This window comes from Dipodomys spectabilis, unplaced genomic scaffold (genome assembly GCF_019054845.1).
Source record: "Dipodomys spectabilis isolate Male_0828 unplaced genomic scaffold, ASM1905484v1 ptg000067l, whole genome shotgun sequence".
NCBI lineage: Eukaryota > Metazoa > Chordata > Mammalia > Rodentia > Heteromyidae > Dipodomys > Dipodomys spectabilis.
Genome location: NW_024870744.1, coordinates 2,816,517 through 3,038,436, shown reverse-complemented (window position 1 = coordinate 3,038,436; position 221,920 = coordinate 2,816,517). Strand labels below are relative to the sequence as shown.

The window sequence follows — 221,920 nt, the reverse complement described above, 5'->3', positions numbered from 1 at the left end:
AAAACAAACAAACAAAAACTCATATCCCTACAAAGGAATGAAAAACACTAGTATGGTTACTATGGGTAAATAAAAAATGACTTTTTGGAAGTGGTGCTGTGGCTCAAGTGGTAGAGCGCTAGCCTTGAGCTGAAGAGCTGAGGGATAGTGCCCAAGCCCAGAGTTCAAGCCCCACGACCCACAAAAAAACAAAACAAAACAAAAAAAAAATGACTTTTTATCATGATTTAAACACCTTTAAAAGATAAGTGAGGGATTGGGAAGGTGGCTCAGTGGTAGAGTGCTTGCCTTGCATGCCTGAGGCCCTGGGTTCAATTCCTCAGCACCACATAAGTAAAAAGAAAAAAGCCAGAAGTGGCGCTGTGGCTCAAGTGGTAGAGCGTTAACCTTGGGCTGAAGAGCTGAGGGACAGCGCCCAGGCCCAGAGTTCAGGCTCCACGACCAACCAACAAACAACAACAACAAAAAAGACTTCTTATGGTGAAGCGTTGATGGCTCACACCTGTAATCCTAGCTACTCAGGAGGCTGAAATTTGAGGGTGATGGTTGAAGCCAACCCTGATAGAAAAGTCCATGAGAGTCTTATTTCCAGTTCATCTTGAAAGACAGGAAGTAGAGCTGTGGGCCAAGTGGTAGAGTGCTAGCCTTGAGCCCAAAAGCTCAGGAACAGCAGCCAGGCCCTCAGTTCAAGGTCTCCTACCCGCAATGTGGCACCAAAATTATATACAGAGAGACTATTAGCATGCCTTACTTGGTGGTTTCTGTAAGGTCCACTCCTGGATGGCGAGCAGACTCCACCCTCCTCGCAGCAAAGTCTCCACCCAGTACCTAAGTTACCTCGGTGGCAACTGGCACACCTGGAAGAGGTCACATCTGCATCTGCTGAGGTCACATCTGAATTTGATGTGGCCACACCTTTCTCCGCCCATACCCTAGATAAGGCCTAGCCCAGGCCCAGATGCTCTCTCTTCCTGGCTCTCTCTTTTCCTAGCTTTCTCTCTTTCCCACCTCTCTTTCCCCGCTCTTTCCTAGCTCTCTTCTTTTTCCCAACTCTCTTTTTTTTCCCAGCTCTCTCTCTTTCCCAGGCCTTTCCCAGTCGTGTGGAGGGCCAACATGGCCTGGTGCCAGCCAGAACAATGAATAAACCTACCCCTTCCTGAATACCATGTGCTTGGTGTGGTTCTTACTCTGCAACCTCTTTTTAAAAACCTAACAGGGGCTGGGAAGGTGGCTCAGTGGTAGAGCGCTTGCCTTGCATGCCAGAGGCCCTGGGTTCCATTCCTCAGCACCACATAAGAAAAAAAGCCGGAAGTGGCGCTGTGGCTCAAGTGGTAGAGTGCTAGCCTTGAGCTGAAGAGCTGAGGGACAGCGCCCAGGCCCAGAGTTCAGGCCCCACCACTGACCAGACCAAAAAAAAAACAAACCCTAACAGTTTCATTGTGATATTTCCATACATACATACAATGTATCCTAATTAAATGCACCCCACTTTTTTTTTTATTATTTTACTTGTACTGCAGCTTGGACTAGGGCCTCCTCAGTAATTATTGCCTTGCTTGCTTGACTGGTGCTCTTTTTTTTTATCAGTCGTGGGGCTTGAACTCTGGGCCTGGGCGCTGTCCCTGCACTCTTCAACTCAAGGTGAGTGCTCTACCACTTGAGCCACAGCACCACTTCCAGTTTTCTAGTGGTTAATTGGAGATAAGAGTCTCATGGAAAGTGGCGCTGTAGCTCAAGTGGTAGAGGGCTCACCTTGAGTTGAAGAGCTGAGGGACAACGCCCAGGCCCAGAGTTCAAGCCCCACAACCGACAAAAAAAAAAAGAGTCTCATGGACTTTCCTGCCCAGAATGGCTTTGAACTGTGATCCTCAGATCCCAGCCTCCTGAATAGCTAGGATTACAGGCGTGAGCCACTGGCACCCGGCTCTGGTGCTCTTCTTCTTGAGCCATATCTTCAGTTGGTGTTTTTGCTGGTTATTTGGAGGTTAGCGTCTGGAGAACTTTTCTTCTGGGGCTGGTTTCAAAAGAAACATAACCTTCATAGTAGGTAGGATTTCATGTGTGAGCCTCCCCATGCCTAGCTTTTGTTTTGTTTTGTTTTTCAGTGTGAGTTATCGAATAAAGAATGGACCTATAATGATATTGGTATATGGCTGTTAGCTAATACACTGGCTGTTGGCTAAACAAATGGTCGACTATAAGTAAATGCTCAATATAGGCATATAAAAAGCATTGTAAACACAGATATCAAATAGGCAATTTTTTTTTGGTTGGTCCTGGGGCTTGAACCCAGGGACTGGGCACTATCCCTGAATTCTTTTGCTCAAGGCTATTGTTCTACCACTTTGAGCCACAGCGCCACTTTTGGTTTTCTGGTGGCTAATTGGAGATAAGAGTCTCCGAGGACTTTTCTGCCCAAGTTGGCTTGGAACCACCGTGATCCTCAGATCTCAGCCTCCTGAGCTGCTAGGATTACAGGCGTGAACCTATTGAGCAGCTGCAACTCTTATTTTTCAACAAAAAATAAGATTTTTCAAAAGGCATTAGCAAGATAGCAAGGATCATATATATAACATGAATAATATATACGTGTGTGTGTAAGGTGTGCACGTCCTGTCAGCTGAAGAGTGCTTTCGGATTCAGTAATTCTAGGAAAGGCAGGGGAGAGTCCGGCGGTGGCCTGCAGGGGGCAGCAGCGAGCGCCTCGCCCTCTCTCGCCCCGCCCCGCCCGCCCAGGCCCCGCCCATCTACCAGCCCCGCCCGCCCAGGCCCCGCCCCGCGCCCGCCGCGCCCCGCCCTGCGCTCGGCTCCGGGGCGGCTGCGGGCTGGCGGCGGCCGTGGTCGGCAGCAGGTGGGCGGGGTGCGGGCGGCGGCGCGGCCGGGGGCTGCCGGCTGCGCTCCGACCGGCGTGCGGGCGGCCGTCATGGACTTCAACATGAAGAAGCTGGCGTCGGATGCGGGCATCTTCTTCACCCGGGCGGTGCAGGTGAGGCCCGGCCCCGCGCCGACGCGGGGGCCCGGATGTGGGGCGGCCGGGCGGCGCGCGCCGGTGTGCGGCGCTGGCCCGCGGGGCGCCGGCCGTGCGGTGGCTGCGGCGGCGGCACCGGGGCCCCGCGGAGCCCCGGCGGGGGAGCGGCCCGGGCTGCACCTCCGGCCAGGCCCGGGCGTTCGAGGGGGACGGCGGTGCCCGCCTCGGCCCGGCCCCGGCGCCCGCGCCTCCCGCACCGGCTCCCCTCCCCCACGCGGGCCCCGCGCACTTGTCGCCACCCCTCCGAGCCTCAGTCTCCGCACCTGTGCAGTGGGCAGGCGCTGTGCGGGCCCTCCCCCGTCGCCCCTTCCCCGGCCTGGCCGGGCTGGCCGGAAGCCGGGAGTCATTTCCTTTCTGCTCCCTGGGAGGCCTGTGTCCAATCCTTTCCCCGGCCAGGGGCTGCGAAGGGGGGACGGGGGAAGGGGGCAGTCTGGCTGGGTGCCCACTTTGGGAAACTGTTCGGGGCTGTACTGCTGAGATTGGAAACCAGTCCCGTCTACTTGGTCTCATGGAGAGAAACTGAGGCAACTTAACATCACTGTGAAGTACCAGGGTCAGATCTGAGTGTGAGCGTCCCTCCAGTGACCTTGGGGGAAGGGCTCCACGGTCCCCCCACTCCCTGGGCCTTGTTTTCTGCACCTGAGAAGGGATGAATGTCCGCTTTCTTGGGGTGGCTGGGAGGAGGACCTGGGGCTTTGTAGTGGCCTCAGTGGACCAGCGTCTACTGGGGTTCCCTGGGTTAAATTACCTGTGACCTTGGGGGCCACTCACTTCTCCCTGAGCCTCAGTTTGCCCTTCTGTAAATCAGGTGTAAGGCTGTGTCTGCCTGCGGCTGGGTGTGGGCTTCAGCCCCTGGGGGGGCGGGGCCCGTGGAGCGCTGGGATCCAGCCCTGTTGTGCTGGCCTTGTCTCTGTGGGTGACTCTGCTCCTGTCTCCCTGGAGGAGCTCAGCGGGTCTCCGAGGCTCATGTGGCCATGTGTACTAGAAAGCGCAGTGTCCCTTTGAGGATTTGTGTCTCAGCCAGGATTGGAGGATTGCTACTCCAAGGGCCCAAAGCACTGGGGGTGCTGGGACCCCAGAGCCCCAGTCCACCTGGGAGGTGGGCAACTCTTCCTCAGTTGGTATGGCAGCCGAGCTATCTGCCACATCTGGGCAGAACCTGATCTGCCAGTTTCCTGCCACTGGAGAGGGGGGAGGGGACTGCCACCTGACCTGGCCAGGCTCACAGAGACAGCCCAGGCCTGGCCTGGCCATTGTGGCCTTGCCCTGCCTGGAGGGGGCCCCCTTCCCTCCCCCCCCCAGGTCACTCACTGGAGGGGGAGCCAGGCCCAGGCTGGGCTGGAGGAGGGAGCTGGGAACGTTATAAATAGAGGCTTTCTCTGCTCTGCCCGCCTACCCCCTGCAGCTGCCATCTTGCTGGGAGCAGCTTGGACTCCAGCACAGAACCCCTTCCCCTTGGCAGGCAAAGGACAAGGTGGAAGGCCGGGGGTGGGGGGGGTCTGAGGTGTCACCTGGCAGGAGAGGCCCCCAGGGGCCTGCCCGGGACCAGGCTGCCTTGTGAGTGTGCGGGTGAGTGGGGTGCAGCCAGCAGGGCCTGAGGGCTTCTTCATTACCAGCATGTGGGCGGCTCCCGCCTTGCCAGGGTGTGCTAGGGAAGTGCCCAGCCCCTGTGCGTACCAGACACAACATGAGGAGACTGACTGCCTGGGCCCCCATGCCACAAGGAGCAGGCCTTGGTCCCGCGGTGGGACCCCGGAGGCCTGGATCCCTGTTTGGGGTTTTCAGGGGGGTTCCAGGGCTGTGCCAGAAAGTCAGCAGGGCCTTGGAAGCCGGCCTGGGCCGTCCAGAGGGTGGAGTGGTTCCGATCGGGGCGCGGGCGCAGCAGAGGCAGAAGCAGCAGGCGTCTGAGAGGAGAGTGGAGTAGCGCAGGGGGCGGGCGTGGTGGCAGCATGGGGGGGGCGTGGTGGCAGCATGGGGGGGGGCGTGGTGGCAGCATGGGGGGGGCGTGGTGGCAGCATGGGGGGGGGCGTGGTGGCAGCATGGGGGGGGCGGGCGTGGTGGCAGCATGGGGGGGGCGTGGTGGCAGCATGGGGGGGGCGTGGTGGCAGCATGGGGGGGGCGGGCGTGGTGACAGCATGGGGGGGGGGCGTGGTGGCAGCATGGGGGGGGGCGGGCGTGGTGGCCATGCTGCTCAGACTTGGTTGTAACCGCAGCCGTGGGCTGGGGCGTGGGGGTGGCTGAGGGCCAGTCACTGCCATCATCCTAGTCAGACAGTGGGCAAGGGATGGCTGCCCGCTGCTCGGGCAAGCTTGGGAGAGCCTCGCCTGGGCTGACGGGCAGTGAGGGCCAGGGGCTGGCCGGGCGGCCCTGCCCTCACCTTGGCCAGGTGAGGCTGTGCTGAAGTACACATTTAGGGCCACACCACTAGTGCATTAAGGTCTCGGCTGGTAGCCAGCGGGGCCCCAGGAAGGCCTGTATGGAGCTGATGGTCTCAGCTGACATGGCTCCAGCCTGGGTTAGCTGTGGCTCGGTGATGGAGCCTCGAGTAGATGAGCCTCCTACCCCCAACAAACAAGAAAAAAGCACTTCTATCCAGCCCCTACCGTGCACTGGCTGTGGGCATTCTCCAGGGAAACAGGCTCAGAGAGGTGGCTTTGCCTCTCTGAACCTTGATTTCTTTATCTGCAAAATGGGGCTCCCTGCACTCTCCTCAAATGCTGGGTGAGGGGGGGACCTGGCCCAGTGCAAGAGTGGGCCCTGTGGAGACGGCCTGGAGCAGGGTGATGGGGGCGGCCTGGAGCAGGGTGATGGAGGCGGCCTGGAGCAGGGTGATGGGGGCGGCCTGGAGCAGGGTGATGGGGGCGGCCTGGAGCAGGGTGATGGGGAAGGCAGGGCCAAGCCAGCCCCCAGCTGGGGGGGGAGGGGCAGGGAGGGCGAGGCGGCCAGGGCCAATTGCCTGGCAGGGCTTAGCAGGAGAAACCCAAGTCCTGCTGCATAATTGATGGCTGCCTAGCAGAAGCAAGCTTTGTGAGCAGCCCGAGGGGCTGGAGTAGCTGGGCGGTGCTGGCTGCGCACGCACCTGCTCTAGAGCCCTCCATGGCCTCTGGATGAGTCGTCAGGGCCTCCAGCCTGCCAGCCAGGGCTGACCCTGCAGCCGCACGCCTCCTGCCCTCACCTCTGGTGGCCACTGTAAGGCAGGAGCCTGGCCCCGCCTGGGACATCACCCTGGCCCCGGCCCCGGCCTGCACAGGGTCTGTGGCAGTCCCTGAGAGTCCTCACTATTCCTCTTTCCCCTGACGCTGGGCAGGCCCCGGCCCCATAGTTGGACAAGGCCCGGGCAGCCCTGTTAGTTTGGGACATTTGTCCCTGGACCTTTCTAGATCAGAGAGCTGCGGCATAGGCCACTTTGTGGTTGTTTCCTAGGTCTCCTGCATGGCTCCCGCCAGCTTGGGTGGGGACCTGTGTGACCCCTTGCCCTGCAGGTACACCCGGGGGATGGCTCTGACAGGGTGGCCATGTTCCCCCTCCACCACTCCCAGTGGCCAGTGGCCAAGCAGACACGCGCCCTCCCCCCCTCCCCGCACACTCCCCGTCCGCAGCACACCAGCTCTGTGCCCAGCAGCTGCACGCCCTCCCCGCACACTCCCCGTCCGCAGCACACCAGCTCTGTGCCCACCCGAGAAGCAGGCGCCAGCTGTGCCGCCAGCTCATGATCCTTCTTCCTCAGCCTCATGGGAGCTGGGATTACAGGTGTGTGCCACCATGCCCAGTGAGGGAAGTCCTCTGTCTGTTACCAGCTCAGAATACTGATGCCGATGGCCACACAGCTGCCAGGATCGAGGCTTGATGCAGGTCCCTCTGATTCTGGAAGCTGAATTCCCACTCAGTGCCCTGGCTCGCTTCCCCTTCATTTCTTCCTTGGACACTCGCTACCAAGTTCCACCCCACCCCCTCGTTCCACCGAAGAGCAGCCCAGGCCCAGTGTGGGTGCAACTTGGTGGCCCGTGAAGGCCTTGGCTTGGAGTCCTCCCTCACCCCAGCCTCCTTCTAAGCTCTCCCCTTCGCCTCCAGTTCACAGAGGAGAAATTTGGGCAGGCCGAGAAGACCGAGCTCGATGCCCACTTTGAAAACCTCCTGGCCCGGGCGGACAGCACCAAGAACTGGACAGAGCGGATCCTGAGGCAGACGGAGGTGCTGCTGCAGCCCAACCCCAGTGAGTGCGCATGCGCGTGCCTGTGCGTGGGCCGAGCCAAGCCCGTGCCCACTGTGCTCACCGTGGAAGTGTCAGAGAGGGCTTGGGGTGGAGACCCGGCCACTGTTCCAGGTGCATCCGGTGCTGTTAGCCTTGCTGCCTACAGGGAAGGGAGGGACCCGCTCACGAGCGCCTGGCTGGGTGGCGTGTGCCAGGCCCTCTTGGCTTTGGGCCTTCGCTTCCAGGCCAGTGACGGTTCATGGAACCAGTCTTGATGTGTGTGGAGATGAGACCATTTCAGAGGCCACCGGTATGGGCAGGGCTCGGCTGGGGTCTGCCGCTGGGACTTTGTGCTTGAGCCAGGACGCCCATCGCTTCGGCTGCTGTCTTCCCACAGGTGCCCGGGTGGAGGAGTTCCTGTACGAGAAGCTGGACAGGAAGGTGCCCTCGCGCGTCACCAACGGGGAGCTGCTGGCCCAGTACATGGCGGAGGCGGCCGGCGAGCTGGGCCCCACCACGCCCTACGGTGAGCCCTGCGGCCGGCTGGGTACAGGGCCGGGTCTCCCTCCTTCCCCCCAGCCTCCCTCCCGCCCTCCTATTTCTTCTGAATTGTACCTGGGTTGTACCTTAATTTAACACCCGCAGTCCTTCTGAATGTGAACCCTGCCATCGGGACAAGAGATGATAGAACCCTCCCCTTCCCCTAGCCCGCGGTGGGGTCTGGGGGGAAGGGTTGTCAGAAGTAAGACCTGGAGCCTCAGGCTTCTGGGCAAGCACTCTACCACTGCGAGTGAGCACTGTACCACTGCAAGGCAGCACTCTACTGCTATGAGCAAGCACTCTACTACTGGGAACAAGCACTCTACTGCTGCGAGCACTCCGCCACTGTGAGTGAGCACTCTACTGCTGTGAGCAAGGATTCTCTACCATTTGAGCGAGCCCTCTACCACTGCAAGCACTCTGCCACCAAGAGCAAGTGCTCTAGTGCTGTGAGCACTCTACTGCTGTGAGCGAGCCCTCTACCACTGCAAGCACTCTACTGCTGCGAGCACTGCTGCTGTGAGCGAGCCCTCTATCACTGCAAACATTCTACCACTGAGAGCACTCTGCCTCTGCGAGCACTCTACTGCTGTGAGCGAGCACTCTATCATTGCAGGCACTCTACTGCTGCGAGCACTGCTGCTGTGAGCGAGCACTCTAGCGCTGCGCTTCATGGCCAGTCCTGGGTGCTTTTCAGTGGGATGAGGTTACATCAACATTCCACAACTGCAGAAATCTCTTCACAGTGGTGCTTCCTGACCACTCCAATTTTCCTTTTTCCTGTAATCTTCCCGAAGTACACGTGATGTACTATAATGTAATATCTGACCTAAATGTACAATTCAGTGATTTTCAGTAAATTTATGGAGTTATACAAGCATCTTCGTATGTGGAGATGTGAGTGCTGATGGCTCACAATCAGCTACTTAGGAACCTGAGATCCAGAAAATCACAGTTCAAGGCCAGTGGAGGAAAAGAGTTGACAAGGCTCCATCTCCAAAATAACCAGTAAAAAGCAGGGCTGGAGGCAAGGCCCCACTGGTAGAGTTCCAGCCTAGTGGGTAGCAGGCAGATGATGAATTCAGACCCCAGTACCACCAAAAGAAGAACAAAACATTCTGATCACTGCAGACGTCTCTCTTGTCCATTTCTGATTAATTCCTGTTCCCACTCCCAACTGACCACTCATATTTTCTTGATCTGGTTTGTCTTTTGTGAGCATTTCACCTCAGGTATTGTTACTTTCATTGTAGTGCATTTGTTTTCTTGGTATGGTATTTTTGAAGTTCGTTCATTGCTGGTTTTAGGACTTCATTCCTTTAAATTGCTAGGTAATATTCCGCTGTACAGACATACATTTGGCTTTGGTTGGATGCATTAGTACTCTGTGAACGTCCACGGAGAAGCTTTGTGGGGCACAGAACTGCTGAGTTCTATGACACATTTGCATTAACTTTTTTTTTTTTAGTTCTGGGGCTTGAACTCAGGGCCTGGGCACTGTTCCTGAGCTGCTTTTTTGCTCAAGATTAGCACTCTACCACTTGAGCCATAGTGCCTTTCTGGCATTTTCTGTTTATGTGGTGCTGAGGAATTGAACCCAGTGCCCAGCGCACCGTGCTAGGCAAGCACTCTACCACTAAGCCACATTCCCTGCTTTTTTTTTTTTTTTTTGGTGGGGGGGGTCAATCGTGGGTCTTGAACTGTGGGCCTGAGTGCTGTCCCTGAACTCTTCAGCTCAAGGATAGCGCTCTACCATTTGAGCTAGTGCTCCACTTCTGGCTTTCTGAGTGGTTTATTGGAGAGAAGAGTTATCCTAAATAGCTAGGATAACAGGTGTGAGCCACTAGCACCTGTGCCAGCTTCCCTGCCCTTTTTTTTAATAAGTGGGGCTTGAACTCAGGGCCTGAGTGCGCTGTCTCTGAGCTTTTTTTTTTTTGGTCGGTTGTGGGGCTTGAACTCTGGGTCTGGGCGCTGCCCCTGCGCTCTTCAGCTCAAGGCAAGCACTCTACCTCTTGAGCCACAGCACCACTTTCGGTTTTCTAGTGTTTTATTGGAGATAAGAGTTTCACAGACTTAGCCGGACCCCCCCCCCCCAAAAAAAAAAAAGAAACAGTTTTAGCCGGGCGCTGGTGGCTCACGCCTGTAATCCTAGCTACTCAGGAGGCTGAGATCTGAGGATCGCGGTTCAAAGCCAGCCTGGGCAGGAAAGTCCGTGAGACTCTTATCTCCAATAAAACCACTAGAAAACCAGAAGTGGCGCTGTGGCTCAAGCCATAGAGTGCTCACCTTGAGCTAAAGAGCACAGGGACAGCACCCAAGCCCAGAGTTCAAGCCCCACAACTGCCAAAAAAAAAAAAATTTCACAGACTTTCCTGCCCGGGCTGGCTTTGAACTGTGATCTTCAGATCTCAGCCTCCTCAGTAGCTAGGATTACAGGCATGAGCCACAGGTGCCCAGCTTCTCTGAGCTCTTTGCTCAAGGCTAGCGTTCTACCTTGAGCAACAGCTCCACTTCTGTTTTGGTATTTAGTTGGAGATAAGAGTCTCGTGGACTTCCTTGCCTGGGCTGGCTTCTGTGATCCTCAGATCTCAGCCTCCTGAGTAGCTAGGATTATAGGCGTGAGCCAGTGCACATTATCTTTTAAGCAACGGCCACACCACGTCCCAGAGTAGCTGTGTGGTTCTATATGCTCTCAGTAGTGTGCTTTTCACTTTCAGATATTTGGGGATTTTCCCTGATTTCCTTTGGTTGTTTCCTAATTTCATGAAGGGCAAGGGACATTTTATAGGTCTCAGTCTTTTAAACCTGTGGTGTGTTTTATGATCTCTCCTAGGGGCTGTGCAGGAATGTTCCATAGCCCGCTAGAAGTACCCTGTACAAGACTGTATTATGTTGCTGTATGGAGAAGCACTAGATGGCTGGCAAGCTAGGATGATTGCGTTCTGAGTTTTCTATATCCTTGCTGACTTGATTGGTCGTATTTATTGAGAGTGAAGTATGGAAAATTTCAACTATTTCTGTTGAATCATCTTTTATGCTTTAAAAATTTTTTAATCTGGGCTGGGAAGGTGGCTCAGTGGTAGAGCGCTTGCCTTGCATGCTCAAGGCCCTGGGTTCGATTCCTCAGCACCACATAAGCAAAAAGAAAAAAGCCAGAAGTGGTGCTGTGATCAAGTGGTAGAGCGCTAGCCTTGAGCTGAAGAGCTGAGGGACAGCGCCAGGCCCAGAGTTCAGGTCCCACGACCGGCCCCCCCCCCCAAAAAAAAAAAAAATTAATCCTGGATTTTTAACTTAGGGCTGAGCCTCCTGTTTCTACTTCAGGGTAATCTATAGTGACAGGCATAGAACAGATTATTATTGGTTGAGACAAGGCTTTGACAATCCCCCCCCCATACGGGTCTTGAACTGTGATCCTTGGGCTCTCAGCCTCCTGACCAGCTGAGATTACAGATGTGAGCAACTGCATGTGGCATTTTTCTTTTCAAGTGTAGCTCCTAAGCAAGGTTAGTGTCTGTGCAGGTTAGTATCCAGCCAGTCTTGGTCAGAGGTTGTGCTTAACCATCTTGTACCCCGAAGGGGGCTTTGCCACGGACGTGGGCATTAGGGAACACATTCAAGGCTCAGGCAGCTCCCGGGTGTGCCAGCTGTGACTCTGAGTTTGCAAGGCCTCCGATCTGGCCACAGGTGAGTAGCTAGCTGGGTTCTCGGCCGCCTGTCCCGACTGCGCCCCGCCTTCCAGACCCCAGGAGCAGCTGGGAGCTTGTTCACATGTGCCTTGTCCGTTCTGCTGGGCACGGCTCCTCTGCCAGCCTCCCCCTGCCTGCCCTGGCTTTTCCTCCTCTTCTGCCCAAACCCAGTCAGCACAGCTGGCGCACCGCCTGAGCCTGAGCCGCTAGAGGACTGGCCCACCCAGTCCTCCCCTCCCCTTTGAAACTGACGGGTTTTGTGTTTTGCCTTTGGTCAGTTTCCAGAGCCTTGAGTTAGATCTTTGTGATGGTTGTATCTTGGAGAGGATTTCTCAAGCTCCTTTCTCTGTCATTCTGGAAGCCTCTTCCAGTTGTTTTGTGTGTGTGTGTGTGCGCATGTGCGTGTGCTGTTGGGGTGGCACGCAGTGTCTCGTGTGTTAGGCAAATGTCATCCCGTGAAGCCACATCCGCAACACCCCCAAAATCTTCCCTTGTCTTTTTCTACATACTAAGGTGGTATCTCTTTAGCCCAGGCTGCTCTCCAATTGTTCGGTGCGGATCCTGGGGCTTGAACTTGGGACCTGGCCGCTGTCCCTGAGCTTTTTGCTCAATCACTCTACCAGTGGAGCCACAGCGCCACTTCTGGCTTTTTCTGAGTAGTTTATTGGAGATAAGAGTCTCATGGACTTTTCTGCTGGTTTTAAACCACAATCCTCAGATCGTAGACTCTTGAGTAGCTAGCTAGGGATTCTTGATTTTCCTGTCTCAGCCTCCCCAGTGCTAGGATTACAGGCAGGTGCCACCATGCACAGCCCCTAAATCTAAATCTAATGAATGGACACAGTGTGTCGTTGTTTGTGCACTATTGTCAGTCCTCCACTGGAGGCTGACGGAGGGGTAGGCGGCCACCGTTGGCCAGCAAAGCCATTCTGTCCTTGTGCGGCCTCGTCTCTCCCTCACCCCTGACTCCCCTCCGCCTTCCATGTTTCCTCAGGGAAGACCCTGATCAAAGTGTCTGAAGCTGAGAAGCGCCTGGGAGCCGCCGAGCGGGACTTCATCCACACAGCCTCCATCAGCTTCCTCACGCCCCTGCGCAACTTCCTGGAAGGGGACTGGAAGATCATTGCGGTGAGGCCTCTGTGAGAGGCGGCCTGGGGAGGCGCCGTGCTCCGGGGTCTCCCGGGGCCAGGCCGGGCCGTGCTCCGGGGCCTCCCGGGGCCAGGCCGGGCCGTGCTCCGGGGCCTCCCGGGGCCAGGCCGGGCCGTGCTCCGGGGTCTCCCGGGGCCAGGCCGGGCCTCACGGTCGCCGTCCATCCGCAGAAGGAGAGGCGGCTCCTTCAGAACCGGCGCCTGGACCTGGACGCCTGCAAGGCGCGGCTGAAGAAGGCCAAGGCTGCGGAGGCCAAAGCCACCGTAGGTGTCCCCGCTGCCTCCGGCCGGGGATTGGGTTGGGGCACTGTCCCCGCTGCCTCCGGCCGGGGATTGGGTTGGGGCACACGCGGCCTCTCTGCCTCTCTGGCTCGCATTTCTCTCTCTACTCCAAGGGAGCCATGGTGGCCGCAGGGAGGGCTTCTATGGACTGCAGTGCTTCCCAGCTAGAGGTGTTCGCATGTCATGCCCGCCTCCCCCCCAACGCTCTGCCCGCCCTGTGTTGCCCCGCCCCCGCTCGCTCCTACTACTAACTGCCCCGTTGCTTGAACCCCCGGCGGGGCCATGCGCAGGCCCCCATCCTGGTGTCGGACACCAGAGCTGACAGCCCTGCGGCCCAGCCAGGGGCTGAGGGGCGGGGCCTGGCCCACCCGGCTCCGCCTTTATTCGCAGCCCTGCCAGGCCCAGGAGCTTGGCGTGACCAGGGTTGGCGTGACCAGAGTAGGCCAGGTGTGGGAGAGCTGGGTCTGGGGAGCAGCCCTCTGGGCTTGCCGGGCTGCTCTGTGACCCAGGGGTCAACGGCTACCTCTGCCTGCTGGGCCCCTCGGTGCCCAAGCAAAGACCAGGCCAGCCCCTCCTCTAGGGGATCCTGGCTGCACACAGCCTCTGGAGTCTCCCGGGGGCCACAGTGGGGTCTCTGCCACCACTGGTGTCACCCCACGCAGGTGTGTGGGCTCCAGATGCAGGGCGGGACCTGTGGCTGCTGGGACACACACATGACACATGGACGGGACCTGGGTGGCAGCCTCTTGCTGTCACCCCAGACCGCTCCCCCCGAGTCCCCGCCCCACCGGGCACCGCCTCTTGTCCCCTAGGGCACCAAGAACCCCGTCCAGGCACGGGCACCCGTGGATTCGGCTCCTCAGGACTGTACTGGGGGTAGCCAGTGGACACCCTTATGCCGCACCCCAGGACCCCTCCCCCGCCCCCAGGCCAGGGTCTCTGCGCTTGCGCTGTGTGCTCACTAACTCTCTGTTTTTGTTCCTTTCTGTTCTGCTTGGGTAACTTGGCCAGTGTGAGGGAGATGTGAGTATCCCCGCCCCGCGCTGTGCCGCTTCTGGTCCACCCGCCGCCCGCCCTCGGGCCCCAGGGCCCCAGGGCCCCAGCCGGCTCCGGTGCACCCTCGGCGTTTTGCAATCAGCTGGGCTCCACCCCCAGCACCTCTGCTGCCCTGTGGGGTCCCTCTGGCTTGAGGGGTGCAGCCCTCAGGGCCTGTGAGACAGCTTCTTGCAAATGTCAATGCCTGTCCCTTTGTCCATCCATGCGTCCATTTGTCCACCCCGGTGGGGAGGGGCGTGGCCTCCTCGCAGAGCCAGGCGCCGTGTGCGGATTCTGGGATGTTGAGAGCTGGGGGAGGGAGGGGTTGCTGAGAGGGAGCTGGGGTGTGCCGGGGTGCAGGGAGGAGGGCGGCCAGCCTGTGGCCCGGCTGCCTGCCACACAGACCCGCAGGGCTGCCGTCCCAGCCCCAGCTGGCTAGGGGGTGCCAGAGGGTCCGCGTTGTATCGGAGCATCCTCCCGTCCCTGGGGCCAGGGCCCTGGCATCCTCTGGGAGGAGGCTCTGGGACGCCTCCTGGCCTCCACCCAGCCGTGGCCCAGGGTGACTGCCTCCCCCATGAACTCTGTTCCCCGCCAGACGGTGCCTGACTTTCAGGAGACTAGACCTCGTAATTACATTCTTTCGGCCAGCGCCTCTGCGGTAAGCGCCCCCCTTCCCGTCTGCCTCCCCCACCGCCCTGGCCCTGGCCCGGGAGGCCGCAGGTGAGGTGGAGCCCCGCCCCCCAGGCCTCCGAGAGGCCCCGCACTCACATGCTGCTGCCACAGCCTGTCCTGGCGCCCCACGGCTGTGGCTGGGCTGTGGCTGTGATGTCCCCGCGGACGTCAGGGGCTGCCCCCACCCTGCGTGGGGGTCCGACGCCTAGCAAGGACCGAGTGTGGCCCAGCAGAATCCTCAGTAGGCTTTAGCCAGCCCCCTTTGGGGAGCACCTACTAGTGAGCCGAGCGTGTGCCAGGCCCGGTGGGGTCCCGCACAGGCAGGGCTGCACTGACCACAGACAGGCTGCGGGGGGGACGGAGGCCTTGTGCTTGGTCATGAGCTCCTCTGTCGGTGCGGGAAGCCTGGCACGCACGCATGCGCGCAACACACACACATGCAGGCTCACACTGGCCGTCCTCTGCCTCCATCTCCCGGGGTGAGAGGGGTTCCATGGTGGCCCCGTGGCTCTCGTGTCCGAGCCTGCCGCTGGGGGCGTCGTGCCGTCCTGCCGTGCGTGGGTGTCGGCCGCACTTGGCTCTGGGCCGCTTTCCGGGCTTCCGGTGCGGTGCCCACAGGCGCAGCTGGCCTGGCTCAGCTTCTCCAGCTGCGGTGTCCCAGTTCAGACTTCCATGCGCGCCGGGGGCAGTGGGTCTCCTAAGTCACGATGCGGGGAGGGGGGTCTTTCTTCTCTAGACTCTGGATGGCGTGCCCCGCCCCCCTCCCCGGGCCGAGTGGAAGGAGAAACACCCTGGAGGGTGGAGGCCGCCCTGTTTTTTTCTTTTACCACTGACCCCCAGTGTGGCTCAGGCCCGAGGCTGCCTTTCTCTGCCGGAGGACGGAAAGGTTCAGTGCCCGGCCCCGTGGCAGGAGGCAGTGCGGGGCGGGCACTGGGCGGGAGGGGTGGACACGCAGGAGCACAAGCAGGACGTCCCGCTGGCTGTCCCCTCCCTGCATGTGGCACGTTCGTCACACTGTCACCTCCGGCCCGCACGCCAGGCCTCTCATCTCAGCCTCAGCTCCGGGCTGGGGGAGGGCAGAGGGCACGGTGGGCAGCAGTGGGGTCCCCGGGAGCTGGGGCAGAGCATGGGCTCTGGGGTGCGCTGTCCCTCCTTCCTGGCTGACCAGTGTCCACCATCCCTCCCCTGCTGCCCGGTGCTGTTGTGGTCTCCCCAGCTTTGGAATGACGAAGTAGACAAGGTGAGTCGGGTTCCGGGGGGCAAAGGGCTGGCAGTGGGGCTGGAGGCTGGCCGTACCTGCTGTCCCACGTGCTTCTGGCTCTACACTCGGTGCTATCTCCCTCCACGGGCCTCAGCTTCCCCTCGGTGGGAAAGGCCACTCCACAGCCTCATAGCACAGAAAGACCTTGGGGGAGTCTTCCCATCTGCAGGTGCCCCAGGGCCCCCCACCAGCTAGCTCCGGGTATGAAGTCAGGGTGCCCCCAGGTATCTGCTCATGGAGGGTGGGCCATGGGGCCCCGGGCTCGGGGCCCAGCCACACTGCCGTGCACCCACATCGCGCCCCCTCCCACCAGGCTGAGCAGGAGCTCCGGGTGGCCCAGACCGAGTTTGACCGGCAGGCAGAAGTGACACGTCTCCTGCTGGAGGGCATCAGCAGCACTCACGTGAGTGGCGCCCCATGCCCAGGGAGGCCAGCATGGGCACACAAAAAGCCAGGGCCTCGGGGACACGCCCACCCGGGGACAGGAAGTGAGGGCCACAGCTCTGGCCTCGTCCCCAGGTGAACCACCTTCGTTGCCTCCACGAGTTTGTCAAGTCCCAGACGACCTACTACGCGCAGTGCTACCGCCACATGCTGGACCTGCAGAAGCAGCTGGGCAGGTGCGGCCAGGCAGGGAGCCCCGGGGCACCGCTGGAATGGAGGGGTGGCTCTGGAGCTCCACCTGGGCCCTCGGGTGGACCTTGGGGGATGGGACTACTCATCTCCCTCACTTTGCTTTTCCCTTTGTGCTGCCAGCTCGGAGGGTGCCATGTGAGTAGATGCGGTGCAGCCTCTGACTGGGAGGGGTCTTGACCTAGGGGGCCAAGGTACCCCGTGGGCTGGCTCTAGCTGCTGAGTCATGCTCTCCCCCCTCTCTAGATTTCCAGGCACCTTTGTGGGCACTACAGAGCCTGCCTCCCCACCCCTGAGCAGCACCTCGCCCACCACCGCCGCCGCCACTATGCCCACAGTGCCCCAGGTGGCCAGCCTGGCTCCTGCGGGAGAAGCCCCACTGTGCCTGGAAGAGGTGGCGCCCCCTGCCAGCGGGACCCGCAAGGCCAGGGTGCTCTACGACTACGAGGCTGCCGACAGCAGTGAGCTGGCCCTGCTGGCCGATGAGGTGGGCCTGATGCCACAAGGGCTCTGGGGGGGAAGGGTGGGATCTCAGGGGCCCCGGGGGAAGGGGGAGGGGACCCCCTGTGCGGCTGCAGATGGCAGCTGTGGGACCCGGCAGGCTGAGCTCTCCTCTGCTCCTCCCTAGCTCATCACTGTCTACAGCCTGCCTGGCATGGACCCCGACTGGCTCATTGGTGAAAGAGGCAACAAGAAGGGCAAAGTTCCCGTCACCTACTTGGAACTGCTCAGCTAAGCAGGCCTGCCACCTAGCTGGTCTGTTGGTGACAGCTGCTCAGGGTGGAGATGAACCCCATCCTGCCCATGCACCATCATCTGGCTGTGAGGGACCCACGGCTGAATGCCTGCCCCTCCGCCAGCCCTGCTTCTGATGTGGCTCTGAAGCCCCGGCCATGGCTGCACCCCCTGCGCACCCCAGTCCTCCCCGCCTCCCCCAAAGGTGGGAGGAGCACTGCTCGGCACCGCAGTGGGCCCAAGACCTGCTGGAGGCACCCTTGGCATGGAGAGAGCACCTGCCTTTTAGTTGCCAAAGGCCGAGGGGCAGCAAGCAGGCAGGGCGCATCCCTGAGGGGCAGGGCAGGGCTGGGCCGGGCCGCACTGCGGCCAGGCTAAAGCAGCGCTGCCTGGTGCTGCCCGTCCCCGCCATGGAGCCCAGCCAAGGCGTGGCTGCTGCCTTCCACGCTCACTTTTTAACTGGTATTTTTACTTCCACCTGTCTGCTTGCTCTCTAGCCAGTGGCGAATAAAGCGTCCTTTGTGTGCGAGTCGTCCATGCTTCTGTCTGGCTCAGTGCTGGAGCCGCCGCAGCACGGCCTCTCTCAGCAGCACGATTCCCAGCTGCACAATAAAACATTTTGTGCCTGTCTTCCCTAAGTTTGGACCTTGGGGTGGACTGTAGTATTCATTTGCCCAAGGGGGCGAGCACTGGAAGCCAGAGCCTGTGTTCCCAGTATGCCCAGAATTAAGCAGCCAGGCTTCACAGTGGGGGAAGATAAGCAGATGGCAGGCAGAGTCACGCCTGACTAGAGGTGTCAGCATGCACCCCAGGGCGTCCAGCCTCCTGCACAGAGGGCGTTCTGGACAGGGTAGGCAGGTTCAGCGCTATAAAGCAGAAAGGCTGCACCTGGGGATGAAGAGCCCGGAGCAAGCAGAGGCCGCTGCATGGCCAAGGGAGAAGGCGGCGCCTGGGACCTCCCACCAAGGATGGAGGAGGAGGGAGGGGAAGGAGCAAGCCATCCACCAGCCAGTCCCTTGTAGGATGGCTCTCCCAGCCAGCACTGCTGTCCAAGACTCAAATGTGTCCTTGGCTGGGCTCTGAAGACCCAGGACGCTTGTCTATAAACAGTTCTTTAATATTTGTATAAATAGACCACAGTATTACCAAAAACTGCAAGAACAGACCATGGAAAACCCTCACACCCACACACAGCCAATCCTGGAGGGCAGGCCCCCCGGTGCACCCCAGTGAGCCCCTGGTTGCCCACAGGCTGTAGGAATGCTTGACCTTGAGCCCCCAGCAAGTAGACCCCTGCCCCTGCCCCTGCTGTTCCCCTCTTGATCCATTACAAAAATAACCTCGGGGGCAGGCGGTGGGAGTGCAGTGCTTGGGAGAGGGTGCCGGAAGCCGCTTGGGAGAGGGCGCAGGGAGCTGTGCAGCGCCGGCTCGGCAGTGTCCTCTGCCCCGGCTGCCGGGCGGCTGGTGGGACAGCAGGCACAGCACGCGGGCGCTCTATCTCTGCACGTGTCGGACGAAGGCCTGCACCAGCTGGATCAGAGGCTCCTGACTCTCGGGGCTGGCTCTGGAGACCCAAGTGGACTTGCCCTGGGGGGAGGGCAGGACACCGGCAGCAGGGGAGCTGGGGGCTCCCCTGCGGAAGTAGCGTGAGAGGCTGGAAAGCAGTGTGCTCTAGGAGAAAAACAGCGGCTTGGTGAGGCCCGGCACCCAGGGCCACAGTCCCCAGCCCAGGGCCGGCCGGCAGTACCTCCCTCCCCGTTCCCCGCAGCCTCTCCCCAGCACACCAGCTCTGAGCTGAGTTCCTGCTTCATGCGCTGCTTGTCCCGCGGGGGCACCGCGGGGTCCCTAAGGTACCGCATGGCCTGGGAGATGAGCAGGTAGAAGCAGTTCTCCATGGTGAACAGCAGCAGGGACCTGGGGGAAGGCAGGGTTGGCGCGGCTGCTCAGGGCCGCGCTGCTGCCCGTGGCACGGCCGTGAGCCCCCCACCCCAGGTCTTACTTGAATGTTCTGGTCCCTTCTGTCTGTGTGCTGAGCCCCACGGCCTGAGTGAAGGGCTCCTTTTTCTTGTCCAGCTAGAGGAAGAGAAGCTAGCAGTTAAAAAAAAAACACCTGAGTGCGGGTGGCTCACGCCTGTCTAGCTACTCAGGAGGCTGAGATCTGAGGTTAGCAATTCAAAGCCAGCTTGGGCAGGCAAGTCCATGAGACTCATCTCCAATTAACTACTCAAAAACCAGAAGTACAGTTGGGCGCTGGTGGCTCACGCCTGTAATCCTAGCTACTCAGGAGGCTGAGATCTGAGGATCGCGGTTCAAAGCCAGCCTGGGCAGGAGAGACTGTGAGACTTCTATCTCCTATAAACCACCAGAAAACTGGAAGTGGCGCTGTGGCTCAAATGGTAGAGTGCTTGCCTTGAGCTGAAGAGCTGAGGGACAGCGCCCACGGCCAGAGTTCAAGCCCCACGACCGACAAAAAAAAAAAACACACCAGAAGTACAACGCTAGCCTGAGCCCTGAGTTCAAGCCCCACAACTGACCAAAAAAAAAACCCTCAAACCAGATAATAGTAGAAAGTTCCAGTCACCAGGGCAGGTGGTCCTCACTAAGTCCTCTGGGAAGGGCCTGCAGCCTCACTTTAACAAGAAGAGGCCCGGGCTTGGGGAAGCTCAGGCCCATCACTGGAAGTGGCAGGCCAGCGTACCTCACCAAGCATGTTGAGGGCCACGTTCACGGTTGCCAGCAGGGTCCCAAAGGAGGGCGCTACTTCCGAGTCGAAAGTGGGCGTGGTAAAATTCAGGGCAAACAGAAAGTTGTACTCCGCAAGATCCAGGGACTGCAAGGCAAGGGCACAGTGCTGGGAGGCCTGGAGGGCCCCACTTGCTCTCCAGAGCTGCACAGCACAGCACAGCACCAAGGCCCCATTCCAGGCTGGCCACGGGCTTGGCAAGCAGCCAGTACCTGATCCAGCAGGATCTGGCAGACGTCCGGGGTGAAGTGGCGCAGAGCTGCGAGGGTCCTGCTGAGGATCTTGAGAAGGCCGCACTGGACCGTGTACACGGCTCGCTGCTCGGCGGCCTCTGTGTCAGCGGCGGGCTGCTTGGTGGAGCTCGAGGGAGCAGCAGGAGCGGCAGTGGCAGGTGGCCTCTGAGCCCGGGGGGTGACAGCTGAGGGGAAGCCATCCCCATTCTTGTTCTGGGGAGAGGAAGACATGAAGAGGAGCCCGAGGGGTCACCAATGGCACTCTTGAGTCTGACGGGCAAGGGGTGGTTACCTGCAGGTAGTGCTGGAGCATCTTGCGGCTGTGCAGGAGGGAGGTGCAGGCCTGGCACAGGTAGCCCAGGTTTACCTGGGACACGGGAGCGACACAAGCTCTTAGTGGTGGCCCCCACCATCCACCTAGCCAACCAAAGGTGCAGTGTGCTGTGACTGCTTCCCTTGGACCGGCCACGTGCTGGGAAGATTATAAGGGCCGAAGTAAATGAAGAAGGTGGCCATGACTGTTCCCGTGTTTGTTTCCCAACAGGCCCTGTGTGCAATGACTTCGCAGGGTCATTCACAGCACGTGGCAGCAGCCTCTGCTCACCCCCTGAACTCAGGCCCAACTCCCAAGCCCAGCTTTCCACTCCTCGGCCGTCCGCACCCCAGCCCGGCCCCTAGGCGCTGCTCGCCCCACCTGGACATCACACATGAGCTGAGGCAGGTGGAAGTGCCACTCCTTCCGGAAGTGTGACAGCTGCAGAATGAAGCCCACGGTGTGGTCTGCCTCCTCCAGGCAGGCCAAGCTCTGCACGGTCCTCACCGCGTTGAGGCACTGGGGAAACAAGGGGGGGGGGGGGCAGAGAAGGACCCACCATGCCTCTACTGCCTTTCACGGCAGAAGCCAGCCGGAGGGCTGGCTCTACTCCACGCAGTGCTCGTGTCTGGCCACTGGCAGGGCGGCTCACCTGCAAGGTCCGCTCCTGGTGGACGCCCATGAAGTCCAGGGCCTCTGTCAGGAAGTTGTAGCGCAGAGTCTTGAGCAGCCGCTCCATCAGGGACATGGACAGGCGGTAGACCCCCGGCCAGGAGGGGGCATCCAGGGCCTTCCGAGAGGCGCTGGGTGTCTGAAACAAATGGCAGCTGCGCATAGGACAAGGCCTCCTAGCAGCCTGGTGGCTGGAAGGAAGGTCCTTGTGGGGTGGGAGCAGCTATCACCGGCGGCTACAGGGCCAGCGGAGAGCACTCGTGCACGTACAGGATCCTGGGTTCTAGACTTGGGTCTGCCACTCACCAGTGATGTCCCTGCCCTGCCCCTCATGGGCCCCTTTGATACTCTCCATGTACACCCTGCAAGGGCTGCTGGGCTGAGCAGCGTATATGCATGATTCTGTCCAAAGACAGTGAGGGAGAGAGTAAGGACTGGAGCCTAGAAGACCCCTCATAAACAGAGATAAAGGAGGATAGAGGGGCTGGGGCCGAGGAGCTGCAGTGGGCACTACCTTTGGGAGGGAGAGTGGGGACAGTAGCTGAGATTGAAGCTAGCCCTAGGGGCCTCTTTTCAACTTGGTTTGGTGAAGTCCATCGTCTGTCAAGCTGAATTTATTATTTGTTGGTGCCAGCAATTGAGCTGAGTGCTAGTGGCCTGCCAAGGGCGGGAAGACTCCAGGCCACTACTACACTGCACACAGGAGGGGAGGGGAGGGGAAGGGAGGGCAGGGGAGGGGAGGTCAGGGGAGGGCAGGGGAGGAGCGGGAATGGGGAGGGGCTGCCAGGCTCCTAGAGCAGTGAGGTGGAGTAGGACACCTTTCTCTGGGAATTGGAGGCCAATGGCCTGGCTCCAGGCAGATCCTGGCATTTACCTGTCCTGTGCCATTGCTGCTCAGCTGGTACACGCTCAAGAGGGGCAGACAAATGCTCTGGGTGATGCCAGCTCCAGCCACTGCCGTGGCTCCCTGAACAGAAAGATTGGGAATGAGCCGAGCCTGCCCTGCCCTGCCTACCCCCCATCACCACCCGAGCAGAGCCTGTAGCCACAAACCCCGTGGCCAAGCCCCAGCTTCTGGGACCCGGAACCGGGGCGCACAAGCCAACCGGGCTAGCACCCTACCTGCTGGGTGCGAGCCAGGGTGAGGAGCAGGTGCAGCGCGGCCTCGGTGAAATGCAGGTTGTGCTTCAGGCGGAGGCTCACCTCCAGGGTGGTGAGCAGTGTGGGCAGGATGGGGAGCCGGCGCGTCACCTGCAGCCACGAGTCCCCATCCTCATCCACCTCGCACAGCTCCTTGGCCAGGTGCAAGCCCAGGACACACACCTGTAGAGGCCCCAGGGCAAAAAGAAGAGGAAGTAGGAACGAGGAGTGGAGGTAAGGAAGAGGGAAGAGGAAAAGGTCTGGCCCCAGGCCTGTCTCTCCAAAACCTGCCACACACAGCCTCCAGGAACCCAGGAACCATGACCGACCCTTGCGCTCTCTCCCCGCCCACCCCTCTCTCTCTTGCCACCTGTCAAAATGGGAAGCTCATGCCCCTCCCCAGACAGTCCTGGGGTGTGCTCAGCGCTGCCTTCCATCTGGACGGTCTACTCTGTCCTGCCACTGAGAGGCCGAGTGGACATGGCACCCTTCTCCTCCACCTGACTTCTATCTTATCTGTGGTTTTGCTTTGTGCTTACTGTTGACTGCAACCTAGTGGCAAGAGTCTAGAGTATGCCCAGCACAGGCATGTCTACAGCTTTCCACCCAGAGAACCCGCCCACTCTCATACGCTTATGGTTTTACATTTTATTCAACTTCATCTGAAAAAAGAAGGTAGCCAAGTATGGTGTCACATACCTATAATCCCAGCCCAGAGAAAGCGCAGGCCAGAGGACGACAAGCATGGACAAGCATGAAGCCAGTGTGGACAAAGTAGCTTACATCGTGGCTCAACGCTGAGGTCATGGCCACCCAGTGACCTTGCTAGAGGCCCAAGCCGTCCCTGCTCTGCTTGGCTTAGAAGTGAGGCCATTTCCTGTCACCAGTCCTCTGCCCTCACTGCCCTGTGCTCGCAGCAGATAGTCCTCAGCTCTCTGAGACGCTGAGGCTCATGCCACACTGGCTTGTCGCCACATTTCTCCAAGAGCCTCATCCTAGTCTGCACCCCCACCCACGGACTGGGCAGAGCGGGGCGCTCCCTCACCCCATCACGCTGGTCCTTGTGCCTGAGCCGTGGGCAGTCCGTCTCCATGCTGTCCTTGTCCTCGGTGGCGCTGCCCGAGGCCAGGCTGTGGCGGGTGTGATCGAGAAGGGTGATCACCTCTTGCTGGAGCGTCTCGCACACACTCAGCACCAGCTGGGAGTACTGGGGAATGTCGCTCACTGTGGGCAGACAGGGAGGGGACAGCGGCGCGCTCAGCAGGCTGCTCTCACTGCACCCCGGCCCCTCCTACAGGGAGCTGGGGATGCAGGAGGTGCGGACAGGGAGAATCACGCCACGGGAGGGGAAAAAAGGCAAGCAAAAGACAAGATGCTTTTTTTTTTTGTCAGTCGTGGGGCCTGAATTCTGGGCCTGGGCGTTGTCCCTCAGCTCTTCAGCTCAAAGCTAGCGCTCTACCACTTGAGCCACAGCGCCACTTCCGGCTTTTTTCTTTTTGCTTATGTGGTACTGAGGAATCGAACCCAGGGCCTCAGACATGCAAGGCAAGTGCTCTACCACTGAGCCACCTTCCCAGCCAAGAAGATGCTTTCTTTTTTTTTTTTTTTTTTTGTCAGTTGTGGGACTTGAACTCTGGGCCTGGGCGCTGTCCCTCAGCTCTTCAGCTCAAGGCGAGCGCTCTACCACTTGAGCTACAGTGCCACTTCCGGTTTTCTGGCGGTCTATTGGAGATAGGAGTCTCACGGTGTCTCCTGCCCGGGCTGGCTTTGAACCACAATCCTCAGATCTCAGCCTCCTGAGTAGCTAGGATTACAGGCGTGAGCCACCAGCGCCCGGCAGAAGATGCTTTCTTAAGGCAAGAGTTCCAAGACTGAAAAGTCCACCCTTGACAGTGTGGAGCCAGGCGCAGCAGGCGGGCGGGCGGGCGGGCTGCCCTCACCTCGCAGCTCCTTCATCTGCAACGCTGTGATGAACACCGAGAACACCTTGGCCTTGGTCTTCTCCACGAGCTGCGGGTCTGCCTGCAGGACGCCCTCCAGAACCTCCGTGAGCGGCCTTAGGATCTCATCCACAGCACCCAGCTCTCTGCAACACGGGGGTTGGGGGGAGAGGGTGGGAAGGTACGTCACCCGAAGGCCACACACGTTGAGGCCTCAAGCCGCTTGCCTACTTTGCCACTGCACCCTGCCACACCCTCATCGTGCCACACCGCTGGGCCTCAACCCCATTCCTCACACAGTGTTCACCTCTTCCACTGGCGCAGCAGGATGAGCAGCAGGGTGCACATCATGGAGCCCAGGCGAAGGCAGTTCACAGAGGAGGGAATGAGGAGCTGAGCGCAGGGAGACAGCAGAGCAGTTAGGGGAATGGCTTCCTGAGCAGTGGAGATTTGGGGTCTGCCCACAGGGTCCTCCTGCACTGAGCTCTTGGGGGCAAAAAGGGGCTACAGCCCAGGGCAGGAGGATAAGCAGGGCTGTGCTCACATGCAGGCCACCTGCGGCCTCTACCCAGTCCGCTCAGTGCCCGCCGCGCCGGGGGCGCTGGCAGACACACTTACTAAAGCTTTGGTCCCATCAAGCACGTCAAGAAAGAGCTGGCGCCGCACGGTGGGGTCAGTCAAGTGCATGATATCAGCCTGCAAAGGGACAGAAACCAAGACACGCTGGGACTCCCATCAGGCGATTAGGCATTGGTAACTAATGCTCAGCCTACTGCTTTGTGTCCACTCTTGGATCTGCTCAAATCCAGCCTAATTCATCTTCTTGGGATGCAGCTTTCTTCTGCTCAGCTTCCAAGGCTCAGGAAATGTAACCCACACTTGTACCCCACACACTCTCGTCGAGCCCTCCGAGCCTCCTTCCTTTTCAGATAGCGTCTCACTGTGCAGCCAAGGTTGGCCTCAAATTTGTGATCTTCCTGCTTTAGTCTCCTGAGTGCTAGAATTACAGGTGTGATTACATGCGTACCACTGCGCCTGTCTCCATTCTTGAATCTCTCAAGTGCTTTTCCACGTCTAGACTTGGCATTAGGGGTTCCTCCTAAATCCACAGGCTCTTCACATGTGAGGGTCCCGGAGCGGGCAGTGCCTCCCCAGAGGCCTCCCTGACTACGCTAACCATACATGATTGGTAATACAGACATCAATTGCTACCTTCACAGCAACGCATCACAATGTAAAGCTCTAGCTTTCATTTGCAAGTCCGTTTATAATTTACTGCCTCATAGGCTCTTCTGCAAGAGGTTATGACCTTATTAGCCATGCTCAAGGCCTGGCTCTGCTGCTGGCACATGTCCAGCAGTCTGCTAATCCATTAGTGAGTAAGTCAGCAACCGAGACCCTAGACTTACAGGTAAGTTTCCTAGGGGGACAGAGAATGGCAAGATGGAAGAGCTACAACTGAAGAACTGCTGCCTAAAAGACGAGGTGCAGATGTTCTACTGTGGGTGGCCCAGCCTTGTTGCATGTTGAGTCTTAGGCTCCACAGCCATCATGGCATGGCAAAAGGATGCTCTTTCTAGGTTCCAAAGCCCAAGCTCTTAGGCAGTCTGTTATTGTGAACGAATCACAGAGATGTACCAGGGCACTGGGAATAAGCTGGCATCTACCAAGCTCAATTTATTGCTGAAATAAAAACATGAAACTAAAATCCCACAGGGAAGAACAGCTCAGAAGCATGGCCTGTTGTTAAAACCTGGTAGTGTTGGGGCTGGGAAGGTGGCTCAGTGGTAGAGCGCTTGCCTTGCATGCATGAGGCCCTGGGTTCAATTCCTCAGCACCACATAAGCAGAAAAAACAAAAGCTGGAAGTAGTGCTGTGGCTTAAGTGGTAGAGTGCTAGCCTTGAGCTGAAGAGCTGAGGGACAGTGCCCAGGCCCAGAGTTCAGGCCCCACGACCCCCCACAACAACAACAACAACAAAAACCCTGACAGTGTTGAACAGGTAGCTATTCCTCACATCAACTCCAATTGCACCCAGTGAGAAGGTGGCCTCAGCCCTTTTCCTAACAACAGAAACACAGCCAGGCGCTGAAGGCTCATACTTGTAATCTTAGCTACTCAGAAGGCTGAGATCTGAAGATCATAGCTTGAAACCAGCCTATGTAGGAAAATCCATGACACTCTTATTATTACAAATAAACTACTCAGAAAAAACCTTCTGTGGCTTAGGTGGTAGAGCACTAGCCTTGAGAAAAAGCAGCTCAGGGGCCCAGGCCTTGACTTCAAGCCCAAGGACCGGCAAACAACAACAACAAAATAGAATCACAGGGCTGGGAATGTGGCTTAGGGATTGAGTGCTTGCCAAGTATGCATGAAGTCCTGGTTCCATTCCTCAGTACCACATACACAGAAAAAGCCGGAAGTGGTGCTGTGGCTCAAGTGGTTGGTACACTAGCCCTAAGCAAAAGAAGCCGAGGGACAGTGCCCAGGCCCTGAGTTCAAGCCCCGGGACTGGCAAAAGAAAAAATAAAAACCAGAGATTCTAGTATCAGTGAAACAAATGGCTAAGAGGAGACTGGAGCTGCCACCAAGCATGGATGCCCTGTCCACAGGCACGGGGTACAGAGGCACCTGCACATGTGCACGGAGGCCGGCGAGGAAGGAGCAGCTGTAGGGGCTCTCAGGAACATGTAAATGAGTGAGAATGACTTCTCTACAGTTCTTCTCCAGGGCTTCCTATTCTACTCAACACCATTAACCACCCTCTGTGGCCCTCATCTCCTGGCACAGAATCTGTTACATTTTAGCTCATACTTAGCCCAACAGGCTGCACCTGCCAGACACTTCCACACTTCATTGCTAAGTGACCAAAGGTGAGTGGCCCATGGTGGTGCTTACATGACTGGTGGCAATGATGAGAAGCATCCTCCAGGCAGAGACCAGCAGCTGATACTCTAGCAAGGTTGTGCAGCTACTGCCTTCAGTTTCAGCCATGTGAACTGCCAAGGACTTGACATACCCTGACCAGTAGGCGAAGCGTTTCTCGCTGGAAAATTTCTTGAGTGTATCTTTCAATGATTGGTCTAATGAGCCCCTGTGGTATAAGGAAAGCACAAAGCCCACAGTGAGGATCTGAGAGCTGCTGAGAATGAGATGGGCAGAGACCCTGGCGGAGGCAGAGGAAACCACCTCACATGGGTGCAAGGCGGCCGGATCCAGGATCGCCTCCGGTGTGGGGCTCAGACTTCTCGCTCAACATAATGGATTAGGCTGAGGCCCTTCCAGGATTCTCCTCCATAAAATCCCCGTCACATGAAGTTGGCTTCACAATAACACTCTCTGACAATCATAAATGCCATCGATGGACTGACCAGGGACACAGCTCTCTGGCCCTCCATCCATGCTTCCAAACCAGCTCTCCTCTGCCTTGATTCATAAGCCATGCACCCAGTGGTGGCCCTCCACCCCATCTCTCCCCACCACCTTGAATCCAAATCTCATGGGGAAAGGACTCACTTAACTACATAGTATATCTCCAGGCAGATTATCTTCATGATTAGCGCACAGGTTTCCAGGATGCTGGGCTGTGGAGGGGAGCAAACACAGCAATCACAGGAGGAACCTCTGCCTGTCCCTGGGCCCTTCCTCACTGGGAGACTACTGGGACCCAATGCATGGAAAACAAGCACGTGTACCCCTTGGGCACGTGAATGGCAGACATTTGACACACAAGTCACTTTCCTTCCTGAAGCAAAACACTGAGGGAGGAAGTAGGCACTGGTGGGAAAAAGGACCACAGGTCAGGAGGGAAAAAAAGCGCTCCATGATCAAGTGGAAGAGATGACCTCTGACTTGGCATCTCATGTCCAGGCTCCTTTCCCTGCCCCTCACCCAGGAGCGGGGCCCAGCCTGCCCTCCACCAGAGCTTACCTCACATGTCTCTGAGGGAGGAGAAAGGGTTCCGAACAGCGGACTGGTTAGATTCTCCCAGAACTTGGGTCTAGAGGAAAGCAAAAGTTGGAAATCACACTTCTGCTCTCCCCCAGTCTTCTCTCCAGCTCCGCTCAGTGGTCCCTTCTTATTCTACCACACCAACCTAACATGTGTCATAAATCAACGGCTCCTATGAAGAGTTGCATAGATAAAGTATTTCCCCTCAAAGAAACACTACTACACATTAGAATCAGTGAATACATAACTGTTAATGACTCACTCTACTATACATTTCTGAAAGCCTCTGTAAACGCCAGCACGTGGGAGGGCAAGGCAGGAGGATTGCACATTCAAGGCCAGCCTGGGTTAACATTGAGATCCTGTCTAAAGACAAACAAATGCTCCACAAAGAGGGAAATGGGGAGCAAGTGAAGACAGGAGCCTCCTAAACTAAGCCTTTTTTTTTTTTTTTGGGTCAGTCATGGGCCTGAACTCGGCCTGGGCGTTGTCCCTGAGCTCTTCAGCTCAAGGCTAGTGCTCTATCACTTGAGGCACAGCGCCACTTCTGGCTTTTTCTGCATATGTGGTGCTGAGGAATCGAACCCAGAGCCTCATGCATGCAAGGCAAGCGCTCTACCACTGAGCCACGTACCCAGCTTCAAGAGCTAAGCCTTTTTTTTTTTTTTTAACAGTCCTTCCCCTTGTGCCAGCAGGTGTGAGAGGAAAGGATGTTTGACTATCCAACAGATGTCACTCCACTCCCATCTTACAGACCAGCAACAAGGAAACTGCACGGGTTAACTGGCATACACAGACATACTTGGTTCTGAGGACCAGCATGGCACTGTCCCGTCGGTCCTGCCACAGGGCATGCAGGAAGGCAATGGCTGCACGATGCAGCAGAGGTGGGCACCAATAGCGATCTTGCTGATGGGAATCAATCAGCTCCAGGACTGCGTGGAGACAGCTCCACACTCCGAGGCTGAACTCCTGCAGCAGAACAGGTGGGAGTTCAAATCTCACAGCTACCTCCCAGGAAGCCATGACCCAGGGGCATACAAAACACAGGCACACCTTAGAGCCATCACTGCCATCCTTCACCTCCAGATTCAGAAAGAGCTCGATGAGCCCTGGCTGCGTCTCCACGGCAACTGTGAGGAACTCCAGAATCATCACCTTGATGCGCATGTCCTCAATCTTGCTCTGAAGGCGGGTCAGGAAGGCATCTCGGATGGCAGCCGCATCATTGCCCAGACAGGCATACACTGACATCGGGGCCACCTGACAGAGGCCAGGACACACAGGTTCAGAGCTCTGCTGCCAGAAAAAAACGCGGGGCCTGTCTATAGAAGCCCACAGGAGATACTCCAGAAAACAGCAGAAAGAAGTGCCCAGACATAGAATTCTGGGGTGGTAGGGCCTCCAAGGAACAGAGGAAAGAAAGGAAAATGTAACTTGAAACCTGATAAGCAGTACCTTAACCAAGTCAACTCTCCATAATCACTGATGTCAGGGGCATATTCTACATGCACATTCTTTTTTTTTTTTTTTTTTTGTGGTTTGTGGGGCTTCAACTCTGGGCCTAGGCACTGTCCCTCAGCAATTCAGCTCAAGGCTAGCTCTACCACTTGAGCCACAGCTCCACTTCTGGTTTTTTGGTGCCTTGGGGCTGGGAAGGTGGCTCAGTGGTAGAGCGCTTGCCTTACATGCATGAGGCTCTGGGTTCGATTCCTCAGCACCACATAAGCAAAAAAGAAAAAAAAAAAGCCGGAAGTGGCACTGTGGCTCAAGTGGTAGAGCGCTAGCCTTGAGCTGAAGAGCTGAGGGACAGCGCCCAGGCCCAGAGTTCAGGCCCCATGAGCAGACCTCCCCCCCCCCCCCCCAAAAAAAAAAGTTTCACAGCCTTTCCTGCCCGGGCTGGCTTGGAACCACAATCCTCAGATCTGTTTCCTAAGGAGCTAGGATTTCAGTCATGAGCTTCATACATATTTGGTAATCAAGTAATAAGATATCTCAGGGGCTAGGAAAGTGGATCAGTGGTAGAGAGCTTGACTTGCATGCATGAGGCCCTGGGTTTGATTCCTCAGCACCACATAAGCAGAAAAAGCCGGATGTGGCACTGTGGCTCAAGTAGTAGAGCACTAACCCTGAGCTGAAGAGCTGGGGAACAGCACTCAAGTCCAGAGTTCAGGCCCTAGGACTAACAAAAAAAAAAAGAAAGAAAAGAAAAAGGCAGAAGTGGCGCTGTAGCTCAGGTAGTAGAGTGCTAGCTTTGGGACAGTGCCCACACCCCAGAACTGACAAAACAAAACAAACACTATGGATGGTGAAATTGTATTCTGATAAAGAGAAAAAAGTATATCCAAACACTTTTATTCATATTAATACTATACACACACTTAACCAACTTGCCCACAGGGATTCTTGGAATAAGAGGCTTACAAGGTACTTTAACTTCCAACATTACATTTACTTAGAATATATTTTCTTTTGTTGGTCGAGGGGCTTGAACTCTGGGTTTGGACACTGTCCCTAGGCTCTTCAGCTCAAGGCGAGCACTCTACCGCTTGAGCCATGGTGCCACTTCTGGTTTTCTAGTGGTTTATTGGAGATCAGAGTCTCACGGACTTTCCTGCCTAGGCTGGCTTTGAACCGCGATCCTCAGCTCTCAGCCTCCTGAGTAGTTAGGATTACAGGCATGAGCCACCGGCGCCCGGCTTTACTTAGAATATTTAAATAAACATTTTGCAATAAGATTGTATGTCCCTTGCAATCAGAAAAAAAATCCTATAAGCACACCTCCAGCGTGGATGTGTTTATGCTACTTTAAGTCCAAGTTAGCCAAGTGCTTCTACTGGGAGAGGGCCACAGTGGTGTTGAGCAGGCAGAGGATGCAACTCAGTAGGGGAAGGACACTTGCCAAGCATGCACAAGCCTAGGGTTCCATCCCTAGCTCCACAAAGAAAGACAGAGTGTTCCTGGGCACAGAGAGTCCAGGTCCTGGGGCTCTAGCTGGCTACATAAATCCTACCGTGGCCAGGCGTTTCAGCAGCTGGATGGCAAGACGTGGCAGGGCTGGGTCGTGTCTGTGGTAGATGTACTTGGCTAGGACAGCAATGAGGTTGTTCCCATGGGCACCTGCCAGAGCACAGGAAATAGACATCAATGGTGGTAGACATCAATGGTGTCTTAAGAAGTGACTCTTGGAAAGGCTGCTCTTCTAAAATGTTTGCGCACTGGTGAAACTTGGCCTTGAGTACTTGGAGAGCCAGAGCAGACCCACATGGCCTGTTGGTTCTCTTTTCTCAGAGGCAGAGGCTGCACACCAGACACGCGCAGTCCTCACTGTACTCATATACAAGGCAACCAGTACTATTATCCCCATTTCATAGATAAAAAATCCAAGGAAGGGTTATGCCTGAGGTCACAAAGCTGTTTGAGCCTAAATTAAAACTGGCCTCAAGATTATCACCTTAAGTACTCTTCGGTCAACAGGAGACAAAAATAAAGTTATGCCCATTCCCTTGTTTCCAAGACATTTCTAAATGCCCTCAAGGACTTAATGATCCACAGACATGGCTGGAACATGTGTTCATGGGCAAACACCGCTGACTAGGAGAGAAACACATACCGTGCTGTGTGAGCGCCTGTTCCAGGGGCGACACCACATTAGAAGGAGGTTTCAGGCGAATGACATTGTTGGTGACAGAGAATGCCAGTTTCACTGTCTTGATCAGCAGCTGGCCCTGCCCCTGGCCCTCTGCCCCATCACTAAGTTGCCAAACAGAAACCAAAGTTAATTTAGACAACATGACTTCACTCACAACATATGTACTCTCTTGAATTAAAATTCCAACAATAATCCTAGAGCTCATCAGCTTCTGTCAGAGGCCCCAGTGCAAAGACAAGGGGCCAACTTGCTGTGCTAGGTACCAGTCTATTCAATGTCACTACCTTATATAAAGACTATGACCTAGGAAGAATCAAGTTGCCTTTAGAAAGCAGCTGCAAGCTGGGTATGACACTGGTGGGCTTCTGTCTGTAGTTCTTGCTACTCAAGAAGCTGAGATCTGAGGATCTAGGTTTGAAGCCAGCATACGCAAGACAATCTGTGAGACTTTTTTGGGGGGGAGAGATGGGGGGGGGCAGTCCAAGGGCTTGAGCTCAGGGCTTGGGCACTGTCCCTGATCTTCCTTTTCTCAAGGCTAGCACTCTACCACTGGAGCTACCGCACCACTTCTGGCTTTTTCTGTTGCTGTGGTCCTGAGGAATCGAACCCAGGGCTTCATGCATGTTAGGCAAACACTCTACCACTAAGCCACATTTCTAGCCCTTGTGAGACTTGGATCTCCAATTAAGCACCAAAAAAAGGTGGAAGTATAGCTTTAGTGACAATGTTCTAGCCTTGAGCAAAAAAGGTCAGGGACAGCACCCAGGCAGTGAGTTCAAGTCCCAGGACCAGTGCACACATATACATACACATGTGCGGACGGACACACACACACACACACACACACACACACACACACACACACACACACACACACACACACACACACACACACACACACACACACACACACACACACACCAGTTGCAATTAATATAACTGAAGCCCTTAGAACACATAAGCAAAGAAGATCAGGTGCAGAGAGACTCCTACCTACGAGGCTGGGCAGCCATCACCATGTCGATAGTATCCACACCAATGCCCATGATATTGATGACTGTCTGTCCAGCTTCTGTGTAAGCCAGACTGCAGATGCAGAGAGACTGCAGGCTGGGGGTTTGACTGGAAGACAAGGGTGCTATTACCAGAAAGTTGCCAAGTTTATCACTGAGACTCACACCTAACCAACTGGACACTGTGATACACTGTGATACAGACCAGCTCTGCCAAAGGCACTTTCCTAAAATAGACTTCATCTTAAGGCCCACTCTAAGAAGCAATCCAAACATCCATTCATGAACAGACATATTTACTGAAACAAGTCATGACTAACCCCTACACGGAATGCATGGAACCACTAAAATAAGACTGCAGTGTCAGGGCGTGAAAGGCACACAGCAGTGAGTACAAGCAGAGAATTGACATACTGAAAAACATGCACTGACTTGTTAACAACCATCACCTCCGGCAGACTGATGCATGACTATTTGCACTAACTGCCTATTTTCCAATGCATGTGCATAATTTTTGTACAGATCATAAAAATTTTCTATCTACATGTACACAATCACACCTTGTCACTCCCACTTCATTTGCTCCTTACAGGGAGAAATGATCATTTCTCAATGGAGCCAGTGGAAAGCAAATCACAGTCAAGATTAATGAATGCACTTTGGGTTCAAGCAAGGTGAGTGTGCTAAAAGAAATGAGACAGCTTTACGTGCAACAGCCCATGTCTTCCCCTGGTAAGCACTGGGTCTATTAACCGGGTCCTCATTACCTGTTGTGCAGGTCTGTCTCATGGCACAGGTTCAGTATAGCATGAATCAGCTCCAAGATCAGGCAACCTGAACTCCAGAAAAAAATACAGAGCAATGACATGGCCTGTGTGAGGAGCTTTAAGAAAGGAAAACAAAGCCTTCCAGAGAGCATTAGTTCTGGGAAGGGAGAGGGTGGGGGAAGGAGGGGATGTTGCTGCCTGCGTTGTCCTTACCGATGTGCTCCCTCGCACCATGAGAGTTGTAGCGCCACTTGTGGTAGCTGGGAAGCATTTCCTTCAGCACGAACATGACACAGGGCACTAGGCCTTGGTTCTGGGTACTTCCAAGCTGCCCCTGTGGGAAACCATTCTGTAAGGGCCTCTGCCATGTAAGGAAGAAAAGTTGTTTAGCTGCTTGGGATTTCACGTCAAAAGCATAAATAGGTTCATAGGAAACTTAGACACACATTGGCCACCAGAAAAAAATAGAAACCACAAATTTCTCTAAAATACAAAGAGCAACTAAAAAGCAATGTGACAATGTCATCAAAGGTGCCTAGTGATAAACATTAAATCTGACAGAAGGCAGGGACCTTAAATACAGAATTACCAAGGACCAAGAATGCCAGATTCACTGTTATGACCAGCAGCCACCTCTGATCTCAACTCCATTACTAGAATACCGGAAAGGACGAAAGGCTGATACTCAAAAGTTCTTTGTCATAGTATTTCTTAATTTCAGCCACTTTCTCAAACTGGAGACCCTCAATTTATATATGGGCATCTCAATCTATCTTTATCCATATAAAACAGTCACTTCTTTTATGTATGTATGTATGTATGTATGTCAGTTGTGGGGCTTGAACTCTAGGCGTGGGCACTGTCCTCAGCTCTTCAGCTCAAGTGCACTCTACCACTTGAGCTTCAGCGCCACTTCTGGTTTTCTAGTGGTTTATTAGAGATAAGAGTTGCCTGCCCGGCCTGGCTTTGAACTGCGATCCTCAGATCTCAGTCTCCTGAGTAGCTAGGATTACAGGCATGAGCTACTGGTGCCCGGCTATTTTTTTTTTGTATTGTTAAGTAAACTTTTATTTCAAAATTAAATCCTCAAGTGATTTAATATTTTTTCTTATTCAAAATATAATTTTATGGAGCTGGGAAGGTGGCTCAGTGGTAGAGCGCTTGCCTTGCATGCCTGAGGCCCTGGGTTCCATTCCCCAGCACCACATAAGCAAAAAGAAAAAAAAAGCCGGAAGTGGCGCTGTGGATCAAGTGGTATAACACTAGCCTTGAGCTGAAGAGCTGAGGGACAGTGCCCAGGCCCAGAGTTCAGGCCCCACAACCGGACCCCAAAATATAATTTTATTGTTATTATTAAGATGTCGTATAGAGGGGTTGCCATTTCATAAGTCAGGTTATATAAGTACATCTCTTCCTTCCTTTGCTTTCCCCCAGTTTCAGGACTGTTTCTTTGAAGGTATTCACTTCCTGACAGGCAGGAAGTACAGGGTGCTGCTCACCTATGGCTCTCTCAACTCATGGAATAGAGACCTTTTCTATTTTCTAGACATCAGGACAAATTCTGCACTTGTTCATCATCATGTAGCAAGTACGTGATCAACCTGAAATGTAAACCTAATTCTATCCACTTCCAAAAGCTTTGTTCTTTTTTGTGTGTGTGTGCCGGTCGTGGGGCCTGAACTCTGGGCCTAGGCGCTGTCCCTGAGCTCTTCAGCTCAAGGACAGCGCTCTACCATTTGAGCCACAGTGCCATTTCTGGCTTTTTCTGCTTATGTGGTGCTAAAGAATTGAACCCGGGCCTCATGCATGCAAGGCAAGCACTCTACCACTGAGCCACCTTCCCAGCCCCCAAAAGCCTTGTTCTTAACCCTTTATATCTGACTCACTTAGGAAAGGGCAGCAAGCACTGAGTGGGGAATACAGACAGCAAGTTCTGTGAGAAGGGCTCACAGTACCCTCACTGCTGTCGACTTCTGTCCCATAAGCCTTTTAAATGTTAAACAAACTCATATATCTAAGGACTTACTACTGAACATACTGGCATAAAACAGATGCCACCCTAACGCCAGGACAACTGTTGTAACCACAGACAAGATGGTCTTGAAGAAAAAGGCAGGAAACTATCATGGTCTCAATCAGCTGACCAACCGTACCTTGACAAGGGTGGTGATCAAGCGCAGAAAGGCAACGGTGACTTTGTACTCGCCCTGGGGCTGCTCACTATTCATCAGAAGGTTCCCATACCCTCCAGCATTCATTCCCTCAGCACTGGCAAAACACAGAAAGGAAGAGGGATAAAATGGTAAGGATGGCTCAAGGGTTCCAGAAACCTAATCACAGCATTTCTTTTGGTGGTGCTAGAGTTTGAACTCAGGGGTTCACATTTGCTAGGAAGGCTTTCTACCATTAAGCTACACTTCTAATCACCACAGAGCATTTTTACTATTGTCTGCAAGGGAAATGATCAAATGTAGCCAATTTTATGCTGCTTTGTTGATGTGTAATCTCAAGATAGACTGATGAAAAAAATCAAATGAGCCATCAGGAAATACCTCTTCTATGAGCAGGAGAGAAGTGCTGTTCCACTTGAGTCACAGCCCAACTACCAGCCTGTATATTGGTAGCTGGTCTACTGGGGAGCTTTTGTGCCCATGAAACAAGGAAAAGCATACTGACTGTGTCTGAAAATAGATATAGCTTTTTGCATCCAGACACCTCTAGAGCCTCAGCTGGATCTTTAAAACTTTAAAACCCAGGAAGCAGCACTCTGCCCTAAGAGGTGAGCAGCCCTATGCCCATGCTCCCTATCCCTTTATCACATCCTCACTCACCCTTGGTTCCCAGAGCTGCAGAGGCAAGAAGTGCATACAGTACAGAGAGAGAAAGCTTAAAATGACTGTAGCCAGAGCTGCATAGTAATGGTTCACACCAGTAATCCTAGCTACTCATAAAAGGCTGAGATCTAGGATTGCAGTTCAAAGCCAGCCTAGGCAGGGAAGCCAGTGAGACTCTTATCTCTAATCAGCCACCAAAAAGCTGGTAGTTGGGCTGTGACTCAAGTGGAACAGCACCAGCCTTTAATAAAAATAAGCGCACACGTGCGTGCACATGCATGCATGCACACACACACATGCACACACACACGCACGCGCGCACACACGCGCACACACACACACACACACACACACACACACACACACACACACACACACACACACACACACACACACACACACACACAAAGCAGGCCAGGCTAGACTTGAAATGAGGATGGTTCATGCTAGGGAATAAAGCTGACCCACCAGACCTGGCTCACCTAATCATCTGTGTCATGTTAGAGACAGGATGGGCCACAAATGGTAAAAAACCTGTGTGACGAAGATCAGTCCAGACCTGCAAAGGAAAAAGCTAAATGTTCACCCATTTTCTGTCCCACACCAATGCAATACTCATTGGCTATAAGATGACTTGGTATCTTACCTTTGCTGGATTCCGGGCAGCTAAGACAGTCAAACAGTTAACACAAGAAGCAATGACATCCACAGGGGGAGAAATCACTGTTGTCAACCTGGTAGGAGAATAGCAGCACTCAATAAAATGACTAACACATTTGGTTCCATCACAAATATTTTCCAGTTCTCTCCCTACATTCCTCTTTTAGGGCTTCAGGCCTTCCCAAGGGAGAAGCATGTGTGGCCTGGAAACCAAGAGAGATTGCCACAAGCTCTGGCAGGTAATGGAGGGCTAGCGGTGCGTGACTCACCGCTGCAGCAGCATGTAGATGCGGGATGTGATGGGCAGGAGACAGTCTGCAATGGAGAGGTCAGTGCTGATGACCTTGTGGACCAGATCAATGATGGGTTTGACTCGCTGGCAGTGCTGAATCACATCTAAGGAGAAACAATGTCTTTGCCTTCACAGCAAACAACTCCACGAGATCACTGAAGGGTTTCAGAGACACAAATAAACAAATCAGATGTTCCCTCCCTACGGTGGTCTCTGAACGCTGCCTACCTGCAGTGGAAACAACATGAAGCAGCATTTCGATCTCACAAGTGAAGAGGGTCCAGCTGCTGTAGGAGTACTCCCAGCGCACCAGGTAAGCCCGGTCATCCAGCATCACTTGACCCACGGTACCTTGAGGTATGCGAAGGTTCGTCTGGCCCCCTAAGGAAGGGAGGAAGAGAGATAGCCGTTTAATATATTAGAGGATGAACAGAAAGAGGAACCTCCACTACAGCACCACTGTGTCAACACAGACACATGGACTCTTCTTAGTAACTAAAAAGCACATAGCTTTTTCAATAAAGATATAAAAACCCAGATACTTGATTCTTTCCATGGGTTTAAAACCAGTTGTGTCCAGAGTGGCTTCTATCCCTCCAATGATTATTTTTCTTTAAACTATCTGAATTATATGTGTAACAAAAATAAGTGGGTTTTTGTTGTTTCCATTTCTTAGTATCTTGTCTATTAAGAACTATCCAATTTCATTTTATTGTAAAGATGCAAAGATCCTTAACAAGATTCTAGCTAACAGAATCCAGAAACACATAAAAAAAATGATACACTATGACCAGGTAGGCTTCATCCCAGAGACGCAGGGATGGTTTAACATACGTAAGTCAATAAATGTAATACAACACATCAACAGAGCCAAGGTCAAGAATCACATGATTATCACCACAGATGCAGAAAAGGCCTTTGATAAAATTCAACATTCATTCATGCTAAAAGCTCTGGAGAAAATAGGAATAGAAGGAACATTTCTAAAAACAATAAAAGCCATTTATGACAGACCAATAGCCAATATTATACTTAATGGGGAAAAGCTACAACCAATTCTCCTAAAATCAGGAACAAGGCAAGGATGCCCACTGTCTCTACTCCTCTTCAATATAGTCCTGGAACCCTTAAGCCAGGGCAATAAGGCAAGAAAAAGACATTAAAGGGATCCACATAGGGAAAGAAGTTAAACTATCCCTTTTTGCAGATGACATGATACTATACCTTCACGATCCCAAAAACTCCATCCCCAAACTCTTAGAAATCATAAATCACTTCGGCAAAATAACAGGATAAAAATAAACCCACAAAAATCAGTTGCCTTCCTGTACACTGACAATGTGCAAGAAGAGAGGGAGAAATAAAGGGAGCAACCCCATTCACAATAACCTCCCAAAAAATAAAATATTTAGGAATTAACCTAACCAAATATGTAAAAGAACTATTTAATGAAAACTATAAAAAGTTAAAGAAAGAAATTGCAGGGCTGGGAAGGTGGCTCAGTGGTAGAGCACTTGCCTTGCATGCCTGAGGCCCTGGGTTCGATTCCCAGCACCACATAAGCAAAAAGAAAAAAGCCGGAAGTGGCGCTGTGGCTCAAGTGGTAGAGTGCTAGCCTTGAGCTGAAGAGCTGAGGGACAGCGCCCAGGCCCAGAGTTCAGGCCCCACGACCGGACCCAAAAAAAAAAAAAAAAAGAAAGAAATTGCAGAAGACACTAGGAAATGGAAAGACCTCCCATGCTCTTGGATAGGCTGACTTAATAAAGATGGTAATACTTCCAAAACTAATATACAAATTCAATTCAATTCCTATTAAAATCACAATGACGTACATCACTGAAATACAGAAAACAGTCCAAAAATTCACATGGAACAACAAAAGACCTAGAATAGCCAAAACAATTCTAGGGGATAAAGACAATATGGGAGGGCTATCCATGCCGAACTTCAAACTCTACTACAGAGCTATAATAACAAAGACAGCATGGTACTGGCACAAAAACAGACCCAAAGACCAATGGAACAGAATAGAAGATCCAGAAATAAATCCACAGGCCTACAGCCAGCTGATATTCGACAAAGGAGCCAAAGACATAGAATGGAAGAAACACAGCCTCTTCAACCACTGGTGCTGGGAAAACTGGGCAGCCACATGCAGAAAACTAAAAGCCTATCACCATGCACCAACATCAACTCAAAATGGATTAAAGACCTTAACATTAAACCTGAATCTCTGAAACTACTGCAGGACAGAGTAGGAGAAACACTTGAACTAATAGGCACAAGAACTATCCAAAAAAAAAAAAAAAAAAAGCTGGAAGTGGCGCTGTGGCTCAAGTGGTAGAGTGCTAACCTTGAGCTGAAGAGCTGAGGGACAGCACCCAGGCCCAGAGTTCAGGCCCCACGACCAGACCAAAAAAAAAAAAACAACAACAAACAACTATCCAAGACTTGATAAAAATTTATTGCTATGCTACTATCTCTATAATGTCTGATTTGCATACTAAGTACGCAGAGAATGAGCTTGTGTATAGTTCATACTTTTTTTGCCAGTTGTGAGGCTTGAACTCTGGGCCTTGAGCATTTCAGCTCAAGGCTAGCACTCTAACACACTGAGCCACAGCGCCACTTCCAGTTTTCTGGCAGTTAATTGGAGATAAGAGTGTCACATACTTTCCAGCCTGGGCTGGCTTTTGAACTGTCATCCTCAGATCTCAGCTTCTTTAGTAGCTAGGATTACAGGCGTAAGTCATAGGCATATGGTTACTTTTTACATTTTTGAGGGGACAAAAAATACAAACTGAAGCTGGGCACCAGTGGCTCACGCCTGTAATCCTAGCTGGTTCAAAGTCAGACCAGGCAGGAAAATCTGAGATTCTTATCTCCAATTAACCACAAGAAAACTGGAAGTGGCACTGTGGCTCAAGTGGTAGAGTGCTCATCTTGAGCTGAAGAGCTGAGGGACTGTGCCCAGGCCCAGAGTTCAAGTCCCACAACCAACAGAAAACAAAACAAAACCTGTATTTCAGGGGGAAAATATTGACCAGGTAAAGGATAAATCAAATCCAGAAAGAGGAAAAGATAAATCCAGAAATAGGGCTAGAGGTGTGGCTTAGCAATATTTATTAGCCTAACAAGTGCGAGACCTTGAGTTTAAACCCAGTGCCGACAAAAAAGAAAAAATAACCATCACAAAAATGAGCTAGAGGCATGACTGAGTGGTACAACACCTGCCTAGTAAGTGCAAGACTCTGCGATCAAACCTCTGCTAAAAATAGAGAGATAAACTTGCTGTAATTGCAGCTTAGTGGCAGAGCACAATACCCTAGTTCAATCCCCAAAACTACAAAATTTTGAGAAAGGGATCAGCTGAGACTAATTGTCAATTGTCATCAAACCAAAAAACAGAAAAGAAGGAAGTATTTTACAGGCACCTCAAACAAAAGGGTTAAGCTTGACTAGACCCATGTAAGTGGGATTAACATACCAAAGCTATCTGCCTTACCCAAAGGGTAGACGAGTTTGGGTGTTTGTCTCCGCCAAAGAGTTCCATCTTCGTGGGAGATGACATCATGGGGCTTGTGCTTATAAAGTTCATTGTAGAAAGACATCTTATCCAGGAAGCTATACACCTGCCAACAGGCCAAAGAAACCCATCACACATTCATCCACAGGATATCTAAGGGTCCTGTGTCAGATGCTTCAGTCCTCAAACTTCTACCAGCCCATCACGGAGGCTCTTCCTGGAATTAAACTGCCTCAGACAATCCTTGTTTTTTTTGGGGGGTAGGGGCAATTGGTCGGATTGAACTTAGGGCCTGGGTGCTGTGTCTGGGTCTTTTTACTCAAGGCTAGTGCTCTACCACTCTGAGCCACAGCTCCACTACCAGTTTTTTGGCAATTAATTGGAGATGAGAGTCTCATGGACTTTCTTCCCCAAGCTGGCTTTGAACAGTGATCCTCAGACCTCAGCCACCTGAATAACTAGAATTACAGATGTGAGCCACCATCACTCAGCTTTCAGCATTCTTTAACCAAATTCATTCCCTTCTCTCCATTGAAAAAGCATCTCTCCTCAATAATGCTCTCTTGGACTGGGAATGTGGCTTGCCTAGCATGAATGAAGCCCTGGGTTCCATTCCTCAGTACACATAAACAGAAAAGGCCAGAAGTGGTGCTGTAGCTCAAGTGATAAAGTGCTAGCTTTGAGCAAGAGAAGCTTACGGACAGTGCCCAGACCCTGAGTTCAAGCCCTACGACTGGCAAGAAATAAAATAAAATGAAAAAAAAAAAAAAATGCTCTCACTGGAAATACTACAAAACCTTTTTTATATACCACCTGACTCCATTTCATTTTTTTTGGCCAGTGTTTTAGGGCTGGAAGTAGGACTTCATGCTTGCTCACCTTACTTTTTAGACAGGCATTCTGCCACTTGAGTCATACCTCTAGACTGCCTGGCTTTTTGCTGAATAGCTAGAGACGTGTCTCTTGGACTTTTCTGCCTGGGCTGTCTTGTAAACCATACTATTGTAGATCTCAGACACCTGAGTAGCTAGGATTATGAGAACCAGCACCTGGCTTGTTCTCCCTTTCTTTCTTGGTCTTTCCTTTCCTTTCTTTTTTTTTTTTGCCAGTCATGGACCTGAACTCTGGGCCTAGGCGCTGTCCCTCAGCTCTTCAGCTCAAGGTGAGCGCTCTACCGCTTGAGCTACAGCGCCACTTCCGGCTTTTTCTGTTTATGTGGTGCTGAGGAATCGAACCCAGGGCCTCATGCATGCAAGGCAAGCACTCTACCACTGAGCCACCTTCCCAGCCCGTCTTTCCTTTCCTTTCTTCCCTTCCTTCTCCCTTGCTCCCTCTTTCCCTTCCTATCTTCCTCTTTCCTCTCTTCCTTATTCCTTCCTATTCTGCAGTGCCAGTGATCAAATCCAGGTACCTGCACATATTACTAAGGTTCTATACCACTGAACTACATCTCCAGCCCTATTACCTTGTACCTACACAGTTACTCTCTTCCAGGTTGATATATAGGAATTTTATGCTTAGACTTAGTCCTATAGTATCTACTATGGATTCTTCACAAAGTATTAGCATACTTCATGCAACTGCAGATGAACATTTGTCCTGGCAGTGGTATATCAATGCCAAAAGGAAAAGGAATCTCAGTGACAGCCCAACAAAATCCCTCTCCTGCGGGATCTGACTCAACAACTTACCTTTTTGGCAGTGGACTTCCCTGACACTAGGGCTCGGAGCAACTGCAGGAGTGGGGAAAGTAGATGGGGAAACATGCCACATACACTGTCCAGAATGATGCCAAGACCAGAGGTTGGTTCCTAGGATGGAAGGAAATAGTCATGCCTCTTCAGAAGTGACTAGCAGTCATAAGAAAATCTAGAATTATTCCTTCCATTAGACACTATCATTCTCCCTTCATCACCTAAGACTTTCACAGTTCTACTGACAAAAGCTATCAAACTGGGTATTCACGACATAGAGGAGACTGCTTGTCTATGCAGTGAGCTCTGCATGGCCACTTTTCTTAAAGATAACCTTGTTCCTTGGTATTACATTTCCACTAAAGTAAAAAGAAACTAAAAACATGTAGCACTTAGCCACCACACACAAACAATAAAGCTCAATTTAAATATGAGACAATACCAGCTTCTCCCAGACACTTGGGGTTTTATTTTTTATTTTTTTGTCGGTCGTGGGGCTTGAACTCTGGGCCTGGGCGCTGTCCCTCAGCTCTCCAGCTCAAGGAGAACGCTCTACCACTTGAGCTACAGCGCCACTTCCGGTTTTCCAGTGGTTTATTGGAGATAGGAGTCTCACGGTCTCTCCTGCCCGGGCTGGCTTTGAACCGAGATCCTCAGATCTCAGCCTCCTGAGGAGCTAGGATTACAGGCGTGAGCCACCAGCGCCCGGCTTTCACTTGGGGTTTTATAAGAGTACCAGTATATCAGAAAAATCAGGAGGAGCTGGGAATATGGCTTAGTAGTGGAGCGCTTGCCTAGCATGCACAAAGCCCTGAGTTTGATTCCTTAGTACCACATACACAGAAAAAGCCAGAAGTGGGGGCTGAGAAGGTGGCTCAGTGGTAGAGTGCTTGCCTTGCATGCATGAGGCCCTGGGTTCGATTCCTCAGCACCACATAAGCAAAAAGAAAAAAAAAAAAAAAAAGAAAAAGCCAGAAGTGGTGCTGTGGCTCAAGTGGTAGAGTAGAGTGCTCATCTTGAGCAAAGGACACTCAGGTACAGTGCCTAGGCCCTGAGTTCAAGGCCCAGGACTGGCAAAAAAAAAAAAAAAAGAAAAAAAAAGGAAAATCAGGAGATGAATCACAGACTGTGAGGTTTGAGTCTCAGATGAGACTCAAGAATTGATGAGACTATGGGCTGGGAAGGTATCTCAGTGGTAGAGTGCTTGCCTCTCATGCATGAGACCCTGGGTTTGATTCCTCATCATCACATAAACAGAAAAACCAGAAGCGGTGCTGTGGCTCAAATGGTAAAGTTTTAGCCTTGAGCTGAAGAGCTGAGGGACAGGGCCCAGGCCCTGAGTTCAAGCTCCATGACTGACAAAAAAAAAAAAAAAAAAAAAGAATAACGAGACTAATCCTCCCCAAATCAAATTCTTACTCTAGCTGTGAGTCAGTAGCTCATGCCTGTAATCCTAGCTATTCAAAACGCTGAGATCTGAGAATCGTGGTTCAAAGCCAGCCCAGGTAAGTCAAGTCCATGAGACTCTTATCTCCAATTAACCAGCAGAAAACTGGAAGTGGCACTGTGGATCAAGTGGTAAAGGGCTTGCCTTGAGCTGAAGAGCTGAGGGACAGCGCCCAGGCCTAGAGTTAAAGACCTAAAACTGACCAAAAAAAAAAAAACAAAAAAAAAAACCACTCACTCTAACCTAACACTCTGATAACTGGCAACATATAAATTATTGGATTTTTTTCTTTTTTCTTGGTTGTGGGGCTTGAACTCAGGGCCTGGATACTGTCTCTGAGCTTTTTTGCTCAAGGCTAGCATTCTACCACTTTGAGCCACAGTAATACTTCCAATTTTCTAGTAGTTAATTGGAGGTAAGTGTCTTTAAGACTTTCCAACCTGGGATGGCTTTGAACAGTGATCCTCAGGTCTCAGCCTCCTGAGTAGCTAGGATTATAGGGATGTCACTGGCCCTAGGCTTTAAACTCAAAGTTTGAACATGTCCCTGAGGTTTTCACTCAAGACTAGTACTCTATCACTAGAGCCATAGCTTCACTATTGGCTTTTTGGTGCTTAAGAGTTTCATGGACTTTCCTGGTCAGGATGGCTTCAAATGTCAACCTCAGATCTCTGTCTTCTGAGTAGATAGGATTATAAGTGTTAACCAGTAGTGCCCAGCTAAGATAGTTTTTTTTGTTGTTGTTGGTGGTGGTCGTGGAGCTTGAACTCTGGGCTTGGGCACTATCCCTGCGATCTTTAGCTCAAGGCGAGCACTCTATCTCTTGAGCCACAGCACCACTTCCGGTTTTTTAGGGCAAAATTGGAGATAAGAGTCTCACTGATTTTTCTGCCCAGGCTGGCCCTGAACCGTGATCCTCAGATCTCAACCTCCTCAGTAGCTAGGATTACAGGCATGAGTCACTGGCGCCCGGCCCAGCCAAGATAGTTTTAATGCCCTAGAAGGACTTTGAAGAACTACAAGAAACCTAGTACCTAAAAGGCAGTATATTGGTGAAATATATTGGTTGGCAGGATGGTTGAGGTTAAGACTCCATAACAAATTATTAGAGTAGGCTTATTCAGCATAATCCTATCATGCTAAATATTTGAGCTATAGACTCAAGTCAGGCAGAACTTCCTGGCTACTGTGTGTCCAACTGTGTGATCTTGGGCAGGTCATCATATGCAAAAGGAGGATAATGATAGCATCTACTTCATAGACCTTCCTGAAGAGCCAATGAAGACATGTACATAAATGCTAACTATAAGAGCTATCACAGGGCTGGGAATGTGGCTTAGTGGTAGTTATTGCGTAGCACAGATGAAGCTCAGGGTGAGAGTCCTCAATACCACATAAACAGAAAAGGCCAGAAGTAGCTCAAGTGGTAAAGTGCTAGCCTTGGGCAAAAGAAGCTCAGAGACAGTGGCCAGGCCCTGAGTTCAAGCTCAAGACTGGCCAAAAAGAAAAAGACCTACCACAACTATTTAACAAAATATACCAGGAAGTGGCAACAGGTCTGTTTGTTTTTTGTCGGTCGTGGGACTTGAACTCTGGGCCTGGGCGCTGTCCCTCAGCTCTTCAGCTCAAGGCAAGCGTTCTATCACTTGAGCTACAGCGCCACTTCCGGTTTTCTGGTGGTTTACTGGAGATAGGAGTTTCACGGTCTTTCCTGCCTGGACTGGCTTTGAACCACAATCCTCAGATCTCAGCCTCCTGAGTAGCTAGGATTACAGGCGTGAGCCAACTGTGCCCGGCTGCAACATGTTTGAGGGGGAAGGGCAGTGAGGGAGGGGCACAGGAGTGAAAGGAGGAAGGGTGAGCAAATGCAGGTAGGTGTGGGAGTGGGGGATAATGGGGGAGAATGATGGAAGGGGTGACACTGATCAAGATACAATGCACTCATAACCTGACTTAGGGAATTGTAATCAATTCCTTATTAAACCTAGGTAATGGTGGTTCATGCTTATGCTCCTAGCTACTCAGGAGGCTTGAGATCTGAAGATCATAGTTCATAGGCAGGAAAATCCCTAAGACTCTGATCTCTAATTAACCACCAAAAAGCCATCAGTGGAGCTTTGGGTTCAAGTGATAGAGCACTAGCTCTGAGCGAAAAAGCTCATGGACATTGCTCAGGCCCAGAATTCAAGCTCTAGAAATGGCATAAACAAACAAAAAATAAACTATCAGAAAGTGTCCAATAAATCCTTTCTCACATGATTCCCTCTACCATACTTACTGTGCCCCAAAACAGTTCTGGAAGAGAAGGGTCTGCCAGGACTTCACAAGCTGTATCAATGACATCCTGTTAGGAGGAGAGGAGAAAATGAGAGAAAGTGACTGGATAAACCATTTTATGCTTTTATTGTATTCTGTTAACATTAAAACACCAACACCTTCCTGTAATATATCAGAACAACTCTGAGTTTAGAGTAACATTTAGGTGTTGGTGACTCATGCCTGTAACCCTAACTAATTAAAAGACTGAAATCTGGGGCTGGGAAGGTGGCTCAGTGGTAGAGCACTTGCCTTGCATGCATGAGGCCCTGGGTTCGATTCCTCAGCACTACATAAGAAAAAAGAAAAAAGCTGGAAGTGGTGCTGTGACTCAAGTGGTAGAGTGCTAGCCTTGAGCTGAAGAGCTGAGGGACAGTGCCCAAGCCCAGAGTTCAGGCCCCACGACCGGACCCAAAATAAAAAGAAAAAAAAGAGACTGAAATCTGAGGACTGCGATTCAAAGCCAGCCCGGGCAACAAAGTCTATGAGACCCTATCTCCGATTAACGACCAGAAAACCGGAAGTGGCACTGTGGCTCAAAGTGGTAGAACTCTAGCCTTGAACAGAAGAACTCAGGGAGAGCCCAGGCCCAGAGTTCAAGCCCCATGATCAACTAAATAAGTAAGTAAAAGAATAACATTATAGCTGGGCATGTTGCCTCTAATCCCTACACTATTTGGTAGACCAAGTTAGGAGGATCTGGAGTTTGAGACTGGAGCAAGTTTTTCCATGAGTTCAAAGCAAGCAAGGACTACATACATAGTGAGACCCTACCTCTCCCATCCCTCCAAAAAGACGATACCTGGCCAAGGGTACACATTATGTCTGCTATATGAGATTAGACAAACTGAACCAAAATTGTTAAATGCTTATGTGTAAAATGAGATGAGAAAAGCTGGTAATACTGCTTTGGTTTACTAAAGATTAAATAAGATGTATGGGGAATTAAAGTATAAACTGGAAAATGCTATATAAATGTAAGGAATTACCAGGCTCAGCGAGACTAGACTACTAAAAGGGCAAGGACAATGGCTAGCACAGAGCTCAGCCCACACTGGGCATTTATTAAGAAAAGTTTCTTTAAAAATTCAAGTTCTAGGGTTGGGAAGGTGGCTCAGTGGTAGAGCGTTTGCCTTGCATGCCTGAGGCCCTGGGTTCGATTACTCAGTATCACATAAGCAAAAAGAAAAAAGCCGGAAGTGGCGTTGTGGCTCAAGTGGTAGAGCGCTAGCCTTGAGCTGAAGAGCTGAGGGACAGTGCCCAGGCCCAGAGTTCAGGCCCCACGACTGGATCAAAAAAAAAAAATTCAAGTTCTATGGAGCTGGGCAGGTAGCTCGATGGTAGAGTGCTTGCCTTGCATATATGAGGCCCTGGGTTCGATTCCTCAGCACCACATAAGCAGAAAAAAACGGAAGTGGCACTGTGGCTCAAGTGGTAGAGCGCTAGCCTTGAGCTGAAGAGCTGAGGGACAGCACCCAGGCCCAGAGTTCAGGCCCACGACTGACAAAAATTAATTAATTAATTAATTAATAATTAATTAATAATTCAAGTTCTAGGACAACCTGGACATGTTTATACAAATCCCCTAGGTATAAGGCAGGTGCTAATGTATTCAAAAATTGCCCAAAGTATTCAAAGCTTGTTCAATGCTCTACTGCTTTCAATTAACTGCAATCCTCTTAATCCTTTAATCCAAGCATTCAAGAGGATTCGACAGGCAGATCATGAGTTCAAAACTAGCCTAGGCTACATAGTGAGTTCCAGGCCAGCCTAGGGTAAACAGTAACAATTTTTCTCAAAAAAAAAAAAAGAAAAAAAGATAGAGGGGTGGGAAGGTGGCTCAGTGGTAGAGCGCTTGCCTCGCATGCCTGAGGCCCTGGGTTTGATTTCTCAGCACCATATATGCAGAAAAAGCCAGAAGTGGCATGGTGGCCCAAGTGGTAGAGCGCTCCTCTTGAGCTGAAGAGCTGAGGGACAGCACCCAGGCCCAGAGTTCAAGACCCATGACTGACACCCCCCCCCCAAAAAAAAAAAAAAAACAAGATAGAAAAAAAAAATGTTGTTTATAATGAACATGTACAATGTTTTCCCATCATTCTCCAATCAAGATCCAAACTAACTATTCACTATTCACTATTCACATAGCATTTACATTGTATTAGTTACTGTGAGAGATGATCTGAGGTAAACTTTCCAGGGTGCATGCAGCTCCTGTCTATAATCCCAGATACCTCTATGAGGCACAGATTGGACGATCAACTAATGGTCAAGTGAGGTTAGGCATAGTAGCACACCCTTGTCACCCTGGCAATGCAGGGAGGCAAATATAGGAAGGTATCCCAGGCCTCTCCTCAAGCATAACCACCTTATCTGAAAAAATAACTAGCACAAAAAGGGCTGGTAGAGTGGCTTGAATATTGAGAGGCCCTAAGTTCAACTCCAATACCTCCCCCCCAACCTGCAAAAAGAAAAAAAAAGACTGGTATTCTAGAAGCTTCCTGGAACCAACCCACCATGGATACCAGAAAAGAACCATACACAGGACGGGAATGTGGCTGAGTGGTAGAGTACTTGCCTAGCATGCATGAAGTCCTGGGTTCGAATCCTCAGTGACACATACACAGAAACAGCCAGAAGTGGTGCTGTGGCTCAAGTGGTAGAGTGCTAGCCTTGAGCAAAAGAAGCTCAGGGACAGTGCCCAGACCTTGAGTTCCAAGCCCCAGGACTGACAACAAAAAATAAAAATAAAAATAAAAAAACCATAAGAACTATATACACTATGATTCCCTTTCTAGAAAAGAATTATTTTAGGCCGGCGCCGGTGGCTCACACCTGTCATCCTAGCTACTCAGGAGGCTGAGATCTGAGGATCACGGTTCAAAGTCAGCCTGGGCAGGAAAGTCCATGAGACTCTTAGCTCCAATAAACCACTAGAAAACTGTAAGTGGCGCTGTGGCTCAAATGGTAGAATGCTCACCTTGAGCTGAAGAGTGCAGGGACAGTGCCCAAGCCCAGAGTTCAAGCCCCACGACCAACCAAAAAAAAAAAAAAAAGAAAAGAAATGAATTATTCTGTGTGTGGAAAATGAAAGGGAATACTGGGACCCCAATGTTAACTGAATTAACCAGTGTAATTGGATTAGACTTTTTTCTTTTTAACAGCATTTTCTGTTTTTTCAACAATAATATATCATTCACAAAATAAAAGAAAACAAACAGCAATAAATAAGTTATCATGTGACTAAAGGGGACATTGTGGGGACTGGACTGCAAGGCTGGCAGCTATGACATCCTCCGCAATGCCAGATACTGACCTGCTGATTGCCCAGTGTGTACAGCTCCAGCGAGGTCAGAACGAAAGAGAGGAGTCCATAGACACACATGCACGCGGTGCTCGTGGTACACTGCAATGGCAGGGAGGCAGTCACTACTGGGTAACACAACTCTTAACCCAGTCAGCACAATCATGTCAAGCTGGCAAACCAATAGGAAACAAATCTAACACTTCTGTACTTTTACTAATTTAGTTATCAGATGAGGAAGACAAAGGGGAGAAAGAGAAAGTAGAAACCACAACATTCCAACATAGTCAAGAATAAAAGCAAGGCAAGCCGGGCACACTAATACATGTCTCTAACTTTAGTTACTCAGGAAGGCTGAGATCTGAGGGTTGAAGTTGGAGTAGGCCCAAACAGGAAAGTCCAAGAGACTCTTATCTCCAATTAGTCACCAGAAAAAAGCAGCAAGGAGCTGTAGCTCAAGTGGTAGCGCTATCCTTGAGCACAAAAGCTCAGGGACAGCAACAGGTCTTGAGTTCAAGCCCTAGGACCAGCACAAAAATAAAAAAACAAAAACAAAGCAAACTATTTTCTAATTTTTCAACTGTGTGGATAAAGAAGGTATTGTTTATATAAATTGACACTAATGAGACAGTCATCAATATGAACCATGACCAGCAAATAAGGTCTGTTGGATAAAATTTGTTCTTTTTAAATATAACAAACTTAGTTTTTAGAGCAGCTGGAGGTCCAAATCATACAGCTATTTTAGTGTCTTTGAAATTCTTTGTACTTGGCCTATTATTCCTTCCTCCCTCTCAGCTTAACCTAGATTTTTTTTTTTTTTTTTTGCATTCCTGGGGTTTGAATTCAGGGCCTGGGCACTATCCCTAAGCTTATTTTACTTGATCAAGGCTAGCACTCTACCACTGGAGCCACAGTACCAGTTTCGGCTTTTGTTTTGTGTTGTTTTGTTTTTTGGTCAGTCGTGGGGCTTGAACTCTGGGCCTGGACGCTGTCCCTCAGCTCTTCAGCTCAAGGCAAGCACTCTACCACTTAAGCTACAGCGCCACTTACGGTTTTCTGGTGGTTTATTGGAGATAAGAGTTTCATGGACTTTCCTGCTGAATTTGTTTTTTGTATGGACATAGTTTCTGAAATTTCATTTAATCCATTTTATTTTTGCAGGACCAGGATCAAACCCAGGACTTCATATATGACAGGCAAATGCTTAACCACTGAGGTAAACTTTCAGCCCAAGAAGTTTCGTTTTAGTACATCAAAATGAGTTGACTATATCATGCCACCCAAATTAAATCCCAAAATTCAAGGGAATTGCTAAGTCATCCTGCTACATGTGAAAAAGCTACCTTAAAAGACTTCTCCAAGCCAGGCACCGGTGGCTCATGACTATAATCCTAGCTACTCAGGAGGCTGAGATCTGAGGATCCCAGTTCAAAGCCAGCATGGGCAGGAAAAGTCCATGAGACTCTTATCTCCAATTCATCAATAGAAAACTGGAAGTGGTGTTGTGGCTCAAGTGGTAGAGCCTTGAATTGAAGAGCTCAGGGACAGTGCCCAGGCCCAGAGTTCAAGACCCATGACCAACCAAAAAAAAAAAGACTTCTCCACTCATATGTCTTAGGACAAATGCTTTACTGGCAAATAGCCAGACTCATAATCTGTAAATTCAAATTCTATCCACCATTACTGAATATTATTGCTGATTGGGCAAATTATACTTCACTTAGTCTCAATTTCCTAATGTAAAAAGCAGGCCTATAATCCTAGCTATTCATGAGGCTGAGATCTAAGGACTGCAATTCCAAACTAGCCTGGGAAGGAAAGTCCACGAGACTTTTTTTTTTTTTGGTCTGTCATGGGGCTTGAACTCCAGGCCTGGGTGCTGTCCCTCAGTTCAAGGCAAGCATTCTACCATCTGAGCCACAGCACCATTTCCAATGTTTTGCTGGTTTATTGGAGATAAAAGTCTCACAGACTTTCCTTCCAGGGCTGGCTTTGAACCTTGATCCTCAGATCTCAGCCTCCTCAGTAGCTAGGATTACAAGTGTGAGCCACCAATGCCAGGCTCCGGGAGACTCTTATCTCCAATTAACCACCAGAAAAAGAGTGTCTCTGTGGCTTGAGTGAAAGAGATCAGCAGCCAGGTCCTAAGTTCAAGCCCCATGACCGACAAAAAAAAAAAAAGAAGAAGAAGAAGAAGATAGAACTGTTGTAAGGGTTAAAAAGACACTGCTTGGGCTGGGAAGGTGGCTCAGTGGTTGAGTGCTTGGCCTTGCATGCCTGAGGCCCTGGCTTTGATTCCGCAGAACCACATAAGCAGAAAAAGTCAGAAGTAGTGCTATGACTCAAGTGGTAGAGCACTAGCCTTGAGATGAATAGCTGAGGGACAGCACCCAGGCCCAGAGTTCAGGTCTTTTATTTTTAAATTATATAATATTAATTTTTATTTATTTTATTTTACTTATTTTATTAAAAATTAAAATAAATAAAAAGACCTTGCTAGCTGGGCTTCAGTGGCTCATGCCTGTAATCCTAGCTACTTAGGAGGCTGAGATCTGAGATCACAGGTCAAAGCCAGCCTGGCCAGGAAAGTTCATGAAACCCTTATCTCCAATAAACCTCTCAGAAAACCAGAAGTGGTGCTATGGCTCAATTGATAGAGTGCTAGCCTTGAGCTGAAGAGCTGAGGGACAGCGCCTAGGTCCAGAGTTCAAGCTCCATCACCAAAAAAACAAAACAAAAACAAAAAAAAGATACTGCTGACACTGGTCATTATTGGTTTTTGGTTTATCCCATAATCCTAGCTACTCAAAAAGCTCAAAGACTGCAGTTTGAGGACAGCCCAGGTAGAAAAGTTCAAGAGACTCTATCTCAAAAATAATAAAAAAGGCCAGCCGCTTGTGGCTCATGCCTGTAATCCTAGCTACTTAGGAGGCTGAGATATGAGAATCGAGGTTCAAAGCCAGCTCGCAGGAAAGTCCTCTTATCTCCAATAAACCACTCAGAAAACCAGAAGTGGTGCTGTGGCTCAGGTGGTAGAGCGCTCACCTTGAGCTGAAGAGCTGAGGGACAGCACCGAAGCCCAGAATTCAAGCCCCACAACCGACAAATAATAATAATAATAATAATAATAAAGCAAGGTTGGAGGTGTAACCTAAGTGGTAGAACACCAGCAGCAATCATGAGGTGAATTCAAACACTAACAATGCCTTTCCCAAAAAGATACTGAGCAAGAACAATGTCTGTTCATAGGTAATGCTCTATGTAAGTTAGTTATGTCCTTATCATCATGCTTTACTTCACTATTACAGTTCTTGCTAAGATTCTCATAGTTCTGCCCTGCGCTTTGCCCATTTCATTGGAAACCATCAAAAGCTTTAGACTCACGTTATTCCCCCCGCTGGCAAGTGACCGCAGTAGTCGGGTCAGGTACTGAAATACATTTAGCTGGATAGCTGTGCCCCCTATCTTCCGGACCACACTGCTGGTCTCTTCAGGGTTCAGGGTGTGGCGGAGAAGAGCCCATGCCAAAAGTACTGGAGCATGATGTGGAATGTCCCCGAAGGTCAACATCAAACGGTCCATGTCCTAACAAGAGAGGGAAACAGGAGGAAGATTAGCCAGGCCCTGGTGGCTCACGCCTATAACCCTAGCTACTCAAGAGGCTGAGATCTAAAGAAAGTCTGAGACTCTTATCTCCAATTAACCACCAGAAAACCGGAAGTGGAGCTGTGGCTCAAGTGGCAGAGTGCTAGCCTTGAGCTGAAGAGCTGAGGGACAGCACCTAGGTCCAGAGTTCAAGCCCCACGACCGACAAAAAAAAAAGTGGGGGGGATTCCTCACCAGGATGTCATTGTGATCAGGAGAACCATCATCCACCCAGAGAGGCTTTACTATCCATGCAGGACCACGTTCCTCCATGCTCCCACACCACCCAGCCACTTCATTCATGTCCCCTCAACTCTCATCTTTACTTACTGAGGGCGTTGTCCCTCAGCTCTTCAGTCCAAGGCTAGCGCCCTACCTCTTGAGCCACAGTGCCACTTCTGGCCTTTTCTGCTTATGTGGTACTGAGGAATCAAACCCAGGGCTTCATGCATGCAAGGCAAACACTCTACCACTGAGCCACCTTCCCAGGCCTTATTCACATTTCTACCGATTTTATGTAGTCTTAATGTAACATTTTCCAATAAGGACTTCAGAAACTGTATTAGCCTGACCTTGAGCTTTCCATGGCCTTTCATTTTCTATTCTTCCCACCTCAATGTTCACCCCTTTTCCCACTTTCTCCTCAGCCCAATAAGCCTTGGACCTGTTTTGTGTTTGTGCCATCTAAGTGACTACATTTGCTTCACAGAATCAGTATCACCTCTGTACAGATGATCAACCAACCTGTTTCTTCTAGATCTAATGACCCATTTAACAATATAGAAATCTAAACTCCAGAACACTAAAAGCTTACACAGCAGGACAGTTCTGTGGTTAAAAACACTACTAACTATAAGCCATCTGAAACAAAGAAAAAAGGGCTTTCCCAAGTTCACCTGACAAATGAGGCCATCCTGAGCAAACTGGTGCAGTTCTCTCCTGTCATCCAAAGCAAACTTATGCAGGGACTCAATATCCATGCCTTCCACCAGGATAAGGGCACTGAAGTAGCTAGGAAAACAAAATGATATAAAGGAATTGTATATGCTCTTCAGAACCTGAGACTAAAGTCAGACGTAAGACATGTCACTATCAGAATAACCAATGACTTCTGTGGTATCTTAATACTGAGGTTCTAATTTCATGTGAGAGTGTGTATGTGAGAGAGATCTTGAAGATCAAATCCAGGGCCTTGTACATTGTTAACACTCTCAGCTACCCCTCTATTTTAGACTCTCAAGACACCTGTATTTGACCAGCCACTTGATGCCCAATCAGGGCACTATACATCGAGCACTAAAGGTTTCTACCACTTATACCTGACCCAGGTAAACTGTGTCAATTTCTCATCTGTGTTTCTTTCATCAAAAAGGTATCAATATATGGACATATCAACGGCCATCAGAAGAGGAAAAAAATAATAAGTTTAAGCCCACAGACAATGACTTCAAAAACAGAGAATAAATGTGCTTTCTTAGCATTTATTTAATGTATGGCCTGAACTTTTGTTGAGTGAATGGATGAACACTTTAGATAAAGTCAGAAAGTAAGAGTATACTATTTACTTAAGACCATGTCTCTCTCCCTAAGCCCTAGGCTACTGCCCATATGAAGTGGAAGGTATCAGAACACTCATTTCTTTCTCCTCTCATTAAATGAAAAGCTTTCCCTCTCACCTATTTACAGAAGAAATGGAGTATCAAAGCTCTAAGTTCTGTGACCCTTGATTCATTCAGACTTACCCAATCCGGTCGACAAAAGGATCCATGGTCTCATCCACCAGGTGCCTATTGGTCTGTCTACTACCAAATCCTTGTTCTTTAAACATCTTGGTTAATACCAGCAGATCACTAGGTGCCATTTCAAAGTATGCATAGTAAAGGAAGATAATTTCTAGCAGCATGGACTGCTCCCGAAGGCACTGAGCAAACCATCGAGACACCTGGCGCTCAGTCTACACAACCAATGTAGGAAAAAAGAGGGATAAAGAATGAAAAACATTTTAAAATACTGACATTTTAAAATTTATTTTATTTACTTTTTATTTATTTTTGTGTGAACTCTGGGCTTAGGTGCTGTCCCTCAGCTCTTCAGCTCAAGGCTCTACCACTTGAGCCACAGTGCCACTTCCGGTTTTCTAGTGGTTAATGGGAGGTAAGAGTCTCACGAACTTTCCCGCCTGGGCTGGCTTTGAACTGTAACCCTCAGATCTCAGCCTCCTGAGAGGAGGATTACAGGCGTGAGCCACTGGTACCCTGCTTTTATTTTTGTTGGACATGGGGCCTTGAACTTGCAGCCTGGGCAATGTTGCTGACCACTTGTGCTCAAGGCTAGCACTTTACCACTTGTAATTCCACAATGTAATTCCAGTTTTCTAATGGTTAATTGGAGATGAGTCTCACAGAGGGCTGGGAATGTGGCTTAATGGCAGAGTGTTTATCTAGCATGCATGAAGCCCTGTGTTCAATTCCTCAGTACCACATAAACAAAAAAGCCAGAAGTGGCACCGTGGCTCAAGTGGTAGAGTGCTAGCCTTGAACAAAATAATCTGAGGGACAGTGCCTAAGCCTTGATTTGAGGAAGGAGGAGGAGGAGGAGGAGGAGGAGGAAGAGGAGGAGGGGGAGGGGGAGGAGGGGGAGGAGGGGGAGGGGGAGGAGGAGGGGGAGGAAGAGCAGGAGGAGGAAGAGGAGGAATGGGAGGGGGAAGGGGAGGGGGAGGAGGAAGAAGAAAGAAGGAAGGAAAGAAAGAAAAAAAGAAGAAGGGATTTCACAAGAAGAAAGAAGAAGGGATTTCACATAGCTGGCACCAGTGGCTCACGCCTGTAATCCTAGCTGCTAAGGAGGCTGAGATCTGAGAACCACAGTGGGAAGCCAGCCCTGGGAAGAAAGTCCAAGTGACTCTTATCTCCAATAAACTATTCACAACAAATCAGAAGTGGCCCTGTGGCTCAAGTCATAAAAGCACTAGCCTTGAGCCAAAGAAGCTTAGGGACAGTGACAAGGCCCAGAATTCAAGCCCCAGGATTGGCAAAAACAAAATGTTTTTTGTTTTTCCTGCTAGGGCTGGCTTTGAACCGTCATCCTCAGATCTCAACCTTCTGAGTAGCTAGTATTACAGGCATGGCCACTGGTGCCTGGCTTTTTTTCTTTTTGTTCCGTCGTAGGGCTTAAACTCTGGACCTAGGTGCTACCCCTCAGCTCCTCAACCCAAGGCTCTACCACTTGAACCACAGTGCCACTTCCGGTTTTATGGTGGCTGATTGGAGATAAGAGTCTCATGGACTTTCTTCCCCAGGCTGGCTTTGAACCACGATCTCAGATCTCAGCCTCCTGAGTAGCTGGGATTACAGGCATGAGCCACCAGTGTCTGGCTTTTTTTATTTTTTTGTGCCAGTCCTGGGGCTTGAACTCAGGGCTTGAGCACTGTTTTTGAGGTGGTGTTTTTAGAAATTCAAGGATAGCACTCTATTACTTGAGCCATTTGGGGCTTTTCTGGAGTAGTTTAAGTCTCACAGATTTCCTGCCCATGATCTCTTTGAATCACGATCAGCGTCTGGAGTAACTAGGATTACAGGTATGAGCCACCAGTGCCCAGCACCAATCTCTTCTTAATACGATCATGTATAGCTGACAGAACAATTTGACCCAAAATAGCAGCTAGATCTGAATAACCTTAGCCTGATGATATGCATAAAACACTATACTCAAGTTACTGCAAAATTCACATTCTTCTGAAATATACCAAAAATAATCAATATGGGACAGTTTTTTTTTTTTTTTTGGTCGGTCGTGGGGCTTGAACTCTGGGCCTGAGTGCTGTCCCTCAGCTCTTCAGCTCAAGGCAAGCCCTCTACCACTTGAGCCACAGTGCCACTTCCGGTTTTCTAGTGGTTTATTGGAGATAGGAGTCTCATGGACCTTCCTGCCAGGGCTGGCTTTGAACCATGATCCTCAGATCTCAGCCTCCTGAGTAGCTAGGCCTCAGATCTCAGCCTCCTGAGTAGCTAGGATTACAGGTGTGAGCCACCGGCACCTGGTAGTAATTTTTTTTTTTTTTTTGAAACAGTGTGTCACAATGTTGTCAGGCTAGCCTCAAACTCCTAGGCTCAAGCAATCAACTGGTCTCTATCTCCTAAATGAGTAGAATCATCTCAACTTATCTGATGGTAAAATACTACAGGAGAACCAGAAGCTGGTGGCTTATGCCTATAATACCAGCTACTCAGGAGGCTGAGAGCTACAAAGGATTATGGTGTGGTGCAAAGAGCACCAGCCTTGAGCTGAAAAAAGCCAAGGGAAAGAGGCCCTGAGTTCAAGCCCCAGTACTGGCACCAAAACAGAAGGCATTCACATTAAATTATCTAAGAAAAACATCCAATGTTTGGAAATTAATGCATAGTTTAAATGCTTTTTCACTGAAATCACTGATCCAGGGCAGAAGGTGGCTGAAGTAGCAGAGTACCTAGAGAACAAGTAGAAGACCCCAAACTTCAAGCCCCAGTACCACTATTAAAAAAGAGAATCCTGCCGGGCACTGGTGGCTCACGCCTATAATCCTAGCTACTCAGGAGGCTGAGATCTGAGGATCGCGGTTCAAAGCCAGCCCAGGCAGGAGAGACCGTGAGACTCTTATCTCCAATAAACCACCAGAAAACCGGAAGTGGCGCTGTAGCTCAAGTGGTAGAGTGCTCGCCTTGAGCTAAAGAGCTGAGGGACAGCGCCCAAGCCCAGAGTTCAAGCCCCACGACCGACCAAAAAAAAAAAAAAGAGAGAATCCTGAACCATTTAGATTTCCTTTTATACAAGTATGAGACAGAAAGTTAGCTTATTTTTTGTCCAAGTGACCATACAGCAATTCTAGCACCATTTTTTGAATAATCTAATGCATCCCTATAGATGTGAAATGCTATTTCATTTATCACACACTGACTAACATCCTACCAGCTTCATTTTCTATTGTGTTCTATTCAATATTTCTTTTTTTTTTTTGGTTGTTCATGGGGCCTGAACTCTGGGCCTGGGCACTGTCCCTCAGCTCTTCAGCTCAAGGCTAGAGCTCTACCACTTGCCCCACAGTGCCACTTCTGGCTTTTTCTGCTTATGGGATGCTGAGAAATCAAACCCAGGGCATCCTGCATGCAAGGCCAGCACTCTACCACTGAGCCACCTTCCCAGCCCTCTATTCACCATTTCTTTACTTATGCGTCAACTTCAAGGTTTCAATCATTCAGTTTTATCGACTGGGGCCTAGCTCATACCAATACTTGCCTTGCCTACATGCACAAGGCTCTAAATTCAATCTCAGCACTGCAAAAACATTTTAATTGTCACTTCATTATATGGTAATAGGCTAATTTTCCTTCATTATCTTCCTTTTTCAAAATTTTGTTACCTTAGGCAGGTGTTGGTGAATCATGCCTGTTTTCTTTGATTCTCAGATCAGAGCCCTGAGTAGCTAGAATTATAGGCTTGAGCCACCAGCCCCTGGAAAACCTCTTATCTCCAATTAACCAGCAAAAATGGTGGACTGGAGTATGGCTCAAGAAGCAAGAGTTCCATCTGTGAGTAAAAACGTAAATTGAGAGCACAAGGCCTTGAGTTCAAGCCTAGTTACCAACACACACACACACACACACACAAAAGTAACACAGGCTAAAGACATGGCTCAGTGGTAAAGTACCTGCCTAACAAGCACAAAGTCCTAAGTTTAAACCTCAGTACCTCAAAAAACAAAAACAAAATGACAACATCAACAAAAAAAAAACATTAGGGGCTGGGAAGGTGGCTCAGTGGTAGAGCGCTTGCCTTGCTTGCTTGAGGCCCTGGGTTCGATTCCTCAGCACCACATAAGCAAAAAGAAAAAAGCTGGAAGTGGTACTGTGGCTCAAGTGGTAGAGCGCTAGCCTTGAGCTGAAGAGCTGAGGGACAGCGCCCAGGCCCAGAGTCCAGGCCCCACGACTAGACACAAAAAATAAAAAAATAAAAAAACATTAATCATTCAATGTTTTGAGTTGATATATTTATGCCTTCCCCTGCCTTCCAGAACTAGGGACTGAACCCAAGGCCTCACCCAAAGCTGCTAGGCAAACTCTACCACCTTAACCCAGGCACCCCACCCATAGTTACACCACAGGGAGAGCAACAGTCCATAAGTGCGCATGGTTAACAAGTGGTAAGTTCTTCAACGAAGGCGCCACAAACAAAGGCAGAGACAGGGCACAAAGGCCACGTACCATGAGGTTGCCATGTGTCTCCCAGGTTGGTGCTTCAGTTTTATACAGCTCCTCAAACTGTTGTCTATATTTTGAAACGAGTTCTTTCTCTAGTTTATCCACACAGTCTGCATATTCAACCTTGAAAAATGTAGAGAAAAACAGAGTAAACATGGAGTAACTCATAGAATGAAAAGTAAACACGCAAATGAACATAAAATTAAATTATTACAAAGGTTTGAATGACATCGGCTAGAGAAGACTAAACAAGCTTACCCTATAAGGGTGTCTTTCATCTTGGAAATAAGTCAGAAGGTGTAGGACACAACGAAGAATACAAGTTCTTTCTTCATAGTAATAATCTGCAATCTGGGAAGAACCCAAATATTCAAATCACTCACGTTTGCACAGAATACTTAATATTATATTTACTGATAACACACACTTAAAGATCTGAGTGGGAAAGTTTGACTTAAACACTACAGAAGGCTAAAATCTGAGGACTGAAGTTCGAAGCCAGCCCAAGCAGGAAGTACATGAGACTCTTATTTCAATTAACCACTAAAAAATCTGAAAACTGTGGCTCAAGTGGTAGAGTGCTAGCTTTAAGCACAAATGCTCAAGGACAGCTCCTAAGACCAAAGTTCAAGGGGAAAAAAAACCAAAAACACTAAAGCAGACAGGGCTGGGACTATTGGCATGGCTCAAACGAAAGAGCAAATTTCCCTAGCACAGAGTTCAAATCCCAGTACTCTCCCCCACACACACATCAAAATGTCTTAATAAACCAGGAAATGCAGTAAGCCATACTAAATATGTATTTCTAAACATTTTCTAACATGAATTCCCAGGCATTCAAGTAACACACACTGACTCACCATAGACTTGACAACATATGTTCAAAATACTTAAGAGGGCAGCACTGGCTCACATCTGCAATCTTAGCGAGCTACTCAAGAGGCTGAAATAAGAGCATCACGGTTCAAAGCCAGCCTGGGCAGGAAAGCCTGCGACACTCTTTATTTCTAACTACCAAAAAAAGCCAGAAGTGAAGCTGTGACTCAAGAGGTAAGAGCGCTTGTGCAAAAAAGCTCAGGGACAGTGTTCAAGCCCTGGGACCGGCACAAAAAAAATTAACAATAAATACATATAAATAACAATAAAAAATGTCACAGCTATATGCTGTAAGGGCTTATAACTAATGTAGTTGTCTCATTAAATATCAAATAGGAAACTATTTCAGAAATCGTGTGTGTATGTGTGTGTATTACAGTACTGGCGATTAAACTCAGAGGCTCATACTTGCTAAACGCTCTGCCATTTGAGCAATGCCAGTGGTTCAATCCCTACCATGAAAAGAAAATCGTTAAATGATAAAAGAAATTTGTATTTAGAGAGAAGATATCAATACACTTGCTGTTACCACCAATAGTCAAAAAATATCCTTGAAAAAACTCTTCAGCTAGGTACGTTAGATAAACAACTGTTTTGTGTGTATGTGTGTGCTAGTCCAAAAAGGCTTGAACTCAGAGCCTAGATGCTATACTTGAGTTCAAGTCTTGGTTTAAAAAATGAGCTGGGCTGGGAAGGTAGCTCAGTGGTAGAGCACTTGCCTTGCATGCATGAGGCCCTGGGTTCGATTCCTCAGCACCACATAAGCAAAAAGAAAAAAGCCGGAAGTGGCACTGTGGCTCAAGTGGTAGAGTGCTAGCCTTGAGCTGAGGAGCTGAGGGACAGCGCCCAGGCCCAGAGTTCAGGCCCCATGACCGGACCAAAAAAAAAAAAAAAAAAGAGCTAATAGGGACTGGAAGTGCTTGCCTCACAAGCTTGAGGCCCAGGGTTCAATTCCTCAGCACCGCATAAACAGGAAAGGCCAGAAGTGGCACTGTGGCTCAAGTGGTAAAACGCTAGTCTTGAGCTGAAGAGCTCAGGGACAGAACCCATGCCTAGAGTTCAAGCCCCACAACCAACCAAAAAAACAACAACAACAACAAAAAACAAACAAAAAAGAGCTAATAAGCTTACTCAATATGACATGAAAGTCAGTCATTATGTCGAAAAACGAACTTTACAACTTTGGTGGGGGGGTGGGGGGGAGGATACGAAGGGATGGGAAGGGGAAACAAAGCAGGAGGCTACAATGTTTGATAAGAAATGTGCTCATTATCTTACCCATGTAATTGTAACCCCTCTGTACAGTATTTTCACAATAAAAATATGTTAAAAAAAAAAAAAAAAAAAAAGAGGGCTGGGAAGGTGGCTCAGTGGTAGAGCGCTTGCCTTGCATGCTCAAGGCCCTGGGTTCGATTCCTCAGCACCACATCAGCAAAAAGAAAAAAGCCAGAAGTGGCGCTGTGGCTCAAGTGGTAGAGCACTAGCCTTGAGCTGAAGAGCTGAGGGACAGCGCCCAGGCCCAGAGTTCAGGTCCCATGACCGGTCCAAAAAAAAAAAAAGAAAATCTTTAAAAAAAAAAAAAAAAAAGACAGCCAGGCGCTGGTGGCTCACACCTGTAATCCTAGCTACTCAGGAGACTGAGATCTGAGGATCACGGTTCAAAACCAGCCCGGGCAGGAAAGACTGTGAGACTCCTATCTCCAATAAACCACCAGAAAACCGGAAGTGGCGCTATAGCTCAAGTGGTAGAGTGCTCGCCTTGAGCTGAAGAGCTGAAGGACAGCACCCAGGCCCAGAGTTCAAGCCTCACGACCGACAAAAAAAAAAAAAAAAAAAAAGACATGAAAGTCAAGAAATTGTCACTCAAAGCCGGGTGCAGGTGGCTACTTAGGAGGCTGAGATCTGAGGATCACGGTTCAAAGCCAGCCCAGGCAGGAAAGTCCGTGACACTCTTTATCTCCAATAAACCACTAGAACACTGGAAGTGGTGCTGTGGCTCAAGCAGTAAAGCACCCGCCTTGAGCTGAAGAGCTGAGGGTCAGTGCCCAGGCCCAGAGTTCAAGCCCCACGACCAACAAAAAAAAAAAAAAGAAAGAAAGAAAGAAATTGTCGGGCTGGGAAGGTGGCTCAGTGGGTAGAGTGCTTGCCTTGCATGCATGAGGCCCTGGGTTCGATTCCTCAGCACCACATAAGCAGAAGAAAAAAAAAAAACAAAAAAAAATTCTCAACAAAAGAAAGAAATTGTCACTCAATTACACACCAAAGAACAGTAATGTAGTTAGTACTAACCTTTAAGATTAAGGCCTGGCTCTGTCTCTCATCCTGCAGAACCGTCTGAGGAAAAAAATAGATGGCAAAATGTCATCTTACAGATAGATAAAGCATGCAAATGTGTACCTCACCTGCAACATTATGATTGCCCATTTTCTCTGTAAACAATTTCTTATTTTTAACCTAAGTCAGTCCCTCTCTCCTTTGTTCTAGTCTCTTCACACATAAAATGAGGATAGGTTTGGATATTCTTTTAAATCTGATTAATATGTCATTCTTTGTCCCTTCCAGCCCTCTAAGTATGAGACATATATCACCTTACGTACATGGTCTTTAAGCCTTTAGGATACTCTGATTTCTCTTCAGATCATATAAATCTTTCAGTTTTAGGCCTTTAGGAAAAAAGCTGTAAGTAATAACCTACCTCTGTTGATTACAAGGAAAAAGGAGAAAGGGAGCAGGAGCTAGACACACAACAAACCTTCAGTGAGTCCCGAGTACCCCTGTAATCCTCCTGAAGGTAGCACTGCAATAACTGCACACTCTGCTCTTCATCAAGACCCTGAAACATAGAGTTGTGCAGTGAGATAGTCATCTAGCCTCACAGGCCACACAAAGGATAGAGAGCATTCTAGAAACTGTCCTCTGGCATGAACACAGCATTTGAATATACAAACTGCATATAACATAACTACTTTAACCTGTAGGAGATTAAAGGGACCAATCACCGGCCTGTAATTAGCATGATAAATTAAGAACTGTGCTAATTATTCACTTTTTTAAAACATATTAACAGAGCAGTAGGCACAGTTGGGCTCCCAAAATAAAAAACCAACAACTTGGGCTGGGAAGGTGGCTCAATGGTAGAGTATTTGCTTTGCATGCATGAGGCCCTGGGTTTGATTCCTCAGTACCACATAAGCACAAAAGGCCAGAAGTGGTGCTGTGGCTCAAGTGGTAGAGCGCTAGCCTTGAGCTGAAGAGCTGAGGGACAGTGCCCAGGCCCAGAGTTCAGGCCCCATGACTGACCAAAACAAAACAAAACAAAAAGCCCAACAACTACATACTTAAATATAAACATAGTCACCTTAGAACTACACATATATGCTGAAGAAAATTCTACCATATGTAGTAAAGTAAATGGATCAGGCAACTTTATTTGTGACATATGGTAAAAAAACGCTGAAACTTGGATATGTCTGAAATGTTAACATGCCCAGTTAAAATCTCCAAAATTGAAATAAACAGAATTTCCCCCAGCAATCATTAGCACTGAAGCCAAGTAATAAACTAAGACAGTGCTCATTTTTACTCACCAAAAACTTGCTGATTCTTAAGCCCAGTTCCTTCAGTGGTGAAGCCACATCTTTATTAGCTTTCACTTTCTCTGCTGAACTTGGACTAAGAAAAAAATAATGTGTTATTTCATTTTCAATGACCTCCCAGGGGTGCAAGATAAGAATACTTGAAAATATTTTTACTACAGGCTTACTTTCTACACTGTATCACAAAATGTACACAACTACCTCTATAGACTTTTATAAAACACAGAACTGGTTATGCCCAACTAACAAAACAGTATGATGTCTGCTAATAAACTCTGGTTATAACAATATCATTTGTAGATTTATTCAGTTTCATTATTTTTGAGCCCTGCAAATTCCATGAAATATATTGCTATAACCACCTTATCAGTGGTATTATCAAAATTTAAAAAGAAAAAATAAGGGCTGGGAAGGTGGCTCAGTGGTAGAGCGCTTGCCTTGCATGCATGAGGCCCTGGGTTCGATTCCTCAGCACCACATATGCAAAAAGAAAAAAAGCTGGAAGTGGTGCTGTGGCTCAAGTGGTAGAGCACTAGCCTTGAGCTGAAGAGCTGAGGGACAGTGCCCAGGCCCAGAGTTCAGGCCCCACGGCCGGACCCAAAAAAAAAAAAAAAAAAGGAAAGAAAGAAAAAAGAAAAAATAATACCAAAAATCCCACACTTGTGCCAGGTGCTGGTGGGTCATATCTGTAATCCTACTCAGGAGACTAAGATCTGAGGAATGCAGTTCGAAGCCAGCCTGGGCAGGAAAGTCCTTGACACTCTTATTAAACCACCAGAAAACCAATAGTGGCGCTGTGGCTCAAGTGGTAGAGCACTTGCCTTGAGCTGAAGAGATCAGGGACAGCGCCCAGGCCCAGAGTTCAAGCCCCACAACGAACCAAAACAAACAAATGAAAATTCCACACTTGGCTATGAAAGTGGCCTAATGGTAAAGTGCTTGCCTAGCAGTCTTGAAGTCCTGGGTTCAATTCCTCAGTACCACATAAACAGAAAAGGCCAGAAGTGGCACTGTGGCTCAAGTGGTAGAGTGCTAGCCTTGACCTGAAGAGATAAGGGACAACAACCCAGGCCCAGAGTTCAGGCTCCAGGACTGGGGGGAAAAAAATCTCAGAGTTAATTAAAAAAATAAGATAAAATTTAAGAACAGGTCTGTTAGTACACAAGCCAAACCTACTGAAAAGACTTAGAATTTATGATGCCCAGTCATAACAGGCATACTCAGCAGCTAGATACCATTTTCCAATAAAAGAAACCAAAATGTATTAAACTGGGTGCTCATTTTGTTTTTGTGGGTTTCTTTTGTTTTTGTTGGTCATGGGGCTTGAAATACGGACCTGGGTGCTATCCCTGTGCTCTTCAGCTCAAGGTGAGCCACAGGGCCACTTCCAGTTTTCTGGTGGTTAACGAGATAAGAGTCCCTCAGACTTGCCTGCCTGGGCTGGCTTTGAACTGCAATCCTCAGATCTCAGCCTCCTGATTAGCTAGATTATAGGCATGACCCACGGGTCACCTGGCAGAACTGGGTGCTTCTACAGCTGAGATAAGAAAGATAAAGGGTGAATCTGAAGCACTTTGGAATGCCAGAAAGTAAGGAAGTATTCCCAAATCCGAAGGATGTGGACAAGTCAAAAGGACAAAGACACCCAGAACAACTCCCTATGGCCAAACATGGAAGAAAGTATAAGAGTGTAGCTCAGACATAGCTCGGTGGTAAAGCACATACATTCCAAGCAGGAATGTAGGACTCTATGTTCAATCCCCAGTACTCTAAAAAACATAAAGCCAGTATAAATATATTCGAATGCATACTAATATAAACAAATGATATAAACAGGGCTGAATGTAGGAGAGTAGTCTTCCTTAGAAAGAATTTTTAATTTCATGTGTAGATGATACTTCCTAAGGAGTTCGAGTTTAATTTCACCACTGTCCCACATTACAATGGGCTACACTGGGTTGAGGGTACAGCATAAGACCCTAGTACTTAGTTCCTAATACTGAGGGGACGGGGACAAGGATGGGGACGGGAATGGGGACAGGAATGGGGACAGGGACGGAGGGAATGGGATACACTTAGTGACCCATTTCCAAGGAACTGAGAAAAGAAAGGAAAATGTAATTTGAAACCTGACAAGCAGTACCTTAACCAAGTCAACTCACCATCATCACTGATGTCAGAGGCATAATTATATACACTCTGGGTTTGGGGGTTTTTGTTTTGTTTTTTGTTTTTTTGAGGTTCGTGAATTCTGGGCCTGGGCACTATCCCTCAGCAATTCAGCTCAAGGCTAGCTATACTACTTGAGCCACAGCACCACTTTCCGGTTTTCTGGTGGTTTATTGGAGATAAGAGTATCACGGGGGGGGGGGGGGGGGGGGGGGGGGATTGGGATTGGGGGGGAGGGGGGAGGCTGGGAAGGGATGTGAAGGGTAAACCAAAGGAGGAGGCTGCAATGCTTGGTAAGAAATGTACGCATTATCCTGCCCATGTAATTGTAACCCCTCTGTACAGTATGTTCACAAATAAAATTAAATTAAAAATAAAATAAAATAAAATGCTATCATCTCAAGGAAAAAAAAGAGTATCACCAACTTTCCTGCCTGGGCTGGCTTTGAACCGCAATCCTCAGATCTCAGTCTTGTGAGTAGCGAGAATCACAGGTGTGAGCCACCAGCGCCTGGCTTCATACACATTTGGTAATCAAGTAGTAAGAACAGTATTTCAAGCTGGATGCTGGTGGCTCACACCTGTAATCCTTACTACTCAGGAGGCTGAGATTTGAGGATCGTGGTTCAAAGCCAACCCAGGCAGGAAAGTCCATGACACTCTTATCTCCAATAAACCACCAGAAAACCAGAAGTGGCGCTGTGGCTCAAGTGGTAAAGTGCTGGCCTTCAGCTGAAGAGCTGAGGGACAGTGCACAGGCCAGAGTCCCACAACTACCACCAACAACAACAAAAAGAGGTTCTGATTTATTTTATCACATCCTAACAAATATCATCATATTATTTCCCACTTTCCAATTACAAAAAAAAAAAAAGCCAGGCACTAGTGGCTCACACCTATAATCCTAGCTATTCAGGAGGCTGAGATCTGAGGATTTCAGGTCAAAGCTAGCCAGCAACACAAAGTCTAGAAGACTCTTTATCTCCAATTAACCTCCAGAAAACCAGAAGTGGAGCTGGCTCAAAGTGGTAAAGTGTTGGCTGGGAAGGCAATTCAGTGGTAGAGCGCTTGCCTTGCATGCATGAGGCCCTGGGTTCGATTCCTCAGCACCACAAAAGCAGAAAAAGCTGGAAGTGGCACTGTGGCTCAAGTGGTAGAGCGCTAGCCTTGAGCTGAAGAGCTGAGGGACAGTGCCCAGGCCCGGAGTTCAGGCCCCATGACCGGCAAAAAAAATAAATTAATTAAAAAAAAAAAAGTGGTAGAGTGTTAACCATAAGCAAAAGAGCTCAGGGACAATGCCAGGACACTGAGTTCAAGCCTGACAATAGACAAAACAAAAACAGACATGTATTTCTGCAAAGCTAAAAATAATACCTCAAAAGGTGGTGTAGTATTAAATAATTTACAATGAATATTCTGATTAAAACTTTTTGCCTTAAGTAACTTTTAAGTCAAGGGCTTAGAAATATAAACAGCACATAATAAGTAGCACTATACGAGGGTTAGCAGCTGGTAGCACTAAGCAGTGCTGTATCTCAGTATTTAGTGCAGACACAAACATAATGAATTGCAATATTACAGGTGTTAACTGAATAGTTAATAAATCTTCATCCACACACAATTAGACATTTAAATTCTACATTATACATTTACAGTCCATTTCCTTTTCTTTGAATAGACAGAAAAAATTACACCATAAATAAAACCAACTTGTATTTTCCCTGATCTAGCTAGCCCAATAATATCACAAAACCGCATGTAAGGGTAAGTATCACCAGGGAATTACATGCTGACACCTGGGACAGCCATACCTGGGAGGTTTATAGTATGAAAGTCCCTCCAACAACCGATGCCAATGTTTATTCAGTTCCGCCTCAATCTGATTCTGCAAAAGAATAATTGGAAGATTTCAGAATCACACTAAGCATGACATAGTCCTTTTTTCCTTTTGTGAGTCTTGGGAATTGAACTCAGGGCCTGGGCACTGTCCCTGAACTTCTTTTTGTCAAGGCTAGTATTCTACCACTTTAGCCACAGCTTTTTCTGTGTATGTGATACTGAGGAATCAAACCCAGGGAGCTTCATGCATGCTACGCAAGCACTCTACCACTAGGCCACATTCCCAGCTCCTTCCTTCAGTCTTTAAAATGTACTTCCCCCAATAGTTTAGATCATTTTCAATACAGAATTCTGTAACCTCCTTTGCTTAACATGGTGGCACAACAATTTAACCTTATTATGGGAATTCTGACAAATATACTTTTTAATGATTACCAAGGCAAGTAGCTAGATCATAATCTACCATTCTCTTAATAGTAGATAACTTAAAGTGACCATAATACTTTATTAAAATAAATAATGATGTGATGGAAGTGGCGCTGTAGCTCAAGTGGTAGAACGCTTGCCTTGAGCTGAAGAGCTGAGGGATAGCGCCCAAGCCCAGAGCTCAAGCCCCATGACCACCCAAGCCCAGAGCTCAAGCCCCATGACCAACAACAACAAAAAAAAAGCTGTAAAATAAATAATGATGTGAAGTGCCTTATATGCAAATTTTTGTGGGTTTTTTTTTTTTTTTTTTGGGTGCCAATTCAGGGGTTTGAACACAGAGCCTGCACATTATCCCGGAGCTTTTGTGCTCAAGGCCAGCACTCTACTACTTGAGACACAGCTCCCACTTCCGACTTTTTGGTAGTTCATTAGAGATAAGAGTTTCACAAACTTTCCTGCCCAGGTTGGATTTGAATGTGATCCTTAGATCTTTCAGCTGAATAGCTAGGACTATAAGCATAAGACACCAACATCTGGCCAATTATTATTTTTTTAAACATTGGAGTTTGAACTCATGGTTTCATACTTGCTGGGCAGGTGTTCTACCACCTGAGCCATGCACTTATTCCATTATGCACAAGACATTTTCAGGATTCCGTACTCTGAGAATTCATTCCAGAAGTGCAATTATAAAATGAAGGCATATCAAAAGATATAGAGATCTAGGGGGCACCAGTGACTCACCCTAGCTACTCAGGAGGCTGATCCAGAGGACTGTAGTTCTCTTCAAGACTCCATCTCCAAAATAACTGCAGGGCACTGGTGGCTCACGCCTGTAATCCTAGCTACTCAGGAAGCTGAGATTTGAGGATTGCAGTTGAAAGCCAACATGGGCAGGAAAGTCTGTGAAACTCATCTCTAATAAACTACTTAGAAAAAGCCATAAGTGGCACTGGCTCAAGTGGCAGAGTGCTGGCCTGGAACAAGCTGAGCTAGTGAAGGCGTGTGGCTCAACTGGCAAAGTTTTAGCTAAGCAATCAAGCACAAGGCCGAGTTCAAACCCTGATGGAGGGGTGAGGGAGGGGGAGGGATATTAAATGATAGGGCCATGGCCCCTTCTCTTGCTTCTTTCCTCCTGCACCCTAGTAATCTCCAGCACCTGTAACCAGGCAACTAGCATGCGTAGGGGCAGTATGAGGTCCCTCAGGCTCTGAATCCCCATCCTGTGAGGTTACCTCCACATCTCGTGTGGCCACACTCTTCCCTTACCCTCCCCTTTATAACCTTTCTCTTCCTGCCATAAGCTCTCTTGCCCTGCACTCCTCCATCTGTGCAGGCGGAAGTTTTGTCTCTCCTCTCTCTCTCAATAAATCCTCCTCCCTTAAACCACGTGCGAGTTTCCTTTTGGCAACTGTTATAGTAAGACCCTAAAATAGGTGTAAAACTATGTTAATAATAATGACTGAATGGCATCCTACTACTTTATCCTTACAGAGTCAGAACACCCAATGATCAATATAAACAATTCTCCTTTATTGATATATACTTGACAATGTCTTAGAAATCACAGCCTCAAGCCGGGCTGCACCGATGGCTCACAGCTATAATTCTAGCTACTCAGGAGGCTGAGATCTGAGGATCACAGTTCAAAGCCAGCCCCAGCAGGAAAGTCCATGAGACTATCTCCAGTAAACCACAGAAAACCAGAAGTGGTGCTATGGCTCAAGTGGTAGAGTGCTCACCTTGAGCTGAAGAGCTGAGCCACAGCGCCCAGGCCCATAGTTCAAGCCCCATGACCAACAAAAAGTAAATTAATTAATTAATTAGACTGCCAGGTATCGGTGGCTCATGCCTGCAATACTATCTATTTAGGAAGCTGAGATTTGAGAGGATCACAGTTGAAAGCCAACTTGGGCAGGAAAGTCTGTGAGACTCTTATCTCTAATAAACTACTTAGAAAAAGCCAGAAGTGGCATGTGTCTCAAGTGGCAGAGTGCTAGCCTGGAACACAAAGATTCAAGAACAGTTCCCAAGCCCCAGAATGGCAAAAAAAAAAAAAGCGCAGGAGACTCCATCTCCAAAACAGCAAAAAGCATGGCTGAAGGCCTGGCTCAAGTGCTAGCATTCTAGGCTATGTAGTAAGATGCCCTGAGTTCAAATCCTAGTACCAAAGAAAAAAGAATCTACCCTACCACTTACCAGTTCTCTCAGAGCTGATCTTCCAAGTAGAATTGTCCACAGTTCCCTACTGCTCCTGAAAAATGAGAAAGCAGGGGTCATTTTGCTATTCTAGCAAAAAAGAAATTTGATGACCAAAATAAAAACAAAGAATTTAAGATTTTCACCTAAACCAAACAAGTCACATATTAAAAATTGAAGAGAGCATGCTGCGTGGCTCATGCTTGTAATTCTAGCTACTGAGGAGGCTAGTTCAAAGCCAGGAAAGTCAGTGAGACTCTTATCTCCAATAAACTACTCAGAAAATGCCAGAAGTCCTGATAAGTGGATGCTAAATCCAAAATCTTAGGTGATACGACAAAACTAACAGGACTTAAGAAACAAAGAACTCCCACTCATCTGTCGAACCACTACTAAATATCCCCATGCTGCTGATCACATGTATGGTGTATAACATGTATACACCGTTATATGTTATAGACTGTGATAGACAATTTGCTCCAGGAAAGTTAGAATGAACTTGTGACTTTAAATGAGCATCATTATAACTGTAACCCTCTGTATAGTAGCTTTACAATAAAAAAAAAAAAAAAAAAAAAAATGAGCATCATTATTCCACAATACTGTGAAATTCGGGGAATTATGTAATCACTTAATCACAATCAAAAAAAAAAAAAAAGAACCTCGGGGAAGGTAGGGAGGGAAGGGATGGTAGGGGGAAAACAATGGAGGGGGTAACAATGCTCAACAGGAAGTGTACTCATTACCTTACTCGTGTAACTATAACCCTCTGTATAGTATCTTTACAATAAAAAAAAAAAAAGAAAATGCCAGAAGTGGAGCCATACCAGAAGTAGTGGAGCTAATATTAAGCCTTGAGCAAAGGCAGCTCAAGGACAGTTCCCAGGCCCAGAGTTCAAGTTCTAGGACTGGCCAAAAAAAAAAAAGAAGATAGCCGCTGTATTTGAAAACTCTCAAGATGACACTGGGGGGGGGGGGCACCCTGGGAATGTGGCTCAGTGGTAGTGTGCTTGCCTAGCATGCATGAGGCCCTGGTTTCCATTCCTCGGTATCACATAAGCAGAAAAAGCTGGAAGAGGTAGAATGCTAGCCTTGAGCAAAAGAAGCTCAGAGACAGTGCCCAAGCTCTGAGTTCAAGCCCAGGATTGGCAAAAAAAAAAAAAAAAATGACATTGGGGTTGGAGGTAGTTCAATGGTAGAGCACTGAGAAGTTGCCTAACATGTTCAAGGTCCTAGACTCCATTCCCAGAACTTCAAAAGTTTAAAATAACTAAAGACATTATTAACTGAATCATATCATCACTTATGATCTCCTAAGAAAGTAATGCTTGCAACAAGCAATCAAGTTTATACTTATCAAGAATAAGACATGTCAATTGGAGTAATTAAAAAGTATGAAAAATTGGGCTGGGAAGGTGGCTCAGTGGTAGAGTGCTTGCCTTACATGCATGAGGCCCTGGGTTCGATTCCTTAGTTCCACATAAGCAGAAAAAGCCAGAAATGGCGCTGTGGCTCAAGTGGTAGAGCACTAGCCTCGAGCTGAAGAGCTGAGGGACAGTGCCCAGGGCCAGAGTTCAGGCCCCATGACTGCCAAAAAAAAAAAAAAAAAGTATGGAAAAATTACTCAGGAGGCTGAGTAGGGCAAGAGAGTCCATGAGACACATCTCCAACAAACTACTAGAAAAAGCCAGAATTGGGCTGGGAAGGTGGCTCAGTGGTAGAACACTTGCCTTGCATGCCTGAGGCCCTGGGTTCAATTCCTCAACACATTAGCAAAAAAGAAAAAAGCCGGAAGTGGCACTGTGGCTCAAGTGGTAGAGCGCTAGCCTTGAGCTGAGGAGCTGAGGGACAGCGCCCAGGCCCAGAGTTCAGGCCCCACGACCGGGCCCAAAAAAAAAAAAAGAAAAGAAAAAGCCAGAATTGGCACTATGCCTCAAGTGGTATAGCACTAGCTTTGAGAAAAAGAATCTCAAGCTGGGCATCAGTGTTTCACGCCTGTAATCCTAGCTACTCAGAAGGCTGAGATCTGAGGATCTCAGGTTCAAAGCTAGCAAGGGGAGAAGAGTCTACGAGACTATTATCTCCAACGAACTACTCTAACAAACTACACAGTCCCAGAAGAGGCACTGTGGCTCAAGTGGTAGAGCAGTACACTTTGGCAGAAAAAGACTCAGGGACAGCGCCCAGGCCCTGAGCTCAAGCCCCAGGACCAGGGAAAAAAAAGTATGAAAAATATGCATCTTACAATTAAGATGAAATATAGTACTAATAAATTATAGTAACATCATAAGGCCCTGGAGTCAAAATTAATTAACTAGCTTTTTCCTTTGTAGTCATTACTTTGTAATGAGAAGAGGTAGATTGACTAATTAGCCTTAATTAATTAATCAATAGAAGCAAAGCACTACTTCCATTTCAGGACCCTCACCAGCTCCAGAAAATTTTCTAACTACAAGATACAACTGACATCCTCAATGAAATCTAACAATCACCATGAATAGTTACTATATTCATATGTTAAAAATGTCATAAGCAGACCTATACAAGATTAAATAAAATAAAATACATATTAGATCCTGTCTTCAATGTGCCTTGTTATCTCAATTAATATGCTGGACATGAGAGAATACACTGTAGTCTCTGCTATAAGGAGACAGATAGGATGATTACCATTTGCAATCTACTTTTACAAAAATGTGAGACCCACCAGAATAACTAAAGCAAAAGAGGTATGGCTCTAAGGTGGGCGCCGGTGGCTCAGACCTGTAATCCTAGCTACTCAGGAGGTTGAGATAGGAGGATCCCAGTTCAAAGCCAGGGAAGGAAAAGTCCCGTGAGACTCTAATAAACCACTCAGAAAACCGGAAGTGGTGCTGTGGCTCAAGTGGTAGTGCATTCACCTTGAGCTAAAGAGCTAAGTGACAGCACCCAGGCCCAGAGTTCAAGCCCCACAACTGACAAAAAAAAAAAAGATGTACGGCTGTAGTGTCTGCCTGGCAAGTATTAGGGTTTTAATTCAGAGCCTCATACCCTCATACTTGCCAGGCAAGGAGGGGGGGAAAAAACCTTCTCAAGAAAGTCATAAGGGATGAAGTATGGCTCAGTAGTAGTAGTAGAAAACTACTTGTCTATCATTTACAAGGCCCTGAGTTCAATCCCAAGCACCACAAAAAAAAAGTAAAGTATGCACCAATGGCTAATGCCTGTAATCCTAGCGACTCAGGAAACTGAGATTGACTACTCAAAGCCAGCCCAGGCAGGAAGGTCCATAAAATTCTTGAATCTCCAATTAACCACCAAAAAAAATATAAGTGGAGCTGTAACTCAAGAAATAGAGCACTACACTAGCCTTGAGTAAAACTGCCAAGCAAGTGAATGAGGCCCTGAGTTCAAGTACAGTACTGTCACAAAAAATTAAATAAAGGGCTATGAATGTGGCTTAGTAGTAGAGTGTTTGCTTTGTATACATGAAGCCCTAGGGTCATACACAGAAAAAGCCAAAAGTGGCACTGTGGCTTAAGTGGTAGCATGCTAGCCTTGAGCAAAAGAAGCTCAGAGACAGTGTGCAAGCCCTGAGTTTAAGCCCCAGAACTGGCAAAAATAAAAATAAAATAAAAAATAAAAACCAAAATGTTTCATTCTTACTTTTTCTTTTTTATGATGCAAATATTATTATAATCCTCATTTATCTTATCAAAAAATATAAAAGTTTTAGAGTGGTTAAGTTACTTGCCTAAAGTCATAAAAATAATACATAGTGGAACCAGAGGTTGAACCTAAGGCTGCATAATTCCAGAGTTAACCATTGTAACTGTCTCCAGTTGCATCTGGACAGGGACACTGGCAGCTCATGCCTGCAAACCTAGCCAGTCAAGAGGTTGAAAGGGGCTGGGAAGGTGGCTCGGTGGTAGAGTGCTTGCCTTGCATGCATGAGGCCTGGGTTTGATTCCTCAGCACCATATAAGTAGAAAAAGCCAGAAGTGGTGCTGTGGCTCAAGTGGTAGTGCTCCCCTTGAGCTGAAGAGCTGAGGGACAGCAACCAGGCCCAGAGTTCAGGCCTAATGACCGACAAAAAAAAAAAAAAAAAAAAGAGGCTGAGATCTGAAGATCAAGTTTTGAAACCAACCTGGGAAGAAAAGTCCCTGAGACTCTTACCTCCAATTAACCACTAGAAGTGGAAGTGTGAATTAAGTGATAAAGCTTCATGGATAAATCTAAGCAAGTTGGACTCTGGTGGCTCACTCCTATAAGCCTAGCTACTCAGGAGACTGAGATCTGAGAATAGCAGATTGAAGCCAGCTCAGACAGGAAAGTCTGTAAGACTCATCTCCAATTAACCACCTAAAAACAAAACAAAACAAAACAAAACCCTGGAACTAGCCAGGCGCTGGTGGTTCACACCTGTAATACTAGCTACTCAGGAGGCTGAGATCTGAAGACTGGGGTTCAAAGCCAACCTGGGAAGGAAAGTCCATGAGACTCAGAAAACCAGAAGTGGCGCTGTGGCTCAAGTAGTTGAGCACTTGCCTTGAGCTGAAGAGCTCAGGGACAGTGCCCAGGCCCAGAGTTCAAGCCCCATGACTGACAAAACACAAAAAAAGCAAAACAAAAAAAAACCCTGGAACTGTGGCTCAAAGTGACAGGTGAACAACACAAGAGCCGCTCACCCCTATAATCCTAGCTAGTCAGAAGGCTGAGATGTGAGGATCCTGGTTCCAAGCCAGATCAAGCATAAAGTCCCTGTGTTGGGCAAAAGAGCTCAAGGACAGTGCCCAGGCCCTGAGTTCAAGCCCCATGACCAAAAAACAAAACAAAACAACAAAAAACACACAAATCAGCAAGCACCAAGAATAGAAGTGAAGTGTTATTACTGTGGTTGTTGGTCCTAGGGCTTGAACTCTGGGCCTAGATGCTGTCGCTGAGCTCTTTAGCTCAAGGTGAACACTCTACCATTGAGCCAAGTGTCACTTCCAGTTTTCTGGTGGTTTATTGGAGATAAGAATCTCACCAACTTTCCTGCCCAGGGTGGTTTTAAACTGCGATCCTCAGATCTCAGCCTCCTGAGTAGCTAGGATTACAGGTGTGAGCCACTGGCACCGTTTTCTTAGTCCAGCCCTGAAACAGAAGTCTGCTCAGTACAATTCCAACTGCTAGGATTCATCAGCAAAGCAGCACCTAGAGTTGAAATCGGGGTGTAGAGCTGGAATGCTAACCTAGCATTTGAGATTTTGAGTTCCATCCTCCATACCAAAATAAAATTAGTAAATATGTCCAGTGCCAGTTATAGTCCATCTTCAAAGATAAATTTGGTAGGTTCCCCAGTATACTGGCAGCTGGGCACAGGTGGCTCAGGCCTGTGAGATCTGATGATCAAGGTATGAAGCCAGCCCAGGCAGAAATGTTGCTGAAACTCTATCTCCAATTAACTAGCAGAAAAGCTGGTCTGGAGGCATGGCTCAAGTGAGAACAGCCAAGCAAAATTTGTACAAGCCAGGCACCAGCGGCTCATGCCTGTAATCCTAGCTACTCAGGAGGCTGAGATCTGAGGATCACAATTCAAAGCCAGCCCAGGCAAGGAAAGTCTGTGAGACTCATCTCCAATAAACCACTAGAAAACCAGAAGTGGTGCTGTGGCTCAAGTGGTAGAGTACTGGCCTTGAGCTGAAGGGCACCCAGGCCCAGAGTTCAAGCCCTACGACCGACCAAAAAAAAATTTTGTACAAGGGCTGCCGAGCGCTGGTGACTCACACCTGTAATCCTAGCTACTCTGGAGGCTGAGCTCTGAAGATCAAAGTTCAAAGCCAGCCCGGGCAAGAAAGTCCATAAGACTCTTATCTCCAATAAACCACTCAGAAAACTGGAAGTGGTGCTGTGGCTCAAGTGGTAGAGCATTCACCTTGAGCTGAAGAGCAGAGGGACAGCGCCCAGGCCCAGAGTTCAAGCCCCAGGATGGACAAAAAAAAAAGTGCAAGGCCCAGACAGCAATGTAGCTTAATTGTACAGTGCTGGCCTAGCATGCATGAAGCTCTGGATTGGATTCCTCAGTTCCACATAAACAGAAAAGGCCAGCAGTGACACTGTGGCTCAAGTACTAGCCTTGAGCAAAAAAAGCTCAGGGACAGTGCCCAGGGCTTTGAGTTCAAGCCCAGGACTGGCAAAGAAGAAAAAGAAAAAGTGCAAGGGCCTGAGTTCAAGCCCTGCACCAACACTACATACTGGCAAATGTGGGTGGTGTGGTTAAGTGAAGCTGCTTTCCTTCTCTTACTCTACAGTAGCAAAAGCTCACCCAGGCTTCACAATGACTAGGCCTGGGAAAAGGAAGAGATCCAGAGGCCACCAGCCGTCCAAGGGCTGGCATGAAAAAGCAGGGGAGGAATAGGCAAAATGGTCCTCACAGCGGCGAGTGATGAAGTGATACAAGAGAAGATGGACCTTGGATATAATACATATGTACATGCTGTTCTGGATTGATAGGGATGGACAAGATTGAAAGAAAAAAGCGGGGTTATGGCAGGACCAGGCAAGAAGTTAAGGAGGAGGTGTCATTTTAGGAGATGGTGAGAAAGACACTTCAAGCTGCAAAGTCGATAATGGAGGTGAGGCTGGCCTGGTTACAGCTTTGGAGCGAGACACCTTCCGATCTGAACCATCCCTTTATCCCAGAGTGGTGGGTAGACTCGAGTGGGCGCCCCTCGGGGTTGGGGAGAAGGGGCTGCGATGAAAGGCTGGAAAGCGCTTCGCTTCCCCGGGGCCCGGCTCCGCAAGCGCTCCGAGACTGGAGAACGGTGCCTTTGGTTTTTTAATCATTCATCGTCTGGTTCCCGAAGCCTGGTGCGGCGCCGGGAAGGTCTCGGGAGGAGGTGGACGCGTCCACGGCCGATGGAATCGATGTGTGATGAGCAGATGAGCAGATGAGAGGAGGAGGGGGAGGAGGAGGAGCAGGGCGGGAAGCGCGGGGACGCGAACCAGAGCCCTGAGGAGGGCCCGGGGAAGGCGCGGGCAGACGGCGGCGGGGACGGGCACGGCGGGCGGGGAGAGGTCCCCGCCGGCGACCGCCCAGGGCCCCGGCGCGCCGCGACCGAGCGGCATGGGTGGGGCGCCGAGAGGGACGAGAGGGGAGCGGGGCGCGGAGCCCCGCGGCCGGCGCGGAGGAGGGCACGGCGGCCGGCCCACTCCCGGAGAAGCGCTCTCAGACCCGCGCGTGCCGGGACCGTTTAGACGTAACCGCCTGCCGTCCCGCAGCCTGGGCGCCCCGCCAGAGTCGTCCCCGTCACAGCCATCACCTCCTGCTCCCAACTTTCTCCCGGTTCCCTTTTCGCTTCCACCCGGCGCCTCACAGTCGCCGCCGCAGACCCGGCCCGATCCTCACCTCACGTACGGCCCGCCGGCGGCAGCCGCCATCTTCGCGCGCGCGCGCGCCCCGGGCCCGCCCCCAGACGACGGAGCCACGTGACCGCTCGCCGCCAGAGTGCCTGGGCGGGGCTTCCGCGTCACGTGACGCCCCGGGGGCGGGGCCAAGATGGCGATGCCCGGCCCGGCGCGGCTTCCGCGGCGGAGGTCCTGAGAGTGGAGGAGTGGCCGCGACTCCACTGGATAGACTGTGGTCCAGCGGTGCAAGGTGACCCGACGGCGCCAGCTTCCCGGCCGCAGAGTGACCTACGGTGGGACTTCCTCCTTGAAGCTGAGCAAGGTTGCTGGCTGGGTGAAGCTGCTGCCCTTTGCTTGGCGGGGTGACGGGGCCCGGAGGCCAAGGCGTCCCTAGTTACCCCGGCTTCTACAGATCCCCTGGTCTGGAGACATGACCCGAAAGTGCCCTCCCTCAGCCCCGGAGCCCAAGGCTCCGCTGAGCGGGTCGGTGCTGGCCGAGGCTTTAGTGGTGTTCGCGGTGGTTCTGAGCATCCACGCGGCCGTGTGGGACCGATACTCGTGGTGCGCGGTGGCCCTCGCAGTGCAGGCCTTCTACGTCCAGTACAAGTGGGACCGGTTGCTGCAGCAGGGAAGCGCCGTGTTCCAGTTCCGAATGTCGGCCAACAGTGGCCTACTGCCCGCCTCCATGGTCATGCCTTTGCTAGGGCTGGTCATGAAGGAGCGGTGCCAGGCTGCGGAGAACCCGCCTTTCGAGCGCTTCGGCATCGTGGTAGCCGCCACGGGCATGGCCGTGGCCCTCTTCTCCTCAGTATTGGCACTGGGCATCACTCGTCCCTTACCCACCAATACTTGTGCAATCTCTGGTTTGGCGGGAGGTATTATTATTTATATCATGAAACACTCACTCAGCGTGGGTGAGGTCATTGAGGTCCTGGAAGTCCTGCTGATCTTTGTTTATCTCAATATGATCCTGCTGTACCTGCTGCCTCGCTGCTTCACTCCTGGGGAAGCGCTGCTGGTACTGGGTGGCATTAGCTTTGTCCTCAACCAACTCATCAAGCGCTCTCTGACTGTGGTAGACAGCCAAGGAGACCCAGTGGACTTCTTCCTGCTGGTGGTAGTGGTAGGGATGGTACTCATGGGTGTCTTCTTCAGCACCCTCTTTGTTTTCATGGACTCAGGCACCTGGGCCTCCTCCATCTTCTTCCACCTCATGACATGTGTGCTGGGCCTTGGTGTGGTCCTGCCCTGGCTGCATTGGCTCATTCACAAGAACCCCTTACTCTGGCTTCTGCAGTTCCTCTTCCAGACGGAAACCCGTATCTATCTCCTCGCTTATTGGTCTCTGCTGGCCACTGTGGCCTGCCTGGTGGTGCTGTACCAGAACACTAAGCGATCATCTTCTGAGTCCAAGAAGCACCAGGCTCCCACCATCACCAGGAAGTACTTCCACTTTATTGTGGTAGCCACTTACATCCCAGGTATCATCTTTGATCGCCCCCTGCTTTATGTGGCCGCCACTGTATGTTTGGCAGTTTTCATCTTCCTGGAGTATGTGCGCTACTTCCGCATCAAGCCTTTGGGTCATGTGCTGCGGAGCCTCCTGTCCCTCTTCCTGGATGAACGAGACAGTGGGCCACTTATCCTGACACACATCTACTTACTCCTAGGCATGTCTCTTCCCATCTGGCTGATCCCCAGACCCTGCACACAGAAGGGCAGCCTGGGAGGAGCAAGGGCTCTAGTCCCCTATGCTGGTGTCTTAGCTGTGGGTGTAGGTGACACTGTGGCCTCCATCTTTGGCAGCACCATGGGGGAGATCCACTGGCCTGGAACCAAGAAGACTTTTGAAGGGACCATGACATCTATATTTGCCCAGATTATTTCTGTAGCTCTCATCTTAATCTTTGATAGTGGTGTGGACCTAAACTACAGTTATGCTTGGATTTTGGGGTCCATCAGCACTGTGTCCCTCCTGGAAGCATACACTACACAGATAGACAATCTCCTTTTGCCCCTGTACCTCCTAATATTGCTGATGGCCTAACTCTTGTGCAGCAGCAATGATGCAGTAAATAGTGATCTGGGGAGAATGAATGATCCACACTGCATGTGGACAGGAAGACCCAAGGGGTGAAACACAGGTTGGGATTTTCATTTGATTCAGACATAAAATAAAATTAAAAAAAAAAAAAGCTCTCTTGCTTTTAGCTTTGCGGATATTGAAAAATTAAAAGGAGCCAGGCACTGGTGGCTCATGCCTATATTGCTAGCTACTCAAGAGGCTAAGATCTGAGGATAGCTGTTTGAAGCCAGCCTAGACAGGAAAGTCTATGAGAGTCTCATCTCCAATTAACCACTGAGGGCCAGAAGTAAAGCTGTTGCTCAAGTGGTAGAGCACTTGTAAAAAAAAAGCTTAGGGACAGCACCCAAGCCCTGCATTCAAGCCCAGAACCTGCATAAAAAGAAAAAAAAGGAAAACACAACTCAGGGAATTTGAATGTACTGTTGAACCCTCTCTTTTCCTTTTTTTGTCAGTCATGAGGCTTGAATTCTGGGCCTGGGCACTGTCACTCAGGTTTTCAGCTCAAGGCTAGCACTCTACCTCTTGAGCCACAGCACCACTTCTAGTTTTCTGGTGGTTAACTGGAGATAAGAGTCTCACAGACTTTCCTGCCTGGGCTGGCTTTGAACTGTGAGCCTCAGATCTCAGCCTCCTGAGTGGGATTACAGGTGTGAGCACCAGCACACGGCCCAGCTCTTTTTTGTTTAATAATATTTTTTATTGAGATTAAATGGTTATATAAATTTCAAAAATTTCACAGGATTGTAGGATAGTGATACTTAAAGTTACAAACACTTTTAATCTTCACAAGGCATACTGTCATCATCTTGTTCTGTAAAGTTGGTGAATTCTACAAGCTTTGACAGTACATATCACCACAGTGATATGTACATTTCTTTCTTTTTGCTTAGTGTCAGCTGTTCCCTCTATCCCTCTCATTCCCTCCTTCCTATCGCTACTCTTGAGTTGCTTAGTTCATTTTCATCAATGTCCAGTGCAGCTGATGGGCCCTTCTATTGTATTTTTTCCCATTCCCCTCTAATTCTGTGCCCTCCTCCTTAGATGTGCATATATATATATATATATATAATGTCAAGAACATGGAGGGGCTGGGAAGGTGGCTCAGTGGTAGAGCGCTTGCCTTGCATGCATGAGGCCCTGGGTGCGATTCCTCAGCACCATATAAGCAGAAAAAAAAAGCCGGGAGTGGCGCTGTGGCTCAAGTGGTAGAGCGCTAGCCTTGAGCTGAAGAGCTGAGGGACAGCGCCCAGGCCCAGAGTTCAGGCCCCACGACTGGACCCCCCCCCCAAAAAAAAACAAAACATGGAGTCATTTAGAAATTATATGACAAGTAGATGTCCTTCCCCCTTTTTTTTTTTTTTGTTCAGTCATGGGGTCTGAACTCTGGTCCTGGGTGCTGTTCCTCAGCTCTTCCGCTCAAGGCTAATGCTCTATCACTTGAGCCACAGCACCACTTCTGGATTTTTCTGCTTATATGGTGCTGAGGAATCGAACCCAGGGCCTCATGCATGCAAGGAAAGCACTCTACCACTGAGCCACCTTCCCAGCCCCAGATGTCCTTCATTTCTTGAGTCCTGTTTACTTAGTAATACCTCCTTGCATTTTGGACTTAACATCCATATATCAGGGAGACCATGTGCCGTTTGTCTCTCTGATCTTGGCTTACTTCGCTCAAAATGATTTGCTCTAGGTTCATCCATTTCCCTGCAAATGCCATTATTTTGTCCTTTCTAATGGCTGCACAGGAACCCTCTCTTTTCTTGTATTCAAGGGAGAACTAGAAGGAAGGAAATCAGAGGGGGCCCTGGAGGGGTAGAACTTTGTAAATCTCTCAGACTTTTCTACATGGGAAGGCTTCAAACCAAAATTCTCAGAGCTCAGCCTCCTGAGAAGCTAGGATTATAGGCACAAACCATTTCCAGGCTGACCCTCAATTCTTGTCCCTGTAAGGTAGGAGGGGCAGCCTTCCCGCACCTCTCTGAATGTTGAGAGGATCTGGTAAGAGTGAAGGTGCCACCTCTGACCACCTATGACAAGCAATCACTAAGGGAAAGTCCTCATTACCCCAGATCAGCCCTGTCCCAACAAAAAGCCAAGAGGCGGGCTGAACTTGAAAAACACAATGACCTTTACTTCTGACTGCAATTGGAGAACCCAAGAAGAGAAGTGGGAAGTGCATGTGGTTTCTCTCCCTTAAGATAAGTGAGCCTTGGGTCAGCCTGTGAGTATAGATGGCCTGGAAAGAAAGGATCAGCTCCTGGGTTTGCTGACTGCTGAGAGATGTGACAAAGAATAAACCCTACAGCCCTGGCTTCCTGTCAGGGGATCCCTTCAGAGAGGCTTTTATATTCCAATCTTGTGCAACCAATCAACCCATTTCTCTCCTGTGCTAGGGGCTAAACAGATACAACAGGAGCAGGGGGAATTGCATGAGAATTCAAAACAGCTCCATTAGTGGATACAGATACTCACTCACTCTCTCTCTCTCTCTCTCTCTCTCTCTCTCTCCCACCACCACATCTCCCGGGGTTGGTATCACTTTATTCCCAGGCTGACTTGAACTGTGATCCTCCCATTTGTTCTTCACTTTGTCACCAGGATGATAGGCTTGTTCTACTATGCCCAACTCTTGTGCTTTTCCCGTAGCTTGGGATAACATGTATGATACCACAACCAGGTATTGGTTAAGATGTGAACATTTTATTTTTTTTTTTTTTGGGTCCGGTCGTGGGGCCTGAACTCTGGGCCTGGGTGCTGTCCCTCAGCTCTTCAGCTCAAGGCTAGCACTCTACCACTTGAGCCACAGCGCCACTTCCGGCTTTTTTCTTTTTGCTTATGTGGTGCTGAGGAATCGAACCCAGGGCCTCAGGCATGCAAGGCAAGTGCTCTACCACTGAGCCACCTTCCCAGCCCAGATGTGAACATTTTAGGCCCAGTCTGGCCTTGGAAACACAGTCCCCAGATCTCTGCCTCCCAAGACGCTAGTATTACATGTATGAGCCACTGCACCCATCAGTGAACATTTGACAATGGTAGAACAATCACACAACACAATTCCCCAGACTAGAAGAAAGTGTCCCCCTGTGTGGTAGGAGGTGAGAACTTGGAGCCACTAAAGCCAGAAGCCAAGAGTGGAGCTCTAGGGAGCTGAGCCTCTCCCTGAGAATCCCTGCCAAGCCCTTTCCCTCAGAGGAGAGTGCTGATGTGTTCCCCTGGGGCTCCGTGGAGATGAACAAACCCTCTCCTCTACCAGCCTCCCTTCTGTGTGCCAAGGGAAGCAGCCAAGTGTTGCAGAAAGAGCACTAGCTTTGCCAACTGACTTGTCTGCGTGGTACTGTGGCTAGAAGACTGAATCAGGGCCCCAACAGCTCCCTGGATCAGGCAGGAGATGTGATGACTGAGGGCAAGGAACTGCCCTGACCTTCCCTTACCAGTGCCAAGCCAGGTCACGGCTAGCGCTCTACCACTTTGAGCCACAGCACCACTTCTGGTTTTTGAGTGGTTGACTGGAGATAAGATACTGGCAGGGATTTTTCTGACTAGAGCTCAGGACCGGGGTGGGTACTTCTCAGCATGGGAAAGGCCCTGGTTTCATCTCACTATTGCAAAAGAAAAAGAATGAAAGGAGGGAGGGAAGGGGGAAAAGGAAGAGAGAAAAACGGCAACTCTATAGTCAGTAGTCGCCGTGTTAGCATGTGAACCCAATGTTGTCAATTGTCCACTTGTTCAAGAAAGCTTAGAAAGGGCTGGGAAGGTGGCTGTGGTAGAGCACTTGCCTTGCATGCACGAGGCCCTGGGTTCGATTCCTCAGCACCACATAAGAAAAAAGCCAGAAGTGGCGCTGTGGCTCAAGTGGTAGAGTGCTAGCCTTGAGCTGAAGAAAACAGAAACCTGGATTAGCATGTGAAATGTCTCCACTTTGAAGTTTCTGTGGTTGTTTCATTGTGTTAATGGAGACTAAACCCAGGGCAAGGACTCTGTCACTGAGCGCGCCTCTGGCCCAAAAGCGGATTGATAGCCTAGGCCCTGCACTTACCTAGAGCCACCTCCCTGTACTGAACTAAATAAAGAAGCTTGTCACAGGAACTTGGGGTATGGAAGCCGATGAGCACACACCCCTGGGGCGCCCTTTCCTCTCCTTTCTCAGTTCTTCGGCCAGGTATCCCATCATTGTGCTGTCCCTGGTTGCAGTTAGTGTCAAAGATTTATTCATTGGTTTGTTTGTTTATTGTCAATCATCAGGCTTGAACTCAGGGCCTAGATGCTGTCCCTGAGATGTTTTTTGCTCAAGGCCAGTGCTCTATCACTTGAGCCAAAGAGCCATTTCCAGCTTTTTCTGAGTAGTTTATTAGAGATAAGAGTCTTGTTGGGCGCCAGTGGCTCATGCCTGTAATCCTAGCTACTCAGGAGGCTGAGATCTGAGGATCACAATTCAAAACCAACCTGGGCAGGAAAAGTCCATGAGACTCTTATCTCCAATAAACTACCAGAAAACTGGAAGTGGTGCTTTGGCTCAAGTGGTAGAGCACTAGTCTTGAGCAAAAGAACTCAGGGACAGTGCCCAGGCCCTGAGTCCAAACCCCTACCAATGAAAAAAAAAAAAAAAAAAGTCTTAGAGACTTTTCTGCTTCAGCTGGCTTCAACACCCCACCCCCCCACCCCCCAGATCTCAGCCTCCGTGTAGCTAGGGTTACAGGTGTGAGCCACAGGCACCCTGCTACTTTCCTTTGTTCAGAATCTTTATCTGTAAACACCCTGTGAGGATTCAGTGAGATGAAGCTGCTAAAGCTCATGAAAGAGTGCCCACAATTAGTGCCCACTTACTTTAGTTAGTGCTGATACAAGGCTGGCACTCTACCGCTTGAGCCACAGTGCCACTTCCGGCTTTTTTCTGTGATTAACTGGAGATAAGAGTCTCACAGACTTTCCTACCCTGGCTGGGTTCAAACCTTGTTCCTCAGATCTCAGCCTCCTGAGAAGCTAACAGTTGTGAACAACCAGCACCTGGCTTGGGATGGGTCTTAGTAGGTCCTATCCCTAGAACAGGTTTCTTGGGAAAGGAGAATGGATGAAAAAACTGCTGCTACAGTGGAAACTTGTTTTTATTCAGCATTCTATCTATCATGGCCATAGTTCTGCCCAGGAGAAGAGAATGGACCAGAACTGTTTTATATCTGAAAATCCACTTCAAGGAGGAGGCTGTGTTGGGCAGAAGAGTGGCAGGGAGACCAGTATCTTGGGGAAGCTCCCAGCCACCCAACAGGGGCTGCTGTCCAGTCTCTTGGTCCTCTCACTTGCTGGCTACATTGCTGTGGGGCATGGCTGGGGGCGGGGAATGGTGCAGCCTTTGGGGGACGTGGCTTCACAGGAGAGGGGCTGGTCCAGCCCTTGAAGGCCATCAGGTATAAAGTGGAGGAAAGGCCAGGTCAGCTGTGGGCTGGAGCCTGCAGAGAATGGAGAAGCCCACATCACTGCTCCAGTTCCCAAGCCTTCTTGGTAGAAATCTTGCCCTGCCACCTACCAGTTCTCTGGGCTCCAGACCGTGCCTGTGGCCTCCATGAGGTGGAATGTGTAGGCCTGGCGAGAGCAGGCAGAGAGGTTCTGCTCACTCTTGTGAACCACTTCCCCGTGAATCAGGACCAGGGTCCCTGGTAGAGATTGGAGGCAATCAGAAAGGCACCAGCCCTAAGGCCCAGCCACCCTCCTTCCAGAGTAGGTAGGGCATTTGCCCTCCTACTGGTGTTCAATCCCACCTCTGGAGGTTCTGGAGCCTGAGGCCTGCTCCAGGGTCTGAGGCTGTGCTGTTTTGGTCAGGGTTTCCCTGGGATCAAGTCCCCTCTACTACTTACCAGGCACTAGTGACTCATGCCTTGCCTGTCATCCTAGCTACTCAGGAGGCTGACATATCAGGATCATGGTTCAGAGCCAGCCAGGGCAGGAAAATCCATGAGACTCTTATCTCCAATGAACCACCAGAAAACCAGAAGTGGCACTGTGGCTCAAAGTGGTAGAGAGCCCTAGCCTTGAGAAAAAAGCTCAGGGACAGCACCCAGGCCCTAGTTCAAGCCCCATGATCAATAACAACAACAACAAAAAAGTCAGAAGTAGAGATATGGCTAAAATAGGAGAGTGTTAGCCTTGAGTGTAGCAATACAAGGAAAAGCCTAATGAGAGCCTGAGGCCTTGAGTTTAAGACCTAATAACCACCACCAACAACAAAAGGCCTCTCTGTACTGTAGCCCTGCTTGATCTGGGAGGACTTGCTGGTAACCTCACTGGCTCCTGAGCTCTGAGTGCTCCATCAGCCCCACATTTATTTTTATTTATCTATTTTTCTCTTTTTTGTCAGTCCTGGGGACTCAAATCTGGGCCTGGGCACTGTCCCTTAGCTCTTCAGCTCAAGGCTAGCACTCTACCAGTTGAACCACAGCACCACTTCAGGTTTTCTGGTGGTTAATTGGAGATAAGAGTCTTACACTTTCCTGCCTGGGTTGGCTTTGAACCTCAATCCATACATCTCAGCCTCCTGAACAGGTGTGAGCCACTAGCACCTGGCCCCACCTTATTTTGTGTGTGTGTGTGTGTGTGTGTGTGTGTGTGTGTGTGCGCGCGCGCGTGTGTGTGCGCGCACACCAATCTTGGGGCTTAAACTCAGGACCTGGGTGCTGAACTTGAGCTTTCTCTAGCACTCTACTAGACGAGCCACGGTTAGACTTCGGTCTTTTTGGAGATTAGAGATAATTAATTCGCATAGCTAGGATGATATGGGGAGGGGGGTGAGGGGCCAGCACCTTTCTCCCTGAGGCATCGAGGGAGCCTCTTACCTAACCATGTGGTGGAGTGAGCACAGAGTTGGGGCATAGCCATTTGACTCCCAAATGCTCTATGTCCCAGCCTACCTCTCTGCACTGGTGTGGGCACAAAGAGGCTGTCATCCCGGGCAGGCTCCGACCCCAGGAAGCGGGTGCCAGGCGCTGAGCCAGCAGGGGCCCGGATCATCCTTCTCGACACTCCTTCTGTAAGCCAAGATGGCCCATTAGCTCCTCTGTCTCTCTTCACCAAGACCCTCTTCCTGGGGGCTACGGGTGGGAGGGAGGGACAAGAGTCCTTACTGGTGTGGGAGCCAGGGATGAACCAGAGGCAGCCATTGGTCAGTGTGGCGTCCTCCACTGCGATCCACAAGCCCAGCACCCGGCCCAGGGGCTCCGTGTACAGGAAGGTGGCATCCTGGTGAGGGGAGACTGAGGCAGACCCACCTGGGGGTGAGGCACCTGGCCCTTTGCCCTATGCCACCTCACCTCAAAAGACTTCTCTCTCAGAGCCTCAGGGAATGCCTTCCCCACACCAGTTAGAACTTCACCACATTTTCTGCCACTGGGGTTCTGAGCCAGAAGTAAGAGACTTCACCTCTTTAAAAAAAATCTCCACTTCTAGGGTCTGGGAAGGTGGCTCAGTGGTAGAGTGCTTACCTCGCATGCATGAGGTACTGGGTTTGATTCTTCAGCACCACATAAACAGAAAAAAGTCAGGAGTGGCACTGTGACTCAAGCAGTAGAGTGCTAGCCTTGAGCTGAAGAGCTGAGGGACAGCGCCCAGACACAGAGTTCAAGTCCCACTTCTAGCCAGGGGCTGGTGGCTCACGCCTGTACTCAGGAGCCTGAGAATTGAGGTTTGAAGCCAACCTAGGGAGTAAAGTCCTCTTGAGACATCTCTAATTAGCCACCAGAAAACTGGAAGTGTAGCTATGGCCCAAAGGGCTAGAGCCCTAGCCTTAAGTGAAAAAGCTCAGGGACAGCACCCAGGCCCTGAGTTCAAGCCCCAATACTGACTAAAAAAAAAAAAGAGAGAGAGAGAGACAAAAAAAAAAAAAAGGACTAGAATTACAGCTCAAGAAGTAGAGTGCTGCTCTAGCAAGTCCCTGGGTTCAATCCCCAGTAGTCAGGGGAGAGAATCTAAAAGACTGAGAAGATAGTTCAAAGCAGGGGTGTAATTATGACTAAGCACCCCCTTTTTAAAAACTTCCCCATGAGCTGGTGGCTCATGCCTGTAATCCTAGCTACTGAGGAGGCTGAGATCTGAGGATGATGGTTTAAAGCCAGCCCAGGCAAAAAAAAAGTGTCTGTGAGACTTTTCATCAAAAAACTACTCAAAAAAAGCAGAAAGTGGCCAGGCGCCTGTAATCCTAGCTACTCAGGAGGCTGAGATCTGAGGATTGTGGTTCAAAGCCAGCCCCAGCAAGAAAAGTCCATGAGACTCCTATCTTCAATTAACCACCAGAAAATGGCCTTGTGGCTCAAGTGGTAGAGTACTCACTTTGAGCAAAAAAAGCTCAGGAAAGCCGGCGCTGGTGGCTCACGCCTGCAATCCTAGCTACTCAGGAGGCTGAGATCTGAGGATCGTGGTTCAAAGCCAGCCCAGGCAGGAAAGACTGTGAGACTCCTATCTCCAATAAACCACCAGAAAACCAGAAGTGGCGCTGTAGCTCAAGTGGGAGAGCGCTCGCCTTGAGCTGAAGAGCTGAGGGACAGCACTCAGGCCCAGAGTTCAAGCCCCACAACCGACAAAAAAAAAAACAACTCAGGAAAGTACCCAGGCCCAGAGTTCAAGTCTCAGTATCCACAAAAACAAAAAACAAACAACAACAATAACAACCACCTTCCACATGTAAATAATAGCTGAATTTTTTTTTTTTTTTGTCAGTCATGGGGCTTGAACTCTGGGCCTGGGCGCTGTCCCTCAGCTCTTCAGCTCAAGGCTAGCGCTCTACCACTTGAGCCACAGCGCCACTTCCAGCTTTTTCTGTTTCTGTGGAGCTGAAGACTCAAACCTAGGGCTTCATGCATGCAAGGCAAGCACTCTACAACTAAGCCACATTCCCAGCCCCAAGTATAAAATAACAAAAGCAGAAAGAGCCGGAGGTATGCTCAAGTGGAAGCACCTGCTTAGCAAGTGCAGGGCTCTGAGTCCAAATTCCAGTACTGCCAAAAATACAAATTCCCAGTCCTGTCCAGACCAGATCCATGGGCTTAAGATCTTAGGAATGGAAATGCATCTGCCTCTCTGTCTCTCTTTGAACTCAGGTCTCACACTTGTTAGGCAGGTGCTTTACAGCTCAGATATGCTTCTAGTCCTTTTTTTCTCTTCACAGTTTACTGATTAATTTATCTTACTGGTTCTGGGGTTTGAACTCAGAATTCAAAGGTCCTTGTGCTCAGTTGGCTTGCCTGGCTGGTGCTCTACCACTGGAGCCACACCTCCAGACATGCTTTTTCACTGATTATTTTGAAGATGGAGTCTGTTAGGTTTTTCTGCCCACACTTTGGACTGCAATTTTGCAGATTACAGCCTCATGAGTGGGGACAATTACTGGCATGTACCAACTGAACCACGCTTAGACTTTTATTTTTGTTGCTGTTGTGGGGGGGGGGGGGGAGTTTGTGTTTTTTGTTTTGTTTTGTCAGTCCTGGGGCTGAACTCTGGGCCTTGAACTCTGTCACTCAGCTCTTGAGCTCAAGGCTAGTGTCCTACCACTTGAGCCACAACGCCACTTCTGGCTTTTTTCTGCTTATGTGCTGTTGAGGAATGGAATCCAGAGCCTTATGCATGAGAGGCCAGCACTCTACCACAGAGCCACCTTCCCGGCCCTATTACTGGTTATTTTTGAGGTAGGGTCTTACTTCCCTCCCAGTGTGTGGCTGTACAATGATCCTCCTAATTGTATGCTTTCTACAGCAGCTGGAATAACAAATTAACAAATACATGCCACCATTCCTACTTTTTTTTTTTTTTGCTGGTCATAGGACTTGAACTCTGGGCCTGGGCGCTGTCCCTCAGCTCTTCAGCTCAACGTGAGCACTCTGCCCTTTGAGCCACAGTGCCACTTCTGGTTTTCTGCTGGTTTATTAAAGAGTCTCACCGACTTTCCTGCCTGGGCTGGCTTTGAATTGGGATCCTCAGATCTCAGCCTCCTGAGTAGCTAGGATGACAGGTGTGAGCCACCAGCGCCCAGCTCACCATTGTTAGTATTATGCTCACCTTTGGTCCTCAGCTCTGCCCAGACCTGGGACCCCCTCCCATTCCTGGAGTTCCCTCCATGCAGCTGGCCCCTCCTCTCCACCCAAAACTCACCTGAACTCCCATCCACCTCACCTCCTATCCCCCAGACCCCCAGCTACCTGGATGGTGACAGAGGCCATGTGCTCCCTCTTGGGGGAAATATGGCTCCTCTAATAAACCTTACAATCATCTTTCTCCTGTGCCTGCCTGCCTCTGCGTGGTCCCCTGGGATGGATGTGTCCCATCCTCTTTCAACCAGTCCAACTTTCCTTCCACTGAGGTAAAACTCTTCTGCCCAGGCAGGCCTGGATGTGGATCCTCCCAATCGCATACTCCCAAGTCCCTAGGACTATGGGCGTGCATCAGCAGCTCTGAGGAATCTACTTTTAACCAGCTAGGTGCTGCAGTCAGAGTTCAGGCCCAAGGGCCAAAGGGCTCCAGGACTCCCTCCCATTCTCCCACTGTCCCTGGTGGGGATGGAGGACGGCGCCCCCCTGCATCCTGACCACTCCAATCTCACCACCTTTCCTGGGGGCTCAAGGCCTGCTCCCAGCTCACCTTCGCCGCCAAAGTGAGGTTGCTGCAAGAGAGAAGGGCTTGTTGAGGATGGAGAAGGGGAGGGATACGGGAAGAGGGCTGGAGCAGGGAGGAAAGGAGAGGAGTCTGGGAAGAGCAGGGCTGGATCTGAGTGCTGCAGGATGCTGCCACTCTTGTTCCATGCCAACACCCAGCTCCTGAGCCCTTCCCGTGTGCCAGCCCAGGAGGAATGCAGAGAAAACCTCCCTGTCTGCAGGAAGGGGCAGACTACACACAAGGCAGCAGGCACTGCCCAACAAATCTCCAAGCAAAAGCTAGTGAGGGCTAGAATCACAATCAGAGACACCTTTCCCCAGGATCTGGCTTTCTTTCTTTCTCTTTCTTTTCTTCCTTTCTTTCTTTCTTTTCTTTCTTTCATAGGTCGTGGGGCTTGAACTCTGGACCTTGGCACTGTTCCTCAACTCTTCAGCTCAAGTCGAGTGCTCTACCACTTGAGCCACAGCACCACTTCTGTTTTTTCTGAGTGGTTTATTGAAGATAAGAGTCTCAAGGACTTTCCTACCTGGGCTGGCTTTGAACTGCGATCCTCAGATCTCAGCCTCCTGAGTAGGTAAGATTACAGGCGTGAGCCACCAGTGCCCAGCAATCTACCATCAAATTTTAACCAGCTAAGCACCAGGCCCCTGAGCCTGTATGAGCAGTCTGTCCATCTTCCAGAAGGGAAACTGAGGCCTGGGGTGGATGTGGGGCTTACCTTAAAGATGTACATGCTCTGCACGACCACGGGCATCTGGAGGCCCAAGCTTCTGGCCAAGGCCTGGAAGGTGACAGGGTTACACTGCCGCCGGCCCACCCCATCAGCCCACCCTCCTGTTCCTGTCCCCACCTCTGCTCACCTGAACCTTGGGGGAGTGGGTGACACTCCTGAAGACAGGGTCGTGGGCGTGGAGAGCTGCAGGACCAAGGTGGGCTGGTGAACGGCCGAACAGCCTCGGCCCCCAGGTACCCGCCCGCCCCCAGAGACCACTCAGGCCTCCCCACCATGTGGTCCCCATGCAGGGTACATTAAGCTTGCTGCTTGTTCATTTATTTTATGCTTGTTTATTTTTGCCAGTCCTGGGGCCTGAACTCAGGGCCTGGGTGTGCTCCCAGAGCTTCATTTTGCTTAAAGCTACCATTCTACCACTTCAGCCACAGCTCGACTTCAGGCTTTTTCTGAGTAATTAATTGGTGATAAGAATCTTGTGGAGGGGGCTGGGAAGGTGGCTCAGTGGTAGAGAGCTTGTGTTGCATGTATGAGGCCCTGGGTTCGATTCCTCAGCACCACATAAGCAGAAAAAGCCGGAAGTGGTGCTATGGCTCAAGTGTAGAGCACTAGCCTTGAGCTAAAAGCTGAGGGACAGCGCCCAGGCCCAGAGTTCAGGCCCCATGACTGACAAAAAGAAAAAAAAGATATGTTTATGGGCTGGGGAGGTGGCTCAGTGGTAGAGCACTTGCCTTGCATGCATGAGGCCCTGGGTTCAATTCCTCAGCACCACATAAGCAAAATTAAAAAAAGCCAGAAGTGGTGCTGTGGCTCAAGTGGTAGAGCACTAGCCTTGAGCTGAAGAGCTGAGGGACAGCGCCCAGGCCCAGAGTTTCAGGCCCATGACCGCCCAAAAAAAAAAAAAAGAATCTCTCAGCTGGGTGCCAGTGGCTCATGCTGGTAATCCTAGCGATTCAGGAGGCTGAGATCTGAGGATCAAGGTTCAAAGCCAGCCCAGAAAGAGATTCTTTTTTTTTTTTTTTGGGGGGGGGGGTCCGGTCGTTGGGCCTGAACTCTGGGCCTGGGCGCTGTCCCTCAGCTCTTCAGTTCAAGGCTAGCGCTCTACACTTGAGCCACAGCGCCACTTCTGGCTTTTTTCATTTTGCTTATGTGGTGCTGAGGAATCGAACCCAGGGCCTCATGCATGCAAGGCAAGCGCTCTACCACTGAGCCACCTTCCCAGCCCAGGAGAGACTCACCTTTAATAAGCCATCAGAAAACTGGAAGTGGCACTGTGGCTCAAGTGGTCGAGTGCTATCCTTGAGCTGAAGAGCTGAGGGACAGCGCCCAGGCCCAGAGTTCAGGACCAATGACTGACAAAAAAAAGAAAAAAGAATCTCAGATTTGTCTGCCCCAGCAGGCTTTGAACTGTGATCCTCAGATCTCAGCCTCCTGAGTAGTTGGGTTATAGGTGTGAGCCACGGGCTAGCACCCAGCCATGCTTGTGTATGATCAAGTCATGGGTCCATGATGCCTTCACCCCACCCCAGCCCCATCCCACCCATGACCCTATTTTTGATTTTCTGGACATCTGGAACCTCAGTCCTCCAGTTCTGAATCCCTGTCCATCGCAGAGGACTGAGGACTCCCTCCCTCACAGAGGGAGAGACCCCTCCGGAAGAACCTCAGTGTACCCCTTTCCTCTGTGTGCACGGAGAGGGACCATTTCTCTCCTGCAAGCATCAGTCTCCTCTGTAAAATGGGGAGAAGAAAAGCCCTGCAGCCAGGCACTGGTGGCTCACGCCTGTAATCCTAGCTACCTTCTTAAGAGGCTCAGATCCAAGGATCGCGGTTCAAAGCCAGCCCAGGCAGGAAATTCCATGAGACTCTTGTTATTGCAGTAGTTGTTGTTATTGTTGGTTGTGGGGCTTGAACTCAGCCTGGGCACTGTCCCTGAGCTATTCAGCTCAAAGTGAGCTCTCTAGCACTTGAGCCACAGCACCACTTTTGGTTGTTTATTGGAGATAAGAGTTTCAGGGACTTTCCCGGCTCCAGGAGACTCTTTTCTCCAATTAACCACCAGAAAACCAGAAGTGGTGCTGTGGCTCAAGTGATAGAGAACTAGCTTTAATTAAAAAACTGAAAGACAATCTGGGCGCTGGTGGCTCATGCCTGGAATCCTAGCTACTCAGGAGGCTGAGATCTAAGGATCGTGGTTCAAACCTAGCCCGGGCAGGATAGGCCATGAAACTCTTATCTCCAATAATAAACCACCAGAAAAATGGAAGTGGCGCTGTAGCTCAAGTGGTAGAGCACTAGCCTTGAACTGAAGAGCTGAGGGACAGCACTCGGGCCCAGAGTTCAAGCACCATGACTGACAAAAAAAAAAAAAGATAGCACCCAGGCCCTGAGTTCAAACCTCCCCACTCCTTAGGCAGGAAGTGGAGCAACATGGCAGTATGCTCCAGGAAGCAGCTGGATCCAGGAGCCCCTCTTGCTCATCCAAGCCAGGCAACAGAGTGGTGCAGTTGGCTTTGGCCTATCTGTGGGGAGCACTCAAAGGGAGCACTCCTCCCAGCACTGGGTTAGTAACTACTGGATTAGCATCAGAAGATGAAAACTATGGTGAAAATGAAAGAAAGAAAGAAAGAAAACTACGGCAAGACGGCAGCTGCAACCGGAAATGCCACATTCCAACCCCTCTACTTTGATCTTCAGTCTCCTCAGGCCACTTTTTTGTTGTTTTTTTTTTTTTGGGGGGGGAGGTTTTGACAGTTGTGGGGCCTGAACTCTGGGCGCTGTCCCTCAGCTCTTCAGCTCAAGGCTAGTGCTCTACCACTGAGCCACAGCACCACTTCTGGCTTTTTTCTGCTTATGTGGTGCTGAGGAATGGAACTCAGGGCCTCATGCATGCGAGGCAAGCACTCTACCACTGAGCCAACTTCCTAGCCCATCAGGCCACTTTCTTTACCGCACCCCAGGACCCTGCTCACCATGGCCAATTTTGTTGACAGCTTTCTCTGGAGGGACCACGAAGTTGCCTGTGACACAAGAACAGATGAAGGCTGAAGAATTGGAGTTTGGTGTCCACTAGGCAGCTGGGCCCAGCGCTCTCCCACCCCTGGAGGCGGAATACCAAATTCTGCCGCATTACAGCCACTCACTCCTGTGTCTAGGATCCCAGCAACAAACCTTTCTTGTCAAAAACGCCTTTCTCAAAGAAGAAACGAATCTTGTCACCGCTGCTCAAGAAATAGTCCGTGCTGCCCTGCGGAAGGAGACCCAAAAGGGACTACAGAGAGGATCTGGCAGTCAGAGCTGAGTCTGGCAGAGGGGATCAGACTCAGGCGCTGCCTCCCCCAGGGCTCCAAACCCCCGAAGCTTCCTAAACATGTCCAGTGAGGCACTGGTGGTGCACAGAAACCCCAAGTTCTGGAAGCACTGCTTGCAGCTAGGAAATTTCTTGGAAATATCTAATTACAGATACATCCCAATTTAGGATGGTGCTGCATGTAGACCAAATCACCACAAGTTGAAAATAAAAGCCAGGCACTCAAGAGGCTGAGATCTGAGGATCACAGTTTGAAGACAGCCTAGGCTGAAAAGTCCCCATGAGTCTCTTTTTTTTTTTTTTTTGTCAGTCGTGGGGCTTGAACTCTGGGCCTGGGCGCTGTCCCTCAGCTCTTCAGCTCAAGGCGAGCGCTCTACCACTTGAGCTACAGCGCCACTTCCGGTTTTCTGGCGGTTTATTGGAGATAGGAGTCTCACGGTGTCTGCTGCCCGGGCTGGCTTTGAACCTCGATCCTCAGATCTCAGCCTCCTGAGTAGCTAGGATTACAGGTGTGAGCCAGCAGCGCCCGGCCCCCATGAGTCTCTTACCTCCAATGAACCACCAGAAAACCAGAAGTGGTGCTGTGGTACAAGAGGATTGTGGTTCAAAGCCAGCCCAGGCAGGAAAGTCTGTGAGACTCTTATCTCGAATAAAAAGCACTAGAAAACTGGAAGTGTCGCTGTGGCTCAAGCGATAGAGTGCTCGCCTTGAGCAAAAATAGCTCAGGGACAGAGCCTAGGCCCTGAGCTCAAGCCCTACAACATACCAGAAAAAAAGAAAAGAAAGACTCCATCTCCATCTTCCCATTTCCTATATGTGAGGCTTTTAAAGTTGTAATTCTCCCTTTTGGCCACCAGAGGACAGCAGCGTTTCAGTGTCAGTGTGAGTGACCCCAGGGCTTGGACACTGCTTGTTCTGAAATCCAGACTATGACTACGAGAACTGGATAAGTGAGAGAATCACCTCTCCATTTATTTATTTATTTATTTTTGTCGGTTTTGGGGCTTGAACTCTGGGCCTGGGAGCCGCACCAGAGCTCTTCAGCTCAAGGTAAGCTCTCTACCATCTGGGCCACAGTGCCACTTTCACCTCTCCATTTTTAACTGTGCTGAGTTTCAGGAAACACCTGGAGTTCCTACATGTATAGCCTGACAAGAACCACCAGGTTCACTCGGCCCTCTGTGGCAGAAGGCACAGCATCACTTGGTTTGTTTGGGGTTTTTAAGTCGGTCGTGGGGATTGAACTCTGGGCCTGGGCGCTGTCCGTCAGCTCTTAAGCTCAAGGTAAGTGCTCTGCCACTTGAGCCACAGCACCACTTCGTTTTCTGACTGGTTTATTGGAAATAAAAGTCTCACAGACTTTCCTGCGTAGGCTGGCTTTAAACTGCGATCCTCAGATCTCAGCCTCCTGAGTAGTTATAGGCGTGAGCCACTGGTGCCCAGCATCACTTGGTTTTTGACAGAGTTAAATTTATTTTATTTTATTTTTAAAATTTTATTTATTTTTTTGGTTGGTCGTGGGGCTTGAACTCTGGGCTTGTGCGCTGTCCCTGCGCTCTTCAGCTCAAGGCGAGCGCTCTATCGCTTGAGCCACAGCGACACTTCCAGTTTTCTAGTGGTTTTTATTGGAGATAAGAGTCTCACAGACTTTCCTGCCCGGGCTGGCTTTGAACCACAATCCTCAGATCTCAGCTTCCCGAGTAGCTATGATTACAGGCATGAGCCCCCGGCATCCGGCTTTATTTTATTTTTTTCTCAGTCATGAGGCTTAACTCTGGGCCTGGGCGCTGTCCCTCAGCTCTTCAGCTCAAAGCTAGTGCTTGACTACTTGAGCCACAGTGCCACTTCTGGTTGTCTAGTGGTTTATTGGAGATGAGTCCCATGGACTTTTCTGCCCAGGCTGGCTTTGAACTCAGATCTCAGCCTCCTGAGTAGCTAGGATTACAGGCGTGAGCCACCAGCACCCAGCTCAGAGTTAAATTTAAATCCTGAATAACACAAATTATTATGTCATTAAGGAAAGTGGCCCAAGCCCCACTTTCTCTGCCTGTCAAATGGGAACAATAATGGCTCCCTTGGGGCTGGGAAGGTGGCTCAGTGGTAGAGTGCTAGCCTTGCATGCATGAGGCTCTGGGTTTGATTCCTCAGCACCATATAAGCAGAAAAAGCCAGAAGTGGCACTGTGGCTCAAGTAGTAGAGTGCTAGCCTTGAGCTGAAGAGCTGAGGGGCAGTGCCCAGGCCCAGAGTTCAGGCCCCACAACCGACAAAAAATAAATAATAATAATAATAATAATGGTTCCCTTGTAAGTTAAGAGTGGGGAGCTAAGGAGAAATGCACACAAATTCCTGGTAGGGTGCAAGTCTGGGGCCTGAGACCCCATCCTAGATCCAAAGAAAGCCAGACAGTGGTGGTTCATGCCTGTAATCCCAGCTACTCAGGATACTACACACACACACACACACACACACACACACACACACACACACACCTTACCTGCCCAAGGCACCTACCTGGGCCCGAAGCTGCTCCTCCTCCTGCGTAGAAAACTCAGTGCGGCAGTGGGGAGGGACGTCCATCTCTGCCACGATCTCGCTGATCCTCTGTTGCATGGCCATGCACTCTTCTGCAGACACGAACCCTTCCAGCACCAGGAACCCATTCTCCTGGAACTGAGGGCAGGGGCGAGGCTCAGGCTTCCCGCCACCTTAGGACCAGCATTTGACCCCCCAACTAGGAAGCAGCTTGAAGGTGAACCCCCCATATCCCAGTCATTGTGTAAGATGTGCAATCAGAGATAGAACAAAGTGATTGATTATTAAAAGTAGGGCAAATATCTAAGGCAGAACCTCTTTTTGCTGGTAGTGGTGGTGGTGGTGGTGGTTGTGGAACTTGAACTCAGGGCCTGGGTACTGTCCCTCAGCTCTTCAGTTCAAGGCTAGCACTCTACCACTTGAGCCACAGGGTCACTTCTGGTTTTCTGGTGGTTTATTGGAGATAAGAGGCTCACGGACTTTCCTGCCCAGGCTGGCTTTGAATCGTGATCTTCAGATCTCAGCCTCCTGAGTAGCCAGGATTACAGGCTTGAGCAACCAGGGCTGACTGGCTCTCTCTTTTTTTTTTTGGGGGGTCCGGTCGTGGGGCCTGAACTCTGGGCCTGGGCGCTGTCCCTCAGCTCTTCAGCTCAAGGCTAGCACTCTACCACTTAAGCCACAGCGCCACTTCCAGCTTTTTTCTTTTTTTTTTTTTTTTGTCAGTCGTGGGGCTTGAACTCTGGGCCTGGGCGCTGTCCCTCAGCTCTTCAGCTCAAGGCGAGCGCTCTACCACTTGAGCTACAGTGCCACTTCCGGTTTTCTGGTGGTTTATTGGAGATAGGAGTCTCACGGTCTTCCTTGCCCGGGCTGGCTTTGAACCTCGATCCTCAGATCTCAGCCTCCTGAGTAGCTAGGATTACAGGCGTGAGCCACCAGCGCCCGGCAAGCAGCTTTTTTCTTTTTGCTTATGTGGTGCTGAGGAATCGAACCCAGGGCCTCGAGCATGCAAGGCAAGCGCTCTACCACTGAGCCACCTTCCCAGCCCCTTGACTGGCTCTCTTTGTGGAAAGAAACTCCAGGTTAGTTATTAAAGGAAAATTCCAGAGATAAAGACCCAAATTAAAGAATGAAATAATAAACAAGTTAAATATCGGGTCACTAAAATCTGCTAAATAACAGCAGAATTCAGGAAAAGCCCAGAAACCTGGAAGATAGTTTGGCCTTACACTTGGTAAATAAGAAGCTTGGGGGGCTAGGAAGGTGGCTCAGTGGTAGAGCGCTTGTCTCGCATGTATGAGGCCCTGAGTTTGATTCCTCAGCACCACATAAGCAGAAAAAGCTGGAAGTGGTGCTGTGGCTCATGTGGTAGAGCGCTCGCCTTGAGCTTAAGAGCTGTCTGAGCTGAAGAGCTGAGGGACAGTGCCCAGGCCCAGAGTTCAAGCCCCACGACCAACAACAACAACAACAAAGAAAAAAAGAAAGAAATATACTCTTCAACTGATTTAGGTTAACTACAAACCTGTTTACAACAACAACAACAACAACAAAGAAAGAAAGAAATATACTCTTTAACTGATTTAGGTTAACTACAAACCTGTTTGCACATCATCTTTAGAAGTAGGCCCTGGGGCTGGGAAGGTAGCTCAGTGGTAGAGCGCTTGCCTTGCATGCCTGAGACCCTGGGTTCGATTCCTCAGCACCATATAAGCAAAAAGAAAAAGCCGGAAGTGGCACTATGGCTCAAGTGGTAGAACGCTAGCCTTGAGCTGAAGAGCTGAGGGACAGCGCCCAGGCCCAGAGTTCAGGCCCCATGACCGGACCCAAAAAAAAAAAAAAAAGAAGAAGTAGGCCCTGAGAGGAGACTTGAGCAGGTACAGCTTCTTTCCAGGCTTTGCCTTTGTTTTAGGGATTTTAGAAAAACCCTTTAAACAAGGTTAACTAGACCTTGGCTCCAACCAGCCCAGTTCCTGGAATGGAAAGAATGCCTCTAGGTCCTCCTCCCCTTAACAACCTAACCCACCTTGATTGTTCAGTTAAGGACTGACACATAAAACAGATAGGTTGTAATCTGGCTCCAACTGGTGACACCTTGTGCTTACATTAAATCCTGCCTTTTGTACATGCTTATAGTAAACTTCACCTATTGGCTACCTGTGTGTGGTCTGGTATGACCCCTTTTGGTCACCTGCGTGTGACCAGGCTCCACCTCATGGATTTCGCCTTTAAAAACCAAAGAATGGGGGCACTCAGGTTCGCAGTATCAGCTCCCGAGCCTGTGCTGAGGCCTGGCCGGTCAGTGTAGGAACCTTCTCAATAAAGTTGTTTCTTTATTAACAACTTTGTTGCGGTGGGCTCTGTCACTCTGGACGACTAGGTGGGCTTGCCTGCCTGAGTAGGGGTCTTCCTAATACACTTTATAATAATAAAAATTGAATACAAACTGTCAGAAAAAAATGAAATACAAACTGTCAGGTCTGCACAGGGACACCTCCTTCCCTCTTGGCTAAGTTTCTGCCCAGTATCTGTTACCTAGGTAACTGGCTGACCTGGAAGCAGTCACCTTCCCCTCCTGCTAGGTCACATCCTAGACCACCTCTGGTTACACGCCTCCCATCTGACCTTAAGAAGGTCCCAGACCCTGAGGTCAGGTCTGGATCCAGTGTGGCTACAACTTTCCCCCACCTGGCCACACCCCTTCCTGTCCCTGGCCTAGATAAGTCCTGGCCTGGGGTGAGTTACCTCTTTTCCTTTTCAGCCTTGCTTCTCCACCGTGCATGGCAGGGACAGCAGTTTGATAAATAAACTTCTTTTCCAGCCGGGCCCAAGTGGCTCACACCTATAATCCTAGCTACTCAGGAGGCTGAGATCTGAGGATCACGGTTCAAAGCCAGCCCAGGCAGGAAAGTCCGTGAGACTCTTATCTCCAATAAACCACCAGAAAACCGGGAGTGGCGCTGTGGCTCGAGTGGTAGGGCACTCGCCTTGAGCTGAAGAGCTGAGGGACAGCACCCAGAGTGCAAGCCCCACGGCTGACAAAATAAAAAAATAAAATAAACTTTCCCTGCCTGAATAGCGCGTAGTGTTCTCTTCATCGGCCACCAAATGAAACCTACCTATTTAATATACCTTACAGAAACAAAAACAAAAACCCACGCAGGCACTGTTGGCTCACACCTGTAATCCTCCTCCATACTCAGGAGGCTGAGATTTCAGGATTGTGGTTCAAAGCCAGCCTGGGCAGGAAAGGCCGTGAGACTCTTATTTCCAACAGAAAACTGGAAGTGGTGCTGTGGCTCAAGTGGTAGATCACTAGCCTTGAGCTGAAGAGCTGAGGGACAGAGCCTAGGCACAGAGTTCAAGCCCCATAACCGACCAAAACAACAATAACAACAACAAAACAAGCCCAGAGTAGAAGCTCAAGCCTATAATCCTAGCATCTAATTCAGAAGCAGAGATGAAGGAAATCACAGTTTGAGGCCAGACAGGGCACAAAAGCTCCTGGGACTCCTCTCAGCCAGTGACTGAGCGCAGGCTGCACGCGTTATGCCAGCGACACAGGGAAGCAGCATGGCAGCCCAGGCGGGCTGGGGTAAAGGCCGACCTCACCTGGAAAATAACCAATGTAAAACAAAACAGAAAAAGGGACTGGAGGTGTGGCTCAGGTGGCACAGTGTTTGCCTGGCCTGTATGAGACCCGGGGTTCAACCCACAACACTACAAAACAAAACAAAAGGGAATGGAGGTGCTGTGGTGGGCAGGGCTGTCTTTGTGGGGTATTTTGTTTTCCTGCGTATTTGTGGATTACATCCGGGGCCTTGAGCTTGTGCTCTAGCACTGAGCTCCCCTTCCACCCACACGGGCTGGTGGGAAGCAAGGACTAGGGCCTACAGCTTGTAGTCCTGGCTCAGGGTAGGAATCTGGAGGTGATTTTAAAGCCGTTTGTATTTGGGCTAATAGGATGGACACCCTCCCGACCCGACCCTCACCACCTCCCCCAGGAGGCCAGCTGGACTGGCCCATCCAGATGCTTTATTCTGGTTTTGATCATTTACCCTCCCCCCCCCCCCCACACGCCACCTCTGCCCTTGTGCCTGGGAGCCCACCCCTATTGGGTGTGGGCCTCCATAAACCGGCAGGAGGATGAGTTTCAGAGGCCACTAGAAGTGTGCGCCCCTCTCCCCCGCCCCTTACCAGACCCTCCGGCCTCTACCCTGTGTGTCCTACCTTCTGGAGCTGTGAGGGGCTCAGGCAGGCCATGGCAACTGGGCTGGTAAGCGGTATCAAGGACTGGAGAGGAGAAAGTTCAGGAAGGGGGAAGAGTGGTAGGTTGAAGGTCCAAGAGGGTTTAACCCTTTCCTTCCCAGAGAATATTCAGTCCTACCCCTACCCCACTCACAGACACGCACAGCTCTGCCCTGGGCACCAGCCCTCATCTAATCCGCGAGTAGCCCTTGCCCCAGCTCTTCAGGATATTTAATGACTCTTTTTAGATTTTCTAGAAACAAACTGCTTTTGGTTGGTGGTTCAATGAGGTTCTAGGAGAGTTAGAGGAAGACGGTTTGGGCTGCTGGAACACCATGAGACCCCCAAGGGAGGAAAGCAAGCATTAGAATGTCGCCAAGAGGGGCTGGGAAGGTGGCTCAGTGGTAGAGTGCTTGCCTAGCATGCATGAAGCCCTTGGTTCGATTCCTCCGTACCACCTACACAGAAAAAGCCAGAAATGGTGCTGTGGCTCAAGTGGTAGGGTGCTAGCCTTGAGCAAAAAGAGCTCAGAGACAATGCCCAGGCCCTGAGTTCAAGCCCCAAGAAGGGGGTGGGTAGGAACCTGTGTTGTTTCAAGGTGGGTGTGGGTGAGAAGCGGCTCGGCCTGGCAAAGGGACAAGGGCCTGGCTGGGAGGAGAAAGGTGTGGCCTCTTCAGCTCAGTCTGAAAGCCTCGGGAAGATTCTGGAAGGTGGTGAGGTGGGCAGTTTTAGGAAGAAGAGGGAACTGGGGTTCAAAATGCCCCTGGGAGACAGTTCCAGAACATGGGCATCTCAAGACAGCCGGCAGGGTGGGAGGGGGTTAGAATCGCCCGAGCACTGGGACTCTGTGAATCTGGTCCCTGGCTTTCCCAGAAACGACACTCTGAGTGGCCAAGGAACAGAGCGTCTCTGGGATGAGGAGGGGACACTGCTGGGCTCTCAAGAGCCTTGGCCCCAAGTCAAGTCATGTGTTTTCTAGGCCACTGAGCTGGGAGCTGCGGCTTTGTCCTGCAGTCCTGGCTTCCAGAGGGCCTGGCGGGATGGGGTGTAGGGGGAGGGGTGGGGGAGGTGGAGGCTGAGCCCAATAGGCTCCTGAGGCTGGTAGGACCAGGCTGGGGGAGGAGTCATGGGACCTGGCGTGTCTCCAGTCCTAGCCCCTTTGGATGCTGCACATGCAGATAACAGAAGGGCCCTTTAAACAGTAAACAAGAGCTGTCCACTGCTGATAAAGACTTGGGCCTGGGCGTACACCTCGGGAAAGGCCCTCCCCATTGATTGACCCATGGCTGGGGGGGGGGGCAGTGCTGAGGGGGGAAGGTTTTGTTGTCTTTGTGCCAGTACTGGGATGGAACTCAGGGCTAGGTGCTGTCCTTTGGCTTTTTCTGCTCAAGGCTGGTGCTCTACCACTTGAGCCACACAGCTCCACTTCTGACCTTTTGGTAGTTACGTGAAGATAAAAGTCTCACAGACTTTTCTGCCTGGACTGGCATTCAACCTCAGTCCTTAGATCTCAGCCTTTTTGCTTTTTTTTTTTTATCAGTTGCGGGGCTTGAACTCTGGGCCTGGGCGCTGTCCCTCAGCATTTCAGCTCAAGGTGAACGCTCTACCACTTGAGCCACAGTGCCACCTCTGGTTTACTGGAGTAAGAGTCTCACGGACTTTCCTGCTCAGGCTGCTTTGAACTGTGATCCTCAGATCTTAGCCTCCTGAGTAGCTAGGATGACAGGTGGGAACCACTGATGCCCAGCTCAGCATTTTTTTTTTTTTTTTGCTGTCGGTCGTGGGGCTTGAACTCTAGGCCTGGATGCTGTCCCTCAGCTCTTCAGCTCAAGGCTAGCACTCTACCACTTGAGCCACAGCACCACTTCCAGCTTTTTCTGCTTATGTGGTGCTGAGGAATCAAACTCAGGGCCTCATGCATGCAAGACAAGCGCTCTACCACTGAGCCACCTTCCCAGCCCCTTAGCCTCTTGAGTAGCTAGGATCACCAGGCTTGAGCCACTAGCACTGGGCTTGAGTTGACTTTTAAATTCTTTGAACTTCCCAAGTGGAACTTGAATTTGGGAAGTTCAAAGAATTAAAAATTGAAATTCTTTTAGTTTTCCAATTTGTGGTTGTCTCTAGAGAGAGGCCCACTACAGTGGGAAAGGCCGGAGGGGTTGGGGTGGGATGGGGTGAGGAGTGGCTTAGCTTTTGCTCTTTGTTCCTCCCACGGGCGTTTGGGAAGAGGGTGGGTGGTTTCCTCACCCTTGTTTTTTCCAGCAGCTAACCAGTTCCAGACACAGGCTGCAAAGGCCCTAAGGCCAGGGGAGGGGGAGGGGGAGGTGGCAGAAGGGCAGGGGAAGTGGATCAAAGCCAACAAGCCAGAAGACCCCCATAATGGAGGTACAAAAAGAGGGTCTTCTAAAGGGCCACGGTCCAGCTGTTTAGCCTCCAGTCAGCAGCCCCTTGACTGGGGGCAGAAGATAGAAGGAATCTAGGCTCAGGCCTGAGAGGCGGGTCTTGAGGCCTGGGCTGGAAGCCATGTCTGAGCAGCCAGGTCTCCTAAGGCCACAGGCCAGGTTTTTCTCTTCACCCAAGCTCTTGCTGGTGCTGACCCCGCACAAAGCTCCTGGGAGCAGGAGGAGAGACATGAAGCTGTTCCTGGGGTACGGGCCCTCAGTTAAAAATTCCTATGTACAGGATACTGCCTGAGTGCAGTACCTGAGGTCCAAGCATGGGAAGCTGGATTCCCAAGCATGGCTGTGGAGGTGGGGCCTCAGTGGGAGGTACTTGGGCCCATCTTCATGAATAATTAATCTTCAGTGAATTACTAGCTGGGGTGGGGGTGGGGTGGGGGGAAGCATCTCATCCATCTTGGATTTCCCATCTTGGACTTACCAGTGCCTGGAACTTGGGCCAGTGTAGACCTTCCTCCAGCACCTACCCCAGGGCTAGGGCCAGGGCCAGGGCTACTGAGTGGTACAGGGCTTGCAGGGAGTGTTCAAGGCACCAGGGCGCCCCCAGCGTAGGTGCTGTGATCCAGGAACAGCAAGCAGAATAAGCAGCTCCACAAGCGCTGCTCCTTGGAATGGGCCTGCCGGTTGCCATTTCCATTCTGCTATTTAGGCTCCTCTGAAAAATTAGGCAGACCTGGGATCTGAAGGCCTTCTGGGCTTCAACCAGACTCTGGGGAAGAAAGGCTATTAAGAGTGGAAGTGGACCACAGAGCACTGGTGGCTCATGCCTGTAATCCTAGCTACTCAGGAGGTTGAGATCTGAGGATCGTGGTTGAAAGCTAGCCTGGGCAAGAATTTGTCCATGAGATTCTTATCTCCAATTAACCCCAGAAAACTGGAAGTGGTGCTGTGGCTCAAGTGGTAGACTGCTTACCTTGAGCTGAAGAACTCGGGGACAATGCCCAGGCCCAGAGTTCAAGCCCCACGACTAACCAAAAAAAAAAAAAAAAAAGAGTGGAAGTGGGAAATGCCCCTTATACAGATGGAGAAACAGAGGCTGCAGACGGGAAAGGTCCTGCCTGGCTTCCCACACAGGATGACTGAGCTGGGACGGGGTCTTCAACTGTGGCTCTTCCTCAGTGGCCTCTAACCCATCAAAGTTTATGAGGGCCCAACCACAGGTGACTGGATGGCCAGCTGTGGGCTCCTGGCCAGGCCGAGGTTTTCTGTCTAGCTCTCACCCTCTGCCTCGAAGGAGCTCCAGGTGTCATGGGCCAGAGATGCAAGAACTGGTTCGTCAACCAGCTAGCCAATGGGGCTGGCAGACTTCAGAGCCGGAAGGGAAGCCCCCAGCCCTCATGGAGACCCCCACAGGCTTTGTGGTGTTATAGATTTATTTGATATTTGAACTGAGTCTACAAGTTCAGACCCTTGTGTAACGGATTGCTTCATGGTTGCATCTTTGCTGAGGATTACATCCGATAACACGACGCAGAGAACACAAATGGACAGACGGACGAACATAATTATTAAAACAAAGAGTCGCTAAAATGTGCCTTAGTGTCCACGTGATTGATCTAAGGCGGGGACCCTTCTAAAGTAGGGACCCAAGTGATTGATCTAAAGCAGGGTAGCTTCCTGCCACCAGGCGCTGGCTAGGCCTGTGTGCAAACCAGGCACCCAGGAAGGAAACTGGCTTGGGACCCAGAACAGGGGAGCCTGCCCTCCTGGCAGTGACCTCCCCGGCCAACCGCCTCTAAATCTCTGCTCTTCGTGAACGACCGGTGGTGACAGGGCCAGTGTAAGCAGCGGAGGCTAGGCCAGGTGGGGAAACAGAGTCTGGGCAAAGCAGCTCCCCCAGGGCTCCTTAACACTGTGGGGGACGGGGGGGGGGGGGGGGGGAGGAGAGAGGGCAGCAAGGAAGCGGGAGGAGTAAGGGGAGGATGGAGCACCATTCCTTCTGCAAACCAACCCCAGTCTCCTCCCTTCTTGGCAGCTCCAGAACATTCCCTCGGGCTGACAGTCACAAAAAATAAGTGCCTGCCAAGACCCATGGAAGAGAAAGAAAAGACACCCCCCAAAAAAACTAAAAACACAAAAACAAAAATAAAGTTCCCATCCCAGGAGAGACGAGGAACAAACAGAACTTGGGGACCAAGGTCACGCCAGATTGGGAAGACAGCCTGGGCCCTGGCCTGAGACAGGAAATACAATTCAATGCTGAGCTGAAAGGAAACTGCACCCCGCCCCAGACTCCAACTCACTGGCCTTTAGTGTCGTTTTTTTTTTCTTTTTTTTTCTTTTCCTTCTTTTTAATACCCAAACCATCCATTTTCAAAGCTTAAAAAAAAATGTTGTTGTTGTTGTTTTTAATTAAAAATCTAAAACTGTCACAAGAACTGATCGAGCAGGACCCAGGCCCAGCCTTGCTACCCTGCAACGGGCTCTGCGCTCTCCGCTCCAACACCAGAGCCCGGCCTGGGGCCCTTGCAGCGGCTCGTCCTCCACCACTCAACCAAGTGTGAGTGGACACCCACTTCTGTGGGTATCACCCCAAAAGGAAGAGGGGAAACACTGGCCTGCTCAGAGAGAGAGCTGAGTTTTCGTGGGAATGTGTGCGATCTGGAAGGAAGAGGAGGGAGGTGAAGGGAAATAAATACCAAGAGCTAATGAGTTCCAGTCCCTGGGCCGCTGGCGCCGGCATGGCCTCTGATCCCAGACAGAGATGCCCCCAGGGTGGAGACCCTGATTGTCCACATAGGTGCCCTGAGCTGGGCGCCCGCCCCGCCGGGCAGGAGGGGCCAGCCCCTCAGACACTGTCTTCTCACCTGGCCTGGCTCATGCCCGGCCCCCCCGCTCTGCCTGCTGAACTTGGGCTGCTGTCCAGAGGAGCCCTGGAGGGGCCTGGCTGCTGGCCTGGGTGGGCGTGGAGGGGGTCCCGCTGTTAGCTGGCGGATGTCCTGCTCAGGCCTGCTCCTTGTCGGCTCTCCAGAGCCGCTCCTTCACCTCGGGCGGCAGCGTGTTGAACAAGTCCTCCTCCACCACCAGGCCACTGCGCTTGAGCAGCGGGCACTCGCCCAGCTCCACGGGCAGGCACTCCAGCCTGTTGCCCCGCAGCTCGATCTGTGTCAGGTTGGTCAGCTCACCCACCCGCGAGGGCAGGGACTGCAGCACGTTGTTGCCCAGGTGCAGGGCCCGCAGCTTCCGGCACTGGAAGAGCTCTGGAGGGAGCGCCTCGATCTGCGGGAGGAGCCAGAGGGCCTGGTGAGCTGTGTGTGGCTGGCATGGGGCCTCGGGGCTCCCCTTCCTCCCACACCTTCTCTGGTCCCCACTCTACCCCTTTGGGAGCCTGGCACTGGTATAATCTGGGCCAGGGTCTGTTCATTAGGTCCCATTCCTGTAGACACTTCCCCCAGGAAGCCTTCCTGACTTCCAGGGACCCACAGCTTCCCACATTCCCACTCATACCACTAATGCTGGGGCTCACAGCCCCCCACATCCCTACTCATACTACGAATCATTGGGCCTTCAGGTTCTAGAGGTCAAGGTGGGTCTGCAGGCTCCCAGCACCTGGCACTTTGAGGGGTACCACACTGGCAGCTACCACCTCCTCAATACTGGTCTGACCCCGAGGGCTCACAGGGGGCCAGGCTCTTTGGTCCTGTCTGGCTTAAACACTCTATTTTTTTTTTTTTTGGCCGGTTGTGGGGCCTGAACTCTGGGCCTGGGCACTGTCCCTCAGCTCTTCAGCTCAAGGCTAGAGCTCTACCACTTGAGCCACAATGCCACTTCTGGCTTTTTTTTTCTGCTTATGTGGTGCTGAGGAATTGAACAGGCCCTCATGCATGCAAAGCAAGCACTCTACCACTGAGCCACCTTCCCAGCCCCACTCTATGATTTTTGTGCCAGTCCTGGGGCTTGAACTCAGAGTCTGGCCACTGTCTCTGAACAAGTCAGGCCAGGAGACAAGCCTTCCTTCTTCACTCAGCCAATCTCTAGTCTGCCAGATCCTGGAGGCCCTTCCTCCCCTCTCGGGCCTCAGTTTTCCCCTTGGCTTCGACATGCCTAACTTCCAGTTCCAATTTTTTGGTGATTAATTGGAGATAAGCATCTCTGGGACTTTCCTGCCTGGGCTGGCTTTGAACTGCAATCCTCAGCCTCCTTAGTAGCTAGGATCATAGGCATGAGCCACTGGCACCGAGCTAATAATAACCATTTCTGGAAGCTCCTTGTGAGAAGCGGGGTCAGCTCCCTGAGTGGCAGGGGTGCCAGCGCTGCCCCTTTGGGGCCTGGCTTCCCTCACCTGTGCACAGGGTGAGCACAGATGGCTGCAGGTGTTATGTGGGAGCTAAGCAGCGGCCGACGCCCCCTTCTGATTTGGCCAACTGGGAATAAGAGGCAGCACTTGCTGCATAGCAAGCGCTGGCTTTGCCATGTCCACTCTCACTCCAAAGGCCCCTGTACGTGCTCTGCCAGCTCTCCCCACTTTGTAATGGGCCATGGAGGCTACAGAAGCTGAGGTGCCCAGAGGCTCAGCAGGTAGTGGTGGTGCCAGGACTTGAACCTGGCTGAGTGGCCACACCAATGGTAGAATGAGGGGCAAATGGTGGGGCTGGAGTGGGGACATCCAGGCCGTGGGCGTGGCATCTAGGAAGAGCACTAGGGGCGCCAGCCTCCTCCCTGCCCCCTGTGCACAGGGAGAGACCATTCTACAACCTCAGAGCGGAAGCCTGGCCTCACTCCCACACGGGGACAGTGGTGAGGCTGAGCAGCGGCCACTCTGAGGGGCGCTGGCACTGCCTCCATCTTCCTGCTAAGACCAAGGCCTGGACAGACAAATGCAAGTCAGGACAGGAGACAAGCCTTCCTTCTTCACTCAGCCCAAATCCTAGTCTGCCAGATCCTGGAGGCCCCTCCTCCCATCTCGGGCCTCAGTTTTCCCCTTGGCTTCGACACGCCTGAGGACCTTTTTTGCAGCCTTGGACCCCAATACCACAGAGCTGAGATGTACAGGATGTCAGCCTGGCTCCAGATCTCTCCCTGAAGGTTCCCCTTCCCCAAACCAAGCTGCCTTTGCCGATAGCTTGTCCCCCACTCAGTAGGTTGGCTCCCACCATGGCCTACCTGTCCCTTCTTGCACAAGTGTCCCTGGTCCACTGACAGCCTACAGTCATCTCCCAGTGTCCCCCTCAGAAAGCCCTGTAGTCCTCCATCAGTGCTGAAATGGCCTTGGTCTAGCAGGTGTTCGATCCACCATCTGGAATGATGCCATCTCTCAGCCCACCATAACCTTGCTGCTGTCCTTCTGTCCACCTTGACTATGTGGCTGTCAGCAGTTATACCCCTTTCTGGTCTTTCACCCCGAGTCACAGCTAGACCTTCCTCCTCTACCTTGTCCGATGCCTGGGTGATCGTGTGAAGGACCCTCTTCACCCACAAGCGTGGAGAGGATGAAGATGACTCAGTGCGGCCATACATTCACCCCTCTTCCAATGACCCTTCACCTAGCGAGACTCCCTGGCCACCCATGGGCCCCACTCCAAATCCAGCCACATTTCTGTCCCCAGCAGCCTTGGCCAGTTGAGGCCTCCCTCCCTCCTCACTGTTGGCCTTACCCCTGGTGACAGAAACAGTAGAAACATGTCTCTCAAGGTTTGAGACATGGATGGCTGAAGTGGTAGAGCACGTGTCTAACAAGCACCAGGCCCTGAGTTTAAACCCCAGGAGAAACAAACAAAACCTTGCTTCGTGCTGCAGGTACAGGTTAGTGGTACTGTGGTGCATACTTAGCACATGTGAGGCCTTGGGTTTGATCCCCAGCGCCCCAGAGCAAAACCACACAAAAAGTAACCTTGCTAAATGGTGAGCCACTCCATCCTTCAGCCCTGCAATCACTCAGCCTTCTGGGAGCACTGCTATTTGTTAGGTACTGGACAAAAGAGCCACGCTGCTGGCGGGCATCAGTTTATGGGCTGGCAAGGTGTCCAGCCACACTGAAACAGACAGGAGCCTCCTTCAAACCCTGAGCGCAGCCCTGACTCTGTCCTTGGGGGAAAGTCCACATTCCAGGGGCAGCTCATTTCAGCCTGCTGTCCAGCCCTCCCTCCAGGGACAGGTGACACGCCCTTCCTCCCTCCTCTCTGTGAGAGGCTCAGGACAGAGGGCTAAGACTTGCGTCCGGTGGGCCTCCGTTATCCAGAGCCTGGGCACCTCCAGCACAGCTGGACTTTGGGAGCTCTCGGAAGCGTGAGCCAGATCAGGAGGAAGGGACACCCGCCATATGGAAGCATTCATTAGCTTGAGTGTGAGCCCGGAAAACTCAGGACCCCAGGTCTACAGCCAGGCCGCACCTGCCCCCTCCCTTTCCACCACAGTCTAGGATGGCTGACAAGAAGCCAGGCCTGTGGCCTACAAGGTGTGTGTGTGTGGGGGGGGGGGGGGGGTCGGGCGCTGCCTGCCCACAATCAGCCCAAGCAGACTCCCCCCCCACTAAAGGCCTGGGGTGCTCCAGTGGGCGGGGACAGGATGTGACTAAGCGGTGTGCTAAACAGGGTGTCGAGGGTCTCTTTCCTCCAGAACAGCTGGGCCTGCCAGTGCCTTTCCTGAGGGGTGACCTCAGCCAACAAGCACGACACCAACAGGCAAGCCATGAGTGAGGACCTGGGGAAGGAGGGGGATGGGCCCCACTACACCCTCCAGCAGCAAAGCCCAGCCTGGCACCTGGGCTGAGCGGGTGTCTGGAGACTGGGGACTGGTAGGATTCTGACTCAACCCCTGGGCAACTGGGCTCCAGCTGCGTGCCACCAGGAGCCACTCAGTGTCCCCTCCTGGCATTTGAAAAGGGGCAAGTCTACCCAGCTTCTCCAATGTGGCTCTTCCCCCTCGGAATTCCCATCTCCCTGCTCAGTGGACCCACAGATCCTACTGCTCCTCAGTGTCAGCCACTCAGTGTCCCCTCCTGGCATTCGAGAAGGGGCAAGTCTACCCAGTCTGAGATGGATCCTTGTCCTTGAACAGGCTTCAAGGTCAGAGGAGTGCTGGCTGGGGGAGGGAGGGAGGATCTGTTGCACTCTGTCCTGGTCTGCAGAGGGAGGCTTGGGGACAGAGGCTTGTAGTGTTGGTGGACTGAGGCCTTCCAGCCTCATTAATGCTAGTGAAGGACTGGACGGGCTGGAGCCATGCTGGAGCCCAGAAGGGGCACACAGGGCCTGAGGCTACTGGGAGCTCCTGGGGGGAGGGGGAGGGGGGATGTCACAGGGTCCACAGCACCAAGGGCTACTGCTTCATGCTTCCTTGCCCCTGAAGCTTCTCCAGCAGTGGGCAGGGGGAGCACCCAGGGCCTGTGTGGTCTCCACGGCAGAGGACACGCCACAGAGCTGCAAGAGCCCCTCCGCCTCACCCAAGTGAGCCAGGAACGCTACTAGCACATGATGACCCCCAATAGACCGAGTGTCTTCCTCCATGCCAGCCTGCCGTGATCTTCCTGCCTACAGTTTCCCCTGGGAAGGCAGGTGGTGACAAGCCAGCAACCATCTCAGGCCATCTCTGCCCATCACTGCCCAGACAGAGAGGGCTAGGGGGAGTGAGGGATGCCGGGAGATGGAGGGGGCTCTGCCTTTACCTCAGCCAGCTCAGGCCATAGGGACAGAACCCAGATGGGCCCCTTGGCTTCCAATCCAAACTGAGGGAGGAAACAAGCTCCAGGCTAAGTCCTGCCTCTCCCTGCCGCCCCCCCCCCCCCAGCCCTGAGAGAGAAGCCTGGGTCTTGTACCTGCTGCCCAAGAGGAACCGGGCTCAAGGTCACCTTGGGGATAGACCTGGCCCACCCACACCACCTCTGCTGAGAAATCCATAGCATTTGTAACACAGGCAGGTTCCTACCCCAGGGATAAGATTCTCGTTCAGCCCATCTGGGATGGGATCTGGGAGTCTGTTTTTTGTTTGTTTTTTTTTGGGTCTGGTAGTGGGGCCTGAACTCTGGACCTGAGCGCTGTCCCTCAGCTCTTCAGCTCAAGGCTAGCGCTCTACCAATTGAGCCATAGCGTCACTTCCAGCTTTTTTCTTTTTGCTTGTGTGGTGCTGGGGAATTGAACCCAGGGCCTCAGGCATGCAAAACAAGCGCTCTACCACTGAGCCACCTTCCCAGCCCTGGGATCTGGGAGTCTGAAACTGAAAAAAGCACCAGGTTCCGGGTGAGGACTACAATCAAATCCTCTCTATTCTGAGACACTGGGCCCCTGGGCCCTGCTGTGTGAGGGCCACTCACCCGATTGGCTGTGACAGCCAGATTCTGGAGGTTCTGCAGGAGGCCGATGTCAGCGGGGAGGAAGGTCAGGTTGTTGTGGCTGAGGTCCAGGTAGCGCAGCTTGCGACAGTAGAAGAGCTGGGTGGGGATCTTCTCGATCTTGTTGCGGTTTAGATAGAGGCGCTCCAGGTTGGTAAGGTTGCCGATCTGGATGGGGATGTAGGCGATGTGGTTGTACCACAGCTTAAGGCAGGTGAGACGGTGCAGGTGCTGGAAGCTGATGATCTCCTCAATGGTCTTCAGGTTGTTGTCCTTGAGGTCGATCTCCTGCAGGTTGTGCAGGCTGAAGATGGAGTGGGGGATGCGCTCCAGGTCGCAGCGGATCAGCTCCAGCTCGGTCAGGTTCACCATCTTCTTGAGGCTGTTGAGGACGATGAGCTTGGTGCCCTCGTTGTTGATGGACAGCTTCTGCAGGTGCACACCCACGTCCGTGACCACCTGGGGCAGCTTGCTCAGGTTGCTCTTGAGGCGCAGCACCTTGAGGCGCTTGAGCTCCCGCAGCCCGTCAATGACGATGTAGCGGTTGTTCTCCGCGCTCAGGTTGCCTGTCAGGTGCAGTTCCTCTAGCGTCTTGAGGCTGTAGATCCACAGCGGGATCTCCTTGATGTCGGTGAACTTGATGTGCAGTGCCCGCAGGTTCTCCCGAAGGAAGGCCAGGGCCGGAGCCTCGATCTTAGCAGCCGTGTGGTACAGCCACAGCTCCTTGAGGCCCGTGAGCTGGGCAATGCTGGGTGGGATGGTCACGTCGGGGATGAGCTCCAGCTTCAGGACCTCCAGCTCGACCAGGTCGAACACAGTGTCAGGGATGCCGCTGAGCATGAACAGGTGCAGCTCCAGCTTGTCCTGGGCATTCTTGGTGAGCCGCTGCCGCAGCTTGTCCAGGGTCCACTCGTTGTTGAGGTTCAGCTGCCGCAGCTTGTTCTCACTCACTTCTGACAGGAAGACGGCGAAGCGCTTGGAGTAGAGTGGGTCGTACTGGTCGATGAGGTGCAGCATGAAGGCGAAGTCGTTCTTGACGTCGGGGATGTCACTATAGCTGCTCTCCTCCCGGATCGACTCAAACGAGTACTTCTTGAGCGAGCGCCGCAGCATCCACCACAGTGTGTACATGCAGATGAGGCCGTAGAAGATGACCAGGCTGATGTAGAAGGACGCTAGGATCTTGAAGAGTGTGGCCAGAGGATGGGCGCAGCGGTAGGTGCGGTAGCCCGTCAGGCTCTCGATGTCCACGGTGCAGTCCACGTCAAACTTGATGTTGTGCACGTAGTAGACAGTGTAGCAGATGATGAGGATGAACTTGATCACTTTGATGATGGTCTGCCGCATGTACAGGCGGTACACGATGTCGCCCTCCTCCACGTGCGTCCGGAACTTCTTCACCTTCTCAAACAGTGCCTTGGCCTGCTCCCCCTCCTTCTTGTCCAGCACACCCGTCTCAGAGCGGTCCACGATGCCCTGCTCAATCCTCGACTTGGTCCGCTGAAGCATGGGCACAGTGGCCTCCACGTCCTCGCTCACGGTCGAGGACTTCTTGTCCATGGAACCGTTCATCTTGCTGAAGGCCGGCTTGGGGTCGCTCTCCTCCACCACGGTCTCGGACAGGGCCCTCGTGGTCCAAGGCGAATCAAAGCACTTGAGCAGGATAGACACAAAGTGCTCCAGCTTCGAGCTGGTGCGTGGGAACTTGAACCAGAAGTTGCTACAGGCCAGGAAGATGAGCGTGTGCAGCAGTACGAGGTAGGGGAAGTACTTGGCAAACCAGTGCAGGCGGTTCTCATAGCACACAGCGTCCACGTAGTTGTACTGGTGGCGGTCCAGGTCGTACTTGATGCCCGTGGGACCTGTGTCGGGGCCTGGCAGGATTGTGGAGTTGGGATAGGTGGGCTCCGGACTGGGGGCCGCCCAGCCCCGGAATGAGTCATTGCAGGAGTCCCTGGTGACCCATTTACAAGGCAGGCAGATCATCTTGTCCTGTGTGACCTGCAGCGTCCCGCCAAAGACAGCGATCATGAGCATGACAATGGAGATGTAGTCGGTGAACACGTCCCACCACGGCTTCAGGATCCGGTAAGCGGGCTGCGTGTCCGCAAAGTAGCGGAGCTCTGTCACGGGAATCATGTTTCAACCTGCAAGGCACCCACAGGAGGGGATTATTGGGAGGGGCCTTGGCGTTCCTGCCATCTGAGGATCAGCAGAAGGAAACAATGAAAAATTCCTCCATCATCCACACACTCCCATCTTACATCACTTGGTCACTCCAAGGTGACCACCAGATGACTCTGGAAACCACGTGGCCAAGGGTGGGCTGGGAAACCACCCCAGGGGAGGTGGCAGCCTCTCTGATTAAAAGACAGGAAAAGGGTGCCTGGGGAAGGCAGGGCTGGTGCTGACACAGCCTCCCCCTCCCCCTCCTGCATTCCACTCAGGGCATGTGGGAATTCGGGGGGGGGGGGGGGAGGGGGGCTGGAATATCCATGGACCAATCACACAGACCAAAGGAGTCTGGGTAAAACTCGGAGCCTGGGAACCAGCCACAGAGAAACTGCAGCAATCGCCAAAAGGGATTTGTACAGCTAGAGGAAAGCATAGCTTACAAACTACATGTGTGCAAGTTCACTCCTGTAATCCTAGCTACCTGGGAGGCTAAGATCAAGAGGATCACATTTAAAGCCAGCTAGGGCAAAACAACCTCTGTGAGGCTTCATCTCCAAAATAACCAGCAAAGGGCCAAAAGCAGAGCTGACAGCTTGACTCAAGGGGTAAAGCACCAATCAAGTAAACAAACTGAGTAATCGTAAGGCACTGAGTTCAAATCTCAGTACCATCAAAATACAAAAGTTTGCAAGACCAAGAGTCAACCAAAAGCAGAGTGCCGTGGATCTTGAAGAGCGCAGTGGTGTGCTTCTCTATCCCAGCCACCCCAGGGGCTAAGGTCAGGAGGACCACAGTTCCAGGCTAGTCTGGGCAGAAAAGTTCAAGAGACTCCATTTCAATGGCTCAAGAAGCTGGGCATGGTGGGATGACAGTTTCCTAGCAACAACAGTGAGCATAAAAGAATCGTGACCAAAGCACACATGTGGGGGAAAAAAGATCCAATCTCCAAATAAGCACTACAAAAAAAGAGCTAAAGTACAGCTCAGCTGTAGAGTGCCTACCTAGCAAGTGTGAAGTCCTGAGTTCAAACCTCAGTATTGCCCCACAAACCCTCTTCTGTGTGGGTATGTTGTATGTGTGGGTATAACTGTGGGGTGCTGGGAAGCGGGGCTGCTCACACACAGCAAGAGATCCTTTGGGGCGCATGAGGAGGACAGGGGAATGAGGGAGATGACAGGCACCCTGGCCCTTCTCTGCAATGACCTGGAAACACAGCCGGCAGATTTTCCCCTGTGGAATACAATCTGGCCAGACTCACGAGGCACCTGGGAATCTGGTTTTTAACACATGACTTCAGTGACTCTAATGATTAGAAGCCACATTCGGGAAATGCAGCCGATGTCACACAAAAGGCTGTACCCAGCCAAGTGAGGCTGGGTGTGGGGGGCCTACCCTTGGCCTACATGGCCACCCTTCTAAACAAGAGGGGAAACATGTCATTCAGTGCTTGCTGGAGCACATTTGGAAGAGGGAAAAAAAAAAAGAGATCTAAATAAGAAAGGCAGAGTAAATCCACCCCAGGGCTACCCACTGTGACCTTTCCACTAAGTAATAATTGTCCTGACCTTTCTATGCATTTTAAAAGTAAAAACTGAAGCTCACTACCAGTGGCTCAAACCTGTAATCCTAGCTGCTCAGGAGACTAAGATCTGAAGATTGGGGTTCATAGGCAGCCAGGGGCTGGATGCCAGTGGCTCACCCCTGTAATCTTAGCCATTCAGGAGGCTGAGATCTGAGGATCATGGTTTAAAGCCAGCCCAGGCAGGTAAGTCCCTGAGACTCTTTTTTTTTTTTTTTTTGTCGGTCGTGGGGCTTGAACTCTGGGCCTGGGAGCTGTCCCTCAGCTCTTCAGCTCAAGGCGAGCGCTCTACCACTTGAGCTACAGCGCCACTTCCAGTTTTCTGGTGGTTTATTGGAGATAGGACTCTCCACGGTCTTTCCTGCCCGGGCTGGCTTTGAACCTCGATCCTCAGATCTCAGCCTCCTGAGTAGCTAGGATTACAGGCGTGAGCCACCAGCGCCCGGCTCTCTGAGACTCTTATCTCCAATAAACCACTAGAAAACTGGAAGTGGAGCTGTAGCTCAAGTGGTAGAGCGCTCGCCTTGAGCTGAAGAGCTGAGGGACAGCTCCCAGGCCCAGAGTTCAAGCCCCACGACCGACAAAAAAAAAAAAAAAAAGAGTCTCAGGGACTTACCTGCCTGGGCTGGCTTTGAACCTCGATCCTCAGATCTCAGCCTCCTGAGTAGCTAGGATTACAGGCGTGAGCCACCAGCGCCCGGCTCTCTGAGACTCTTATCTCCAATAAACCACTAGAAAACTGGAAGTGGAGCTGTGGCTCAAGTGGTAGAGTGCTCGCCTTGAGCTGAAGAGCGCAGGGACAGTGCCCAAGCCCAGAGTTCAAGCCCCACGACTGACCAAAAAAAAAAAGGCAGCCAGGGCAGGAAAGACAGAGAAAATCTTTTTTTTTTTTTTTTTCCGGTCGTGGGGTTTGAACTCTGGGCCTGGGCATTGTCCCTCAGCTCTTCAGCTCAAGGCTAGTGCTCTACCACTTGAGCTACAGCGCCACTTCCGGTTTTCTGGTGGTTTATTGGAGATAGGAGTCTCACGGTCTCTCCTGCCCGGGCTGGCTTTGAACCGCGATCCTCAGATTTCAGCCTCCTGAGTAGCTAGGATTACAGGCGTGAGCCACCAGCGCCCGGCTAAGACAGAGAAATTCTTATCTCCAATTAACCAACAGAAAGCCAGAAGCAGAGCTGTGGCTAGAGTGGTACAGTGCTAGCCTTAAGCAAAAGAGCTCAGGGACAGCACCCAGGACCTGAGTTCAAACCCCAGGACCAGCACACATACACACAAAATTGTCCAGATGATAGTAATGGCTATGTATCATGCCTATAATCTTAGTTACTTAGGAGGCTGAGATGTGAGGATTGAGGTTCAAAGCCATCCAGGACAGACAAATCCTCAAGACTCTTATCTCCAATTAACCAACAAAAATGCTGGACTAGAGACATGGTTCAAGTGATGGAGCACCAACCTTGAGTAAAAAAACAAACAAAAAAAAACAACAAAAGCTGAGCAAGTACACGAGGCTCTGAATTCGAGTCCTAATACCACCACAAAAAAATAAGGAAAAAATGTGCTTTTACTTTACATCTTATTTCCTAGCTTAGAAATCTAGATTTTGGACCAAATCATTTTAAGTACCCAAGTGCTAATTAGCTGTATCTATTTCTATTTCTCCTGGGAGAGGGACAGGTGCCAGGGGAAGGGACAGTCTGCCTTCGCGTCAGTGCTGGTAGTGTTGCTCATGGCACTTCTAACAAATCCTTCCTGGCAGGAACTGTCTACAGAGTGCTTGGGCCCATGCCGCAGGGGTGCACGGACAGGTGGCAGCCCAGGCCCTGTGTGAGGGAGGTGGCAAGGAGGCATTTAGTAGAGGTGGCAGTGGTTGCAGCGGTGCTGAAGGCCTAGACAGGTACCAGGCACCAGGCAGGCCCCTCCTGTGAAGGCTCCCACAGAATTCCTGACCCCTCTGGGCAAGACTTCCTTAGCCCCATTCCATAGATGGGGAAACAAAGGCTCAAGGAGGGGGGACTCATCACCCAAGACCACAACTACTGAGTGGCTGGGCTCAGGTTCCCATGGCAGTCCCTCCCTCAGGTGGTACCTGATACGGGTGATGTCGAATGTAATCAGGATACAGGGGTCCAGCTTCCACCGGACACCCCCGGGTTCCCAGGATCAGGTCAGCCCAGGGCCAGCAGACACCGCCACCCATCCTGGGCCGGCAGCCACCTGGGGTGAGTCCTCCTATTGAGGCCTGGACTCAGGAAGGCCCCGGCCCTCTAATGACCAACTGGCTCAACACACCACCCACACGCCTGGGAGAGAGGCACACAGTGGGTGCGGGGCCTCTGAGTCACACCGCTGGCCATCGCTGTGGGCTCCGGGAGGCCTGGTCCAGGGCCGCAGCCTGCCCCAGGAAAGCTGGAGACAGGCAAGAGCAGAGCGGCAGCCTTTTGGGCGTGGAGTGTTCTGACAGGCAGGATGTGGCTTTCCTCCTACCATCCTCCCCTGGCTGTGTAGCAGGTGTCAGTGGGTGGAGAATGGCCAGCCCTTTGCACAGGAGCGGCCTGAGCCCTGCTGCTCAGGGCCAGGGCCCTGCTGCACAGCCCCACTGTGCAGGTGAGGAAGCCTGGAGTTCCACGAGGTAGACCACCCCTAAGGTAGAAAGCAGTCCTTCCAGGTTGGGAAGGTGGCTTAGAGGTAGAGTGCTTGCCTAGCATGCATGAAGCCCTGGGTTCTATTCCTCAGTACTACTAGTCAGAAAAAGCCAGAAGTGGAGCTGTGGCTCAAGTGGTAGAATGCTAGCCTTGAGCAAAAGGAGCTCAGGGACAGCGCCCACACCCTGAGTTCAAGGCCCAGGACTGGAGCAAAAAAAAAAAAAAAGGAAGGAAAGAAGGAAGGAAGGAAGGAAGGAAGGAATCCTTCCCACTCAGCTGCGGCTCCTTCCCCATCATAAAGCATACCCTCACCTCTGTCAGCTCTCGTCTAGGTTCTAAGGCGGCAATAGAATTGACCAAGCAGGTTGGGAAGGTGGCTCAGTGGTAGAGTGCTTGTCTAGCATACATGAAGCCCTGGGTTCCATTCCTCAGTACCACATAAACAGAAAAAGATGTAAGTGGTGCTGTTTCTCAAGTGGTAGAGTACTAGCCTTCAAAAGAAGCACAGGGCTGGATGCTGGTAGCTCACGCCTGTAATCCTAGCTACTCAGGAGGCTGAGATCTGAGGAACGAGGTTTGAAGCCAGCTGGGGCAGGGAAGTCCATAAGAGTCTTATCTCCAATTAACCGCCTTTAAAACGCAGAAGTAGAGGGGCTGGGAAGGTGGCTCAGTGGTAGAGCGCTTGCCTTGCATGCCTGAGGCCCTGGGTTCGATTCCTCAGCACCACATAAGTAAAAAAGAAAAACGCCGGAAGTGGCGCTGTGGCTCAAGTGGTAGAGTGCTAGCCTTGAGCTGAAGAGCTGAGGGACAGCGCCCAGGCCCAGAGTTCAGGCCCCACGACAGGACCAAAAAAAACCAAAAAACAAAAAACCACAGAAGTGGAGCTCTGGCTCAAGTGGTAGAGCACTAGCACTGAGCAAAAAAGCTCAGGGGTAGCACCCAGGCCGAGTTCAAGGCCAGGACCAGCACACATACATAAACGTGTCCAAGGTGCCTAGCCCCTTAGGGTCCTCAGTCAGAGTGGATGCGAGCGGAGGAGGATGTGGGATCCGGAGGCAGAGCCTGCCGCTGATTAGTGCTAAGAAAGTTCAGGGCTGGAGTCCAGCAGGAGCCTCACCCAGCTTGAGCCAGACTGCCCTGAGGGGTGACCATCACCCCCCAGCACACCCCCACTGCATCCTCACCTGCTGTGAGACTCTGGACCACAGCCCTCTCCTGAGGGGGTCTCGGGGGAGGTGACTCCGCCAGGAGGTGGTGCAGGTCCAATTGCTTGAAGTCTACAGAATGTAAGTGCCTTTACAGCAACTGGTGCTGGGGGTGGGTGGCCAGGGTAGGCTGGTACAGCTGCCCTACACTTCCACCTTGCCTGGGCCAGGCCAGTGCGCCTAGAGCACAATGTTCCCAAAGGCTGTAAAGAGGAGCCCGGGCTGGGCAGGGGACCTGGGTGTGGTGGGGTGGCAGTTTCAGGTGGCTAATGGCTTGGGTATGGCTACCAAATGTGGCCCCTCCCTTCCTCTCCCCTCCCCTGCCTTGGGGAGGGCCAAGGGTGCTCAGGTGCAGGGCCTGTCTAGGAAGGGGTGACTGAGATGACTAAGCACCTCAGTTAGCGCAGCTCCTCCCTCCAGACTGCGACTCAGGGGCCCATCATCACCTCCACAACAGGCCAGGGGGCTGCGTTTTTAACTGTTTTCTACCTACTCCCAATTTTCCATTTTCCCACAACTCAGCGTCCTCGTGGCATTAAGCATATCACAATGTTGCATCACCATTGGCACAGGCTCTACAGGCTCTTCCTCTCCTGAGCTAACACTGTGCTGGAGACCCCAGCCCCTTCCCCCTCCCCCCGGCGCACCTCCCCTCCCCCTCACTGTGAACCTGACTCCCTGGCGTCATACAATGCCTGGTCCTCACTGTTGAGCGCTGCTTGCTTAACTGTCTTTAATGTACATCCACACTGTAGCGCATTTCAGAAGTTCTTTCTTTTGCTGGGCACTAGGGGCTCACACCTGTAATTCTCCTTACTCAGGAGGCCAAGAGTGGAGGATCCTGGCCAATCCAGACAGGAAAGTCTGTGAGACTCTTATCTTCAATTAGCCACCAAAATAATCCCCAAGTAAAACTGTAGCTCAAGCTGGGTGCCATGGTGGCTCACACCTGTAATCCTAGTTACTCACGAGTCTGAGAGCTGAGGATCATGTGGTTCAAAGTCAGCCAGGGCAGGAATGTCTGTGAGACTCTGATTTCCACTCAACCACCAGAAAACTGGACGTGGGACAGTGGCTCAAGCAGTAGAGCATTCACCTTGAGCTGAAGAGCTAAGGGACAGCGCCCAGGCCCAGAGTTTAAGTCCCAGTACCAGAATGCATGCACACACATATACACACACACATATATGCACAGAATCTTTCTAAGGCTAAATAGTACTCTCAAGTGTCTTTTCACACAATGAGGCTCAGGAGAAGTCATTTGGCGAACTTCACTGCCTGTTAGTGACAGGAATAACCTCAGAAGCAGGATTTGAAGTAGGACCCAGACAAGCTGCCCCCTCTGCCCCCACTGGACCAGTGAGCCCACAGACCAGATGTCCTTATACAACTGGCTGTCCCTGTCCCTGCATAGCCAGGTGGGATGGGAAAGCCCCCGAGGGAAGGAGCAGGGTCTTTCTCACTAGAACAAAGTGTCCCACAGGCCTGGCACCTGTCCCCTCACTGAGCTCAGCCCTCCACAGTTGGCACAGGCTGCCATACATGTGGATATCTCATCTCCTTTTTTTGGGGGGGAGAGGGTTTGAACTCTGGGCCTGGGCACTGTCCCTTAGCTTTTCAGCTTAAGGCGAGTGCTCTACCACTTGAGCCACAGCGTCACTTCTGGTTTTCTGGTGGTTAAGTGGAAATCAGAGTCTCATGGGGACTTACCTGCTCGGGCTGGCTTTGAACTGCAAACCTCAGATCTCAGCCTAAGTAGCTAGGATTACAGGAGTGAGCCACCAGCACTCAGCTAGGATATCTCATCTCTTGAGGAGCTCTGTTCCAGGGCCTCAGAGTCCTGTTTGGAAGGGAGCAGAAAATCTGTCCTTGGCCAGGCGCCGGTGGTTCAGGCCTGTAACCCTAGCTACTCAAGAGGCTGAGATCCGAGCATGCCAGCCTGGGCAGGAAAGTCTATGAGATTCTTATTTCCAATAAACCACTCAGAAAACTGGAAGTGACAATGTGGCTCAAGTGGTAGGACACTAGCTTTGAGTTGAAGAGCTGAGGGACAGCGTCCAGGCCCAGAGTTCAAGCCCCACAACTGACCAAGAAAAAATATTTGTCAGTGATGTACCTAAATTATATAAAACATAAATCTAAGCCAGGGACTGGTGGCTCACTTCCATCATCGTGGCTGAGGAGGCCAAGATCTGAGAATCACAATTCAGAGACCGTGCAGGCAGAAAAGTCCGTGAGACTCTTATCTCCAATTAACCAACAGAAAACTGGAAGTGGTGCTGTGGCTCAAAGTGGTAGAGTGTCAGCCTTAGGCAAAAAGAGCTCAGGGACAGCGCCCAGGCCTTGAGTTCAAGCCCTACAACAGACAAAAAAAAAGAAAAAGTGAAACTAAGGCCCGTGGGGCGGCAGCTCCACTCTGTTCCAGACTAGTGTCCTCCTGAGCCCCCTCCTGAGCAGCCCCGCCCTCCTCACCACCCCTGCAGGGGAGAGGGAGGGAGAGGCACTACCCAGGCGCCAGGACGCCCTCCCCAGCACTCTGGTTTCCCCACCTGAGCATGGGCATGGTGCAAATGCCCTGTGGAGCGGTCAGGACTGTCCTGGGTGAATGGAGAGCAAGTCCCATACAGTGTGCTGGGGGCTGAGAGGACGAGTAGCCAGGACAGCCGGCACCCGCCTCTCACGAGCAGTGTGGCCTTGGGCAGGTAACTTCACCTTTTGGGAGCTTAGAGGCCCTCCAGTCCAATGTGCAGTATTCAACACTCCCCAGCGCCCGGTTCAGGGCCTGAGCCTGAGGTGTGAAGAAGCAAGAGGTGGAGAACAAAAATGAATCCTGACCCCACGCCATCCCAGAACAGGCCTGGTCTCACTCTTGGTGAGTGAGTGAGTGAAAAGTGTGTGCGAACCAGGTGGGCATGGTGGCGCAAGCCTGTAATCTAGCTACTTGAGATGCAGACACTGGGAGATCAGAGTTGGAGGCCGGCTCCACCATCAAAGTTCTCACGACTCCTCTGTCTCTCTCCCAATGGCTGTCACTGGCAGTGACACAGGGAAGCACAAATAGGAGAAGGACAGCCCAGGCTGGCCTGAGTATAAAGTGAAACCCTACCTCAAGCATGACCAAGGCATAAAGGGGATGGAGGTATGACTCGAAGGATGGTGTGCCTGCCTAGCAGGTGTGAGACCGAATTCAATCCCTGGCACATGCGCACACACACACACAAAAGTAAAAAGAAAGAAAAAATCAAAGTGCATGGGAGAGGAGGAAGGAAACAGAAGCAAGCAAGCCACCCGGACGCCTGGCGGAGAGACAGGAGGGGCCGGGCACAGCAGCGGGAAAGAGACTAGCGTAGAGCAGGACCTGTGCAGCAGGTGACGCAGCTCTTGGTCAACTGCCCTGTGGAGAGGCTGAGAGCAGAATTCTAATAAGTCAGGAGCCTGTTGCTAAGCCATCAACCAACATCTCCTACACCATGGGGAGGCCTCTCCAATGGAGAACAAGAGGCAGAGACTTAAAATGGAAGCTTGGACCTTTCACCAGCATGATGCATTATCTTCATGATTAAAAACTTATTTTAGCCGGGAGCCAGTGGCTCACATCTAGGAGGATAAGATTCTGAGGACATGGTTCAAAGCCAGTCCAAGCAGGGAAGTCTGTGAGACTCTTATCTCCAATAAACCACTGGAAAACTAGAAGTGGTGCTGTGGCTCAAGCAGTAGAGTGCTTGCTTTAAGCTGAAGAACTGAGGGACAGTGCCCAGTACCAGAGTTCAAGTAACAAAAAACCGGGCTGGGAAGGTGGCTCAGTGGTAAGAGTGCTTGTCTTGCAAGCATGAGGCCCTGGGTTCGATTCCTTAGCACCACATAAGCAGAAAAAGCCAGAAGTAGCACTGTAGCTCAGGTGGTAGAGCACTAGCCTTGAGCTGAAGAGCTTAGGGACAGCGCCCAGGCCCAGAGTCCAGGCCCCATGACCAACAAAAACAAAAAACAAAAAACCAAAACCATGAACTATGGCAATAAGTATCAATATTGATAAACCCCAAAACAAGCTGTACAGTGATACACACAGTATCAGCTTTTTGTACCATACATACCCAAGTACAAAGAACCAAGTCCTAGCCAGGCACTGGTAGCTCACACCTATTATCCTAGCTACTCAGGAGGCTGAGATCTAAGGATAACAGTTCAAAGCCAGCCTGGGCAGGAAAGTCTATGAGACTCTTATCTCCAATTAACCACCAGAAAACTGGAAGTGGTGCTGTGGCTCAAGTGGTAGAGGGTTCACCTTGAGCTGAAGAGCTGAGGGACAGTGCCTAGGCCGAGTTTTAAGCCCCACAACCAAAAAAAAAAAAGCACCGGAGGCTGGGAAGATGGCTCAGTGGTAGACTGCTTGCCTTGTATGCATGAGGCCCTCAGTTCGATTCCTCAGCACTACGTAAGCAGAAAAAAACAGAAGTGGGGCTGAGGCTCAAGTGGTAGAGTGCTAGTCTACAGCTGAAGAGCTGAGGGACAGCACCCAGGTCCAGAGTTCAGGCCCCACAACCGACAAAAAAAAAAAACCAAAGTACCAACTCCTCTCCAAAAGTCCTCAAGCCAACAAAAGGATTTACTTTAGGGCAAGAAGAAAACTCTGTGTGTGTGTGTGTGTGTGTATACATGTGTGTGTGCATGCACATGCATATGTCTGCAATAATTACCGCAGAACAAAGCTTGGTCTTTACATATCTCTAAACTATTCCATCATACAAAACTATTAAAACAGGGGCTGGGAAGGTGGTTCAGTGGTAGAATACTTGTCTTGCATGCATGAGGCTCTGGGTTTGATTGATTCCTCAGCACCACCTAAGCAGAAAAAGCTGGCAGTGGTGCTGTGGCTCAAGAAGTAGATGCTAGCCTTGAGCTGAAGAGCTGAGGGACAGCACCCAGGCCCAGAGTTTAAGCCCCACAACCAACAAAAACAACAACAAAAAAAACTCTTGAAACAATCATGAGCCAGGAGCTGGTGGCTCACTCCTGTAATTCTAGCCACTCAGGAGGTTGAGATCTGAGGATCATGGTTCAAAGCTAGCAGGGCAGGAAAATCTGTGAGACTCTTCTCTCCAATTAACTACCAGAAGTGGAACTGTAGCTCAAAGTGGAAGAGCACTAGCCTTGAGCAAAAGAGCTCAGGGACAGCACCCAGGCCCTGAGTTCAAGCTCACAACTGACCAAATTAAAAAAAAAAATTATGAATCTTCTTTTTTTTTTTTTTGGTGATGGTATTAGGGTGTGAACTCAGGGCCTGAGCATGATCCCTTAGTTTTTTCACCCAACTCTGGTGCTCTACCACTTGAGCCGCAATTCCAGTGGTGGCTTTTTGTGGGTTAATTGGAGATAAGAGTCTCACAGACTTTCCTACCTGGGCTAGCTTTGAGCTGTGATCCTCAGAAGTCAGCCTCCTGAGTAGCTAGGATGACAAGTGTGAGCTACCATCACACCATCATGGATTCTGACCCGTAAGTGATTGGTCCTCTCCCCATCTTTACACCTGCAGCAGCAGCTACTGTGTGAGTGACCTGGGCCGCAGACGCACCTCCTCCCTCCAGCCTGTCCACACCTCTCCTGAGGACACTGTGGAACTTAAGTTAGCCTTTTGCCTGATTCTGCCCAGGGCGCAGGAAGAGGCAGGAACACCGAGACAAGGGACAAACTATTCCTGTAGGCTGCACAGACATGTAGGGAGACACAGAACAGGATCTTGCAGCAGACCTGGGCATCCATATCCCAGAGAGGAGCAAATGAATGGCTAGAAGAGCCCCATTCTCCTGTTGGTTGCAGGTGGGTCTGGGGGGAAGGCGAACAATATGGGCTCTGGAGTAGGGGGACAAATCAGTTCAAATTCAGCCATATATGAAAAAAATTCTGTGACCACAGGCAAGTTTAGCCCAGGCCTCTGCTTCCTCTCGCCTCCCAGACTTCTTTATTGAGATGACATAAATTTCACAGTACTGTGGTGTATTATACTTAGCTAAAGTCACAAACACATTTTAACCTTCACAATGATAATCATCATCATTCTAATCTAGAAAGCTTATGAACTCTACGCACTTTAACAGTAAAACTATTTCTTCCAGATCGGGTGATATGTATTTTTCTTTCCTTTTGCTTAGTACCAGCTGTTCCCTCTTTCTCTCTTATTCCCTCCCTCCCATCACTGCCTTTGAAGTGATTAGTTCACTTTCATCAATGTTCAGTGCCAGGCCTCTACTTTTACAAATTGTATGTAGAAAACATGCTACCTTCATCATGGAAGTGGCCCAAGTGGTGGTTTAAGAAAAAATTAGGAGCCAGGCATGGGTGGCTCATGCCTGTCATCCTAGCTACTCAGGAGGGTGAGATCTGAGGATCGCGGTTCAAAGCTAGCCCGGGCAGGAAAGTCCATGAGACTCTTATCTCCAATATACCACTAGAAAACCAGAAGTGGCGCTGTGGCTCAAGCAGTAGAGTGCTTGTCTTGAGCTGAAGAACACAAGGACAGCGCCCAAGCCCAGAGTTCAAGCCCCACCACCAAAAAAAAAAAAAAAAAAGAAAGAAAGAAAATAATTAGGTTTGGGGCTGAGAAGGTGGCTCAGTGGTATAGTGCTTGCCTTGCATGCATGAGGCCTTGGGTTCAATTTCTCAACGCCACATAAGCAGAAAAAGCTGGAAGTGGTGCTGTGGCTCAAGTGGTAGAGCGCTAGACTTGAGCTGACAAGCTGAAGGACAGGGCCCAGGCCCAGAGTTCAGGCCCCATGACTGACAAAAAAAAAAAAAAGGTTTGGGCTGGGAATGTGGCTTAGTGGTAGAGTGCTTGTCTAGCATTCACAAAGCCCTGGGTTTGATTCCTCAGTACCACATACACAGAAAAAGCCAGAAGTGGTGCTATGGCTCAAGTGGTAGAGTGTTAGCCTTGAGCAAAAGAAGCTCAGAGATAGTGCCCAGGTCCTGATTTGCCTCAGGACTGGCAAAAATTAAAATTAAAAAATTTTAAAATAATAATAATTAGGTTTTAAAGGTGGCTGATGAATACTGGGCACCGGAAGCTCACACCTGTCATCTTAGCTCCCTCAGGAGGCAGAGGTCTGAGGATTAAGGTTCAAAGCCAAGCTGGGTAGAAAAGTCCAAGAGACTCTAAAATGCTAGCCCATATGTGTGACTCAACTAGTAGAACGCCACCTGTGGGAAGTGAAAAAAGCCAGAGCACAAGGCCTGAGTTCAGGCTCTGGTACACACACACACAAAGTTGCAGATAATTGCATAAGATGTCCAATTCCAAAAGAAGCCAGTCATGAAAGGACAAATACTGCAGGGTTTTGTATCCCTGCAGTACTAATGGGTCCATTCAGACAGAAAGTGGAATGGGAGGAAGAACTGCAGAGATGGTGGCTAATGGGTCAGTTTCACTTTAACAAGACAGAAGGTTCTGGAGCTGGATTGTGGTATAGCTGCACAGACAGGAACATGCCTAATGACACTGCATGATGAAACATGGGTGATAAGGGATCTGGCCATAATAAAAACAATTAGGAAAAAAGTGTTGTAAAACTCTAGCTGTGTGTAGAAAAAAAAGCTGAGCACAAGGTCCTAAGTTCAAGCACCAGTGCCAGCAAGAAGAAAAAGGTGTGTGTGGGGGGGGGGGGGGGGGGACCAAAACTACCTGTAAAAAACCTATTACTAGGGCTGGGAAGGTGGCTCAGTGGAAGAGTGCTTGCCCTGCATGCAGGAGGCCCTAGGTTCGATTCCTCAGCACCACATAAGCAGAAAAGGCTGGAAGTGGCGCTGTGGCTCAAGTGCTAGAGCGCTAGCCTTGAGCTGAAGAGCTGAGGGACAGCACCCAGGCTCAGAGTTCAAGCCCCATGACCGTGAAAAAACTATCACTAGTTGCATGCAGGTGGCTCATGCCTATAATCCTAACTATTCAGGAAGCTGGGATATGAGAATTGAGGTTTGAAGCCAGCCCAGGCAAATAAATACATAAGCTGGAAGTGGAGGTATGGGTATGGGTTCAAGTGGTAGAGTGCTAGAGTCCTAGCTGTGAGCAAAAAAAGAGAGTAAGGCCAGACCTGAGTTCAAGGCCAAGTACCCACACAACAGCAACCTTATTACTCTATCTGTAGGAAAGTGTCTAGAGAACTCGACAGAAACTCTGTGTGGGTAAGAACACAAAGGCTGTCGACATTATGTGTCCTTATAATTTAAGGATGGCATGTTTGTAAGAAAAAATACTTAGAAAATTATCAAGAGATTTTCCTCATCCTGTGGCTTCTGAAGGTTATAAAAGGATTTATGAGCAGAATCTACCTTGTTAGAAAGCCCAGCCCCTGTGCCTCTGGCTGCCCTGTAACAGGTCCCTGGACCTCGCTACATGAGAACAAGGCACAGGGCAGGGGAGAATGCAGGCTCCCTCAGACTAGAGTCTACTAGCTCACATGCCGAGCCCATGGCTTCCTCACTGGTACCTCGGAGCCTCAGTTTCCCCATCTGTAAGGTGAGACCATCACAGTTGGCAATTCAACAGCTGGTGGTACCATGTGAGCCCCAGTAAAGACCCTCCCATACATAACTCGGTGAGGACAGAACTAGATAAGAGCTAAGCCATAGCCGGGCACTGGTGGCTCACGCCTGTAATCCTAGCTACTCAGGAGGCTGAGATCTGAGGATCGCGGTTCAAAGCCAGCCCGGGCAGGAGAAACCTTGAGACTCCTATCTCCAATAAACCACCAGAAAACCGGAAGTGGCGCTGTAGCTCAAGTGGTAGAGCGCTCGCCTTGAGCTGAAGTGCTGAGGGACAGCGCCCAGGCCCAGAGTTCAAGCCCCACGACCAACAAAAAAAAAAAAAAAAAAAAAAAAAAAAAAGAGCTAAGCCATAAGCAAAAGTCTGGGAAGAGCTCCAGGACCTCTTGGTCCCCTCTTGAATGAAGGGCAGAGAACTGGCCAAGTGCTCTTAGAACCAGCATTTATGCACCCACCCCAATCCACATGATCTGCCCCTCATTTCCTTTTCTTTCCTTTTTGAGAGATGGGGTCTCACTATGTTGCTCAGGCTGGCCTCAGAATCCTGGGCTTGTGTGATCCTCAGGCCCCACCTCCTGAGTAGTTGGGACTACAGGAGTATCCTACTGTGCCCAGCTTCACTTCTTCTTGATGCTTCTTACAAACAGGGAAGGGAGCCAAAGATGTGCCATGGAGCCCCTTGTACGCAGGGGGAGACCACCCAAGCATACCTAGACACCACATGGACCTGTGGAGATTTGACCGCTCCCACACCTGGGCAGCAGGCCCTGGGAGCTGGCGGGTAAACAGGGCACAGAGAGTCTTTTGTTACACCACAAACAGCCCAAGGAAAACTTCCCTGCAGGCACAGGAGGAGACAGGAGGCTGGCACAGCATACTAACACAGCACAGCATGCGCAGATGAGAGGCTGCCCCTCCAAGATTCTCCCAGGGAGGGGCAAGGACTGCTCTTGAGGCTCCAGGAACCCAGGGGAAGCCCTGCTCCAAGGGAGGCTGGGGACCTGTGACTCTCTGATGCCCAGCCCTGAGGGGAGAAGATCTCACCCTCCTCCATCCAATCTAAGAGCAGGGAGGGCACTGCCCTCCAGGCCCCCACACCCAGCAGGGTGAGTCAGAGGCTTCCAGGCTGGGGTGCTGTGGGCTGGGTCCTACCCTGCAAAGAAAGGCACACCCTCACTTCCTGGGGAAGAACTGAGGGGAGATTGGGTGTGAGGGGGAGGGAAGCAAGTATCAACTCCAAACTATTGTTACTTGGCGGCACAGGTTCCCAAACAGGTCTTACCTCCTCCAAACCTGCAAAGGTGTGGCCCACATTCCAGGGTGAAGGGTGAGGGTACCCACTGCTGAGCCCAGTATGGGGGGGGGGGGGCCTACCCTCAGCACCCCCCCTTCCTTAGCCTCAGCTCCCTGTCTCCTGGCAGACAACCCTATGGCTTCTGACCTCGTCAGTGTGGCCTGAGGAAAGTCATGGTACCGAGTGGGCTGTTTTCCTCATCTGTAAAGCAGGCTGTGGCGAGCAGTGAATGAGGCAGCCCCCATAAAGTTTTAGACCCTGCCTGACATGCAGGGTCTTTAACACTTGCTGCTGTTAGTATTTGTGTTTGTGTGAGGCTGGGGGGTGGGGGTGTCTCATTCTATTACCTAGACTGGCTCAAGCAATTGCAGTTCAAGGGTTCAAGTGATCCTCCTGCCTCAGCATCCCAAGTAGCAGGAACTACAGGCATATCCCACAGTACTGCTCCTGGCATTTTACTGCTGTTAATGTCATAGAAAGTCTCATCTCTCCCCCCCACTTCCTTCCTCTGTCTCTGTCTCTCTGTCTCACTCGCTCTCTTCGTTCTTGTCAGTTGTGGGGCTTGAACTCTGGGCTTGGCCCTGTCCCTCAGCTCTTCAGCTCAAGGCTAGCATTCTACCACTTGAGCCACCACACCATTTCTGGTTTTCTGGTGGTTCATTGGAGATAAGAGTCTCATGGACTTTCCTGCCCAGGTTGGCTTTGAACTGTGATCTTCAGATCTCAGCCTCCTGAATAGCTAGGATTACAGGGGTGAGCCATCAGTGCCGGCTTTCATCAATCTCTTTGCAATATGAAGTTTGAGACCCAGAAGTAAAGAGCCCTGCCCTCCCACACATTGGGAAGGGAGTGGAAAAGTCTACCCAGAGCGGACTTGTCTTTGTGCAAAGTTGCCTCTGAGGCAAGCAGGTCCCCTGGGGTCTACATAGCCCAACCCCTTTTCCTGAGGGATGTTTAGAAACAGGTTTTAGCAGCTTTCAGGGATCCCTAGCAGAGCATTTTTAGATGCCTCTGGTCTTTCAAGGGTTAAAACAAAACAAAACAAAGAAACCTTTGGGCTGGCCACTGGTGGCTTACTGTGTAACCCTAGCACGCAGGAGGCTGAAATTGGAGGATCAAGACTCCTTTGAGCCAGCAGCTCAGACAGACAAATCCAAAGAGATTCCAATTCATCAGCAAAAAGCCACAGTGGAGGTATGGCTCAAATGGTAGAATGACAGCCTTGAATGAAAAAGCTAAAGGACAGGCCCTGAGTTCAAGTTCAAGTCCAGTATTGACAGAAAGAAAGAAAGAAAGAAAGAAAGAGAGAAAGAGAGAGAGAGAGAGAGAGAGAGAGAGAGGGGGGGGGGGGAGGGAGGGAGGGAGGGAGGGAAAGAAAGAAAGAAAGAAAAGAAGAAAAAGAAAAGCTCTGGAAGGAAGCCAGCTCTGGGACTAGGGCTCTGGAACAACCGTGAAAACAGGTCACCTGCTAAAAACACCTGCGGGCCTTCCTAGATATGTAATGAGTGAGACCCAGAGGGCTTTGGACATCTTCCTCTGTCCTAGTGGAGGGGGTGGGGGGAAGGGAGGGATGTTGAGTGTTGAGGCTGAACTGCCCACTCTTGGGCCTCGGTGGGGAGTGGAGGGGGCTCCTCCCTGATTCCCAGAGGCAGTTGGGAGCCAGAGAAGGCCCTGCAGGGCCAGGATCCCGCCTGCCCCGCCCCCACCAGCCCATGGGTCATCTGACTGTCAGAGGGTGCAGGTTTGGCAGCTGAGCCTGAGGTGTCCAGGTGTGTGTGAAAGCCGTGGAATTTTACAGCCACTTTTACTCCTTCGTAACATCACCCCAGGCGTGTGGCAATACTGCAGCAGGCAATTTAATTTTGAGGTTTGAAGCCCTCGAGAGACATTGAGACACAGAAGAACTTGCTGCAAGATGAGAGATGTGATAGAAATGCACTGGGAGCAGCAGCAGGGAGTGTTTGCGGCTGGGAGGAAGTCTTTCTAGAAACCTCATTCCCATGTGTCTTCCATAAGGACACACACACACACGCGCGCACACACACACACACACACACTCACACACACACACACACACACACACACACACACACGAAATCACTGAAAATGTCTTGGACCTAGGTGGGGTATGGACCTGCTCCTCCAAGGGTTTGGGTGCAGGCAGCAGATGGCCTCAAGCAGCAGAAGGAGGTGCCAGGGATAGAAGAGAGGCCTCTGGCCAGTGACCCCCAACGTGACCTACACTCCACCTGACCATGCCAGGACAGCTCCCACCAGGTATAATCCCTAGGTTGAGCTTCAGAGCAGCATCCAGGTCTGCGGTGGTCACCCAGGAGCTCAGCATTTTATTTCTTTTTGATTAATTAATTTTATTTACTTGTTTAATGTTGTACCAAGGAATCAAGCCCAGGGCCTCATGCATGCTAGGCAAGCACTCTATCACTAAGCCACATTCCTAGCCTGAGCCCAGCATTTTAAACAGGATCCCTGGGTGACTCTGAAAGCGCCCCTCAAATGCTTAGAGAAGAAAAGAAGCAACAGAGAAAGGAATAGAATAAGACAGGCTGCCAAACCACACCTCCCCTTGGTTTGGTGTCACTTGTAAGTTGTATGCCTTCCATACAAGAGCCCTCACCCCTCTGGGCCCTCCTGTCTCCTCCTGTCCAGTGGTTAAAGGATGGTCCCGCAACAGGGTGTGGAGGGGTGAGGGGGAGAAGTACCTGCACTGCACTCAGCAGGGGACTCCAGCGTGCTCCTGCACTGCTGTAGGGAGGAGAAGCTGGGGGGCTGAACACCAAGCAGGCTCATGGGGTTCTCTGCTAGGCAATGTCTCCTGTGTGAGACACAGAGCTTGCTGGGGACAGGGAGCCTAGGAAAACTGCAGGTGACATGGAGATGAGGAATTCCAGAAAACACTTCATTCCCGGCCTCATCCAGCCCAGCATCTTTCTGGCCCCACAGACAGAGGCTAAGCCAGAAATCTTTTATGAAACCCATCCCAAGGTTAGCTGTGCCCCAAAAGGACACTTTAAAACCTTGGTTCAAGAAGGTCTTTCCCACTTCTCATCTGCCCAGCCTTCCAAAAGGCTGAAAGAAGCACTCTAAAAAGAGCCAGAACCAAAACTTACTTTAGGCTATGTAAAGGCAAATTGAGTCAGGACCAGCCTGTTCCCAAAGGTCCAGGAGGAGACAAACTCAGGCACACACAATGACCAGGAAGCCCCTCTACTCACGTGTATCCCCGGGTTACTCCAATCTGAGCTATTTTAGGCAGACAGGGAGGCCAAACCTGCAGGTCCAACTCCAAGGACCTGTCAGCCGCCTCTGGCACATGCAAGGAATTTCCCTCTCCCAAGAGTAGGAGCTGCTGCTTCCTGCTCATCATCACCCAGCAAGACAGGGCAGAATTCCTCAAAACCAACAGGAAGCTCCCACAGGGCAGGGCCAGGGACTGCTGACCTTGTTCCAATAAACAGAAGTGTGGACAGCTTCACACACCAGGCACTTCCTGTCTTCCTCTGCTGCTGTGAATGCCCAGAAACCACCAAGAAAACCCAGCACAGCCAGCAGAGGGTTGAGAAAGAATCAGTCACACCAGATCTGTCTCTAGCCCAGGAAAGGGGTCCAGGGAAACCATTCCATGAATTAAAAGCCAGCACAAATTGGCAGCTCAGACACAACCTGATTTGCATGAACATCAATGTACTGTAGTTAATAAGAGATGGAGGAAGGGGTGCACCTCTCATACCCCTATTCTCATCTTTGAAGATAAGGACCAGAGGAGACATTACCTTTCTGGACATTAAGAATCCAACATGGGGCTAGGAATGTGGCTTAGTAGTAGAGTGCTTGCCTAGCATGCATGAAGCCCTGGGTTTGATTCCTCAGTATCACATAAACTGAAAAAAGCTGGAAGTGGCACTTTGGTTCAAGTAGTAGAATGCTAGCCTTGAGCACAGACAGGCTCAAGGACAGTGCCCAGGCCCTGAATTCAAGCTCCAGGACTGGCCAAAAAAAAAAAAAGAATCCAAAGGGGCCAGGTACTAGTGGCTCAATCCTATAATCATAGAAAGCTGAGATCTAAGGATCATGGTTCAAAGCCAGCCTGGGCAGGAAAGTCTGTGAGACTCCTACCTCCAATTAACAACCAGAAAACTGGAAGTGGAGCTGTGGCTCAAAGTGGAAAAATGCTAGTCTTGAGCAAAAGAGATCAGGGACAGGGCTCAGGCCCTGAATTCAAGTCCCATGACCTACCAAGAAAAGAAAAAAAGAAAGAAAGAAAAAAGATATATGTCCAGACTGGGGAGGCACCTGTCTTTTTCAGGAAGGACTGAGTGGAGAGGTACAGGCAAGAACAAAGGACTGGGCCCAACATTGCAGGATACTAGTTCAAGTTGGCAACTTTGCCTTCCTTTCTGAAGGGTTTAGGTGTACAATCTCCTTACTATGAGCCTCAGTCTCTACATCTGCCCCCTGCCTAAGCAGTGACAAGGGATCAGACATACAGATGTGTTTTGCAAATGACACCAGCAGAGTGCATACAGGCCAGCTCTGGGCAGGGAGCACTTTCTCAGGTATCTTTTCCATGTCAATGTCTTTAGCCCTCAAAACCTGCTGAAGGGGCTGGGACAGTGGCTCAGTGGTAGAGCGCTTGCCTTGCATGCATGAGGCCCTGGGTTCGATTCCTCAGCACCACATAAGCAAAAAGAAAAAAGCCAGAAGTGGGGCTGTGGCTCAAGTGGTAGAGCGCTAGCCTTGAGCTGAAGAGCCGAGGGACAGTGCCCAGGCCCAGAGTTCAGGCCCCACGACCTGACCCAAAAAACAAAACAAAACTAAAAAACCTGCTGAAGGGGGGGTAGGGGGTGGGGAGATGTAAAGGGGAAACAATGGAGGAGGCAACAATGCTTGATAAGAAATGTACTCGTTATCTTGCCCATGTAATTGTATCCCCTCTGTACGGTATTTTCACAATTAAAAAAAAAAAAAACCCTGCTGAAGGGAAGTAGAGTACCCCACTTCTACCCCCACCCCTGGCTCCTTTCTTGTTTTTGCGGCACTAGGGACCAAAACCCAGGGCCTATGCTACAAATGTTTTATGAGTGCTCTGCCACAGAGCTACCTCCTCATGGCAACGCTAGGGATTGTACCCAGGGCTTACCCATGGAACACTAGGCAAGTGTTCTGCAATATTTGGCTTCAGCCTCCTGAGTGCCAGGATTATAGGCATGTGCTACCACACCCAGTTTCAGTTCTCTCCTTTTAAAGATGAGGAATCTGAGGCTCATACAGGTTCAGTGACTAGGCACAGCCACCCAACAATCACCTGGCAGTTGAGTCTAACATCAGTGTATCTCCTACCCTGGGAACCTTTTTCTAAAGTTCAAGAAATGCTGCCTCCATATCTCCTGTTATCAAGTGCAAGGAAACATGCCTTACTAGCTCCCTCTCTCACTCATGGTGCGCAGCGTGATGCATTCAAGGCTCTGAGAAGTCCTGCATGAGCTTGTTTCCCAGAACTATCTAACCGCTGGGACTAAAGAACCTGTGTCCCACAGAACACACCTTGGGAAATATGTCATGAGGCAACATTTTTAGCAACCCACACTGATAAGATGGTGGGGGGGGAGGGAGAAAAACGGAGGTTCAGTGCAGTAACACTGAATTCAAAGAACACAGCAAGCAGATACCACTCAGCTGCCCACTCTGTCCCAGGTCCCCTGGGCCTACAGTAAGGAAGCAAAAGACTGTGGGAATGGAACTGCCAGTCTTTGCTCCCTGCCAGAGGGAAGCAGCTGAGTGAGGCTGGTGTGGGCCTTACCCCGAGGCGGCTCTGCTATCTGTGTGTTGGCTGTGGATGCTGAGGCTGGCCCCAGTCGGAGTGCCCACGGTCCCGGCATTCCTTTTGCTCCATGGACGCTGCCACCCTAGGAGGAAGTAAGAGCTGCCGTCAGCATGCACGTGTGTGCCTCTCAGAGATATCAGTGCACTGCCAGCATTTATGGAGAGCCTGGTGGTGCCAGGGGCCCAGGCTGGCTTGAACAAGGTGACTCCCAGGCAGACCCTGGTATCTCGATGAATCCCCAAGATAGGGCCACGGTGTGGGATCCAGAACCAGCACTAGACTACCCAGAGCAGAGGTGTGAGCAGAGGCTTCCTGGAAAAAGAGGTACCTGGTGACTCCGGGGACAGCATGGCACAGCGACTGGGGAAGGTCATAGTGGTAGGAAGGAGTTAGCCAGGAGTTAGCTCTGTTAGTCAACAGAGCCCAAGAGATGGGGGTCCCTTATAGAAAGGTTGGGAGGTTTTCATTATTCACACCACAGAACATTTATGACACCTGCATAGCACCAGGTCCTGTGCTGGGAGGTCAGAGGCAGAAGATGGGCTCCACAGGCAGCCATCCCACAGGTGACCATAGCCAGGCAGTAAAGCACTTTGAGCTGGCAAAGTTCAGAGGTCATTCAGGCCATCTGTGCCCCACCCACCTCCTTAGTAAGCAGAGATACCCCTGAGGCTGGACAACAGGGCAGTCACTTGTCTGTGACAGAGCTGGGACTACCACTGGACTCAGATCTCACTGATTCCCATAGTGTCTCTCTTCTGGAACATTCCTGAGTGCCCCTGCATATTCACCCCAAGCTAGCCCCTCCCCCCTCTAGGCTGCCACGCTACCATTTCTGTCATCCCTCAGGCTGTCTGGCAGTCAGCTTATGGGTCTTGCTATCCTTCTCCCGACTGAAGCTCTGAGGAGCCAGAGACCACCAGTCTTAGTCCAGGGCAGGCAAGTATTACAAGATGAGGGAGCTCTACAGTCCCACACCTATCCCACCTAAGTCCCATGAGGTCTGCCCACCAGTACCCCCACGTCAAAGCCTGCACTCTGAGGAGAGGGATTCAAGAACAGACTAATTCCTTCTTTCTGGGAGAAGTTTAAGACCTGTCGGGCAGCACCCCAAACACCTGCGAAGTCCTGCTCCACTGGCACAACTTTCAGAAAGGCCTTTCAACCTGGCAAAGAAACTGTTTCCTAGGGGGTGTGCCCAAGTCACAGAGAACGAAGCATCTACTTGAGTTCTAGGAGGGAAATCACAAATATTTCTGAGGCCCCTACCCTGTGCCCCACAATCCTTGGGCAGCGAAGGGGGATCAGACCCATGCCAAGTACACTCAAAAGCTGGGGAGGCAGCCGGTGACTCCTAGCTACTTAAGAGGCTGAGATCTGAGGATCGCAATTCAAAGCCAGCTCAGGCAGGAAAGTCTGTGAGATTCCTATCTCCAATAAACCACCAGAAAACCGGAAGTGGCGCCGTGGCTCATGCGGTAGAGTGCTCACCTTAAGCTGAAGAGCTGAGGGCCAGCGCCCAGGCCTAGAGTTCAAGACCCACAACTGACAAAAAATAAATAAAATTAAAAAACTGGGGAGGTGGAGAGGCAGGGCAGCCAGCAGCACCAGTGTCTCCTCCAGCAAAAGTCATCTGCCCTTCCTCCCCGCAGGACACGACCTTCTCCCAGGCACCCCCACTGTGGCTGAGCCAGCGGCATCCCAGAGCCTCTGAAAGCACTCTCCCTTGTATCCCAATGCACTGGAACTATCCCCGGGGCCCTTCTCTTCCCTTTCCTGCAGTATCTGTCAATCTGTCTTCTCCAAAGGGCAGAATACAGTGTGGCATGGTTGAAAGGCTTACTAAACCCTTCCAAGGTGGCACAGGTCCTTGGGACTCCAAATTCCTCCTCTGCCACAATTTCCCTGAGCTTCCCAATCTCTCCTACAACCCCTCTTCCTCAAAGGCACCCAAAAGAGAGGGCAGGAAAAGGACACAGTTGGAGTGTGGATCTCCTAGGGCTCACCCACCCTCTTAGCCCCAGACCCAACAGGGTCCCTAGCCCACGTCTCATTCCCCAAAAAGGCAAAACTGCATCCGGGGAGAACCAGACCATCTCTGTCCACTCCTATCCAGACTAAGAGTGAGAGTCAGTCAACAAAGCAGCAGAATCACGAACCCCAAGAACCATCCCCACCCTCACTTCTGAAGTCCCTTCTGCCTGGGACCACTTTGGCTGGATGTCCAGCTCCTCCCTATCTAGGCCAGGCCAGGACCTCTCTAAATCTGGATGCAAAGAACCAGGGGCAGGCCTAGGGTCTCCCGTCCCGAACGGCTCATCCCGGGGACCCCAGACCAGACAAGTCCCAAGGGCCCAGGCAGGGATCCCACCCCCACGGCAGGACACTGTCCCCGCTGGTCAAGGAGCAGGAAGGGGGGACAAGGGGCACAGGGAAGAGGAGGGTGCTGGGATCCTAGGAGAAGACAGCTAGGGGGAAATCTTTCACAGAAAATGAAAAGCTGGCGGGGAGAGGGGCTGGCGGTGGAACCAGTGCGAGTGGGCGAGTGTGTGCGGAGGGGCGCCAATCCGGGGGAACCCGGCCGATGACGAGGGGTCTCGGGGAGCCAGGCGGAAACTCCGGGGCCGAGCACGGGGGAGACGGGGGTGCCCGGGAGGGGGCTCGCGCGCCGCGGCCCCGGCGGGAGGACGGGAGCCGGGGCCCATGCTGGGCCGGGCGGCCGCTGACCACCGCACAGGTGGAGGGCGCCGGCGGGCAGGGCCCGCGCCGGCCCGGGATGTGTGGAGCCGGACGCCGGCCGGGGAGCACCGGAGTGGGGGGCACCCGAGTGGGATCCGCGAGGTGACAGCTCGCGCCCCGTGCCCCACTCACCTGGGCTCGCCGCGCACGGCCGCCCGGCAGGCAGCCCCAGCCCCCGGCCGCCTCGGCCGCCCCGTCTCGCCGCCGCCGCCGCCGCCGCCGCCGCCGCCGGACGCCGCGCTCCACCGGCGCCTCCTTTTGTTTGTCCCTCACTGCACCACTCGGCCGCCTCCGCCCCGGAAGTGACGTCACGCCGGGCGCGAACGCGGCGGCCTGGGCCTCGCCATGTTTATAGAGAGAGCTGCGGGGGATTGCCGGAGACTCTGCGCCGTGCGCCTGCGCCAAAGCCGTTTCTGGGCGGGACTAACGGAGCCGCGGGCTCCGTCTCCTTAAGGGGCCCGAGGCCGCTAGAATCTGGCTACGCCGAGACTCGGAGGGACGGGATCACCTGGTTACCGACGGTGGCTGCGCGGAGTCGGGGGCGAGCCCGGGGAGACCCGAGAAGAGTTCTGAGCTGGATGGTGGCACAATGACGGGTGCATTTGGTGTTCAGAGGCTGCCCGCAAAGACTGAGGCTCCCGCGGGGCAGATTCGCGCCTTCCCACTCCGGCTTCCCCGCGGCTGTCCCGACCGAGCCCGAGGGAACCGCGGAGGCCGGGCGGAGCTGGGCCGTAGCCAGGCCCCCAGCTCCTCGGTCTCCGGCTCCACACGTCCACAGATCGTGCCCCAGGCAGACGGGCGTAACGAATGGCAACTCAGCTGAAAGTAGCTCATGACCCCGCGCGGATGACCGCACATCTGTAATCCTTGTTTCTCAAGGAGGCTGAGATCTGAGGATCAAGGTTCGAAGACAGCCCGGGCAGGAAAGTCCCTGGGACTTTCATCTCCAATGAACCAGGAAAAAGCCGGAAGTGGGGGGTGTGACTCAAGTGGTGGGGCCTTAGCCCTGATCAAAAAACAAAAGCTCAGGAGTAGCTCCCAGACCCTGAGTTCAAGCCCCCCCCCCCATACCGGCACACACACACACACACACACACGCAAAACGCTAATAAATTGGACAAAACGTATTCACTGTGCACTAATACTGGACGACTTCCAATTCCTTAGATGAAAAGGTAAGAAACAGGAAGGACAGCTTTGGGCTGCGGGTGTGGGTGTGTATCTGCAGGTGTGTGCACCCTGAAGAAGTTATCACCTGGACTGTCTGAGTATTACCGGAAGGCAGGATTAATATGGTTTTGCATCAGAGCAAGCAAAGTCTCAAGCAAGGGAACCTGAGTAGTAAGAATATATAGCAGAGCTGGGAATGTGGCTGAATGGTAAAATGCTTGCCTAGCATGCATGAAGCCCTGGGTTCTATTCCTCAGTACCACATACACAGAAAAGTCTGGAGGTGGCACCATGGCTCAAGTGGTGAAGTGCTTGCGTTGAGCAAAAGCAGCTCAGGCACCTGTAATCCTAGCTACTCAAGAGGCTTAGATCTGAGGATTATGGTTCAAAACCAGCCCGGGCAGGAAAGTCCATGAGACTTTTATCTCCAATTAATCACCAGAAAACTGGAGATGGCCCTGTGGTTCAAGTGGTAGAGCGTTTCCTTGAGCTGTAGAGCTGGGGGCGGGGGCAGAGGGGGAGGGCAGCACCCAGGGTCATCATAGGTCAAGCCGCAGAACTGAACAGTGTATACAGAAGAGTAAACTCTAGCTGATCTTCTATGGCTCATGCCTATAATCCAAGCTACTCAGGAAGCTGAGATCTGTAGATCACAGTTGGAAGCTAACCCAGCAAACATCTAGTTTTTGTTTTTTTTTTCTGTTTTGTTTTGTTGTTTTGGTTGTGGGAGGAGAGGGGCAAGGCTGGCCTCAAGTAGCAATCTTCCAGTCTCAGCTTCCTAATCCTCCAATCTTGGCATCCCAAGTAGCTTGGATTACTGGCATGACCCACCATGCCTGGTTATACCAATCCCATTTTATACATAGGTGAGTCAGAGGCTGAGAAAGTTGCCCAAAAGTGATTCCTACAGGGGCTCTCTCTTCCTGCTCAGGAGAGGTTCTTGGGTCCCACAGTCTCTCCCTCAGCTGGGATCATCAACATTCAGGATTTGGCACAGTTTCAGTCCAGTGGGTGGAGTGAGGGCAGCAGACATTCCAGTGGTTTGCCCCTAGGTTTAGAGTCTTAGGGACAAGAGCGGCACAGGAGCACCTAGTGTGGAGATTTTTAATCTGGAACTGAGAAGTGTACAGTCTATCTGTGAAGGCAAATACTGAGGCTGGAGACTCAAGCAGACAAGGCTTCTGAGGTGCTCAAAGGGGAGAAACAGATCTGATCAGATGATGTCCAGGTCTGAGACCTCCGGTGACCTCTGAGCACAGCCTGCTTCCTCAGGGAGGAGGTGCCCCCTAGTGAGGGCCCACCCTTTACCTCCACAGTTAATCCCCAACCTCCTCCCGGCCCCTGCTTCTAGTTTGTAATCCAGGTGAGGGCGACAGAGGATCACAGGACGGTTAACACACACCCCTGTCCCAGACAGTTTCCATTCTGTGGTGTGAATTTCTCAATGACTTTGGCTCACTTTTCCCCCTCATTGTGATTGATTTTTTTTTTTTTTTTTTGTCGGTCGTGGGGCCTGAACTCTGGGCCTGGCCACTGTCCCTCAGCTCTTCAGCTCAAGGCTAGCGCTCTACCACTTGAGCCATAGCTCCACTTCCAGCTTTTTCTGCTTACGCGGTGTTAAGGAATCAAACCCAGGGCCTCATGCATGCAAGGCAAGCACTCTGCCACTGAGTCAACTTCCCAGCCCTGATTGATCTTTTCATTATTGATTTGTAGGGACTCTTTGTTAAGGCCCACACTGGTTAAACGGCCCTTCAATTAGTCATCCTCTTCCTGAGGTTTTACTTTGGGGATGGATGGATGGAAGCCCATACCCTGCTGTGTGTGTGTGTGTGTGTGTGTGTGTGTGTGTGTGTGTGTGTGTGTGTGATTCAGAACAGCCCACAACAGAGTTCAGTGAGGCATTGAACAATGTGTGCTTGCTGTGGGGTGGCTGTGTGCCATATGCTGAGAATAAACAGATGAACACAATGGTATCTTTTTTGTCAGTCCTGGGTCTTGAACTCTGGGCTTGGGTGCTATCCCTCAGCTCTTCAGCTCAAAGCGAGCACTCTACCACTTGAGCCACAGTACCACTTCCAGCTTTTTCTGCTTATGTGGTGCTGAGGAATCGAACCCAGGGCCTCATGCATGCAAGGCAAGCACTCTACCACTGAACCACCTTCTCAGCCCCACTCCAGGCTATTTGCTGGTTAGTTGGAGATTATTTCACAGACTTTGCTGCCTGGATTGGCTTCGACCGCCATTCTCCAATCTCAGTCTTCTAAATAGCTAAGATTACTGGGCCAATGATGAGGCTGTTTCTTTTGTTTTTGTTGGTCTTAGGGCTTGAATTCTGGCTTTTGTCCCTCAGCTCTTCAGCTCAAGGGAAGCGCTCTACCGCTTGAGCCACAGCATCACTTCCGGTTTTGTAGTGGTTTATTGGAGATAAGAGTCTCAGGGACTTACCTGCCGAGGCTGGCTTTGAACCATGATCCTCAGATCTCAGCCTCCTGAGTAGCTAGGATTACAGGCGTGAGCCACCAACACTCGGCTTTTTTTCTGTGTCTTTTTATTTTTGTGGGGTTTTTTGTTTGTTTGTTTTGGTCAGTCGTAGGGCTTGAACGCTGGGCTTGGGTACTGTCCCTGCGCTCTTCAGAAAAAGGCTAGCGCTCTACCACTTGAGCCACAGCGCCACTTATTGGTCAGCTAGTCCATGCGAGGCTCCTCATACTCAGTGGTAGAATTGCCTTGATAAAATGATAGGAGTAGCTGGACTGTTGAATATCTGTATAGATACGATAATGCTGCGTCACACGGCAACCTGTGTGACTCCACTCACTTCTATCCTCTCCCCAGCAGTCCATACCCTCCACTCCTCTCTGCTTGCCCCAATCTCCGCCCACCCCCGTGCCTCCAATGCATCCCCACTTCATTTGTAAAACCATGCTGCACCCCAGCTCAACAGAAGTTTACTGTGGAGTATAAGGGGTGCTGGTACTCTATGGACTGGTCCAGGAATTCAGAGCAGCGGATGCTGTCAGGGGAGGGGAAGCCCCATCCACCAGCATCATTTGGTACCTGACAGGGTAGGCACGTGCTTCTCGAATGCTTCTCCTCGGCTGACCTCCACTGTCTGCTTGTATTAAAAATCTTGTATGGCCCATGTGTGATGTTACATTCAAGTGGCCCTTGCTAGAAAAGAGGCTCACCACTAAATTCAGAGAAGGTAGAAAGGGAAGGTAGAAGTGAAAAATCATCTGAATGTTAGCAAGTGCTCAGTGGGGCTGGGAATGTGGCTTAGTGGGGAGTGCTTGCCTAGCATGCATGAAGCCCTGGGTTTGATTCTTCAGCACCACATACACAAAAAAAGCCGGAAGTGGTGTTATGGCTCAAGTGGTAGAATGCTAGCCTTGAGCACAGAGATGCTCATGGACAGTGTCCAGGGCCTAAGTTCAAGACCCAGGATTGGCAAAAAAAAAAAAAAATGAAAAAAGAGGCGGGGGGAGATGGGAAGGGATGGGAAGGGGTAACAAAGGAGGAGGCAACAATGCTTGATAAGAATGTATTCATTGCCTTGCTCATGTAGTTGTAACCCCTCTGTATGGTATTTTCTTTTTTTTTTTTTTTTTTTTGGTCAGTCATGGGGCTTGAACTCTGGGCTTGGGCGCTGTCTCTGTGCTCTTCAGCTCAAGGCGAGCGCTCTACCACTCGAGCCACAGCGCCACTTCCGGTTTTCAAGTGGTTTATTGGAGATAAGAGACTCATGGACTTTCCTGCCCGGGCTGGCATTGAAGCGTGATCCTCAGATCTCAGCCTCCTGAGTAGCTAGGATTACAGGCATGAGCCACCAGTACCCAGCTGTACGGTATTTTCACAGTAAAAAAAAAAAAAAAAAGAAAGAAAAAAGAAAATGCTTAGTGTAATGCCAGGCAACTGTGGCTCACAACTAAAATTCTACCTATTGAGGAAGCTGAGATCTGAGGATCACTGTCCAAAGCCAGCCTACATAGGAAAGTCCATGAAGCTTTTCCCTCCAATTAACTATCAAAATGCCAGTGGAGCTATAGCTCCAGTGGTAGACCACTAGCCTTGGGATAAATAAAAACTCAGGAACAGCACCAAGTTCTTGAGTTCAAGTCCCAGGACCAGCACCAAAGGAAAAAATAAATAAAACACAAAAACAGTAATTCTGAAAAATTGTCAAAAAAAATGTGGGGCTGGGAAGGTGGCTCCGTGATAGAGTGCTTGCCTTGCATGCAAGATGCCCTGGGTTCAATTCCTCAGCACCACATAAGCAGAAAAAGCTGGAAGTGTTGCTGTGGCTCAAGTGGTAGAGCGCTCACCTTGAGCTGAAGTGCTGAGGCACAGCACCCAGGCCCAGAGTTCAAGCCCCACGACCAACCAAAAAAAATAGTAATATATTTTAGCTGGGCACCAGTGGCCCACACTTGTAATCCTAGCAACTCAGTAGGCTGAGATCTGAGGATCATGGTTCAAAGCCAGCCCAGCCAGGAAAGTCCATGAGTCTCTTATCTCTAATAAACAACTAGAAAACTGGAAGTAGCGCTGTGGCTCAAATGGTAGAGAACTTGCCTTGAACTGAAGAGTGCAGGGACAGTGCCCAAACCCAGAGTTCAAGCAACAAGATCAACAAAAAAAAATTATATTTTAAAAACTTACTTCATCCTGCCCCCCAAACATAGAAAAGCAGAAAAACTCAGAAGCAGAATCGCCTTGTTATCCTATCCCATTGAGACTGCAGTGTGTGAGAATTTTCATCAGTTTTCTTCCAATCACTTTCTACTCACATTCAGTCATAGGAAAGACACACCTGGGTACAACATGCAGTAGAAAACTTTTTACCATGCAGATCCTGTATCATACAGACTATTTTGTAGTCTGTAGTCTTTTCTGTCAGTCTGTCACAATGTGTGTACTGGGTACCAGTGGCTCACACCTGTAAACCTAGCTACTCAGGAAGCTGAGATCTGAGGACCACGGTTCAAAGTCAGCATGGGCAGGAAAGTCCATGAGACTCTTATCTCCAATGAATCACCAGAAAACTAGAAGTGGTGCTGTGGCTCAGGTGGCAGAGCGCTTGCCTTGAGCTGAAAAGCTGAGGGACAGCATCCAGGCCCAGAGTTCAAACCACATGACTGACAAAAAAAGAAAAAAAAATCAACGTGGGAAGCTGGGATGGTGGCCCAGTAGGAGAGTGCTTGCCTAGCATGCATGAAGCCCTGGGTTTGATTCCTCAGTACCTCATAAACAGAAAAAGCCAGAAGTGGTGCTGTGGCTCAAGTGGTAGAGCGCTAACCTTGAGCAAAAGAAACTCAGGAACAGTGTGTAGGCCTTGAGTTCAAGCCCCAGGACTGGCAAAAGAAACTACCTCAACATGCTTGCTTATCACATTCTTTTGTCAAGTTTTTGTTGCAAGGGAAGGGGACAGCTCTCATATGTTAACCCAGGTTGGTCTTCAGGTCAGGCCCTGGAGCTCCTTACAACCTGCCTCACGCACACGCGTGCACACACACGTGTGTGTGTGTGCTCATGCAGAATGTTTAGAAGGGCAAACTGCAGCTGGAGCTGATTCAAGCAGTCAGGGCTCCTCGTGGCCCTCCCTCTGGGCACAAGAGGGTGGAGGGGAAAAACATCTGATCAGACAATACTCAGGATTGAGAACTTCAGTCTCACCTCTGACTTTTCTCCTGGATTGGAAGCTCCAGTGAGGGCTCCCCAACTTCTCTAGGACCTCAGGCCCATGATTTGTAGTCCAGCTGGGGGTGACAGAGGACCAGAGGAGGGATAAGAGCAATGACAAGGTCTTCCCTCTCCCTGATCTCCCCCTTTCATCCCAGCCGAGCGCAGCAGTCCTTGAGGATACAAAGAAACGTGTCCTGTCTCAGGACTGGAGGCTCTGGCCGTCCTCAGCTGCTTTCGCTGATCAGGGTTCTCAGACTGCCAGGAGGGCGCCTGACCCCTGTCGGCCTGCCAGATCACTGCAGCTCTCACTCAAGAGGCAGCTCCTCCCCTCCCATCCCAGCCCAGGTGGCTCCCTCCTGCTCCTGGACCACAGATCAGGTTGGTCTCACACTTGTAAACCCACCCACTCCCACGCAGCGGGGAATACAGGCCTGGATCTCTCTATTCAGGTGCTTTGCTTTCTTTCTTTTCTTTTTTGTTGGTCCTGGGGCTTGAATTCTGGGCCTGGGCGCTGTCCCAGAGCTCTTCAGCTAAAGGCTAGAGTCCTGCCACTTGAGCCATAGCGCCCCTTCCGGTTTTCTGGTGTTTAATTGGAGATAAGAGTCTCATAAACTTTCCTGCCCAGGCTGGCTTTGAACTGGCTTTGATCCTCAAATCTCAGCCTCCTGAGTAGCTAGATGTGAGCCACTAGTGCCCAGTTGCATCTTGCCTTTTTTGGTCGTCTTTCTGTGTCAGTACTGGGACTTGAACTCAAAGCATGGGCACTGGGGCTGGGAAGGTGGCTCAGTGGTAAGAGTGCATGCCTTGCATGCCAGAGGCCCTGGGTTCGATTCCTCAGCACCACATAAGCAAAGAGAAAAAAGCCGGAAGTGGCGCTGTGGCTCAAGTGGTAGAGCGCTAGCCTTGAGCTGAAGAGCTGAGGGACAGCGCCCAGGCCTAGAGTTCAGGTCCCATGACCGGACCCAAAAAAAAACAAAAACAAAAATCAAAGCATGGGCACTGTGCTTTTGCTTTTTCACTCAAAAAATAAAAAGACTAGCACTCTACCATTTGAGCCACAGCTCCACTTTCAGCTTTTTTTTTTTTTTTTTTTTTGCAGCTATGGGGCTTGGACTCTGGGCCTGGGCACTGTCCCTGAGCTCTTCAGCTCAAGGCAAGTGCTCTACCACTTAAGCCACAGCACCACTTCCAGTTTTCTAGTGGTCTCTAGAGTCTCACAAACTTTCCTGCCTGGGCTGGCTTTGAACCACTTTGATCCTCAGATCTCAGCCTCCTGAGTAGCTAGGATTACAGGCGTGAGCCACTGGCGCCCGGCTACAAATGTGGCTTTCTAGGACAGTCCCAAGCATGTTCATCTATGCTGGAAACAGTCATAGGTGGGGCTGGGAGAGCACTTGCCTTGCATGCATGAGGCCCTGGGTTCGATTCCTCAGCACCACATAAACAAAAAGAAAAAAAAGCCAGAAGTGGTGCTATGGCTCAAGTGGTAGAGCACTAGCCTTGAGCTAAAGAGCTGAGGGACAACGCCTAGGCCAAGAGTTCCGGCCCCATGACCGGACCCAAAAAAAAAAAAAGAAAAAAAGAAACAGTCACAGGTCTAGAGGCAGCTCTTTGACCAAGTTAAATGGTCCAGTGACTACCACAGCAACCCTACCATGAGGTCAGGCAAATGTTTTGGACTTGGGCCAGGGCTTCCCTAACTTTTTATCACTGACTTCGCTATGGAAGCCTTTCAGCTCTGGTCTTAATAAATTTCCTGGCCTCTTGGGGAGAAGGCAGGCCTTTCTTGGAATCAAGACCCCTGGGCTCTCACACAGTTCATAGGGCAGCACCCCAGGATTTTAGCCCAGCCAGCCTCAGTTGTGATTTCTGCTCCATATCTTGAGCATTTGATCCAAGTCCTCAGCCCATAAACATATGGACCCAATATTCTTCCAAAGTGAGATGCTTCCAAAGCTGTATCATGAGTGCTATTCCTGTCTTCAAGGCTGCTGGATCGGAGAGGCCCAACTCTGAGTATCAAACATACAGCCATGCACAGGAAATAGGCAGTTCCCACTGCCTCCCTACCAGACTTCACCACCTTGAGCTGATAGAGGTAACATCCTGTCTGCTACCCTACCACTTCCCAGTCATGAATAGGGCTCAGAATAGACAGGCTCCTTGGCACAGGCTGATGGAGACAGGAAACAGCTCAGACACAGGAGCTGACTCAGACCCCATGCTTTGTGGAAGGGTCTACAATGGCCTGGGGGTAGGTGAGAAGAGATTGGGGGGACCACGGTGAGCTGAGTGGCTGATCCTGCTGTCCTGGCAGGGTTACCCACCCCTGACCAGATCCTGGCAGATTTCTTTTTGTCTGTGTGTGTGTGTGTGTGTGTGTGTGTGTGTGTGTGTGTGTCCGTCATGGGGCTTGAACTCTGGGCCTAGGCGCTGTCCCTCAGCTCTTCAGCTCAGGGTGAGTGCTCTACCGCTTGAGCCACAACTGCACTTTCTGGTTTTCTGGTAGTTTATTGGAGATAAGAGTCTCAGAGACGGGGCTGGGAAGGTGGCTCAGTGGTAGAGCGCTTGCTTTGCATGCCGAGGCCCTGGGTTCGATTCCTCAGCACCACATAAGCAAAAAGAAAAAAGCCAAATTGGCACTGTGGCTCAAGTGGTAGAACGCTAGCCTTGAGCTGAAGAGCTCAGGGACGGTGCCTAGGCCCAGAGTTCAGGCCCCACGACTGGACCCAAAAAAAAAAAAAAAAAAAGTCTCAGAGACTTTCCTGCCCGGGCTGGCTTTGAACTGCGATCCTCAGATCTCAGTCTCTTGAATAGCTAGGATTAGAGGCATGAGCCACTGGTGCCCGGCTCCTGGCAGATTTCTTTGGCAAGCTACTGGGCCAGGAGTGATAGTAGATGCCTCCTGTTCACAGCCTTCCAGACCCTGGTAGATGAAGCTGAGGAGGAGAATAGTAGGGTTTGCCTGGGTGGGGTGGGTCTGGGACGTGCTGACTCCAGCTGATCAGATCAGACTGTCTCCTTGCCTTGGAAAGCAGAGATCTTATCATCCATGTTCGTCTGGTATAAAAGGCAGACCTAGGACCAGAGGCCAGCGCTTGTGCCCAGCCAGGTCTCCACATGCATCTCTCCTGAAGCTCATCAGATGGCAGGGCTCTGACCTCATCACACCTGACCTCACCCTAGACACACTCTTAAGACTGGGGGTAGAGGGGCAGGACAGCCATCATCCCCAGGCCTCCAGCACAAGTCTTGCCACCGGATACAGGTTTGTGAAGTTTTCCTTTAAAAGTAGGGACTCTTGGGGCTGGGAAGGTGGCTCAGTGGTAGAGTGCTTGCCTTGCATGCATGAGGCCCTCAGTTCGATTCCTCAGCACCCCATAAGCAGAAAAAGCCAAAGTGGGGCTGGCTGAGGCTCAAATGGTAGAGCACTAGTCTACATCTGAAGAGCTGAGGAACAGCAAGGCCCACAGTTCAGGCCCCATGACCGACAAAATAATAACAACAACAACAACAACAATAATAATAATAAAAGAAACCACAAAAGTAGGGGACTCTTCACTTAGGGTCCTGACTTCGATCACAGAATAAGAATTTCTAGGCAAGTCACTGGTAAGAAAATTGGCAGAACTTTATTAAGAAAGTAAGCAGGCTGGGAAGGTAGCTCAGTGGTAGAGTACTTGCCTTGCATGCCTGAGGCCCTGGGTTCAATTCCTTAGCACCACATAAGCAAAAAGAAAAAAGCTGGAAGTGGTGCTGTGGCTCAAGTGGTAGAGCGCTAGCCTTGAGCTGAAGAGCTGAGGGACAGCGCCCAGGCCGAGTTCAGGCCCCATGACTGGACCCAAGAAAGTAAGCAAGCAAGCAGGTATGCAGATGAACAGGCATGCAAAAAGGGTAATACACACTAGCAGGTGCTGATGCTCTAAAGAAGAGACACACAGCTCTTTGGCTGTCAGTAGTATTTATATGGGAAAGGCAGGGAGGCTGACTTAAAGATAAGAAAGGAGCTGGGCAATGGTGGCTCACGCCTGTAATCCTAGCTACTCAGGAGGCTGAGATCTGAGGACCACAGTTCAAGGCCAGGCCGGGCAGGAAAGTCCATGAGATTCTTATCTACAATAAACCACTAGAAAACTGGAGGTGGTACTGTAGCTAAAGCGGTAGAGCGCTTACCTTGAGCTGAAGAGCACAGGGACAGCACTCAAGTCTAGAGTTCAAGCCCCAAGACTGACCAAAAAAAAAAAAAAAATAGGAAAATAGGGAGGCAGGGCCTAGCTGGCACCATCTTGGCCATGTGATGAATAGGGCATTATGTTTAGCTGATACTATCTTGTCTTCATAGTGGAGGAAGGAGAAGTCCTACCTCCCAGATGATAGGCATGCCAGAATTCCTAGAGGGAGGGTCGGGGACCTGGACAATATGTTACTGGGCCTGCCAGTCTTGGGTCAGGAACTTTCAAGCTCCCTGTGACCCTGCCCCCTGACCTGACCCTATTTAAACCCAGACCAGTGCAGACATCATTACACCATGCCTCATGTCTCCAGTGTCCTCTGGTCACCATAGCATCTCACATGAGCTCTCCATTGGATTTGATCTGGTTTGTTGGTATTGTTCTTCTGCTCTTTTTGTCCTCTCCTGTTCTCATGGCTTAGTTTTCTAAGTGTTAAGTGTATTCAAGAGGCTGCAGGCCATTGTAATTGGAGTCTACCTGCATTCACTGGCTTTCTAATAAAGATTTCCAGTTTGCTAGGGGCCAGTGACTTACACCTGTAATCCTAGCTATTCAGGAGGCTGAGATCTAAGGATCACAGTTCAAAGCCAGCCCAGGCAGGAAAGTCTGAGACTCTATCTCTAATAAATCACCAGAAAACTGGAAGAGGCACTGTGGCTCAAGTGATAGATTGCTCACCTTGAGCTGAAGAGCTGAGGGACAGAGCTGGGACAGAATCTCAGAGCTCAAGCCCCATGACGGACCAAAAAAAAAAAGATTCCAGTTGGCAAGTGGCTCAGTGGTAGAGTGCTTGCCTTGCATGCATGAGGCCCTGGGTTCGATTCCTCAGCACCACATAAGCAGAAAAAGCTGGAAGTAGCACCGTGGCTCAAGTGGTAGAACACTAGCCTTGAGCTGAAGAACTGAGGGATACTGCCCAGGCCCAGAGTTCAGGCCCCACAACTGACAAAAAAAAAAAAAAAGATTCCCAATTGGCCCTCTCAAAATGTGGCTTCTCTGTTTCTTGCAACTGAATTACCTTTCTCTATCACTCTTGGTATTATTAATACTTTTTAAGTTCCTGGCTTTTGCTGACCATTCTCCTTATTTACACTCTGGGTCCCACTCTTTCATGACTTTGGGTGAACTTATCTCTCAGGAAGGCATACATCCTGCCAAACAAATGTTAATTCCTGGAGTGAGAAATGCATTACTCAGGAAGGAATGCATCCTGTTGCTTTTCTTTGGAGCATAGACAGTACTTCTGTTTTTTTTTGTTTTTTTTTTTTTTTTGGGTCCAGTCATGGGGCCTGAACTCTGGGCAGCTCCTCAGCTCAAGGCTAGCGTTCTACCACTTGAGCCACAGCACCACTTCCGGCGATTTTTCTTTTTTGCTTATGTGGTGCTGAGGAATCGAACCCAGGGCCTCTGGCATGCAAGGCAAGCGCTCTACCACTGAGTCACCTTTCCAGCCCTTGTTTTGTTTTTCTAAGTCCTGGGGCTTGAACTCTGCTTGGGCATTGTCCCTGAGCTCTTCAGCTCAAGGCTAGCACTCTACCACTTGAGCCACAGTGCCACTTCCAGTTTTCTGGTGGTTAATTGAAGTCTCACCCACTGTCCTGCCTGGGCTGGTTTTGAACTGCAATTCTCAAATCTCAGCCTCCTGAGTAGCTAGGATTACAGGTGTGAGCCACCTGCGTCCAGCTGGTCCTTTAATCAGGGAAGTAGATAGATGAATATCTCTTGTATTTGCTTTAAGCTTAACTTTTGAATTCTGGGTAGCCATTTACTATGCCTCTATTCCTATTCTACCATGCCTCAATCTGTCCTGGCCTCCCCTCCATAGCCACCAAAGACTCAACCTTCACGGAGGCAGGGATCCTGCCCCCACAACAGGACACTGTCCCAGCTGGTCAAGGAGAAAGAGGAGGGACAAGAGGCACAAGGGAAGAGGAGGGTGCTGGGATCCTAGAAGAAAGCTACGGGATATCTTTGAAAGAAAATGAAAGGCTGAGGGCTGGGAATGTGGCTCAGTGGTAGAGTGCTTGCCTAGCATACATGAAGTTCTAGGTTCGATTCCTCAGTACCACATGAACAGAAAAAGCTGGAAGTGGAGTTGTAGCTCATGTGGTAGGATGCTAGCCTTGAGCACAGAGAGGCTCAGGGACAGAGTCCAGACTCTGAGTTCAAGCCCCAGGACTGGCAAACAAACAAACAAAAAGAAAAAAGAAAAAGAAAATGGACTGGGAAGGTGGCTTAGTGGTAGAGTGCTTGTCTAGCATGCGTGAAGCCCTGGGTTCGATTCCTGAATCCCACATAAAATGAAAAGGCCAGAAGTGACTCTGGCGCTGTGGCTCAAGTGGTAGAGCACTAGCCTTGACCACAGAGTGGCTCAGAGACACAGTCCAGGTCGCGAGTTCAAGCCCCAGGACTGGCAAAAAGGAAAATGGAACGCTGGCAGGGAAAGAAGTCAGCAGTGGCCCCGGGGCGGGGGGCGGCGAGTGCGTGCGGAGGGGCGCCCATCCGGGGGAGCCAGACTCCGGGGCCGAGCACGGGAGGCACGGGTGCCCGGGAGGGGGCTCGCGAGCCAGGCCCCGGCGGGAGGACGGGAGCGGGGCCCACGCCGGGCCGGGCGGCCGCTGACCACCGCAGCGGGCCCGGCATGTGCGGGCCCGGACGCCGGCCGGGGAGCACCGGAGTGGGATCCGCGTCCCACTCACCTGCGCTCGCCGTGCACGGCCGCCCCGACTCGCCGCCGCGGAGCCGAGGACGCAGCCGCCGCCGCCGCCGCCGCCGCCGCCCGACGCTGCGCTCCCTTTCGTTGGTCCCTCTCGGCACCACTCGGCCGTCCCGCCCCGGAAGTGACGTCACGCCGGGCGCGAACGCGGCGGCCGGGCCTTGGAGGCCTCGTGAACCGGGTCCCCTCCGCCCTCTTCTTCGCCTCTCAGCGCCATGTTGCTCTTGGGCGGAAGTAGCGCCCCCCAGCGCCCGGCCTCTTAAAGGAACAGCGGCCCCTGCAACCTGAAGGATGTGCTTCGCATCGAGTCCGCCAAGGGATCCAGTTTGATTGCCCCGCGTGGCCGCCGCCTGGTAAGTACTGATGACCGGGGCTCGGAGCTCGATGGTGACAGAGTCCTCGGTGCGTGTGTTTGGTGCTGCTCAGGCGTGGTGTGTGGCGCCGCCGAATGTTTGAACGGTCCTGGGCCAGCTTGGCAAGTGCTGTGCGCACCTTGTGTGGGGACCCGCGGGGCCGGTGTGCTCCGCACCCCCGACCCCCTCCCGCCCTCCTCCTGCCTGCCCTCCCCTCCCCAGGCTTCAACCCGACCCCCCCCTCCCCCCAAGATGAAACCCCAGGTAGCGGCGAGTGCCGGGCGCAGCTGGGGGTGGAGAGGTCCTGGTCGCCAGCTCCACATTTCCATAGATCTTCCTGGGCCAGCGGAGTCTCAGGGGACAGGAGTGATAGCAGAACTTTGCATGCACTCAGAGGAAACCAGTGCTCAGTCTGCACTAATGCAGGACGACTTCCCACAGGCCTTAGATGAAAACAAAACAAAAAAGAGCCAGAAAGAACCGACGCTGGAGCTGTGCTGTGCTTTGTGTGCTGTCTGTGGGTGTGTCTGCCAGCTGTCTGATAAGATGCTGGCACAAGTGTTAACTGGAGTTCACACAGGAGAACTGGTGTCCTGGTACCCTTCAAGGGGGAAGGATTTTACTGCCATGTGCCAATTATTCCAAATAAAAGGATGAAGTCGCCTGTTGAGCTAATCCCAAGTTTCAGCTCTCCTGCTGGAAAGTCTTGTTTTCTCTTATAATAGAAGAGACACCTCAGAGGGATTACAGAATTTTGCGGTCTCTCAGCTAGGAAGTGGAGAAATTGTGGTTTGACAGCTACAGGATTATAGGCTTTAGCAGGGGACCTGGCTCCTCCTACTCCCACCGGAAACTGTGTTGTCATTCATGCAAGGCTGCGTTAGAACTTGTCCCTGGACATACTAGACAAACTGAAGGGTGATGTGCAAAGAGAGGTGGCCAGAGCCTAGAATGAAAGTCGAGGCTACTGCTCTTTATGCCTTGAGACTATAAGCCTGTCCTGTCCCAGCTCATGTCTTGCTGGAAAGCCAACATCCACAACCACAAGAACAGACAGTGGCCCACATGTTAAACTTTGATCTCTTACACACAGCAGTCACATGTTAAGATGTGAAAGTGAGGCCCAGAGAGTTGAGAAATTCACCTAAAGCTAAATCCTAGTCTCCATGTTTCTCACTCTGGAAAGGCTCTTGGGGCCCAGGGTCTCTCTCAGCTTCCTGGGATCATCAGCACCCATGCTTTGGGACTTACTGGCAGCTGAGTGGGCTGCCAGAAGCTAAAGATTCACATACAGATCCTGTCCTGTGGGTGAAATGAGGGCAGCAGACAGCCTAATGGTTTGTTCCCATGTTGAGGGTTTTGAGACAAGAGGGGACACAGAAGCACCCAGGGTGGAGTCAGAGAGGCCTTTTCCAGAATATGGCTTTTAATCTGGGACTGAGAAATGTGCAGAATGTCTGAAAGGACAAACACTGAGGCTGGAGCTGATTCAAGCAGTCAGGGCTTCCCTGGACCCTGCCTTTGAGCACTGAGCGGGAAGGGAAACATTTAATTAGAGAATGTGTGGGTTTGAGCCCTTCTCCTGGATTGAGAGCCCCAGTAAGGACTGCCCATGATCTCCACACTTGCTCCCCAACTTCCTCAGGCTCCTGGCTTGTAATCCACCTGGGGGTAACAGAGGACCAGAGGAGGGATAAGAGCAATGACAAGGTCTTCCCTCTGCCCTGATCTTCTCCTTCCATCCCAGCCCGGAGTAGCAGTCCTTCATGAAACAAAGGCATCCTGTCTCAGGATTGGAGGCTCCTGCTGTCCTCAGCTGTTTTCACTGATCAGGGCTCTCACACTGCCTGTGTTCCAGAAGGACAGCTGTCTCCTGACAGCCAGACAGCTAGATCACTGGGTGCTCACACTGACTGTGCCTGGACACTTAGCTGCCAGGAGGGAGCTGACCTCTGATAGCTGGCCAGATCACTAAAGCTGTCACAGGAGAGGTGGCTCCTCCCCTCCCCTCCCCTCCTGTCCCAGCCAAGGTGGCCACATCCCATTGCTGGAGGGCACTGTCAGTTCCCTGAAAGCTTTCCAAGCCACTGGTCTGGTCCCAGGTCCTCCCTCCTGGACAGAGGTAGCAGCTGTGAGCTCCTGTGTGACTTCCTGTGTTTCTGGGACTCTGACTTGGGGTGAGTTGTTTTCTTTGCTCGGAGCCTCAGCTTCTCCACTTGGAAAATTTGTGGGATCTTTACCGACGGCCTGCTGGCTTCCTGAATCTCTGTGGGTTTTTTGTGTGAGAAACTGTCCTTGGGAGGAGATGTTAATTTGGGGTCTACATTCTGTGCCAGGAGTTAAGAGGTGTCTCACTAGGGACACCATCAACCCCGTGGGAAGGAAACTTGCTGTGTTTTCCTCTCCTCTGCCAAGGCCAAGGTCACGATGACTGGATCTCATTCTGTATGTTCATGAGATGTCCTGAAGTCTTCAGTTCCTTTAGGGTATTCTGTGATTAGTTTCCCCCAAATGTTTGTCTTTTTTTTTTTTTTTTTTTTGCTCTGATGAGAAAAATTGTGTGGATTTATTTATCTGACAAAAATTAAGACAAAATTATATGCAGTTTTATAGTGTTTTTTTCTTGTCAGTTGTGGGGCCTGAACTCTGGGTGTGGGCCACTGTCCCTCAGCTCTTCAGCTCAAGGCTAGTGCTCTACCACTTGAGCCACAGTACCACTTCCAGCTCTTTTCTGCTTTTGTGGTGCTAAGGTAATCGAACCCAGGGCCTCATGCATACAAGGCAAGCACTGTACCACTGAGCCACCTTCCCAACCCCGGTTTTATAGGTTTTAAGGTAGTAGTTTATTGACAGGTTATTGCAGCTGAGAACCTAATGCATGCTTTCTACATTAAAGGTGGGTTTTTTTTGATGCTTGTGGTTTGTTTCTTCTTGTGCCACTACTGAGGCTTGAACTCAGGGTCTTGTCACTGTCCCTGAGCTTCTTTTGCTCAGGGTAGCACTCTACCACTTGAGCCACAGCTCCACTTCCAGCTTTTTGGTAGTGATATGGAGAGAAGAATCACATAGACTTTCCTATCCAGGCTGACCTTGAACTGTGATCCTCAGATCTCAGCCTCCTGAGTAGCTAGGGTTACAGGTGTGATAGAGGATAGGGAACCTCCCTCCTGGAACACGGAGGAAAGTGGAAAGCATTTGGACTTTGGGAGGAGATGAGCAATTCCTGAACCCCAGTGTGGGCCATCTGGGCTGAATCAGCTGTGTTCTGCTTTGGGGCCAAGTAGCACCCATCAGAGTCTCCTCCTCGGCTAGGGTAACATTACCCAACCCACGTCTGTTGCTCTCAGCATGGAGAGAGGCCAATTAGCTAGAGAGATAAGCCTTTGAGTTGTAGAAAATGACTGTTTGGAAAGTTGGCTGGACCAGAAGGTGGAGGATTCTTGTTCAAAGTCTGCCTTCCCAGATATGGTTTATGGGTATTTAGGTAGGTGTTTGATGGGTGTTTCCAGATGGGTGGGTACCTTCTCATGGTGGGCGATCAGCTGCTACATCTCTGATCCTCATCACTGAGTCTCAGGCCTCTTTTAACCTCTGCAGATCCCTGTGATTTCACCCAGGCTGATTAGTTGGCCTGGGGTACATACAGGGCTGGGCATATTTCACAAGGCACAGATTACAGTGAGTGGCGCTGCCCCAAGGGCCTCTGGCTCATTGTCACTCTGCTCAGCTTCAGTCAGGGTCAGGTGAGTACACAGGTGTTCTCCTGGGCCTCTCACCTGTGGGCCCCACCTTCTGAGAGGTGGCGGATGACCTTGGCCCTCCCTGCCAGTAGGTTGGTTTTCAGGGTATGCCAGGTAGGGGGCAGCGCTGGTACATAGGTAGATAAAAATCTATGCAGCCAAGAAGAAGCTAATCAGGAGGCTGAGGTCTGAGAATCACAGCGCAAATCCAGCCCAGTCATGAAAGTCTGCGAGACTCCTATCTCCAGTTAACAAACAAGCAGGAAGTGAAGCTGTGGCTCCAGTGGTTAAATGCTAGTCTTGGATGAAAAAGCTAGGGACAACATTCAGGCCCTGAGTTCAAGACCTAATACTGATGCACATGCACACACACGTGTGTGTACACACACACACACACACACACATTCACGAGCTGACACGGAGGCTACAATACAGAACATACAACGCAGACCAGGTCCAAAGGCTGAACTCTATCAAGAGGCGGTGCACTTTGTCCACTGTCAATATAGGTTGCCAGGACAAGTGGGTCCAATGGGGCCCTCCAGGGTACAGGAGCTCATCTGATGTCCGCTGAGGGCTTTGGTCACTGAAGCACTCCTGGTGCCCAGGGGTCAAACATATGCTTTGTGGCCAGGCTGGTGACCATGGTCTGCCCACAGCGGTGGAGATGTGTTGGGGAAGGCACTGGCTTGACATCCATAAATGCAACGTACCTTAGATGTGTGGCAGGCTGTGTCCTCAAGGCTCCCCGGCAGCTCTGAAGGCCTGGTCTCTTTGAGGCTACCCACAGACTGGAGCTGCCTCATTGCCATACTAATGCCGAGTCCTTTCCCCGCCACCCCCCCCCCCCCTTTCTTTCCTTACTGGTTCAGGGGCTTGAACTCAAGAGTTTCTCAGGGCTTACTTGCTTAGCTGTCACTCTTCCATTTAAGCCACCCCTCCAGCCCTGCTTTTTGCTGGATTTATTTATTTATTTTGCTGTTTATTTTGGTATCAGGGTCTCAAGGACTTTTCTGCACAACTTGGCCTCAAACTGTGATGCCCTGGACCTCAGTTCTGAGTATCTAGAGTTGTAGGCCCATAGCCAATGGCATTTGTTAAACATTTTAGCACACCTAAGGGCTTGTTTTTTTTTGGGTCTGGTCGTGGGGCCTGAACTCTGGGCCTGGGTGCTGTCCCTCAGCTCTTCAGCTCAAGGCTAGTGCTCTACCACTTGAGTCACAGCGCCACTTCCGGGTTTTTTCTTTTTGCTTATGTGGTGCTGAGGAATCGAACTTAGGGCCTCAGGCATGCAAGGCAAGCACTCTACCACTGAGCCAACTTCCCAGCCCCAGGGCTTGTTTTTTTGTTTTTGGTCAGTCATGGGTCTTGAACTCTAGGCCTGGGCGCTGTCCCTCAGCTCTTCAGCTTAAGGCTAGCACTCTATCACTTGAGCCACAGCGCCACTTCTGGCTTTTTTTCTTTTTGCTTATGTGGTGCTGGGGAATGGAACCCAGGGCCTCAGGCATGCAAGGCAAGTGCTCTACCACTGAGCCACCTTCCCAGCCCTTCAATTACTTTTTTTTTTTTTTTTGGCAGTCCTGTTGCTTGAACTCAGGGCCTGGGGACTGTCCTTTAGCTTCTTTTGCTCAAGGCTAGCACTCTACCACTTGAACCAGAGCACCACTTCTAGCTTTTTTATTTATATGGTACTAAGGAATCGAACCCAGGGCTTCATGCATCTAGGCAAGCACTCTACCACTAAGCCACATTTCCAGCCCCTTCAGTTACTTTGTAAATAGGTTCTCTACTTTATGCCCTGCCAGCCTGAGCTGTGATCCTCCTGTTTTTACTTCCTATATAACTGGATGACAGGTACTGTGTTACCAAACTCAGCTTATAAGTTGAGATGAGAGTCTCATGAAACTATTGCTTGATGGGGTTCTCATGAAACTGCTTGGCTTTTCCTGGAACTGTGCTGTCCCTGAGCCTTTTTGTGCTCAAAGCTAGTGCTCTACTACTTGAGTCACAGTGCCACTTCTGATTAGTTTATTGGAGATAAGAGTCTCATGGACTTTCCTGCCTTGGCTGGCTTGGAATCTCGATCCTCAGACCTCAGCCTTCTGAGTAGTTAGGATTACAGGCTTGAGCCACCAGTGCCTAGCTCTGATCTCTGCATTCTAAGTAGCTATAACAAGAGGCCTGAGCTACTGGGTCTGGCTAGCTGTTGTTTTTGTTTTACCACACAAAAGATTCAACCAGAATGATTGAACCCAGGGTATTATGTATGTTAAGAAAGTACTCTACCAGGGCTGGGAATGTGGCTCAGTGGTAGAGTGCTTGCCTGAGGCCATGGGTTCGATTCCTCAGCACCATAAGCAAAAAGAAAAAAGCTGGAAGTGGCACTAGGGCTCAAGTGGTAGAGCGCTAGCCTTGAGCTGAAGAGCTGAGGGACAGCACCCAGGCCCAGAGTTCAGGCCCCATGACCGGACCCCCCCCCAAAAAAAAAGAAAGAAAGTACTCTACCAAATCTCCAGCCTCACAAACTCACTAAAAACCATTATTGTTGGGCTAGGAAGGTAGCTCAGTGGTAGAGCGCTTGCCTTGCATGCCTGAGGCCCTGGGTTCCATTCCTCAGCACCACATAAGCAAAAAGAAAAAAGCCAGAAGTAGCACTGTGGCTCAAGTGCTAGAGTGCTAGCCTTGAGCTGAAGAGCTGAGGGATAGCGCCCAGGTCCAGAGTTCAGGCCCCACGACCGGTCCCAAAAAAAAAATTAAAAAAAAAAAACAACATTATCATTGGAGGTGTGATTCAGATGATAGAGTGCCAGCCAGTGAGCAAAAGCATCACATATCAAATTTGAGTCTCAGTCTCAGACAAAAAAAAAAAAAGTAAAGATAATGGTAAGTAGATGTTGGTAGTGGCTCATGTCTGTAATACTAGCTATTCAGGAGGCTGAGATCTGAGAATCATGGTTTGAAACCAGCCAAGGCAGAAAAGCCCATGCAACTCTATACTAGCAAAAAGCAAAAAAAAGCAAGAAGCAAAGCTGTGGCCCAAGTGGTAGCATGCCAGCCTAGAGTGAAAATGCCAGGCAAGATTGAGGCCCTGAGTTCAAATCACAGTACTGTTATTATAGAGGTGATGTACAGAGAGATTACAATTATATGAGTCAAGTAATGAGTACATTTCTTTTTTTTTTTTTGGGTCCGGTCGTGGGGCCTGAACTCTGGGCCTGGGCGCTGTCCCTCAGCTCTTCAGCTCAAGGCTAGCACTCTACCACTTGAGCCACAGCGCCACTTCTGGCTTTTTTCTTATGTGGTGCTGAGGAATCGAACCCAGGGCCCCGAGCATGCAAGGCAAGTGCTCTACCACTGAGCCACCTTCCCAGCCCTAATGAGTACATTTCTTTTCTTTTCTTTTTTTTTGTCGGTTGTGGGTCTTGAACGCTGAGCCTGGGCGCTGTCCCTCAGCTCTTCAGCTCAAGTCTAGCACTATACCACTTGAGCCACAGCACCACTTCTGGTTTTCTGGTGGTTAATTGGAGATAAGAGTTTCATGGACTTTCTTGCCAGGGCTGGCTTTAAACTGTGATCCTCAGATCTCAGCCTCCTGAGTAGCTAGGATTACAGGCATGAGCCACCGGTGCTTGGCTGTACATTTCCTTTAGTACACTCTCTCCAAGTCCCTCCCTCCCATCTCCACTTACGAGTTGTGTAGTTCACTTTCATCAATGTCCAGTGAGCTCCACTGCTGCATTTTTTCACCTTTTTTCCCTGGAGTTTTTTGCGCCCCCCCCCCAGATATGCACGTGAATAACCATACATAAGGAAAATAAGACAGAATAATCCTAAAAACTTAAAAAGAAGTATTTTGTTTCCATATCTTAGAGTTTGTTTCAGTATGTTTATTATTTTATATAAATATTAAGAGACACTTAGGCATTGTGCCTTTGTATTTCTCTCCTAAGAGTATCTTCTTTTGGTCTCACTGTATGTATCTAGAATCCTGTATAATTTTTCATATCCCAGTGCATTTTAGATCTAACTTATCAGATAGAACATGTACCATTTGTCTCTCTGATCTTGGCTTACGTCACTTAACATGAGTTGTTCCAGTTCCATCCATTTCCCTACCAACGACATTATTTTATTCTTTCTAATGGCTGTATAAAATTCCATTGCGTATAGGTACCAGACTTTTTGGATCCACTCATCTGTTGGGGGACATCTGGGCTGTTTCTGTATCTTAGCTATTGTGAATAGTGCGGCAATGAACATGGATGTGCAGGTGTCCTAAGCATATCTGGGTTCATGATGTTCAGGATAGATGCCTAGGAGTGGTATGGTTAATAATTGATGGAATCACATGAAACATTGTGTGCACAGGCATAACAACAGAATCAAGCAGTCTCTGCTTTACATAATTACAGGTTTAGCTAATGGAAGTTTAGTTAAATAATACCAGTCCCTTGATGACACGGTTCAAAATATCAGTGACCCTCTCACATCAACCTCAAGTGTTTATATAATGTGCATTTTTTTGTGTATGCTGATTCTGGGGCTTGAATTCTGAGCCTGGCACTGTCCCTGAGCTTTTTATGTGCTCAAGGCTAGTACTCTACCACTTGAGCCATAGTGCCACTTCCAGCTTTTTCTGAGTAGGTTATTGGAGATGAGTCTCATGATCTTTCCTGCCTGGGCTGGCTTCAAACCTTGATTCTTAGATTTCAGCCTCCTGAATAACTAGGATTATAGGTGTAAGCCACCAGTGCCTGGCTCGTATTACCTTCTTCCCCTCTCCTTTTATTTATTATTATTTATCTTTTTTTTTTTTTGGTCAGTCCCGGGGCTTGAATTCTGAGCTTGGGCGCGGTGCCTCAGCTCATCAGCTCAAGGTAAGCGCTCTAGCTCTACCGCTTGAGCCACAGCGCCACTTCAGTTTTCTGGTAGCTAATTGGAGATAAGAGTCTCATGGACTTTCCTGCCTGGGCTGGCTTTGAATTGTGATCCTCAGATCTCAGCCTCCTAAGTAGCTAGGATTACCAGTGCCTGGCTTCCCCTTTTATTTTTGCTAGCCCCACATTTTGAACTCAGAGCCTGGGCTCTGTCCCTTAGTTTCTTTGCTTAATGCTAGCACTCTACTACTTGTACTGCAATTCCACTTCTGGCTTTTTGGTGATTAATTGTAGATAAGAGTCTCATAGACTTTTTTTTTTGTCAGTGGTGGGGCGTGAACTCTGGGCCTGGGCCTTGTCCCTCAGCTCTTCAGCTCAAGGCTAGCACTCTACCATTTGAGCCACAGTGCCACTGCTGTTTTTTTCTGCTTATATGGTGCTGAGGAATCGAACCCAGAGCCTCATGCATGCAAGGCAAGTACTTTACCACTGAGCCACCTTCCCAGCCCAGAGTCTCACAGACTTTACCAGTGGCCTGGCTCCAAACTGTGATTCTCAGATCTCAGCCTCCTGAATCACTAGGGTTACAGGCATGAGCCACTGGCACCTGGCTTTTAACTGTTTTCTACATATAAGCCTGACATTCTCAGAGGCAAGGTTTCTTACCTCAGGCCAAAGACAAACATCAAAGACTGTGTTCTCATCCTTCAGTACTCTCCAGGGCTTTGCTTGAGGCCTGGTCGTGCATGGCCCCAGGAATGCAGCCACAACGCAACAGACATGGCTCCGGGAAGCAGTGTCATATTCACTCCCATGCCCGCAGCTCTGCCAGGTCTCACACCACCACCGCCCTGCCAGGCCCCTGCTCCCACGGCTCATCCTAGCTCAGCCAGAAGGCTGGTCATACATCCTCATTTGGCATAGATATCACCAAGCTGTCCTTGCGCTCAGTGCAGCCAGGTGCTCAGGATACCCACCTGCCCCTAGATACAACTTCTCCAGGGCTGGCAGAGGCCAGGGAGGGTAATAACAATACTGACTGCCGGGCTGGGAAGGTAGCTCAGCGGTAGAGTGCATGCCTTGCAAGCATGAGGCCCTGGGTTCGATTCCTCAGCACCACATAAACAGAAAAAGCCGGAAGTGGCGCTGTGGCTCCAGTGGTAGAGCGCTAGCCTTGAGCTGAAGAGCTGAGGGACAGCGCCCAGACCCAGAGTTCAGGCCCCATGACCGGCAAAAACAAACAAACAAACAATACTGACTGCCTATGTTGTTTTTCTAGACAGTGAGTTCTGCTCCTCTGATGTGCCTGTCTGTCCTTTCTTTCTTTTCTTTCTTTTTTTTTTTTTTTTTGGGGGGGGGGGGTCCGATTGTGGGGCCTGAACTCTGGGCCTGGGCGCTGTCCCTCAGCTCTTCAGCTCAAGGCGAGCGCTCTACCACTTGAACCACAGCGCCACTTCCGGCTTTTTTCTTTTTGCTTATGTGGTGCTGAGGAATCGAACCCAGGGCCTCGAGCATGCAAGGCAAGCGCTCTACCACTGAGCCACCTTCCCAGCCCTTCTGTCCTTTTTTGTAATAAGCTTTAACATTGTACACTATGATTCAGGCTTATTTTTGCCAGTCCTGGAGCTTGAACTCAGGGCCTGGCACTGTCACTGAGTTTCTTTTGCTCAAAGCTAGCACTCGGCCACTTGAGCCACAGCACCACTTCTGGCTTTTTCTGTGTATGTGGTGCTGAGGAATCGAACCCAGGGCTTCATGCATGCAAGGCAAGCACTCTCCCACTAAGTCACCTTCCCAGCCCTGATTCAGGCTTTTAATTCACCTGTTAAATTCCTAGGACTCAAACTGAGGGGCTTGTAGGTGCCCAACAAGAGTCCTCCTCTGAGCTCCTGCCCCAACTGCTGGATCCCTGCCTTTTCCTCCTTGCATTTTGTTTATTGAGTAAATCAAGTACCTATGCTGTCTCCATCAGTAGGAGCCTGTGAATTGCAGCTCCCTGCTCTTCCTATGTTCTTCTGTTCCTTGTATTTCTCTTCATTCAGTGGTATGAGTTGTTAGGTGCACTTTAAAAAAATGTAGGGGGCTCTGGGAAGGTGGCTGAGTGGTAGAGCGCTTGCCTTGGATGCATGAGCCCCTGGGTTCGATTCCTCAGCACCACATAAGCAGAAAAAAGCCGGAGGTGGCGCTGTGGCTCAAGTAGTAGAGTGCTAGCCTTGAGCTGAAGAGCTGAGGGACAGCGCCCCAGGCCCAGAGTTCAGGCCCCATGACTGACCCCCTTAAAAAATGTGGGCACAAGTCCTAGGACTTAACTCAGAGCCTGGGTACTGTTCTTGAACATTTTTGCTCTACCATTTGAGCCACAGTTCTACTCCCAGCTTTTTGGTTGTTAATTGGAAATAAGTCTGATGGACTTTCTTGTCTGGGCTGGTTTTGACCCGTGATCTTTAGATCTCAGCCTCCTGAGTAGCTGAGATTGTAAGTGTGAGCCACCAGTGTTGGGCTGTTAGGATTGTGGCAGGTGGTGGGCGCTTCCATAGTTGAACCATGATTTGAGATGATGCTGTCAGTGGTTCTCACCTGGGTCCTTTTGTTATCGAACAACAGAAATTATCTACATTTTTCCTCTGCGTGTGTGTGTGTGTGTGTGTGTGTGTGGTGTATGTGTATGTGTTTGTGTGTGTGTGTGTGTGTGTGTGTGTATGTGCAAGGACTGATTAAAATAATCATGCAATGAAGTATTTGGTGTCTGCCTGGCTTGGGGACACGTGCTGTTGTTAGAACTGGTGTGGGAGGGGGCTCTAGTCCTAGCTTGGTGTCATTTCCTGGCTCAGGCTCTCTACCCTTCTCCTCTACCCCTGGCGGGGAGTCAGAGCGTCCCTCCCTGTGGATCTAGGAGGCATGTTCAGGAGTGCAGCAGCCATCTCTGGGCACCTGGTGGGGCCGCTCTGGGGGAAGAAGGTCGGAGCCTCGCTCACCCGGTGCTTGCATCAGACTGTAAGTGCCCTACCCAGCCCTTGACCACCTCGTGGCTTGGGGATCCTGGTGACTGGCTTGGTCCTGGCTTGGTTCTTTGCATGAGCCTGTTCTTCCAGGAAGGCCTCCCGGAGAGCAGCAGGCTGTGCCTCCCCCGCCTTGCTTCTCTGTTCTGGAAATGGGTAACGCTTCTGCTGCAGGAATGATCAGCTTGGGTGCTGCTCCTGCTCCCAGCTTCCCCATGCCCAGCCAGCACCTGGCTCACCACAGGGCCCATGACTCATGCATTAGCCCAAGAGCAGGCACCTTCCCCATCCACCCAAGCACTGCCTGCCATGGCTGAAGGTCACTCAAGGCATAAGGATTGTGATTCGAGGCCAGTCCAGGCAAAAGTTAACAAGATTGGGCTGGGAAGGTGGCTCAGTGGTAGAACGCTTGCCTTGCATGCCTGAGGCCCTGGGTTCAATTCCTCAGCACCACATAAGAAAAAAGCAGAAGTGGCACTCTGGCTCAAGTGGTAGAGCGCTAGCCTTGAGCTGAAGAGCTGAGGGACAGCGCCCAGGCCCAGAGTTCAGGCCCCAAGACCGGACCAAAAAAAAAAAAAAGTTAACAAGATTTTTTAATTTCAAGGCCATCTTTGAACTTAAAAAAAAAAAAAGCCCGTGAGCTTGAATTAAAAAAGCCAGTTAGAACCGGGCGCTGGTGGCTCACGCCTGTAATCTTAGCTACTCAGGAGCCTGAGGATCATGGTTCAAAGCTAGCCTGGGCAAGAAAATCCCTGAGACTTTAATCTCCAATAACCCACCAGAAAACCAGAAGTGAGGCTGTGGCTCAGGGGGTAGCGCACTCACCTTGGGCTGAAGAGCTGAGGGACAGCGCCCAGGCCCAGAGTTCAGGCCCCACGACCAACCAAAAAAAAAAAGCCAGTTACTTTGAGATTTATATGAAAAATACATTGGAGAAAAAGAAGACTGGGCTGTGACTAAGCAAGAGGCCTGAGTTCATTCTACAGCATGGGGGAGGGGACTCCAAGGCCCACACTGGCATCACAGACACGCTGACAGGGTCCTGGGTGGCTTCTTCTCTGACCACCCATGGTCAGGGTCCTGCGCCTCCACGAGCCTCCTGTCTTCACCGCTGCCTCGGGCGCTCGTGGCTCCTGCGGTGGGTGCTGAGCAGCTCCTGACTCCCTGCAGGGCTTCAGCCATATCAGAGAGTTGCCAGGATGCTAGAGACCTGGCTCTGCCACCTGCCCAGGACCGGCCAGCCCACTGGAGCAGAGGGTCCTGAGGGACCACAAGCCACCGGTTAAAGCCCAGAGGAGCCGGGTCCCCCTGTCCACTATCACCAGCTGAGGCTGGCTGGGTTTGGTGGCTCTCAAGCCAAGGGACAGGGGGTGGGGACCCTGGGGACCCTTCCAGGCCTGTGTGACTGTCCCTCTCCTCCTCCCCAGAGTCACACTTCAGCCTGGGGGCAGACAGGCCTGAGGTTGGGTGACTTTGTCATGTGACCTTGAACACATCACACCACACACACACACACACACACACACACACACACACACACACACACACACACACACACACACACACACACACACACACACACACACACACACACACACACACTCCTTTCTCTCATTTGTCAGTGTGCCCAGCCAGTTCAGCCTGAGCATTCAACAGAGGAGCTCCCCACATGGAAGGTGCTGCTGTCCCCGCTGTCCCGTTCCACACCCCCTCCAGCCACATCTCTTCGTCATCCCTCAGCCCCTCCTGGGTCGCACTCTAAGGGGGGCTGGTGGACGCCATGGGCGCTGTGGCTGCAGGAGGCTAGGTGAAAAGGGGAGGGGCCAGTCAGGGGGAGTAGGAGCAGGAAGTGGAAGCAGGTTGGAGCCTGTCAGGGTGTGTGAACCTCTGGTGCACAGCCCTGGGCTCCCGGGAGCTTCCCCGACAGCCGCTCCTGGGCGATCCTGACACCGGCCTTCACTCTCTCCAGCTCACCATGGCCAAGCGACTGCAGGCCCACCGCCTGGACGGGATTGACCACAACCCCTGGTGAGATGATGGACTTGGGAGGAACGCGGGTGTCCCCTCAGCCATGGGCTCACCCTCGCTGGCTTGCAGTAATGACAGCCTGAGCCAGGAGAGGCCAGGCCCAAGGAAACAAGCTGGCCCCCAGTCTCCTCTTCAGTTTGCTTGGCTGTGATGCTGGGACATGTAAGAACTCATCTGGTGCAGCCTCAGCTCCCAGCTCACACGGCGACAGTTCTACCTCCGTGGGAGGCCTTGGGAGGATGAAGTTAAGTGTGTAAATAGCACCAATACCAGGAGACATGCTCTTCTGAATCACCACTGACCTTCTACGTGTGTGGCTACCATTCCACCAAATGTGTCTCTATGTGTGTGTATGTATACATACATATATATAATTTTTAAAATTGTATCTAGCCAGGCCCCAGTGGCTCCTATCTATAATCCTAGCTACTCAGCAGGTTGAGATCTAAGGATCACAGTTTGAAGATAGTCCCTGGCAGGAAAGTCCATGAGACTACTCTTATCTCCAATTAACCACCAAAAAGCTAGAAGTAGAGCTGTGGCTCAAGTGGTAGAGCACCAGCCTTGAGTAAAAATTCTCAGGGTCAGGGCTGGGAAGGTGGCTCAGTGGTAGAGCGCGTGCCTTGCATGCCTGAGGCCCTGGGTTCGATTCCTCAGCACCACATAAGCAAAAAAAAAAAAAAAAGCCAGAAGTGGCACTGTGTCTCAAGTGGTAGAGCGCTAGCCTTGAGCTGAAGAGCTGAGGGCCAGCACCCAGGCCCAGAGTTCAGGCCCCACGACCGGACCCAAAAAAAAAAAAAATTCTCAGAGTTCAAGTGTATACACACACACACACACACACACACACACACACACACACACACACACACACGTGTGCATACATACACACACATATTTGGACTTGTTTAGAAGGTAAAAGGATTTTCTTTCTTTTGTTGAGTAACATGCAGTGGAGAGATGCGTAAGAAAGATTTCATCATCAGTATTAGGGAAATATTCATGAGGTTGTCAACAGATGTTTTTAAAGATAGAATGAGTTAGATAGGGTGTAGCTCCATGGTGGAGACTTGTGGTCATGTTTAAGGCCTTGGGTTCCATTTCCCGCCTGGTGAAGATAAGAATGAAAGAGCAGGCTGACACAGGCTGGAACAGGCTACAGTCGGAAAGACGCTTTTGTTTCCTTGTATGACGTTTGAAATGCTCTGGCTGTTCCACCAGTGACTGCCATGGTGCCTGGCTCCCTCAGCTGATCTGCTGTCTAGGGACAGACGCAGTTTTCCCAACTTCGTAGAACAGCTCTGTTCATGCTCTCTGTGTCCTAACTCTGTGTTTGTTCCCAGGGTGGAGTTTACTAGGTTGGCCAATCAGTATGAGGCCGTCAACTTGGGCCAGGGCTTCCCTGACTTCTCACCCCCAGACTTCGCTCTGGAAGCTTTTCAGCAGGCCATCAGCGGGGATATAATGCTCAACCAGTACACCATGGCGTTTGTGAGTTTCTCTGCTTCTCTGGATGCCCCTGAGGAAGAGTGGAATAGGCCTTTGTGGACTTTAAGGTGCCATAGGCATCAGCGCTCATGGAGCAGATGTGGGGAATTCAGTGGGACTGAAGTGGAGATTTTACTGAGTGTCTCTTCTATCCCAGGCCCTGGGCCTTGTGGCTCAGTGGGGAGGTCAGTCAGGAATCAGTCATGACCCCGGTAGCTGGTCCATGTTGTGAGGGATGGAACATGGGAGGGGAAGGACCAAATGAAACCTGGGAAAGGGAAGTGAGGAGAGACAGGAAGCCACCTGGGAATGTGGTCTCTGAACTTGGTTGGGAAGACTCTTAAAGCTTTTGTTTTTTGTGTTTTTTTTGTTGTTGTTGTTGTTGGTTGTGGGGCTTGAACTCAGGGCCTGGATGCTGTCCCTGAGCTCTTTTGCCTGGGCTGATTTTGAACCACCATTCTCAGATCTCAGCCTCCTGAGAAGCTAGGATTACAGGCATAAGCCAGCAGCGTCTGGCTTGGAGAGCCTCTTATCTCCAATAAACTACTCAGAAAAAGCTGGAAATGGTGCTGTGGCTTAAGTGATAGAGTGCTAGCCTTGAGCAAAAAGAAGCTCAGGGACAGAGCTCAGGCCCTGAGTTCAAGCCCCAGGACCAGCACTAAGAAAAGTATGTCATGGGCATTTTGCATTGCTGGGGATTGAACCTAGGGCCTGGAGCATGGTTCTACCATGGAGCTACAACCCCAGGCTCCTTGGCGCAGGCTGCAGGGGATAAGAAACAGCTCAAGACACAGGAGCTGACTCAGACCCCAGGCTTCGTGGAAGGGTCTGCAATGGCCTGGGGGCAGAGGAGAAGAGATTGGGGGGGACCAGGGTGAGCTGAGGGGCTGATCTTGCTATCCTGGCAGGGTTATCCACCCCTGACCAGGATCCTGGCAGATTTCTTTGGCAAGCTGCTGGGCCAGGAGTTGGATCCACTCAAGAATGTGCTGGTGACGGTGGGTGCCTATGGAGCCCTGTTCACAGCTTTCCAGGCCCTGGTAGATGAAGGTGATGAGGTGAGTGGTGAGTCTTGAGCTGGGTTGGGGGACGGGGTGGGGCCCAGGAAGTGGCAACCCCAGCCGATCCGACCCTTGCACCAGGTCATCATTATTGAACCCTTCTTTGACTGCTATGAGCCCATGACACTGATGGCCGGGGGTCGCCCTGTGTTTGTGTCCCTGAAACCGGTAAGAATGCTGAGTGGGACACGGGAGCGCCAAGGAGTGGGCTGGGCCTGGGATGTGGGACAGCGAGAAAGAAGGAAGGAGCGCAAGGTGGGCAAGGTGGAGTGGTGCCAGAGCCCCTGCGGTGCCAAGGTGGGCACAGGACGTGCTGTCAGGTAAGTTCTGCCTTGTCTCCCACCTCCTCCTGCAGAGCCACACCCCTGAGGGCGGACTGAAACTCAGCAGTGACTGGCAGCTGGACCCCACAGAACTGGCCAGCAAGTTCACATCCCATACCAAAGCTTTGGTCCTCAATACACCCAACAATCCCCTGGGAAAGGTACCTGGGAGAACTCAGACCAGGGAGCCCTGCGGGCTGGGCTGGCACTCTAGCTCTCTAGCTGGTCTTTGTTTGGGGCCTCAGTCTCTCTGGGAAGGAGAGCTGAACTTAGGGTCCCAAGGCCTGGGGCAGGAATCCCTTTAACACCCCTCAGTGGCCTTGGAACGCGTCCTCTCCCCCCACCCCAGTCCTGGGGCTGGAATTCAGGGCTTGAGTGCTGTCCTGTAGCTTTTTTTTTGGTCAGTTGTGGGGCTTGAACTCTGGGCTTGGGCACTGTCCCTGTTCTCTTCAAGGTGAGTGCTCTACCGCTTGAGCCACAGCGCCACTTGTGGTTTTCGGGTGGTTTATTGGAGATAAGAGTCTCATGGACTTTCCTGCCCAGGCTGGCTTTGAACCGCGATCCTCAGATCTCACCTCCTGAGTAGCTAGGATTACAGGCGTGAGCCACTGATGCCCGGCTTGTAGCTTTTTTTTTTTTTTTTTAACTCAAGGCTAGTGCTCTACTACTTGAGCCACAACTTTTCTCTCAGCTTTTTGATGGGTTAGGGAGATAAAAGTCTCAGGGACTTTCCTACCTGGGCTGGCTTCAAACTACAGTCCTCAGAGCTCAGCGTCGAGTAGCTAGGATGATGAGTGTGAGCCGCAGGTGACTGATCACTTTGATCTTTATAAAGTAAGACTTCAAAACAGGACGACTTCCCAGGTCCCATGGTGGAAGTTCAAGAGGGGTCACGGGGAGCCCTGGTACCCAGATCGGCTGCATACCAACAGTACCACTACAGGCCTGGGCCCTTCTGGATCTCACAGGTGTTCTCGAAGTCAGAATTGGAGCTGGTGGCCAGCCTGTGTCAGCAGCACGACGTGCTGTGCATCTCTGACGAGGTCTACCAATGGCTGGTCTATGACGAGCACCAGCACATCAGCATCGGTGAGCCACATGACAGGCCTTCCCCAGCATGCTGGAGGCTGAGCCTTGAGCCCATGCTATTCTGGGAGGCAGGAGGCCTGGGCCTCATGATAAGAACCCAGGGCCGTGGGTTTACATAGCTGGCACCAGTACCCTTCTTCGAATCAAGAGCCAAGTGGCATCTGTCTCCCAAGGGTGTTATAAACTTGAGATCAAATAGTTCCTGCTGGGCTGGGAAGGTGGCTCAGTGGTAGAGTGCTTGCCTTGCATGCATGAGGCCCTGGGTTTGATTCCTCAGCACCACATAACCAGAAAAGGCCAGAAGTGGTGCTGTGTCTCAAGTGGTAGAGCACCAGCCTTGAGCTGAAGAGCTGAGGGACAGTGCCCAGACCCAGAGTTCAAGCCCCACAACCGACCAAAAAGACCCCAAAAAATCCAAATAGTTCCAATAGCCTGGTGAGTTCAGAGTCTATAAAGGCCACAGCTCTGACAGTCTGTCCTGGTCCCCACAGCCCAGGCCACCCCTCCTTCCTTTCTCCCCTGGTCCCCAATTCCTTGGTCCAGGCTGCCCCTCCTACCCTTCCTCATCTCAGCAATGTGTTCTTTGCCCTTGGACAGCCAGCCTCCCTGGCATGTGGGAACGGACCCTGACCATCGGCAGTGCGGGCAAAACCTTTAGTGCCACAGGCTGGAAGGTGAGTGGGGCACTTTGGGGGCCCCTCCCCGACCCTGTCTCAGGTAGGAGATGGCAGCTGGGCCTGGGCCCAGCTCTCAGGGCCTCACCCCTACCTGTGGTCCTGGTTCAGGTAGGCTGGGTCTTGGGTCCGGATCATATCATGAAGCACTTGAGGACTGTGCACCAGAACTCTGTCTACCACTGTCCCACCCAGGCACAGGTGAGCAGCGAGGGGCCTCAGGGAAGTGACAGGGAGAGACAGCCGATCCAGAGTCCTGACACAGCTGACCTGTCTCCTTGTGTATCCACCCTGCTCAGGCTGCAGTCGCCAAGAGCTTTGAGCAGGAGCTGAGACACTTGGGCCAGCCCAGCAGCTACTTTGTGCAGCTTCCCCAGGCCATGCAGCACAACCGGGACCACATGATCCGCAGCCTGCGGTCTGTGGGCCTGGATCCCATCATCCCCCAGGGCAGCTACTTCCTCATCACAGACATCCTGCAGATCAGTGAGTGAACTGAACGCACTTCTCAGGCTTGGCGGCTTTCAGAGCCACTGAGGGCTCAGCCTGACTTCTGTCCCCCAGAGAACAAGATGCCTGACTTGCCTGGTGCTGCGGACGAGCCCTATGACAGACGCTTCGTCAAATGGATGATCAAGAACAAGGTGGGCCTGGTTTCTGCCCTGCCGCTTGGTTATGGTCGTACACATTGTGCATGGATTGCTGAGGTTCAACTAAGGGAATACCAGTAGAGCCTGCTGTGAACAATGGAACAGTTTATATCCAGTCAAAAACAGGGAAGAGGCCAGGTGTCTGGTGGCTCACACCTGGGATCCTAGCTGCTCTGGAGGCTGAGATCTGAGGATCATGGTTCAAAGCCAGCCTGGTAGGAAAGTCCGTGAGACTCTTATTTCCAACTAAACACGAAAAGCCAGAAGTAAAGCTGTGGCTCAAGTAAAACATTGACCTTGGGCGAAAAGCCAAGTGAGAGCACCAGGCCCTGACCTGAATTCAAGCCCTTGTACTTACTGGCCCAAAACAACAAACAAAAGACAAATGTATTTCTAATTTGCATAAAATACCCTATTGGCTGGCAGGAATTCCTGACCCACTGTGTGCTCAGCCTTACCTACAGCTCATCAATCATCTCTGAAGGCCACCAGCTCAGGTCTCAAACTTTTTTTTTTTTTTTTTTGTCGGTCTTGGGGGGCTTGAACTCTAGGCCTGGGCTTTGTCCTTGAGCTCTTCAGCTCAAGGTTAGCGTTCTACCACTTGAGCCACAGTGCCGCTTCTGGCTTTTTCTGTTTATGTAGTACTGAGGAATCAAACCCAGGGCTTCATTTATGCTAGACAAGCACTCTACCACTGAGCCACCTTCCCAGCCCTCAGGTCTCAGACTTTAAGGCTTCTTTTTTAATTTCTTTCTTTCTATTTTTTTTTTGGTTGGTTGTGGGGCCTGAACTCTGGGCCTAAGCTCTTTAGCTCAAGGCTAGCACTCTACCACTTGAGCCACAGCACCACTTCTAGTTTTTTTTTTCTCCCTGGGGGTTAACTGGAGATCAGAGTCTCATGGACTTTCCTGCCAGGGCTGGCTTTGAACCAGCTGGCTTTCAGCCTCTTGAGTAGCTAGGATTATAGGCATGAGCCACCAGGTCCTGGCCAGGCTTATTTGTTCTCTGGCTCTGCCCTGGCCTGCTGCCCATCTCTCCTTCACCAGCAGGGACCTGGTATAATGTCCTGGGGTTCCTTTCCTTTGAGCTGATATGGATACATCATTTGGGGGGCGGGTATGCTGGAACCAACATTCCTTACCACCCTCCCTGGAAGCTCCCTGTCCCCCAACCTGGTCTTCCTCCTCCTCCCCCAGGGCCTGGTGGCCATCCCGGTGTCCATCTTCTACAGTGGGCCACATCAGATGGATTTTGACCACTACATCCGCTTCTGTTTTGTGAAGGTAAGGGAAGAAGGGAAGGCTGTGGGGCGGGGGGGAGAACCTGCCTCAGCAGGCTACAAGGTGGGAAAGAGGAAGGACTGATGTGTGTCTGTACAGAATGAAGGCACACTCCGGGCCATGGATGAGAAGCTGCAGAACTGGAAGGCAGAGCTCAAGCCCTAGTGCCACCTCTCTGGTACCTGGCTTCAACCTGGTTCTAACCAGTCTGGCACTGGAGGACGGGACTTGGGATGTCAGGGAGGAGCTCCCCTTTTTCAGGAGACTTAGGCGTCCCCTCCCGAAGTGCCTCACTCCTGAGTCAGAGTTGAAGGGGGCCTCACTTTAGCCTCCTCCTATCACTCTCTTTAATAAGTTGTAGGGTTGCCTCTTTTGGGTGTTCAGCCATGGCTGGGACAGAAAGGGCAGAGTATCAGGCCTGAATCCCCAGCCCTGTCCCTGTCCTGGTCCCAGAGTTGCTCAGGGTCCTCTCCACCTCTCCTTATCTTGTCTGGTCCTCAGGGTGCTGGCCTCAGGATTGAGTTCTTTTATCCATAATAAAGGCTTAAGTTATTGAAACTCTGGATGGCTGTCTATCTCTATTTCATCAATTGGGCCTTGGTCAGAATGGGAGAGACTTCAAGAGTCACTGGGCTCATGAATGGGATCTCCAATAGGAGATGGGAGTGCCCACTACAGGAGCCCTCTACAGGTGCTGGCTGGCTGGCTGGGCTGGGCTTCAGCCAGCATTCTCTTCCATTGGGAAGCCCCAGGGGAGGGGTCTCAGGAGGAAGGGAGGAAAGGGTACAAGGCCACTCTGCAAAAGCCAGAAGTGTGTGTTCTGTTGGAGAGCCAGGGCAGCCCCTGAATGCATTGGTGGTCCTATGTTCAATCCAGGGAGCTAATGGAACACTCAGTGTAATTTAAAAAATATATATATTTGGTCATTGCTGGTAAAAAAGAAAAAAAAACAAAACTCATGTGTGGAAATTCTTGAGTGCTGGGAGTATTTTTGGTATTTGGCCAAGCATAGTGGCTCATGCCTACAATCCTAGCTACTCAGGAGGCTAAGATCTGAGGGTGGTGGTTTGAAACCATCCCAGATAGGAAATTCCAAGAGACTTATCTCCAATTAACCACCAAAAAGTGGGAAGTAGAGCTTAAGTGGTAGAGTGCCAGCCTTGAGCAAAAATGCTGAGACAGAACACAGGCCCTGAGTTCAAGCCCCAGAACTGGTGCATGTGGCTGGGAAGGTGGCTCAGTGGTAGAGCGCTTGCCTTGCAATGCATGAGGCCCTGGGTTTGATTCCCCAGCACCACATAAGCAAAGAGAAAAAAGCCGGAAGTGGCACTGTGGCTCAAGTGGTAGAGTGCTAGCCTTGAGCTGAAGAGCTGAGGGACAGTGCCCAGGCCCAGAGTTCAGGCCCCACAACCGGTCCCAAAAATAAATAAATAAATAAAGTATTTATATATTAGCCGGGCGCTGGTGGCTCACACCTGTAATCCTAGCTACTCAGGAGGCTGAGATCTGAGGATCGCGGTTCAAAGCCAGCCCGGGCAGGAGAGACCGTGAGACTCCTATCTCCAATAAAACCACCAGAAAAACCGAAAGTGGCGCTGTAGCTCAAGTGGAAGAGTGCTCGCCTTGAGCTGAAGAGCTGAGGGACAGCGCCCAGGCCCAGAGTTCAAGCCCCACGGCTGACAAAAAAAAAAGAACTGGTGCATGTGCACACACACGCACGCATGTACACACACACACACACACACACACACACACATACACGAGATACTTTGTACCTGGAATTAAAAAATCAGAACTTTTCAGCCAGACCTGCTTCACTTCTTCCTTAAAGAAAGGAGGTACTAGACTGAATAACAAACCTAAATTTTGTGGGGGAGAGGGTGCCAGGTGTAGGTAGAGGGTGATATTTAAACTCAGTCTAGAGCTTCCTTGGCTTGCATAATCAGTAAGCACTCTACCACTTGAGCTATATCACCTCCAGCCTGGCTTTTTACTGGTTGTTTTAGAGGCAGAGTTTCACAGACTTTTCTGCCCATGCTGGTCTTGAACCTCAATCTTCCTATCTGAGTCACCTAAGAAGCTAGAATTATGTGTGTGCCCCTGGTGCCCAGCAACACCTTTTTGTTGTGGTTGTTGGCCTTGAGGCTTGAACTCTGGGCCTGAGCGCTGTCTCTCAGCTCTTCAGCTCAAGGCTGGAGCTCTACCACTTGAGCCACAGCGCCACTCGTTTTTCTGGAGGTTTATTGGAGATAAGAGTCTCTCAAACTTTCCTGCTTGTGCTGGCTTTGAACCATGATCCTCAGATTGCTGAGTAGCTAGGATTACAGGCATGAGCCACCAGTGCCTGGCTAGAGATAATTAAAAAAAAAAAAACAAAATCAGCAGTTGCCTGTGCTAAAGCGGGATGAGAAATGAATGACAAGATTTACAGGATTTGGGGCAATGAAATTACATCTTCAGTGTTTACTGCAATGGTGGATACATGACTCTGAAGTTAGTCCAAATCCATAAAAAGGAACAACCCAAAGCGAACCCTAGCTGGTGCCATGGCTCACACCTGTCATCCTAGCTGCCCACCAGGCTGTAAGTCTGTAAGACTCCCCTCCCCTTTTTTTTTTGTCGGTTGTGGGATTTGAACTCGGCCTGGGAGCTGTCCCTCAGCTCTTCACCTCAAGGCTAGTGCTCTACCACTTGAGCCAAGAGCCACTTCTGTCTTTTTCTGCTTACATGGTGCTGAGGAATCGAACTCAGGGTCTCATGCGTGCAAGGCAAGCGCTCTACCACTGAGCCACCTTCCCAGCCCCACTTCCGGTTTTCTGGTGGTTTATTAGAGATAAGAGTCTCACGGCCTTTCCTGCCCGGGCTGGCTTTGAACCCTGATCCTCAGATCTCAGCCTCCTGGATAGCTAGGATTACAGGCGTAAGCCACTGGCGCCCGGCCTGTATGACTCTTATGTCCATCAAAAAGACAGAAGTGGAACTGTGGCTCACGTGGTGGAGCATCAGCTTTGAGTTCGAGCCCTAGGACGGGTACGAAAAAAATAAATAAAAGGGCGCTGAGCGAGATGTGAGCGCGGCGCCGGCTCCAACCAGGAGAGCGGCAGCCGAGGGTCCCGGCCACGCTGCGAGGCCGCGGGCTGCCCCGAGGCGCCGCGCCGTCCAATCCCAAGGCAGATTGGCGCCCAGACCACGCCCCCGCAAGCCACTGGGCCTCCGATTGGACGAATTTGGAGGGTGTGGCCGAAAGGTAAGGGTCTGATTGGCAAGGGCGTGGCCTAAGTCGCTCAGCGGAACATGGCGGATCGCGGGAGGAAGCGGCCCTGCGGCCCGGTAGGTGGCGGCGGGTCGGGTTCTAGCGGCTCCGGGGCTAAGGTGAGAGCGAGCGCCGTGGGGCCGGGGCGGGCGCCTCCCGCCGCCCTCCTCCCGCCGCCCGCGCGCTGCTCAGCCGAGTGCCGAGTCTCCCAGGCTGGGCGCCGCGTGCTCCCCGCCGGCACCCCGGGCAGGGCTCACCCCGGGCAGGGCTCACCCCGGGCAGGGCTCACCCCGGGCAGGGCTCACCCCGGGCAGGGCCCCTCCGGGTGGTTCTTTGACCTGGGACCCTGCTCGCAATCACGAGATCTTTCGTAGCGACCGTGCCTCAGTTCCTTCTCTTGGTGACGCACTCAGCAATTATTGCTCACAGTGTGCCTGGCCTGATCCCGGTGTTTGGGGTGGCAGTGTTCAGGGGTTCCCTGGCTTCCCTCTGTCTCGGTTTAGAGGGAGCAGCAAGCGTCCTCCCCGCACAGATGTCGCCTTTCAGCCCCACAACCCTCCCCCCCCCACCGTGGGGATGATACTGGGGTTTGAACTCAGAGCCACACTTGCTAGACGGGCTCTCTACCACTTGAACCACACCTCCAGCACCTTTTGTTGTTCGTTATTTTCAGATACGATCTTCTACTTTTGACTGGCTATGTCTCCCTCGTAGCTGGGGTATTACAGGTGTGGGCCATCACATTCAGCCTTCAGTGCCTCCCCCACCCCTTTGATAGGACTGCCATTTGAACTCAAAGCTTCAGATTTGCTAGGCGAGGACTTTAGCATTTGAGAGGAGTTTCCCAGCCCCTCATCTTAATCCTGCTCCTTTTCCTTCTCCAGGGTGAACATGGCCAAAGGGTTGAATGGCGAAAATGGAAGCAACAGAGTAAGTAAGGGGTAAGAGAGCGTCTGTGCCACCTGGCCTGAGGACCACTCCAGCAGTGGGAAGGGACACAGGGCCGGAGGGGGGTGGCGGAGGGAGTTCTGTCTGCTCATCCCTAGCCTCCCTGAGCCGAGGATGACTCACTGACTCACTGAGAGGGAACTATGCCCTCACTACTTCCAACTCCCTCTGTCCCCATCGGTCAGGGTGTTTGTTCTCTTGTTCAGAGAAAGAAGAGAAAAAGAAATGGAAGGACCTTAAGATGACCAAAAAGCTTGAAAAGCAGCGAGCACAAGAGGAGCAGACCAAGCGGCAGAAGGAGGAAGAAGAGGCAGCTGCCCAGAGGAAGGACCAGGGTACAAGGCTGGGTCTTGGGAGGCGTATGGGTTATTGCCTGAGCAACTGTCTTGTCTGGAGGCAGGGAACAGAATGTCATCTATAAAAGCCCTTAGGGACCAGTGGGTTCACACATTGTGACCTGATAAACTGAGGCCCAGAAAACCTACTGGTCCTAAACTTCTACTTAAGGAGATTCAAGCATGTGGAGATTAAGTTGCTGGGTACTGATGACAAATGCTTATAATCCTTGCTACTCAGGCTGAGATCTGAATATCAAGGTTCAAAGCCAGCCCAAAGTCTGTGAAACTTTTTTTTTTTTAACATTTCTTTAAGTAGCTGTACAAAGAAGTTCCCATTCTACAAAACAATATATGAGTACAAAGTGTCTGACAACATTATCACCCATCTCTCTTATCTCTGGTTAACCAGCAAAAAGTTAGAAATGAAGATGCGGCTCAAGTGCTGAGTGCCAGCCTTGAGCAAAAAAGCCAAGTTAGAGTGTGAGGCCCTGAGTTCAAGCTCTAGTACTTTATATATACTTTATACCTCTAGAACTTTTTTTTTTCCTTTCCTACCTCCTTCTCCCTACTCCCCCACCCCCTAGTCCTAGCAAGAAAACTAGGACACTATTTTTTGTTATTCCTGAGTCTTGAACTCGGGGCTTGGGTGCTGTCCCTCAGCTCTTCAGCTCAAGAGTAGCACCCTACCACCTGAGCCACAGCACCACTTCTGGCTTTTTCTGTTTATGTGGTGCTGAAGATTGAACCCAGGACTTCATGCATTCTAGTCAAGAACTCTACCACTAAGCCACATTCCCAGCCTATCCTTGAGCTTCTTTTGCTCAAGGCTAGTTAGTGCCCTACTACTTAAGCCACAGTGCTACTTCTGCGTTTGTCTGAGTAGTTTATTGGTGAGTCTCATAGAAAGCTGGGTGCCAGTGGCTCATGCCTGTAATACTAGCTACTCAGAGGCTGAGTTCTGAAGATTGTACTTCAAAGCCAGCCCAGAGGTGGCACTGTGGCTCAAGCCTTGAGCTAAAGAGCTCTGACAGCGTCCAGGCCCAGAGTTCAAGCCCCACGACCAACAACAACAAAATCTATCATTGGAGTGCTGGTGGCTCATAGCTACTCAGGAGGCTAAGATCTAAGATTTAAAGCCAGCTAGGGAAGGAAAGTACAGGAGACTTTTTTGTCCGTCATGGGGCTTGAACTCTGGGCTTAAACACTGTCCCTCAGCAATTCAGCTCAAGGCTAGCACTCTACCATTTGAGCCACTGTGCCACTTCTTGTTTTCTGAGTGGTTTGTTGGAGACGAGAGTCTCACAGACTTTCCTGCCAGGGCTGGATTTGAACCATGATCCTCAGATCTCAGCCTCCTGAGTAGCTAGGATTACAGGCATGAGCCACCAGTGGTCAGCCCAAGAGACTCTTACTTCCAATTAACTACCAGAAAGGCAGAAGTGGTATTGTAATTCAAAGTGATAGAGCTTTAGCCTTGAGTGAAAAAGCTCAGGGAAAGTGCCCAGGCCTTGAGTTCAAGCCCCACAAGTGACAAAAAAAAAGTCTCATAGACTTTCCTGCCCAGGCTGGCTTCAAACCTCAATCCTCAAATCTCAGCCTCCTGAGTAGCTAGGATTATAGACACGAGACACCCAGTTACCTTCATTTCCTAAATGGTGGTAAGGATGGAACTCTGGGCCTCATGAATGTTTGGAGTACACTTGAGTACACTTCTAGCTCTTGCCTAAAGTAATTCAGCTATGACTGGTTGAATCAACAGACGTAGAACCCATGGAGATGAGCCTGCTGTGTCATGTGCGCATACGTAAAGCTTATTGATACTAGCTCCTTATTATTCCCACCTGGCTTCTGGAGAATAAGGCAGGGAGAAAGCCAGAGGAGGTGGACTGAACCCTTGGCTTTTACCCACTTCCTGGCCTGCCCCTGCTCAGAGACCACCGTGTCCATTTTCCCCTTGGAGAAATTGAGACCCAGGGAAGGGAAGTGGATTTGTTTTGCTTATCTTAGAATCTCTCCCAGTTGGTAAATCTGTGACCCAGGGACTGAGGAGGCGGAGGAGGGTGGAGTCCTGGCTCACCTTAACCCAGAGCACTTGCCCTGCTCAGGACGGCCCTACACCCTGAGTGTCGCCCTGCCGGGCTCCATCTTGGACAATGCCCAGTCACCGGAGCTTCGCACCTACCTGGCTGGCCAGATCGCCAGAGCTTGTGCCATCTTCTGTGTGGACGAGATTGTGGTGTTTGATGAGGAAGGCCAAGATGCCAAGTAAGGACCTACCTCCAGGGTACTGGGGCTCAGGGAGGAGGAGGAGCTGCCAGGGTTGGCTGGCTTCATACTGTGGTGGAAGACAGGAAGGTGATATAGGGGTCAGACTGGGCGGGGCAACTCTTGAAGGGGATTATAATTCCGATTTTTCCCCCCTTTTTTGTGTATACTGGTACTAGGGTTTAAATTCAGCTCAAGCTCTTTTTTTTTTTTTTTTTTTTTTGGTCCGGTCGTGGTCTGGTCTGGGTCTGGGCACTATCCCTCAGCTCTTCAGCTCAAGGCTAGCGCTCTACCACTTGAGCCACAGCGCCACTTCCGGCTTTTTTCTTTTTGCTTATGTGGTGCTGAGGAATCAAACCCAGGGCCTCAGGCATGCAAAGCAAGCGCTCTACCACTGAGCCACCTTCCCAGCCCCTCAAGCTCTTTTTACTCAAGGCATGGTGCTCTGCCACTTGAGCCACAGCTCCACTTCTAGCTTTTTGGTCATTAATTGGAGATACGGGTCTCAGGGACATTTCTTCCTGAGCTGCTTTGAACTGTGATCTTCTGATTTCAGTTTCCTAGTAGCTAGGATTACACGTGTGAGCCTCTAGCACCTAGCTCTAAACTCAGGCTTTTGCCCATACCAGAACACATTCCGTACTACTATACTGAGCTGCATTCCCAGGTAGCGGGTTGGATCTTGAGCCCTGTCTTTCTGTCTCCAGGACCGTGGAAGGGGAATTCAAGGGGGTCGGCAAGAAGGGGCAGGCGTGTGTACAGCTGGCTCGCATCCTGCAGTACCTCGAGTGTCCACAGTAAGGCAGTGACTTCCCTTGGTGTGCGGGAGGGCTGACAGCTAGGAGGAGGCCTTCCTGGGGACCTGCTAAGAACCACATTCCCTTTTGGTGTGTGCTGTTCCTGGGGCTTGAACTCAGGGCCTAGGTGCTGTCCCTTAGTTTTTTCACTCAAGGCTGGCACTGTACCATTTTAGTCAGAGCTTCACTTCTGGCTTTTTGGTGGTTAATTGTAGATGAGTGTCATGGACTCTCCTGCCAGGGTTGGCTTCAAACTGTGATCCACAGATCTCAGCCTCCTGAGTAGATAAGATTACAGGCCCGGGCCACTAGTGCCCAGCTAAGAGCCACATTCTTTACTAGGTACCTGAGAAAGGCGTTTTTCCCTAAGCACCAGGATCTACAGTTTGCAGGTATGGCTGGTGGCTGGTCACCTGGACCCCTGTGTTCTCTGGACTGTCCCCAGACATGGAGAAATCGTCCAGTCCCCATTCACTGTCCATGTGGGAGAGCGGGTCTAAGGAGGAAGCCTGAGCTTGGAGTCAAGCAGAAGGTCTGTGACCCATGGTTCCCATGGCTCTTCTCGCCCCCTACCTCCTAGGGCTTCTCAACCCCCTGGACAGCCCCCACCACATGCGCCAGGATGAGGAATCAGAGTTCCGTGAGGGCGTCGTGGTGGACCGGCCCACCCGGCTAGGCCATGGTTCCTTTGTCAACTGCGGCATGAAGAAGGTAGGAGTGGGAGGTATGCTGTGGTGTACCTCAGTCACGGACGCTCGGCAGCTACAGAGGGCAGGCAAGGGCATCTGGGTAGGGACACCTACACCCTGGACCAGCCTGTAAAATGAAAAACTCTATTGATGCAAATTTAGGCCTGAAAAGTGCCAAATACAGGACTCAAGAAATGAAGCCAAGCTGGGTGTCGGTGGCTCAAACCTATAATCCTAGCTACTCAGGAGGCTGAGATCTGAGGATCATGGTTCAAAGTCAGCCCAGGCAGAGAGGTCCATGAGCCTCTTATCTCCAATAAACCACAGAAAACCGGAAGTGGCGCTGTGGCTCAAGTGGTAGAGCGCTTGCCTTGAGCTGAAGAGCTGAGGGACAGCTCAGTCCCAGAGTTCAAGCCTCACAACCAACCAAAAAAAAAAAAAATTAAAAGCCAGGTGCCAGTGGCTCATGCCTGTAATCCTAGTTACTCAGAAGGCTGAGATCTGAGGATCACGGTTCAAAGTGAGCCTGGGCTGGAAAGTCCGTGAGCTCTTATCCCCAATAAACCACTAGAAAACTGGAAGTGGCGCTATGGCTCAAGTGGTAGAGTGCTCACCTTGAGCTGAAGAGTGCAGGGACAGCACCCAAGCCCAGAGTTCAAGCCCCACGACCGACCAAAAAAAAAAAAATATTAAGCCAGACAGGTGCCAGTATCTCACACTTGTAATCCTAGCTCCTTAGAAGGCTGAGATGCTGAGGATATTACAACGAAGCCATCCTGGGCTGAGAAGTCCTGGAGATTCCATCTCCAGAATGACTAGCAAAAAGCAGGGATGGAGCTGTGGCTTAAATGGTAGATGGCCATCTGAATAAGCAAGCCAAGAGACTAAGCCATAGGCTGGGGGTATCACTCAGTAGTAGAGAGCTGTCCTTTCTCATGGTCAAAATGAATCTAGACTGTGAATAACCAGTTAAAAATCACCCAGGTACCTCTCCACGTTGCTGTAGAGCCAGGCTGGAGACTGGAGTATTAATTTACTGTTTACTCTCAAGTTTTTGATGGAGACAGAAACACTTAATTATGTGAGATACCTCCTCAAAAAGGGCACTGGTGACTAGCACCTATAATCCTAGTAACTTGGGAGGCAGAGATTGGGAGGATAGTGCTTTGAGGCCAGCCCAGGCAAAAAGACATTTGTGAGACTTCATCTCAAGCAATATCCAGACATAGTGGCATGCATCTGTCATCGCAGCTACAGAGGAAGCATGATGGCTGGGCCCATTATGCAGCCCAGTGTCGCGGGGATGGACACAGGTCCAGCCTACTCTAGCCTCAGCATAAAGGGAGACCTACCTACATTGTGCTCAAGTGTAAGTTGCCACAGCATGCCATGCAGCCACAGCTCCACGCCCATCTTTTTTGCTGGTTAATTTCTTGCCTGGGCTGGCTTCGAACTGTGATCCTCAGATCTCAGACTCCTGAGGCTGAGGCAAGGATTATAGGCATCAAACACCAGTGCCTGTCTTGTGTTGGTGGTTGTACGTGAATGGTCCCCTGTGAGTAGTCTGGGACCGGGTGGAGGAGGGGGGTTGGTAGGTAGACCTGGACTCCTCAGATCTCTTGCTAGTCCTGCAGAGACCACAGTTCGACCCATTTCCTCTGGCTTCTTCCCAGGAGGTGAAGATTGATAAGAACCTGGAGCCTGGGCTTCGCGTAACCGTGAGATTGGACCAGAAACAGCTCCCAGGTACCTGGAAGCTTCCCAGACTCTCTGGTATCCTAGCCAGAACAAGGGTTCAAATCCTCCTCCTCCTTCTTCCCTGTCCCCTGCCTCACCTACAGTGTGTCCTCCCTCCAGAATGCAAGACCTACCGGGGAACAGTTGTGTCTTCGCAGGACCCCCGCACCAAGGCCGGTCTCTATTGGGGCTACACCGTCCGACTGGCCTCCTGCCTCAGTAAGGATGGCCCCCATACCTCTAGCTGGTACTCCACTTTTATTTTGTCTGCTGTGGGGCTTGAACTTGGGGCTTGGGCCGTACCTCTATCTGGGAGGCAGCAGGGCACCTTGCTGGACACAGAAGTCATCCCAGGGTCCTGGGCTTATCCCCAGAGGTTGTCCTCTGGGCCTGTCTCTGAGTGCGCTGCTGTTAGGTGCATCCGAAGAGGAGGATCATGGGTGGGTAATTGGTAGTGGACCTGCATTTCCTGCACCATCTCCTGCCTACCCCATAACCCCACTGGGTCCAGCCCTCAGCCTCCCATGAACAGTGAAGGGCCTGGCTGTGCCCCCCCCCTGCCCCGCAGGAATGCTGGGTACACATAGCCAGAGTGGGGTCCCACTGTGCTGCTCCCCCCCATCAAGGTGCTGTGTTCACCGAGTCACCCTTCCAGGATGGCTACGACCTGACCATCGGGACGTCAGAGCGAGGCTCTGATGTGGCCTCCGCCCAGCTGCCCAGCTTCAGGTAGGTGCCACCTGGCACGGAGGCCAGGGAGGAAGTGCACAGGCTGGACCTGTGTGTGGGGCGCTGCCACCAGGGGCCTTTTCAGGGGTCGGGTGGGGCTCTGAGAAGTCTGTGACCCTCCCCTGTGTGCCAGGCATGCACTAGTGGTTTTCGGGGGTCTGCAAGGACTAGAAACTGGAGTGGATGCTGACCCCAACCTGGACGTGGTGGAACCCAGTGTCCTCTTTGACCTGTATGTCAACACGTGTCCTGGCCAGGGCAGCCGCACCATCCGCACTGAGGTGAGCCCCGCTGCACCCCACTGCTGTACCAGTTCCCATGGGCTGGGGGTAGGGGGCAGAGGGGACAACGACACAGTTGTGAGTCCTGGGTTATGGACCTATGCTCCCAGGCTCAGGGACCCAGGTGACCTGCCCGCTCCGGCCCAGGGCCTTTGTCCCCTCAGCATGCCAAGTTCCTCAGTGCCCCGGCTTCTGCCACCTCCTCGTGTGTGGGCATGGCGGCTCTCCCCTCGAGCCCACTGTGTACTGTCCTGGGGAACAGTGTGCCCTGAGATCAGGGAGCCCCGACCTGTGTGCCTAAGGTCTACAGGGCTCTGACCCTGCCACTGCTCTGGCTCCATTGCTCTTGTCTGCCTCAGACATGGTGACCACATAGTGACCGCCCCGATCTATCTCTTCCTGGAGGCCAAGTGCTGAGCTTGGGGACCAAGAACTCCTGCGCACCATCTTGCCCACCTGGCCCTCAGTGGGCATCAGTACCGGCACCCCCATTTGACAGAAGACAGAGCAGTAGACTGTCTTCTCACCAGCATAAACATGGCCTTTGACCTTGGGCTATGGAAGCAGGCAGGAGCTGGGCAACTAGACGCCAGCCTCCCAGGCCGCAGCCCGGTGTGTGCCTCTCTTCCAGGAAGCCATCCTCATCTCCCTGGCCACCCTGCAACCTGGCCTCACACAGGCCGGTGCCCGGCCCTCCTGAAGGCTGTGTGTCATCAGGACACAGATGAAGCGGCAGTGAAAGCAGATTCCCCTGTCACCTGGGACAGACAGCCGAGCTTGTCTCCAAAAATAACCAGCTTTACTGTGACCCGCCCGACACCCCCGTCTCTCAGCTGCTGCCCTCACTTGCTGCCGGCTGTGATGGCCTTGAGGCTCCCAGCTCTGGCCAGGATGTTGGGCACAAAGAGCAGCCCCGAGGCCCGCTCGATGCTCTCGATGGGCACCAGGAAGCGCTCCAGTGGGAGAGTCTCATCCACAGGGGCATTGGGCATCACGTAGGAGTGCAGCTCGATTTGCCCGCCTGCTGCCTCCAGGATCAGCACCTTGAAGAAGTGTGTGGGCACCGCCACGTGGTTCTTGCCAATCACCTGGTACTTCACATAGGACTTTCCGTCGGCCTCCGTCCTGTGAGCAGACAGGCACGCTTGGCCAGGGGTTCTGGTTGTGCCCAAGGCTACCTCCTCCAGGAAGCCTGGAGACTGCTCCCTCAGGAGGCTTCTATGCCCTTCCTTGAGGCTGAGAACCCTGCAGGGTTCTCATGGGTCAGCCAGAATGGGAGGTAATAAACACTGCTGGAAGAGTTGGGTCTCTTGTTTTCACACCCACCCCTGCAGGTGGAGGTGGTGTACCAGGCGGGCAAGGGCTGTGACAGCCACATGGCAGGCAGGTGCCAGGCAAAAGGCTTCTGGTTTCCCCTTAGCATTTGCCTCCATTGCATTTATGGCACCCCAGATGCCACCTTGGCTTGCCTGTGCTAAGGCCTTGCCATGCATCCTGCTGAGTGAGTGTCTCCAGGAACAGTCCCAGGCCTTATCCCCCTTTTTACAGAGCACATAGAGGTCATTTGCGCATGGCTCCCAGGGACTAGACAGTAAGTCCTGGGTTCCACGCTGCCTCACAGGGCCTGGTCTCTGCAGACCAGAAAAATGAGTGATGCCGACAGTCCCCTAGTCTCTGGCGGGCTCAGGTGGGGGAAGTGCTCCACACAGCAGGGTGGGAAGGTAAGAGCCTGAGGCATGGGGGACCTATCAAGGGACAACACAGGACTGGGTGAAAGATGTAGGGCTTGGTGTACCAGGGCAGGGCAGAGATGGGCAAGGAAGACACCCTAAGATCTTTATAGACATCAAAAGGGGAAACCTGAGCTGGGCGCAGACAGCTCATGCCTGTAATCTTAGCTACCCAGGAGGCTGAGAATCATGGTTCTAAGCCAATGAGGAAGAAAAATCATTGTGAGACATCTTGAATTAACCACTCAAAAACTGGAAGTGGCACTGTGGCTCAGTTGGTAGAATGCTAGCCTTGAGCTTGAACACAGAGGATAAGGGATAGCATCCAAGCCCTGAGTTCAAGCTCAACTGACCAAAAGAAAGAGGGGAGGGGGACCCATATTACAGGACCCATACCTGTAATACTAAAGGAGGCTGAGACCTGAAGGATTGGATTTGGAAGCCACCAAAGTCTGGAGACTCCATCTCCAATTAGCAAGTAAAAAGCAAGACTGGAGGCATGGCAAAATAGATCCTGACTTACTCAGTACCCATCAAAAAGAGGAACTTGACAGAACTTGCCAGAAGCCAGATGGGATGACCCAGAGCCTATCACTAAGTCGGCCGTCTGGTTGCCGCCTCACCTGGGCAGGAAGAGTGGCCCTGTGCAGACATAGACGTTTTGGTAGGTGCGAGCCAGGCTGCGGCTGTACTTCTCCAGGTTGTTCCAGGCGTTCTGGTTGAGGTGAGGCACCTGGTGGGGGAAGTTGGTGCTCAGGGGAACCATACCTGGGACCCCCTCTCCCATCCACCCCAGCTGCCCCACGCCTTGTGGGGTGGACAAGCGTCTGGAGGACACCAATTCAAGAAAGGGGCCACTCCCAGACCTGATGGCCATGAGGGTGAAGCCTGAGCAGGCCTGGCTTGAGTGCCACCCACCCCTGTCATGGGTCCCTCCTGCACCCCACCAGTCTCTCAGCTCAAAGGAAGGGGCAGAGCCCCCTGGCTATTCAGAGAGGCTGGGCTATACCTAACCTTGAGAGGGGTCATGCCAGAGCCCCACTCGTTTCCACCCAGAGGTGCCAGAACCCTGCTGGGAAGCTGGCTAGAGTGAGGACAGCATGTCCGGAGTGCAGTGACTGGCACCAATAGCTAGCCAGTGTGCGGATCGATTTCCTGGCAGCTGCTTGCAGGCAGTGCAGACAAAGGCTAAAAGCTTGACTCTACACAGCAGGGCTCTTCAGCTGCGTGACTCTGGGCCAGCGACTGGGCCTCTCCCAGCCAAATTCCCACTTTATAACTAATGATGGGCCGAAAGCGGCGCGGTGTGTCCACGGCCACGCCGGAAGGGACAGGTGAGACAGCCCTGACCCCGTTCCACGACACGAAATGAGACCGTGGATGCGCCCGGGGCTCCCCTGCCGCCGGGGACGCGCGCCGTCCCGGGCCGGGCCGGCCGCGGTGCGCCTCCCGGGAGCTGCCCGGGGCCGCACGTGCCGGGGCTCGAGGGAGCCCCGCGATCGGCCGCCAGGAGCGGGGCCCGGCGCTACCTGGGGCGCGACGTTGCTCAGGTAGAAGGTGTCGTCCATGGCCTTCTGGCTCCAGCGGTGGTTGGCGGCCGCGGCGAGGTGGCCGCGGTCGAAGCCGCTGCCGCGGTAGTCGGCGTTGGTGGCGCGGTGGTAGGCGTGCACGGAGTCGTCCTCGCGGAAGTCGCACTGGCGGCGGTCGCCGTCGCCGCGGAGCCGCTCGGGCCGCAGCTGCTCGATCACCCAGAGCGCGCCGCGGGTGCGCGGGTCGTAGCACAGCGCGTACGACTCGCGGCTCTTGAGCTGCGCCACGCCGGGCAGCCCGTACTTGGCGAGCTCGGCCGCGCCGCGGCCCCCGGTTCCCGCCGGCCCCCCGGGCAGGGCAGGCAGCTCGGCCGCCGCCGCCACGGGCAGCACGGGCAGCCGAGCCAGCAGCCCCGGGCCCGCCCGCGTGTCCGCCCGCCCCCGCCGCCAGCGCTCGGCGGCCGCGCCCAGACCCGCGCCCAGGGCCAACGCCAGGCCGGTGCGCAGCGCGCCCATGGCCCGGCCCGGGGGAGCGAGGCCCAGCGCGGAACTGAGCAGAGGAGCCCGAGGAGGGCGGGATGCCCGGCCGCCTTCCGCTCGAAAGCGCGCACGGGAGCTAGGGCTCAGGCTCGGGAAGGCTTGGACTAGAACCGGGCGCCGGTCCCATTGCCCTTACTTTGCCCTTCTGAAACCCGGACCTGGAAAGGCGTGGCACCACGGCCTCAACTGCTGATTGGCCGATGACAGGCCTGGCCCCGCCTATCCATGCGCCTCCTGGGCCAAACCCGAACGTTGCGCATGCGCAAAACTTCCGGTCGCAAAATGCTGTCCAAGTGTCAAGCGCTTTGAGCCTTTGAGCGCGGCTTCATTTAATCCTCAAAATAGCTCCGAGGGAGCTTCCAGTTGCCTAAACGGGACGAGGGGTCCGGTTTGCCAGACCCCCGTCTATCCTGCCAACCACAAAATAAGCAATAACTTCTAGATCAGCAATGGTTTTCATATTTCATATAGATGCTAACTGCTGGCTGAAACAGAAACTTGTTCTGTATATGTGTAAGTGTATATATGTATATATATATACACACATACACATACAGAACAGGCCTTGAGTTCCACACGACTAACAAAAAAATAAAAAATTAAAGTCATGTGCAAGAGTGCACATCTGTAATCCCAGCACTTGGAAGGCTGAAATAAAAATCATTATATATAGACTATATATAATCTGTATATAGAGATCAGTGTAGTTATCTTAACACACACATGCATGCAGCATACACACACATGTGCACACATTCATACCCAGAGAATTCAGACACAATGCAAACAATAGTGAAAATGATAGGAAAAATCTATTAGGAAGGAATATATCAGTCTAGTCACTAGACCCTGTAGCAAACTAGAGACACGAAGCCTGGAGAAAGATTAACTGGCAGATGCCATGGGAAAGGGATACTTTTACCTTCAGCCATCTTTGGGGTACAGACTTAAGTGTTAGGTTTAAATAGAGGAGTAATTAGGAACTGGGGATGAAAGGGATGCATAGCGTTCCAGTTCCAGGTGTGGCCTGGCTGGTCATTCATTACCTGAGCTCTGGTTCTCCTGGTTCAAAAGTTATGGCTGTTATTACTTGAGGGAGACAAATTATTACTCTGGTTCCAAAATGTACCCTTATCTTTATAGGTGATTATCTTCATTTGGGAGTGGTCTGTCCTGCAAAACTGTTGGTGTGTGTGTGTGTGTGTAACAAGCTGCAGGCATATGTACCAGTAATGGGACTTGAAGTACACCTGGACAATGTCCCTTAGCTTAAGGCTGAAGCTCTACTACTTGAACCACAGTTCCTTCCAGCTTTTTGGTTGTTAATTAGAGATGAGTCTTGCAGATGCCAGGTGCAGGTGGCTCACACTTGTAATCCTAATCACTCAAGAGACAGAGATCTGAGAATTGTGATTCAAAGTCAGCCAGGACACAAAAGTCTGTTAGACTCTTGTTGGTACTGAAGAATCGAACCCAGGGCCTCATGCATGGTAGGCAAGCACTTTACCAGTAAGCCACACTCCTAGCCCTGTGAAACTCTTATCTCTAATTGACTACCAGGAAACTGGACATGATGCTATGGCTCAAAGTAGTAGAACACTAATTTGACAGCACCCAGGCTCTGAGTTCAAGTTCAACAACCCACAAAAAATCAGTCTCACAGATTTCTCCTGCTTAGGCTGACTTGGAACTGCAATCCTTAGGTCTCAGCCTCCTGGGTAGCTAGAATCACAGGCCTGAGCCAACAGTGCCAGGAGTTTTTGAACTCAAGGACTTGTGTTCCAGATCGGCTTTCCCCCCCACAGCCGGTGCTCTATACTAGAGCCACAGCTCCACTTCCAGTTTTATGCTGGTTGTTTGGAGATGCGAGTTTTGCTGAGCACTAGGGCTCATGTCTATAATCCTAGCTAGAGACTGAGATCTGATGATTGTGGTTTGAAACCAGACCAGGAAGGTTAGTACTAGAGATTCTTTACCTCCAAATACCCATCAAAAATCTGCAAGTGGAGCTGTGGCTCAAGTGAGTGAATACTAGCCCTCAGCAAAACAAAGCACAGGACAGCACCCAGGCCCTGAGTTCAAGCCCCAGGACAGGAACAAAAAGAAAAGACATTTTATCAGATTTTTCTCTGGATTAGAAGGTTATCATGGATGTTTCTGAAATTTTCTTTTTTCTTGTCCGTCATGGGGCCTGAATTCTGCGCCTGGGCGCTGTCCCTCACCTCTTCAACTGTAGACTAGTGCTCTACCACTTGAACCTCAGCCCCACTTTTGCTTTTTTCTGCTTATGTGGTACTGAGGAATCGAACCCAGGGCCTCATGCATACAAGGCAAGTGCTCTACCACTGAGCCACCTTCCCAGCCTGTTTCTGAAATTTTCATGGATTATTATAAATTGATATAATAGTATGGTGTATTTTTTTTTTGGGGGGGGGCTCCAGTCGTGGGCCTGAACTCTGGGCCTGGGTGCTGTCCCTCAGCTCTTCAGCTCAAGGCTAGCGTCCTACCACTTGAGCCACAGCGCCACTTCTGGCTTTTTTTTTTTCTGCTTATGTGGTGCTGAGGAATCAAACCCAGGGCCTCATGCATGCAAGGCAAGCAAGCACTCTACCACTGAGCCACCTTCTCAGCCCTTTTTTTTTTTTGAGATTGAACCTAGGACCTGACTCTAAGTATGGGCTCTACAACTAGAAACACAGCCACAGCCACCCCCCCCTTTTTTTTTCTTTGCAGTACTAGGGTTCTACCAAAGGACCTTACGCTTGCTTAGGCTGATGCTCTACCACTTGAGCTATGTCACCAGCCCAGCTTTTTGTGGTTATTTCGGATATGTATCACAGACTTTTCTGCCTGGGTTGGCTTCAAACCTAAATCCCCAGCCAGACGCTGATGGCTCATGCCTGTAATCCTACTCAGGAGGTTGAGATCTGAGGAACACAGTTCAAAGCTATCCTAGTTTGAATTCAGGGACTGGACAGTCCTTAAGCTCAAGGCTAGCACTCTACCACTTGAGTCACAACTGTTTCCAGCTTTTTGATGGTTAATTAAAGGTTAAGAGTCTCATAGTCTTTCTTGCCCATGCTGGCTTCAATCTGAAATCTTCATATCTCATCCTCCTGAATAGCTAAGGTTATTGGCACCCAGCTCTCTGTATCTACAGATATATCGTAAAGGTTTTTAAATGTGGGCACTGGGGAAAATGGAAAAAGAAAAATGGGCCTAGCATGGTATTATAAGTTCCAGAAGTTTCTAAGCTACAGTGAGGCCCTCCTGGTTTGTTTTTTTTTTCGTCAGTTGTGGGACTTGAACTCTGGGCATGGGCGCTGTCCCTCAGCTCTTCAGCTCAAGGCTAGCACTCTACCACTTGAGCTACAGTACTACTTTCCATTTTCTGGTGGTTTATTGGAGATAAGAGTTTCATGAGTCCGTGAAACATTCCTGCCCAGGCTGGCTTTGAACCACAATCCTCCGATCTCAGCTTCCTGAGTAGCTAGGATTACAGGTGTGAGCCACCGGTGCCCAGCTCCCTTCTGGTTCTTAAACAAATAAAAGGTGGCCATAGCTTGTCAGGCCTCCTTCCTCATCCATAGCCCCCCCCCCCCCCCCCCAACTGCAGACTGGGACTGAACTACAAGTTTAGCAACAAGGTTTTCCTGGCCTTCTTTCAACCTCATCCTGGCTCATTCTCCCATAGGTCAGGATCTCTGGGGTGTCAGCCCATCAGAGCACAAACAGCCATTGCAAAGAACACATGATTTATTAAAGACAACTCATCAACAGCACTGATTCAAAGAACAAAACAGATGAAAAACCTAAAGCAGACTAACATGCTGGCCCTCTGGACGGCGGCCTGCGGGCCTCCCACAGCCCCATCTCTGTGTCTGTAGTCCTGGGGCGGCTTCCCCCATGGAAGCTAACGGCATCCCAACTTCGTAGCCCTCGCTGGAGAAGCTGGAGCAGAATGGAGGGCAGGTTCTGTCCTCAGGCAGCACCCCCAGGGGAGCTCAGCCTAACCAAGACGTGGTCCCTGTGCTTGCAACCTTCACCTCAAGGACAAGGCAAATCAGAAGCAGTGATTCAAGTAGTATAACCTCAGGAAGGAAGGCGGGGAAGGCAAGAGGAATCAGGCATCCTGGGCAGTGTCTGTTGGGTCCCAGGTAGTGGCCCAGGCCTCAGGTATGAAGGGGTCAGGTTCTGGGTTGAGGGTTGACCAGATGGCGGGAGTGTCTGCCCATGGCTAAGGACACCAGCTCTGGTGTTCCCAACACTGCATTCTTGTTCTGTCAGCCAGGATCTGCTGAGAGGGGAGGCCCCCCAGGCTGAGGATGGGCTGTAGACCCTGGGAAATAAAACCAGGCACCACCCCCAATCTCCAAAGCACTTGCTAATGTGCAATTCTTAGCCAGGAGTCTGAATAAATAGTAAACAAAACATCCCAGTGCTGTGCTGAGGGCTGACAAAGGCAGGCCATCAAGCCCCAGAAGTGTCTACTCAAAGCCCACACAAAGGCCTGGGGGCAGTGGAGGACCTGCTACCAGCTCAGGAAAGCCTACTGAGGTCCAGCTCCTGCTGGCCAGTGTGAGGTGGTGAGGACCCTTGCTCCATTACCCCCTCAACAAAGGAGAGACAGTGTGGTTAGAAGAACCCATTCCTTGAAGAGCCAAGAGTGCCCAGCGGCACCTGTGCAGGTGCACCTGTCCATTATAATTCCTGGGCAGAGCCAAGCAGAGGTGGCCAAGAATGGGCCAGCACATCTCTCTGCCTTGGTGGAAGTGAGGGGCACCAGGTACAGACATGGTCTCCAGGCACTGACAGGACCCAGGCTAGCTAGCCGGGGTCAGCTATGCCTGGACCTCGGGGGCTCCCCAGGTCCCGCATGCCTGGCCCAGAATGGCCTTAATAACCTTGTTCTCCGAGACACAAAGGCCACTGGGAACGCTCCCAGGAGCCCACGCTCCCTCCGTTCTTACACAGAACCGGCATGGGGAGCAAAGCTTCTCAGGCCACAGCTTTCCGGCAGCTTTTGGTTTCCAAGATTTCTGTCACGGGGAACAGGACCAGGGCCCTCTGGTGACACCCCGAGAATTCTCTCCCAGCCTGGGGAACCTGGGAGTCTCAGGCTGGGGGATGGGAACAGGACGCCAAGGCCAAAGTTGACCTCCAGGAGCCTTGGTGAGCCAGACTCCACCTTCTACCTTCTGGCTTCGTGGGAGCAAAGGGGAGGAGAGTTCAGGAGGCTCAGGATAAGGCACCCCAAGAGAGCAGCGAGTATGGAAGATACAGCAAGAGTAACACTCACACTCTAGAAAGAGGTGGGAGGGACAGAGGTAGAGAGCCAGAGAAGGGGGAGCAGGGACCTACAGGGACCCCAATATCTTTGGGGTCCTCACCCCACCCCTAACACACAAAGACAAGCAGAGACGCCTAGGGGACACACATGCCACTCTCGGTGGGAGGGGCAGAGGGGGGACGTGGGCCTGGCAGTCACTGGGCTCCTTCGGTGTGGCTTCCCCGAAGGGAGGCCTGAGCACCAAGCCCAACGTGGTATCTGGCCCATTTGCCTAGCACACCAGCTGACCAGTGCCCAGAAGGCCGGAAGTAGGAAGAGCAGAGGGGCAGAGGCAGGAGGGACCCCTGCCAGCCCTCCGGTGCCCCAAATGGCACAGCCCGTTTGGGCCCTGGAGCCCTGTTCAACAGCCTGGGAAGATGGCGCACGGCTGAAGGGCAGGGAGGCAGCAGGGCTGCGTGGCTGGGATGAAGCACAGTGCAGTGCCGCCCAGCGGTGTGCCTGGGAGCCAGGCTGAGCCTGCAGCCTCCCCCAGGCTGGTGGTCCTGGAAGCCAGGTGGGGAACTGCCCTCCCCAAGCCAGGCCTCTTGCTGCAAGGCTACTTTGAGTCTTGGAGCTCCTTGGCTTTCTGTAGGATCTGGCAGACGTCCGTGATGGGGTAATCCTGGGCATGGGAAAGGCAATAATACGCCCCTGAGCAGCTCAGCCTTTGCTACCTTGGCCACACCCACTGCTCCCCAGTGGGACCTGTCACCATGCGTGGGCATCAGAGGCAGGGACCATACAACACCAGGCACTGGTCCATCTGCCCCAACCCTGGCACGTCGTTAACCAAGCCAATATTACACCCCAAAGTCTTTCCTGGGCCCAGGACCTCCCTGCTGCAGCCCAAGCCTGGAGTCGTTTAACACTCACCTCAACCACCCTAGGACGGTCACCGAGACTGCCTGGTTTAGAGATCTAGTTAGGGAAATTACTGGCGGCCCACGCTTAGCCAGGCAATGATGAAGCGGGCCTAGAGAGGCCTTGGGCTCAGGTCACATGACATGTGCAGAACAAGGGCACGAGCTCACAGGAGCCCTGGGAGCACATGGCATTCTTAGCTCTGAGCAGGGTTACTGAGGATCTGTGTTCTGGGCATGGTCACCTTATGGAGAGCACATGATTTAGAGGTCAGCCATTACTCAAGGCCACCCAATACTGGAGATCAATGGATGACCAGGATTCAAACCCAGACCCAAACGAGACCTGCCTCAGGGGTCTGGACCCTAGACCCCAGTACACTCTTCTGTTGCTAACTGCAGCTTGCCATGATGGCTGGCACTGGGCGGGGCTTGCCAAGGGTCAGCCTCATGACTGAAGTGGGGATTCCCGCGCATGCCCGTTACCTGCAGGAGCCGCATGTTGACCGTGAAATCCCCTTCCAGGAGCTGCTCCCGGATCAGTCTGAGGAGAACAAAGAGCCCGGGTGCTGGGACCCAGTGCCCTGCGGCCCTCCCACTTCCCCCTCACCACCCCCGGCCCTCTCCAGCCCAGAGAGCCCAGGCCTGTCCACCCCTAGGGCAAAGAGCTTCCTGTCTGGCCAGGCCATGGGTGAACTCACATGAGCATGGCACAGCACACCAGGAGGAGGAAGTCAAAGCGGTTGTCGTCAGCGAAGAGAGAGTCCCAGATGCGGATGACATCGGGCAGCAGGAACTCCTGGGACAGCAGCAGCGTCAGCCAGCGGAAGGCAAAGAACTGGGGCTTGATGTTCTGCTCTTGCTGGAGAGACAGAGGTGGGGTACAGGCTCCCATGCTGGCCGGCTGCCATGACTTTGGGGCAGCCTGCCAGTGAGTGTGGGTCAGAAGCAGGCCAGGTTCCATGTGGAGGATGCAGCACCTGTGGGCCACTGGGCTGCCCAGGGAACGGAGCTGGCGCTGGCTCTGCGGGAGCCTGGCTCAGCCTCCCGCTGGCCAATGATGCCAGAAGCCCTGGGTTCTATCCAAGCTCTGCTGACTTGCAAATGACACCTTGTGTTCTGCTAGAACCCTGTGTAGGTATGATTTGTACGTGGATTCCTAGCTACTGAGGAGGCTGTAATCTGAGGCTCAGTTTGAAGTCTGCTTGGGCAGAAAAGTCTGTCAGACTCTGGCCAAATGCTGGACTTAGGTGGTAAAGGACCCGCGGTTAGTCAAAACGCTGGGTGAAAGTACAAGGCCTTAAGTTCAACCAGCACAAACAATGATGCATTTATTGATTTACTAGAAAGAGAGAAAGCAAGGAAGCACTGTAGACCACGGCCTAGGATTTGGGCACAATGACATCACCAGGCACTTCCTAGAAGTCTGATCTTTTTTGTAGCTTTTTTTTACTGCCCCCAGGGCTGAGGACCGAACCCAGGGCTTTGCACACGCCAGGCGGGCGCCCTTCCGCTGGGCTAAACCCCTAGCCCCAAGTCTGATCTTTTTTAATTTATTTTGTTTTTTTGATTTTGCTGGTACCAGGCTCGAACTCAGGACCTTGCACTCAGTTGGCTCTCTTGCTCACAGCTAGCTAATGGTTGCTAGCACTTGAGCCATGCCTCTAACCTAGTCTCGTGCTCAGGATGTGAAATGTCCCACAGGCACTAATTCTCATCATAGCTGAGCCCTCTGGCCAGCCACAATGAATAGTAACTGAAAAAACAAAATGCTATAAATAGCAAAACGGCATTCTGGATTTAAAAAGCAAGCGTCTATTTTTTCTTTTTTACAAAACAGTTTATACAGAAACATCTATCTTCCGGGCTGGGAAGGTGGCTCAGTGGTAGAGTGCTTGCCTTGCATGCCTGAGGCCCTGGGTTCGGTTCCTCAGCACCACATAAGCAGAAAAAGCCGGAAGTGGTACTGTGGCTCAAGTGGTAGAGCGCTAGCCTTGAGCTGAAGAGCTGAGGGCCAGAGTTCAGGCCCCACAACCAGACCCAAAAAAAAACAACGAACAAACAAACATCTATCTTCCTCTACAGAGCTGTTTTCTGACGTAAACACGGAGTGCCGGGACAGTAACGATTGTGAGCGAAGGTGAACACTGCTCTTATGTGGGACTTGCCAGGCTCACCTCACTCAGTGCCTGTGCCTGGCACAAATGGGCAACACTCTAGACTTCCCCCTCCCCAAAGGTAGGGATGCTGGGTGGCCCAGGCCTGTCTGTGTCCTAGGGTGTGGACCAGCCTGGCACGTGTATCGGCTGGTGTACGCCAGCAGCGGCAGCTCTCCACCTCGCCCTGGCCCCAGCCTGCCGTGCCTCCTGTCCTCTACCCCCTGGCCCCTGCCCCAGGCTGTGGGAGGCCTTACCAGTTTCAGGTAGAGCTCCATGTCCTTCTCCTTCAAGGTGGAGTACACCTTCTCCATCTTGTAGGTGATGCCGCACTGTGAGTCATCCAGGCTCTTGATGAAGTTGTCCCGGATCTCGGCCATGAGGTTGGTGAAGCAGAAGAAGGTGTCCGCCTCGGCGTGCTCTGGGGGAGACGCAGAGGGTGGGCCTGGCGGAGGACAGGAGGCCCTCCCCAGTGCCCCCTCACCCCACCTGCAAGGGTCTCCACGCCTCTCTACTCTCGTCCTTGGCCACCCACAGGTGAGCCCTCAACCTCAACACCTCCGCTCCCTGCGCATCGTGACAAACGTGCACTCAAATAGAAATTACCTTTTGTCTTTTTTTTGTGCCTCTTCTGAGGCTTGAACTCAGGGCCTAACTCCCTTGCCTGGCTTTTTCACTCAAGACTGGCACTCTACCACTGTAGCCACACCTCCACTTCCACCTTTATGGTGGAAAATTGGAGATGTCTCCTAGACTTTTCTGCCTGGACTGGCTTTGAACTCTGATCCTGAGATCTCAACTTTTTTTTTGTTGTTGTTGGTCGTGGGGCCTGAACTCTGGGCCTGGGCACTATCCCTCAGCTCTTCAGCTCAAGGTTAGCACTCTACCATTTGAACCACAGCGTCACTTTTGGCTTTTTCTGCTTATGTGATGCTAAGGAATCGAACCCAGGGCCTCATGCATACAAGGTCAAGCACTCTACCACTAAGCCACCCTCCCAGCCCCCTCAACTTTCTGAGTAGCTAGGATTACAGGTGTGAACCACCAGTGGCAACCTTCATACAGCAATTTCTTTTCTTTTCTTTTTTGGTCCGGTCGTGGGGCCTAAACTCTGGGCCTGGGCGCTGTCCCTCGGCTCTTCAGCTCAAGGCTAGCGCTCTACCACTTGAGCCACAGCACCACTTCCGGCTTTTTTCTTTTTGCTTATGTGGTGCTCAGGAATCGAACCCAGGGCCTTGAGCATGCAAGGCAAGTATTCTACCAATGAGCCACCTTCCCAGCCCCAATACAGCAATTTCTTCTATGTTTTCTAGGTGGCAATTTAAAAATTTTGTCATCCAGCTTCCTGTGCATACATCTCATCTCTTCTACCAGAAATTAAGTGGCGAATATAAAGAGATCAGTATATGGTGTCACTCTAGAAGGCAGAGCTGGATATGAACCAGTCTGACCCCACATCTGGCAGAGGAAGAATGGAGACCTGGGGGGGACAAGACCCACAGTTTCACATGGCCCTGGAAGTTTTTGTCCGGGAGCCAGCAAAGGGGGAAGTAAGTGGTGGGCATGCCTACCTTTCCACTCACTGTTGGGGTCAGTGGCAAAGGTGTAGTAGAGAGGCCCCACGATCTCGTTCATGCCCTGCACGTACGCGATGCCGGGGTTGAGCTTGGCGTAGATGAACAAGATCCGCTCCACCACCTCCCAGTGAGCTTCACAGCCGTTGGGCAGCACTGCGTACTCGTTCAGGGCCGGCGCGGGATTCTTGTGCGGGGAGCTCATCTGGGGAGAAATAGACAGCTTTGCCAGGGAGCACCGAGGGGCATCGAAGTGTGTGCCAAAACCACCATGGGAATAAGCAGGCAAACCTAGAGTCAGGGAGATGCTGCCAGACAGTGGAGCTGGGGTATTATTATTTATGGAACTAAAACCAGAATGTTGCTTTTCCTCTGGACTGAGAGTACGAGGAAGGGGCAAGGAAGAACGTTCTGCATGGTAGAAACATCAGTATCTTGACCAAATGCTAGTTATTTAAATACAACCGTAAGAGGAAAAAAATCTAGATATGTATTTAAAATGTGTGTGTGTGTGTGTGTGTGTGTGCACACGTGCGCGCATGCCAGTCCTGGGGCATGAACTCAAGGCCTGAGCCTTATCCCTGAGCTTTATGCTCAAGGCCAGTGTTCTACTACTTTGAGCCACAGAGACACTTTTTGCTTTCTGGTGATTAATTGGAAATGAGTTTCATAGACTTTAGCCTAGGCTGGCACAGAACTTCAATCACAGATCTCAGCCTGAGTAGTTAGGAGTACAGGCTCGAGTCACAACTACGTGCCTGGCCCTAACCTCATTTTGTTTGAAGGTGGTGCTCTTTCACTTGAGATCTGCTTCTGGTTTTTTTTTTTTTTTTTTTCTGGTTAATTGGAGATAAGTGCCTTACAGACATTCCTGTCTAGGCTGGCATTGAACCACAATCCTCAGACGTCAGCCTCCTAGGTAGCTAGGGTTACAGGTGTGAGCCACTGGCAATCAGCAACATTTTACTTTTTCTTAAATTGCAATCACACTTCAGATTAAAAACCTTCAATATGGGGCTGGCAAAGTGGCTCAGTGGTAGAGTACTTGCCTTGCATGCATGAGGCCCTGGGTTTGATTCCTCAGCACCACATAAGCAGAAAAAGCTGGAGATGGCACTGTGGCTCAAGTGGTAGAGCACCAGCCTTGAGCTGAAGAGCTGAGGGATGGTACCTAGGCCCGGAGTTCAGGGCCCACGACCCACCAAAAAAAAAAAAAAAAAGAACAAACATCATCAATATGTCAAAAACAGACGATGAGCTGAGACATCTCAAAATGTAAAGTGGTAGTGAGGCACTGGTGGCTAACTTCTGTAATCCTAGCTACTGAGGAGGATAGTAACTGAGGCTCACAGTTCAAAGCCAGCCCAGGTAGTAAGGCTGTGAGAATCTCTTCTCCAATTAACCATCAAAAAAAGCTGGAAGTGGAGGTGTGGCTCAAGTGGTAGACAGCAATCAGGCTCTGAGTTTAAGCCTCAGTACTGGCACTTAAAAAAGAAAAAGTAAAATGTTGGAGGCAGAGAAGCAGAACTTCCTGCTGCAAGGAGCAAATCCTGCCTGGTCCTGGTCTGAAATAAAACCATAGCTGCTCCTGCCACAGTGGAGAATGTCCCAGCTGATCTCAATGTGTTGTGGACGGGATACCAGGTGGTGTTCTGGAATGCACCCTCTTAGATGGGCAAGGAGGGGCTGGGAAGTGGCTCAGTGGTAGAGCGCTTGCCTTGCACGCATGAGGCCCTGGGTTCAATTCCTCAGCACCACTTAAGAAAAAAGCCGGAAGTGGCGCTGTGACTCCAGTGGTAGAGTGCTAGCTTTGAGCTGAAGAGCTGAGGGACAGCACCCAGGCCTAGAGTTTAGGCCCCACGACCGGACCCAAAAAAAAAAAAAAAAAAGATGGGCAAGGAGGCCGGAGGACACCCTTGTTCTCAGGAGAGGCCTGCTGAGGTACCTGCTGTAGGGGTCAGGCACCTGAAACTGTCTGCCACACACAAAGCAATATGACACTGACAACGGACAGAGGATCCAGGTCAAAAGCCAGCCCAGGCAGAAAGTCCATGAGACTCTTGTTGCCAACTAATCCAAAAGACAGAAGTAAAGGTGTGGCTCAACTGAAAGAACATCAACAAGACACACACACACACACACACACACACACACACACACACACACACACACACACACACACACACACACACACACACACACACACACACACACACACACACACACACACACACACACACACACACACACACACACACACACACACACACCCCCCCCCCCCCCCCCCCCCTTATAATCTTAACTACTTGGGAAGTAGAAATCTAGATGATCTCAGTTCAAAGCTAGTCTGAGCAGAAGAGTCTGTGAGACTTCATCACCAATATAACTAGCAAAAAGCTAGCCTGTAATCCTAGCTACTCAGGAGGCTGAGCTTTGAGGATTGTGGTTCAAAGCCAGCCTGGACAGGAAACTCCATTTGACTCTTATATCCAATTAACCACCAGAAAACCAGAAGCAGCGCTGTGAATCAAGTGACAGAGTGCTCACCTTGAGCTGAAGAGCTGAGGGACAGCGCCTAGGCCCAGAGTTCAAGCCCCCGGCCAACAAAAAAAAGAAAGCCCCAGGGACGGAGGCTCTGCAGGACCATGTGGAGGGCAAGTGGACATGGGCTCACGTCCTATGCCAGTGGTCCAGTGAGGCCGAGGGTGACAGGCTGTTCAGAGTGCAGGGAGGGCAGCTCATGCTTACATTTGTGACTCCACTCCGGTTCCGGGCCACTGTCTGGGATTTCAGCGTTGTCTGTTCAACACGCTTACGAAGGGTCTCAAATTCATTCTGGGGGTCCAGGATGAGGAGGCAGGGGTACTCTGTGGCCCTCTGGAAGAAGGACATATCTGGACACAGCCTCCTGTCAAGAGGGAACAGAAGAGTACGCTGTCACTCACGGTGGAGATGCTGGCTAGTCTAGTCCTGTATGACCCCAGAAGCAGTTGGGTTCTGTGTACCGGGCTTTTTTTCAGTGCTGGGCACAGAACCCAGAGCCTGGCACATGTGAGGCATGTGCTTCACCACTGACCTACACTTAACCCTGTCTGTTTTCAACTATAAGCTTTTAATCAAGAAAACATGCTTTTTCAAAGAACAGCACTAGTCATTTATCCTATACACTTTTATATTTTATACATATTTGCAAAGAAACATATACACAGGTTTTTTGGTTTGCTTTTTATTTTTTTGTTGGCTGTGGGGCTTGAACTCTGGGCTTGGGCACTGTCCCTCAGCTCTTCAGCTCAAGACAAGCTCCCTACTGCTTGAGCCACAGCACCACTTCTGGTTTTCTAGTGGTTTATTGGAGATAAGAGTCTCACGGACTTTCCTGCCCAGAATGGCTTTGAACTGTGATTCTCAGATCTCAGCCTCCTGAGTAGGATTACAGGCATGAGCCACCGGCGCCCGGCTCACAGTTTTTTGTTTTGTTTTGGTGGGTGGTCATGGGGTTTAAACTAAGGGCCTGGTGCTGTCCCTGAGCTTTTTTGCTCAAGGCTAGTGCTCTACCACTTTAAGCCTCAGCACCACTTCTGGTTTTCTGGTGGTTAATTGGAGATAAGTGTCTCCTGGACTATGCTTGAACCCAGACCCTCAGTAGCAAAGATTACAGGTGTGAGCCACTAGCACCCAGCTCATATACATACTTTTAAAAAGTGTCTTCTTGGGCTGAGAATGTGGCTCAGTGGTAGAGTGCTTGTCTATTTTTTTATTTTTTATTTTATTTATTTATTTATTTTGGGTCCGGTCATGGGGCCTGAACTCTGGGCCTGGGCGCTGTCCCTCAGCTCTTCAGCTCAAGGCTAGCACGCTACCACTTGAGCCATAGCACCACTTCCAGCTTTTTTTTTTCTGCTTATGTGGTGCTGAGGAATCGAACCCAGGGTGTCATGCATGCAAGGCAAGCCACCTTCTCAGCCCCAGAGTGCTTGTCTAGCACACATGAAGCCCTTGGTTCGATTCCTCAGTACCACATACACAGAAAAAGCTGGAAGTGATGCTGTGGCGCACGTGGTAGAGTGGTAGAGTGCTAGTCTTGAGCAAAAGAAGCTCAGAGAGGAGCTGGGAAGGTGGCTCAGTGGTAGAGCTCTTGCCTTGCATGCATGAGGCCCTGGGTTCGATTCCTCAGCACCACATAAGAAAAAGAAAAAAGCCAGAAGTGGCGCTGTGGCTCAAGTGGTAGAGCACTAGCCTTGAGCTGAAGAGCTGAGGGACAGCGCTCAGGCCCAGAGTTCAGGCCCCACGACCGGACCCCCCCCCCCCCAAAAAAAAAAAGAAGCTCAGAGACAGTGCCAAGGCCCCGAGCTCAAGCCCCAGAGATGGCGCAAAAAAAAAGTCTTCTTGCTTGTAATCTTCATTACTGAAGAGGCTGGGATCTGAGGATCATAGTTCAAAGCTAGCCTAGATAGGAAAGTTTAAGCTGGAAATGGTAGAGCACCAGCCTTGAGCTTTACTAAAAAGTTAAGGGACAGCACCAAGGCCCAGGAGTTTAAGCTCCGGTATAGCACACACACACACAAAAGTCTTCTTTTAAACCACAACCATGACTCTATTTTAAATATATGGCTGGGTATCAGTGGCTTACACCTGTAATCCTAGCTACTCAGGGGGATGAGATCTGAGGATTGTGGTTCAAAGCCAGATCAGGCAGGAAAGTCTGTGAGATTCTTTTCTCCAATTAACCACTAGAAAACCAGAAGCAGAACTGTGGCTCAAAGTGGTAGAGCATTAGCCTTGAGCAAATGAGCTCAGGGTCAGCACCCAAACCCTAAGTTCAAGCCCCAGGACTGGCACACACAAAAAAATATATGGGCTAAGGATGTAGCTCAGAGGCACAATGCTTACCTAGCATGGATAAAGCCCTTGGTTCAACTCTCATTACAAAAGAAGTATGTATATATGTTTTGTTTTGTTTTTTTGTCGGTGGTGGGGCCTGAACTCTGGGCCTGGGAGCTGTCCCTCAGCTCTTCAGCTGAAGGCTAGCACTCTACCACTTGAGCGTCAGCCCCACTTCCAGCTTTTTCTGCTTATGTAGTGCTGAGGAATTGAACCCAGGGCCTCATGCATGCAAGGCAAGCATGCTACCACTGAGCCACCTTCCCAGCCCCTGCATGTATGTTTTTTGTTGGTCATGGGGCTTGAACTCTGGGCCTGGGCACTGTCCCTCAGTTCTTCAGCTCAAGGCTAGTGCTATACTGCTTGAGCCACAGCATGACTTCCAGCTTTTTCTATTTCTGTGGAACTAAGGAATCAAACCCAGGGCCTCATGCATGCAAGGCAAGCATTCTACCACTGAGTCATCTTCCCAGCCCCACATATTATTTTATACATACATAATTATCTACACATACATACACAGAAGAATGTTATCCATTGTGTGACTGACAATAAAGAAAGAGTTCATCCCTCGGCACATCACCTTTATAACAATTTAAAAATTATTAACAAAAAAAAGAGCTGGGTGCTGGTGGCTCACACCTGCAATCCTAGCTAATCAGGAGGCTGAATCTGAGGATCATGGTTCAAAGCCAACCCAGGCAGGAAAGTCCATGAGACTCTTATCTCCAATCAACCACTAGGAAAAAACCAGAAGTGGTGCTGTGGCACAAATGGTAGAGGGCTCGTCTTGAGCTGAAGAGCTGAGGGACATCACTGAAGCCTAGAGTATAAGCCCCATGACTGACCAAAAAAAAGAAAAGATAGCAGTTCAGCTAAGGAGATAGGACATGAAGTGGGTGAGTGGTCAGAATATATTATACTCATGCATGGCAAAGCTATAATGAAGCTCCTTTGTATACAGTAAGCACACCCTGACCAAAGAAAAGTGGGCCGTGGGGCTGGGAATGTTGCTTAGTGAGTGCTCGCCTAATCTGCATGAAGTCCTGGGTTCCAATCCTCAGTGACACATACACAGAAACAGCCAGAAGTGGTGCTGTGGCTCGAGTGGTAGAGGGCTAGCCTTGAGGAAAAGAACCTCAGGGACAGTGTCCAGGCCCTGAGTTCAAGCCCTAGGACATGAAAGAAAGAAGAAAGAGACAGAGAGACAGACAGATGGACGGATGGACAGAGGGGGGGGAGGGGCGTGTGCAAAGTGCCATGAACTGAGTGGGAAGAGGAGCGTGGGAAAGGCGGAAGTGCATCAGGAGGTGGCCAGCCTCTGAAGGGACCAGGCCCCGCTGGGCACATAGTTCTAGATTACACAGGGCCATTAGAGTACCTTCTGGGTAGAGGCTACAGCAACACCAAACAGAACAAGACAGAGTACTCTGTGTTGGGGCTTCCTGGGGCCATCTGGGCAGGGGCCTGGACAGAGGAAAGCCCTGGGCAGTGGGGGTGAGCAGGATCTCCCTCTTATCTGTATCCTGCCACCCGCCTTCTCAAGCCACAGGGCACTCAGGCTGTTCCCTGGGCCTAGCAGGCTCTTCCATGCAGCTCTGGGCCTCCCTGCCCCTCTTCTTCCTTCCAGGCCCTGCTCAGTTTCCTTCTCTACAAGGAGCCCTGCTCATTCTCAGCTCTGCCCCTCTCCTCCCTACACTACGTACATGGTATTTAAAGTCAACGTATTCCATGAAGGCTGGAGTATCTTGTCTCCCTGTGTACGCTGGAGCCCCTTCCATCTCAGGAGGGTTCCATCCACCCTCCTCACACAGCAATTCCTTGACCAATCAGCCAAGCAAGGGCGCACCTGGCCTGTGTGAGCAACTGAGAGCTGCCCCTTGGGAATGCTGAAGGAGCGTGTGGAGGCAGCTTGGGCAGGCTGCTCTAGGCAGAGGGGTGAGCTCAAGAGGGCCCCTCTAATGGTGAACTGATGATTGTGTGTGTATGCACGTGGGTGCACATGTGTGTGTACCAGTATTGGGGCTTGAATCAGGGCCTGGGTGCTTTCCCTTAGCTTTTTTGCTCAAGGCTAGCCCTCTACTACATGAGCCACGTCAGCTTTTTTGTGTTCCATGGAGGTAAGAGTCTCCCAGACTTTTCTGTCCAGGCTGGCTTTGAGTCATAGCTTCAGATGTCGGCTTCTGGCATCGCTAGGGTGACAGTGAGCAGTGGGGCCTGCATCAGCCCAACAGTTCTGAGGCCTCGCTACTGCGCTGGGCCCAGCCTAACTGCGGAAGCCCAGGCCTGGCTTCATAACCTTCACCTCCGCTGTCTCACTCCCATTCCCAGATACAGTTATTCAGGGCCAGAGAGCCCGAGCCACCTGTACAAAGCCACACAGCTAAGCACTAACAATGCTCGTAAGTGGAACCAGACGAACAGGCTCCAGAGCTCTTCCCCTTCCCGCTGCCCTGTGGATGTTCCTTCCTTCCAGCTCCCCTGGCTGCCAGGCTCCCCAGGAAACAGGGTGACGCAGCCAGCTTCCCAGTATTTGTTTTTTTCTTTTTCTTTTTGTTGGTTGGGGGCTTGAACTCTGGACCTGGGCGTGTCCTGAGCTCTTCAGCTCTGCTTTTCTGGTGTTTAATTGGAGATAAGTCTCACAGACTTTCCTTCCCCAGCTGGCTTTGAACCATGATTCTCAGATCTCAGCCTCCTGAGTACCTAGTATTACAGGCGTGAGCCACCAGCGCCCGGCAGCCAGTATTTCTTCACTGAAGGGAAAGATACACACCCATCACTTGAGAACTCAGGTTTGACCTTCACTTGCTGACCTTTGCTTATTTTTGTTTTTTGCCAGTCCTGGGGCTTGCACTCAGGGCCTGGGCACTGTTCTTGACCTTCTTTTGCTCAAGGCTAGCACTCTACTACTTGAGCTACAGTGCTACTTTTGGCTTTTTCTGTTTATATGTACTGAGGAATTGAACACAGGGCCTTATCCATGCTAGGCAAGCACTTTACCACTACTCCACATTCCCAGACCACTTGCTGACCTTTGTACAACTGCCCTATACCCTTGGGATCAAGCCTAAGGTCCAACCCTGGCCTCTCGTCCGTTGGCCTCGACAAGGCTCCCAAAACGTTCCTGGCCTTGTGTGCTCACAGGGCTGCCCTGTCTATCCCCTGCACCCCCTCACATCCCCCCAAACACTTACCACAGTGCCGGCTGCAAGCCTGCTTTGCCATCACTCTCCACCCACAGCCCACAGCTCTTTCCGGAAAGAGACCACGGCCGTGGGTCCAGTGCTCAACCTTGAGCCTAGCACAGAGATTGGCGACTGTGGAATGCGTCATCAGACGGACCCATCAACGCCAGGAACCAATGGAACAAGGCAAGGGTAAGGAGGCCCTGAGCCCCACAGCCACGGGACAGTGGCCAGTCCCCATGTCTTTTTTTTTTTGTCGGTCATGGGGCCTGAACTCTGGGCCTGGGCGCTGTCCCTCAGCTCTTCAGCTCAAGGCTAGCGCTCTACCACTCGAGCCACAGCGCCACTTCTGGCTTTTTTCTGCTTATATGGTGCTGAGGAATTGAACCCAGGGCCTCATGCATGCAAGGCAAGCGCTGTACCACTGAGCCACCTTCCCAGCCCTCCCCGTGCCTCTTACCGGACATCCTTGTCGATCTGCAGCAGCACTTCATTGTCCCTGAAGTAAGTGTTCCACCTGCTGTCGGGGTTGGGGTTGAGGGGCTGTGGGGAGAGAGGTGCTGCTTGGTCTGAGGCCCGGCTCGGGGAGCCATCCCAGGTTGGAGCCTCAGCAGTGTCCTCCTCCCCCTCACCGTCCACCACAGCCCCAGCTCTGGTCCAGAGACAGAGCCTCAGCACGGCTGCTCAGTGGCAGCACAGGGCTTCTCAGGGCCTCAATCCCCTTCAGACTCAATTGGCGGTGAGCCCTGCATGCTGTGCTGAGTATAGCATGCCTAGAAGACTGTTCCTTCTGCACACTGCCCTCACTGGAGCCTGCGGACTGCATGTGCTCACTAAGTGCTGCTGAGTGAACGAATGAGTGAATGAATGTCCATCAGGACTCTTGAGTCTCATTTGCCCTGCTTTGGGTGGTCCTTAAACTTCTATCTGGAGGCAAGCTCATCTCTACTGCTGAGCATCCAGGGAGCTGCTGAGTATTTCAGGAGAGAACAGGGCTCCCTCCCGACCAGTCAGGCAGTCGATCCTCCTTCTTGCCCTATATAGTCCTGGTAACCTTCCTCAAGGACTGAGGAGAAGAGAGGCTGGGCCAGGAGTGCTAACCTAGCATGCATGCAACTCCAGGTTCCAGTACCAGCACCTCAGCAATTGGGGGAGAAAAATAGAAACAAACAAACAAACAAAAAACATTTAGCCAGGCATGATGGCACATAGCTGTAATCCCAGGACTCTGAAGGCTAAAGCAAAGGATCTTGACTTCAGGGCCAGCCTCTGTGCTACACAGTGAGTCTTAATTTAAAAAAAAAAAAAGCTGGGCACTGGTGGCTCACACCTGTTATCCTAGCTACTCAGGAGGCTGAGATCTGAGGACCGAGATTCAAAGCCAACCCTGGGCAGCAAAGTCTGTGAGATTCCTTTTTTTTTTCTATCGGTTTTAGGGCCTAAACTCTGGCCTGGCTCTTCAGCTCAAGGCTAGCACTCTACCACTAGAGAAATAGCTCCACTTCCAGCTTTTTCTGTTTATGTAGTGCTAAGGAATTGAACCCAGAGTCTCATACATGCAAGGCAAGCGCTCTACCACTGAGCCACCTTCCCAGCCCCAAAGTCTGTGAGATTCTTATTTCCAATAAACCACCAGAAAATGGGAAACGGCCATGTGGGTCAAGCGGTAGAGTGCTAGCCTTGAGCTGACGAGCTGAGGGACAGCGCCCAGCCCCAGAGTTCAAGTCAAAAGCCCAGGGATGAGGGCTGTGGGGACAGTGCCTGCCGAGCACCTGGGGCAGGGCTGCCTATGGCCCCATCTGACACTGGTTTCACTTTTGTGTAACTGACTAGGTGCAGGGACCTATCCATTAAGACTCTGATGAAACAGAGTGAGACAATGTCTAGGGCTGGGCAACACTGCAGACAGGAGGTCCTGGCAGGGCCCACAGAGGCCAAGGCCAGGCTGCACCCATCCTCCAGCAGGCCCCCCTTGCCTGACCCAAGGGCACCCCTTGGGTCTGACCCCTCACCCCTACTCACGTGGTCCTCAAAGGTCACGTCTTCCCTGGATACCCCCAAGTTGGCCTTGGCAATGCCAGGCTGGATGATCATTTCCCTCAGGAACTGAGAGTACAGCTCCCTACGGGGAAGATGAGAACACGTGAGTCCCGAAGCTGCCTAGAGAGCTCAGACCAGAGAATTAGCAAAGAAGGCAAAGACTGCTTCTGTCTGGGGTCTCCCATCACCAGTCTCCCATTCCCAGGCCTTACCTCTGTTTGGCCAGGATGGAGGTCCATGAAGCTCTCTCCAAGGGGAGGTAGTTCAAGAGGATCTGCACGAGAGAGGGGCACAGCTATGATGTCACCTGCCCCTACCCTGGACAGCAGGTGGACATCGATGGGCTTCTCATGAAAAGGCTTCGTAAAGCCAAACACACACAAGATGGCAGACACCAAGGAACTGAGGCAGCATAGCTTCCCTTTCCTCTCCACTGCCTCCCACCTCCTGCGTCCCAAAGAGTGCTTCCCTCTGCTTTTCCTTACACAGATTCTTCCAAACGACAATGGAACCTGAAACTCCAAGGAGCTGGGAAGCATGCCCCGGGGATTCCCCTCCTGTTCGGCTCATGGATTCCAGCACAACCCAGCCTTTCCTTGGTCCCCACAAATATCATTTCCGCAACATTTCTTTTTTTTTTTTTTTTTTGGTCGGTTGTGGGGCTTGAACTCTAGGCCTGGGTGCTGTCCCTGAGCTCTTCAGCTTAAGGCAAGAGCTCTACCGCTTGAGCCACAGAGCCACTTCAGGTTTTCTGGTGATTAATTTGAGATAAGAGTCTCATGGACCTTCCTGCTTTGAACCACAATCCTCAGATCTCAGCTCTTGAGTAGCTAGGATTATAAGCATGAGCCACTGGCACCCAGCCATAACATCTCTTTTATTGGCAATATCGTCCCGTCTTCCAAGGGGAACTAGAGGGGATACCAAAAGGACAGACGGATCCTAGCACATGCAGAAAAACATCGTCAGTCAAGCAAGCAAAGGTGCAGAACAGAAGGAAGGAGCTGGGGTGGGGATGGCCCATGCAGGAACCCAGGGACCCAGAGCAGAGCAGCCCACCTCAGGCACACCCACCTTCCAGCAGAGGCACCGCAGTCCGCCCTCAAAGGGAATGCCTGTGGACACAGCAGGCACAGATCACTATAGGCCAGACTCCCAGAACCCCCAGCCCTCTGTCTTGGAACCAGTTGGCAGGGCGCAGGGAGAGCAAGAAATTTTTCTTTAGGATCATTTTCCACCAGACACTTCCAGGCTGGAGGCTGATGCTGTGTGTAATCTCTGTCCATGGTCCCAGCCTTTGCCCAGAGTACCTTCCATTTGGAATGTTTTTTTTTTGTCAGTCATGGGCTGAACTCTGGGCCTGGGTGCTGTCCCTCAGCTCTTCAGCTCAAAGAAAGTGCTTTACCACTTGAGCCATAAATACACTTCTGGTTTTCTGGTGGCTTATTGGAGATAAGAGTTTCACAGCCGGGAGCTGGTGGCTCATATCTGTAATCCCAGCTACTAAGGAGGCTGAGATCTGAGGATCTCAGTTCAAAGCCAGCCTGGGCAGGAAAAGTCCGTGAAATTCTTTTTTTTTTGGTCGGTCGTGGGGCTTGAACTCTGGGCCTGAGCGCTGTCCCTCAGCTCTTCAGCTCAAGGCGAGCGCTCTACCACTTGAACTACAGCGTCACTTCCGGTTTTCTGGTGGTTTATTGGAGATAGGAGTCTCACCGTCTCTCCTGCCTGAGCTGGCTTTGAACCGCGATCCTCAGATCTCAGCCTCCTGAGTAGCTAGGATTACAGGCGTGAGCCACCAGCACCCGGCTTAGTCCGTGAAATTCTTTTTTTTGTTTTTTTTTTTGGGTCCGGTCATGGGGCCTGAACTCTGGGCCTGGACACTGTCCCTCAGCTCTTCAGCTCAAGGCTAGCACTCTACCACTTGAGCCACAGCGCCACTTCCGGCATTTTTCTTTTTGCTTAAGTGGTGCTGAGGAATCGAACACAGGGCCTCAGGCATGCAAGGCAAGTGCTCTACCACTGAGCCACCTTCCCAGCCCCAGTCCATGAAATTCTTATCGCCAATAAACCACCCTAAAACTGGAAGTGGCGCTGTGGCTCAAGTGGTAGAGCGCTAGCCTTGAGCTGAAGAGCTGAGGGACAGAGCTCAGGCCCAGAGTTCAAGCCCCACGACCGACCCCCCCCGCCCCAAAAAAAAAAAGTTTCACAGACTTTTCTGCCTGAGCTGGCTTTGAACCGAGATCCTCAGATCTCAGCCTCCTAAGTAGCTAGGCTTACAGGTGTGATCTACTGGCACCCGGGATGGAATGTTCTTTTGAGGATAACACCTTGAGATTTTTTTTTCCCCCTTGAAGGATCCACTATAGCTAGGCACCAGTGGCTCATCCCTGTATTCCTAGCTACTCAGGAGGCTGACATCTGCGGACTGCTATTCAAAGCCAACCTGAGCAGGAAAGTCTGTGAAACTCTTTATCTCTAATTAACCTCCAAAGCCACAAGTGGAGCTGAGGCTCAAGTTGTAGAGTGCTAGACCTGAGAAAAAGCAGCTCAGAAACAGTGCCTGGACCCTGAGTTTAAGCCCCAGAACCAGTAGCAAAAAACAGAAGCCCATGAAAATCTCACTGACAATTAACCAGCAAAAAGTCAGAAGTGGAGTTATGGTGTAAGTGGTAGTACACCACCTTTGATAGAAAAAGTGGAGGGAGAACAGTAGGCCCTGAGTTCAAGCCCCAGTGCTGGCATGCATGCACACACATAACCAAGAACTTGAACGCAGATCTGACTTAAGCCCAAATTCTTTACTATGATCAGATACTGCTACCTCTTTGGGGCCTCAGCACCACTCCAAAACTAACAGCCCAATTCTTCTTGTGAGCAGCTATTGTGATGCCTTCCCTGGTACAATTACATCAGCCAGGGCCACTCAGTATCTGCATGGGAAGGACAGGGCAACATAAAAGCCTTGCCAGGGACAGGGTAGTGGCAGGGAGCTAGGGAGCTACACAACACTTGGGGATTTTTTTTTTTTTGGTGATAAAACAGAGTTTTGAACTCAGGGCCTTCCACTTGTTAAACTGGTCCTTTACTATCTGAGCCTCACTTCCAGTTCTTTTTGCTCTGGTTAACTGAGATAGGGCTCACACACACTCCCACCCCAGGAGGGCCAGCCTGGACCACAATCCCATTTAGGCTTTCCTCTGTGGGTAAGATTAATAGGCACATACCACCATGCCCAGTCACTTTGGTTAATTTTTAAAGACAGGAAAAACAACAACAACAACAACAAGTTAGCTTCACGCTGGAAAATTAACCATGTCAGGGAGGGCAAAGTTCAAAATGGCCGAGGTTCATTCAGTTCCTTCTTTCAAGCCAATATTCTGGACTTTTACTATGAACCAAAGTTCACTGTTGGCTTCGACCCCCAAACCACAGAGGGAACCAAGAAACATACTGCAGCTAACCAAATTCTATAATGCAGGAAGAGAGTTGAGGACTGAAGAAAGGCCTGACCAGGATCCAAAGGTCTCCCCACCCTCCTTCTCCATCTTGGGCTCTCCAGTGACTGAGGAACTGCTGCCTCCTTCCCCCAGGTGTAACTGTGGCCACCACTCCTCTGGGAAACGGCTCTGTAGAAGACCCTAAGGGTCAGTCTGGCTTCTAGAACTGACCAGATAAAACCCTAACACCTTCCCTTCCCCGTCCTAGCCATAATGCTGTAGTTGCTTCTTACCACTAAAACTGAGTTCCCGAAGCTTTTCCAAAGCAATTGAGGGCTCCTTCAGGACATCCTGGAAATCTGCAATCCTAAAAAGGAGGAGAGGGAGGTAACTGGAGCACACTTAGACCCCAAGACTGCAGCCCCCACCCTCATACCACCAGTGTAATGATCATTTCATTAAACCCAGGAATGGGGAGGCCATCAAAAGATAGGAGAGAGGGCTGGGAATGCAGCTTAGTGGTACAATGTTTGCCTAGCATGCATGAAACCCTGGGTTTGATCCCCCAGTACCACATAAACAGAGAGCCAGAAGTGATGCTGTGGCTCAAGTGGCAGCTCAGCAACAGTCCCTAGGCCCGAGTTCAAGCCCAGGACTGGCAAAATAAATGAATGAATGAATGAATGAATAAGAGATCTGAGCAGTTTTCTTGTCTATTAGGGCACTGGAATGAGCACTATAAAATTAAGCATTTGCTCCTATTCAGGAGGCTCTATCTGAGATCATGGTTCAAAGCCAGCCAGGGCATAAAATGCTTATCTCTGAACAACCACCAAAAAGCCAGAAGTGAAGCTGTGGCTGAAGGGCAAGAGTGCTAGCTTTGAGCAAAAAAAGCTCAGGGGTGGGCTGGGAATGTGGCTCAGTGGTAGAGCGCTTGCCTTGCATGCATGAAGCCCTAGGTTTGATTCCTTAGCACCACATAAGCAGAAAAGAGAAACCAGAAGTGGTGCTGTTGTTCAAGTGGTAGAGTGCTAGCCTTGAGCTGAAGAGCTGAGGGACAGAGCTCAGGCCCAGAGTTCAGGCCCCATGACTGGCAAGAAAAAAAAAAAAAAAGCTCAGGGGCAGTGCCTAGGCCCTGAGTTCAGGCTCCAGTATTGGCACAAAAAGTAAATTACTTAATTACATTAAAGCATTCTCTACTATCCAAAGAGCTGGCGTTTATTTATTGAACACTACAAAAAGGCCAAGAGTAGCCCAGATTACAGCTACTACCACGAGACTCAAGCAATTCTAGGAATTGGGAGTAACTGGATTAGCAAACAATGGGTCTGTGCAATCTGCCCGCAGTTTCCACGTTCAGAAAAGTAACTATTGTAAGTCTTCCAGGCCTGTCCTCGGGCAAGGACAAAGATAAATAGTAACTCCTAGAGGAAGAAGAGGGGGAAAAAAAGGAGGAAAAAAACTGGCCAACGCTGCAAGACGTGGCCAGGGGGAGGCCAGGCTGGTTCTCTCGGGTTTCTAGGAAGAAAGGGGCACGGGGGGGGGGGGGGTTGCGGGGAGCATTTGGTGAAAGGAGGGTGCTGGGGGCTGGGGGCCAGATGCTGGAAGAGGCAGACATCTCGGGAAGGAAGGAGGTTCGGGCCAGGGAGGGCCACGTCCGCGGGGACTCCAGCGGCTCGGCTACTCCTCCCCTCGGGCCCACAGGCCCCGGGGCGAGGCGGAGGCCCCGCGACCCTCGGCCGGGCCTTGCACTCCGGGCTGCGCAGGCGCCGGCCCGCCCTGCACTAAGCTAAGCGCCGGGGGCAGCCGGGACGATCGGGCCCGGGGGCCCCTTACCGGCTCTTGTGCAGACTCGACATGGCGTTGACTTCTGAACCCCCGGGTGCCTTTGCAGCCTCGGGAGTCACCGCCGCCCCCCGGGGACGCGGGGCGCTCCGCGAAAGCCTCCGGCCGGAAACAAACCCGCGAGCAGTGCGCGTTCCGACCTGCCCGGCCCCGCCCACAGTCACGTGCGGAGCATTCTCCCCCCCCCCCCCAACCCGCGCTGCGCATGCGCCCTGCGCGCGCCTCGTGTGCTTTCCTGAGCTTCCGGGAACTTTTTTCCCTTTTATTAATATTTGCAGTCGTGGGGCTTGAACTCTGGGCCTGGGCGCCGTCCCTCAGCTCTTCAGCTGAAGGCGAGCGCTCTACCACTTGATCCACAGTGCCACTACTGGTTTTCTAGTGGTTCATTGGAGGTGAGAGTTGTAAGGGGCGGGGCGCCCGTGGCTCCCGCCTGTCATCCCAGCTTCTCAGGAGCTGAGATCTGAGGATCGCGGTTCAAAGCCAGCCCGGGCGGGAAAGTCCATGAGACTCCTATCTCCAATAAAAACCACCAGAAAACCGGAAGTGGCGCTGTGGCTGAAGTGGAAGAGCGCTCGCCTTGAGCTGAAGAGCTGAGGGACAGCGCCCAGTTCAAGCCCCACGACCGACAAAAAAAAAAAAAAAGAGTTGTAAGGTATACTAAATAGGTAGGTTCCATTAGGGAGCCGATGAAGAGAACACCAGGCGCTATTCAGGCAGGAGAAGCATGGCTGAAAAGGAAAGTGGGGGTGGGGTGGGGGAAGGACCCTCAGCTGGGCCAGGAGTTATCTAGGCCAAGGACAGGAAGAGATGTGGCCAGGTGGGGGAAAGGTGTGGCCACACGGGATCTGGATGTGACCTCAGGGTCTGGGACCCTCCTAAGGTCAGATGGGAGGCATGTAACCAGAGGTGGCCCAGTGGGGATGTGACCTAGCAGGAGGGTAAGGTGACTGCTTCCAGGTCTGCCAGTTACCTAGGTAACAGATACTGGGCAGAAACTTAGCCAAGAGGGAGGGTCTGGAAAGGTGGCTCAGAGGTAGAGTGCTTGCCTCCCATGCAATGGGGCCCTGGGTTCAATTCCTCAGCACCACATAAACAGAAAACGCCAGAAGTAGAGCTGTGGCTCAAGTACTAGACTTGAGCAAAAGCAGCTCAAAGACTGTGCCCAGGCCTTGAGTTCAAGCCCCAGAACTGGCAATAGATAAATAACTTTAAAAAAAAAAAAAAAGAAAAGAGGGAGGGAGGTGTCCCTGTTCAGGCCTTACAAGAGTCTCAAGGACTTTCCTGCCCAAGCTGGTTTGGTACTGTAATCCTCAGATCTCAGCCTCCTGATAGCTGGGATTACAGGCATGAGCTACTGTTCGGTTTCTTTTTCTTTCTTTTTTATTATTTTGGTGCCAGTCAGTCCTGAGCTCTGACCCTGAGCTTTTGTGCTGAAGGCTATCGCTCTACAACTTGAGCTAGGGCTCCACTTCTGGCCTTTTGGTGGTTAATGGTAGATAAGTCTCAGAATCTCAACCTTGATCTGAGGATCACAATTTGAGGCCAGGGGAAGTCCTTAAGATTCTCATCTCTGGGGAAGATGGCCCAGTGGTAGAGTGCATGCATGAGACCCTGGGTTCAATTCCTCAGCCCCACATAAGCAAAATAAGCCGGAGGTGGTAGAGTGCAAGCCTTGAGCTAAAGAAATTCAGGGACAGGGGCTGGGAAGGTGGCTCAGTGGTAGAGTGCTTGCTTCGCATGCATGAGGCCCTGGGTTTGATTCCTCAGCACCACATAAGCAACAAGAAAAAAGCCGGAAGTGGCGCTGTGGCTCAAGTGGTAGAGCGCTAGCCTTGAGCTGAAGAGCTGAGGGACAGCGCCCAGGCCCAGAGTTTAGGCCCCACAACCGGACCCAAAAAAAAAAGAAAAAAAGAAATTCAGGGACAGCACCCAGGCCCTGAGTTCAAGCCTCAGACTGGCAAAAATAAATAAATAAATAACTTTGTATGAAATATATAATAAGCATTGACATAATTGCACAAAGGCAGGGGTCTTGCATTAATAGCCAGACCATGAGCTTCCTATTTATGTTTTCTATGTAGATGGCAATAATAGGTACACACACTAGTATAGTCAGCTTTCTTGGTTGAGATGAGGGCTCATGAGCCTTATGGCTAGGCTGGCCTCTTACCTCAATTCTTCCCATTTCTATCTGCCAAGTATCTAGGATTATGGTGGTGAGCCACTTATCTGACTTGCTTTTATCTGTTTAATCTTGGTGCTGGTATTGTAGCCCAGGGCTTCAAGCATGCTATTCAGATGCTCTAATGCTGATCCACACTGCCAATTCAATGTTTCTCAAAATTATTTTGACCTTTGTATTTTGTCCTTGACATTCTATCTTAACTTTGGAACCAGCTTGTAAATTTCTAGGGAGAAAAATACCTGCTGAGGTTTTTATTTTAATTGCATTGAATCTATAGATCAATTTGGAAATAACTAATTTTTAAAATCATCAGATCTACAGACATATTTCTCTACCGATTTCATTAATTTCTCAGTAATGCTTTTTTTTTTATTTACCCAGACAGGGAAATCCATAAGATATTTATCTCCAATTATCTCAGAAAAGTCTGAAGAGGATCTATGTCTCAAGAAGTAGAGTATGGGGCTAGGAAGGTAGTTCAGTGGTAGAGTGCTTGCCTTGCATGCCTGAGGCCCTGGGTTCGATTCCTCAGCACCACATAAGCAAAAAGAAAAAAGCCAGAAATGGCAATGGCACTGTGGCTCAAGTGGTAGAGCGCTAGCCTTGAGCTAAAGAGCTGAGGGACAGCGCCCAGGCCCAGAGTTCAGGCCCCACCACTGGCCAAAAAAAAAAAAAAAAGTAGAGTATGAGCCTTGAGCAAAAGCAGCTTAGAAGCCTGGCATTGGTGGCTCACACCTATAATCCTGGTTACTCAAGAGGCTGATTTCTGAGGATTGAGGTTGGAAGCCAGCATGGGTAGGAAAGTCCGTGAGTTTTTTGTTTTTGTTTGGTCAGTCATGGGCCTTGAACTTTGGGCCTGGACACTGTCCCTCAGCTCTTCAGCTCTTCAGTCCAGGCTAGGGCTCTAGCCCTTGAGCCACAGCACCACTTCCGGCTTTTTCTATAAATGTGGTGAAAGAGGATGGGACACATCCATCCCAGGGGACCACGCAGAGGCAGGCAGGCACAAGAGAAAGATTATTATAAGGTTTATTAGAAGAGCCATATTTCCCCCAAGAGGGAACACATGGCCTCCGTCACCATCCAGTAGCTGGGGGGTCTGGGGGATAGGAGGTGAGGTGGATGGGAGTTCAGGTGGGTTTTGGGTGGAGAGGAGGGGCCAGCTGCATGGAGGGAACTCCAGGAATAGGAGGGGGGCCCAGGTCTGGGCAGAGCTGAGGACCAAAGGTGAGCATAACACTAACATGTGGCTGGGCACCGGTGGCTCACGCCTGTAATCCTAGCTACTCAGAAGGCTGAGATCTGAGGATCGAGGTTCAAAGCCAGCCCGGGCAGGAACATCCTTGAGACTTTTATTTCCAATAAACCACTAGAAAACCGGAAGTGGCACTACGGCTCAAGCAGTAGAGTGCTCATGTTGAGCTGAAGAGCTGAGGGACAGCGCCCAGGCCCAGAGTTCAAGCCCCATGACCGACCAAAAAAAAAACCTAACGTGGTACTAAGGAATCAAACCAGGGCTTCATGCATGCAAGGCAAGCATTCTACCCACTAGGCCATATTCCTAGCCCTCCATAAGACTTTTTTTTTTCTTCCGGTCATGGGGCTTGAACTCTGGACCTGGGTGCTATCCTTGCGCTCTTCAGCTCAAGGCGATTGCTCTACCACTTGATCCACAGTGCCACTTCCGGTTTTCTAGTGGTTTATTAGAGATAAGAATGTTTCAAGTAGTATGGCGGTTCCTTTTCAAAAGACTCCACATAGACTTCCCCTATGACCCAGCAATCCCACTTTTGGGCATTTACCCAAATAATCACAAACAAGACCATTCTAAAGCTACTAGCACAACTATGTTTACTGCAGCATTATTTACCATAGCTAAGATATGGAACCAACCCAGATGCCCCTCAGTAGATGAATGGATCAAGAAAATGTGGTATATATACACAAAGGAATTCTATGCCTCCATCAGAAAGACATTGCCCCATTTGTTAGGAAATGGAAAGACTTGGAAAAAATTATATTAAGTGAAGTAAACCAGGCCCAGAGAAACATAGGTCCCATGGTTTCCCTTATTTACAGTAACTAGTATATGTCTGAGACAAGCAGAAAAGGTCAGATAAGTTGATGTTAGGTGAAATGAACCCCAAGATAAATATTCAAATGTTTTTTCTTTCTTGCGATTGTTTCTAACATATTTATGATTTCTTTGTTGCTTTGTATGTCCCTCCCCCACAGTATAACTCCTAGTTTCATTGTATTTGAAGTTAGTATAATTTGTGGAGGGGAAGGGCAAAAACAAACCATTTAAATAGGGTTACAGGTGGACCCATTGTAACAATGAGATGTACAAGTTGTTATGTCAAAAAACGAACAACTTGGGGCTGGGAAGGTGGCTCAGTGGTAGAGCGCTTGCCTTGCATGCTCGAGGCCCTGGGTTCGATTCCTCAGCACCACATAAGCAGAAAAAAAAAAACCGGAAGTGGCGCTGTGGCTCAAGTGGTAGAGTGCTAGCCTTGAGCTGAAGAGCTGAGGGACAGCACCCAGGCCCAGAGTTCAGGCCCCAAACCGGACCCCCCCCCCAAAAAAAAAAAAAAACAAAAACGAACAACTTTGGCGGCGGGGGGTGGGGGGGGTGGGGAGGGTGTTGGGGGAGTAGGAGGAGGAGATGGGAAGGGATGGGAAGAGAAAACAAAGGAGGAGGCAACAATACTTGATAACAAATGTACTCATTGGGCTGGGAAGGTGGCTCAGTGGTAGAGCGCTTGCCTTGCATGCTCGAGGCCCTGGGTTCAATTCCTCTGCACCACATAAGCAGGGAGAAAAAAGCCGGAAGTGGCACTGTGGCTCAAGTGGTAGAGTGCTAGCCTTGAGCTGAAGAGCTAAGGGACAGTGCCCAGGCCCAGAGTTCAGGCCCTACGACTGGACCCCCAAACAAAGAAATGTACTCATTATCTTGCCCATGTAATTGTAACCCCTCTGTACAGTATTTTCACAATTAAAAAAAAAAAAAAAAGAATCTTTCAGACTTTCCTGCCTGGGCTGGCTTCGAATCGTGATCCTCAGATCTTAGGCTCCTGAGTAGCTAAGATTACAGGTGTGAGCCACTGGCACCCGGCTCCATGAGACTCCTATCTACAATAAACTATTCAGGGGCTGAGAATGTGGCTTAGTGGTAGAGTGCTTGCTTAGCATGCATGAAATTCTGGGTTCAAGTCCTCAGTACCACATAAACAAAAAAAGGCAGAAGTGGTACTGTGGCTCAAGTGGTAAAATGCTAGCCTTCAGCTGAAGAGCTCAGGGACAGTGCCCAGACCAAGAGTTCAAGCCCCTTGACCAACAACAAACAAACACACATGTGCTTGCATTTAGGACGACTCATAAAAGCACAGTGCACAGATAGGGTATACTGTAGGATAAAAAAAATTTTTTTTTTGGTCAGTCGTGGGGCTTGAACTCTGGGCTTGGACGCTGTTCTTCAGCTCTTCAGCTCAATGGGAGTGCTTTACAGCTTAAGCCACAGCACCATTTCCGGTTTTCTAGTGGTTTATTGGAGATAAGAGTCTCATGGACTTTCCTGCTTGGGCTAGCTTTGAATCATGATCCTCAGATCTCAGCCTCTGGAGTCGCTAGGATTACAGGGTAAGCCACCAACGCCCAGCTTGTAAGATAAAAATTTTATAAACAGAATTTACCTGTTATCAAAAATAAGTTTGTTTTTATCAGAATCCAGAATTTAGGAACCAGAGGATCATACCTATAGTTGTAGCTACTTTGGAAGCTGAGGAAGGAGGCTGAAGGTTCAAAGCCATCCCAGGAAGATAAACCTGAAACTCTTATGTTCAAACAACCAGCAAAAAAGCTGGAAGTGGATGTATGGCTCAAGTAGTGGAGCAACAGCCTTGAGTGATAAAGCTAAGCAAGAGCATGAGGCCTGAGCTCAAGCCCCAGCACTAGCAGAAAAGAAAAAAAAAAAAAAAAAGAATCTGGAGACTTGGAGACTAGGTATCCTATTTGCCTAGTATGTACTAACTAGGTACAAACCCCTGTAACTATTAAAAAAATAGAAACAATCTAGGGCAGCCATGCATCCGTGGCTCACACTTGTAATCCTAGCTACTCAGGAGGCTAAAATCTGAGGATTGAGGTTCGAAGCTAGCCCAAGCAGAAAAGTCCATGAGACTCTTCAATTAACCACCAAGAAACTGGAGGAGGCGCTGTGACTCAATTGGTAAAATGCTAGCCTTGAGCTGAAGGGACAGCTGAGGGACAGTGCCAGCCCCAGCATCCAAGCCCAGAGTTCAAGCCGCATGACCAAAAAAAACCCCAAAACAAACAAACAAAAACAAAACAGAAGCAGCAGCAGCAGCAGCTCAGGGATAGTGCCCAGGCACAGAGTTCAAACCCCAGGATCAGCAAAAACTGTAAGTAAATAAGAAGCCAGCACTAGACATGTATCTATAACATTTACTCAGGTCTATCCCTAGCATTGGGGAAAAAATACCCTAGTATTGTCAAGAGAAACATAATAGGTTAATTTATAATTGTTATGAAGTTAATCTGAGTGGTACATGGCTCAGTAGTAGAGCACTTGCAGCCCTGGGTTCAAATCCCAGTAACAGGAAAACAAAATAAATAGATTTGAACTCATGAATCTTGTTCACTGCAACATTTCAACTTGCTTTAATGTTGATAGTCATACATTTATATAAAATAATTCACCTACAAATGAAAATGGAAGGACAGGACTCTAGTGGTCGGTAGTGAACTCGCCTAGCAAGCCCAAGGCTTGGAGTTCAAATCCCAGTACTGAAGAGAGGGGGGAGGAGAGAAAGAGTAACCAGGGCCACTGGCTCACTCTATCATCCTAGCTACTCAGGGAGATCAGTTTGCAGCCCGCCTCCAAAGTCCATGAGACTCTTATCTCCAATCATCCACCAAAAAGCCAGAAGTACAGCTGTGGCTCAAGTGGTAGAGTTCCAGCCTTGAGTGAAAAAGCTCAAGGATAGCTCTTTGGCCCAGAGTTCAAGCCCTAGTACTGGAATAAATTAAAAAAATTAAAAAGCAAGAAAGAAAGCAGCAAATGCATGATTTCTATCCTCTGTTTTTCCACTTGGATCAGATACTTAGGTACATTTTGGCTACATGAAGAAAACTTATTTTTTTATTTTTTGTCAGTCGTGGGCTTGAACTCTGGGCCTGGGTGCTGTCCCTCAGCTCTTCAGCTCAAGGCTAGTGCTCTACCACTTGAGCCACAGCACCACTTCCAGCTTTTTCTGTTTATCTGGTGCTGAGGAATTAAACCCAGTACCTCATGCATGTGAGGCAAGCACTCTACCACTGAGCCACCTTCCCAGACCCTGGAGAAAACTTTTCTAATATCAAGAAGAGAAAAAGAAAATTGTCAGGCATCAGTACCTCACATCTCTAATCCTAACTAGCTACTCAGGTGGCTGAGGTCTGAAGAACGTGGTTTGAAGGCAGATGAGGCAGGAAAGTCTGTGAGATTATTATCTCCAATAAGCTACTAGAATAAAAATCAGTAGAGTATGGCTCAAGTGGCAGAGCACTAGCCTTTAGCAAAGAAGCTCAGGGACAGCACCTAGGCTCTGATTTCAAGCCCCAGGAACTAGCACAAAAAAAAAGTTTGTCCATCAAGGTGAATTTTTTTTCTGATTATATGGCTTGAACTCGGGGCCTGGGCACCATCCCTGAGCCCTTGCACTGATCCTGAGCTCTTTTGCTCGAGGCTAGAGCTCTACCACTTTGAGCTACAGAGCCACACTTCTGGTTTTCTGGTGGTGCTTAACTGGAGATAAGAGTCTCATGGACTTTCCTGCCTGAGTTGGCTCTGAACCACATCCTTAGAGCTCAGCCTCCTAAGTAGCTGGAATTACAGGTGTGAACCACCAGCTCGAGCTACACAGTGAATTAATTCTTAAAATACATTCTCTGAATGCCTGTGTTCTAGCTGAATAGCTTTTGACACAATTTGTACACTTTTAGTATGGATAGTACATAGTGTGGTGTCTCCAAGCCAATAGATGGGCTTTATTTGCCTCCTAGGATGCCCTAATCGCTGCCCCCTGGAAGCACCATCTGTTTTGAAGTTCTGAGCTTTTGTAGCAGTTTGGGAACGGGTTCAGGTGAATAAAGGTGAAGTTCATCCACCTCTCCAGTAGAGGGCGCACACCTGCAACAGGATTTGTCAGCCAGTTTCCTGGGTTTGTGGGCACTCTGCTTTGTTCCAACCTGGTATTGAGATCTCTTTCCTAACCCCTCTTCTTCTTCAGCTGGACTTTAGTGAGCTCGAGGTGGCAATAGGATTACTAGGGAATCGCAATAGCATTACAAAGGGAATAAGGGAACCATGGATTTTTTGGGGGCCATAGATTTTTTTGGGGGGGGGAGTCCTTTGTTGGTCTTGAACTCTGGGCCGGGGTGCTGTCCCTAAGCTCCTCAGCTTAAGGCAAGGGCTCTACCACTTGAACCACAGTGCCACTTCTGGTTTTTGAGTGGTTAATTGGAGATAAGAGTCTCACAGGAACTTTCCTGCCCAGGTTGGTTTTGAACTGCAATCCTCAGATCTCAGCCTCCTGAGTAGCTAGGATTACAGGGGTGAGCCACCAGCACGCACCCAGCTCCATGGATTTTTTTTTTTTAAGTATAGATGATTGCTTTAATTTCCTAAGGCCTCTACAACAAATTACCATAAACTGTGTTTCTGTTAAGCATTCTCTTTATTCTCTGGAATGGGGCAAGAGCTTGTGCTAAATAGTGAGACTATATCTTAATGCAAAACAAAACACACACAAAATAACCCTCTTTGTTATGAGTTCATTTTAGTTTTTTTTTTTTTTTGTGAAGCACCAATATCTCACACTTATAATCCCAGCTACGCAGGAAGTTAAGAT

The 221,920-nt window shown here is 51.1% G+C and overlaps 9 protein-coding genes across 17 annotated transcripts; 4 read left to right on the top strand and 5 right to left on the bottom strand.

Annotated features, from left to right (window-relative positions):
- Nucleotides 1-2,843: 2,843 nt before the first annotated feature.
- On the top strand, nucleotides 2,844-17,738 carry Sh3glb2 (SH3 domain containing GRB2 like, endophilin B2). Its single transcript, XM_042681135.1, has 11 exons — nucleotides 2,844-2,986; nucleotides 7,100-7,241; nucleotides 7,618-7,746; nucleotides 12,441-12,574; nucleotides 12,766-12,858; nucleotides 14,507-14,569; nucleotides 15,800-15,823; nucleotides 16,158-16,247; nucleotides 16,364-16,464; nucleotides 16,724-16,964; nucleotides 17,106-17,738. The coding sequence occupies exons 1-11, from the start codon at nucleotides 2,924-2,926 to the stop codon at nucleotides 17,211-17,213; spliced, it is 1,188 nt and encodes a 395-aa protein (XP_042537069.1). The 5' UTR covers nucleotides 2,844-2,923; the 3' UTR covers nucleotides 17,214-17,738.
- A 573-nt stretch (nucleotides 17,739-18,311) lies between these two features.
- Nup188 (nucleoporin 188) lies at nucleotides 18,312-78,123 on the bottom strand. 2 transcript variants are annotated; one of them, XM_042681023.1, is made up of 44 exons: nucleotides 78,061-78,123; nucleotides 70,692-70,746; nucleotides 68,036-68,109; nucleotides 64,047-64,131; nucleotides 63,212-63,292; nucleotides 62,749-62,793; nucleotides 59,842-59,934; nucleotides 59,587-59,706; nucleotides 55,096-55,307; nucleotides 54,250-54,364; nucleotides 53,093-53,293; nucleotides 49,718-49,807; nucleotides 46,367-46,432; nucleotides 42,639-42,758; nucleotides 40,927-41,053; nucleotides 37,650-37,802; nucleotides 37,399-37,525; nucleotides 37,116-37,203; nucleotides 36,952-37,028; nucleotides 35,789-35,903; nucleotides 33,849-33,969; nucleotides 33,636-33,702; nucleotides 32,849-32,977; nucleotides 31,817-31,956; nucleotides 31,217-31,323; nucleotides 29,260-29,466; nucleotides 29,006-29,175; nucleotides 28,183-28,252; nucleotides 27,769-27,836; nucleotides 27,151-27,346; nucleotides 24,872-24,949; nucleotides 24,561-24,646; nucleotides 24,254-24,399; nucleotides 23,359-23,537; nucleotides 22,296-22,496; nucleotides 22,048-22,140; nucleotides 21,154-21,312; nucleotides 20,883-21,020; nucleotides 20,481-20,555; nucleotides 20,168-20,401; nucleotides 19,911-20,042; nucleotides 19,212-19,285; nucleotides 18,997-19,126; nucleotides 18,312-18,883 (listed from the first exon to the last, which is right to left on the bottom strand). In XM_042681023.1, the coding sequence occupies exons 1-44, from the start codon at nucleotides 78,090-78,092 to the stop codon at nucleotides 18,707-18,709; spliced, it is 5,253 nt and encodes a 1,750-aa protein (XP_042536957.1). In that variant the 5' UTR covers nucleotides 78,093-78,123; the 3' UTR covers nucleotides 18,312-18,706. The 2 variants fall into 2 exon arrangements, with proteins under 2 accessions (XP_042536957.1, XP_042536958.1); XM_042681024.1 differs by having other exon boundaries at nucleotides 29,287-29,466.
- An 83-nt stretch (nucleotides 78,124-78,206) lies between these two features.
- Dolk (dolichol kinase) lies at nucleotides 78,207-80,262 on the top strand. Its single transcript, XM_042681025.1, has one exon. The coding sequence runs from the start codon at nucleotides 78,490-78,492 to the stop codon at nucleotides 80,104-80,106; it is 1,617 nt and encodes a 538-aa protein (XP_042536959.1). The 5' UTR covers nucleotides 78,207-78,489; the 3' UTR covers nucleotides 80,107-80,262.
- A 4,967-nt stretch (nucleotides 80,263-85,229) lies between these two features.
- Phyhd1 (phytanoyl-CoA dioxygenase domain containing 1) lies at nucleotides 85,230-101,631 on the bottom strand. 2 transcript variants are annotated; one of them, XM_042681278.1, is made up of 11 exons: nucleotides 101,572-101,631; nucleotides 97,327-97,485; nucleotides 94,676-94,751; nucleotides 94,477-94,524; nucleotides 91,635-91,690; nucleotides 91,493-91,555; nucleotides 90,722-90,781; nucleotides 87,258-87,372; nucleotides 87,045-87,161; nucleotides 85,667-85,793; nucleotides 85,230-85,589 (listed from the first exon to the last, which is right to left on the bottom strand). In XM_042681278.1, the coding sequence occupies exons 1-11, from the start codon at nucleotides 101,602-101,604 to the stop codon at nucleotides 85,544-85,546; spliced, it is 900 nt and encodes a 299-aa protein (XP_042537212.1). In that variant the 5' UTR covers nucleotides 101,605-101,631; the 3' UTR covers nucleotides 85,230-85,543. The 2 variants fall into 2 exon arrangements, with proteins under 2 accessions (XP_042537212.1, XP_042537213.1); XM_042681279.1 differs by having other exon boundaries at nucleotides 87,258-87,386; nucleotides 90,760-90,781.
- A 3,772-nt stretch (nucleotides 101,632-105,403) lies between these two features.
- Nucleotides 105,404-138,516, bottom strand: Lrrc8a (leucine rich repeat containing 8 VRAC subunit A). 2 transcript variants are annotated; one of them, XM_042681037.1, is made up of 4 exons: nucleotides 138,452-138,516; nucleotides 135,557-135,662; nucleotides 112,294-114,458; nucleotides 105,404-107,267 (listed from the first exon to the last, which is right to left on the bottom strand). In XM_042681037.1, the coding sequence occupies exons 3-4, from the start codon at nucleotides 114,448-114,450 to the stop codon at nucleotides 106,992-106,994; spliced, it is 2,433 nt and encodes an 810-aa protein (XP_042536971.1). In that variant the 5' UTR covers nucleotides 114,451-114,458; nucleotides 135,557-135,662; nucleotides 138,452-138,516; the 3' UTR covers nucleotides 105,404-106,991. The 2 variants fall into 2 exon arrangements, with proteins under 2 accessions (XP_042536971.1, XP_042536972.1); XM_042681038.1 differs by lacking the exon at nucleotides 135,557-135,662 and having other exon boundaries at nucleotides 138,452-138,490.
- Nucleotides 138,517-152,396: 13,880 nt separating this feature from the next.
- Nucleotides 152,397-173,244, top strand: Kyat1 (kynurenine aminotransferase 1). 3 transcript variants are annotated; one of them, XM_042680975.1, is made up of 13 exons: nucleotides 152,397-152,475; nucleotides 166,061-166,119; nucleotides 167,460-167,607; nucleotides 168,513-168,662; nucleotides 168,747-168,833; nucleotides 169,021-169,149; nucleotides 169,957-170,077; nucleotides 170,675-170,751; nucleotides 170,863-170,952; nucleotides 171,051-171,237; nucleotides 171,316-171,395; nucleotides 172,598-172,684; nucleotides 172,781-173,244. In XM_042680975.1, exons 2-13 carry the CDS (start codon nucleotides 166,067-166,069, stop codon nucleotides 172,844-172,846), a joined length of 1,275 nt encoding a protein of 424 aa, XP_042536909.1. In that variant the 5' UTR covers nucleotides 152,397-152,475; nucleotides 166,061-166,066; the 3' UTR covers nucleotides 172,847-173,244. The 3 variants fall into 3 exon arrangements, with proteins under 3 accessions (XP_042536909.1, XP_042536908.1, XP_042536907.1); XM_042680974.1 differs by lacking the exon at nucleotides 152,397-152,475 and adding an exon at nucleotides 154,544-154,652; XM_042680973.1 differs by lacking the exon at nucleotides 152,397-152,475 and adding an exon at nucleotides 163,924-164,086.
- On the top strand, nucleotides 166,584-184,437 carry Spout1 (SPOUT domain containing methyltransferase 1). Of its 4 annotated transcripts, none has more exons than XM_042680980.1 (12): nucleotides 166,584-166,587; nucleotides 176,783-176,864; nucleotides 177,089-177,217; nucleotides 179,326-179,485; nucleotides 180,193-180,282; nucleotides 180,625-180,674; nucleotides 180,863-180,993; nucleotides 182,645-182,717; nucleotides 182,829-182,927; nucleotides 183,335-183,437; nucleotides 183,571-183,718; nucleotides 184,350-184,437. In XM_042680980.1, exons 3-12 carry the CDS (start codon nucleotides 177,124-177,126, stop codon nucleotides 184,416-184,418), a joined length of 1,017 nt encoding a protein of 338 aa, XP_042536914.1. In that variant the 5' UTR covers nucleotides 166,584-166,587; nucleotides 176,783-176,864; nucleotides 177,089-177,123; the 3' UTR covers nucleotides 184,419-184,437. The 4 variants fall into 4 exon arrangements, with proteins under 4 accessions (XP_042536914.1, XP_042536912.1, XP_042536911.1 ...); XM_042680978.1 differs by lacking the exon at nucleotides 166,584-166,587 and adding an exon at nucleotides 175,946-176,011 and having other exon boundaries at nucleotides 176,819-176,864; XM_042680977.1 differs by lacking the exon at nucleotides 166,584-166,587 and adding an exon at nucleotides 175,958-176,053 and having other exon boundaries at nucleotides 176,819-176,864.
- Nucleotides 184,438-184,495: 58 nt separating this feature from the next.
- On the bottom strand, nucleotides 184,496-187,659 carry Endog (endonuclease G). The gene is made up of 3 exons (XM_042680981.1): nucleotides 186,978-187,659; nucleotides 186,072-186,181; nucleotides 184,496-184,843 (listed from the first exon to the last, which is right to left on the bottom strand). The coding sequence occupies exons 1-3, from the start codon at nucleotides 187,491-187,493 to the stop codon at nucleotides 184,561-184,563; spliced, it is 909 nt and encodes a 302-aa protein (XP_042536915.1). The 5' UTR covers nucleotides 187,494-187,659; the 3' UTR covers nucleotides 184,496-184,560.
- Nucleotides 187,660-191,253: 3,594 nt separating this feature from the next.
- Tbc1d13 (TBC1 domain family member 13) lies at nucleotides 191,254-212,954 on the bottom strand. Its single transcript, XM_042681130.1, has 12 exons — nucleotides 212,816-212,954; nucleotides 211,273-211,346; nucleotides 208,617-208,657; nucleotides 207,755-207,816; nucleotides 207,525-207,624; nucleotides 205,963-206,045; nucleotides 200,185-200,344; nucleotides 197,434-197,641; nucleotides 196,120-196,283; nucleotides 194,408-194,568; nucleotides 194,193-194,250; nucleotides 191,254-193,468 (listed from the first exon to the last, which is right to left on the bottom strand). The coding sequence occupies exons 1-12, from the start codon at nucleotides 212,836-212,838 to the stop codon at nucleotides 193,403-193,405; spliced, it is 1,200 nt and encodes a 399-aa protein (XP_042537064.1). The 5' UTR covers nucleotides 212,839-212,954; the 3' UTR covers nucleotides 191,254-193,402.
- Between the last annotated feature and the right edge of the window lie 8,966 nt (nucleotides 212,955-221,920).

Bases quoted from the DNA above. Each gene is read 5' to 3' on its own strand.
- Sh3glb2 (XM_042681135.1), top strand. From the start codon at position 2,924: ATGGACTTCAACATGAAGAAGCTGGCGTCGGATGCGGGCATCTTCTTC. The intron at 15,824-16,157 runs GTGAGTCGGGTT...CCCTCCCACCAG, and splicing joins GGAATGACGAAGTAGACAAG to GCTGAGCAGGAGCTCCGGGT. The intron at 16,465-16,723 runs GTGCGGCCAGGC...CCCCCTCTCTAG, and splicing joins CTGCAGAAGCAGCTGGGCAG to ATTTCCAGGCACCTTTGTGG.
- Nup188 (XM_042681023.1), bottom strand. From the start codon at position 78,092: ATGGCGGCTGCCGCCGGCGGGCCGTACGTGAG. The intron at 42,759-46,366 runs GTAAGTATGGTA...CTTCCATCCTAG, and splicing joins CAGAACTGTTTTGGGGCACA to GAACCAACCTCTGGTCTTGG. The intron at 37,526-37,649 runs GTAGGCAGCGTT...GTTTCTCCTTAG, and splicing joins TCATGTTGTTTCCACTGCAG to ATGTGATTCAGCACTGCCAG.
- Dolk (XM_042681025.1), top strand. From the start codon at position 78,490: ATGACCCGAAAGTGCCCTCCCTCAGCCCCGGAGCCCAAGGCTCCGCTG.
- Phyhd1 (XM_042681278.1), bottom strand. From the start codon at position 101,604: ATGGCCTGCCTGAGCCCCTCACAGCTCCAGAAG. The intron at 94,752-97,326 runs GTAGGTGCCTTG...CTCCTTCCGCAG, and splicing joins AGGAGCAGCTTCGGGCCCAG to GGCAGCACGGACTATTTCTT. The intron at 87,162-87,257 runs GTAAGGACTCTT...CTTGGCTTACAG, and splicing joins CATCCCTGGCTCCCACACCA to AAGGAGTGTCGAGAAGGATG.
- Lrrc8a (XM_042681037.1), bottom strand. From the start codon at position 114,450: ATGATTCCCGTGACAGAGCTCCGCTACTTTGCGGACACGCAGCCCGCT. The intron at 107,268-112,293 runs GTGAGTGGCCCT...CTCCTCCCGCAG, and splicing joins TGGCTGTCACAGCCAATCGG to ATCGAGGCGCTCCCTCCAGA.
- Kyat1 (XM_042680973.1), top strand. From the start codon at position 163,991: ATGTTCAGGAGTGCAGCAGCCATCTCTGGGCACCTGGTGGGGCCGCTC. The intron at 170,953-171,050 runs GTGAGCAGCGAG...CACCCTGCTCAG, and splicing joins ACTGTCCCACCCAGGCACAG to GCTGCAGTCGCCAAGAGCTT. The intron at 171,238-171,315 runs GTGAGTGAACTG...TCTGTCCCCCAG, and splicing joins CACAGACATCCTGCAGATCA to AGAACAAGATGCCTGACTTG.
- Spout1 (XM_042680976.1), top strand. From the start codon at position 175,976: ATGGCGGATCGCGGGAGGAAGCGGCCCTGCGGCCCGGTAGGTGGCGGC. The intron at 180,283-180,624 runs GTAAGGCAGTGA...ATTCTTTACTAG, and splicing joins CAGTACCTCGAGTGTCCACA to GTACCTGAGAAAGGCGTTTT. The intron at 180,994-182,644 runs GTAGGAGTGGGA...GCTTCTTCCCAG, and splicing joins TCAACTGCGGCATGAAGAAG to GAGGTGAAGATTGATAAGAA.
- Endog (XM_042680981.1), bottom strand. From the start codon at position 187,493: ATGGGCGCGCTGCGCACCGGCCTGGCGTTGGCCCTGGGCGCGGGTCTG. The intron at 186,182-186,977 runs GTAGCGCCGGGC...TTCCCCCACCAG, and splicing joins TGAGCAACGTCGCGCCCCAG to GTGCCTCACCTCAACCAGAA. The intron at 184,844-186,071 runs GTGAGGCGGCAA...GTCTGCTCACAG, and splicing joins GGGCCACTCTTCCTGCCCAG to GACGGAGGCCGACGGAAAGT.
- Tbc1d13 (XM_042681130.1), bottom strand. From the start codon at position 212,838: ATGTCGAGTCTGCACAAGAGCCG. The intron at 197,642-200,184 runs GTAAGCATGAGC...ATTTCTCCCCAG, and splicing joins ACCGGAGTGGAGTCACAAAT to ATGAGCTCCCCGCACAAGAA. The intron at 194,251-194,407 runs GTGAGTTCACCC...TGTTCTCCTCAG, and splicing joins GTGTGCTGTGCCATGCTCAT to ACTGATCCGGGAGCAGCTCC.